Source organism: Mesoplodon densirostris, chromosome 7 (assembly GCF_025265405.1).
Source record: "Mesoplodon densirostris isolate mMesDen1 chromosome 7, mMesDen1 primary haplotype, whole genome shotgun sequence".
NCBI classification, from domain to species: domain Eukaryota; kingdom Metazoa; phylum Chordata; class Mammalia; order Artiodactyla; family Ziphiidae; genus Mesoplodon; species Mesoplodon densirostris.
In genome coordinates this window covers 73,640,898-73,929,255 of record NC_082667.1, presented here as the reverse complement: position 1 = coordinate 73,929,255, position 288,358 = coordinate 73,640,898, and the positions used below count along the sequence as shown (strand labels likewise).

At 41.2% G+C, this 288,358-nt stretch overlaps 8 protein-coding genes and 3 pseudogenes across 16 annotated transcripts in view; 6 read left to right on the top strand and 5 right to left on the bottom strand.

Annotated features, from left to right (window-relative positions):
* Window positions 1-6,946, top strand: part of IGSF22 (immunoglobulin superfamily member 22) — an 18,336-nt gene extending 11,390 nt beyond the window's left edge. Inside the window, exons 15-22 of the mRNA XM_060105330.1 lie at window positions 571-744; window positions 949-1,077; window positions 1,718-2,014; window positions 2,516-2,604; window positions 2,798-2,990; window positions 4,106-4,405; window positions 5,188-5,517; window positions 6,876-6,946. Of these exons, the coding sequence (XP_059961313.1) occupies window positions 571-744; window positions 949-1,077; window positions 1,718-2,014; window positions 2,516-2,604; window positions 2,798-2,990; window positions 4,106-4,405; window positions 5,188-5,517; window positions 6,876-6,946 (1,583 nt within the window). The remainder of the gene's footprint in view (window positions 1-570; window positions 745-948; window positions 1,078-1,717; window positions 2,015-2,515; window positions 2,605-2,797; window positions 2,991-4,105; window positions 4,406-5,187; window positions 5,518-6,875) is intronic.
* A 1,408-nt stretch (window positions 6,947-8,354) lies between these two features.
* Window positions 8,355-12,778, bottom strand: TMEM86A (transmembrane protein 86A). Its single transcript, XM_060104393.1, has 3 exons — window positions 12,624-12,778; window positions 10,238-10,502; window positions 8,355-9,855 (listed from the first exon to the last, which is right to left on the bottom strand). Exons 1-3 carry the CDS (start codon window positions 12,642-12,644, stop codon window positions 9,419-9,421), a joined length of 723 nt encoding a protein of 240 aa, XP_059960376.1. The 5' UTR covers window positions 12,645-12,778; the 3' UTR covers window positions 8,355-9,418.
* Window positions 12,779-36,733: 23,955 nt separating this feature from the next.
* SPTY2D1 (SPT2 chromatin protein domain containing 1) lies at window positions 36,734-58,873 on the top strand. Its single transcript, XM_060104888.1, has 6 exons — window positions 36,734-36,883; window positions 47,176-47,290; window positions 48,526-50,160; window positions 52,386-52,557; window positions 54,253-54,330; window positions 55,536-58,873. Exons 1-6 carry the CDS (start codon window positions 36,824-36,826, stop codon window positions 55,627-55,629), a joined length of 2,154 nt encoding a protein of 717 aa, XP_059960871.1. The 5' UTR covers window positions 36,734-36,823; the 3' UTR covers window positions 55,630-58,873.
* A 4,456-nt stretch (window positions 58,874-63,329) lies between these two features.
* On the bottom strand, window positions 63,330-64,186 carry MISFA (mitochondrial sheath formation associated). The gene is given in 2 exon segments (XM_060105447.1): window positions 63,330-63,679; window positions 64,118-64,186. Coding segments are annotated over 2 exon segments (162 nt in total). The 3' UTR covers window positions 63,330-63,586.
* An 11,834-nt stretch (window positions 64,187-76,020) lies between these two features.
* Window positions 76,021-126,843, top strand: UEVLD (UEV and lactate/malate dehyrogenase domains). Of its 7 annotated transcripts, XM_060104665.1 has the most exons (12): window positions 76,021-76,129; window positions 83,143-83,227; window positions 89,632-89,697; window positions 96,170-96,333; window positions 100,875-101,010; window positions 101,745-101,863; window positions 105,210-105,312; window positions 111,688-111,858; window positions 112,914-113,087; window positions 121,122-121,185; window positions 123,297-123,420; window positions 124,249-126,843. In XM_060104665.1, exons 1-12 carry the CDS (start codon window positions 76,088-76,090, stop codon window positions 124,414-124,416), a joined length of 1,416 nt encoding a protein of 471 aa, XP_059960648.1. In that variant the 5' UTR covers window positions 76,021-76,087; the 3' UTR covers window positions 124,417-126,843. The 7 variants fall into 7 exon arrangements, with proteins under 7 accessions (XP_059960648.1, XP_059960649.1, XP_059960650.1 ...); XM_060104666.1 differs by lacking the exon at window positions 89,632-89,697; XM_060104667.1 differs by lacking the exons at window positions 123,297-123,420; window positions 124,249-126,843 and adding an exon at window positions 122,431-122,701.
* Window positions 126,844-128,417: 1,574 nt separating this feature from the next.
* TSG101 (tumor susceptibility 101) lies at window positions 128,418-179,172 on the top strand. Its single transcript, XM_060104272.1, has 10 exons — window positions 128,418-128,578; window positions 134,504-134,588; window positions 137,103-137,168; window positions 140,806-140,969; window positions 150,248-150,374; window positions 154,094-154,160; window positions 159,654-159,745; window positions 175,607-175,809; window positions 177,314-177,553; window positions 178,842-179,172. The coding sequence occupies exons 1-10, from the start codon at window positions 128,537-128,539 to the stop codon at window positions 178,929-178,931; spliced, it is 1,176 nt and encodes a 391-aa protein (XP_059960255.1). The 5' UTR covers window positions 128,418-128,536; the 3' UTR covers window positions 178,932-179,172.
* A 1,269-nt stretch (window positions 179,173-180,441) lies between these two features.
* Window positions 180,442-195,936, bottom strand: LOC132494197 (L-lactate dehydrogenase A-like 6A; annotated as a pseudogene).
* Window positions 195,937-198,260: 2,324 nt separating this feature from the next.
* Window positions 198,261-254,838, bottom strand: LOC132494457 (L-lactate dehydrogenase C chain). 3 transcript variants are annotated; one of them, XM_060105595.1, is made up of 8 exons: window positions 254,713-254,838; window positions 250,048-250,071; window positions 239,523-239,535; window positions 235,753-235,926; window positions 218,852-219,025; window positions 216,898-217,015; window positions 204,208-204,331; window positions 198,261-198,425 (listed from the first exon to the last, which is right to left on the bottom strand). In XM_060105595.1, exons 1-8 carry the CDS (start codon window positions 254,836-254,838, stop codon window positions 198,261-198,263), a joined length of 918 nt encoding a protein of 305 aa, XP_059961578.1. The 3 variants fall into 3 exon arrangements, with proteins under 3 accessions (XP_059961578.1, XP_059961577.1, XP_059961579.1); XM_060105594.1 differs by lacking the exon at window positions 239,523-239,535 and having other exon boundaries at window positions 249,954-250,071; XM_060105596.1 differs by lacking the exons at window positions 235,753-235,926; window positions 239,523-239,535 and having other exon boundaries at window positions 249,954-250,071.
* On the top strand, window positions 198,519-199,295 carry LOC132493218 (WW domain-binding protein 2-like; annotated as a pseudogene).
* Window positions 211,049-212,238, top strand: LOC132493586 (heterogeneous nuclear ribonucleoprotein A/B-like; annotated as a pseudogene).
* Window positions 254,839-258,270: 3,432 nt separating the features above from the next.
* On the bottom strand, window positions 258,271-269,221 carry LDHA (lactate dehydrogenase A). Its single transcript, XM_060105427.1, has 8 exons — window positions 269,115-269,221; window positions 266,815-266,964; window positions 264,978-265,095; window positions 263,832-264,005; window positions 262,617-262,790; window positions 261,840-261,957; window positions 259,709-259,832; window positions 258,271-259,006 (listed from the first exon to the last, which is right to left on the bottom strand). The coding sequence occupies exons 2-8, from the start codon at window positions 266,938-266,940 to the stop codon at window positions 258,842-258,844; spliced, it is 999 nt and encodes a 332-aa protein (XP_059961410.1). The 5' UTR covers window positions 266,941-266,964; window positions 269,115-269,221; the 3' UTR covers window positions 258,271-258,841.
* Window positions 269,222-288,358: the final 19,137 nt, after the last annotated feature.

Genomic DNA, 288,358 nt, shown 5'->3' with positions numbered 1-288,358 from the left:
ACAATTCCAGGGAGATAACTCCACTTGTTTCTCCATTCCAGAAATCATCCTATATCCAAGGGAGAGTAATGTTACTTTAGGGATAGCCTTGAATCCACTCTAATTTTTTTTCCGAAGAAAACCCTTGACAACGTTGGCATTTTAATTATGATCACTAGTTAATTACTTGCTACACTCCTCCCAACTGATCTCCATGTTTCTGTGTGTCAAGACAGTACATTAAAAACTGTGCCACTGGGGATGCCACTGGTGATGCCACAGGTTGGAAAATTCAAGTTGGTGGTTTTCTATCTTGGCTACACATTAGAATCACTTGAGGTCTCTTAAAAAATGCTGATTCCTGGTCTCCACCCTAGGCCAGCTGAATTAGAATATCAGGACACAGGACCCAGACACTAGTTGTTGGTGGTGTTTTGGGGGGTTTTTTTACTCCCCACATGACAGTAATGTGCAACCAGAGTTAATCATTGGCTTAAGTTTTTTTAAGGAAGGGACCAGAGCTCAGCATGGGGTGGGCAACTGTCTACATGCTCCCCCACCTAACCTCTGCCCTCTCTCTCTCTCCCACAGAGCCCCCTGGTCTTGCCTCCCAGCCCCAAGTGACTGATGTGACCAAAGAGGCTGTGACCATCACATGGAATGCCCCCACCCAAGATGGGGGAGCCCCAGTGCTCGGCTACATTGTGGAGCGGAGGAAGAAAGGCAGTAACCTGTGGGTGCCAGTCAACAAGGACCCCATCCAGGGTGAGGTCGAGGGTCAAAGGCCCAGGAGGGACCAAGGGAGACTTTGTTGGGTGGACCCATGTACCCGTGCTGCTCTGAACATACTCCCTCCTCCAACTCCTTTTGTGGGTTTTAATAGCATCTCATGACCCCCTCTTCCACATCTATGGTCTCCTACCACGTGGACCACCCCTGGCCTCATTACCCCTCAAATTCCCATTTCAGGCACCAAGTACACTGTGGATGGTCTCCTGGAGGACACAGAATATGAATTCCGAGTTGTAGCTGTGAATAAGGCAGGCCCCGGACAGCCTAGTATGCCATCCAGCTCAGTGGTAGCCAAGGACCCTGTCAGTGAGTATGGTGCTGCCAGGCCCCAACACATAGTGGAATTAGCCGTTTGAGGTAGAAAGAGGATTTCTTCCTGGGAAAGTCTAACAGGAGGGGATCACACAGTCTCCACTCTCTGGGAGCTGCCAGCCTGATAGAGGGACAAGATTCACACACAAGAGAAAGCCAGCAAATAAAGATTGAGAGTCAGGGACAGCGAGGAGATGGGTGGAAAAAAGTTTTTATTAAATGTTGAGTATGTCTGGTTAGGTGAGGTAGTTGAAGCATGTTTGAGGATTGAGCAGGGGAGTTGGGTAAATGGTTGGGTGGGTGCTGAGCTTAGGTGGTGAGATGGGGATATCACACGTGAATGGGTGTGGTGCAGAGGGCTGAGCTAAAGGCTGGAGTTTTGAATACAGAGGGGTTGAGTGTTTAATGTATATTGAATTTGGAGGGTTTTGACTTCAAGGGTGAAAGTATTGAGACTGAGAGAATTAAATTTAGAGGTTGTTGAAGGTGAAAGGCTGGGTATTGAGCGTTTTAACTGTGAGTGTTGAAGGTAGAGGTGTTGAAAGTTAAGTTTCAGGGCTATTGAGTACAGGAATTGGGCATGGTGTTGAGTGGAGAAGAATCTGGGGGCTGACTAGTTGTCTGTGTCACGCAGAACCCCCGGGCCTGGTGCAGGGCCTGCACATGTCGGATTCCTCCAGCTCCAGCATCTCCCTGGCTTGGCTGGAGCCTGCCGAGGGAGACCCACCCTCTGGCTACATCCTTGAGATGAGGGCTGAAGACACCAAGGAGTGGTCCAAGTGCACAAAGATCCCCATCTCGTGCACCTGCTACACAGTAGGAGGCCTCACCGAGAGGCAGAAATACTTCTTCCGAATCCGGGCTGTGAACGAGGCTGGGTGTGGGGAGCCTGTGGAGCTGGACGAGGGGGTCCGTGCCATGCCACCACCAGGTGAGGGATGCAGACAGGGCTGGGGTGTAGGCCCCAACATCCTAGCTCCACACCTTCCTCTCTGGGACCTCATCCCACAGGAGAAAACTGGGCGATGCTGTGATCAAGAAAGAGTCTTCCATGCTTGTGCCTGGACAGACCTAGGGATAACCCCAGGGGCTTCCCTGCCAAAAACAGACAAACAAACAAACAAAACGAAAACCAAAAACCCCACTCATTGCGTGCCAAATAGTATCTACTGTGTGCCAAGGGAGGTGTTAGGGATGTAGAAAAAAATGAGACACAGGACCTGCCCTAAAAAGTCTTATATAATAATAGAGGGAGACAGATGAGAAAAAATAAATAAGTGCTTCACAGCGTTGCAGGGTTGCTAGATGTCTGTATGGCCTGTAGTGAGAGCATGAAGGAGAAGAGGTTGGGAAAAGCTTTGGAGGGGAGGCTTAAAGCTAAGTCTTCTGGAAAGAGTGTTCCATGATCGCATCTCTGTCTCCTCCATCTCAGCTGCTCCCAAGTTTGACCTCAGTGCCCGGCTGAAAAGTCACATGGTGGTTCGCGCTGGGACAGCCCTCTGCATCCATGCCGCCTTCTCTGTGAGTCCTACCCTGGCCCCCAGACGCCCACCACTTAACCAAGTTGGCTGCTACAGCTATCATAGTCTCTGCCTCTGCCCCTCACCAGACCCCTGGCCTCAGAGCCTGGCAGGAGACTCCTGGACAGTGGGATAGGGCCTGCCCCCAAATACCACCCAGGTGACCCCTGGTGCCATCTTCTGTCACCACCCAGGGCTCACCACCACCCACCGTGATCTGGCTGAAGGATGGCATGCCCACCAAGGGCAGGGAAGCCATCACCAAGAGCAAAAACCACTCCCAGTTCCTCATCAGCAGCACCAAGTGCTCCGACTCAGGGGTGTACCGCATCTTGCTCCAGAATGAGTTTGGAGAGGCATACCATGACATCCATGTGTGTGTGGCAGGTATGGCAACAGGTAGAGGCCTGGGGAGGCATCACTGCACACACTCCCTTGTGCTGCTTGAGTCCCTACCACTGGAAAGTCAGGCCTTAAGGTAGTCAAGGCTTCTTTGGCACCACAGAGCAAGACTTTATCAGCCTTTGCCTTAAGGCGGAGGGTTGTTTTCACTTTTTCTCAGTGTCTTGAAGCCCCAGAGGCATTGAACTAGGACCCAGCCCTTGTTTCAGTCTCAGTCATATGTGGAGAGCTTCGGGACATATGCAGAGGAGGGTCTGTGAGCATAGAGAGAGCAGAGAATGGGTAAGAGGCAGGAGGGACAGATGGAGAGGAGTCCATTAAAACTTGGGGTAATTTGCCTATATGTTATTGGAAATACTTTTAAAGTTTGTGATGTGGTCACCGAGAAAGCCTTTTGGGGGAAACTTCACAGTCCCACAGTGTCATTGCCGTACAGCTTCATTAGAATTCTTGAACCACAGCTGAAATGAGCCTTCTATTATTTTTCAGTCCCCCCAGATATTTAGAATTTTAATAATAAAGGTGGTGGGTAAAAACTTTGGGAAGAGCCTTTTCATTATCTTAGGTTGCAGGAAACTTCGTAGGTTTTGAGGTTTAACACATTGTGTATTATTAAATTTACATTAATCACTATGCCAAAGAGAATGTGAAACATTCTTTTGCATTGATGCATTTTGTACCTCTCTCCATTAAAATCATAACAGCCCCCCCAAATTGGGTGGCCTCTTAGAGACGGCTGGAAGCTTTATAATAAAGCCCTAAACCCCCAAGAGATAAACGGGTGAACTTTTATTGAACAGATCCTACATGCCAGGTACTTTACGCAACATTTCCGTGATAGTTATCGTTAGCCTCATTTTGCAAATGAGGAAATGGGTCTCAGAAAAGATAAGTAACTTGCCACAGTTCACAGGGCTAGTAAATGGCAGAGCTACACTTCATAAATAGTTCTTTCTGACTCCAAGACCCCCAGCTGCCTGAGAGTTAGAAGAAGGTAAGGTGCCCCATCCCATCCTCCTTAGGGCTTGGCAGGTAGCGGGGGTGGGGGCACAATACTTCAGCCCCCCCAGGGTGGCTGATGAACCTTCGGACCCTTCCAGATTTTCCGCAGCCACCCACAAACCTGCAGCTGATTGAGGAGGTCCCGAACACGGTGACTCTGACCTGGAACCACAGCCCCGACGTGCAGGAGGACAGCGAGGCCCATTACGTCATCATGAAGCGGGATGCCAGCACCGCCACCTGGTTCACTGTGGCCGAGCACGTCTTCAGCAACAAGTACATGGTGACCGGGCTACTCCCCGGCAGGAAGTACTACTTCCGAGTGCTGGCCCGGAACGAAATCGGTGACAGCGACCCGCTGGACTCCAGGGATACCTGGCTCGTCAACAAGGACAAGAGTGAGTCTGGGGACTTGGGGATTCAGGTAACGTCTGGGATCCCTGATGGCGGGGATGAAATGAGGGTTGCAAGGGGTACCCAAGATTGGAGGTAATGAGGAGCACTGAGGTGAAAGGGTTAATTAACATCAGGGACCCTGGGGAGAAAAGCAGAGGTCTGGAAGCCTAGGGGAGGAGATTCCTTTGGGGTACACCGAGAGGTGGGACTAACGCGGAGGTGGGGTGGGGAGGTCCCCTTGGGGGCGGGGATGACAGTGGGGGACCGGAGGGTGAGGAGGGGTTGTGGAGCTGAGAGGCTGACTGAGGTCCTGACTGAGGACTCAGGGAGGGTCCAAGGAGCGGGGATGACATCCAGAAACCCTGGAGGGAGGGCATTAAAGGTAAGGATAGCTGCGGGAATCTTGAAATGAGGGCCTAAATTGGAGAGAGCAGAGACCGTGGAGGCTGCGAGGGCGTTGGGGAAAGCTTGGATGGGGAGTTAAAAGCCAGATAACAGCTCAGGTCCGGAGGCTGGTGGCTGGAAAGAAGTCTAGGACGCCCGGGTCTGGAAAAGCGTTAAACCCCGCGGACCTGGTTTAGGTCTTGGAACCCATGGGGGTGGGGGGAACCTTAGGAACCAGTATAAAGTCGGGGCCCCAGAGTTGACAGCGCGTGGGAAGCTAACCCAGGTCCTCAGGGTTCCGTGAGCTGGGTCTCCGGGGCGTCTTAGGAGGTCTAAGCCGGCGCGCGATGGATGGGGGCCTTGGGGTGCGCTCACCGCCCTTCGTGTCCCGTCCGCGCAGTCGAGGACCAGAGCGCCAAGCTGAAGCCGTACCAGCAGAAAGACTGGCGCCACGCGCCGCGCTTCCTGACCCCGCTCAAGCCGCACACCGTGCTGCGCGGCCAGGACTGCACCATGACCTGCGCCTTCCTTGGGAACCCACGGCCCACCGTGACCCTCTCCAAGGGCGACGTCAACATCACGGCCAACTCCAAGTTCTGGTACAACTCCACCAGCGGCGTGTGCACCATCGTCATCCCCACCTGCACACTCAAGGACAGCGGAGAGTACAGCGTACTGGTGGAGAACGAGCTGGGCAAGGACCGCAGCAGCTGCACGCTCACCGTCTACGGTGAGGGTGTAGCGCCGGCCGGCCCGGGAGGTTGAGGGTGCCTGGCTGTGTCCCGCGTGGGGCGGAGGCGCTAAATGGTGGCCTCCTGAGCCGTTGATCGACTCTTTTCCTATGGCTGGCACAGGCTTTTATTTAATCTGACATGGGGTGGCGTAAACATTCTCCAACTGGCCATAGTTCGTACCACTGTCCCATCTTCTTGATGTCATTTGTTATGTGCCTGGCCCCTGCAGACTTGGGAGTTTGCAGTCTCTCAGTAGTCTGTAGTTTGCAACCCTTGGTGGGCCTAGACTTGCATTTGAAAAAGACGCCAGTGATCAGGCCTAAACCAGACTTACCAATCACAATCTCCCTGGCAGGGTTCTGGAAGGAACCTTTATGTTTACAAATTTTGCAAGTGGTTCTGATGTGCAACCAAAATTGAAGACTACTGGTCTGGGGTAAGGATAGATGGGAGGCACTGAAGGGAACCTAGTGGAGGGAGGCCCTCCCTCTGCACATAGGTGTGCTATGTTTCTGCTCATGGGTGCACATATAGGGGAAATATTCTATTTCTTCCTACACACTCTACTGTCTTCACAGCTAAACAGCTAGTTGCATGAACTGTCTAAATGCAAAGATGACCTGTTTTGCTCCTCTTTGTTTAAACTCCCTCCTAGCTTTCCCATGATCCTTTAGATAAAAATCACAATCAACAAGGCACCCTCCCCACCATCTACCTCTCCAGCCTCATCCTCTGCCACTCTCTGAAGTCTCCATGGCACACTGTTGGCGTCCATGGTTTCAGATGCCTTTTTTTTTCATCCTGTCATAGATGCCTTTCTCTGGGGAAAGGACCTGGTCCTGTTGCTCTGTCTCTCAAATACTCAGCTAAGTGTCTGGCATTGAGATGACGCCTCCACAGTGGCTGCTGAACTGTGTAACAGAACTAGGCCAGGGAAGGCCCTGTGGGAGATATCCAGCTCTCATTCCACAGCTAGAGAGATCCCTGACAACTTAGTTCTGGTTGTAAGCACATGGGCACAGGGCCCTGGCTCCAACATTCACCAGCCATGTGACGTTGGCAAGCCACTCTGAGCTTGTTTTCCCATGTACTGCTTAGGGCTGTTATGAGGATTAAATGAGATAGTACACAGAAGTGCCTGGCACAATGCGTGGCAAATACGAAATGCCGAATAACTGGCAGCTCTTGGCCCCACACACCCAGCTGACCTTGGGAGACTGGGGCTGGCAAGGTCTGAGGATCTCAGGAAGGGTCCAGCCCCTGGTTCCTGCATAGCGACTGCAAGTCCAGCAATTTGGAGTTCCCCTTACCCCAGCATCATTCACACTAACAAATACTTGCTTTGCTCTTTCAGACAAAGATGACAAGGCAATTCTAGCCTCCGTCACTGAGAGTCTGCAGAAGAAATCAAAGTACCTTATGTGAGCTCCAGCCTAGACCAGGCATCAGGAGGATGCTGTGATGTGGGTGGGGCTTCTTGGCCCATCCTCTGTGTGTGGTCCCAGCGAGAGAGACCGGGTTCCCTCTGTGGTGCTTGTCAATGTGAACATTCGGTGAAGGCATGGGACAATAAACTGAGTGAGTGCGCCTGTGCCTGTTCCTAACCATGGTGTGCAGCAGGGACCAAGGAGATAGACTTGGGCGTAGGATGGGGGATACATAGAACCGCGACCCCTGAGAGCTCGGTCCAAACCCACCCACATCGGGAACGACCAGTCCCCTTCTGACTGGGCCTCGCCTTGCCTTCCCCTCCTCCACAGCCAGACTGCACCCTGCCCTCCCTCCGGGCATAGAGGGCAAAGTCTGCATCTTTCTCCCCGTCCTGCCCTTCCCATTTCTTCACTCCAGGTAGGTGAGTCTTCAGAGTTCAGGGGTTGGAAGGGATCAGGACCTTGCCTCTTTAGTGTCTGGGGTTCCCACTATTTGAGAATTAGAGCATCTGAAAGCTAGAACGGATTGGTCATCCTGCTCGCCAGCTTTCAAACTTATGTTTTGCGGCAGAAAACCCTTCCTTTAAAAAAAAAAAAAATCTTAAGAACCTACTGGACTTGAAACAAGGATAGGGGGTCTTTGAGCCTCCCTCCTCTACTTTATTCTTTTGCTAGCTCCCACTAGCAGGGATCTCTGTAAAAACCCTAGTTTGAAAATCACTAATTCATTCAACACCCATATGGGGCTTGAGTCCCTTTATCACATCCCCACAGCTGTACAACCCCTCTACTGATGGCGTATTCACCACCACCCAAGGCTTCCCTTTTTACTTCTGGGTCAGGGCATTGCCCATTAAGATGCAAATGCCCCTGGAGTGGGGTGACACATTATTCTGCCAGGGCTTCACATCTAAAGTATGAACCAGACAATCTAATCTCATTCCTCCCAGCTGTTCAACTGAGCCCAGAGTCCAGGAAGAAAGGAGATGCTTGAAGGGAATCTGGATCATTTTGGAGCAGCTGGCAGGTCTGGGGTGGGGAGGGAAGGAGTTGGGTAGCAGTAGAGGACACTGGGTAACTAGGAGTCACCAAAGGTGCTGGGTACCTGTGCACAGGGGAGTGCATCAAGGTCAAGTTTGGACGGTGGCAAATACTACCCATCCCCCATCCTCTTGATCTACATCCTCACCCACACACGTGACCAGCAAGTGAGACAAGCTCCAACCAGCACATTGTCAACAGAGCCAGGGAGCCAGCCTGGCGCCAAGATGCACCGGCCAGGACTGTGACCCAGGCTGTGAGGACATCCAGGGCCCCTGGCGCCATGCCCCACACCCCCACCTCTCCAAGACAGGCACGTGCCACACAGGCAGACAAGCAGAGCAGCCAACAGCCCTTGGGTATTTTTTATTTTTTTTCACACGAGCAATAGGATGGAGTTGTCCCATCCTTGCTCCCCTTGCATTGAATGTGCCTCGGGTCTTATGACCCTAGAGTATCACTGAAGCCCCCTCCTCTCACTCCCAGTGCAGAAGGGGCAAGGAGGAAGGACCTGAGAGTGGGTGTGTATGTGGGGGGCGTCCCAGCTCTCTGAGCCAGGCTCAGCAACCCCTCAGCAGCTCCCTGAGGCCCTCTCCCTAAAAGACGTTGACACACAGCAGGTCAGAGACAGCTGGCAGAGTAAGACATAGATAGACTGGGAGACAGACTACACACACAAGACTCACATACAGACGCACACACAGGCTGGCCCCTTCCTTTGGCGTGGTTCACCCTAGCCCTGGGGATAGGGTCTGAGGGTGGTGGTGTGGGGCCTGAGTTCTGGGATGGCCTTTGAGAGATAGGACCAACTTGAACCCTTGGTACCCCAAACTCCCAGGCCAAAGTAGTCCCCAATCTTGCCTACCTGGATAGACACCCCTTCACCTTCCCACCCAACACTTAGAGATTAAGATTGTTCAAGTAACAAGGATAGATGTGGGAAAGGGAGACTCCACCCCATCCAATCTTCCCAACTAGCGGCCTGTGAAAGGGGCTTCAAGCCCTGGATGTGGGTCATCTCAGCACAGACTCTTCCCCTCCTCCCTCAACTCTGTGCAAATCCGAAAGACTGGAAGTGGGTGAGTTAGACTCTTCCATCTAGTAGAAGTAGGGGAGGTTAAGAGGATGAGCACCATGGCCCTCCAGAGGGGCTCTGACAGTCTGGATGGGGTAGAGGTGGGGAGATATCTTCTTCTGGCTCCAGCAAGGAGCATCAAGCTGGCTCTTTTTCGTTCTCAGCATTGTCCTGGACCACTAGCTCTGCTAGAAAGATCCTTTTGCTGCTTATCCCCTCAAACTGGTGCATTTCACAGGTGGTACCTGCTGCCCCAGGCTGGTACTTCAGCCATCCTGATCCAGCTCTTGCAGCTTCCCAGGTTCTGGACCCCAGCGCCAGAGACGAGAGGGGTGACCAGAACCTGGCCCCTCATTTGGCCTTTCTCAGTCTGTAGTCTTCCACTGGCTCCCGGCTCTCGACAGCTGACAGGGCGATGAGCATCTGGGCGGTGTAGTAGGTGGACATGATGAGGGCCCGCGAGTAGGGCACAGGAAAGCAGAACTTGTTGAGGGCGATGGTCAGGTCTGAGACAATAAAAAGCAGTGCCCCGCTGCCTGCCGCCAGCTCAGTCCAGCGCCAGGCAGTCCCAACCAGCTGCAGCCCTGCCACAGCCCGCCAGCCCATGAAGCTGATAAGGGCCATATAGACCCCCACCAGGTAGGTGAAGGCACCTGTGAGGCATGGGTAGAGGAGGGCGTAGCTCAGGCCCGACAGTACTGCCATCACCAGACCTGTCCGAAGAGCCAGTGGCCGCATGCCAAAGGCCGAGGCATAGAACATGTGGGTCACAGCAAACATCAGCAGACCTAAAAGTGAGAGGGGGTGATGGGATGTTGAAGGCAAGCTCAGGTGAATAATGAGTGACAGGAGGTGGGGTAGGAGTAGAGTGCTTGGGATAACCCAGGAGCTTTCTTTTGAGAGTAACAGGGGTGGGAAGAAATCCATGAAGGCAAAGATACCCCCCCCAACTCTCCTGTGGCACTCCAGAACTGGTCACCATATCACCGGCAGGGTCATCCTCCAACAGGGGCCCCAACAGTCTTTGGCCACAGGACCCCTCAAATTCCCCATATTCTTGTTTAAAAAAAACAAAACCAAAAAACCTCCCTTTCCCAAATCCTTGGCCCCCCAGGGTCCTCTAGCCCCCAACCCCAGGATTCCTCCCAGGTAGCTACTGTGATGACTGACCGTGCACAAAGTAGCCCTGGTCCTGCCAGATGAGGAAGGCATCACCTAGAGCAGAGAAGACGAGCCCCACAAAGATGCGGGTAGCACAGGGGTGGGCCAGCAGGAATCCCAGGCCATGGGCCAGAAGGAATAGCCAGAGGCAGAAGATGGGCAGGCACTTGATGAGGGCGCTGACCCACGACGGGCTGGATGAGGGCAGCCAGAGCACAAAATACACACAAGTGGCTTTGAAGAAGGGCACCAGCTTGGGTCCCTCACTCTTCACCTGGAGGACATAGGACAAGGGCAGCACTCAGAGCGTGGGAGCTCAGAAGCCCAAAGTGGGGCTCAGAGCCAGCACCCTCAGCCCAGGCATCCACCCCAAAGACAGGCCCACCGCCCAAGCAGAGAGGACTGACACACAGAAACCCAGTTTGGCCTGCCCCAAGCAGCCAGCAGAGTATGAACAAGCCCATCATTACCCTGAGGCTTAATTGATTTGGAAGAGAAAGGGCTCCACTGTCCCTGCTAGTTGCATCCATTCTTGGCCCTGGGGCAGGACCAGAATAGTCACTCACTGCGCAGAAAACAGACTTTGCAATAGTGTCCCGTCCTGCAGCCCGATGCTTCTCCCTTCCTGCCCCCTCCCTCTCCTTCCCCAAAGCCCCTTTAGCCTCTCTCTGCCAGCATCAGCCCCCAGCTGTCTGGAATAGAGTGGAGTCAGCAGGAAATCACAGAGACGCCACAACTGGCCAACTCGTGATCCTCAGCAGTAGGGCCAGGACACAGGCCCAGCGACACCAGGTGAGCGCCAGGAATGTGTGAGGGTGGGCACCGTCAACCATCTCAGCCCCCACAGGCTCTCTCCCTTGCCAGTCTGCAAACTCAGCCTCCACTCCAGCTGCCCCAGCCTCAAGGTACCATCAAGGGCAAGGAGAGGAGACAGGGATGCTGCCTAGATAAATGGACCTATGAGTCAGGAGCAAGAAAACTGTCCCTGAAATACCAGCAATCTCAGGAATTGGGGGGTTGGAGAGGGTGTCAGTCAGCCTCATTTCCCAGAGAACAACAGCAACTCAAGGCCCATCAGAAAGAGAGGCAGGAAGGGGAGGGAGAGGTTCTCTTCCCAGCTTTTGATCAGAAGCCAGCAGTCAGGCTGGGAGGAGATGAGGAACTGAGAGGGGGAAGTTAGAGCAGCTGACTTGGTCTCAGCCGGATTAGGGGGGAGGGCAGCTAAAGAAAGGTTGTGTCCAAGGCCATGCAGGCACCAGGGGGCTGCTGCAGATATTCTGCATCTGTGATCCCCTGAAGCTCCTTTTCCTGGGCCTCTGGTACCAGGGCTCTGAGAGTGATTCAGAGCAGCTGAGGTTTCCGGTATACTCATGCTCTGCCCACAGTGATAGGCCTCTGGCTGGGTGAGCCGCCCAGCACAGGGCTCTGGGTACACACTCAGACTCTCAGACCTTCAGTCCCTGGTTACCTGGGACTGAACAGGCTGTGATGAAGGAGGTTGGCAAGAGGCAGATGGTGGGGTCCAGGGTCTAAGCCTGCCCTGGCTCTGCCAGGGGTGAGAGCAGTGAGAAGAGATGACTAAGTTCCTTCCTATGGAGATTCCCCCATGCAGGCTGGTCAGGGCAGGGACACGGGCAGAGGAGGGGACAGCTTATCCTCACAGTCCCCAGATCTCCCCAGCCCCCACCTGCCAGCCCTTGGAAGCATCTACTCCACACGCCTCCCCCAGCCCCATATTTCCTAGAAGGAGAAACAGCAGTAGCAGCTGGGGAGGTTTTGATAGTCAGAGAGAACCCAGCACTAGAAGGAGGAGGGGGGTGGGGGAGAGACAAAGGTTGAGGTGAGAAAGTCTGAACAAGGGGTGTCAATAGAGAACGACCTCTTTTCCTCCAGCGCGTTATCAAGGCTGTTTAGACTCAGAGGCGTGCCCTGCACCGCCCCAGACTTCTCTATAAGATGAGGAAAGGGAGGAAACAAATTTGGAACAGGATTCCCAGGAAGTCCCAGTCACCTTCCTGCTCTCCCCCGCCCTCTCCCACGCCCCGCTCTGGTCTGCCCACGCAGAAGCTTGCGGATCGCTGCCGTCCCCTTCCTCTCCCAGGCAGCGATCCAGCCGACCCGCGCCAGACACACAGCGATCAACAAAGTCACGCTTCCGAGTCACGTGCCCACTGTTTTCCTCCCTCCCTCCGACCCGCGGGGGGCGCGCGGAGGAGGGGCGCAGAGGTTTGGGATGCGGCGGCCCGTGACAGCGCCGACTCCCGCCTGGGGACGCGGGCCGCCGCGGGATCCCTGCCCTTCCTCGGCCCCCGGCTGCTTGGCCTCCCGCAGCCCAGTCCCCAGGCCGGTGGGCTCTGGCCGCGCCGGACACTGGCTCGCTCGCTCACACACTCACCACAGTGACCGGGGACACCATGGCGGAGGCGGCGGCCGCAGCAGCTGGCAGGCTGCAGCTGCCAGGACGCGCCCGCAGCCAGGTGAGGAGGCGACGACGTAACAAAGCCCCAGTGATGGACAATACCTCCCGCGCGCCGGGCGCTGAGGGTTCTGTCTGCGATCCCCACGACGTCACTGCAGACTCGGCCAATGAGCAGGCTGGAGTCGGCTGTGGGGGGGCGGCGGGAGGAGTGAGGGTGGCTGGTGATGCGGGCTAGACCCCACCCACCACCCACCCACACTCCCACACCCTCACACCCACACACCGGGCCGCTACTGCCCAGGGTAGAGAGGCTTGCCTATCCCTGGTGGCCGGAGGCGGGGCCATTAGGTCCTGCCCCTCTGGGAATTAGTGCCAAGGCATCCTGGAAAGTAACCGTGACCCCAGGCCCTGGGTGAGGACGGAGATTGGCCGAGAGACAAACACATTCTTGCTCTGGTCACATGGCTACACACATTTTTCTCATAACCCGGGGATAAAAGGCAAAGACAGATTCCCTTCAGCCTTTAAACATGCAGTCCGCACGGACACAGTTACAGTTAGACCCACAGCCTTCACTGTGTACAGACCCACATCCAAATGGACCCACGATGGTCAGCAGACGTACAACTTTCAACATGAAAAGAGACATGTAGCAGCCCGTAGACCCATACATACGCACAAACACACTCAGGATCACAATTACTCTTAGGCATCAAACAAGTACATGGACACAAAACGGACAACCGCAGATGGACACACATCCTTCAAGGTAAAAAGAGACACATATATAGGCATGCAGCATCCTATAGACCCATGATAAACCCAGTTACTCAATTGCCCTTAGGCACACACTTCTCACAACTCAGAGACAACTGTAACACACACAAGAACACACCAGGAATGATAGATAGGCAGACCTGAGCATCCTTAAGGACCCAAAGGAGTGTGAACTGACCCCACCAAAAATGCAACTTAAGCAGATTAATGTTGATGTCACACAGACTAAAAGTACACAGGCACATTTGGAACCAAGCATGTTCAGAATCATGGGAATTACATGATGCTGGGGTTTAAAAACTGCAGTAAGATACAGATTCTGGGAATTCCCTGGCGGTACAGTGGTTAGGACTCCTCACTCTCACTGCCATGGCCCGGGTTCAATCCCTGATCAGGGAACTAAGCTTCCATAGGCCGCGTGGCGCAGCCAAAAGAAAAAAATATATGTTGGTTCTGTCCTCACGGAGTTCCGTTCAGGCAGGCAAGTAAACAGTAATTATGGAGTGTGGCAATTGAAATAATTGAGGCATGAAGATATGTCTCCTGTGATATCAAAAAGATGTCAGAATCATTCAGCCTGCCTGGAGGAGCTGAGAAAACCGGGGCTAAATCTACAAAGATGAGTTCGTCTTCACTGAGTAGACACTAATGGAAATGATGTTCTAGGTGCCAACTAAAAATTGTCACTTGCCTTCTGCCTCTACAAAGTCACTAGCCACTGCAGTCACTGACCTTCAACACACCGTGAAAGAAGTTCTGGGTGGAGATCAGGAATGAGGTCCTCTGTGCTCTGGGAAAAACTGGCAGAACAGGCCTTCGGATAGTTAGATATTTTCAGAAGATTTTATGAGCCCAATTTCTTGCATCCCTCATATCTAGAAAAGCACTAAAATCATTAACAAAGACATCTGCTCCTTGTGACTAGCAACAACTTTCTCGTGACTCGCAGAAACCCTCTGCCCAAATGTGTGCTTGATTGCACGTATGTCCCTTCACTAAAATCATATATAATACTGCCCCCCCCCCATATCTTCGGAGCAGTTCCTCAGAGCTATCTGAGACGCTGTCTCCCAGGCTATATTCCTCATTTTCCCCACATATAACTTAACTCACAACTCTCACGTTGTGCATTTTTCTTCAGTCAACATAGGACGGAGGGAATTGCATATGTACATAGAAGCACAAGAGACACACTGAATACAGGGAAATGCCTGTAGTCCTGGAGTGAGCTGGGGGGTGAAAAAGGTGAACCTGGAGAAGTAAGAATGTGCCAGGTCAGAAAGGATCTGAATGTTCTGCTAGGGAGTTTGGACTTGACATAGTAGATGACTGGAAGCCAGTTGCCTTCTGTTCCTTAAAAAAAAAAAAAAAGAAATCAGTTTCTCTGATCGTTTTCAGTTCTTACACACCAGACACATGGAGGATACACAGAAATGGTGACCAACCATCATTCTGGGCTTGCCTTGCTTCCTCTTGTGGGGCTTTTTCTCACCAGTAGCCTCCTCCATCTCTGACCGCTGTGATTTTGCCCTGGGATATATTCTGCTCGCTTGGTTTGCCCCACTTGGCATTGTAATCCATTGTTTACCTGATTCCTGACCTGCTGCTGAATCTCAGCTAATTTCTACATGTCTGTTCCAGATCCCCAGAACACTTCTAACCAACCCTCAGGGCCACCCCACCCCATCCCACCCGTGCCCCACTTGGAGATCTGGGGAGGAAAATCAGACGATGGTGAATAAATACTAAGGAGGGTGTGATGAGTTTAGATGTTCTGATAGCAATGCAGGGGGAGTGAGTTGGTGAGTTGTTAGAAGTGAGCTGAATGTGTGTGCCAAGTGGAGGCGTTTGGGAGGAGCTGGATACACATCTGGAGCTCAGGACCAAGGTGACACATCTTCACTCCTGACTGTGTGCTCCAACAGCTTATGGTCTGCTTTGAGGCTCCATTCTCCCAACCCCAGCCCAGGGCATTCCTGCAGGTCTCTCCTGCTCTCTCTGCTTACAGGAGTCCACTTAGGGGTACCAAATCCCAGTGTAATCCATCTTCTGAAGACATTGGTTCCAGAATGTCTCTGTCCTGCTGGACCCCTCCTGGGCCAGGCAGGTGAGCCCTAGAGTAGCTGATGTAGCCTAGGATGCAGGGTCTGCTCCTGGAGCCTTTAGGAAAAGGACAAAGATTTTAACAAAACTCTCCAGACCCTCCATTAGGGCTAAATTTTTTTTTTTTTTTTTTTTTTTGGCTGTGTTGGGTCTTCGTTTCTGTGCGAGGGCTTTCTCTAGTTGCGGCGAGCGGGGGCCACTCTTCATCGCGGTGCGCGGGCCTCTCACTGTCCCGGCCTCTCTTGTTGTGGAGCACAGGCTCCAGACGCGCAGGCTCAGTAGTTGTGGCTCACGGGCCTAGTTGCTCCGCGGCATGTGGGATCCTCCCAGACCAGGGCTCGAACCTGTGTCCCCTGCATTGGCAGGCAGATTCTCAACCACTGCGCCACCAGGGAAGCCCCAAGGGCTAAATATTAATGCTGTCTTGAGATAATTTGTGGGTCAGTGTCCCTAAGGACATTCTGGGCTCTTTGTTTGGCTTCTGGGCTTGGGGCCGACACACATGGGTTCTTACTCCTCTTTCCTTTCCTTTGTTTACTGACAGGGGCATCATTATTAGACCTTAGACATAAGCGGATTTCTCTAACTGTAATACTGCCAAATCAAGGGTCTCCTAATGGAGTTCAATAACAGGGGTGTCTCAGGAGGGTTTCATAATTTTTGTGGGGTGTATGGGATTAGATGACCTCCAACACCCAAATGTGGTTACTGCTGATTTAAATAAAATCCCCCTTCTATCTCCTGAGCCTGTTTCCTTGGCTCTCGCTGCAGCAAGTGGAGATGGGCTGTGTAGTTGTGGCGCACAGGTTCCAGGGTGCATGGGCTCTGTAGTTTGCGGTACGCAGGCTCCATAGTTGAGGCGTGCAAGCTCAGTAGTTGCGGCGTTCGGGCTTAGTTGCCCTGCGGCGTGTGGGATCTTATTTCCCTGACCAGGGATCGAACCCACGTCCTCTGAATTGTAAGGTGGATTCTTTACCACTGGACCACCAGGGAAGTCCTGCTGTGTCATTCTTTTAAAAGTTGTGCACTGTCCCCTTCCCTCCTGTTTCAAGGGTACTTAGCTTTGCATAGGAAAGAATTAAGCCATAGTAAAATGAAAGCATAGATACACATTCCATAGGCAGAACGTGGTCCATTTCAGAAGGTGAGAGCCACCCCGAAACATGGGGTGGTAAGTTTTTATGGGCTGGGTAAATTCGTAGGCTAACAAGTGGGAGGATTATTCTGACTATTTGGGGGAAGGGGCAGGGATTTCCAGGAACTGGGCCACTGCCCACTTTTTGGCCTTTTATGGTCAGTCTTGGAACTGTCACGGGCACCTGTGGGTGAGTTATTTAGCATGCTAATGCATTACAATGAGCATATAATGAGGTTCAAGGTCTACTGGAAGTCAAATCTTCTGCCATCTTGGGCCTACTTGGTTCTAACCAGTTTATGTTGTATCCTCAGCAACTGTGTCACTCTTTTTTTTTTTTTTTTTTTTTTTGCGGTATGCGGGCCTCTCACTGTTGTGGCCTCCCCCGTTGCGGAGCACAGGCTCCGGACGCGCAGGCTCCGGACGCGCAGGCTCAGCGGCCATGGCTCACGGGCCCAGCCGCTCCGCGGCATATGGGATCCTCCCAGACCGGGGCACGAACCCGTATCCCCTGCATCGGCAGGCGGACTCTCAACCACTTGCGCCACCAGGGAGGCCCTGTGTCACTCTTTTAATGGTTGTGCCCTGCCTGCTTCCCTCCTGAATCAGTTGGATCTTTCTGAACTTCAATTTCCTTTGAAGTGAGGAAACCAGTAGTCTTCGTAGAGAGTTTTTGTGGGGATTCAGCTTACATATAAGGCAGCTGATACTTATAAAGTACTCGGTAAATAGTGCTTTCCTTTGAGGAAACTTAAATTCAGAGTGGGCATTTATCTGCCTGGTATGACTTAGGCACAGTCTTTTCTGAAGATAAGTGGGATTTTGGAGCGCATCGAAATCATCTGGGAAGCTTGCTAAGCATACAGGTGTTAGCCCAGGTCGTTCTGTCTCAGTAGCTTTAGAGTGTGGCCCTGGCATTTATTTTAACAAGCTCACCAAGCAATTCATATGCGTATTGAAGTTTGAGAACTTCTGTACTAGATAACCCTTCATTCAGTAAGTATGAGCTAGATGCCAGGCAGAAACAAAGAAGAAAACAATTTATTTTTTTATTTTTTGAAAGGCTAGTGCCTAGCACAGACCTGGCACTGATGAGCACTTATTAAATAGTTATCAAACGAAAGCCTTCAAGGAGGTGCATCCTATTGGGGATATGAGCAGATAAATCAGTTAGTAGCCACAAGAACTTGTAAGGAAAGTGGGCACCAAAGAAAGGGTAGCCAAAGGGTAACTAATGCTGTCTGCAGAGGGAGGTGTCTGAAAAGGCTTCCTAGGGGAAGGGTATCTGACAGTTTGAAGAATAGTCTGGGTTTACCAGCCAGATTAGTGGCTGTGTGCAAAGAACGTGACTAGGTATGTCTGGAGCATAGGTACCGGGGGAATGCTGGGAAATGAAGCAGGAAGAGATGTATGTTTGGAGACTAGACTGTGATGGATCTGCTCTACTAGGGAGTTTCAACTTTAGGACGCTGGGGAGTCATACAGGTGATGGGGGTGAACAAACAGATTTTCACTGTAGAAAGCTCATTTTAGCAGTCATCAGTATGGAGTACAGGATGGCACAGTCAATACTGGAGGCAAGGAGAGTGGTTAGGAAGCTGTTGCAGTAGTCCGTGAGAAATCTGGAAAAGATCCAAACTGCAGAAGTGACATTAGAGTGTAGACAGAGGCTTTTTATGTAGTCCTTTCCCATATTGGAATTCTGTCATGCCACTGTGGTCTTTTACAAAGGTTAGGGAGAAAATCTGTCTATGAGGCTATTAAAAAGAACCTTCTTTGATTGTGAAAGTAACACACATTCATTACGAAAAATTTGGAAAATATAGAAAAGCATAAATAATAAGAATCACCTATAATGCCACAGTCCAGAGATAATCACAGCTGAGTGTTTTGGTATATTTCCTTCCAATTGTTTTACATGCATATTTCAAGTTTTAAAATATAAATTCACCATAATTTATTTAATTTTCCCATATCGTTGAATATGTACATTTTTTCCCTACTATAAATAATGCTATAATGAACATGCTCCACATAAATCTTTGCCCACATCTTTGATTATTTTCTTAGGGAAGATTTTTAGAAGTAGGATGATTAAACCAAAGGAAATTATTATATTTATGATTCACAAACATCATTCCAGATTAATTGCCAAATTACTCTCCAAAACAGCTTCTGCTTTTGTGATAGCTATGAACCACATTAGTTCATCTGGGAAATAAACTTGTAAATTCTTTACTTAAGCATGATATAAAGATCTGTTTCTATTAACTTCCGAGAAGCTCTACTTCCTGTATTAATAATAACAAATGTTTTCTTGTGTTTGCTATATACCAGATGCTGTACTGGGTGCTGTGTGCATATATAAATATATATATATATATTTTTTAATAATTCAGATTATTTATTTATTTGTTGTTGGTTTTTTTTTTTTTTTTGGCTGCCCCACGTGGCTTGCAGGGTCTTAGTTCCCCAACGAGAGATGGAACCCACGCCTGTTGCAGTGGAAGCGTGGAGTCCTAACCACTGGACCGCCAGGGAATTTCCTCACTATATATTTTTTAATTCTTACAATATCTTTATGATACAGGCACTATTATTGTCTCCATGAGGAACTTGAGGCTCAGAGAGGCTAAGAGACTTGACCTAGGTCACATATGAGGAAACAGAAATGATAAATCCCCAAAATTCTTTAATCAGCATTGGCCAGAAATTATATTGAAGCCAGAAGCCACAAGCCTTAGTTCCCCATTTAATGAGGAATCTTGAAAAGAATAAGTTGACTGTTGACACAGGTGCTTGGAGACAAAGTTTTTAGCTGGCCTTACATCTTGGGTAGATAATGAAAAGAATAGAGAGTATTTACATACCAGTTATAAAATTTATGTTAAATCTATATTTACTTATAGCCTGTCATTATAAAGTTGAGCTTCTAAGTTTGTTTACTAAGAGGCAAAGAACTTCCTTGTGATATGACACATTGGTTTTCACGGTTTCCAGGGATTGCTGGCTAACAACCTTGAGACCGTAAGTTTTTTTTTGTTTGTTTTTTTGCGATACGCGGGTCTCTCACTGTTGTGGCCTCTCCCGTTGCGGAGCACAGGCTCCAGACGCGCAGGCCCAGAGGCCATGGCTCATGGGCCCAGCCGCTCCACGGCATGTGGGATCTTCCTGGACCGGGGCACGAACCCGTGTCCCCTGCATCGGCAGGCAGACTCTCAACCACTGCGCCACCAGGGAAGCCCCATAAATATTTTTTATAGGAAATTACTTCTGTTTAAATGTTTTTTGTATGAAATTAGGTTGTTTACTCAAGATTGTTTACCGGGCTTATCATAAGACACTGTCCTCATTTGTCAACTTGTGATAATTAACTCCCTATGACTTCCTTGACTTAATTAAGTCAATTTACTAGCAAAGGTGACTGAACTTGTTTGTTGGACAACACCGTGACCACCGCCTTTGATATTTGTTCTTTTAGAGATGTCACCTCGATTTACAATTATGAGCACAATTAATGAGACTATTTGATTACTTTTTCCCCTACCAGATTAGAAGTTCCATAAGAGATGAGACCATGCCTGTTTCTGGCCATTATTGTGTCACCAGTGTTTAACACAGAGCCTGACACATAGTAGGTGCTCAATACATATTGGGCAAATAAATGAATGATGTCTGATTAAACATGCCATATAGCCTGTAGGGATCTCACTGAGGGAGGAGAGCTAGAAATGATGAAGAGGGAGAACTAGAAGGACTGGATATTGTGGCCACAGGAAAAAAAAGTCCACTGGTAATGAGACAGTTAAAGGGCTAACAAGAATGTAGATGATTATACAGTAAAGCAATGGCTCTCAAACCATATTTCTGCAGAACTTCAGTGGTTCCTTAATGTTCTGTGAGCTGGCCTGAACATGGCTTTGTACCACTTAAAAAAAATAATCCTAGGCTTGTTCTCAATTTTAATTTTCTCAACCTTAAGTTTTAAGTTCATGTATTTTTCTTAATTTTTTGATACCTGCCGTCCCTTATCTATATGAAGACCTAGTGTATTGTGGCATGTTATATAACATATAGTCAGCAAAAATTTAATATAAAATGCTTCATAAAGTCCACAAATAAGATGACAGCCTATTTGAAAATACCTGGGGAAAAGGGTTGCAGATGGCAGGATTTGTTTTGAGGTAGCAGGGGCTGGGAGACCCCACACTAAAGCTTCAAGGCACCTTAGAACTGTGTTGGGGAGGTTGCCCAGATATAATGTTGTCCTGGTAGTGTCTGCATCTGACCAGAGGAGAAAAGCCAGCTCTTTTGGTGACCATCTTGTCCCACCAGCCGGAGCTAAGCTTCTAGTTAATTAAATCCAAAATATTTTCTTCCATCCTTTGACTTTGTAATTTTTTGCATCTAAATTTAGGACTTGGTATTTTTCCTATTATGTTTTATCTCTGTTGATTCTTGTCCATGGCAGATTTGTGGATCCAGATTCTGGCAGTAAGTTCCATAGATCCTGTCCATCCTCTCTGCTGTGGACTGAATTGTACCCCTCTTCAACTATAAAAGCCCTAACCCCCAGTATGACGGTATTTGGAGATAGGGCTTTGGGGAGGTAATTAGGGTTAGAGGAGGTCACTGTGGGTGAGGCTCTCTTGATGGGATTAGTGCCCCTATAAGAAGAGACACCAGAGAGCGTGCCCTCGCCCTCGCCTTCTCCCTCTCTCTTTCTCCCCACCATTGATATCACAGCTAGAAGGCAGCAGTCTGCAAGCCAGGAAGAGACTCCTCACCAGAACCTGACCATGCTGGCACCCTGATCTCAGACTTTCAGCTTCTAGAGCTATGAGAAAATAAATGTCTACTGTTTAAGCCCCACAGTCTATGACATTTTGTTACAGTAGCCTAAGCTGATTAAGGCACCCTGTTTACCCCATTATCTCATGACTCCATTATCCTCAACTCTCCCCTTCTTTGCCATCTAGTTGCATCACCAGGTTACATGATTGCTCACCTTCCAGATGCCCTTGCATTTGCTCCACAAGCTACCCTAGGTCCCACCTGGCCTCTGTCCCTGCCAACTCCAACAAAATTGAATATGCCCTCCTCTGGGTTTTCCCTCCTCTATTAATCAAAATATGGAAGGCAGAGAGAGCCACTAACATTTAGCAAATCAATTAAAAACATAGGCTCTGAGGCCAGAATGTTAGGGTTCAAGTCCGAATTCTGCCATGTTAACTTCCTGACCTTAGGCAAGTAATTCAACCTATCTGTGCCTCAGTTAGCTCATCTATAAAACGAGGTGATTACATGAGTTAATAAACCTGTAGTACTTGGAATGTTATCTAGCGCATAGGAAAGACTCAGTAATTGTTACCATTATTACTACTCTGTCCCAGGCACAGTGCTAAGTGCTTCACATGTTGTATCTTACGTAATCTTTATATCAATCCTGTGAAGTAGGGATTACCATCTCCTTCTTCATGTAAGCAGCACCCCTGCCCACTCTATCCCTCTACCCTATTTTATTGTCTTTATAGCATCTACTACCATTCCCTTATGACATTATCTATTAGTTTTCTTGCCTGTTGTCTGTCTCCCCAACACCCCTTCACACCTGCTAAAATGAAAGCTCTTGGAGATAAGGGACTTTATCTTGTTCACCATGAAATTCTAATACCTAGTAAGTTCTCAATAAATATTTTTGAATAAATGTCTGATTGAATGAATGAATGAATGAAAATAAGGAGCTCAGACACAGAGAGGCAAAGTTGCTAGGCCATGGTCACATAGCAAGTAAGGGGCAGAGCCAGGATTTGACATCAGGTCTAGATGGTTCTAAAAATCCATACTGTCTCTGTTGCTCCCCAGAGCAGCAGAGATGAGCGCAGCTGGAGGAAGAAGTCAGGAGGAGAGAGTTAGACAACATTCAGCTCCCTAAGTCAGAGCTCGCCCTGTCTCCTCCCACTGGTCAAGTCACACTTCACAGTTGGTAAAGTCCATGTTGACATCCAGGGTGCCTTCAGGACTTGTGACCCAGCTCCACCTTGCATCTATGAGAGGAATGTCTGGGATTTCCCAGAGAGAAAGCCTCAAGTATAGGAATGGTCCCAGTTCAGGAGTCCAGAGGCCAAGGCTACAATCCCAGTTTAGCAAGTCAACTACCCATTGAAGTAACATGCCAATTTTTTTTTTGGCCTGTGCCATGAGGCTTGCGGGATCTTTACTACACATGCCTCTCTCGGCTAAGATGAGTGACTGTTACTTGTCTTGTTTATCAATGACAGATTTATTATCCCTGTAGTCAACTATCCCTGAAAATGAGATTTATTGAGATATTCTACCATAGAATTTCTATCATTTTCTCTTTTTATTTCATTAATTAATAATAATAATTATTTTTTTTTTGGCCACACCACGCAGCTTGAGGGGTCTTAGTTCCCCAACCAGGGATCAAACCCAAGCCCTCTGCAGTGAAAGCACAGAGCCCTAACCACTGGACGACCAGGGAATTCCTGAGAACACTTAAACTCTCTTAACCTTTCTTCTTCCTTTTTTCATTTGTGCTGATGACATGATTTTATTGACACAAATTAATAAACAAACTCACCATAAAGGGAACGTACTTTAGTACCAATTAATTGTCAGAAAGGCTGCCTTAGCATCAATTATGCCTAAATTTTAAAATGCTGTATTTGGCAGGAATTCTCCAAAATTTAAGTGAAAAATATATGCTGAATGGCCAACTAATTTGCTACTCTGGGTACATTTGAGAATACATTTTTGGGAAGAGATATAAAATGATTTTTTCTGAATAATTACACCAAGGCTCAGTTTTAGTAAAAATTTTTATTCTTTGTTAAAATAACTGGCTTGTAATATTTTCACTTAACATTTTAGATAGTCTCTTATAACCTTTATATGCAAAATGGTGGTATTTCAGCACTTTCCTTGAATTTTAGTTTCTTCCCTTGTAAAAAGGGGGCAATAATCCCTACCTCACAAATATGTTAAGAAATTCACATGGAATAATGTGTGTTGAACAATTGGAAGAGAGTGTGATACATAGTCAACAAATGGTACTTCTATTAGTTTTCTTTATCTGCATAACACATTAACCCTAAACTTCACACAACAGACATTTCTTATCTCATGGTTTCCAACGGCCAGGAATGCAGAAGTAGCTTAGCAGAGATGGTCTGACTCAGTCTCTCAAGAGGTTGCAGTCAAGTTGTCAGCTGCTGGCCGAGGGCTGCAATGATCTCGGGGCTCAAATGGGGCTGAAAAATCCTCTTCCAACCTCACTCACAAGGTTGTTGACAAGCTTCAGTTCTCAGCTGCACAGAGGCTTCTATTCCTTGCCTCACAGGTCTCTCCAAAGAGCTGTTGACAACGTAGAAGCTTGCTTCTCCAGAGTGACAGACTGAAGAAAGACAGGGAAAGCGGGCACCCAAGGTGGAAGCCGAAAACATTTGTAACCTAATCTCGGAAGTGAAATCACTTCATTTCTGCCAGATGCTAACCCAGGTACCATGCGGGAAGAAACTACACACGGGTGTGACTATCACAAGGCAGGAACCAATGGGGCCATCTTGGAGGCTGGCTACTATAGTATTTGTTATTATTTCTTCATCTGGTTAAAATTCAATTTCCTGACCCCACCTCTAGACCTTCCCATGTAGTAGTACTGAAGTAGCCATCAAAAAGCCAGGCAAGTGGGGGCTTCCCTGGTGGCGCAGTAGTTGAGAGTCCGCCTGCCAATGCAGGGGACATGGGTTCGTGCCCCGGTCCGGGAAGATCCCACATGCCATGGAGCAGCTGGGCCCGTGAGCCATGGCCGCTGAGCCTGCACGTCCGGAGCCTGTGCTCCACAACGGGAGAGGCCACAACAGTGAGAGGCCCGCATACCAGAAAAAAAAAAAAAAAAAAAAGCCAGGCAATTTTGATCCTGGTAGTCTGCAGACAGTGGTGAATTAATCAGTACAGAGATAATTGGAGTCATCTAAACTCCAGCTATCTAAATCACAAGTTCCATGTATTAGCAAATAAGGGAAGCAGAAAGATGAGGAAAGGATTTTGTGTTTGGTATTTAAAAGATCAAAACAGTCACAGTGGGAAAATTCTAGAACTTATAGACATCCATACCTTTTTATTTTTTAATTACATATGTGTTAGGAGGTGGAGTCAGTGTTTTTCAATGTTTAGGGCCTTGTCTGGAGTGCACACATTGAGAGCCACTGTTCTCATTCTAAATTCTCTCTCCTGGACTAAACTTCTTGTTTTTCCCGTTTAGCATCTGCCCCTACTTCTGGCCTCTTTGCCTTTCTCTTCTTGCTACTGTTAATATTCTAGGCCTCTCCTATCAGTAGCATCAAAACCCCCAGTGACTAACATGACCACAGGCTCTTTGTCAAACCAAAAGAGTGATGTCTCAGACTGTGTTACTTGAAGTAAGGTTCCCAGGTGAGGAGAGGCTTCAGGCCCTGCCCTGTGCTGGTCTTTCTCATCCACAGTTTGTATGAATGTCATCTTATGCTCCTGCTGCCTGAGAAGCGACCAGTGGTCAGGGTCCCTCCACAGCAGCTCCTTGAGTACAGAGGTTGTGGGCACTTTTCTAGCTCAAACCAAGGGAGGCCAGGCATCCTAGGAACCAGAGGTTTTTCCATGTGTTCTGGACAGAACTGCCCAGCTTGCGGCTGCCTCATGACACTCTCCGTTGCCCAGGGGCTGGACCCATTTCCCTTTTCCCATCTCATTTTTGGACACATTGCCTTCTACCTCTTAGTCTGACTTGACATTCTTTGTTTCTTCTAACTTCTACTTTACTTTAAATTGGTAAAGGTAATATCGACATGAGGTTTTCAAAAGTTAACAGGTGGGCTTCCCTGGTGGCGCAGTGGTTAAGAATCCGCCTGCCAGTGCAGGGGACACGGGTTCGAGCCCTGGTCCGGGAAGATGCCACATGCCGCGGAGCAACTAAGCCCATGTGCCACAGCTACTGAGCCTGCGCTCTAGAGCCCGCGAGACACAAATACTGAGCCCGCGTGCCACAACTACTGAAGCCCGTGTGCCCAGAGCCCATGCTCTGCAACAAGAGAAGCCACTGCAATGAGAAGCCTGTGCACCACAACAAAGAGTGGCCTCCGCTCGACGCAACTAGAGAAAGCCCAGGCGCAGGAACAAAGACCCAACACAGCCAAAAATAAATAATAAATAAATAAATAAATTTATTAAAAAAAAAATTAACAGGTAAAACCCATGCGGTGGGTAGTAAACTTCCTTCCCATACCGGACCCCTGCCTCCCTCCATCATGGAACTAGTGTGGACAGTTTCTTGGGTACCCCTTAGAACCAGTTTATGAATTCATAAATACATCTCATTCCCTCTCTGTTACACACAAATTTTTGTGTGTAACAGAGAGGTAAGGTCTGCACATTGCGAGACTTGTCTGCACATTGCTTTGTTCACTTGGCAAAATACCCTGGAATTTTTTACTGATCAACATATAGATCTACAGCATTCTTTAAATGGCCGCATAGTATTCCATTATCTGGATATGTTACCATTTATTAATTACGTCCCTTTGCATGGATGTTTAGGCTGTTTTTTTTTTTTTTGGCTAGTACAACAATGAACATCTTCATATGTTTCCACATATATGTGAAAGCAAATTTGTTTGATAGATCCCTAAAAGTTAAATCACTGGTTAAAGGCTACATGCAATTTAACTTTTTATATTAATCCAAAGGTGATATGCTAATCTCCACCCACACAGTATTTCCTCACACTTTCAGACCATTGAGTATTATTAATCCTTTTGATATTTTTATTTTTGCCAATTTGAGAGTTGGAAAATATCTCATTTTAATTCAGGTTTATTCATTTAATTATGAATGGAGCTGAGCTTCTTTTCATGTTTATTAGTCATGAATAAGCTGTTCTTTTTCTGTGAGCTGCCTGTTCCTTCCTTTATGATTTGATTTGTAATTCTAGCCCTGATGGACAGCAGTCCCAAAGCCCTTTCCCAGGCCTGCTCTGCAGCCACCATCAGCCCCTCCCCCTGTCCTGTTCAGTCCTCTACTGCCGCCTAGTGGCAGGGGTTGGATTTACCACTGGCCCTCACGGCCCTCGCGGATGCTCTAAGGGCGGGCTCCTCGCTGGGGCTAACTCCCTGTGCTGAAATGATGCCCTTGCTTCCTAGGTACCTCTTTAAGCAAATTAAAATGCAAGACCTCCAGTTAATATGAATATCAGATAAACAACAAATAACTTTTTAGCTGGTACATACTTGTACTAAAAAATTACTCATGGTTTATCTGAAATCCAAATTTAGGTGTTGTGTAACTTATCCGGCAACCCTATTCCAGGGCTTCACTAAATCCGGGTTCCCAGCCCCACCATGTCTTACCCCCTTTATTCTCAGCAAGTTCTGTTGTATCACGTTCCACCCCAGCGGTTTTCAAGATGGTGGTTGCAGGTGATACGGGAATTACTGTGGCTCTGAATTTAGAATCCTAGCTCCAGCCTCTTACAAGGTGTGAAAGCTCATGAGAGTAACATCCTCTCTGGCGCATCTGTTTCCTCATCAGAAGGATAAAAATAATATTTTCCTCATTGCGTTACTTTGATGATTTATAACATTAAAGCTACCATTTGTTGAGCACTAAACACTTTACATGTGTCCATTCCTGTTATCATTATTAGAGTAAAAAAGAAATTATAAAGATATTGTTTACGGGACTTCCCTGGTGGTCCAGCGGTTAAGACTCCGTGCTCCCAATGCAGGGGGCCCAGATTTGATCCCTGGTCAGGGGACTAGGTCCCACATGCCACAACTAAGAGCACCCATGCTGCAACTAAAAAGATCCCATGTGCCGCAACTAAGACCCGGTGCAGCCAAATACATAAAAAATAAAAAGAAACTTTTTAGACATATAACAGTTAAATACTAGGGAGGCATCCAGAAGAATTGAGCGTGGTGGCCATTGCGGGGGGCATCCTGGGGAGTATGGAGAGGAGTGGTATAAAATACTATTCTTATTAAAAATAATTTTACTGGGACTTTTCTTGTAGTGCAGTGGTTAAGAATCCGCCTGCCAATGCAGGGGACATGGGTTTGAGCCCTGGTCTGGGAAGATCCCACATGCCACAGAGCAAGTAAGCCCGTGCGCCACAACTACTGAGCCCACGTGCCACAACTACTGAACCCCGTGCGCCTAGAGCCCGTGCTGCACAACAAGAGAAGCCACTGCAATGAGAAGCCCACGCACTGCAACGAAGAGTAGCCCCTGCTCACCACAACTAGAGAAAGCCCGTGCAAAGCAACAAAGACCCAATGCAGCCAAAATTAATTAATTAATTAATTTTAAAAAATAATAATTTAAATTTTAAAACCAAATGCATGGGGCTTCCCTGGTGGCACAGTGGTTAGGAATCTGCCTGCCAATGCAGGGGGCACAGGTTCGAGCCCTGGTCTGGGAAGATCCCACATTCTGTGGAGCAACTAAGCCTGTGTGCCACAACTACTGAGCCTGCGCTCCAGAGCCCACAAGCCACAACTACTGAAGCCTGCACGCCTAGAGCCTGTGTTCTGCAACAAGAGAAGCCACCACAATGAGAAGCCTGCACAAGGCAACAAAGAGTGGCCCCCGCTCGCCACAACTAGAGAAAGCCCACCCCACGTGCAACAACGAAGACCCAATGCAGCCGAAAATAAATAAATAAATTCATTAAAAAAAAAAACCAAATGCATGCATTCATTACTTGGTTAAAAAATTATTTTTGTTAAGTTTTTTAAGCAGAGAGGCATAAGGGCTCAGAGCTCTGATTGCATATTTCTGTAATTTTTTACTCTGTTTTTCTCTGTTCTCTTTAGGGTATTAGCTTCCCTTGTAATAGCAAAGTAGCTGCAGCCGTTCCAGGCCTCATATCAGCACAGATGTAAAACAGATAACTAGTGGGAAGCAGCCGCATAGCACAGGGAGTTCAGCTGGGTGCTTCGTGCCCCCCTAGAGGGGTGGGATAGGGAGGGTGGGAGGGAGACTCAAGAGGGAGGGGATACGGAGATATATGTATATGTATAACTGATTCACTTTGTTAAAAGGCAGAAACTGACACACCATTGTAAAGTAATTATACTCCAATAGAGATGTTAAAAAAATACTGTGCAATACACCCATTTAAAAAATAACAAAAAATAACTGGCCTAAGGACACATAGCCCTTCCAAGGCAGAGCTAAGATGACAGCCTAGACCTGCAATTGGCAAAGGCAGCTCATTCCATTATTCCCTGTTCACACAACCTCTCTGAGTTTCCTTTCTCTCAGTAGCCCCCACCCTCCCCCCCTCATTCCTGCATGTATCTCACCTTTTCTTCATCACCAAATGTCTTCACCTCCCAAAGTCACCCGTTCTTCCTCCCACTCATTAAGCCCTGGTCACGCTGTTCCCCTCAGGTCACATGGTCACATGGAGGAAACTGCTTATTAAAGCCCTGCTGTCAGGTTGGGTTTGTATAATTACTGGAGGAACTCTGAGTGCTGAGACAGCTAAACACACAGGCCTGCACTGCTCAGGCCTCTGCCTCTCACGAATGACAATAAAAGCACCACTGCTGTAGCTCAGCGCTCTAGTGAGTCCATTCCAAATGGTGGTCTCTGATAGAGTATCTCATGTCTATAACATGACTCTCCAGAAAGGGGTCAATAAGGCTTTCCTCTAAGATCATTTGAGCATCAAAGAAACTCATGCATATGAGTGCACATTATAAAGTGGAGAGTGCTACAAAACCATTGGCTATTATAATCTCTTTTTTAAAGCCTGAAAAAAAATGGTGTATTTTGAAAAAGTAGTACATGCACAAGAAGAAACATTCAAACAGCACCAAAGAGAATGAGATGGAAAGTAAACCTTCCTCCCTCCACCTGTGACTGAGTTCTCTCCTCCACAGAAGCAATCAGTTTCTAGCTCATCTTCTTGGCAACCATCCGTTCAGAGATAATCTTTGTATATACAAGTGTATGTGTGTATCATATCTATATTTGCTTTTTTTTTTTTTTACCCCAGTAGGGGCACACTTCTATGTCTTGCTCTCTTCACCCAACACTATATCTCAGAGATCATGCCATATGCATACTTATGGATCTGCCTCATTCTTTCTAAGGGCTGCATAGTTTTCCACTCTAAGGCTGTACCAAAATGTGTTTAATTAGTCTCCTACTAATGGACATTCAGATTGTTTTTCAAACCATGCTGCAATAAATAATGTCATTCAATTGTCTTTGCACACATGTGTGAATATTCTGGTAGACCATTTTCCTAGAAGGGAAATTTCTGTGTCAGAGTAGTTGCCTTTTAGATTTTTGACTGATAGGGCCAGGATATTGTAGTAGAGCACAGACTGGAGCCACGTGCTGGCTCGTCCTCTTACCAGTTGGATGAACTTGGACAAGTCCCTTAACCTCCTCATCTCTAATGCCACAGTTTCCCCATCTCTAATAGGACCTCCCCCACAGGGTTGCTGTGAAAATTCAATGAGTTAATATACAAATGAAACTGCTTAGAAGAGCACCTGGTATGCAATAAACACATAGCATTAGCCTTTATTATATGATATTATTTTCTTACTTTGTCACATTGCCTTCAAGAGGTTAAAGTAACTTATATTCCCGCCATAGTGTCTTATTTCCCTGACCCTCACCAACATTGCTCATTTTCAAACTTTTGAACTTGGTCAATCTGATGGGTGAAAAGCATATCTCATTATTATTTTAATTTCCTTTCCTTTTCTTTTTCTTTTTTTTTTTTTTTTTGCGGTACGTGGGCCTCTCACTGTTGTGGTCTCTCCCGTTGCGGAGCACAGGCTCCGGACGTGCAGGCTCAGCGGCCATGGCTCACGGGCCCAGCCACTCCACAGCATGTGGGATCTTCCTGGACCGGGGCACGAACCCGTGTCCCCTGCATCAGTAGGCGGACTCTCAACCACTGCGCCACCAAGGAAGCCCCTCCTTTTCTTTTTTTACATTTATTTTTTGGGCATTAAAAAAAATTGAAGTATAGTTATTTTACAATGTTGTGTTAGTTTCAGATGTACAGCAAAATAATTCAGATATATATATATTACAGATTTTTTCCATTATAGATTATTACAAGACATTGAATATAGTTCCTTGTGCTATACAGTAGGTCCTTGATGTTTATCTATTTTATACATAGTAGTGTGTATATGTCAATCCCAAACTCTTAATTGATCTCCCCCACCCCTGCTGGCCCCTTTGTTTTCTGTGTCTGTGAGTCTATTTCTGTTTTGTAAATAAGTTCATTAGCATCTTTTTTTAGATTCCCCATATAACTGATATCATATGATTTTAATTTTCATATAAAAACTCAATTGCTGAATTCAGTGACCTTCTGAGTCTTATTCCTACTGAACCTCTTGGTAGCATATGACATTTGAAGCCTAGACCTATTAGATTGTCCTCTCCTGAACAACTCTTCTCCAGGGCCTGCTGGAACACTGCACTCTACTCCTGGGGTTCTCCTCCTGCCTCTCTGACTGGTCTTATTTATTTATTTATTTATATAAATTTATTTATTTATTTTTGGCTGCATTGGGTCTTCGTTGTTGTGTGCAGGCTTTCTCTAGTTGCGGCAAGCAGGGGCTACCCTTCGTTGCGGTGTGAGGGCTTCTCATTGCGGTGGCTTCTCGTTGCGGAGCACGGGCTCTAGGCGTGCGGGTTTCAGTAGTTGTGGCGCATGGGCTTAGTTGCTCCGCGGCATGTGGGATCTTCCCGGACCAGGGCTCAAACCCGTGTCCCCTGCATTGGCAGGCGATTCTTAACCAGTACGCCACCAGGGAAACCCCTGACTATTCTTTTTTACTTGTTCCTCTTCCTCCTTCTCTCCTGCCGTGGCTCTCAAGACCTTCTCAACATGGGTTCACCTACTTCTCTGACCTTATTTTCTTCTAAACACATCTACTTGTTCTCTGAACACTTATATATGTTTTCCTGCTTCTCTGTCTCTGCTCATGTTCTAAGTGGAACTCCATCACTGTTAGGGTTGCCAGATAAAACACAGGACACTCAGTTAAATTTGAATTTCAGATAAACAACAAACTGTTTTTAGTGTTTATCTGAAATTCAGATAGATATTTTATTTGCTAAATCTGGCCACCCTACCCCCAGTACTTTGTACCCCTAATGCAGTTAACATTTTGTCTGACATCATTGTTACTAGTGTTCATACAAGAACTAAAGCCCTGGCCAGGCAAGGGCTGGGTCTTTGTATTGTACATAGGGCCAGGCACACAGTAGTTTCTCAGGAAATATTTGCCGAATTCGGTGATACAAATTTTCTTTGGGTACAGGAAAATTACTCCTTTCCTCTTATTCCTTACCTCACTCCCACATTCAGCAATTGTTCTTGGTGATTTTGAGTAACCATATATTAGTTATCTAATCCAAGCTCTCTTAGATTATCTATAATTTCACGTGTATATGTTTACACCTGTTCATGGATTAATTGAAAGATAAAGAGGCAGTCTAGCATGGTGGCCAGTCTCTCCCAGATTTAAGTCTTGGTTCTCTTTAACCAGTTGTACAATATTAGCCCAGTTATTTCATCTCTTCAAACCTCAGTTTTTCCATCTATAAAATAGGAACAAGTGCCTTACTACAGGCACTTATGATTAAATCAGCTATTATGATATTGAATATTGAGGGCTTTCATTTGGCCAAATATGTGGGGTTTTTTTGGCCATGCCATGCAGCTTGCGGGATCTTAGTTCCCCAACCAGGAATTGAACCCAGGGCCCGGCTCCTAACCACTGGGCTGCCAGGGAATTCCCAAAAAAATGCTTTCTTGTTTTTTTCAAATGGTAGAACTTTTCCTTTTTCAAATTGAGGTAAATTGACATAAAATATTATATGTTTCAGGTGTACAACATAATGATTCAATATTTGTATATATTGTGAAGTGATCACTACTGTAAGTCTAATTGACATCCATCACCATACTTAGTTACAAAAGTTTTTTTCTTGTGGTGAGGACTTTAAAAATCTACTCTTTTAGCAACTTTCAACTATGTATCCCAAAGTGTTTATTGCAGCTTTTATGTGCATGAGCAGGGAACTGTGCTGGTGACAGGAACAGTAATGGATAAAATAGGTTTGGTCCCTGTTCTCATGGACCTTACAATCTAACACTAGAGAGAGCCAGTAGTTAGAAAGAAAAAACCACAAATATGTAATTACAAATTGTGATAGGTTCTATGAAGCAAAATGCTGGGGGCTGTAAGAATTTACGAAACGGGTCCTGAGCTAGTTCAGGGAGAGCTTCCTTGAGAAATAATACCTGACATTTATTGAATACTCACCATATGCCAGTGTATTAGCTTGCTAGGGCTGCCATAACAAAGTACCACAGACTGGGTGGCATGAACAACAGAAATTTATTTTCTCACAATTTTTTTTCTTTTTTTTTTCTTCTTTTTTTTTTTTGTGTGTGGTACACGGGCCTCTCACTGTTGTGGCCTCTCCCGTTGCGGAGCACAGGCTCCGGACGCGCAGGCTCAGCGGCCATGGCTCACGGGCCCAGCCACTCCGTGGCATGTGGGATCTTCCCGGACTGGGGCACGAACCTGTGTCCCCTGCATCGGCAGGCGGACCCTCAACCACTGCGCCACCAGGGAAGACCCCAATTTTCTCACAATTTTTGAAGCTAGAAGTCTGAGATCAAGGTGTCAGCAGGGCTGATTTCTTCTGAGGCCTTCCTCCTTGGCTTATAGATGGCCATCTTCTCCCTGTGTCTTCTCTCTGTACCTGTGTCCATATTTCCTCTTCTTATAAAGACAACCATCATGTTGGACTAGGGCCCACTCTAATGACCTCATTTTAACTTAGTTATCTCTTTAAAGACCCTATCTACAGGGAATTCCCTGGTGGTCCAGTGGTTAGGACTCTCGCTTCCATTGCAGGGGTCACAGTTTCCATCCCTGGTTATGGAACTAAGATCCCGCAAGCCATGTGGTGCGGCTAAAGAAAAAAAGATTAAAAAAGAAAAAAAGACCCTATCTACAAATATGGTCATACTCTGGGATCCTGGGTGTTTGGATGGAAGAAATTTTCTCATATTGAGGTGTGGGGAAGTCATCCTGGCTTATACATGATTTAACTTTAAACTTTATGCTAACTAGAATAGCCTGTTTTGTGGCGTATTAAGCATACACTGTACATCTGCTCTAACCATTAAAGAAAAGGGTGCATCGTCCAGAAGTAAAGAATGTCTGTTTTGAAGATAGAGATAAATACCTCCCTTCCTGGAACATCAATGCTACACTCCTTTGATGATAAGACTCTCTTTGCAGGCTCCAGGTCCAGGCTGATTTGCTGTGTACGTGCTCATCTATCTTCTTTGAAATTTTGAAGGAATGTACCCTGTAATGTTTGATGTCCTTTGCTCTGACAAGATACAAAGCTGTGCTAAAAACCATGCTTCTTTGGAACAGTGCCTCAGAGCTATCTGAGAGACTGTCTCCTTGGCTATAGTCCTCAGTTTGGCTCAAATAAAACTCTTTTCTAGTCCCATTACAGATTGTTTATTGCTTATTTCTGTCAACAATATGAATTTGAGGGCACAACTCATCACATAACAGCCAGATATTAATTAGCACTTACATGCATTATTTTATAGCAATCCTATCATTGCTACTTTACTATTATAGATTAAACTGAGGTACAGAGAGAGGTTACGCACTTGCCTAAGGTCATACAATACCTAGGAGTCATGAAAACTGGGGCTTGAACCCTGATAACAATCACCACAAGCTTATGGAGTGCTGAACAACGAGTTGGAGCTGGCCCAGCAAAGGCTAGAGGGCACATACCAGGCAGATGGGATTATATGCAAAGGGCCTGGAGTAGAAGAGAGCTTGGCACTTCTGACAGAATGAAAGAGTCAAGTTGATAACGTTAAAGAAGAGGGCCAGAACCTAGGGGCAGGACAGCAATAAAGACGCAGACCTGGGCTTCCCTGGTGGCGCAGTGGTTGAGAGTCCGCCTGCCGATGCAGAGGACACAGGTTCGTGCCCCGGTCCGGGAAGATCCCACGTCCCGCGGAGCGGCTAGGCCCGTAAGCCATGGCCACTGAGCCCGCGAGTCTGGAGCCTGTGCTCCGCAGCGGGAGAGGCCACAACAGTGAGAGGCCCACGTACCACAAAAAAAAAAAAAAAAAAAAAAAAAGACGCAGACCTACTAGAGAATGGACTTGAGGACACGGGGAGGGGGAAGGGTAAGCTGGGACAAAGTGAGAGAGTGGCATGGACATATATACACTACCAAATGTAAAATAGATAGCTAGTGGGAAGCAGCCACATAGCACAGGGAGATCAGCTTGGTGTTTTGTGACCACCTAGAGGGGTGGGATAGGGAGGGTAGGAGGGAGACGCAAGAGGGAGGAGATACAGGGATATATGTATATGTATAGCTGATTCACTTTGTTATAAAGCAGAAACTAACACACCATTGTACAGCAATTATACTCCAATAAAGATGTTAAAAAAAAAAAAAAAGAAGGCGGCCAGGGTAACTCATAGCAGTCCTTTCAGGCCACAATAGGATTAAGATTTTGGTCTTCATCCTAAGAACAATGGGAAACCATTGGCTTTATCTGCTGAATAGAGAACCACTTGAAGGAACTTTCAAAATCTTAGTTTTAATTTTTAATAGATGAGGAACCTGACATCTGTTAGTTTTTTCAATATATTACACCCAAGATTCCATATAACTTACAATCCTGTGAGGGGGAAATATTTGTAGAGTTGGCCTCCAGCAAGTGTGAACTACTTAAAATAGATGGGTATGTATTTGAAAGGAACTATGGCATAAGTTACAGTATGCTATGCTGGGTTCCACAGAGGGCGTAAAAACATTGAGAACTACAGTTCTGCCATTGGACAAAGGCTTAGTTTTGGTCTGTTGTTTGGGCAGCCTTAAATGGAGAAAGGTAGTTAGGGCCACACCTCAGCGTTAAACTTCGGTTGAAAAAGGAAGACAGAGAGGCTTTGCCTAATATTTTTAAACAGCTTTATTGAGATAAGTTACATACTGCAAAATTCACCTGTTTTAAGTGCACGATGATGTGCCATCAGCACATCCAGTTTTGGAGCATTTCCAGCACACCAGAAAGATCCCTACTGTTTGCAGTCGACCCGGCCTATTCTTACCCACAGCCCCAGGCCTGCCTAATTAGTGTATTTTACTGAGTAAAAATTACCCCAGATAACCTTAAGAGGAACCCTCGACTGAATATGAATACGTACATATAAATATATGTACGTTTTGATCAGTGGGCCTAGTATATCCAGGCCGGGGGTGTATGTGAGAAATTCCTCCATTTATCCACTGAGCAAAACACACAGTTCGCTGCCCTACATGGGGCTTATTATCTAAATGAGGCAAAAGCAGTAAGCGGGCGCCTCTATACACGGCATGCGTGCATGTGTGTAGGAGGTGAGCACACGCCCTGTGCCAAGACGCTTTGAGCAACGTGTGTGTACCCAAGACAGACGACCAGTCGGTGCGGTTTGCGCCTGCGCAGCTTGGCGAGTGCCTACAAACAGGTAACTGAAACCCCCTGCTCGAGACCTGTCGGGTCTGCTGTTGGGACGCCGCCGTCTCAAACCTGAGCGTCCACTCGTGACACCCAGCGAACCCAGGCCTGGTAGGTAACCCCTCACCCCCTCGACTCCCCTACCCAGAGCTCACAAGGGGCACCAAAATTGTCAGGGCTCCCGCCAAGGCCCTCAGGGTAGCGATTCTCTCCCTTGGCCACACCCCACAGTTTACTAGGCCGAGTCTCCTTGGTCGGTGAAGGGCTTAGTCCCGCCCCTTCGAGCCGACGTCAACAGCCACGTACCACGTTTCTACGTGTCTGAAAGCGGAAGTTACGCCACAAACAAGCGAGGGAAGCGGCGGACCTGGAAGGGTACTGGCCGCTGGAGGAAAGAGGGTGGGCAGACGGCTTTGGAAGGCTCCGGAAGTGGTTGTGCACTGGGGGGGGTGGGAGAGGGGCTGGTCAGGCAGTTCATTCGGATGTTGCTGGTCGCCTCGCTAAGGCGCAGGTTCACTCTTCTCCGAGAGGCTGGCCCAGCCCTCCGCCTCGGCCAGAATGGACTTCAGGGAAATTCTCCTGATAGCTTCCAAAGCACAAGGTGTCAACAACGTGCCGGTAAGTACCAGCCGGGGCGCGACTGTAGGAGATCCTGGACTTCCAGTTACGAATGTGTGGCCCATGGAACTTCCAGGAATCCGTCTGTCGGCTCTGGGAGAGGAAAGACCTGGACGGCGTTTTTGTTTGTTGGTTGGTTGGTGGTTTTGTTTTTTTTCTCTTGGACATGTACTTCTGAGTACTGGGGGTGAAGACGGGCTTGAGATGCGAGGCGGGAGCCTTCTGACGAGCGGCTTGTTTAGGCTGTTACCCCTGCAACTTTGCGCTGGTGAGTAGAGCCATGCCTGGCACGTAGTGCAATCTAGCGCTAGTAGTTTCTAGCTTCGGCGTAAACTTCAATCCAGAGGTTGGGGAGTTCAGGAATTTTAGGGACTTGGCCTGATAGCTTTTGAGGCGATTTCCCACTGATCTTTGGGTCAGCGTTTTGTGATTTCCCAAAAAAGTTCTTTGACTTGTGGCCCCACCCACTCAACCAACCAGGTGATTGAATTATCACCTCCCAAGGCGGGAGTTGAGTGGATTCCACGAAATCCTTGGCCAACAGAATGAGTGAAATAGTTTCAGCTTCCATTTATTTGTGGTCTTCCAGATTTGTCTTTGTTTCAAATCTAGGTCCCATTTACTCAGTAAGGTTTGCTAACTCGCTAATATTCGCAGAGCGGTGTAAGACTTTAAATGAGGTAGTGGGTGAGAGTGCCTGCTTTGCGGGGGTGTAGCTGTTTTGCATAAACTAATCATTTCTGTATCCTCAGATGGTACCACAGCCCAGCTGTAAACCGATAAATTGCATTGTGTTACCTGCGGTTTGAGCGATGAGGTGTAGAGGTCAAATGGCTCTCTTTTAAAGTCAATTCAACTGGACCTTATTGAGCTCTCACTATGCATTTCTTAGATTTTTGTATATTTGCAATATTTTTTCCCTCCCCTGCGCTTTTCTTGTCTTTTGAGGCTGGCTCATTGTTCTTACTCTTTTGAAGATATTGATCTAAAAATAGTAAAATAACTGGTAAATAAAACTGATATTCATCAGCTTATTATATATATTCACATCCCATCCGAAATACTCCGAATGATCTTGAAGTTATGAAACCTTGAATGACAGAATTACTTTCTGCATCTGTAAATTTCCTAGACAAGTCGATATTGGATCTAGTAACATTCATATTTGCATAAATTAGGTCCATATCTCATTCTACATCTTACTCAATTTCAGTGGAGGTCAAAGATAGATAATACTAGCCCTGATGCCGAAGACTATTCTGTGGAAGAATCAGAACCAAGTTACTCGTTTCTTAGTCTAAAAACCAATGGTTGCTGAGAGAAAAGTACATATTTCTAGAGCAGAAGTTTTCAAACTATGTCTGTATTTCAGAATATATATATTATCGATTTATCTATGTTTGAAATAACAAAGATTGGAAGCAAAAAGGAAAATGGGTAAATTGGTGGTCATTTAAAATTTAATAGATGAACATAGGCATGTACTTCATGAAAGCATGCTTTTCCCTCCCACCCACCCCAAAAGCTAGTAAGCCTGGAAGTTTGATTTAGTTATCAGCATTATAACCCTTACCTTTTTACTTCAGATGAAAGTAAGTCACAAAAGAAACTATTGAGGAATAGAGCAAGATTGTATTTAATTTAATCCATTATCTTGTTTTTACTCGATTCATCTAATTATTTTAAGTTATTGAATATTTGCTTTATCAGCTCAAAGTAAAGCCTTTTAGAGCACACTATCACTTGTGAAATCTAACACATATTGTACAGTGTAAGATTGTTACAAAGCAAGTATCCTTATAAACCACCATCCAAGTCAAGAAAAACATTTTTGCAAGTACACACACACACACACACTCACTCTCTCTCTCTCTCTCTCTCCCTCTCTCTCTCTCTCTCTCCCTCTCTCTCTCTCTCTCTCCCTCTCTCTCTCCCTCTCTCCCTCTCTCCCTCCCTCCCTCCCTCCCTGCTTGACAAAAACTTTACTGATTGAATTATGGTCTGAGAACCACAGAGGCTTTGCAGTAATTGCAGATAACTGCATCCTTCTCTAGTGCTTGGTTCATATTTCTCTTTTAGCCATCTCTTCCCCCACCTTCCATTTGGATCCTATCGGAGCTGACTTTCGATTTCAGTCATCAAGTTCCTGTGTCACACCTTTGCTACAGAAAAGAAGTACACTAGCATTGATTGGACTAAAATCCAAGGGAGACTAAAATCTGAAACACCTGTACAGCCATTTGGAACTCTTTGCAGGGCTTTTATTTTTAAGAAGTGTCTACTGTATATGACTTGAAAAGCAATGAACAGTTCCCATTGGGACAGCTTTCTTTTACATTGTTTCTTTTTAAGAGAAATAGTTATCTTTATAATGTTTTAGTTAAAAGAAGGATTGCATCATGCCTAGAAATATTAAGCATGCTATCATTTCACAGTGGAAAACTGAATACAAAAAAACAGCTGATCAAGGTGATGTAACCAGTCACTGTTTTTAGCTCTGTTTATTTTAAAGGAGGAAAGATATTTTTGGTAACCTTGCCCTTAATATTTTTCTCCCTGGGTTCCTCTAACAAAAACAAAGTGGTTGTCTTGTTCAGCAGAATAGAAGAGCTTAGAATCTGGATTCTTACAGGTTACAAGTAACTATAATTGATGGCTTGTAGCACATGAGGCAAGTTAAATGGTCTTTCTCACAGTCAGTCTGAAAATCATCCCAGACAAGATACTGTAGCTCTGGTGTGACCCTCAGATCAAAAAGTAAGGGGAAGCCTTTATGTGGTATCAGACATATAAGGATTTGGGGAGCTATAGACCCTTGAGGGTAAGAATATAGGTACTTTATAGTAGTTACATTTCCTTTTTTTTAAATTGAAGTGTAGTTGACTTACAATATTGCATTAGTTTCAGTTGACAATATAGTCATTTGATATTTTTATAGATTATACTCCATATAAAATTATTATAAAATACTAGCTATATTCCTTGTGCTGGTTATATTTCCTTTTTTATTTTTTAAAAACTTAAAAATTTTAAAAATTATTATTGGAGTATAGTTGATTTACAATGTTGTGATAGTTTCTGGTGAACAGTAAAGTGAAGCAGTTATACATATACATATATCCACTCTTTTTTAGATTCTTTTCCCATATAGGTCATTACAGAGTACTGAACAGAGTTCCCTGTGCTAAACACAGTCCTTATTATCTATTTTATTAGATAATAAAAGGTCCTTATTATCTATTTTATATATAGTAGTGTGTTTATGTCAACCCCAATCTTCTGATTTATCTCTCCCCCCGCCTTTCCCCTGGTAACCATAAGTTTGTTTTCTACATCTGTGACTCTATTTCTGTTTTGTAAATAAGTTCATTTGTACCATTTATTTTTAGAGTCCACGTATAAGTGATATCATATGATATTTGTCTTTCTCTGTCTGACTTCACTCAGTATGACAAACCCTGGGTCCATCCATGTCACTGCAAATGGCATTATTTTGTTCTTTTTTATGGCTGAGTAATATTCCACTGTATATGTGTACCACATTTTTATTCACTCCTATGTCAGTGGACATTTAGGTTGCTTCCATGTCTTGGCTATTGTAAATAGTGCTGCAGTGAACATAGGGGTGCATGTATCTTTTCAAATTATGGTTTTCTCCAGATATATGCCCAGGAGTGGGATTACTGGATCATATGGTCATTCTATATTTAGTTTTTTAAGGAACCTTCATGCTGTCCTCCATAATGGTTGTACCAATTTACATTCCCATCAACAGTGAGGGAGGGTTCTGTTTTCTCCACTCCCTCTCTAGCATTTATTGTTTGTAGATTTTTTGATGATGGCCATTCTGTAGTTTTGATTTGCATTTCTATAATAATTAGTGATGTTGAGCCTCTTTTCGTGTGCTTTTTGTCCATCTATACTTCCTTTTAAAGAATAGTATAGGCCAACAAAAAAGTTTCTGCAGGCAGTCACTTTGTAACCCTTGAAGATAGTTGATTATAACTGGATTATTTCCCACTCTTAGATGTGAAGATGACTTTGTAGTGCCTGGGGCAGCTTTAGATTTCTAGCCTGGAGCAGTACTTATGAACTGGTGTTTTAGGGAAAGGGTCTTTTAGAAACTACTGCCCCACAGAGATTATGTTATTTCTCTTCCCCATCACTACCTAGACAATCTCTTTATGAATAATAAGGATAATAGTAACAACAATTAACATTTATAGTGCTTCCTTTGTGCCAGGCACTGTCCTAGGCACTTTTTGTATATTAATTAATTTAATCATCATAATAACCATATACGGAAGCTTGTTTTACAGATCAGGAAACTGAAGTCCAGGGAGATGAAGAAATGTTCCCAGAGTCACACAGCTAATAAGTGACAGGGTTAGTCGTGGCAGAGCAGAGAATGTCCAGGCAAACTGGCTTCAGAGTTCTTGCTCTTAATCACTACCCTGTGTTGAATGAGGAGAGTCTTTTGGAAATGGGGTGGTGAGGAAGGTTGTCTTCTATAAAGCCTGAATCCATCTAGCTCCCTATCCCCAATTCCAGCCTCATATAGCCTTGGGCAGTAACCCTATTTTTTTTTGATGACACTTCTCAGTGTACAGTAAAGTCTGATGGGAGAGAAATTTAAAGACCAAACTAACAGCATATGGAAACTGGAGGATAGAGATTTACAGCCTGTTTGGGAGAGTGCCAGTATAGTTAACAGAAATAGAGTCTGAGGTTGAGGGAAGGTTCAGTGGTGGACCTGTTTGGGGTAATGGCACGATCTAAGAGGCAGATAGAAATTAGGGAATAGCATTTAAGAATGAGGTTCGAGCTAGAGATGAAAATGTTGGGATTAAGTTAGAAGTGAAGCATTTTGTAGTGGGAACACTTTTGCCCCTGAGTCAGGAGACCTAGATTCTAATTCAGACACTGCTACAAATTGTGTGAGTGACAGCCAGTAGTAAATACACAGTTGTCTTTTGGGGGCCATTTCTAACATGAGGTTGGACTAGAGGCTCTGAGGTATCCATTGGATATATTTTATATAATCTGGTATACTTTTTAAACACAATAATAGTAAAATTTACATTTGACCCCATAGCAGTCTCGAATAGCATGCTTTTTGGTTGTTTTATTTTCACCCTCTTAGCTACCCAGCTAAGCAAGCCTAATGCAAATCAGTGGTTTTCCAGGCCTGCATTCATTCCCTGAGTATGATGTTTTGAGAAGATTGTAGGAGTTGTGTAGTCATTATTAAAGTTAAGGATAAATTCTTTTATTTTATTATTATTTTTTTTGGCTGCGTTGGGTCTTCGTTGCTGCGCGCAGGCTTTCTCTAGTTGCGGTGGGTGGGGGCAACTCTTCATTGCGGTGTGCGGGGCTTCTCATTGTGGTGGCTTCTCTTGTGAAGCACGGGCTCTAGATGCACGGGCTTCAGTAGTTGTGGCTCACGGGCTCAGTGTTTGTGACTCGTGGGGTCTAGGGCGCAGGCTCAGTAGTTGTCACGCATGGACTTAGTTGCTCCATGGCATTTGGGATGTTCCTGGAGCAGGACTGGAACCCGTGTCCCCTGCATTGGCAGGTGGATTCTTTTTTTTTTTTTTTTTTTTGCGGTACTTGGGCCTCTCACTGTTGTGGCCTCTCCCGTTGCGGAGCACAGGCTCCGGACGCACAGGCTCAGCGGCCATGGCTCATGGGCCCAGCCGCTCCGCGGCATGTGGGATCTTCCCGGACCAAGGCACGAACCCGTGTCCCCTGCATCGGCAAGCGGACTCTCAACCACTGCGCCAACAGGGAAGTACAGGATATATTCTTTGAATATTTCTAACTCCTATTTGTAACCAATGATAAACCTCTAATTTATATAAAACCATCAGGAAATATATATTTTCTACAATTACAACAATATATTATCTCCTGAGTAAAGAACAGCTTTCAAGAAGGAATTGACTATTGATTCTAATATAACATATTTGGTGAACATATATTTCCAGACTGAAAGCTCCTTATTTTCTTAATCTGACCATGACAGTATAGTTTCAGTGCAAGGAACACATGTGTTTAAGAGTGACTTAATATTTTTTAGGTCTCTAGGCTTCAGAATTACAAATCTTGGCAAAATCTCTGATACTGTATTTCAATGGCATGTGCTTCACTGTTGTGGATCTTTCACTGGGGCCCAGCAGAATGACTGAGTCGGCTTGCAGTATAATAAAATGGGTACACTTAGGATAAAAGAAACTCTTGTCCAACTGCTTCTCATGAAGCTCAAACAATGAAGCAGCCTGGTGCCTTGAGTCAGATACAGAATTGGTGGATGCGTCTTGATGTGTTGCTGCTAGAGCTAAATGTGACCATCTGATGGGGGAGAAAGTGCAGACAGTTCTCCTGCGTTATTAAATGGAATATAATGTAATCCCAGCCTGAAGCTTTCTTTTCAACACATGGTTCTCTGCTGGGCACCTCTGTGGGAGAAGGAGACTGTCTAATAAAATATTCTGTTACAGCAAATCTTCTAATACCAGGGTCTGACTGCAACCCCTTTTTCAAAAGTCTAGCCAGTTCATTGTTAGGAACGTCTATAGTGATAGACCCAAGAGAAAGGAAAATACACGTTACAGGAGAACTTGTACACAGATGTTCACAGCAGCATTATTCATAATAGCCAAAAAGTGGAAACAACCTAAATATGCATTAACTGATGATTAGATAAACGTGGTATATCCATACAATGAAAAATTATTCATCCGTAGAAGCAATGAAGTACTGACTATGTTACAACATGAACCTTGAAAACATTATGCTAAGTGAAAGTAGTAAGGTAGGAAAGACCACTGTAGCAGTCAGGGTTCTCCAGAAAAACAGAACCAGTAGGATCTGTCTTAGGGAATTGGCTCATGTCGTTGTGGGGGCTGGCAAGTCTGGAATGTGTTGGGCAGGCTGGCGCTCAGGCTGGAGCTAATGCTGTCGGAAGTGGGGTGGTGAGGAAGGTTGTTGTCTGTAAAGCTCGAATCCATCTAGCTCCCTACTCCAGCTCTCCAACTCCAGCCCAATAAAGCCTTGGGCAGTAACCCTGTTGGTGTTTTTGATGACACTTGTAAGTGTTCAGTAAAGTCTGATGAGAGAGAGTTTCACGTAGAAATTCTGGAGCAGATGGAGAAAAAAAAGTTTTTTTAATTGAAAAATCTTACCTACTTTGTATAATCACTTATCTACATAATCATTTACCTACGGCTTCTAAATTTTACCTTATTTTATGATGCATCTCAGTCACTATGTAGTGGTACATTAGGTGCATGATTTCATTTATATGAAATGTCCAGAACTGGCAAATCCATAGAAACAGAAAGTAGATTAGTGGCTGCCAGGGGCATAGGTGAAGGGGGAATGGGGGAATGATTGCTGAAGGGTAAGGGATTTCTTTTTTGGAAGGTGAAAATGTTCTGGAATCAGATAGTGGTGATGGTTGTACAACTCTATGAATATACTCATACATATTAAATGGGTGGATTTTATCGTATGTGAATTAAATCTCATTAAAAATGTTAAAAAAGAAGATCATTATTATCTCTGGAGACCCAGCCCTTTTTTTTTCTCCCCAGATTTCTAGGTTTTGATCTAAACTTGCCTAAGAGAATATTTTAATACTCTCCTGGTATCTGCTTTTGAGTGCATCAAGATACAGAGGATGTAAGAAACTATTAATTATGACTCAGCTTGTGTCAGTAAATAAGATTAAGCGTCATCAAGTAGGACCTTGTCCTACTTAAATTGTTTCCCAGCAGGCCTGCAGAGTAAGACGTTGTATAGATTTATTGAATTCCTTCTCCATCCTATGGACAGGACAGCAAAATTGTTGGGTTAAATGTGAGGCCAGCTTAATAAGTATCCTTAAGGGTTAGCAGTGTTTAAAAATAAAAGCTGATTTTGAAATTGGCATGTGAATTGATGAAAATAGGTGTATACTTTGAAAAAAGCTCAAAGTAGTCTTTGGGATTCTTTTCTGAGTGAATCGAGTTCCTGAACCCCCTCCCTTGTTTCTTTATTGTGTTCGTCTTTCTTGTGCTTATATTTCCCAGTCGGTGTTTCCCAAAGTGAAGTACGCATAGCTTTGGCTGTACTATGATTTTAGGTGATACACAAATACGTTTTATTCTCATAGTTGCATTTTTTTAAGTTATATATTTTGATAGGATTTGGAAAAATATAACTAGCCTTTCAAGCCTGTCATTTTATGGGTATTATTGCTTGAGGTAAAGCTGTAGTAATAAGTCATGGTGTTTGATCTACATGTTTTCTTAAAATTAGTAAATAATAATAAAAGTGGTATACTATAAAAGGGCAAAAATCATGAAAGTGATATGCGAATGATTGAAGCTTAGTAAACAAGGCATTAAACTGCCCCATTGACACTGTGGTTTTCTCGTTCAGTGCTTGTATTCAGTCAAGAGTAGCTTTTCTGCTAGTCATATCCCATTACCTACCTCTTTAAGTCCCAGGTTAGGAAGAAAGATGTCTACCCTGAAATCAAATTAGGAAGTGCTCACTTCCTGCTGTCATACCTAGGTAACAAACCAATCCTGTTTTAAATAATTAACACTAATGTGTATATTGGCATTTTGGGGTAGGGGGAGCCCTATGTAAGCTTTGATTTGGCAGGTGAATCTCTGGGCTATATAGTTGGCAGGGACAGAAAAATCTTGAGCCTTGGCAACACAAATCCACCCTTCCTCTTCTCACATATCTACTTGATGGCATGGGGTAGAGTGAGTGTGTGCCTCTGCTTATGAGTCTATGTGTCTTATGCAACTTGAATCATCTTCATGGTAGCACTTCTGTTAAGAAAATGTGAGCTTCCTGTGGATAAGGCCTATGTTTGAGGTTCTTGTAAACCATGACAAATTTTATATATCTAGTTAGGTAAGCAGTATTCTTTTTCTCCTGTCTTCCTTTCCCTTTCCTTTCTCCTTTACATATTGGGTCGCAATCCACTATGGAAAGGATTGCAACTAAATTTGCAAAGATATGGACTTCTTAAAGGATTTTATTATGACAGCCAAGGGGACTGGGAAAGGAATCTGGATGTTCTCTTTTGGAATTTCTCTCTATGTGGGATGTGTCAGGTCTCAAGCATTGCTATCACGTAGGATTTTCAGGTTGGATTAGGGCCTGCTTTCTTGGCCAGCTGCTTTGTTGGTAGACTAACTTAGCTGGAACTTCCAGCCTGTTTCAAGATGCCTTCTATTTGGCAGCTGTGTAGTAAGCATGAGTCCTTTGGCTTTCCTCCAGGAATTTCATACACATTTTGGGAGTCACTTTTTGGTTCCTAAGTAGCTCAATTTGTTCTCATAGGTTAGTGTTTCTTAACTAGCACAGCATCAGGTTGAGTGGATAAGAATGTCATCTGTCTAAGACGAAAGAAGGAGGGCATTAAAAAATTCTTATTTCCTATCCCATAAATTTAATTTGGAATGGTCCTAGAGATTAATCATCCTGGTCTGAGTTATTAGCTCTGTTTATCATACTTCTCTAATGATAAAATAAAAGGAAATATTTTTCCTTTTATAGTTTAAATTAACATTATTCTAGTTTTAGTCATTTCCCAGTGCAGTTAGATAAAAATCAAAGCCCAGAGAAATACCATCTGTTCCAGGATAATGTAAGTACTTTTTGGGTGACATGGAAACCTGTCTAAAAGGGTTTGTGTGGCAAATTAATATTTAACGAACATAGAGCTGCACTTAAAGGTTACAGAGACTTGGGCCCTTCTTGCTGCTTAAATTTCTTTGAAATGCTTTTTGGCTATGGCTGGCCACCAGCTTTGCCCATGGTCAAAGTAGAATCTCAGTATTTCATGTTGAAAGCAAAGTAACCTATGAAGCAGCTATAAAAATCATCTGGAGTAGGGTACTCAGGAGGAAAACAGTTGTGATAGTAGTTTTTTCTGTTTGGAAAGTTCTGAAGAAGGCTAATCTTTTAAATCAGAATTCTAAAGCACTCAGTCTGTTTTAGTGGTGATTTTTTTCAGTTCCCCCAGTCCAGGTATCTTTTTGGGAAAATAGCCTGAAAATAGTGTTTCTCTCAATTGTTCATTTATGTATTATTGAGGATGTTTAAAGAAACTCTGCACCTAAAAATAGTCATGTATAATCATATTTAGCCTGAAATTTTATAGCTAAGCTTTCATGTGGGTTATGTGATCTCTTAATTATTCAGAATAGATTTTTCAGTCAACATTTAAACTTCTCTACTGCTTCAAAGTTAATTGTGTATAACTTTTCCTTTGTTTTTATTTTTAGAAAAGATACAGTTTGGCAGTGGGGCCTCCCAAAAAAGACCCGAAAGTTAAGGGTGTCCAGTCGGCAGCTGTCCAGGCTTTTCTCAGAAGAAAAGAAGAAGAGCTCAGACAAAAAGGTATGAATCTCTAGCCTTATTCTCAATTTTAAAGTCTTCTATCTTCACAACTAGCTTGTACCTAACCAGTGGATGTTTGTAATATCATAACAGGCTGATGGATTTGTTGTGTATGTGTCTGAGTCAGCTGTATTTATAGCATTACGTATATTCTTATGTTGATCATTTGTATGGATGTTATCTTTTATTTCCTCTTAAATTAAAAGCTTTTTGGGTATAGTGACCATATCTTCTAATTGGCCATATTAGCTCTCCAGTAAGAAGTAAGAACTCCATTCTTTGACCTTGGTTCTTTTCCTGTTTGTTTATTTTTGGCTGTACCACATGACTAGCAGGATCTTAGTTTGCTGACCAGGGATTGAACCCGGGACCACAGCAGTGAACGCACTGAGTCCTAACCATTGGACAACCAGGGAACTCCCCCTTGACCTTGGTTCTGAATCTGCTTCTACCTACTTTGTATTTTAATTTAAAAAAATATGTTATTAAGAGTGCTATCTAGGGACTTCCCTGGTGGCGCAGTGGTTGGGAGTCCGCCTGCCAATGCAGGGGACATGGGTTCCAGCCCTGCTCCAGGAGGGTCCCACATGCCGTGGAGTGGCTAAGCCCATGTGCCACAACTGCTGAGGCCCGCGCGCCTGGAGCCCGTGCTCTGCAACAAGAGAAGCCACCGCAATGAGAAGTGTGTGCACAGCAGCGAAGAATGGCCCCCGCTCGCCGCAACTGGAGAGGGCCCGCGCACAGCAACAAAGACCCAACGCAGCTGAAAAGATTAAAAAAATAAACAAATAAGAGTGCTACCTAAAAGGTTAAAATAGGGACACTTTTGTAAAATGAGTAAACTCAAGCAGTAGGTTTACTTCATGCAAATGACAAGGAAACTAATTCAATAAGTAAGTATCCACTGACTCATAATTAATAACAACTGTTAAGTGGGTACGAATATTCTCTTAACTTGGTATATTTATGTGGTATGAACTATTTTCTATATTTAAAGCTAAAAGCCAAGACTCTCCCTTGCTTAGTCATATAGAAAAACCCATATGTGACCCACTCATTATGTAAAGATGACTCAAATTGATACTTGTTTAATGACTTCCTCATTTGATTCTTAGATGTCTTCGAACTTCTTCAAGCTGTAACTTGAATGTTGCTTGGTTTTGGCCATCTACTGATATCAGATAAACATACTGTTATCGAGACCCTGAAATAATATGTTGTTTTGCCTCTTTTAGCTTTGGAAGAGAAAAGGAGAAAAGAAGAACTAGTGAAAAAGCGAATTGAGCTAAAACATGACAAGAAAGCAAGAGCTATGGCCAAGAGGACAAAGGATAATTTCCATGGTTACGATGGGATTCCTGCTGAGGAGAAGTCAAAGAAGAGGCAGGCAATGCAAACCCACACTAGCCAGGGAACAGACCAAGAGTTTGAGATGGAGGAAGAGGATGAATTCTTAGAATACAATCAAGCAGAGTCAGAGCAAGAGTATGAGGAAGAGCAAGAACGTCCTAAAGTTGAAAGCAAGCCAAAGGTCCCCCTTAAAAGTGCCCCACCACTCATGAACTTCAATGATCTACTCAGGCTGGCCGAGAAAAAGCAGTACGAACCGTTGGAGATAAAGGTAGTGAAGAAGCCAGAAGAGCGGCCTATGACTGCAGAAGAACTTAGGGAGCGAGAATTCCTTGAACAAAAGCGGAGGAAAAGGAAACCTGAGACAGAGGCAAGATTACCACCAACCAGAAAAGTACCCTCTCAGAAAGAAAGTGTGGGCACAAAACTTAGCAAAGGTTCCGGAAACACGCATCCTTCTTCCAAGGGTACTCCCCTTCCTTATGCTGAGAAGAAATCCAGACCCAGCACAGCTAATGAGAAGCACTTGCGTTTATCTTCATCCAAATTCATGCCAGGAGAAAGGACCAAAGTAGTATCTGGCAATTGCGCCCAACCCTTGCCTTGTGAGGGCCGTGACAGACCTGTTTTCAATGGGGCTGGAAAGCCCCACTCCAGCACCTGTTCACCAGGTATCCCAAAGACTTCTGCTAAAGGGACTCCAAAATCTGCTACTGAGCACAAAGCCAAAAAATCTCCTCATCCTAGCCGTTCCAGGCCTGGACCCATGGTCACCCCACACAATAAGGCCAAGAGTCCAGGTGTCAGGCAGCCAGGCAGCAGCTCCAGCTCAGCCCCTGGGAGGCCTAGCACAGGGACTGCTTGGCCCACAGTTAGTTCTGGCCCCGTGCCCAGGCGCCAGGATGGCAGCTCCAACTCAGGACCCGAGCGATCAGTCAGTGGGACCAGGAAGCCAACCAGTGACTTAAATCCCCCAGGACGGACAGTCAGTGGTACAAGTGGCCTTGGTCGACCTGCAGGCAGCTCAGGTTGCCCTGGGCGACCTACCAGTGGCTCCAGTGGTTCTGGGCGGCCTGTGGGCAGCTCTGGTGGCCTTGGGCGGCCTATGGGCGGCTCTGGTGGCCTTGGGCGGCCTATGAGCGGCTCTGGTGGCCCTGGGCGGCCTATGGGCGGCTCTGGTGGCCCTGGGCGGCCTGTGGGCAGCTCTGGTGGCCCTGGGCGGCCTGTGAGCAGTCCACATGACCGACGACCAGTGAGTGGCTCAGGGGCCCCTAGGCGGTCAGTCAATGGCCCTGGCCAATCAGTAGTTCCAGCTGGACGAACTGTCAGCAGTTCAGGCCCTGGTAGACCAGTGAGCAACTTTGGACCTGAGCGAACAGTTAGTACCTCAGGTCCCTCTCTGAAGCCCAAATGCACTGTTGTCTCAGAAACGATTTCTTCCAAGAATATAATCAGCCGATCCAGCAATGGACAGATGAATGGAATGAAGCCTTCCTTATCTGGCTACAGATCTGCCCAAGGTAAAATTTCCCCTCACCCTAAAAGTATTTATTTGTCACTAGGAAATTGGAAAGAATACTTTGTTTTATATAACCAAAGACCCTCTGAACTCTTCTATGTGCTTTCAAATGTATTCTTGTGTTGATAGAATCCTGATGTTTTGTCTGTCCTATGCCAGAGAGTTCCTTTAGTAACCATGGCTTGGAAAATTCTTTAGAAAGAGACTTATCTAGGGCCCTCTGTGTTCACTCCTGTAATGTCTCTAAGTGCAGTAAACTTAGCTATGGGGTTTGTAAGACAGGGTGAGTGTGTTTGTCTTTTGTGGTTCAATGAATGAATTCATCTTTACCTCTTCATGAAGACTATAGACACCTGTCTTCAAGGACTGGAGTGTATTTGTAAGCTTGAAGCCTTTTGTTGCATTATTTGTCCATTAAATATTTGTTAAGCACCACTATGTGCCAGGAACTATTTTAGGTTGCCTTGTGTTTCTGCTCCTTACAGTGGCCCTAGCTACCAGTCCTGTAGGATTCTTCCGTCCCAAGGTATGGGACCATTGGTGGCACCTACTAAGTGCTAGGTCAGAGTTTCTACACAGTATTAAGGATTTGTTGAAGCACTTGTTAGGCACCGTGGAGAATATAAAAGGAAACAAAAGATGAGATTCCATGCTTTAAACTTCCTAATTCAGTCAAAACATTGGTTCTTTTTTTTTTTAAATAAATGTATTTATTTAATTTATTTATTTTTGGCTGCATTGGGTCTTCGTTGCTGTGTGTGGGCTCTCTCTAGTTGCGGCGAGCGGGGGCTACTCTTCGTTGCGGTGCACAGGCTTCTCATTACGGTGGCTTCTCGTTGTGGGGCATGGGCTCCAGGCGCGCGGGCTTCAGTAGTCATGGCTCACAGGCTCTAGAGCGCAGGCTCAGTAGTTGTGGCGCACGGGCTTAGTTGCTCCGCGGCATGTGGGATCTTCCCGGAACAGGGAACAAACCTGTGTCCCCTGCATTGGCAGGCGGATTCTTAACCACTGCGCCACCAGGGAAGCCCAAAATCATTGGTTCTTAACCAAGGACAACTTTGGTCCCCAGTGAACATTTGGCAGTGTCTGGAGACATTTTTGATTGACACAACTGGGGATGGGATGCTACTGGCATCTAGTAGATGGAGGCCAGGCTATTATCCTACACTGCACAGGACAGCTTCCTGATAACCAAGAAATATCTGGCCCAAAATGTCAGAGTGCTAAAGTTAAAGAAACTCCGAGCTAAGGAGACAAGCCACGCATATTAAAAACAACTGTAGAACAACAAAGGGAGTGTCTGTAATCAAGGCCTGGAAAGCAGTTGTTCCCAGATACTGGTCTATTGATCAGTGCCTGTCTTTTGCAGAATTTTTAATCAGTCTTTTGGCAAAATGACAAAAATTAGGATGATGCAGTGAGTTTTTCCTTAAAGTCAGACTTGCTCAGTTTGAACAGTTATCCATATCTGAGAATCTGTCATACTTCATTGGACTTTTTAAAACTTTAATGGAATTATGGTGATAATAGATGGTAGATTGTTACCTTTGGCATCTTTTCTTGGCATGAGTAAAATTAGTGATCCTTTAGTGATTTGTAATTTTTTTAAAGAAATTGTACTAGTCTTTTAAATCCAAAACAGTAGGAACTACTAAGCTAGAAAATGTAACAGTTCTAGTAAGCCCTGGGATAGACAGGAATTCTATTCCTTGTGGGTACCATGAAGCAACAGGGATGATGTAGTAATGAGTTCATGCTGGGGGCCAGTTGCTGGCTCTGGTTGGTTGGTTGGTTGGTTGGTTGGTTTATGGCTGCGTTGGGTCTTCGTTGCTCTGCGTGGGCTTTCTCTAGTTGTGGTGAGCCGGGGCTACTCTTTGTTGTGGTGTGCGGGCTTCTCATTGTGGTGGCTTCTCTTGTTGCTGAACACAGGCTCTAGGCGCGCGGGCTTCAGTAGTTGTGGCTCGCAGGCTCTAGCGCGCAGGTTCAGCAGTTGTGGTGCACAGGCTTAGTTGCTCCGTGGCATGTGGGATCTTCCCAGACCAGGACTTGAACCCGTGTCCCCTGCATTGGCAGGTGGATTCTTAACCACTGTGCCACCAGGGAAGACCCTGGCTCTGGTTTTTGAGGCTACCATCTTAATGGGTTCTTAAAATCTCAGCTTACATAGGACTTTGTTGGGACTACAAGTTTTAATGATCTTATAAATAATGGCTTTTCTATTCTTAGGTCCTCAAAGGCTTCCCTTCCCTGGTAGTTACAAAAGGCAGCGAGAATATGAAGAGGAGGAAGATGATGATGAATATGACTCTGAAATGGAAGATTTTATTGAAGATGAAGGAGAACCTCAGGAAGAAATATCCAAGCACATTCGAGAAATCTTTGGCTATGACCGAAAAAAGTAAGGCTAAAGAAGATTTAGATATATATACTTTTATTTTGAATAATCCATGCTATGGGGAAAAAATGAACATTAATAGTAGAGGCATTGAATAAAATTCTTAATTAGGAATCCTTGGATGATTGTTTAGATTTACTTTTTTGGCACTTAATATTTAAGAATTAATGCAGAATTATTTGTGTAGTTACTTGTATGAGGGCCAAAAAATATCCCTTTTTAACTGTTCTCCTTATAAGATATATATTTAATGAGAGTGAAGCAGCTTGGTGTAGTAGAAATGGATTGGCTTTGAAATCAGAAAGCCATCCACAGAGCTATGTTGAAAGCCAGTTTGATCTGACACCTGCTTTTCTTTGATGTAAAAAGCTTTGCTACTCAAAAATGTGGTCCCTGGGGCTTCCCTAGTGGCGCAGTGGTTGAGAGTCCGCCTGCCGATGCGGGGGACGCCGGTTCGTGCCCCGGTCCGGGAAGATCCCACATGCCGCGGAGCGGCTGGGCCCGTGAGCCATGGCCGCTGAGACTGCGCGTCTGGAGCCTGTGCTCCGCAACGGGAGAGGCCGCAACAGTGAGAGGCCCACGTAACGCAAAAAAAAAAAAAAAAAAAAGTGTGGTCCCTGAACAGCAAGCAGTATGGGACCAACAACATTGACGTCACCCGGGAACTTGTTAGAAATGCAGGCTGCAGGCTTTCAGGCCCTACCTTAGATCTGAATCCAGATCAGCTTTATAAGGTTCCCAAGTGATTCACATGCACATTAAAGTTTGAGAAGCACTGATATAGAGCAAAGCTCGGGGTTTGAATGGAAGTTCCACAGCTTACTAGCTGGGTAAACTTGAGTAAGTTATTTTTTAAATGACATTTGGGAGGATTAAATGAGGTAGTATACAGTTGACCTGTGAACAGTATAGGGGTTAGGAAAAATCCATATGTAACTTATAGTCAGCCCTCCGTATATATGGTTCCTCTGTGTACCAGTTCCTCCCTATCTGTGGTACCACATGTGTAGATTCAACCAATCATGGATTTTGTAGCACTGTAGTATGAAAAAAAATTCTCATGTAAGAGGACCCATGCAGTTCAAACCCATGTTGTTCAAGGGCCAACTGTATAAGTAAATCTGTCAGCACTTGCCCTCTCCTTTGAAGTCATGGATATTAGAAATTAGAAGGCAATGGTAAGAAAAGGTCTTTAAAAAAAATTTAGCAGAAGAAAGAACTGGATTAAAAATCAGATCTAAAAACCTAATCTTAGTAGTGTCATAAGCTAGCTGTATGCTTTTGGTCAAGCTGCTATCTGCCTCAATCTCTGTTCTGAATCCATGAAACTCAAATGAGATTAATATATATATAATAATTTTCATATATATTGTGCTTTCATGATTTTAATATAAACTATCATGTAAATAGAGGTGAGTGAGTTGAGCAAACGTTGTTGGATTGGTACTTTGATCAAAATTAGATTCAGGAATAGTTGCCTTCTGGAAATATTAAGGGGTCATTTAATCTATCTTTACTTTAGAATCTCCTCTTTACCCAACCTCTGCCCACCTCACTGTCTGCCAAACAAGGAGGAATAATCCTAAATGTATGTTTGATTTAGTTATAAAGATGTTGACTTTAAAAACAGGAGGATGTAGTTCCTTTAGAAAATTGGGTTTTTCTTTTTTTTTAACAACTTTGATTTTCTTTTATCAGATACAAAGATGAAAGTGATTATGCCTTACGTTACATGGAGAGTAGTTGGAAAGAGCAGCAGAAGGAAGAAGCAAAGAGGTAAGCACAGATGTAACATGTTTGTGCAGAAATGTCCTAAAAATCCTTTTCTGTTCCCTCCTTCAGTTGCATCATTGGGAGCAGGGGCTTTGGGCCATGCTGTTTGAATTCCAATCCTGCTTACTTGCTGTGGGGCTTTAGACAAATTACTTAGCCTTTTAAATCTGTTTTCCCATTTGTAAATGAGAATATACTGTTTTTATTCATTGAGGTTTTGTGAGGATTAAGATAATGTGTACAAGTTGCCCAGTGCAGTGACTCACCCATGTAGGCACACAATAAATGCTAGAGGCCTCCCCTGATCCTGTTGTAGCATGTTCTTATTTTTCTTTCCCCATCCTTAATTCCCTTTCCACATCAGATACATCTCAGTCTTGCTAACCTGTACCACCGCTGGCCTCAAGGACCTGTTGAGGAATATGAAATTCCCTATGTCTGATTCCTGTTTGGCCACCTGATATCAAATAAATGATCATTTCTTGGGTAGGGGTAACAAATGATTACTTTGTTTATAATGTTAACTTGGTGAAATAATTCACCTCATTCTCAACCCAGAATATTAAACCTCTTTCTCCCTCTTGCCGTCCCTCCTCTAACTAGATAAAATATCAAACTAAAGTGTTGGGAAGGGAAAAGAAAAGAATGTTACTTATTGAGTAAATGTTTCTTGTTCTTTATTTTTTAAAGCTGATGAGATAATTTATATATATTACTGTAATGGGAATATTAAGGTGTTGAGGTTATATGTAAGGTCTTTTTCCCACTATAACTTGAGGCAGTGGCAGTGGCTCCTGGTAAAAAGTATTCCTGCTTAGTCTGTTTTCAGTGGTTAAGGCTTGAGGCGTTTTGAGTGCATCAGCACATTCCATGTAAGCTCTCAGTTGAAATTTCATTTTTGCTTTTTTTTTTTTTTTTTTTTTTTTTTTTTCTGTATGCGGGCCTCTCACTGTTGTGGCCTCCCCCGTTGCGGAGCACAGGCTCCGGACGCGCAGGCTCCGGACGCGCAGGCTCAGCGGCCATGGCTCACGGGCCCAGCCGCTCCGCGGCATATGGGATCCTCCCAGACCGGGGCACGAACCCGTATCCCCTGCATCGGCAGGTGGACTCTCAACCACTTGCGCCACCAGGGAGGCCCCATTTTTGCTTTTTTAAAGAGAGCGGTAATTTCATGTATATTGATAAATGCCCCTTTTTTTTCCTGACAGTTTAAGACTAGGTATGCAAGAAGATTTAGACGAAATGAGACGTGAAGAAGAAGAAATGAGACGTCGAAAGGCCAAGAAGCTGAAGAAGCATTAGCTGCTGCTTTTATTTATTTTTGTGAAATTCTGAAAACAGTCTGCTGCAAGGAAGTCCTGCCTTCAGACTGAAGAAGCCCCTTATCATTTTAATTTTAGAATTCTACTTAGGTACTCAAGGAGAAGGAATGCATACTGTCATCTATCTGCAGGCTGTCGTTAGAGCATAAAGTATTTTCAGATACTTTCCAGGGTGAAATCTGTAATGCAGATGACGTAACACCCAGTGAGCGCTCTTACAAAGCTAACTGTTCACAGGTGCCACCCTTGATCCTGATGAGCTATGCACTCTCATGTGGGGCCGCTCACAAGTCAGCCAAACTTATGTTATTCCTTTGCTAATCTAAAAGGAAAAAAAAAGGATTGCTCCTTTACTTCCGTAATTCTGCTGATGTGTGAGTATGGCACTGCCTGGCTCCCAATCAAATTTACTTTGTCTTGATGAGGAAACTGGCCCTTCCATTAATGCTGCCAGCAATAAAGTGACCTGTCCTAACCTATATGTTTGGATTGAGAACTTGAAAATGTAGAGTAGCTGTTATAATTATATGGATGCCATTTCTGTGACTTTGAAGTAAAAAGTAGAATAAATTGTATTCTGCATTATTCATGGATTGGATGCTGAGCATTCTTATTCACTAATTTAGGTGATTAGGCAATTAACAGAAATTTTTCCAAGTTAAAATACAAGTTATGCCATTTTATATAAGACTATTCTTTTCCAAGGTTTACTTTCAGATTTACTGTTATGTTGGCTTTAGTGTAAAATAGACAAGGTCACTGTGCTGTTTGATTTTTACCTAAAAATTTCATTTTTATATTGAAGAAAAAATACTTATTTTATTCAAACATTAGATTTGGAAGAGTAATAATAGTTTAAAAAATAAGGAAGTGACATGTGAGGCTCCCCTCCTCCCCATTCCACTCCCCCATTATAGAGATATTTTGGAATCCAAGGTGCCCTGGACCTTTTCATGTTAATGACTTTGTATTTTTATCTTAAATTCTTTAGTGATTAACGGTAAAAAACCAAAAACTAAATTCATGTGTATCAAGAGCACCACCTTCTCTCTTTGCCCATATTGCACTTTTATTTCAAACTATGCACTGTGAAGAGATTTTTTTCCCAGGTGGAAAGGATGTTCCCTGTTACTGGTATTTACTAGGCTGTGGAACTTCTTCATTCTCACCTTTTCTTCAAGTCATATCTATAGACTTGTTATATCTCTTAAGCCTCAAGTCCAAGCACTTCCAATCGGGCTGACCTAGGTTCTGGCTGGAAAGAAGCCAAGTCTCAAAGAAAGTCAGCAACAGAAAATGAGGTATGATGATGCCAGAGAGCATTTGTCCTTGACTCTGAGGGTTGGGGACAGTGCGACATAAGCTTGTAGAACAATTCTGTAATAAACATTGTGGCTATTTAAGCCATTGACTGGTGGGGATTAGGAAGTAGGTGAGGTTATCCTACAAGAATCCTTACTCTTCAACAGGTCTAAAAGTTGTTTTTGTATATTCTTTTTTATCCGTAAAGCTTTCTTTCTACTCAAGTTTGGGTGTTACAGATTATCACTATTAGCCTTCCTTAATGGGATGACCCATCCTTAATGGGAATACCAGTCCTTTTAAGACTTTTGACTCATCTTGAATTGAGTTTCAAACTTTAAAAATGCAAGAACTTAATTTTGAAGTTGAATCCTATGAAAGGTGTCTTCATCACTAGGAATAACACCCTTCTAATGATCATATAGAACTGTTAAACACTGGTGGCAGAAAAGCCTATTGACTGCCTCTCACCAATATCAAATACCTTCAGTGAAGTTGATTCAAGGGTAGTGTGATATTCCATGTAATAAAACAGGTTTGGAACATTATTTCCTTTGCTGTCACTTATGTGACTTTTTTTTCCCCTTCAAAAGTTTGCTTGAATATATTTTTTTCTCTATTCAGACTCATTGAAATCTGTAGTTACAATCAAGTGCTTGTCATAGCTGAAAGATTTCTGGTGGCTTAAAGCTTACTAGCACTTTACTCAGTGATATTGTGCAGTTATTTGTACAGAAAGGCACCACTGTGCCAGCTAGAAGTTCCAGAACTTGGTAGAAAAAGTCAGGTTGTGTCCTATGTGTCATCACTTCTGGGTGCATTTCTTCTTCTATAATGCAGATGTTGATTTCAGTTTTCTTCAGCATCAGCATTATAAAAGGGCACTCCTGTAGCTCATCAAAAAAAAAAAAAAAAAGGTTCTGAATCTTTTAATCTTGGCCTTGTTTCCAAATCCTGTCTTCCATTTTGTTCTGCATCTCCTGACCACTCTTACAAAAAGCTCACAAACCTTTGAAGAAACTGGAATAGGCTGTTATTTTATCAAGTTTACAAATTAAGTGCTTGATTTTTAATGTGTCCTCTACTGTTCTGATTTTCAGATTTTATTAATATTTGAAGATGTGCCTTTTATTGGATAATGTTAAGTCACGAATGTAGTAATGTTATTTCAGTATTGTAATAATGTTACATGATCATGGATGCAGCATTCTCAAACACGATGTGAAGGGAAAGTAGTTTTCATAAAACTCATATAGCTCTGATTGCACAGTCCCACTTGCTTTAGGAATTGCTATGTCAAAGCAGGAGGGACTTTCTTTAAAGGCTACTTTCAGAACTTGTCTTTGTATTTTCTCTAAACTGTAAATGCAGTTATGTCCATTTGGAGGCCAGGGTACCACATGTCACAGGCAGCCTTACATGTGTGCCGTGAGAAGGTTCAAAGACTGTTAACAAGGAAGTCTATGGGAACTCGAAATTTCATTTTTAATGTAATCCCCAAGATCTTTTCCAAGAAATACTGTTTTGTATTTTATAACTTAAAAGCAGCTGTTAATACATTTCTGAGATATAGCAGGAGACCAAAACATGTTTGGAAAGAGAATAAATATATGAAGAGAGACTGGTTGTTTTATTTTCAATGTGCTGAATATATTAGACTACTATTTATTTTGTGCGTGGATGTGATGAAATAAATATTCAGGTGTTTAGTGTATGATTAAGAGTGGAATATAGATGTCTTTGGAGTTATTAAATCCATGTCTTTTACATAATGGACAAATCAAGTTTAAAGAAACATTTACATAGCATAGCTTGTTTTCTGGTGCTGTTGACCTGCAAGAGAATCTACTTTTGCATATACAGATAAAAGTTTTGCAATTTATGTATAAAAGATATTGTAGGCATTAAAAATATTTTATTGATATTTTCACTGGTTTGCATTTATTTACTAAAACTCATATTCCTTATTTCATCACCCTGAATATTATTCCAGCTAGAAACCCCAGTAGACTCATCAGACTTCAGAGATGGGGTTTACCTCCTTACACACACCTCTGTTCCTTCTCCCTTACACATTCCCTTCTGCTCAGCCCCTGCCACTGACACCTCTCCCCTCTTGCACCACCAGCTTAGAGAACTATTCTGGTATCAGACACCCAAGTTAGGAGAACTGTTTGGAGGTGTAGTCAGGGAACAAGGGAAGAAGAAGAACTGGGTATATAGTTCCTCTTTTCAAGAAATTGAGTGGTTCTAATCCCCTGTAATACAAAGAGCCTGAGAGAGCTGGGAAGATGAGTCCTTAGGAATATAAGAGGCAAGAGGGCACAGCCATGCAGCCAGAGAATGTAGGCACTTAACTCAATGGAATGTGTTGAGTCTAGGTCATACAAGTATCATAAAAGATGCTAGTATCCTAGATTTAGAAATTATAAATTTTTGCTTATGAATTTTGAATTCACTTTTTCTATTAAAAAAAGTAATCCATACAGTGCATAGAGGCACTTAAAAATACTTTAGCAAACAAATACCAAATAGTCATCAACAATATGCTGTCTGTGTAACCAAAGATCTACTTTGTTGGTGTGTACTTTTGAACAATGAAACCATTGGTCATCCCAAAGCAACCACAGAATGGGACCAGTTCCATATAATTTATTTTAAAAGTATTTGCTCCTGTTAGGTTTTCTTTCTTTCTTTCTTTTAGGGTCAGAAAGCTCAAACCACTTTTAGAGGGCTTATTAGGAATATCCTAGGGCTCAGACACCCAGATTAATTGCATGGTTCTTATACTTAGGTTCTCATTCTTGGTCTCATGAACTCAAACTGCATCATCATGAGGACTGGGAAGTTAGCTTTTGTTTCTACACATGCTGCCTGGATCAGCAGCGGTCACTGCTAAAAGAAAAGGCAACTTCTCGTTTATTCAGGTGAGGAAGACTTTTGAACCAAGAGGTAGTCAAGATCTTGGATGACCCAGCCTCTCTTGCTTGGCTCCTTTCCTTGGCATGTAAAAGCATACCAAAGAGAAGACCTGGACCTTAATTTTGACTCTGCTACTGAGAACTGTGTGGGTTGGTAAGGTACTTAAGCCTCTCGACTTCATTTTTGCCATTTTGTAAAACGAGGCTGAGGTTACTATAAGGATTCAAATACTGTATAGTTTAGTATCTAGCACCCAATATGAAAATGCCCTTTCCCCACATGGTGTAAGCTTTGGGCTTAATGATAGCTGTGAAAAGGCCACAGAGAAATACCCCCAGAGAATAGGCTTAAAGTTGCTGCAATCTCTAACCCTTTCTGTAACATTTACATTTTTCACCCCTGCCTGGACCCTGGACCTTGGACCCCAGGAGAAAGGTATTATGTGGGAAATAGGTCTAAAGAGGATTTCTATGTTCAAGGGTACAGAATAGGGGACAAATTGAAGTAGGTATCTTAGTCTTAATGCCACTCTTACAGACTATGAAGCAGAGGGGACCCAATCACTCCCATCCACCCAACAACCTCCCGACCCTCCATCTCCGTGTTTTTTTGTTTGTTTGTTTGTTTTTGCGGTACACGGGCCTCTCACTGCTGTGGCCTCTCCTGCTGTGGAGCACAGGCTCCGGACGCGCAGGCTCAGCGGCCATGGCTCACGGGCCCAGCCGCTCAGCGGCATGTGGGATCTTCCCGGACTGGGGCACGAACCCGTGTCCCCTGCATCGGCAGACGGATGCTCAACCACTGCGCCACCAGGGAAGCCCCATCTCCCTGTTTTGAGCTAACAGAATACCAAGTCTTCATCTTTAAAAGTGTGGTAACTTGTTACATAAAATGTGACAAAATGGTATGCAATTACTTTATGTGAAACCAACAGGAACAGCGGGTCAGGAAAGCTTCAGAGCTGCATTACTTCACCAGGATCATCTTTGCTTATTTCCACCGGGGTCTGGGGGGGAAAAAGTATGTCAGGTGGGTCTTGCCTAGTGCTTGCTAGGGTGTGGGGCTGAGATAGCTGCCCTCAAGGGCAGGCAGGGGTAGCTGTGTCCAATTCTCTCTCACCTAATGCCTCCGATCCCAGTTGCCACAGGAGCTTAGCAGTGTGGGAGCTGACAAGAGGCAAAGAAAAGATGAATATCCAAGGTCTAACAGGAGGAGAAAGGAAAGAGACATCTGCCACCAGAACCGTTTTACAGACCAGTGTTTACCTGATGAGGGACAGTTAAGTGTGGGTTGCTGGTGTGGGCTAAGTGGTGTAGAAGGCTGAACATATAAAGTGTCCCATGAGCATGAGACTAGGTCAACACTGTCAGACAGCTTTGAGTCTGGGCCTGAAATATCTTTATACCTCCAGTTTTTTTGAAAGATACTGAAGAACTTTAAAAAAGTAAAGACTCTTAGGAAAAGGTGTATAAAAGATCACATGAAAGAGGGAACTCTCTCAACTCTAAGTAGATAGCGAGTAACAGTAGAAGTAGGTATGCTACAGTAACTTTTTTAATGTAGAAGAGAGTATTTGTTTCTAAAGTTGGATTTTGATGTTTAGATCATTTATCCCGGGGAATACATTTCAAAGTAGGAAGAGAGAACACAGTTGAAGGCACACTTACTTACCCCTCCTGGGGGATACTTATATCCCTTCCACATTGTTCCTGCAATGAGAAGCATCCATAAGACAACGATCATTGTGGGGCTTCTTGCTTAGCTGGTGGTGTGTGCAGGGGGAAACAGCCGGTTCTAAAAGGTGTGGTGTTCTATTCCCTGAGTCCTGGAAACTGGGCTGTCTTCATTCATGACCAGATGATGGATGGTCCAGCATGATAGCTCCGGGCTGAGGAGCTTCGTGGTCTAGTCTGACCTGAAGTGGCTCGCCATGGCTACTTGGTGGTCAGAGCTCAGACACCAATTGTTACATCCGCTCCTGTGACCTTGGGGATCAGAGTGAGTAGCTATGGGACGTTTGGCCAGGATGCCAGGTGTGTAGAGGCTAAAGAGCCCTTAGCAGGAAGGCCCCATTCTTTAGTGACTCTGTGTGGTTAGGATCTAGCTGATATCTTATCTTTATTAACTCATCACCTGCCAAAATTTTGACTACTTGCTTTATGCAATCAGATGCAAAAAAAAAAACATTGCTGTGAACAAAGCCAAATAAAACACACCCTGGATTAACTGGGAGGAGTGACTGGCTACGTACGCTATAAGCAATTACTTAAATACTACTGTTAGGCTATTCAAAGAAGAAAAATCTTGCACTTTGCAAAATGGCACAGTTAAACCCTCATCATGCAGGGGAAGCCTCCTATCAACTTGCCTGAGAAGGGAAGAGAAGGAAGATGGGCTATTATGCCCATTTCATAGCTGGAGAAACTGAGGCACAGAATAGTTTCAGTGGTTTGGTCAGGATCACACTGTGGCAGTGGCTCAAGCTGAACAAGTGCCCAGTGCCTCCATCTGCATCCCCACCCACCCCACACAGGTCTGACTGTTGGGCCAATACTCTCATAGAAATTCTGGGGCAGATTGAGAAAACACACAAACAAAAGAACCACCATCGGGCTTCCCTGGTGGCGCAGTGATTGAGAATCCGCCTGCCGATGCAGGGGACACGGGTTCGTGCCCCGGTCTGGGAAGATCCCACATGCTGCGGAGCGGCTGGGCCTGTGAGCCATGGCCGCTGAGCCTGCTCGTCCGGAGCCTGTGCTCCGCAATGGGAGAGGCCACAACAGTGAGAGGCCCGCGTACCGCAAAAAAAAAAAAAAAAAAACCACCATCATGCCTTGCTCCTAGTATACCTGGGTCTGGGACTTGATAGATACCCATGCCTTCTGGAGGAGCTTCCCAGAAAACCTGCTCCTGTTATCGGCATATTACTAAATATTACTAAGACTCTTAGAGTTAAGTTTAACAATGGGAACATCTTTGAAAAAACTGGTCTGAATGACACGGGGTGGGATTTGAGAAACCCAGGAAATGGTTTGCTAAAAGGACACGGCTACTAATGTTTCCTATCGGCAGGCTGGTCTAGTGGAATGAGTGGGAGAGGTATTAAGTCCTGAGATCTGTGCTTGCACCCCAGCTTCACAAATGGATTGGTTTGTGTGGCCCTAGGTAAGTCACCAGTAACTCTTTGTTGACTGGTTCATTATTTTGCCTAGTTGTTAAGTTAGCATTTACTAAATGCTAATTGTCAAGCTTTGCAATAAGTGCTTTACATGAATTCCCAAATGTAATCCTCACAAAAACAGAAAGATACTGGAACATCTCCATCATACAGATGAAGAAACTTGAGGTTCAGAGAGATTGAACTTTCTCAAGGTCACATGGCTAGGAAGTTGCAAGGTTAGGACTTGAACTCGAATTTACACTAACTCCAGTTTCAGAGTCTGCCAAAGAGGGCATTAAAAATGCTGGTCTAATTTATTACAGAGTTTGCATGGACAAAATAGATGGAACAGTCTTTGAAAAGAATACCCATGAGGTATGGTTATTGACAAATCTTTGAACCAGGGCTTGCTGTCCTCAGCAGTACTCCCCAAATTCTTTCCCCTTCCTCAGTCTATTTTATTTTCCAGAGGAATGTAAACTTTCCATTGAGATTTCAGGGTGCCACCGAGTTCTCTTGAAAGGGAAGAATCCAGCCCAACAGTCACGTCCACTCACAGCTGCAGATCTTCATCCAAAGTCCTGCTCCTCAGGTGTGTCTTGCTCTCCTGAACAGCCTACCTCTCTTTCCACTTCAGAGTTGGAGGCTGAGGAAGAAAGAAACTCAAAGGCAGAGCTGGCCCTACTCGTTGGCACAGTAGGTGACTGCCTCTGTATGTGACTGGAAGGGCTGCTGAAAAGGTCCCACCAATGTCCACATTCCCTTTCCTCCCAGCAATCACTGATCCACTTGTCCTGAAATCCAGAAGTCAGGCACTGTCTCCACCAGACCCCTTATAAATTCCATAGTGCTTTGAAATAAATGATGTTAAGTACCCAAGTGGAGGGGGAAAGGCTTAAAGATGTCCCAATGGGATGGGAAGTAGCCTGGGGAACAAAGGTAGTTCACATCCTGACCTCTTATTAGTGGTGAGACCCCAACTATCTTTCCTGTTTGGTCAGAAACCCCATCTGGGAGGGTTAGCCAGAGCCAGGACTGACTACGAGGGATTAAGGTCACTTAATTAGGCAAGGTCACTACTTACCACGAACTCTGGAAATGTGCCCATGTAACATGCAAATCCAACAAAAAGCATCCAGCCAAGCACGATCATGATAATAAGTAAAACAATTTCTAAGACACGATTGCACAGCAAGACTATTCACCAAGATCTTGACAAAGGAGTATGCTCATGAAACCCTCAGTTGGTAGAGGTCTCGCGTGTCAGTTCCAGTCCTTAGCTCCAAAGGATCTGCAACTCCCTAGCAGAGAAGGTGGAGTCTAGTAGGGCGTTGTGACATCACTGATTATATGGCCCAGGCCACAACAGCTCAGAGAGACTGCCCCCAGACCAGCAGTTGAGCAGCAAACTAAGCTCTTTGAATGCGTTATCTCACAACAACAATATGAGGTAGGTACTATTATTTATCCCATTTTACTAATGAGAAAACTGAGGTTTACAGAGCTTGAGTGACCTGCACTAGGTCACACAGGTGATGCTCCAGATCAGGACCCAGTTGCCTGTTAGGAAGTTGGGCTCTTTAGACTAGAGACAGGGATTGGGAAAGGTGTGTTCCTAGGTCTGTGACAGCTGTGAATGAAACAAAACTGAATTCTAGGGAAATGAGAACTCTTTATTTCTGTCCTTGCAATCCCTCCCCTCCCATCTCAAGGGCTCTCTCACCACCATTTTATACCATTCTTCAATTCCTTTGGTCAGCTCCTGTCCACTGGTTCTCTTTTCTTTTCTTTTATTATTTTTAAATAAATTTATTTATTTATTATTATATTTTTGGCTGCGTTGGGTCTTCATTGCTGCGCTCAGGCTTTCTCTAGTTGCAGCGAGCAGGGGCTACTCTTTGTTGCGGTGTGCAAGCTTCTCATTGCAGTGGCTTCTCTTGTTGCGGAGCACGGGTTCTAGGCATGCGGACTTCAGTAGTTGTGGCTCGCGGGCTCTAGAGCGCAGGCTCAGTAGCTGTGGCACATGGGCTTAGTTGCTCCGCGGCATGTGGGATCTTCCCGGACCAGGGCTCGAACCCATGTCTCCTGCATTGGCAGGTGGATTCTTAACCACTGAGCCACCAGGGAAGTCCTGGTTCTCTTTTCTTGGCCTTCAAGAAGCCACAAGTATCCTTGTCCTCTACTCACAAAAACCTCCAACTGTTGCTGTGGCTCCCTTCTTAACTGTCCTGTTTCTTAACTGCCTTTTACGACCAAACTTCCTAAACACGTGGCCCATACTCAAAGCCTTTCTTTCCAGTCCACACTTTTCTTCCATGCATCACGTCCTGACTTCTGCCCCCACCTCACTACTTAGATGCTCTCAGAGGTTACCAAAGATCTCCTTTTTGTCACATTTAATGATCTCATCTTGATCCCTTTGACCTCCCTGCACTGGTACAGTGGACCTCTCCCTCCACCAAAGTTCCTCCTACATACACATCTCCCTATTATTTTCATATTCCCTTTACTTTCATGATAAATCATTGTAAAACATGAAACTATCCAAAGATGTATAAAGAAAAACGTAATACTCTCCCCCTCTTTCTTAGCCACATGATGTAACCAGTGTTACCAGCTTAGCGTGTGTTCTTCTGCCAAAGACTTCTCTACAAGCTTGCAAATATCACTACACATATAGAGGGATACAGAGGGGTTTTTACAGTGTTGTTTTATTTAAGGTGATCACACTACATATGCTACTATGTAACTTGCTTTTCTCCTATAACAATACATCATGGACATCCTCCTGGGTTAACTGATAAAAAATCTAAACACATTCCGTTTTTGTTTCTAATAATAAGCTTTATTGAGGTACAAATCCATATGATAAAGCACACTCATTTTTAGTGTATAGTTGATATGTTTTTTAAAATGTGTCAATCTTGTAACTACCACCACAATCAGGGTAGAAAAAATTGTGGTCATCTCAAAAAGCTCCCCGTACGCCTTTGCAGTCAATCCCTTCCCCCTAAATCCCTTGGCCCCTGGCGACCACTGATCTGCTTTGCATTTTCTAGAACTTCATATAAATGGAATCATAACCTTTTTCCACTGGCTTCTTTCACTTAGCATTAAGGCTTTTGAGATTCATTCATGTTGTACGAGAGTTAGTTCTTTTTTATGGAATATTATTCCATTGTATGGATGTATCGGTTTATCAATTTACCTGTCAAAGAGCATTAGGGTTGTTTCTAGTTTGGGGCTATTTTGAATAGAGATTTTGTTTTTTGAATAGAGATGTTATAAATATTTGTGTACAGCTTTTTAAGGGAATATAAGTTTTAATTTTTTAGGGTAAATCCCAGGAGGAGGATTGCTGGATCATATGAAAAGTGTCTGTTTACAAAAGACCCCGAATAGCCAAAGCAATCTTGAGAAAGAAAAACGGAGCTGGAGGAATCAGGCTCCCTGACTTCAGATTATACTACAAAGCTACAGTAATCAAGACAGTATGGTACTGGAACAAAAACAGAAATATAGATCAGTGGAACAGGATAGAAAGCCCAGAGATAAACCCACACACATATGGTCACCTTATCTTTGATAAAGGAGGGAAGAATATACAGTGGAGAAAAGACAGCCTATTCAATAAGTGGTGCTGGGAAAACTGGACAGCTACATGTAAAAGAATGAAATTAGAACACTTCCTACACCATATAAAAAAATAAACTCAAAGTGGATTAAAGACCTAAATGTAAGGCCAGACACTATCAAACTCTTAGAGGAAAACATAGGCAGAACACTCTATGACATAAATCACAGCAAGATCCTTTTTGACCCACCTCCTAGAGAAATGCAAATAAAAACACAAACAAATGGGACCTAATGAAACTTCAAAGCTTTTGCACAGCAAAGGAAACCATAAACAAGACCAAAAGACAACCCTCAGAATGGGAGAAAATATTTGCAAACGAAGCAACTGACAAAGGATTAATCTCCAAAATTTACAAGCAGCTCATGCAGCTCAATAACAAAAAAACAAACAACCCAATCCAAAAATGGGCAGAAGACCGAAATAGACATTTCTCCAAAGAATATATACAGATTGCCAACAAACACATGAAAGGATGCTCCACATCACTGATCATTAGAGAAATACAAATCAAAACTGCAATGAGGGGCTTCCCTGGTGGCGCAGTTGTTGGGAGTCTGCCTGCCGATGCAGGGGACACGGATTCGTGCCCCTGTCCGGGAAGATCCCACATGCCGCGGAGCAGCTGGGCCCGTGAGCCACGGCTGCTGAGCCTGCGCGTCTGGAGCCTGTGCTCCGCAACGGGAGAGGCCACAGCAGTGAGAGGCCCACGTACCGGAAAAAAAAAAAAAAAAAAAAACAAAACCTGCAATGAGGTATCACCTCACACCGGTCAGATGGCCATCATCAAAAATCCACAAAGAATAAATGCTGGAGAGGGTGTGGAGAAAAGGGAACCCTCTTGCACTGTTGGTGGGAATGTAAATTGATACAGCCACTATGGAGAACAGTATGGAGGTTCCTTAAAAAACTAAAAATAGAACTACCATATGACCCAGCACTTCCACTACTGGGCATATACCCTGAGAAAACCATAATTCAAAAAGAGTCATGTACCACAATGTTCACTGCAGCACTATTTACAATAGCCAGGACATGGAAGCAACCTAAGTGTCCATCGACAGATGAATGGATAAAGAAGATGTGGCACATATATACAATAGAATATTACTCAGCCATAAAAAGTAACGAAATTGAGTTATTTGTAATGAGGTGGATGGACCTAGAGTCTGTCATACAGAGTGAAGTAAGTCAGAAAGAGAAAAACAAGTACTATATGCTAATGCATATATATGGAATCTAAAAAACGGTTCTGATGAACCTAGGGTAAGGATAGGAATAAAGACACAGACATAGAGAATGGACTTGAGGATACGGGGAGGAGGAAGGGTAAGCTGGGACGAAGTGCGAGAGTAGCACTGACATATATACACTACAAAATGTAAAACAGATAGCTAGTGGGAAGCAGCTGCATTGCATGGGGAGATCAGCTTGGTGCTTTGTGACCACCTATGGGGTGGGATAGAGAGGGTGGGAGAGAGACCCAAGAGGGAGGGGATATGGGGATGTATGTAGAACAAAGTGCATCAGCAGAAACTAACACAACATTGTAAAGCAATTATACTCCAATAAAGATGTTAAAAAAATAAAAAGGAAAAGTGCCTGTTTAAAAATTTCTCTATCACTAATTTTCAGCAATTTTATTTTCAGGTTGCTTTGTGTAACTTTCTGCATGTTTCTTCTACCAGGGATTTGGTGAACTTCTTGAATCTGTGGGTTTATGGTTTTCATCAAATTGGAAAAATATTTGGCTACTGTTCCTTCAAACATTTTTTTCTGTCCCCGCCTTTCCCCTTCTGTGACCTCCACTACTTGTGTATTAGACCAACAACCAGTGTGATTCTGTCCCACAGCTTGCTGGTACTCTGTTCATCTTTCTTCTCTTTGTGTTTCATTCTGGATAGTTTCCACTGCTGTCTTTTTCAAGTTCACTCATCTTTCCCCCTAATCTTCGAAACTTCTGTTAATCCTATACAGTGTATTTTTAATTTGATTTTGTATTTTTCATCTCTAGAAGCTCAATTTCTTTTTTTCTTTAATTCTACCTTTCATTTTTCTCCACATGGTGTTCATGTTTTCCTTTACATCCTTGAGTATATTTATGAGATTGATAATAACAATTTTAAGGAAGCTGTCTGCAAATCTATCATCTCTATCATTTCTGGGGCTGTTTCAATGGTTGATTTTTCTCTTTGTTGTGGGTGATATTTTCCTGTTTCTTTAAATGCCTGGTAACTTGTGGTTGGATGTTCAACATGGTGAATTTTACAGTGTTGAGGGCTGGATTTTGTTGTATTTTTTTAAATTAATTAATTAATTAATTTATGGTAGCGTTGGGTCTTTGTTGCTGCACACAGGCTTTCTCTAGTTGTGGCAAGTGGGGACTACTCTTCGTAGCAGTGCGTGGGCTTCTCATTGTGGTGGCTCCTCTTGTTGCAGAGCATGGGCTCTAGGCACACGGGCTTCAGTAGTTGTGGCACGCGGGCTCAGTAGCTGTGGTTCGCGGGATCTAGAGTGCAGGCTCAGTAGTTGTGGCACACGGGCTTAGATGCTCCGCGGCATGTGGGATCTTCCTGGACCAGGGCTCAAACCCATGTTCCCTGCATTGGTAGGTGGATTCTTAACCACTGCGCCACCAGGGGAGCCCTGTTGTATTCTTTTTGATAGTGTTGGGTTTTCTTCTGGGATGCAGTTAAGTTACCTGTAATCAGTTTGAGTGTTCTGAGGTAAGTTTTAAGCTTTGTTATGGTGGGCCAGGAGCAGCCTTTACTCTAGAGATAATCATCCCCACTATTGAGCTATGACCCTTTTAAGCACTCTCTCTGATGCCAATGGTATTAGGTCTTTCCGATCTGTGGAATTTCCCACAACTCCCAGCCCTTCTGGGAGCTCCAAGAAATGTTTGGCCTACTGTTTCTGGGTGGTTCTTTTCCCGGCCTCATGGAATTTTATCCCATGTGTCCACAGACAGAACTCAGCTAAAGACTCACAAGGGTCCCTGTGGAGATGTCCAGAGTTCTTTCTCTGTGGAATTGCCTCTTTTCAGTACTCCATCCTGCAAATTCCTGGCACTTTGGCCTCCTTTGTAGGCCACTATCTTTCTTTTCAATTCAGCTTTGTTTGGGTAACCCCTCTCTGTGCTGCAGTCTGAAAACTGCCTCTGGGCAGTAGGCAGGGGCTTTTAAAGCTCATCTCTTTTGTTTCCTTTCTTTCAAAGTTCACAGTCTGGTGCTGGCCCTTGTGCAAGATCTGAAAATAATTATTTCATATATTTTATGCAATTTTCTATTAGTTTATGGAGAGAAGACAACTCCTGTAGCAGTTGATTCTTCATAGACAGAAGCAGAAGTCTAACTTATTTTTTTAATTCCTGTATAATATTCCACGTGTATTTCTTCTTTCTCTCTCTCTCTTTTATTGGCCGAGCCACATGGCTTGTGGGATCTTAGTTTCCCGACCAGGGATTGAACCCAGGCCCCAGCAGTGAAGGCGCCGAGTCCTAACCACTGGACCGCCAGGGAATTTCCTCATCTTTCTCCTAATAATGGATATATCAGTCAAGATCTAGTCAGGAGATAGAAACTACACAATAATTTGAACAGAGAAAGTTCGATAGAAAGAATTATTAACTAGGAACAGGAGATTAATGGAAGGGGTAGAAAGCTCTACGTGTCACAGGAATAGCAATATATAGGGAGCAGCCACCACCACTAGAACTGAGGCAAAGCATCCAAGGAAGGAATAAACTTGAAAGAGTCTCTGCCCTTACAGGGTTGAGATCCAAAACTTGGACAAGTGGTGGTCATGACCAACTGGATGGTAGGGAAATCCAATGAGCTGCTGTAGGCTGAACCTGGTACGTAGGGCGCCACCCTCTGAGATGCTGGTGGAATCTGCTGGGAAGTCTCCATGGGGGGCGTCTGTCAAGCTTACTGATCATTGCTGAGAATCTACCCTCTAGGGATACGCCAGTAGAATGTACTGGGAAGCCACCTTGTTGGGGGTGGTAGAACTCATTGAGTAGCAGGAGCGCCACTGAAACTCAATGGAAAGCACCGTACAGAAGGGCCACTGAAACTCGACAGAGGTGAGCACTACTGGATATCCCGACTCGTGCCACTGGCAGCCACAAGGTAGGACCAAGAACAAAAGCACACTGGAAGGAGGAAGTCTCTTACTCCTGCAGTATCACCCCCAGACCCTCTATTGACAAAACTTAATATTGTGCCCACTAGCAAGGGAGAAATGCTTAAAAGGTCCAGCTCCACAATAGCAGAGCAAGCAATAAATGGTGTAAGTGGAACTGAAAGGTAATAAATTAGTAACAGGCACAATGTGCATTTAGATTTTTTCCCCAACTTTTTATCACCATAAACAATGCTGTGATTGTCATAAACAAAATTTCTTGGACACGTTTCTCTTGCACGTTGCCATTTTTTTACTTAACCAGAGAAGCAGCAAAATGACCAAAAAAAAGTATGCCAGTTCAGGCAGAGCATGAAAATTGAGAGGTGATATAAAATCCTTAGAAAAAAGAACTAGTTTGAGAAAAGAAAGATTGCAGTTTCATTTCACAAGGTCAAAGGACATTTGTGGAAGGATGGCCTGAGATGCAGCATATGCTGTCAGTCAATGAATAACAATATAAGCTCCACACATCTAAAGAGTAAATGATACTGTCTTGTTTTTTTGGTTTGTTTTTTTTTTTTTGGCCACGCTGCACATAGCCTGTGGGACCTTAGTTTTCCAATCAGGGATTGAACCTGGGCCATGGCGGTGAAAGCACTGAGTCCCAACCACTGGACCGCCAGGGAATTCCCAATACTGTCTTCTGATGGACAAAATTTCTAAATTTTCATGAGGTCCAATCTGTCTATTTTTTTCTTTTGTTGCCTATGTCTTTGGTGTCATATCCAAGAAATCACTGCCAAACCCAATGTCATAACGCTTTTGTCCTACATTTTTTTCTAAGAGTTTTATTGTTTTAGGGCTTACATTTAGGTCTTTGATCCATTTTGAGTTAAAATTTGTATATGGTATTAGATAAGGATCTAACTGCATTTTTGCATATGGATATTCAGTTTTCCCAACACCATTTGCTGAGAAGACTGTCCTTTTCCCACTGAATGGTCTTGGCACTTTTGTCAAAAATAATTGACCATATATGTGAGGGTCTGTTTCTGGACTCTCTACTCCACTGGTGACATACTTAGAGTAGTCAAAATCACAAAGGCAGAAAGCAGAATGGTGCTTGCCAGGGGCTGGAGGGAGGGAAGAATGGGAAGTTATTGTTTAAAGGGTACAGAGTTTGTTTTACAAGATGAAAAGAGTTATGGGGACAGACGGTAGTGAAGGCTGTAAAACATTACGAATGTAATTAATACCACTGAACTGTATACTTAAAAATGGTTAAGATGGTAAATTGGGGCTTCCCTGGTGGCGCAGTGGTTAAGAATCTGCCTGCCAATGCAGGAGACACGGGTTCAATCCCTGGCCCGGGAAGATTCCCACATGCCGTGGAGCAACGAAGCCCGTGTGCCACAACTACTGAGCCTGCGCTCTCGAGCCCGTGCTCTGCAACAAGAGAAGCCACGACAATGAGAAGCCCACGCACCACTCACTGCAACTAGAGAAAGCCCGCGCACAGAACAAAGACCCAACACAGCCAAAAAAAAAAAAAGAAAAAAAATATAAAAAGATGGTAAATTGTACATTATGTGTATTTTACAATTAAAACTTTTTTTAAAGAAGTAAATGATAAGGATACATTTGTCTGATATTCAGAATACCAAGGTTTTATCCCTAAACAATGTGTCTGATAGGACCCATAACTATGAAAGCAAAGAGTTTAAACAGAGATCAGAAGCAGAGGACAAAGAAAAGCCTTTCTTGTGTTTTTTCTCAAACTATAAACAAAGGAGCAGAATATACACTATTCCCATTTCTTAGCCTGGGGACTTTTTTTCTCTTTTAATATAATTAACATCTTTGTATAATACATACATCCTGGGTACTTTTATTTCTCTAAGACAAATTCCCAAAAGTGGGGATAAAACTGGTATGTATATTTAATTTTGTAACCTTTTCTCCCCAGAACATTGTCAGTAATACATCTCTTATTCAACAGGATCTCAGAAACAAGGAAATAGGAAATACTTCACTAAACCTCAGTTTGCTCAACAGTAAAAGTGAGATAATAATTGATAATAATTCCATCTAGGGTTTTGTGAAGATTAACTGCAATGAAGCGTATAAAACTCTTAGCAATGTACCTTCCACATGGGAATTGATAGCTACACACATGCGTGTGTGTGCATGCGTGTGCACACACACACACACAAACAGGCGTAGAGTGTTCCTAGTGCCTATAATTCAGCCATAGTTATTAAACCAGAAGAGAATTGGTGGTTTGGATGGAAGGCCTCTTCCATAAAAGGTTCTTTCATAAAAGATGGAAGAACCTTGTTCAGGCCTTACTTCTAACTTGATAGCTTTTCCTTGATTAATGGATTTCTGATAGGATCTGTTAAATCTTAGAATCTCTGGAAGTTTCAAAGTTTCTGAGGTGTGTTAGATCTGGCTGAGGTGCTTTTAACAAGCCTCTTATCCTTCAACCATCTCACCTCCTACCTTGTCTCCCGGCTTCCACTCTCCACTCCCCACCCCCCGCCACCCCAAGTCTCTTCACAACTCATCTGTCAGACTTATTCTTTTTCAACTCAGTCAGATCGTGTCACTCCTCTGTTCAAAACCCTCCAGTGGCTTCCACTCTCTCAGAGCAAAAGCCTAAGAAAGAAAAAAGCGGCTCCTGACATCTGGGAACTGGACTGACCTAGCTAGGTCTCAGTGTTGCTACAAGCTGACCTGGCCCTCACAGCCAGGCTCCTGTTGTCTCCTGTTGGATATAAACAATCTCAGAACACTGACGTCAGACAGGGTCACTCAGACCATGATAAAATGAGACCAAACAAGGCCTCGTCATAATTTCTTCTAAGCAGAGACAAAAACAAGGTCACTGTGCAACCCAGGAAATACCCAAACATCCTCTTCTCTCTGTTAATGCGATTACTGGTTCTCTACCAACTACAGCCTTAAACTTGCTCTAGTTTACCCATCTGAGAGATAATATATATTGAGATACCCAATCATAGAATTGTCCCTGCCTTCTGACAGCACCCAATCCAAAGTAAAGCTTTGATTCCTTAAGCCCTCTCCCAAATCACCCAGAGCCCAAATCCTATAATAGGTTCTTTCCACACTCTTAGTCAGCTGTCCCAGTGGTTCTCCACAGTATCTGCTCCCTCACGGGAAGGAGGAATTAACCCAACTTGTTTAAGTATGGGTGTGTTCCTGATGGTCTCTGGTGGGAGGGCATTGACAAGCCAGAGTCACAGTTGTCCACAAAGTTCTTATAGTGGTTAGAATCACCCAGGCTTGTTAAAACAGATTGCTTGAACTGATCCCCAGTTTCTGATTCTGTTAAGTCTGGGGTGAGGCCTTAGAATCCGTATTTCTAACAAGTTCCAGGTGATGCTGAGGCTGCAGGTCTGGGGACCACACAGGAAGAATCACTGTCCTAAACCATCTGTGGCTCCCCCTTATTTCTCTGAAGTAGCCTACTTCCGCTTCCTCACCTCTTCTTTGGACTCCAGCCACACTGGCCTCCCCGCGGTTTTGACTCTCCCCAAGCACACGTCTGTCTTAGGGCTCTGGATGCCCTCTAATATGGAATGCTTACTTTCTCACCTCTCAGGGAGACCTACCCTCACTTCCTTAACCTGCCTTTTAAAAATTATTCCTCACAACACTTAATCAGTTCTTACATACGGTCTAATTTACTTACTATTTTTATTGTTTGCTCTCCTCCTACTAATAAAAGAATGACAGCCTTAGGACTGCTGATACTTTTGTCTATTTTGTTTACTGCAGTATCCTCAGACCTAGAAAAATATTGCAGGGGAGCAAAATTTGCCATCCTAAAATGTGTCTCTTTGGCAGGAGGGTCAACTTAGGATGCCCATTTTTAAGGCCCCAAAGACTTCCCCCTAACTGCCTAAAAGGATTTAGAGAGAAGGCCCGTTCCCCTAAATAAGGTGTCACCAGAGATATCTGCAAAGAATATGGGCTAGGTGTGGTGGCGGGAACTCGGCAGAGCCTAGAAATCAGAGTCTCCTAGTCTCTGCAAGGGCCAGCAAACATTTGTTTATCAAGTATTTACTTTCTCCATGTGAACTGCCTTTCTCCCCTTTGAAGTCTCAAACCACAACCCCCAACATCCTCTTTTGCCATAGCCGAAGATGGTATTTAGGGTGAGGACTTCGGCCATTAAGGCGAGTCACTCAGTTCTCCTGGGTCTCTCCCAGGTATACATGCTATTAAGTTTTGTTTGATTTTCTCCTATTATTCTGTCTGGTGTCAGTTTACTTCTTAGACCAGCCAGAGGAAGCTAGAAGAATAGAGGAGAATTTCTTCCTCCCCGACAATATCTAGCAAGTAGCCAATGCTCAACAAAAGTTTGTTGAATAAATAAGTGCTCCTTCCAGTCTTTCCCTTTCTTCTCCCAGTAGAATCACAGCATTCCTACCTTTGGCTCTTCCTATAAATACAATCACCTTCTTGCCCACCCAACCTCTTGACAGTTACAATAGCCAGCTCCCAGGACTTTTTAGGCCCACTGGCTCAAACCAGGAATGCAAAGCAGCTAAGTAACTCATTCAAGGAAATCAAACAAGGCCCACAAATTGCATCTCTTCGTCTTACTTCTCCAGATGACCTTAACCACCAATCTACCTTTTTTTGTCTTCAAACTCTGTTACCTGACTTTTTCCTCTCTCGGCCACCAACGCTGTTATGCTCTGCCCTGCCCCGCCAAAGGCACACCCTCACTCGGCTGCCTTATCTCCCAGTTCTGACAATTCTCCTCCTGCGTCCGTTTTCCTTTCCAGCCCCCCCGAAATTTCTCTTTTGAAGCTCCATTACCTCTTCCTTCCTAAATCCAACCACAATTTGGGGTTTTTCTTGATCTTTCTCGATACTCTACTGAATTTATCACATTCTTCTCGAAACTCTCTCCCAGAACAGCGCCAATATCTTCTACCTCCTTTACTGCTTTTCCTCGGGTCCTTCCTATTCCTGTCTTCACCGATGTCCCCAAGTTTCCCTCCAGCAAGCTGGGTCGTGGTTCCCTTGGCGCTCACGCGTTTCTGAACGCGCTCAGGGTTCGCGGAGGAGCAGTGGTGAGACTCTGGGCGGAGCCTCGCTGAGCCTAGGGCGTTGGACACCGGTGGACTTTCGAGTCTGGGAAGGGGCGGGGCCTTGGACCGCTCGGGAAGTTTGGTCCTCGGCAGCCTCCGTCCAGTACAGTGCGAAGGAGATTCCGGGGCTGGGGTCTCAGAACCCGGCTCGTGGTCTTGGCTGGAGATGGAGTTCAACAATGAGGGTGTGAGGCGACTGCTTGGCAAGGTGCGGCTAGCCCGCCGGGCAGGGTCTGGGGCGCCGGGGCTTGGGGGCGTTTCCACCCCTGGCCGGGCCACCTACTTGAGGCGTTTCCCCGGCTTGTCAAGGGGCTTGGAGCGGGGGGTGGGCTGGCCTGAAGCCGGCTGCGAGGAGTGGCCGCAGGGAGGGCGCGGACCCCTCCTTCCCGAGGCCGGGGCTCTGGCTTCGCCTGCAAATCCGAGATCCCCCAACCTCCACCCGCTGTGAGACCTTCTCACGCCACCAGCTTCTCTTGGTCTCAGCTTCCAGCCCTCGCCAGTCCCTTTAACCACGCCTTTCTCTCTGCAGAAATGGCCTGCCCTCACCCCACCCCCTTTTTTTATGACTTGCGTTGCTAATCCTTTGTAGGACTCAACTCAGATGTCACTCCCTAGAAACAGAATCACTACCTCCTTTACTTGCTTTCAGAAATATCGATTATCACATCTGGAGTAATTATTTACATACAAACCTTACTTGGGCGGTAAACTCTGATGGCAGAGACAGTGCTGTAGTATTCCCATCACCTAGCCTGGCACGACGGAGTGCTGAGTAACTGTGCAGTGAATGAAAGACCTGTGTAGACTTAAGAATGAAGACAGGGTTGGAAGGCCCGGAAAAGATCCTCGTAATGTTGAAAGGTTGAGGTGGAGGGCTGACCCGGAAGTCTGACCTGCGTTTCTCGGGCATGACTAACGCTAGTTTCTATGTTACACCAGGCTCTTAGTTCAGGCTCTCTGATTCCGCACCAGTGTACAGTCTGAGGCAACCACATTTTTCACCAGTTTCTTAGTTATATGTTTCATAATGCTTCTTAAAACTTCGCTATGCGGAAACCGTACGTTCATGACTTTTTTTTGTTTTGTTTTTTATGAAAAAAACTGATAATTTTATTGAAGCACGAGACATGATACATTCTGAATAAAACAATAGCAAAATGTAATGGCATCAGTTAAATATGAAACATATACATGCACATACTTTTCTGGTTCTTTTGATTACATTTTCCTCTCAAGATAAACTGCTCTCTCTTTAGTTGGGTTTGCCTGTGTCTTTTTTTTTGTTGGGGCAGTTTGTACACCCCTTCGAGGTTTTGAAGCCTTATGATTGAAATTGTTTATATAGTTGATTTGAATGATTTTATCTACTGTGACAGGTGTGTAGGTCTTTAGGAAGAGAAGTATCATCGTCCTTAGGATTACACCCTTTCTGTCTCCTCTTCAGAGAACATGAAATTAAAAGAACCACTCTTATCAAGTTTTTCAGTGACGGAAGCATGGTGTATTGTCCAGGGGGAAGAATTGCTAAAGCTGAGAATAGAAAAAGAACTTCATAATTTTGGTGGAACTGGAATGCAGGAAAAAGACAAAAGAGAGACAATAATTTTCTCAAGGGTGGGACCAGAATAGTTGAGGAAGGTTTTTGTTTTTGTTTTCTTATCATCAGTGCATAGCATGGAGTCTGGCACTTAGGTGCTTAATAAATGTCTGTTGGATGTGTAAATGAAGGAGACCATTTAGAAACACGTTAGTCCAGCAAATATTTCCAAAGTTCCTTAACCCTCGAGGTAGGCAAATAATATAATAACTTAATACTTAGAAATAATTTTACTGCTGAAAAATTTGTGAAGTGAACAATACATTAAAATCAAGCAACTGTGAGGAGAACATGAAAAATCTTATTGAAATCAAATGAAACCTAATAAGTATTCCAACCTAGGTAAATATTCCAGCTTCGTGGATGTGAAGATGTCAGCTCTCTCCAGATAGATCTATAGAGCCAAAGCAATTCCAATCAAAATTCTAACAGGGTATTTGGGGAACTTTTCAGACTGATTCTAAAATCATTTGGAAGGGCAGAAGGCCAGGAATAATCTTGACATTTTTACAGAAGAAGAATAGTTGTGGGACTTGCTCTACCAGATGTCAAGACTAGTAATTGAGGCTTAGTGTGATATTGGTATAGGATAGACAAATTAACCAGTGGAACAGACTAGAGGGCTTAGAACCATGTTCACATGTGTTTGGAAATGCGATAAAAAACAGAAGAGGCATTGCAGATAACTACAGAAAGGAGAGTGCAGAGACAAATGATTATCTATAAAGGAGAAAATGAAATTGGACCCTTACCTCTGACCAAACATAAAAATTCCCCGTGGACTGAAGATTCAAGTGTAAAAGACGAGCTTTAAAACATATACAGATAAATGTAGGAAAGAATCTTCATGGACTCAGAGTAGGCAAACATTTTTTTAAACAAGACGTAAAATACTCAAAGAAGAGTGATAAATTTGATTGCATTCAAATTAAGAACTTTTATATATAAAAAGACACCATGAAGAGAGTGAAGAGGCAAAATACAAACTTGGAGAATAGTATTGTAACGCATAATTGGCGAAGTATTGGTATCCAGAATATATAAATTAGCCTACAAATCAATATTAAAACCAATAGAAAATTGGACAAAAGACATGAATAATCTTTTTTTTTTTTTTTGCAGTACGCGGGCCTCTCACTGTTGTGGCCTCTCCCGTTGCGGAGCACAGGCTCCGGACGCGCAGGCTCAGTGGCCATGGCTCACGGGCCCAGCCACTCCGTGGCATGTGGGATCTTCCCGGACTGGGGCACGAACCCGTGTCCCCTGCATGGGTAGGCGGACTCTCAACCACTGCGCCACCAGGGAAGCCCACGAATAATCATTTTTTAAAAAACAAAAGAAGAATCAGGGAAATGAATGTTTGCTCAACCCATTAGTAACCATGGAAAAGCAAATTGAGAGCATGGTAAAACACCATTTTCTCTCACTAGATTGTCATAAATTAAGATCATTTCAAAGGGTTTGGAGGATGTGGATGAATGGGAATTTTAAACTCTATGGTAGTTACCATAGAGAATTCATAATATATGAAGCAAGAGACATTCACAGAATTACTCATCATTAAAAATTAGAAACAACCCAAATGTTCATTGACAGAAGGAAGGATAATTTGTTCTGTACTCATTCACACAATGGAAGACACTATGCAGCAGTGAAAATGAATGAACTACATCATGCAACAGTACAAGTGAATCTTAGAAACATTATATTCAGTGAAAAAAATTGGAGGTTATATGCAAGATTATATTTTGATTAAAACAAGAAACAACTAAACAACAAACAGTGTGGTGTTTAGGGATGCACACAAATGCGATAAAAACTATGTAGGGCAAAAGCAAAGGAATGTGACCACACAATTTAAGGTAGGCAGTTGAATGGTTAAGAGAAGGAGCACCCGGACAGATGTAATGGAATTGGAAAGGTCTGTGCTGTCCAGTATGGTAGCCATTAGCCACATGTGGCTCTTTAAATCCATCAAAATTAGATAAAATTAAAAATGAGTTTCTCGGTCACACCAGCCACATATTAAGTGTCAGTAGCCACATGTGGCTTGTGGCTACTATATTGGACAGAACACATAATGATCTTTTCCACCATGGCAGAAAGTTTTGTTGGACAGCACTGTTCTAGATCAAACATGGGTGAGTTGGTGCCTGAGTGTTTATTCTTCAAAATGTATATATATATACATATATGTTTATATGTATATATATTCTTTAGTTGTATTAAATATTAAGTTTAGAAAACTTCTCTGGTTCCCTAATTCCTATTTCCCACTCCCCTGGCCAAGTTACCTTGGACAGGTAACTTAACCTCGATTTGCTCAGTTATGAAATAATAGGATTGGATTTGATCTGTAAGATTCCTTAATGCTTAATTTTTGTTTAATAAAATGATGCCACAAAGTATTCCTCAGGGTGTTCAACATTTGAGCAATGTCATACAGGAGTACTCTTGATGTTCGTAAGTATCAGTCTACTAAATAAACATACTGTAGTATAGTGGATAAAGTTAAAATTTTAGTAACTTCTCAATTCTTCAGCTGATTTTTATGATAGTATAATTGCTTTAGTTTTAGAATCTCATGGGCCAGTTTTCCTCTTTAGTTCCCTGCCTGCACCCTTTAAGCAAATGGCATTATCTGAGGCATATTCCTTGGAGAATGTTATACAAGCTTCTCTTAGGTGGTATAAGAACAGTAATGGAATATATGTCTTAATATTACACTAAGAAGATATTCTGTTTCATATATAGTGAAAATGATATGCTTTTTATTTTTCTAGGACAGATAAAATAGGTCTTTTTCGTCAGAAAGGCAAATCACATATTCAACTAGTAGTGATGTTTGGATTTTCAAGCTCTAACAAAGAGTGCTTTTGCCCTCTTTTGACAAACTTTTATGTCAGTTTTGCAGTTAGATCAATTCTGGTATATAGCCCCATGCAGCCATTAATCATTACATTCTCACAGGATGTTAAGGATGTAGAAAACAGCTTATAACATCAAGTAGAAAACAAAAATTATTTGGTTCATAATAAATGTATATTCCAGGTGACAACAATGCAGCCTTTTGTACATTTGTGTAGTGTCTGGAGTTGAGATGGTTTCATTCACTTTTGTTTTCACTGAATCAGGGACACTGAATCTGGGACTCATTTTTACCCTGCTGTAGTTAATACTGATCGATTCTTAGTTTTAGTGATCTTAGTGATCGATCCTCAGTCCTTTGGATCATAATTGCTTTCTATATCCACTCTACTCATATAAATCTGCCTCTTTGCTAACTCCCATCCAATTAGCCTACATTTATTGAAGCCATACCCTGTGCTAAATGCTATGGGGAAATAAAAATGAGTAAGAGATGTTTCCAGTCCTCAAGTTGTTAATTATACACTTTTTCTTCGCCAAATTCTTTCCCATCTTAAAATGACCTTCCTCCTTCCCTCTAATTTTCTGTACCGTTCTAGGCTCTAATGTGAATTGTAGACAACTCTTTTCAGAGGGCTTTCTGTAACATAGGTATGCTTTGTCGATTCATTATTTCCTGTCGGTACCTACTATTGTATACATATTTTGTTTAATATCTCATTTTTACATATGTTAATCATGAAATCTTCATACATACCTGCTGAAGTTGGCAGGCAGTAGAGCTATATCTCTTTTGCCCATGAAAAACTTAAGACTCAGAGAGAGGAAATAGGATCTCTTAGCAGTTATTTTATTTTCTCCCAATCTCCTCCAACCCTAGGCAACCAATAAGCTACTTTCTGTTTCTATGGATTTGCCTATTTTGGGTACTTTATATACAAGTCATACAATATGTGGCTTTTTGTGTCTGTTTTCTTTAACTTAGTGTAATGTTTTCAAGGTTTATCCATGTATGTATCAGTTCTTCATTTTTATGGCTGAATATTCCATTTTATGGATACGTCACTTTATTCATCAGTTGATGGGCATTTGGATTGTTTTCACTTTTTGATTGTTATGAATAATGCTGCTATGAACAATTGTGCACAAGTTTTTGTGTGGACATGTTTTCATTTTTCTTGGGTATATAACTCAGAGTGGAAGTGTTGGGTCATATGGTAACTCTGTGTTTAATCTTTTGAAGAACTGCCAAACTCTTCCAAAGCAGCTGCACCATTTTACCACCAGCAGTGGTGTATGTATACGAGGGTTCTGATTTCTCCACATCCTTTCCCACATTTGTTACTGTCTTTTTGATTATAGTATGAATCCTCCGACTTCTTTTTTTTTTTTTTTCTAATTTGTTTTTGGCTGCATTGTGTCTTCGTTGCTGCACTCGGGCTTCCTCTAGTTGCGGCGAGCGGGGGCTACTCTTTGTTGTGGTGCGTGGGCTTCTCATTGCGGTGGCTTCTCTTGTTTCGGAGCATGGACTCTAGGCGCGCTGCCTTCAGTAGTTGTAGCACGTGGGCTCAGTAGTTGTGGCTCGTGGGCTCTAGAACGCAGGCTCAGTAGTTGTGGTGCACGGGCTTAGTTGCTCTGTGGCATGTGGGATCTTCCCCTACTAGGGCTCAAACCCGTATCCCCTGCATTGCCAGGCGGATTCTTAACCACCACGCCACCAGGGAAGCCCTTTTTTATTCTTTTTTAAGATTGTTTTGGCTGCATTCCTTGAATTTCCATATGAATTTTAAGGTCCATTTGTAAATCTTTGCAAATGAGCAAAAAAAGTCAGCTGGGATTTTGATATGGATTGGCGATTGTTGAATCTGTTGGGGAGCATTGCCATCTTAACAATATCAAGTCTTCTGATCTATCGACAAGGGATATCTTTCTATTCATTTAGATCTATTTTAATTTCTTTCAACAAGGTTTTGTAGTTTTTAGAATCTAAGTTTTGCATCTTGTTAAATTTATTCCTAAGTATTTTATTCTTTTTGATGCTATTGTAAATGTAATTGTTTTCTCAATTTCATTTTCAGAATGGTAATAGACTCTTAACATACTTTTTTTTTTTTTCATTTAATGCCTAGTCCGGGAGGTGGGTATAATTTCTCTTTGCGAATGAGAAAATAAGTGCAAAGAAGTTAAATGATTTTGCCCACAGGGCAACCAAGGTAGTATTTCTGAGACTACATCTGGATGAATGAGGAGGCAGTTCACTCAACCTGACTGCAAACCTCTGCATGCTTTCTGTTTTCCCTTTGAAACCCAGCTGCGGTACCAGGTAGGGAAATTCAGGGTGTCTCAAGTGAATGAGATATTCAGGCATGAGAGGTGGATCTTAAAGTGATGAGAGGGGTGCTACATCCTGCCCTACTTCTTAAGCCTTCAGGAAGTATTTAGAGGCATTTGATATAGTGATTAAAGACCCAGGCACTGGGTTTGAGCTCTGGCTTCACTACTTAACTTGCTATCTACCACAGCAAGTTATTTTGATTCTCTGGCTTTCATTTTCATCTTCTGTAAAGTCAAGCAGTTATAAGCCCTGCCTACTTCATAGGGTCGTTATTAAAAGGATGAAGTCAAATACTATTCATGTTTGTAAAACTCAGAGCCCAGGGCCTAGCACATAGTAAGTGTTCAGTTAAATGTTAATTTGTAATTGTTCTGTTGCTTATAATTTTATTCTTATTCTGTGTTCATTTTTCTCTCTTCAGTACAAGTTCAGGGATCTAACTATGGAAGAACTGAAGAATGTAAATATGTTTTTCCCACATTTCAGATATTCCATGGATACCTATGGTAAGAATTGTATCTTCTAGTTTTTGCTACATTATTTAAACTATTAATTATTTGTTCCTAGAGATCTACAAACTTATTATAATTTCTCATTTCTCTCTCTTTTTTTGCGGTACGCGGGCCTCTCACTGTTGTGGCCTCTCCCGTTGTGGAGCACAGGGCTCCGGACGCACAAGCTCAGCGGCCATGGCTCACGGGCCCAGCCGCTCCGCGGCATGTGGGATCTTCCCCAACCGGGGCACGAACCCGTTTCCCCTGCATCGGCAGGCAGACTCTCAACCATTGCGCCACCAGGGAAGCCCTCATTTCTCTCTTTTATCCCCTGATTTTGAGCTACACTTTATGACCTGTGGTTTTTGAGGAAATTTAAGTTAATAAAATTTATATGGTATTAGTTTTCTATTGCTGCTGTAACAAATGAACACAAATTTAGTGGCTTAAAACAACACAGGGACTTCCCTGGTGGTCCAGTGGTTAAGACTTCGCCTTCCAATGCAGGGGGTGCAGGTTCAATCCCTGGTCAGGGAGTTAAGATCCCACATGCCTCGAGGCCAAAAAACCAAAACATAAAGCAGAAGCAATATTGTAACAAATTCAATAAAGATTTTAAAAATGGTCCACATCAAAAAAAATCTTTAAAAAAGAAAGCAACACAAATTACTTAACTTAATTGTATCTAAAAAGTCTCTTTGCCAAATAAGGTAACATATGCACAGGTTCCAAGGATTAGGATATTGGACATCCATGGAGGCCATTATTCTGCCTACCACATATATGGTTGATAATAAATTAATAGCAAAGTTTTTGTTATCTTCTTCACTTAATATAGAGGGTCTGGTTACTTGAGAAAGATTTTACTTTACTATCTTTCAAAATTTCTGACCACAACCCACACTTGGAAATGTATTTTATATCATGACCCCATATACACACAACTAAAGTATTATGTACACCTTGGCGTTTTCTATTCCATTCCATACCGTTTAAAAAAAAATGCTGATTGAGACTCACTAAATTGATTTCAGGACCCACGAATTAGTCAAAACACAGTTTTGAAAAGCTTCTTTATTCTACACGGGTATGTTTTGTATTTGAATTAGCTTGGGTTACAAAAATATGTCTAATTCAGAATTATATATTGGAAAATTTGAGGCATTATTGAAGTATTTCTTAGGAATAGCTAATTTTATGTGTGGAAGAAATGATTAGATTCTGGCCTACCTGTGTCTGGCCTCTCTTGATTAGCACCCAGGTATTTGGTGCTGCATAAATGCCTGGGATGGGGGATTTAACAGCTACTATTTATTGAACACCAGATATACTTCCAAATGTTTTATCTATATTATTTTACATATTGTTGTACAACCAAAGCTGTGAGGTGAGTATTATCATCTTCATTTTTCAGAGAAAGAAACTGAGGCTCAGAGAGTTTAAATAACTTGCTTAAGATTACACAGCTAGTTAGGCATGGAGTTGGGGCTTGTACTCATGTCCATCTTGCCCTCTGCTTGAATAATACTTGTTCTTTTACAATCTATAAGTAATCTTATAGATTTAAACCTTTGTTATACCAGTTAATTCTTATTCTCATTTCCCCCATCTAGAGAAAGTAGGCTGTGGTGCCATTAAACCCTCAAGCTATAGGATTAATATTGTCAAGGTACATTTTATTATTGAAGACAATGTTAGTCATATATTATAATCATTTTTCTTTTGGCTTTTTGAATAATTTGGACAATGACTATTTACACCCATAGTTTCTCTACCACATTTTCAGGTTCTTCTGTGTCCCCGAGAAACAATCCCTGTTCCACTCCTCTGTCCATTTTAGTTTTGCCTTAAGAGTGATCCCTTCACCCATTGTTACCTTTCACTCATATAGTTCAAGGTAAATATTTGTACTTATGTACACTCTTGGCCTTGAGTTTTCTGTCAGCCTGGCTTTTCCTCTTCTCCCTTTCTGATAGGTCATCAAGTCTATTTAGACTTTTTTCTTCCCCTGCATAAATAGTACAGTAAGCTACTGAAGTCCTTAAAGGACCACATTCCAAGGCAGTTTGACAGTTTGAAACCAGATGTAGTGTTTTCTGTATTCAGTTCAGAAATTAGGGCATTGATTCTCCATCAGTGTGTCCCAGATGGGTAAGTTGAAATTTCAGGGATGTGAAGATTGAGAAAAGGTTGAGAATAATGGAGTTAGAGAAAGCAAAGATAATTATTAATCCTTCTAAAAGGTCACTTTCAAAAGTAAAACTAACTTCTTTTTTCTGATTATAAAAGTTATAATCTGATATCTGAAAGTGATTATAACTGATGTCACATGTGACAATTATTTGATAATGTCCCCACATTTTATAATCCTTTACTTCTTATTAAGGGTTTTCACATCATCTCATTTAATCATTTTTTTTAAACATCTTTATTGGAGTGTAATTGCTTTACAATGGTGGGTTAGTTTCTGCTTTATAACAAAGTGAATCCGTTATACATATACATATGTCCCCATGTCTCTTCTCTCTTGCGTCTCCCTCCCTCCCACCCTCTCTATCCCACTCCTCTAGGTGGTCACAACAGCTTTGCATTTCTAATTCCTTTTTTCTTTAGGGGCAGTTGCTATATTCTTTTTTTTTATTACACTTTTTTTTTGCTTTATAACAAATTTAATCAGTTATACATATACATATGTTCCCATATCCCCTCCCTTTTGCGTCTCCCTCCCACCCTCCCTATTGCACCCCTCCAGGCGGTCACAGAGCACCGAGGTGATCTCCCTGTGCTATGCAGCTGCTTCCCACTAGCTATCTACCTTACGTTTGGTAGTGTATATATGTCCATGCCGCTCTTTCACTTTGTCACAGCTTACCCTTCCCCCTCCCCATTCCTCAAGTCCATTCTCTAGTAGGTCTGTGTCTTTATTCCTGTCTTACCCCTATGTTCTTCATGACTTTTTTTTTCTTAAATTCCATATATATGTGTCAGCATACAGTATTTGTCTTTCTCTTTCTGACTTACTTCACTCTGTATGACAGACTCTAGGTCCATCCACCTCATTACAAATAGCTCAATTTCATTTCTTTTTATGGCTGAGTAATATTCCATTGTATATATGTGCCACATCTTCTTTGTAACATTCATCCGATGATGGACATTTAGGTTGTTTCCATCTCCAGGCTATTGTAAATAGGGCTGCTATGAACATTTTGGTACATGTCTCTTTTTGAATTATGGTTTTCTCAGGGTATATGCCCAGTAGTGGGATTGCTGGGTCATATGGTAGTTCTATTTGTAGTTTTTTAAGGAACCTCCATACCGTTCTCCATAGTGGCTGTACCAATTCACATTCCCACCAGCAGTGCAAGAGTGTTCCCTTTTTTCCACACCCTCTCCAGCATTTATTGTTTCTAGATTTTTTGATGATGGCCATTCTGACTGGTGTGAGATGATATCTCATTGTAGTTTTGATTTGCATTTCTCTAATGAGTAAAGATGTTGAGCATCCTTTCATGTGTTTGTTGGCAGTCTGTATATCTTCTGTGGAGAAATGTCTATTTAGGTCTTCTGCCCATTTTTGGATTGGGTTGTTTGTTTTTTTGTTATTGAGCTGCCTGAGCTGCTTATAAATTTTGGAGATTAATCCTTTGTCAGTTGCTTCGTTTGCAAATATTTTCTCCCATTCTGAGGGTTGTCTTTTGGTCTTGTTTATGGTTTCCTTTGCTGTGCAAAAGCTTTGAAGTTTCATTAGGTCCCATTTGTTTGTGTTTTTATTTGCATTTCTCTAGGAGGTGGGTCCAAAAGGATCTTGCTGTGATTTATGTCATAGAGTGTTCTGCCTATGTTTTCCTCTAAGAGTTTGATAGTGTCTGGCCTTACATTTAGGTCTTTAATCCATTTTGAGCTTATTTTTGTATATGGTGTTAGGGAGTGATCTAATCTCATACTTTTACATGTCCCTGTCCAGTTTTCCCAGCACCACTTATTGAAGAGACTGTCCTTTCTCCACTGTACATTCCTGCCTCCTTTATCAAAGATAAGGTGACCTCAAGACTGCAAGGGACAAAGTTGGGATATGAGTCAAGTCTGTTTGGGTTCCAATGTCAAAGTGATCTTTCTCTCTAATGTATTGATATTTTATCTGTGTCACGCAAAAAAAAAAAAAAAAAGATAAGGTGACCATATGTCCGTGGGTTTATCTCTGGGCTTTCTATCCTGTTCCATTGATCTATATTTCTGTTTTTGTGCCAGTACCACACTGCCTTGATTACTGTAGCTTTGTAGTATAGTCTGAAGTCAGGGAGCCTGATTCCTCCAGCTCCATTTTTCGTTCTCAAGATTGCTTTGGCTATTCGGGGTCTTTTGTGTTTCCATACAAATTGTGAAATTTTTTGTTCTAGTTCTGTGAAAAATGCCAGTGGTAGTTTGATAGGGATTGCATTGAATCTGTAGATTGCTTTGGGTAGTAGAGTCATTTTCACAATGTTGATTCTTCCAATCCAAGAACATGGTACATCTCTCCATCTATTTGTATCATCTTTAATTTCTTTCATCAGTGTCTTATAATTTTCTGCATACAGGTCTTTTGTCTCCTTAGGTAGGTTTTTTTTTTTTTTTTTTTTTTTTGCGGTATGCGGGCCTCTCACTGCTGTGGCCTCCCCCATTGCGGAGCACAGGCTCCGGACGCGCAGGCTCCGGACGCGCAGGCTCAGCGGCCATGGCTCACGGGCCCAGCCGCTCCGCGGCATATGGGATCCTCCCAGACCGGGGCACGAACCCGTATCCCCTGCATCGGCAGGCGGACTCTCAACCACTTGCGCCACCAGGGAGGCCCCTCTCCTTAGGTAGGTTTATTCCTAGATATTTTATTCTTTTTGTTGCAATGGTAAATGGGAGTGTTTCCTTGATTTCACTTTCAGATTTTTCATCATTAGTATATAGGAATGCCAGAGATTTCTGTGCATTAATTTTGTATCCTGCAACTTTACCAAATTCATTGATTAGCTCTAGTAGTTTTCTGGTAGCATCTTTAGGATTCTCTATGTATAGTATCATGTCATCTGCAAAAAGTGACAGCTTTACTTCTTTTCCGATTTGGATTCCTTTTATTTCCTTTTCTTCTCTGATTGCTGTGGCTAAAACTTCCAAAAGTATGTTGAATAAGAGTGGTGAGAGTGGGCAACCTTGTCTTGTTCCTGATCTTAGTGGAAATGGTTTCAGTTTTTCACCATTGAGGACGATGCTGGCTGTGGGTTTGTCATATATGGCCTTTATTATGTTGAGGAAAGTTCCCTCTATGCCTACTTTCTGCAGGGTTTTTATCATAAATGGGTGTTGAATTTTGTCAAAAGCTTTCTCTGCATCTATTGAGATGATCATATGGTTTTTCTCCTTCAATTTGTTAATATGGTGTATCACGTTGATTGATTTGCGTATATTGAAGAATCCTTGCATTCCTGGAATAAACCCCACTTGATCATGGTGTATGATCCTTTTAATGTGCTGTTGGATTCTGTTTGCTAGTATTTTGTTGAGGATTTTTGCATCTACGTTCATCTCATTTAATCATTATGACAACTTTATGATGCAGTCTTGATAGATTTTATATCTTTATTTTATAGATGATGAAACTGAAGTTCAAAGAGGTTAAAGTAACCAAAAGTCACACACCTCTGTCGACGGAAATAATAAACAATCTGTAATAGGAATAGAAAAGCGTTTTATTTGAGCCAGTCTGAGCACTATAGCCTCAGATAGTTCTGAAGAGCTTTCCGAAGAAGCATGGTTTTCAGCACAGTTTTATATCTGTCAGAACAAAGAACATCAAACATCACAGGGGTGCATTCCTTCAAGGTTTCAAAAAAAGACAAATGAGCATGCACACAATGAGTCAGCATGGCCTTGGCGCCTGTGAAGGGAGCTTTATCATTGAAGGAGTGCTAGCATTGATGTTTTAGGGAAGGGAGGCATTTATCTCTGTCTTCAAAACAGACATTCTTTACTTCTGGACAATGCACCCTTTTCTTTAATGATTAAAGCAGATGTACAATGTATGTTTAATGGGCCACAAAACTGGCTATTCTAGTTAGCATAAAGCTTAAGTTAAATAATGTATAAGCTAGGATGACTTCCCCATATTTCAATATGTGAAAATTTCTTCCATCACCTCTAAGTAGGAAAAGTTGGCCAAAAACTTGGGATTTCAGTATCTAAGTCCTGTGTTCTTTCAACTACCTGCTCTGCTTTCTAAGAGAACATCATTTAGTTCTTTGCCCTTGTCAACATATTTACTGATTCCTAGATGATGGTATTTAGAAATTATGTGTGTTTCCGTATGTGTGTATGTACATGCACACACTTTAATACAGTTCTTCCTACTCCTGATTGCGCATTCTGGGGCTTTTTTTTTCTTCCAGTTTTCAAAGATAGTTCCCAGAAAAACCTGCTGAATTTCACTGGCACTATTCCTGTGATGTATCAGGGTAAGTGTGGAAGTTGAGAAAATGTGGGAATTTTCTAAAAGAGCAGTTTAATTAGAACTTATATTTGTTTAGTTCCATAACATTCTGAAAGTGGTTTTTTTTTTTAAAGAACATTGTTACAAGCCAGTCAATTTTTTATTTATTTATTTTTTAAATGTTTATTTTTTTGGCCACACTATGTGGCTTGCGGGATCTTAGTTCCCCCAACCGGGGATCAAACCTGGGCCCCCAGCAATGGAAGCTCAGAGTCCTAACCACTGGGTTGCCAGGGAATTCCCCTCAAAGTGTTTTAACATGTATATGATCTATACTGAACCTTACTGGATATAGCAGAATGCTGTCCCAGTGAAGGAAGGCTTAGGTTAATACCAACAAATTCAGTTCAGTTCAACGAATATTTATTTATTGAATGTCAACTATCTGCCCACTACTCTGCTAGGTTTTGAGGTACAGAGGCGAGCAAGACAGACATAGGTCTGCGCTTGTGGAGAGCTAACTCTGCTTTCCATAGCAAACTGCAGGGATCCCACCTTTTTCTCCCATTACATGAATGTTTTGTTCCCCTCCCTTTCCCTCTATATGATGTAGCATTATCCCCATTCTATTGGTGAAACTGAGTCCTGCTCACGTGGTTTACCTGAGTCCACACAGCTGCTATCAGACTGGAACTTAAAACTCCAATGGGGGCTTCCCTGGTGGCGCAGTGGTTGAGAGTCCGCCTGCCAATGCAGGGGACACGGGTTCATGCCCCGGTCCGGGAAGATCCCACATGCCGCTGTGCAGCGGGGCCCGTGAGCCGTGGCCTCTGGGCCTGCGCGTCCGGAGCCTGTGCTCCGCAGCGGGAGAGGCCACAGCAGTGAGAGGCCCGCGTACCGCAAAAAAAAAAAAAAAAAAAAAAAATCCAATAGGAAATTTTTTAAACACAGGTGCCATTAAAGCTCAAAAAAAGCAACATATTTTCAGATGACCTGACAGGTTAAAATAGCTAAGTGTTTGCCCAAAAAGAAAAAAAAAATCACTAACTTCCCTATAATTAATTCTGTTTGTCTAGACCTACTTCCTTCAACATTTAACAGGACTAACCTGTCAGATGGGTGTCATAGGAGGTTGCTTATCTAGTATGATTTGAAGAACACCAGAGAAGCATTGGTTCCAATTATTTCTCTGAAGTGGTGCTTGAAATTCCACCATTAAAAATCCATTCCTCTTTTAAAATGCAAATAATCTCAGGAGGAATAACATCCAAAATCACTAATATACAGTGCTGTGTTTATAGAAAATGCTCGGTAAATATTTGTTGAATGATTGAGTTAGTTTATTTGATTACTGGCTGAAGGGCTTAGGAATAGATGAACTTACTGGGTATTTGAAAGAGGAGGTGCACTGAAAAAGGGCTGAGGAAGATCAGGAAACCAAATGGGGAGAGAGCAGTGCAGTTTGCTGTCTCTTACAAAGGATTCATCACTGTATTATGGGAGCACATTGCCCAACAGACACCAAGAAGATATATTTTGGGGGACTTTTTTCAAAGTAAGTGCTTCATTATGGTAGTGGCTAGACTGTTACAAACCCTCCTTTATTGCTTCCCCCTGCCCCCGTGATGACTTATTGCCAGGGGTACACTCATGTTTTATTCTTCCTCTGTGTATGTTCAATCATAACATCTCCTTTGGCACAGAGAATGCTTAGAAATCCAGTTTGGTTTTTACGAATAGGAATGTGGTTGGAGATGAAAGTAGGTAGCAGTGGGCTCTGAAAAAATTGCAGTGGGGTAGGCAGAGCAGGTATAGAGTCGATTTTTATTTTCTTTCCTTGCTTATCCCCTCCCAAACTCTCAGACTGTTTTCTGCCTGCCTAGAGAATTTTACTGAGACCTGTTTCCCATTACTTGTATTCTGTGTTTATTATGGTTAGATGTTAGAGAGAGAAAGAATTCTTACCACCCCAATGATTGATTGATTGATTGATTGACTGATTCCATAGTTCTTACCAACCCCAGTGATTTCAAGGGTAGTTGCATATTGACAGAGGAACTTACAAATTTAAATGAATCATTGCTTAGTAGCCCTCAGTTTCTAGGACAATGTGGAGAGGTTACAGGAGGGCATAAAAGTTATCTTAAGATGCCACTCATTGGCACTCTGCATCTTCCTAGAGCGGTGGAGTCAGGTCATTGATTCTTATGCTGGTAGTAATTCCAAGGTAGTAATGATACCTGCAATACCTTTTTTTTTTTTGTAGTACACTCTTTTTCCCCTTTGCTTTTGACTGGAATTATAGTGACTCCTTGTGATGCATACTAGTTATTTCCTGCTGATCAGAAGGTCAGAGTGTATTATCTTTCTCATCTGTAAAATGGGCCAATGATAGAGCCTAACTCTACAATTCTGAGGATTAAATGCATTACTCTAAGTAAAGCTCTTATCATAGTTCCTGGCACATAGTAAGTGCCTAATAAACGTTGGCCATTATTATTTGCATGCTTTTGTTACTTTTACCTGGTTCCTAGTTTTGTTAGTATAATAATAGTACATGCTCATGTTAAAAAAATTTAAACAATTGAAAAGAGATGAGGTTAAGCTTATATCTAACCTCCCACTCAGTGCTATTCCCCAGGTGAATCTTCTGTTGATATTTCCTTATATATACCTGCAGAAGTTTTCTGGATTATTTCTTATCCCTCCAAGATTGTGTCAAGGTTGTGATGACACTTTTCCTTCACCCACCCATTGTTTAGAGATATGTATCATCTTAGTAAGATGATACCCATCTGAACTTTATTTACAGCTAACTTAAATTATGTCCTTATGATATAATTACTTTAAATCTGAGGACTCTACCAGGAGGCCTGACTCTTTGATAATGAATTACTGAAAGTAAGTGGGCAGGGTAGGAGGCAGGGCATTTGCTGACAGAAAAGAATGAGAAAGAAGGAGGAAGGGCACAGAGAATACCAGTAGTGAAATCTTACAAGTTATAGACATGGGAATCAGGCTCACCATGCGCTTTGCCAGGAGTGTGGTATTAAAATGCATGAATGCTGCTGGGGAGAGGCATTGATGGAGGCAGCAGATCCTTGATCAACCAGGAAGATAACCTTCAATAGACATTCCTTTCCTTTTCTTTAATGTGTAGTGATTAACATTAGAAAATGGCTCCATCCAGATTGGGACTACCACTCCAAAACAAAAAAAATTGCATGGCCTAGGACTTCCCTGGAGGTTCAGTCTTTAGGACTCTGCACTGTCAATGCAGGGGGCATGTGTTCAATCCCTGGTCGGGGAACTAAGATCCTGCATGCTGCACAGCGTGGAAAAAAAAAAAATGTCATGGTCCAAACAGTGGCTTATAAATGTTTGATTGCGACCCACAATAAGAAATACTTTCGTATACCTAGTTATATATGTATATAACTAAAATTAAATATTATTGTTTGCAGCCCACTAAATTAATTTCATGACCTATTTATTGTGACCAACATTTGAAAAACACTGGTCTAGAGTATATAACATTAGACAGAGTGACTTCTGGAGGAATGTGATGATGTGTCTCAATACCTGTTGGCCACTCTGTGATGCTGTGATCACATGACTTTATAATCATAGAGTACCAACAGCTATGCCTGTATCCATACTGTAAGTACTTAGATACTAGGTATGGTGATGGATGTTAGCTAGACTTATTGTGGTGATTATTTTGCAATATATACAAATTTTTTTTTTTTTTTTTTTTTTTTTCTGTACGCGGGCCTCTCACTGCTGTGGCCTCTCCCGTTGTGGAGCACAGGCTCCGGACACACAGGCCCCGCGGCCATGGCTCGCGGGCCCAGCCGCTCCGCGGCATGTGGGATCCTCCGGGATCGGGGCACGAACCCGTGTCCCCTGCATCGGCAGGCGGACTCTCAACCACTGCGCCACCAGGGAGGCCCACAAATATTGAGTCATTATGTTGTATACATGAAACTAATACAGTGTTATATATCAATTAAGTCCAAATAAAAACAGTTTTTAAAAAAATATTTATTTATCAAACAACCCATACATATTTGTTAGTATAGACATCGTGCAAGGTTAAAACATATTCAAACATCAAGATCCACATTCAGGGCATCCCTGGTGGCGCAGTGGTTGATAGTCCGCCTGCCGAGGCAGGGGACGCGGGTTCGTGCCCCGGTCCGGGAGGGTCCCACGTGCCGTGGAGTGGCTGGGCCCGTGAGCCACGGCCGCTGGGCCTGCGTGTCTGGAGCCTGTGCTCCGCAGCGGGAGAGGCCACGGCAGTGAGAGGCCCACATAAGTTCTAGAGGCTGGAAGTCTGGGGTCAAGGTGCCAGTGTAGTTGGGCTCTGGTGAGAGCTCTCTTCTTGGCTTGCAGAGGGTTGCTTTCTTGTTGTGTCCTCACATAGCAGAGAAAGAGAAAGAGAAAGGAAGAGGAAGAAGAAGAGGAGTAAGAGGGAAAAAAGAGAGAGAGAGAGAGAGAGAGGGAGAGAAAAAAACCAGTTTTTTTAATACTTAGATAAAATTAGAAGAGGAGTATAGTTCTGAGAACTGCTGATATAAAATAGTAGAAATAGTACTAGGACATTTCTATTATGTAGTGACTTTCAGTTCTCTAGAATTACATGCAAAGCTTTTAAAAAATGTTGTCCAAACCCTGTCCCACTGAATCAGAAACTTTTGGGGAGAGGCCTGGATATTGGTATGTTTCAGAGTTCCTTAAGCATTTCTAATATGCAGACAGAGCTGAGTATCATTGTGCTTAGGGCAGGAGGAAGCAAGATGAAAAAAGCAGAGGATTTCCTTAGTAAGAAAAAGATTGCAGTGGAGAACAAAACTTTTTATTTATACCTTGCTTATTTCCAAAGTGGGTTTGAGGTAAATTGTAAAAATTGCCAACTCATCATGGTACTTACCATGTCATGTACTGTTCTAAGCATTTTATGTACCTTAACTAATTTTATCCTCACAACAATCCTATGAGGTAGGAGCTTTTATTATTCTCATTTTGTAGAGGAAGGAGTTGAGGCACAGAGAAGTTAAGTAACTTGCCTAAAATCATATAGCTAGTAATGTGTGCAACTAGGATTTGAACCTAGGCATTTGTGCTCCTGAGCAGCCATGTTTTTAAATATATTGAAAGACACATGCATTAAGACTGTGAAAGCAGGAATAAATATCGGGAGATACAATAGAACAGTTAAGATAATTGATCACATTTCTAGTTAAGGTTAGTTTTTGCACTTATATTAGGTTTAGCTTTGTGCTTCCTGTAAACCAGAACAGTCAGAGATTTTGGCTCTCAGTAGACATGACATACATGGTTACATAGTATGTGGTACAGGGTTACATAGTACATGGTTACATGGTACATGTACATAGAAGAGCTTTCATTTGGGTTCCTATCTCAGTACACTAAAATTTAAGAGCCACTGGACAAGGTGACTGTTAAGGTTATTTTCAGCTCTAAGTTGTATATATCTAACCCAGCTTGTATGTTACACTATCTGCAATTAATGAACAACTTGAGGGCCAGTATCAAATGCATCTTTCATTTGTTCATTCATTCATTCATTTAAAAAATATTTATTTATTTTGCTGTGCTGGGTCTTAGTTGCAGCACGTGGGATCTTTAGTTGTGGCATGCGGGATCTTTGGTTGCAGCATGCGAACTCTTAGTTGAGGCATGTGGAATCTAGTTCCCTGACCAGGGATCGAACCTGGGCCCCCTGCATTGGGAGTGCAGAGTTTTAGCCACTGGACCAACAGGGAAGTACCCATTCATTCATTCTTCTTTTTTTTTCGGTACGCGGGCCTCACCGCTGTGGCCTCTCACCGCTGCGGCCTCTCCCGCTGAGGAGCACAGGCTCCGAATGCGCAGGCCCAGCGGCCATGGCTCACGGGCCCAGCCGCTCTGCGGCATGTGGGATCCTCCCGGACTGGGGCACGAACCCGTGTCCCCTGAATCGGCAGGCGGACTCTCAACCACTGCACCACCAGGGAAGCCCCATTCATTCTTATTTATATAAGAAACTTTTATTGAGTATCCAGTATGTTAGGCACTATACTTGTTGTAGGGGACATGGAAATGAATAATACATAATCATCTCTAGACGTTTATAGTGTAAAAAGAGAAACAGACTTGTAGGCAAATAAATCGGGTGGAGCAAAGAAGGTTACCTAAAGAAGATGTATCCCATACTCCTAGCACAGTAGGTCCTATAAATATTTATTGAATTGAATTGAATAAGCTGGCCATTGTCTTGATTATATTTCCTCAAATGTTATACTGGTGCTTTAATGGGAGCATATTTCCAATGTGAATGTGGATAAAAATAGGAAAATAGGCCTCAGTTTACGTAAATCCTTTATGTATAAACTTGACTAGACTTGTGTTTTAAAATGCCACCTAGCTATACCATAAATATAATGTGTGTGGTTCATTATTGTTTGAAGATGTGTTTATTTTGTCTCAAATAGGTAATACATATAACATACCAATTCGTTTGTGGATTTTGGATTCTCACCCTTTTGCTCCCCCCATTTGCTTCTTAAAGCCAACTGCAAATATGGGAATCTCAGTTGGAAAACATGTGGATGCTCAAGGCAGAATATACTTGCCCTACCTCCAAAACTGGAGCCATGTAAGATCAATTTGGATTTTCTTTTAAAAGTTTTTATTTTTCTGAATATTTATCTTTGATCCTAATGGTACAAATAAGCTAGTGAATTTTCTTTCAATGATGATTCTTCTTATGGTCTTTAAAAATAATTTGAAATTGAGCTCCCCAGGGCCACCCAAGACCCAGAACCCTGATGATGGCAGCCTGCATGAAGCTGCTTTCTCCAGGTCTGGGAGGCAACCATTGTTTGCTTCCTGTCTTTTTATAGTTGTTTGCCGTTTGATAAAGCAAATGAAGAGCTACTAGAAAAATATTGGGCATTATTTCCTAGTTCCTCCCCAGTAAAGGTTCTTATGTAATATGTGTATTTATTTGTAGTTTTGCCTGTTTTTTTTTTTGCAGTACGCGGGCCTCTCACTGTTGTGGCCTCTTCCGTTGCGGAGCACAGGCTCCGGACGCGCAGGCTCAGTGGCCATGGCTCACGGGCCCAGCCGCTCCGCGGCATGTGGGATCTTCCCGGACTGGGGCACGAACCCGTGTCCCCTGCATCAGCAGGCAGACTCCCAACCACTCCGCCACCAGGGAAGCCCAGTTTTGCTTGTTTTTAACCTTTATGTAAATTGAATCATATTGTATATAATCTTCTATTACATGCTGTGTTTTAACTGAGCATTAAGTTTTAAAAATTCACCCACAGCGATGCATGAAACTGTAACTTATGTGTTTTACAAGCCCTCACAGGGACTTCCCTGGTGGTCTAGTGATTAAGACTCTGTGCTTCCACTGCAGGGGGCACATGTTCAGGGAACTAATCCCACTAATTTGGCACGGCCAAATAAATAAACATAAAAGTAAAAAAATAAATAAATAAAAATAAATGGCCCCTGGGCTTCCCTGGTGACACAGTGGTTGAGAGTCTGTCTGCCTGCCGATGCAGGAGACACGGGTTCGTGCCCTGGTCCGGGAAGACTCCACATGCCGCGGAGCAGCTGGGCCCATGAGCCATAGCCACTGAGCCTGCACTTCCGGAGCCTGTGCTCCACAACGAGAGAGGCCACAGCAGTGAGAGGCCCACGTATCACACAAAAAAAAGAAAAATAAAAAATAAAAAATGGCCCAGACTTAAAAAACAGAAACAAAACAGAACAAAAACACAAGCCCTCACATTATGCAGTTTTGTATTCTGCATATTTCATCTATCATTATATTGAGCATTTTTCCATATTAAACAATATTTTCAAAACACATGGTTTTTAACGGTTGCCTGATGTATTTGTTTTTTTTGTTGTTGTTTTTTTTTGTTTGTTTTTTTTTCTCTTTTTGCGGTATGTGGGCCTCTCACTGTTGTGGCCTCTCCCGTTGCGGAGCACAGGCTCCGGATGCGCAGGCCCAGCGGCCATGGCTCACGGGCCCAGCCGCTCCGCGGCATATGGGATCCTCCCAGACCGGGGCACGAACCCGTATCCCCTGCATCGGCAGGCGGACTCTTAACCACTGCGCCACCAGGGAGGCCCTAGGAATGGAATTATTGGATCAAAGTTTTTAAATGTTTTGAAGGCTATTCTTATATATTCCCAAATTGGCCTCCAAGAGGTAGACAAAATGTTGTAATTCTACCATCAATAGAAATCAGTATGGGGGGTACCTGTTTTACAGCACCTTTGCTCTAAAGGGTGCTATAAAAGAAGGTACTATCATTAAAACAAAACAAACCTTTGCTTATCTCTATGGTTCATTTACTTAGAAGGATGTAGAATCTGCTCTCATTTTTGTAAGTAACTAAAACTTTTATGAAAGGATAATTTATAATATATTTGTATATACCCAGAAAGTTGTAGGATAGGAGGACAGGGATCTGTCAGAGAGGAGTGAGGTTGAAGTAGAGGATGGCATTAGGATTATCACTTCTTATTTTATATACATATTGTAAAAGGATATGCAATTGTGGATGCATTTCATATTGTTTTATGGTTTTCTATTTTTTTCATATAAATAACACTTTTAAAAAGAAGATAAAAAAGAAATAGAAAAAGAAAAGTTGCATACCAAATTGTCAGTAGTGGAGTTTAGGTGGGGAAACATTAATCTTTTACTTTATGAACTTGTACATTATTTGCATTACTTGGTGATTTAAATAATAAGATTACCAGTTAAATGTGATGAATAGGGCATGATAAAAATTCGTTAGTTGGAAGGACAAAAATGATGTCTTAACCTTAATGTTTAGTTCTTTGGTTATTTGAGAAAGTGAAATCTTATCATACATTTATTTATCATGTACGTTTCTTCTTTTTTGAATTGTCTGTTTATCTCTTGCATCCATTTTTACAACTTTTAAAAAAAATACTATCCTTTAACAGTATTTTGACATCTGTGCCCTATTGTGGGAATTTATCTTTCCTGTTTCCTCTTTCTGGTTTTCTTTGCATCTCTTTTCATAGTTTTGTTTGTTTAATAAATACTCAGAGATAGTCCTATAATCTAGTCAAAGTTGTGCTTGATTTCAGATCAGACAGTATTGATTTCATTTTACTATTCTGAACCTATTTATTATAAGCTAAAACTAGTCTTAAGAAGATATTATATTATTTAAATGGCCCTATTTTTTTTTTTTTTTTTTTTGCGGTATGCGGGCCTCTCACTGTTGTGGCCTCTCCCGTTGCGGAGCACAGGCTCTGGACGCGCAGGCTCAGCGGCCATGGCTCACGGGCCCAGCCGCTCCGCGGCATATGGGATCCTCCCAGACCGGGGCACGAACCCGTATCCCCTGCATCGGCAGGCGGACTCTCAACCACTTGCGCCACCAGGGAGGCCCTAAATGGCCCTATTTAGAAGAACTACATTTGGGGGAGGAGGAGGGATTAATTAGGAGTTTGGGATTAACAGATACACACTACTATATATAAAATAGATAATATGGCACAGGGAACTATATTCAATATATTGTAATAACCTATAATGGAAAAGAATCTGAAAAAGAATATATATATATATATATATATATATATATATATATATATATATATATATATATATATATAACTGAATCACTTTGCTGTACACCTGAAACTATAACACAACATTGTAACTCAACTATACATCAATTAAAAAAAAGTATGATGTTATGATTTTTAAAAGTACTACGTAAACTTTAAGTTCCACGTGCAGTTGGAATTACATAGTATAACTATACAGAGTTTGGAGCTAGGAGGAATCTAGAGGTCATCTAGGCCAAGGATTGCAGACATTTTCCCCAAGAGAGTCAGTGTGCTGCATTAGGCCTACAGAATTTTGTTTGAACAGCACAGTGGTTTTGTTTTGCTTTGTTTTGTTCTTAATTTGAATTTGAATGACTATACATGTACTCTTTCCAATTTACCACAGTGACCATCTCCCCAAATTTTCTTATACTTGACAACTTCACACATTATGTTATCTGCTTAGTCATTAAAGGTATATGAGTTTTCTTATTTTAATAAAAAATTTATTAGAGTGGGCTTCCCTGGTGGCGCAGTGGTTGAGAGTCCGCCTGCCGATGCAGGGGACACGGGTTTGTGCCCCGGTCTGGGAAGATCCCACATGCCGTGGAGCGGCTGGGCCTGTGAGCCATGGCTGCTGAGCCTGCGCGTCCGGAGCCTGTGCTCTGCAATGGGAGAGGCCACAACAGTGAGAGGCCTGCGTACCACAAAAAAAAAAAAAAAAAAAAATTTATTAGAGTGAAACCCAGACTCTGAGAAATTAAACAATTTTTAAAATGAGCAAGCCACTAAATATTCCTAATAATAATAATAATAAACATATATTTTATACTCACAACATATAATTTGCATATATTAGCTCATTTGTTTCTCATATTATTGGGATTTATTATTCACATTGTATTGCTAATAATACTGAAGCTCAGAGAGGTTAAGTGCATTTCACTAAGGTTGCTTAACCAGTTAAATTAAAATGAACAGTACTGGATTAGATAAATATCAGTATTAATTTTATGATTTGATAGTGGTTATATAGGAGAATGTTTTGTTCTTTCTTTTAGGAAATATATGCTAAAGTATTTAGGGGTGAAGGGGTATCATATCTTCAGTTTACTCTCGGTTCAGAAAATAGAGGAAAAGAGACTAAGAAAGCAAATGTGATAAAATGTTAACATTTGAGTAATCTGGGTGAAGAGTATATGGAAATTCTTTATACTATTTTTTTGCTACTTTTCTGTAAGTCTGCAATTATTTCAAAATAAAAAGTTAAAAAAAGGCAGATAGACAAGACCATTCCCAAATATAGATACTCTGCTAGTAAGCACATTTATGCTGTTTTCCCACTTTTTGGAGATGTGGATTTAGCATTTCTCTCTTTATTTTTTAGCTAAAAAAATTAATTTTTTTCAATTAAATGTATTAAAAAAGTTAAAAATATCATATAATTTGTATGGTAGTTTTCGAAAAATGAGAGCATGATGTAATACTTTCTTTTGGCTAACTCTATAACAATGTATAGGTTAACAGGGTAGTATTCCTTAGCAAAATTTTTGCATAACTTTTCCCTTTGTGTGTGTTCTGTAGCCTAAATCTGTCATTGTTGGATTAATTAAAGAAATGATTGCCAAGTTTCAAGAAGAACTTCCTCTGTATTCTCTGTCATCATCTGATGAGGCACAGCAGGTAGACTTGCTAGCCTATATTGCAAAAATCACTGAAGGTTTGTATTTTTGTTAATCATAGAGTTATTAGTTTACGATTTCTCACTAATGTCCTTTACTCTCTGCTACTTGATTTCTCTAAATAAATACATGCTTGTATATGTACATATCTGTGTTGAATCAAAAATTCCTATATGTTTATCATAAGGTAAGTATTACCATACAGTTCCAATGAATATGGTTTCTTAAAATGTAAAAGATTTCTTTTATCCTGACAGCTAAAATAATTTGTTTTTTTCAAAACCACTTGATATATGTTAATGATCCCAAACCTTTTTCATTATATGTTTATGTGGCTTTTTGCCTCATTCAGTATACTGGACCAGAGAATCTATGATTCTCATTGTTTCTCATTGAGGATAAAGCAAAATACCCATGCTTGCAAAATTTCATGTTAAACATTTTTTTGCATTGTAGACTAGAGCAGTAAGAATCACAATGTTTTTCAGAATTATGGAAATCCCATTTTTTTAAGAGTCTTATATAATATTTTTTAAATGTTTGGAAAGATATTTTCTTTTTAAAATGATAGCCTCTATTTAGTAGAATATTTAATATGAGATTCCTGTCTTTCTTGCATTTCATTTGTTCAACAATATTTTTGAATGTCTATTATGGAGTGCCTAGTACCATGTTTTCTGTCCAAGTTATTGAACTTTGGTGTATTTTTTTAAGATGCTAAAAAGATTTTTGATATTTTAAAATTCTTATGATAGTTCACTTTACTTTTTAGGTGTCTCAGATATAAATTCAAAGAACTGGGCAAATCATGAGAATAAAACAGTCAATAAAATTACCGTGGTTGGCGGTGGAGAACTGGGAATTGCCTGCACATTAGCAATTTCAGCAAAGGTATTGTAAGCATAGTGGTTATAAATACATCTGTCATATTGCTACACTTTTAGGCAGTTTCTATTTAACACACAAGAAGTAATGGCTTCATTTTGTCATATGGGAAAACTTCATTTTGCCTTAAAATATATTTAGTAAGCTGACAAAAAAAATATGTGAAAGCTCTCATCAGTAATGTTGACTTCTTAATTAGTAGTTAGTCGTGGAATAGGCTTTGAAAACATGATTAGAACAATGGGCTCATCATCCTACTCCAAGGGAAACCTCAAGTTGACATTGATCTGACTTAGTCACAAATTCTTTTGTGTTTTCTGAGTCCTGCTGCTTTAATTAAACTCTTATTTAATATAATACTTAATTTAGCTGTTTCTAAAATTAACATTTTTTTAAAAACAATTGCCTTTTCTTGTGTAATTACTCCACTTTCTTTTAGGATCATAGTTCCTGATTTGATATTTTACAGTAGTTTGAGATTTGCCTATTTTTCCATCAGTCCTTTTTACTAGATCTTTTCTGTACAAATTATTTTCAGAAAGGCTTAAGTCTCCCTCCAGAGAGGTTGAAAGACCCTCCAGGGCCCAGTATCATGGTAACAGCGTGTCTGTGTCATTTGAGCCATGTAGACCAGAATAGACTAGTTCAGGTGTCCCCAGCCCCCGGCCCGAGGACCACTACCGGTCTGCGGCCTGTTAGGAACCAGGCAAGAGGTGAGCGGTGGGCGAGCGAGTAAAACTTCATCTGCTGCTCCCCATCGCCTGAACCATAACCTCCTGAACCATAACCGCCTGAGCCATCCATCCCACCACCTCTCCACCGCACCCCGCCCCGCCCTCGTCTGAGGCGAAATTGTCTTCCCTTTAAATGTTACTATTTTGATACAAGGTACAATATTCGAATAGTGCAACAATATTCACTCTTCGTTGCAGTGCATGGGCTTCTCATTGCAGTGGCTTTTCTCGTTGCAGAGCATGGACTCTAGGTGCACGGGCTTCAGTAGTTGTGGCACATGGGCTCAGTAGTTGTGGCTCGCAGGCTCTAGAGCTCAGGCTCAGTAGTTGTAGCTCACAGGCTTAGTTGCTCCGCGGCATGTGGGATCCTCCTGGACCAGGGCTCGAGTTCCCTGCATTGGCAGGCGGATTCTTAACCACTGCGCCACCAGGGAAGTCCCACTTGATTAATTTTTACAAGAACCTTGTGGCTTAGGTACTATCATTACTGTCATTTTACAAATGAAGAAACCAGGGCATAGGGAGGTTACCTAACTTGCCCAAAGTCACAGTATTAATAAAAGGAGCCAGGGTTTGAGGTTGGGCAATCTATTTACAGAGCCTGTATTCTAGATCCTTATTACCCAACGTGTGGCATTGGCATCATCTGAGATTTTATTGGAAATACATAATCTCAGGCCCTACTCCAGATCAAAGGAAGTAAATCTGCATTTTTTTTTTTCTTTTTGCGGTATGCGGGCCTCTCACTGTTGTGGCCTCTCCCGTTGCGGAGCACAGGCTCCGGATGCGCAGGCCCAGCGGCCATGGCTCACGGGCCCAGCCGCTCCGCGGCATATGGGATCCTCCCAGACTGGGGCACGAACCCGTATCCCCTGCATCGGCAGGCGGACTCTCAACCACTGCGCCACCAGGGAGGCCCTAAATCTGCATTTTTACAAAATTCCTGGTAATCCATGTGCTTCACTGATCTATTAAAATGGCGATCCCTGAAAGCTTGAGAAGCTCTGCTCTAAACCACTACGTAACACTGCCTTGTTGTGGTTATTGATGGACATTTAGTTTGTTTCTAGTCTTTTGAATATCCTTATACATATTGTATCATTTTACACATATACTAATAAACTTGTAGGATGATTTCTACAAATGAGGTTGATGGATTAAGGGAGTTGTGTTTTTATTTATTTATTTTTATAAGGATTTTTTTTTGATGCAGACCTTTTTTTTTTCTTTTTTGTCTGTATTGAAATTTGTTACAACATTGCTTCTGTTTTTATGTTTTGGTTTTTTGGCTATGAGGCCTGTGGGATCTTAGCTCCCCAACCAGGGATCGAACCTGCACCCCCTGCATTGGAAGGCAAAGTCTTAACCACTGGACCACCAGGGAAGTCCCTGTGTTTTTAAACTTTGACAGAAATTGTCAAATTATCCCTCATATCAATTGTGCTAGTTCATTCTCATTCCCACAGTGTATGAGAATACCTGTTTTCCCACACTACTGTTAAACTTTGGGATCTTTGCATGTCTGATAAATGAAAAATGGTAACTCATAGTTTTCTTTGCATTTCTCTTATGAGTGTGATTAATTTAATAAAATTAATAGGTACAATTTAGAGAGGACTGCTCTTTGCCAGCCCTGTGTCACATAATTAATCTTCATAAACTCCAAGAAACAAGACCAAGTTCAGTGACTTGCTCAGTCTTACAAAGTTAATAAGTAGTATGGCTGGATTGCTTCCTGTACACTTTCTGCCTCATAGTCTGGTAGATCCCTGGGTAGTCTTGCTCCTACACCCTAAGATAGGAGAGATGCTCATATTCCTTGCTGCTTTGGAAAAAGGACTTCCATGAAGATAAATCAACTCTTAGGAGTTTCCATGCTGTTGTTTATGGTCAGCCCACCATGGCACCTAGAAAGCTGTCTACAGGCATGTGAAGTATTTTCCATGCAATCTCTGGGGAGAGAACTGCATGATAATTGGGTTTTATTTTAGCTTTATGACTATTATCATTTTTTCTTTTTAAGAGAAACTTGGCATCGGTGTTGACATTGATGCTAAAATAGACCAAAAAATAGACCAAAAAAAATCACTCTAGGGCTTCCCTGGTGGCCCAGTGCTTGAGAGTCCACCTGCCAATGCAGGGGACACGGGTTCGTGCCCCGGTCCGGGAAGATTCCACATGCCACGGAGCGGCTGGGCCCGTGAGCCATGGCCGCTGAGCCTGCGTGTCTGGGAAAAAAAAAATCACTCTAAATTCTTTCAGAATGGAAATTATGACAAAACGAAAACATAAATGGAAGAACAATAGCAAACATATTGAGTGCGCCATGTCATCTTTATTACTCATTATCCCATCAAAAGAAACCTGCACTCTGTGACTTCTGAGTTAAGCCCTGTTAGAGCCCAGTTTTTAGTTAAGCCTAAAGGATCACATTATTCAAGTGCATAGTATTTTCTTGCTTGCATGTCCCTTTTATTGCTGTTGTGCTACTTCCTTCATAAGAGAGCACATAGGCCTTTGTATTCGTTCTCCCTTAGCTCTCACTTCTGAATGAATTTAAACTGAGTAACTGGCCACGTGCAGTGTAATTCTGTTCTTTTTCTTATTGTACTGTACAGGGCATTGCAGACAGACTGGTCCTCTTAGACGTCTCAGAAGGGACTAAAGGAGTGATAATGGACCTTGACATATTCAACCTGCCTAATGTGGAGATCAGCAAAGGTCTGGTTATTCTGCTTAAAAGATTTGTGCCTTGTTTGCCCTTATATTTGAGTCCTAGAATTTTTTTGTAGACTTTATTTTTTAGAGCAGTTTTAGGTTCAGAGTATTATTGAGCAGAAGGTACAGAGATTTCTTGTATACCCCCTGCCCCCACACATGCACAGCCTCTGCATTTTCAGTATCCCCTACCTAAGCGGTATAATTGATAAACCTCCCTGGACACATCATTATCATCCAAAGTCCATAGTTTACATTAGGGTTCACTCTTGTCTTTGTATATTCTATAGGTGTGGACAAATCAAACTTGTATCCACCATTATGGTATCAAACAGAGTTGTTTCACTGCCCTAAAAATTCTCTGTGCTCTGCCTAGAGTCCTAGAATTTTATTGCTGAAAGCATCTTAAAGATCACCTAGTCCAAGTCCCTCATTTTACATATTGGGAAACTGAGGTTCATATAAATTAAGGGACTTACCTAAAGTCATACAGATTGCAACTAATTAGGTTAATAAGAGTCAGATAAGCAAATAACATTCAAATCGGTTGGAAGGCTTTATTCTCAGTCTCTGACTTATACCTTAGTATAAATTGTTTTCTCTGATTGCTTCCTTTTTCATAATATATTGGTTAAGAACACTGATTTTAGAGTTAGACATGGGGGTTTGCATACTAGCTCTGCCATTTGTCAGATTATATAACCTCTCAAAGTTCAGTTTTATCATCTGTAAAGTGGGAATTAATACATACCTCTCGGTATATAGCAAAGTGCTAAACCAAGATTAAAAAAAATTCATTCACATTGCTTTCACTAAAAATATATTGTTAAAATGAATTTTAATAAGAACAAAAGAGGGGTTTGTATCATTAATAAATAAAATTTAGAATGTTTAAAAAGTAATTTTTAAAATCTTTTTAATTCAAAAGATTTGCATATATTTAACAATGTACATAATATATTAGTACAGACATATATATGTAGGTAAATACCAGATTTGGGGATGTGGGAATAAAGTTATTTTATTACCAGGGATGCATGATCAAAAAAAATTGGAAGGCCATTGAACTAGAGAATGTTTAGTCTCCGAAAACCAGGTTATAGCTAGAGTCAGGTTGTAATATGCTATAGTTGCTTAGCTTTCCTTTGCCTTTCCTTACTCAGGTCTTGTGTATTCTTTTTTTTTTTTTTAATCAATTTATTTATTTTATTTATTGGCTGTGTTGGGTTTTCGTTGCTGCACGCGGGCTTTCTCTAGTTGCAGGGAGCGGGGGCTACTCTTCATTGTGGTGCGTTGTGGGCTTCTCGTTGCAGTGGCTTCTCTTGTTGCAGAGCACGGGCTCTAGGCGCGCTGGCTTCAGTAGTTGTGGCACGTAGGCTCAGTAGTTGTGGCTCACGGGCTCTAGAGCGCAGGCTCAGTAGTTGTGGCGCATGGGCTTAGTTGCTCCACGGCGTGTGGGATCTTCCTGGACCAGGGCTCAAACCTGTGTCCCCTGCATTGGCAGGTGGATTCTTAACCACTGCGCCACCGGGGAAGCCCTCGTGTATTCTTAACCATATTTTCCAAATAAAATATCGAGACATATGGTTTCACAAGGCTGAATGTACTAAGAACCGCAGTGGATCAAAAAGTTGAAATTATACCTATAGGTTATAAAAATTGGGTGTAATAGTTCTAGCAAGCCTCTGGATTCCTGTAGGATACAATGGATTTATTTTCCTTCTCTGGAAAGAGTACAATAATTGCTTTAATGATCCTTTTGTAGGCCTTATACAGAGGATCCCTTGGGGAGTTGAGTAGTCTCTTGTGCCTCTCATTTCCAGGTACTGAAGTTCTTAAGGGACCTCTTCACTCTTCCAAAGCACTCCAGGAGACTGTTTAGTACATGGACCCTAGAGGTTGTGAGGCCATTTAGGACCTGAGGAAATTGTTTCTTCCTATGTGTCTCATTAACCATCAATAACTATTGTTTCAGATAATTGAAAGAATAGAATCCTTGGAGTAGATATGTAGGATGTGGTACTTGCCACCAAGTAAGGAGTTTTGAATGAATGAGCACTATATTGGGGCAACTTTCATGTTCCCCTTGTTAATTTTGATTGCATATTCCTGATAATTACTATTACATGAGGTAATTTAAAATATAATATTAGCTAACATCTCAAATATGTTCTATGATATGGAGAAGTGTGTTAATAATTTTGGGAAAGTAAGCTCATTTGGAAATTTTAGTAATGCCCCATCATGACAGGCATTGATGATCATCCTAGAGTTGTACTTTTCTCCATTTGGATTTTTTAAATGGCTACTTAAATACTTCGGGGAGGGTTGTGCATATGTATATATGAGCCTGCAAACATGCATACTATACATACATAAACAAACAGTGTGTGCATAGACTAAATCTGGAGAAATACTGAGGAACTGTTAAGAGTAGTTGCTTCAGGAGTCAGATTGGGGAAACTGGTTCTGCACTTGTTTTTTGCACTTAACATTTTTATCCCTTTTTTATTGTGTTAAAATACATATAACATAAATTTACCATTAGTGACATTCATTAGTGACATGTTGTGCAACTGTCATGAATATCTAGTTCCAGAACATTTTCCTCACCCCAAAAGGAAACTCTCTACACATTAAGCAATCACTCCACATTTTCCCTTTTCCCCAGGCCCTGGCAACCACTGATCTACCCTGGATTTGCTTCTTCTGGATATTTCATATACATGGAATTATACAATATGTGGCCTTTTGTGTCTGGCTTCTTTCACTTAGTATAATGTTTGCAAGGTTCATCTATATTGTAGCATTTATCACTCCTTTTTATGGTTGAATAATATTCTGTGGTCTGGATATGCCACATTTTATTTATCCATTTATCAGTTGATGTACATTTGGGTTGCATCTTTTTGTTATTGTCAGTAGTGCTGCTGTGAACATTTTTGTACAAGTTTTTGTTTGAACACCTCTTTTCAGTTCTTTTTGGTATGTACCCAGAAATGGAATTGCTAGGTCATATCATAATTCTGTGTTTAAGTTATTGATTAATTGATAGTATCATTTTGAAGATCATTATTAATAGCACATAGAGGTCTAAATAGCTCTATTTCTTTGAACAACTTTATAATAATATTCCATCATATGGATGTCTGTCTCCTATTGGTAGACATTTAGTTTTTTTGTGTTTTTTTGTGATTACAAATAATGCTGCAGAGAACATTGTAATGTAGTAAAAATCTTTGTTTATTTCTCTACCTAGTAGGATAAAGTAGAATTACTGGGTCAAAGGTGTTTTTAAAATGTATATTATTAAGCTGTACTAATTTATACTCTCACCAGCAGTATATGAGGGTTCCTGTTTCCTTTCTGCTGATTACTTTTATTTTATATTAAACAGAGCTAATAGAATAATTATCCTATGATATTATTTTGGTCATGTCATTTCCTGGCTGAAGACAGTATTATGTTGTTCCCTTATCCTTAATAATAATAATAGATGCCGTTTTTTTTCAGGGAATCCAGTAATATAAGCTAGATAGTTTACATATATTCCATTACTTCTCTTACTTTATTTTATAGATGGCTGAGAGAGATTGTGGCTTTGGTCACGTAGTTAGTAAGCAGGAGTTTCAAACATGTCTGTTACCAATTTCTTATGATTCACTCCAGAAATGGTCTCTGCATATACAAGCATAGATGTTTGGGTGTATGAGTATGTGTATGTGTGTGCCTCAAGAAAAAAGTGTTCAATAGTTGCAAATTAAAAAATAAGTTGTTGTTGGGAGTTCCTTGGCAGTCCAGTAGTTAGGGCTCCAGGCTTCCACTGCAGGGAGCATGGGTTGGATCCCTGGTCAGGAAACTAGATTCTCACATGCTGCGTGGCGTGTCCAAAAACAAACAAAAAAAGCTGTTGTTGACATATGGAGCAAAGTAAAGTTTTCTCAATAGCCAGTGGTTCTTAAAACATGGGTTATGGATTGATCCCTTGTGTGAGAATCACCTGAGGTGCTTTTTAAACTTACAGAAGCCTGTGTCCACCCCAGGCCTATGGAGAGATCAAAAGGCTTTAGAGTAGGAAGGCTTTCTTGCACTTCTGAAATCATATTAGACAGCTACTACTCCGTTTACTTATAAGTCAAGCTTGAGGGTGAAGGCATTTCATCATTCAAAGTAGAGGAAGCTAAAGAAGGAAAAGAAAGGAAATATGATCCTGGCAAGATAGGTTGGGGCCAAACTGTAGGGTCATAATTTCAACTGTTCACTGATATTTAACACAGTAGTATGGACAAGCTACCTAATCCTTCCAGATATCAATTTCCTCAACTTTATGAGGGTATAGGACTAAGTTTCTAAATATAGCATAGTGTTGAACAGCACTCTGAAGCCAGTCTGCCTGGGCTTGAATTATGGCTCTGCTACTTACTAGCTCTATGACTTTGAGCAGGTTACTTAACTTCTCTGTGCCTCAGATTCCTCATCTGTAAAATGGGGATGATATTGCCCCACAGTGTGTTGTGGATTACATTAAATGAGTAAATACAGGTCAAGGTTTTAGAACAGTACCTGGCACATAGAAGTGGTATGGAAGTATTAACTGTATCCCTTTCAGTTCTAATGTCTTCCAATGCTGAGATTTTGACTCATTACCAGGTATCTATTCTTTTTTTTTTTTTTTTTTTTTTTTTTTTTGCGGTATGCGGGCCTCTCACTGCTGTGGCCTCCCCCGTTGCGGAGCACAGGCTCCGGACGCGCAGGCTCAGCGGCCATGGCTCACGGGCCCAGCCGCTCCGCGGCACATGGGATCCTCCCAGACCGGGGCACGAACCCGTATCCCCTGCATCGGCAGGCGGACTCTCAACCACTTGCGCCACCAGGGAGGCCCCAGGTATCTATTCTGAACACGAGAACATGGGCATTATTTACTTAAGAGGACTCATGAAGAATCATAATTAAAATGCAGGACTTCAGTTTTTGGATCTACCCCCACAGCTGTGTCAGATTATGAATTAAAATTGGATAATGCATTTCCCAGGGGACACCTTGCACAAGGGTTTCATTCTGCAACTTGTTTAGGAAAATGGCCTTATAGGCTTAATTAAGACTATAAACCCTGGAATCTACTCATTGTCTCGCTGAGATGCTAATAATCATTTACACATGTTGACTGAACTGTTATCACCCTAGTTACTTTATTATTTTTCTGTTGTTTCTGATACTGATAATTCTGGCCACTGTTTTGGCATGTACTTCTGTAAAACACACTGTGTAATAGAGAGTAATGTAGTTGTAAAATAGCACAAGTATGCTTGAGGATCAGAGACGTGAATTCTGGAGAACAGCTTTTCCTGAGTCATAACAGTTGCTTACATGTAAGCCCCATTAGAAGAACCTAAAACCAAGACACTGGGCTTCAATGTAAGGAAAAGTCAGTAAAAAAAATGAGCCAAGATGTTTTATCTTGATTTAAAGATTTTCAAATAATTTTTTCCTCTTTGGAGTAGAATCCTTAATAAATAAAACAGATACAAACAACACTATTCTGTGCCTGCCAGCTTTCTTTCCGCTTATTCCCATTCCTACATGGCCTCTTAGTCACTTTCAAGGAACTCTAGGACTCCTAAACTTGCAGTTTAAAAGTCAGTGATGAGAACAAACATATGGATACCAAGGGGGAAGGGGGGGTGGGATGAGTTGGGAGATTGGGATTGACATATATACACTATTGATACTATGTATGAAATAGATAACTAATGAGAACCTACTGTATAGCACAGGGAATGCTACTGAATGCTTTATGGTGACCTAAATGGGAAGGAAATCCAAAAAAGAGGGGATATAAGTATATGTATAGCTGATTCACTTTGTTGTACAGTAGAAACTAACACAACATTGTAAAGCAACTATACTCCGATAAAAATTTTTTTAAAAGATGTGGTATATATAAAAAATGGAATATTACTCAGCCATAAAAAGAATGAAATAATGCCATTTGCAGCAACATGGATAGACCTAGAGTTTTAAAAAAAAATCAGTGATGTAATTGATTATAGGTGCATTCTGCCTATAGCATATTATTTATTTTTTCTAAGAAAATTGTGAATTACATAGAAACCTAATTCCCTGTTTGTGGAGTCTGGATCCTGTAATTTATTTTATCTTTTTTGCTCTTTCCTCCCCTGGGATACATTCTTGCTTTTAATCCTCTCTTTCTGGAGGCAAACCTCAGCACTTTTCATCCTTCCTATGGACACAGGATTGATCTAGAGGCAATTGTGCTAAAAGCTGTCTAATTGTAGAAAAGAAGAACCTGATTATCATGAACAGGAACTTGGTTAAAACCTTTATCTTGAGCTCAGACTGTTTCTTTTTATTCATTAGATTTGTCTGCCTCTGCTCATTCCAAGGTGGTGATCTTCACAGTCAACTCTCTTGGTAGTTCTCAGTCCTACCTCGACGTGGTACAGAGAAATGTGGATATGTTCAGAGCCTTTGTTGCAGCTCTGGGACATTATAGTCCACATGGCATCCTGCTTGTTGCATCTCAACCAGGTACAAGACTTTATTTTAAATAAATTTGGTGGTCCAGTGTATCAGTAGAATTGCCATTTCTGATAAAAGTCATAAAGCAAGGTTATAAAGGGACAGCCAGAGCGTTCAGTTAAATTGCTCTTATGATGAACAATACAGTATTTTCCATATCCTGTCAACCAGTTACTTCTTCTGACTGGCATTAACTAGAAGGTTACAACTTACAATTTTTTATGTAATATTACTATTAATATGTTCCAGGTTGTTAGCCATGCCTTTCTCAGTGAGAAAATGGTTAAAGTTAAATGCCCAAGAGAAAGATGCAGTAGCTTATAGGAAGGATCCTTTGTTAACTCTGAAGTGTCATAAAATGTTAGTGAGCACACCAGAGTGCATTTTTAACATTTTGTATTTTAAATTGTTTCTCAAATTATTTGAGAAATTTTCTTCAAAGAATTAGGTGGTACTGGACTCAAATTGGTGAACAGATTTTTTTTTAATGTTCGCAGTATAGGAGAATGATATGAATTTCACTTGTTTTCCTATAGCAATTGATTGAGGGATGTTGGTCTAATTCCTGACATCCTTTTGGCACATAAGAAAAAAACAGTTGTATTTTTGTTGATAATGCTGTATAGCATGGTGGTGGTATATGAATCAGTATTTTAATTTAAAGATAGAAATTCAGCTTAAGCTAGATATAAAAGAGAACTTGATCAATGAAAAAAATTATTTTCTGGTTTTCTGTACCCAGTTTGCATCTTTCTTGCTTAACTGCTCTAGGAAATTATCTGTTTTCCACTCTTAAAAATTTATATTTAACAGCAAAGTTATGTAAAATCATGCTGAAACCTGGTTAGTTGTTTTTAATTATTAATTAAAATTAAAATATATTAAATTTGTATAATATATAATAAAATTAAAAATATGTTATGCTTCATAGTGCATTTAGGACCTAGGAAGAGTATATACAAGTTTTAATATACTTATTAAAATAATAAATACTTTGTTTAGGAACTAGGCTAGAAGTATATTTTTTAAAATATTTATATTTTCACCTTGTATGTAATATTTAGTGGAAATCATGACCTATGTGACGTGGAAACTGAGTGCATTTCCTGCAAATCGAGTGATTGGAATTGGTTGCAATCTGGATTCACAGAGATTACAATATATTATTACAAATGTTTTGAAGGCACACACTTCAGGAAGAGAAGTATGGGTTATTGGTGAGCAGGGAGAAGACAAAGGTAAGAAATACATGTTTATTAGTTATGTATATTGATAACCTACATCACCAGAGGCCATGATATGCATGATATGCACAGTTCTGGGGACTCCAGAATTGTGGCGCTTAATTGGCTTTCCTTCCACATTTGAGTGCCTTTCGTGTGACAGGCCCTGTATTGTGAATATACTCTGCAAACATGTCATTCTGATTGTATTTACTTTTCTGTAAGTAAAAGGCAAGACCCCCTTAGGTTATATATTTTTATTTATCTTTTTATATTTTGTATTTGAATTTCAGCATCCAGGATCAATTTAAAAGTTTAATTTTCTGGAGAGCAACATTTACATAAACCCTAAAGCATATACAGAACTCTTTCCTTTACTCTCCCATCCTGCAATCTTGCTTACCTTTCCCTAAGTTCAGACTTCCTCCCTAGGTACATACCTCCTGTCTGTTTCTCACCTTTTTAAACAGAATTTTCATTCTTTATTTACCCTTATGGCCTTTTTTTTTTTTTTTTACCAGCTACTTGCTCTCTGCTCTGTCCCTACCACAGAAAGCATTCATAAAATACAGTCCCCTGGATTTGGAAGCCCCTTTTCCTATCCCAAAAGAATGCTTTCCCTATTTGATTCAAGAATCTCTTTTTTCTTTATTTTTTGCTCATGCTATAAAGTAAGGTTGGTTAGGTGATACAAGTGCTTTATCCTAAGTTTGTTCATTTTTATTCATTTAAACAAGTATATGAGTGTCTACTCTTTTCACTACTATATAAGATGTTAGTGTGATACAAAAGAGGCACAGAGCACAGTCTCTTCCTTCATCATACTTAAAAATTATTTTAGAGCAACAAGAAAAATACTTACAAGATGTTTTGGCTAACAATGAAAGTATCGTATACTATTTGATTAAGTGCCAAAATGAATATATTTTAGACTTACAGTGCTTAGACACTTATGAGTGAGCATTTAACATGGGTTGAAATGACTGGAGAAAATTCTGTGCAGGCCATCATTGAACTGTACTTTGGAAGAATGAATAGGATTTGAATAAATAGCAAAGAGTGGGACAGACATTCCATGAATGGGAAAACAGGCAAAGGCACACACTTAAGTATGGCATGTTCATGGGATAAAAATATCTAGACTGGTTGCTGCAGTTTCTACCAGATAAACTTGGTTGCTGTCACATTTTGGAGATCCTTGAATACCTGATAATGAGTTGGAAAGTGATTCCCAGGCAGAGGGGAACTATTAAAGGTATTTGAGCATGTGGGTAATATGCTTAAAAGGTAATTTGGGGAAAATTAATCATTGCTTCCTCATTTAAAGTATATTACTATTACTCTATTCACCCTGTAGGTGCTGTAGGGTAGAGCACAATGTAGAAAAGAACTTCTCTGCCTGTGAGGAAGTGATCATTTAACTGGAGAACTGGAGGAAGATTTTAAATTCTGTATAAATCTGCACTGGCTACCTAGAAAGTTCAGTGCTAGAAAGACTCAGGGTATAGAATAAACCTTGACAAAACCTGACAGTGTGATTCAAGCAGAAATAGCTTTTCAGGCTCAGAATGCTTCCTGACACTAAACACTAATCAACAGAACCAGAAAAGGGGAGCAAATAAGAACTTGGAGCTGATGTATTAGAGTAACAAATGTCTAGGGATTCAAACAAACTCAAGACCCCAAATTTTACTCACTACTACCATTTGAATTCTGGTCCATGTTGATCTCCTGCTTGCCTGATTATTGCAGATCTCCCAGTTAATTTGCTCTTTTCTCTCTAGTCTACCCTGTAAATGATGCCAAATTAATAATGATATTAGCTAAAACTTACAGTGTTTGCAGTATGTTTCACATATTAATTCAATGTTCCTAAGTCATGTTCCTCTTTTCAAAAACTTTCACAGGCTTCCTCTGACCAAATTATTAAATTCTTTTGCTTGCCATTCAAGGAGTCCCAAAATGCAGTCTTAATCTTCCTTCCCAATTACGGTTATGGAGAGAGTCGTGTTATTAGAGAGCTGGAAACAACCCAAGGGATCATCAATTACAGTTTGTTGTAGGGAGCCAGCAATGGATGCAGGGATGCTAAGAGTGACCTCCCCAGGAGGCTGTAGCTTTTCAGGTCAAAGCGGGGCTAAACCCCAGGTCTTGTGCATCTCGGCCCCACCCCACAGCTTTGCTTCAGCCGCAGGGACCTTTGCCCTTTGCATTTACCTTTCCCATAATCCCTTCTCTTTCTTTCTCAGCATATTCAAATCTCATTCTTCAAGATCTAGGTCAAGGCTCCCTTACCTTACCCTTTGAAGCTTTTCCTGATCACATCATTGCACAGTGATTCCTTCATTCCTTTGAGCTAAAAGCTCTTGCTAGCTATGTGGTAATTAACCATATATTGTCTCAAGGTATTTATTCTTTTGTTAAACTGCTGTTTATTCTGATCCAATTTGAATTTTGTGTGTGTACCTTCTCCTTACTGAAAGAGTAAATTATTAAGCTGTTCTTTTAGTTGAAAAAGTCGTACATTCACATTGTAAAAGGATTAAATAGTACAAAAAATATGTAGTGAAAAATAAGTCTCCCTTCTATGCCAGACACCCAGTCCCTCTCTCTAGAAGCCATGCAACCTTGCAGAAATGTTCTGCGTATGGGCAAGCACATGCATGAAATATACATAATACATCATTCTCCACCTTGCCTTTTACTTATTGATATGACTTGGAAATGATTGCATAATAACATATATAGATCTTGCTCATTCTTTTAAACTACTGGATATACCAAAATTTATTTAACCAGTCCCCCTAATAAGTTATAATTTTTGAATGAATAAGAACATTTCACAACATGGTTATATTAATATCTCAAATTGTAAAGAGAAAATAAAGGATGGTGTGACTTGATAAATAAACCTAAGGTACTGTGCTGACTGCTGTTGGAGCTACATAAATGAATAAGAACCTGACCCTGTCTTTAGGCAGCTTGGAGTCTAATATAGGAAATGACTATAATAAAAGGCAGTGTTGACTTGCAATAAGAGAGGTCCAAGGGAAGTAAGACAAAAGCACAAGGAAGGGAGCTCTCAAGTAGGAGCTAGAAATAGAGAGATGTAGGTGCATGTGAATTGAGATCACTTAAATATAACATTATGTAATATTTGACACATATAAAAGAATACATATAGCATATATGTATGTTTTAAAGCATCATAGTAGAACAAACATTCATGAATCCATACTCAATTAAGAACAATACAAATACCATTGAAGCTACCTGTGTACTCCCCAACCCATCTCCCTATCTCCCTTCTAGGTACTGCTATCAGATCACTTTTTATCCTGTCTTCTACTTTGTTTCAGAGACAGTTCTATCCACCGATAATTACCTTGGTCTTGAAGCCAGAAATGGATTAGAGGCTCCCTCTGCTGGTTTCATGTATGGACACCAGTTGGTTATATCTTTGCATAGGTGACACCACAGTAATAGCAAAATCAGAATTATTTTTTATTGAGTATTAAATGCTTTTCATATCTCATTTAAAATTTAAAAACACTCCATGAAGGAGGTGGTAGTTTTCCAAATCAATATGTGAGGAAGCTTAAGATTCAATGAGGTTAACAATTTGTCCAAGGTTTACACATTTAGTAAGGGCAGAACTGCAATTTGAACCCTGGTCTGACTCCAAAGCTGTACTTTTTCTTGCTGCGACTTAATTAGATAATTTATCTCAAGCATTTAGTACAGTGCCTGGCACAGAGTAAACACTCAGTAAATGGTAGCTGTTACTACAATGATCAAGACGGCGAGATGATGATGAATAGAAAATTGGCAAAGGGACATGGAAAACTACACTTTGAAATAATGCAATATTAGGGTTTAGAAACAGAGTTATAAGAATAGCAGATATGTAAGTGAAATTATTTAAGTATTTCAGAGACAAATGACAGTTACAGCCTGGAGGAGGAATTACATGACATATAAGACCCTTTAGGATTTGTTTCGTGCTTCCTTCCTCAGCCTCATCTTCTGCCATTCTGACAAGCATTTTATGCTAGTCAGATGATCAACTTCCCGAAGGGTTCATGCACTCTCTTGCCGCCTTGCCTTTGCACCTGATACTTCCTTTCCCTGAACATTCATTAATTTGGCTGTCCTGCTTACCCTTCAAGACTGGGCTTGAGGGCTTCCCTGTTGGCACAGTGGTTAAGAATCTGCCTGCCGGTGCAGGGGACACGGGTTCGAGCCCTGGTCCGGGAAGATCCCACATGCCGCGGAGCAGCTAAGTCCATGCGCCACAACTACTGAGCCTGCACTCTAGAGCCCATGAGCCACAGCTACTGAGCCCGTGTGCCCCAACTACTGAAGCCCGCGTGCCTAGAGCCTGTGCTCCGCAACAAGAAAAGACGCCGCAATAAGAAGCCGGTGCACTGCAACAAAGAGTAGCCCCTGCTCGCCGCAACTAGAGAAAGCCCGCGCATAACAATGGAGACCCAGTGCAGCCAAAAATAAACAAATAAAAATAAGTAAATAAATTTATTTTAAAAAAAAAGACTGGGCTTGAGTGCCACCTCTCCCAGGAAGCCATCCCTAATTCTCCAGGTTAAGTAAGTTTATGCCTCTATTATAACCACTATCACACTGTGTTATAATTGCATATTTACTTGTCTCTTCACCCCGACAGACTGTAAACTTCTTGAGCTTGGAACGGCCTCAGTAAATATGTTTTGAAATTAATGAATGATCCTGATACCATCTTGTTGTATCCAAAGGTCATTCATACTGTGCCCCACCAAACTAGTCAGTAGAACATGTGCTTTGGAGCTGCTATTTTTAGCTGTGATATTGAAATCATATGTAAACTGCAGATAACTCCTTCAAATGGTGTTTTAGAAACCCAAGGGCTGGACCTCAAAACAGAGTGTTAGATCATCTGCTTTGGGCCTCAATCTTACCTAAAGGATAGGTGTTATATGTAATGGAAAAGAGAGATCACATGGTCATTTTTTATTAAAATTTTTGGGGTCAGGGGATTACTGTTTTTAAGGAGTAGAACCAGAAAGATTAGGATTGATTAGATGCATTATTTGAAAGAGATTTTTAAACTAGGATAAATATACATTTAGGAAGTGTGAAGGGTTGGGCAGTAAATGAACAAAAAAATGAAATAATTCAGTCCATCTAAACTTAACTGAAAATCCTAATGACTGTGTCAGAAGCAAACGTGAACACAGTGAAGCTTTCTCCCTCTCTCCAAACATTGTTTTCTCATGGCTCTTATAAGTCCAAACTCAGAGGAAAGATAAAACATGATTATGTGTGTAATATATAATGGCAGTAATACTCATAATTAAATTCCAGACTTCTTTGTGTCTTTTGTCTTTTCTTATACCTACCTTGCCCTTTTTATTTATCTTTCCAAGGTCTGTAAATGCTGTGTTCCATTTAGCAGACATTTCTCTGCAATTTTCTGTATATTGTGGATATACTAATAATGTGCCAAAATTTTGTTTTAGAAAATAATTCATGTATAGCCCTTCCATTCAAGTGAAACATTTTTAAAAACCCCTTAATTTGTCCACATGTATTTATATTTTTCACGTAACAATTTTTGGTTTTGCTTATTTTTTAACTTAACATAAAAACTTTTAAAACTTTTTGATGTTTTTCAACTTAACTGTTGCAACTATGTTTTCCTCTTTGTTTAATATAATTATGGATTGTGGACTTCCCTGGTGGCACAGTGGTTAAGGATCTGGGGCTTTCCTGGTGGCACAGTGGTTGAGAATCTGCCTGCCAATGCAGGGGACACGGGTTCAAGCCCTGGTCTGGGAAGATCCCACATGCTGCGGAGCAACTAAGCCCGTGAGCCACAACTACTGAGCCTGCGCGTCTGGAGCCTGTGCTCTGCAACAAACGAGGCCACGATAGTGAGAGGCCCGCGCACCGCGATGAAGGGTGGCGCCCGCTTGCCGCAACTAGAGAAAGCCCTTGCACAGAAACAAAGACCCAACACAGCCAAAAAAAAAAAAAAAAAAAATCTGCCTGCCAATCCCTGGTCTAGGAAGATCCCACATGCTGCAGAGCAACTAAGCCCATGCGCCACAACTACTGAGCCTGCGCTCTAGAGCCCGTGAGCCACAACTACTGAGCCCACGTGCTACAACTACTAAAACCCGTGTGCTCTAGGGCCTGTGCTCCGCAACAAGAGAAGCCACTGCTAGAAGATGCCCGTGCACTGCAACAAAGAGTAGCTCCCACTCACCGCAACTAGAGAAAGCCCGTGCGCAGTAACCAAGACCCAACACAGCAAAAAAAAAAAAAAAAAAAAAGAAAGAAAAAAATTAAAAATATATAAATAAATAAAAATACCTTAAAATATTATGGATTGTGTGCAAGGTCAGCTCATATTATCTCCTGTGCATTCTTTTTAAAAATAAATTTATTTATTTATTATTTTTATTATTTATTAATAAAACTATTTGTTTTATTTTTATTTTTATTTTTTATAAATAATTATTATTTTTCGTTGCAGTCTTCGTTGCTGCATGCAGGCTTTCTCTAGTTGCGGCAAGCGGGGGCTACTCTTCGTTGCGGTGCATGGGCTTCTCATTGCAGTGGCTTCTCTTGTTGCGGAGCACAGGCTCTAGGCACGCGGGCTTCAGTAGTTGTGGCTTGCGGGCTCTAGAGCACAGGCTCAGTAGTTGTGGTGCACGGGCTTAGTTGCTCTGCGGCATGTGGAATATTCCTGGGCCAGGGCACGAACCTGTGTCCCCTGCATTGGCAGGCGGATTCTTAACCACTGTGACACCAGGGAAGCCCATCCTGTGCATTCTTTACTGTGGTAAAGAATCTGTGTTGGAGGACACAAAAGAAAAACACATGATCCCTGACCCCTGGAAGCTTATAATCAGTTTGAGGAGGGGAAGCTGTCCTTTGTTGCTGACACATCAGTAACTGGCCTAATCTTGAATGCAGTTTAGAAGACTTATGGGAATTCCCTGGCAGTCCAGTGGTTAGGACTTGGCGCTTTCACCGTCGTGCCTGGGTTCAATCCCTGGCCAGAGCTAAAGATCTTGCAAGCCGCGTGGCGTGGCCAAAAAAAAAAAAAAAAAAGACTTGTATCTTAAACATAAAATAGTCTTACATACCCGAATGTGTTTTTATTTTGCCTACCCAAATAAAGATTTGTATCAAAGAATGTCTTCACAATGGTGAGAAACAGATGACTATTAGGTTTCAAAATGTTACTTTCAATTTAGTATTAAAGTGTGGTATAAATATCCAGTTCATGTGTATAGCTTTGAGTTTTTAAATTGTTTTTATAAATGGTGTAGTAAGAGGCAATGGGAAACCCAAATATGCTGTTAGAAAACAGAACCCTGCCTCTCTAACAGCTGTGGAAATCTAGTCCAGAATAGGTGACCAAATTATTCCTCATCTGGTGAAAGAAATTAGTATGTATGGTTCCCAGTGGAGCAAATGCCAAGTGCTTGCAGCACATGGGAGCCTATTATGCATTGCCTGCTGAGAAAAGAAAGCTTTCTACTTGGACAGTAAAATGGCCCATTGTTGTTGAGCGAGAACAGGTAAGGGGCTGCAAGTAGACTTTGGGGATCATGTTTTGCGGGAACTGCAGCTCAAAGTCTTTCTCACCCCAGGCAATCAGTACAGCACATTTAGTGCCACCAGTGGAAAAATGTAACTCTAGCTAGAAGGGGGGAAAATGTTTCTTTAAAGTTTAGGGCTTCCCTGGTGGTGCAGTGGTTGAGAGTCCGCCTGCGGATGCAGGGGACACGGGTTCATGCCCTGGTCCGGGAGGATCCCACATGCCGCGGAGCGGCTGGGCCTGTGAGCCATGGCCGCTGAGCCTGCACGTCCGGAGCCTGTGCTCCTCAACGGGAGAGGCCACAACAGTGAGAGGCCCGCGTACCGCAAAAAGAAAAAAAAAAGTTTAATACAGGTACCCTTAACTGCAGATGATCTTTTATCACATCTTAATCCTAAGAGAGTTATTGACGAAATATAATCAATTTTTCATTTAATTTTTAGTGCCCACATGGGGTGGCCAAGAGGACGTAACGAGGCATAACTCTCAGGTGCAGCTGTCCAACAGGTAATACTGAGTGTAGTTTTGCATTTATCCAACTAAAAACCATATACTTCATAGCTAATGTAACAGCTGTTTGCACAGCGTGTACTTACCGGGCTTCTGCAAACAAAACTTACTAGTAGGGACAAAACCAAAGTACATGAGAACAATGTTTTCTATTCTTTGATTTCTTATCTCAAAGTAGATCTAAGAGTGCTTTGCAAGCTTAATATTTAGATATACAGTTGACTCTTTAGAGGGTAGAATAGTTTCCTTATTTGTAGGCAGTGATTTACTGCTCCTATATTTAGGATATAGGATCCTATATCTGAGGGTATTGGATATTTTCTTAAATGTAGAAGAGAATTTGTCCATACCACTTAAAAATCAATATGTATTTATTAATCACACATAAATACATTTGGAAATTAGTCTAATATGAATGGATAACCCACATTATAAATTCAGGCAAAAACAAAGTATAATGCACAGATCCTCCTATCTTTTGTGTTTATTCAGAGGCCTTCCTGAGGTCTGGACCCAATAGGGTGGACTCTACATACTGTATATTTTCATGCCATTTGTTGTTTTACTGTCACATAATAACATCCTTTCCTGAATTCCGAGTGGTGATTTTTAGATTTTTAAACCTGCAGTTTATGGTTTTTAGAATATAACAACTAGAAAGAATATTCTCTTATTGAGAAGAGTAGTATGTTGTATAATCCATTCTAATCTGCTTCTCTATGTAATCCTGCATTTATAGCTTTTAAAAGGAAGGAATTCAAACATGTTTGTTTAATTTGTATCACTTTTAATTAGTTACAAAATGAATGTATGCTCTCATAAAACTTTATTTTTATTTATTTTTTTATTGAAGTATAGTTGATTTACAATGTTGTGTTAGTTTCTGGTATACAGCAAAGATAAAACTTTAAATACTGCAGATATCTATATAGGAGAAAGTGAAAAGAAGGGGTAATTCCATTCTCCAGCAACAACCACTGTTAACAGTTTAGTGTCCACGTGTCCAAACATTTTTTCCCATGCTTCTGCAAATGTTATCATTATTATTTATTATTATTTTTATAATAATAAATGTATGCTATTTATGTTATCTTGCAACTTGCTTTGTTTCCTTAATAATAAATCTTGGATATTTTTCCATTATTGTACATATAAATCTACTTTATATTCTTCTCAAGAGCTATATGGCACTAGGGGACTTCCCTGGTAGCACAGTGGTTAAGAATCTGCCTGCCAATGCAGGGGGCACGGGTTCGATCCCTGGTCTGGGAAGATCCCACACGCTGCAGAGCAACTAAGCCTGTGTGCCACAACTACTGAGCCCATGTGCCACAACTACTGAAGCCCACGCAGCTAGAGCCTGTGCTCTGCAACAAGAGAAGCCACTGCAATGAGAAGCTGGTGCATCTCAACGAAGAGTAGCCCCCGCTCGACACAACTAGAGAAAGCCCGCGTGCGGCAACGAAGACCCAACACAGCCAAAAATAAATTAATTAATTAATTAAAAAAATAAAAGCTATATGGCACTACATTTGGTCGTGATTTATTTAACAAGTCCTCTTTTCATGAATTGTTTCCAAAATTTTTTGTGTCTCAAACAAGACACACATACTGATATGTATATCTTTGCACACTTGAGCATATTGCTATAGGACAAATTCCTAGAAGAGGAATTTCTAGATCAAGTGTTGCCAGATCTTCCTCTTAAAAGTTGAATAATTTTGCACTCCCAACAGCAGTTATGGGAATGCCTGTTTCTCTGTAGCTTCTGGTAAAGTAGTTATCAGTCTTTTTAATCTTTGCCAATTTTGATGGGCAAAACTGATGTACTTATTGTTTTAACTCATATTTAGTTAAATATTAGTGGTGCTGAGCATCTTTTTATATTATTAGGCCATTTGTATTGACTGTCTGAACTGCCTGACATTTTAAGAAAAGCTTCATTACTAGACTGTAGGTTTTCCTAACAATTGCTGTATAACTCTCACTTCTGTGTCGTAAAAATATCTAATTAATACCTTAAACAGAAGCTAAAACTAAATGTACATATTTTGTGCATTTTCTAAAATCATGATTTGTGTGTTTTGTTTTTGTTTTTTATAACCTAGAGCCATGGAACTGTTAAGGGTAAAAGGTCAAAGATCCTGGTCTGTTGGACTGTCAGTAGCTGACCTGGTTGACAGTATTGTGAATGATAAAAAGAAAGTGCATTCTGTATCAGTTTTAGCAAAGGTAATTGCTATTCTCATTCTCTCATCGTATTTTAAAATATTTATATTATTAATATAAAGCCAGAAAAAGTGCTGTTCACACTGTAACCCAGGTATCTTCAGTATCACCAGCTTTTAGAGTAACACATGGGAGAAGACAGTTTGGTCTAAGCTCTGTCCTGCTTGGCTATGGGAAGTCTGGGCTTCTACCAGGTTGCCCTTCACCCCCATTAATTTTTGGAATCCCCAAGAAGCATTTATAAATCCCACAAACTTCTTCTGTTTGTCATTTATCTCCTCAGCCAGCCAGGTCACCCCAGACCGACGTGCAAACTGGTCTTAGCCAATCATCAGTCTGCTTCTCCAGTTCAGTTTGTCTTTTACTGCTTTATTCCAAGTATAGAGTCCCTAAAGCACAGCTAAGATGAGGCACAAATGCTTAACCAAGTGTTCATGAAAACTTAGGAATACCAGAAGGGAAATAAAACATGGAAGGAAAGACTGAAAACGGATCACCAAATCTGACTGCACTCAGAGTCCATGCTAAGCCCCTCCCCTGGGAATTCACTCTGACATTATTTTTCTTAACCCCCAGCCTGTTACTCATATTGCAGGGGGCTAGCTTACCTCCCCATAAAGTGGGTGTCTTTGACCAAGTTCCTCCCGTTGCACAAAAATTTTGTGAAACAGTGACTCGAATTTAGAAAATAAATGAACAAATTTTTTTAAAGTTCAACTTGTATCACTTTGTACTTCTAGGACTAGAAAAGCAAGAAACTATCCATATTTATGGTATTATCTTTTTTGCAGTGATTCAGCTCTAATATAATCCCAATTTTTTTCATTTCAGGGATATTATGATATAAATAGTGAAGTGTTTTTAAGTTTGCCTTGCATCCTTGGAACCAGTGGAGTGTCTGAAGTCATCAAGACCACAGTGAAAGAAGATACAGTGACTCAGAAACTCCAAAGCAGCGCATCATCAATACATAGTCTCCAGCAACAGTTAAAACTTTGATTCTGAAGTTCAGAGTTACTTGAAAGGAAAGGTCGTTTAATTTTACCAACATATATATAGGGATGAGAACTTCTGTGTCTTATTATTTATCCTTACAAACTGCTTGGTTAAGGTAGATGGTTTCTTGGTTGACTTTGTAATATGAATCCTTAGGTAGTGAGATAAGAAGGAAAAAAATCTAATTTTCTTCGTTGTTCTTGAGATATCTATACTGTTCTTTAAACCTACAGCAGAGATAAACATTCATCTGCAATATGCATCGTTTTAAAATTATGTATCCTCAATTAGCACATTCAGCACTTTGGGAATACTTTGAAAATGATACATTTTTAAAGGAAAATTACTCTTTGACTGTTAAAATAACCATGATAAGCCGAAAGCCCAGCATGGATTTACAAAATCTGTGCCAGCTGTACACTCAAAGGATCCACAATTTAAGCTATTAATGTTTCTTCTTTAAAAACAGTGCGTAGTAATGATAATAAAGCATTTTGTTTTCCCTCTTCAAATTAATTAGCTACCAAAAAAATGGAAAAGAATTTTACACGTACTTTAAAATAGTAAAAAGGAAAATGAAATTTTTTAATATATGAAGAAAAAGTGTACTTTAATTTCCAGTGGGACTGTCCTTTCTGGAATTTTCTATAACCTCTTCCTAGGCTATATAAGATCTCCAACATCTCAAGAATGCCCTGTGACATAAGTAGAACCATAGAGAATGTGTATTTTTAATGGAAGTAGGTTATGAATGAAAGCCAAGCAGTTTACTTTAAAGCTAAAATATGAGGCTTTCATAAAAGCCATTGGTCTTAATGGGGAGAGGTTGGGTGGGCTGATTGTCTGAGCAAATCCTTTAACTACTTCTGAAGAAATGATTTACTTTGGTTATGGGTCAATAATGACAATATCTTCATATGTGAAAGATAGCATATTATTACGAATGTGACACACAGCTAAGAGCAACAACTAACATCAACACTTCTAGTATTTCTGGCAATGTGATGAGCACTTTTATTGTTTTACTCCTCAGGATTATTTATTAATCCTCACAGTAACCCACTGAGGTAGGGACTATTATCATCATTTTATAGAGGAGGAAATTGAGGTTTAGTGCCCAAGATCTCATGACTAAGGGACACTTACATACAACCTCTACTTTTTCTAAGTACAGGAAGAGGGAAAAAGCATAAAAGCGGAAATAGTTACCACAAGGCCCTAAAGCTGGGGTTCTATACTCTTATATTCTCATGTAGGGGCTTTTTTTTTCAATATAGTTTTTAGAAAGACTGATTCTCTGACTTTCCAGACTTGCCCTCAGCAAATAGCTGGGGCGAATGGGGGAGGTATGCACTGAAGTAGGCGTTTATTTATTTAGTCATTCAGTTAAATAAGTGGGAGCCTGCTATATACCAGGTGCCATACTGGGCACTGCAGATACAGTGGTGAGCAAACCTGGACTAGGTACAAGCCCTCATGGTGCTTATAATCTAGTATGGAAACATAGTAATCAAGTCTCACAAATAACTGTACAATTGCAAGTGTAATAAGTGCTGTGAAGAAGTCCCAGGTGCTTTGAAAGCATATTATAGGTAACCCAAACCTGTTCAATGAGATAGGAGCCTGATGGATTATAAGGGCAGACATACCTTAGGTAGAAACAGTCAAACTAATGCTGATTTAGAATAATAATGGATGCTTATAATGATGAGCTTAAATCATAAAGAAAAGGTGAAATTATATTCAGTGTTCCATGTTTAAGTAGAAAAGTATTTAATATGCTTGGAAAGATTCACACCGTAATGAACTAGTGTAAAAACATTGGCCATTTGAAGAGAAGAGCATTAGTTCTGTGTAATTTCACTGCATGGGTAGGTTATTTTGGTGTTAACTCTAATAGCATATCCTCACTGTCCTTTTGTATGAAATAAGAAATTAAAACTAAAAGGACCATTTCTTGTGTTTTTAAAGTCGCCTTTTCTAATATCAGATACCTAATTGTGCTCTTGAACAATAACCTAATTACAAGATACTGTATAAATAGATGAATTGCTAAGAATTCACTACATTAATTATAAAAGGAACATGTCACTACAGCAATACTTATTGCGTCTACTGTTATTCCGGGTACTGTGTTAGAATCTGAGAAGTCAAAAGATGAGTAATAACAGCCCTTGCCCTACCGAAGCCCACAATATAGAAGTAATTCTATCAGATACTTCCTTGAGTGTTGAGTATTATAAATCATAGAGTAAGTTCCATATGTAAGTCAAGAAGCAGTACCACCACCACCTCACTGTGATTTGGTGATAATTTGACATTCATGATGCTTCTATTAACTTTCACTTTTTTTCATCTTTCCAAAATCATGCAGTGCCTCTTGTTATGGTTTTTAACGGGGCTTGGATTAAAATGCTTCTTTGATATTGTAACAGATAAATATTTTATTTTCCAATTTACATTGTAGTTATTCTTAAATATCAAGAATAATGAATAAAATAAACTTTGACTTTAAAATTACCGGGAGATTCCTAATTTATTGGGTGGAAGGAAATATATTCAGATTGAGGAGAAAGATTCTTTCCTATAATTCATAGAGTCCCCAGGATATTTAGTTACTTCATTTTAAGTGGCTTAAGTGCAAAATGAAGAGAATGGATTTTGTTAATTGTTTTCAAACTTTAAAAAATTAACAAGAACACCTTTTGAACAATATATTACCTACACTCTTCCAATTGATAAAAGTAGAAGGTGCTCCTGGGTAAGCTGTGGCTTTAAGAATAGTTTGAAAAGCACATTACTTTTAAGTGACAAAGAAGAGGTGTAGGGAAGGATAGACTGCCCTATAGTTTGGTTTGACTGGAACTGTGTGCTTAACTAATATATAGTGTCCAAAGAAAGATACCTGTTAAAATAGACTTTATTTTGTGTGTGTTGGCAACAATGTGTAATGATGCTTCCACAGGTTGTCAATTAGGCCCTCTTTGTGTATGTGACCTTCATTTAGATGCCAATTTAGAAGAGAATTAATACCACAGCCTGTTCCCCAGTAGCACTATGCTAATATCATCCAAATAATCATACTTCACACCGTCAAACCCAAGCTTTACAGTACCTCGAACGGCACTGTACTTACAAAACTGGTGGTGATGTGCAATAATAATGACTAATATAAATGACCATGAGGAACTTCTATGGGTATAGAAATTCAATTAAGATAGAGTACCTACTCTTGCACTGTATAATAAGACAATGAGGATCTGAAGATGAGTCTGCCCTCAAAGACTTGGACTTTGTTAGTGGACAGGCTAGTACACACACGGAGTCCAAGGTAGAAGGTAGGATGTCTGGGCACCAAGGAGAAATGGGGGCTTGGATTAAAATGGTTAATCCAAGCATTTGGATTAGGGGAATGATTTCCTGTAGAAGAAATTACTGCCTGGCTTCCTGTGAAACAAGGGCTCTGCACTTTGCCCTCGGGAATGTAGTATGATGAACTTTTCACCTTAAAAATGAAAACCTGATAATCAGAGACCCTGGGCATCGCCTTTTGCAAGCCTTTCATCCTAGAGTTGGAAAAAACTGAAGCCCGAACTAGCAGTGCATTTGCCTGCTATTATCAGAAGGGCAAGTCAGTGGCAGAACAGTTTTCTGATTCCAGTCCAGTGCCTTCCCACTTGATGAATCAGTCGTTTAAGCTCACTGGCAAGATCTTCGTACTTCTTCCCCTCCCTGCACCTGCGCTCTTAGTCTAAGGGCAACTGTCAAAGACCTGCCAATCTTATCCCGGCTCAGAGTTTCCACCCTCGGAACAAGAGTGCACTCTTGGAAAGATTCACACCATAATGAACTAGTGTAAAAACATTGGCCATTTGAAGAGAAGAGCACAAAATTCCACAAAACTGCTCAGCTTGCCGAGCTCTTTCCACACCCACCCTTGGTCACCGACCTCGGAAGTGACGTAAGGGAACCGGAAGCGCTGGCGTGGTGGCCGACTTCCTGTTGGTAGAGGCTGGGGGGTGGGGGGTTGGCTCCGCTGTGTGCGACTGTGTGGGGCAGCCTGGGGCAGCCCTGGAGCGGCTGACCCTCTGCCTGTGGGGACGGGAGTCGCGAGGCGGCCGCCATGGCGGGGTCGGAGAGCCAGCTCAAGAAAATGGTGTCCAAGGTGAGGCCGCGGCGCGCTTGCCTCTCGGCGCGCACCCACCGCTCTCTTCCGCGCCGCCCGGGCCTTCCCGACCAGCCCAGCGAGCACCCCCGGGCGGGCCCGAAGCCCCGGGCAGTGCCCGGCCGCCTCCGCCGCCCCAGCCCCGGGATGCCTGTCGCCCGGTGCCGGAATCCTGGGCCGGGGCCGGCGGGGGGCGGCGACGGTCAACAAAGGCGCGGAGCCGAGGCTGCCTGCCGCCTGCCACCTGCCGCCCGCCCTCCTCTCTTCAGGGAGAGAGTTTGGAGCAGTCTTTGGGGCAGTATAGTTTTCGTCTTAGTTTTTATCAACACAAAGAGAGGGTTGTACTTAAAACTCGGTCGTGGGCACTCCTCCACTTGTGTCCCAGTGTAGGCTTCGTGCGTCTTCGCCCTTCCCTCCCGGCCCCCGGAGATTGTGTCCTTTTCAGTTTGTATTCTTCACGCAGCTCAATAGCCGACCCGTGGGAGATCATAACTTTTGGTTGAATTGGCTCAGTTATAGGTAAAAACGTCCTGAGAAGCCAGAATACCGGTACCTCACTACATCGGGTGAAATAAATAGAATTCCATTACCATTCCAGGGACTTTGATTTGCTAAGAGTGACTACCTTTAATTGTATGCTACTTATAACGCGGAATTATTTGCTTTGAAATTTTTAATCTTCACCGTTCAAGACCGGTGTATTTTTTCATTTTTATAAAAGTAGGTAGGCATTTTGTATTTAAAGCCGTGGGTTATTTTGACAACTACTTAAAATGTAGCACCTGATACCAGAGTGAACTGGGTGGTTTTTTTGTTTTTGTTTTTTTTCAGTTTACCAAAGCTAATTGGAATAAGATGTATGTGAAATGGTTGAGTGTAGAATCTTCTCCAGTTAAACGATTAGCTTTAGATACTTTTGTCAAAACAAGAATGGTAGGAAGCAAAGAAGTTTAAACAGTCTTCAATAGTATTAAAGTACACTATTATGTATGAACTTATTCCTTTGAAAAATATACTTTTTCCCCCGGTAAAATCATCCCCATAGTCTTTGATTGAAGAGCAAATAATCTCTAAATAGAGAGTGATGGTTTTTTAAATAAAGCTTCTCTTGATTGCTCTAATCATATCTTCTAGGCTTCTGATTTTCTTTCTTTTAAAAAAAAATTGAGGTATAGTTGATTTGATTTTCTTTCGATAAAGTAATTATCCTTAACTGTAGAGGAAGTTTTAGGGAGCCCTAGAAGATTGTGGCAGAGGTCTATGTTGTAACATTTATATATTGCTTTTTTTTTTAAAGTACATTGTTTTATATACTATGTAACTGAAGAGTATCTGTTCCGTACCATTTTTTTATCTTTAAAGTTGATAACATTGCCTTTAAAGTTTATTCCTTAATTTATATGTATGAAGGTATTTACATACAAGGACAGGAATATTCAAATATTGGTTTTGAATTTTTAAAACCATAATTAGTTTTCCTAAACTTTCTGTAGAGGAACCTGCCTTCAAAGACAGAGGCAGGACATCTTTAGAAGATATTTTATACCTCCACCTGTCTTTTCCCTCCACCCTCTTCATATCCTAAGAACAAAAAAGGACATAGGGAAGAGGTGGGAGAGGGCATTCTGTCTTTCTTTTGGTTCTTGGCTCGGTTTCTGAAAAACCAAGTCTCTTACAAGTGGTGATGTCAGTTCTGAGTATCGGCATGTTTTCTCTCCAGCCTGTGAAGAGATAGATAGGTAGGAATAGTAAGTAGGATAATAGAAACAATTTGTGGAATTTCTTCCTCCTGGTGGAGGGCTAGCTTCAGGTGTTATCCTTTCAGTTGGATGTGGTCCAGTGTAGGCATTGGTAGCCAGGACCTTGGACACATTGCTAGGGTGATGGTCCTTTACTCTTTATCTGATTCTGGGACTTCATCACCCAACATGTTACTTTGGGCCACCTGCTTTGACTTATGTCTTTTTTGAGGTATAATTGACATAGAACAGTATATTATCTTTTGATATATTACTACAGGTATATTTTTCCTTTGAGCATTTATTTTAGCTCCCAGCTTAAATACAGCTTTTAGTTTAACACCCTCTCTGTCATTGTTTTTGCAGTAAGAGAGGTATATTTATGCTATTGGTCCATCTTGCTTTACACAAATAACTTTTATATTTTTCATACAGACAACTACCTGTATTCTTACATGCTATATCTACAACATTCCTAGAGGTGGAGTCACTACTAACTAGGTAGGAGAGAGCTGGCACATTAAAGATTGTAATGCACTTCACACTGTTGTAGATTCTAGGGATACAACAGTGAACAGACAGTGTGGAATTTAAATTCTATTAGAAGGCAACAAACAGCTCAGTAAGTACATTAAGTAGCATGTTAGAAGGTGTTAAGTACTTTGGAGAAAAGTAAAGCAGGAAAGGGTAATAGAGTGCTCAAACGTGAGAATAGGATAGGTTGCAATTTTATAGAATAGTAAAGGAAGACCTTCCTGAGGTCTATTTGAGCAAGACCTGAAAGAGGTGAGGAAGCAAACTGGAACAATCTGGAGTAAGAACATTCCAGGAAGAAGGAAAAACAAGCACAAGGGCCCTGAGACAGAAGCTTGTCATGCATGATAGAGGAACAGCAAAGGGAGCTAAGGGGGCTGGACTGGAGTGAGCAAGGGGAAGCAGTGCTGAATAAAGGGGTGGTAGATTTTGGAGGGTCTTGCAGGCCACTGTAAGCACTTTGGCTTGTACTTGGAGTATGGTGGGAAACCCCTGATCTGTTAACAGTATAGCTCTAGCTGCTGTGCTGAGACTAGACTGTAGGAGGTTCAGTCGAGTGGAAGCAGAGACAACTCTAAGGAGGCAGTTGTAGTAACCTAAGTGTAGCTATGAAGGTAGTGAGGAGTGATCAGGTTCTGGATATTTTTGAAGGTAGAGCTAACAGGGTTTTCTGACAGATTCACTGTGGATGTGTAGGAAAGAGAAGCATCCAGGATAATGTCAAAGCTGTTGTCCTGAGCAACTAGAAGGATACAGACATGGAAGACTGTAAGAGGCATAGATTTTGGGGGGAAGATAAGGAGTTCAATTTTGATCATGTTAAATTTGACATTCATTAGATATCCAAGTGGAGATATCAAATTGGTAATTGGATATACATGTCTGGAGTTCAGGAAAGAGGTTCAGACTGGAATTTTTAAATTTGGGAGTTATCAGTGTATAAATGTTATTTTAAGCCATGCATGGAGATCACCAAAGGAGTGAGTTGAGATAAAGAAGAGGATCAAGGACTGAGCCCTGGGGCTCAATATTATTAAGATAAGAGGTTAGGAGAAGAGAAAGAACCAGCAAAGACACTGAGAAGGGGTAGCCACAGAGAGGAGAAAAAGAAGCAGTCGTGTCCTGCAAATCAAGTGAAGAACGTGTTAAGAGGAAGGAATTGACTTGGTCAAATGCTGCTGTGATAGGTTAAGTAAGATGAAGACTGAGGATTGGCCATTGCATATGGCCATGTGTGGCAGTTACTGGTGACGTTAATGAGCAATTTCAGTGAAAGTGGAAAACGCTGATTGGAGTGGGTTTGAAGAGAATGGGTCTAGTCTTTGAGCATCAGTGGTTAACATCACGGAGAGATACCTAGATGTCTTATGCTACTTGATGGAAAAACACCATCATCTGTGAAATGATCTTGCCAGAGAGAGGGGAAGATAGTGGAGGAAAAAAAAAGTAAAATTTAGAAAAAAATCATGAAAAAGATCATAACTTCCAGATCCAACTACTAATTCACAAGAAATACAAAGGGAATAGGAACATATATATTAAACTACACCAAGGGGACGCAGTTAGCAGAATCCAAACTGTGGGAGCTTCTATAGGACAAATGAACCGATTTCTTCAACAGGTAAGTTTCAAGGGGTTAAAATAGAAATGAGCCCACTGATGAGTAGTTAAATAAAATGTGTTATATCCATATAATGGAATATTATTCAGCAACATGAATGTACCTTGAAAACGTGCTAAGTGAAAGAAGGTAGTCATAAATGACCACAGACTATATAATTCCATTTATATGAAATGTCCAGAATAGGCAAATTGATAGAAACAAAGTAGATTAGCAGTTGTCTAGGGTGAAAGGGGATGTTGCTGGTGGAGTGAGTGGGTGATTGCTACAGGGTATGCATTTCTTTTGGGGGTGATGAAGATGTTCTAAAATTGATTGTGGTGGCGGTTGTACAACTCTGAATGTACTAACAGCCACTGAGCCTTACGTAAGTCACTTTAAATATGTGAATTATATGGTATGTGAATTATATCTCAGTAAAGCTATTATCAAAAAAGAGGGGTGGGAGAGAATCTGTAGATTAAAAGAGGCCTAAAGAACATTTTAACAGATTGAAATATGTGGTCTTTATTTGGATCTCCATTCAAACAAACCCTCCCCCCCAAAAAAGACATGAGACTGCATATTTTATGATATAAGGAAATAGTGATTATTTTAGTATGATAGTAGTACTGTGGGCTTCTTTTTAAGTTCTTATCTTTTAAAGATACGTACTAAAATATTTATGGGTAATAGGATATGATGTTACCATTTGCTTCAGAATAATACAGGAGGAGGGAAAGGTGAATGAGATTATAGATTAAATAAGATTGGCTATGAGTTGATTGTTGAAGCTGGGTGTAGTGCTGAAGCAGGGGATTTATTATACTGTTCTACTTTTGGATACCTTTGAAATGTTCCATAATAAAAAGCTTTAAGAGGAGAGAGTAGGAAGAGAGCAATTACGGACAGCAAAAGTAGGAAGCTCCTTGCAGGAGTTTTTCCTGTAAAGGGGAACTGAGAGAAGTTTGGTTGTAGGTGGAGGGGGAAGGGAGGTAAGGAATGTTATTGTGTGAATAAGACAGGAGAAAGAAGAATATGTGTGTGGTAATAGTACTGATCCCATAGCATGGAAAAATTGGTGCTTCAGGACAAAAGAGGTCAAGAACTGCTGAAGAGATGCCTTTGAGTAGACCTGGATTTATTTCCTAATTTTTCTTGTATTTTCTCCCTTATTGTCTATCACTGTCTTTTGTGCTGGTCTCTGAGATTTCTTTGACTTTATATTCTAATCCTTCTATTGGATGTTTTTTTTCTACTCTCACTTTTCTTTACGTCCAAGAGTCCTTTCTTTTCTGAGTGTTCTTGTTTTATGGATACAATATCATTTCTTCTTTCTTTGAAATTTTTAGTGCTAATTCTTTTTGAAGTTTTCTTCTGCTCCTTGCATTATTTTTATTCTTAGTTCCTTCTTTCCGTTTCTGTCTGTGACATGTTTCTTGGAGTCTTTCTTTTTGGAATAGCTGACTGTTCCTTTTTAAGAGAGAAGCACTAAAAGCTGATTGAAAGCTTTGTGCATGAATGGAGCTTGTCAGCTGGTGAGCTTCAGTGTGTTGTGAACAGATGGGGATCCCCATCTCCTGATTTCCTAATCGGCTAAGAGTGTGTAAACAAGGTTCCTAGTTTTCCTGGACTGGAGTGGTACAAGGCAGGGGTATGAGAATACAATACAGCACATGGTAAATTGCAAAATAGTATTGACGATGAATGCTGGAGAGGGAGAGACCATTTTGGGCTAAAGGGAAGTCTGGAAAAGGATTCATTGAGAAGGAAAGTGATGCAAACTAGGTCTTTGAGAATGATTAAGATTTGATTTGACGGAGGGCCTTTTAAGTTGGAAAAAGAGCTAAAATGGAGGTAAAAGTTTGAATAGGTGGCAGGAGAAAAAGCTACTGAGGTTCTTTCAGTCTTTATTTAATTAATGTTAATGATCACTCAGAACCATTATACTTTTAAGAAGAGTGCTATTAATAAGATTTTAAGAAAATTAACCTAGCAGTAAAATATGTGCATTGGTTTTAAACTAAATTCATTTGTAATTTTCCTTTTCAGTACAAATACAGAGACCTAACTGTACGTGAAACTGTCAGTGTTATTACTTTATACAAAGATCTCAAACCTGTATTGGATTCATATGGTGAGTTTATATAATAAAAATATCAAGTACTATACTTTGAGTTTACTCTTTTTGTTAATAATTGTAGGTTTCCCATTTTCCCTTTAAGTTTGTTGGTTTTTTCATTGTAGGACTAACCTTCACCTAAAAAAAGCTGTGAGAGATAGGAAATTACAAGATCTAATAATAACATCTTACATTTGTTTCGTTATTTTAAGTTTTAATATACTACTCTAACATAGAACTAATGCAAATTTAGAACTAGAGGTGATGTTAAAAATAGTTCAGCCCATCATTTCCCAAAATAGTATACATAGTTGTGAAGAATGTTGCTTTGGGGGCGTGGGTAGAGGGGATTCTGAGGTTACGTTTGAGCACTTATAGATTAAACAAAGTTAAATGGGTTTCTTTGCAACAAGATTTCTCAGAGCCTTTAATATGCTAATGTGTCATTATGCCTCACCAAGGGGGGAGAGAAGATAATACATCGTTCAGTATATTCTAAAGTTAATTAACTAGTGAACCTTTTTTCTCTCTAGAGCATCTCTTTATATTCTTGAGAACACATTTTGTAAAACTATATTCTGGACTATCCTTTTCATTTTATAGATGAAGAAAACACTTAAAAACTATTGTCCTTAATTCTGTAGAGTACGTCGGTGACAATTTGTGTCCACCTTCTATTGAGATGAAATAAAGTTGTGATTTAAGTAAGAAATGACAATATTTAGAGGGTTTTTTTTTGTTTGTTTGTTTTTAAACAGTCTTTTCGGCCCTACCAATCCTAACATAATCTCTCCAACCCCGTCTCCTGGTAAAACACCAAATGTGCCAGGGCCAAGGGAAACCCATGCTGCCTCCTGCCCATTGTGAGGCCCTTGGCAATGAGGGCAGAGAGCTGAATTTTGTAGCTGAGGCTCTCACTCTAAACCCCACTAGTCTCCAGGGCTTTGTAAACAGGAGCCTGGTGAGAGGCAGCAGAGGGGGAATCAATCCTGAATTTCCTGAACAACAAAGTCATGAACCGGAAGTCCTCTCCCAAACTAGGGCATAATTCTCCTTCCTGTCCACATACTGTACTATGGTATTTACATCTGCAAAAAAACTCATATTACCAAAATTAGAGTTAATTTTAAAATGGCTTCAGTGGGGGAATAAAGTGACAAAGACTAGAACTTTATGGTAAGTGTACAGCTTTTACTGAATACTAAAAGAATAAATGTTGATCAAAACTGACAAAGAGGGGGCTTCCCTGGTGGCGCAGTGGTTGAGAGTCCGCCTGCTGTTGCAGGGGACACGGGTTCGTGCCCTGGTCCGGGAGGATCCCACATGCCGCGGAGCAGCTGGGCCTGTGAGCCATGGCCGCTGAGCCTGCGCGCCCGGAGCCTGTGCTCCGCAACGGGAGAGGCCACAGCAGTGAGAGGCCCGCGTACCGCAAAAAACAACAACAACAACAACAACAACAACAACAACAACAAAAAACTGACAAAGACTCCAACATCATTGAACAAATATTATATATACAGCCACACAGGCTGGACCAAGTCTAAACCATTGTCATCAACATGCTTTTAGAGTAAATATAACCCTAAAATTAAATACAGTGGTCTTTTTAAAATACAAAATCAGAATAAATTACAGCACAGTTTATAATTGTCAATAGTAGGTAAAAGAACTGAGGTCAACAGTACAGTTCTGTGTTCTTGTACTTCACATTACAGCCTTTCCTCTATGTAATACAGTGTTAATTCCAAATCATTATTACAGATAATAGCAGTCCTTGTAACACAAAGTATGTGCCCTAGTTATTCAGTCAATTACAGGTAGGAAAACTTGTGCGATGTGAGAAATATTTGTATTAAAAGAAGACGTCCGGGCTTCCCTGGTGGCGCAGTGGTTGAGAGTCCGCCTGCCGATGCAGGGGACGCGGGTTCGTGCCCCGGTCTGGGAAGATCCCACATGCCGCAGAGCGGCTGGGCCCGCGAGCCATGGCCGCGGAGCCTGTGTGTCCGGAGCCTGTGCTCCGCAACGGGAGAGGCCACGGCAGTGAGAGGCCCGCGTACAGCAAAAAAAAAAAAAAAAAAAAAAAAAAGAAGACGTCCGTATTTGACTGTGAAAACTTTTTTCCTTTTTCATACTGTGGGATACTACATTGGGATTGAGAATGACAGTGAGTGGTAATAAACATCTGAAAATATTAGGTTAATATTTAATATGGTGTCAGTTAGTAGTGATTTTTAAGTAATTTTATAATCATGTTGGTTGGGGATCCAGAGCTCATATTTATTGGGACTGTAGCATTAACATTTATTTTTCCAAGTAATTCATAGCATCTTTACTCATTCAAAAGCTGATCCCATTAAGTGAATCAACAAAGGATACTTTATTATTGGACAAAATGTATGAACATTAACAAGTTAGTCCCTTTCAAGGGTAATAATGTGTTTTAACTGTTGTTTCTGAAACATAAGAATAACTTATTTGGGAGTATCTGTGAGAATGCTTGTTGATTAACTCATTATTCTTACCTTTCAGTTTTTAATGATGGCAGTTCCAGGGAACTAATGAACCTCACTGGAACGATTCCTGTGCCTTATAGAGGTAAATGTCTTATGTGATTCATGTTTCCAACATAGATGCATTTTAATTCACATTTAGTTGCCAGAGAATTGTAGGTAATTAAGCTTGCTTTTTTGTGACTTTCATGATAATATAGAAACTTCACCTCCTATTCTAATTGAACTTCATTTGGCAGCAGCACCTCATATTTTCAACTTTTTTCCCCTACTTCCTTACCAAGATATATCAACAAATAAGTGCCTCAGTGCACTGGAAGAGTTTGTTTCATAGAATCAGAGAACCTTAGAACTAGAAAGGGATCTTAGCTGCCTCCTAGTTCAGCTCCCACCCTACTCAAACTTATCTGACAATGGGAAGCTGTATAGTATAGTGACTAAGATAGAGGCTTTACAGTCAGGGCAGAGTAGGGTTTTAGTTCTCCCTCTGTAATCTATTAGTTTTGTGACAATGGGCATCTGTAACATTTGGATAATAGTACCTAACTCAAAGAAGAATTCATTTGTAATAATGTATGTAAAGGACTTAGCACAGAGGCTGGTATATCAAAAGCAGCTATCATTTATGGTTGCAATGCTGATGATGGATAATTACATCTCTGTTAGTCAGCCACCCTCTGCTGGAATACTTACAATGATAATGGAGCATTCAGCTTCATGAGCAGCTGTGGACAGCTCTGTTTGTTAGATACTCCTTGTGACTAGCTAAGACCTGTGTCTCAGTAACCTACCCATTGATTTTATATAGTACCTGCTATGCGTGGGGGAAAAGGGCTAGAGATACAAAGGTGAATAAAGGATGTACCTTCTCTGGAAGAACATACACAAATAGGGGAAACAGGGAATAAATAGATATTTACACTATTCTATACCTGTTTTAGAATAATGAAATATAAAGGTGCTGTGAGATTATAGAGGAGAACAAGAACACGTGGGAAGGTCATCAAAGAAATGACGTTCAATTTGGTGTTAAAGGTTGAGTGAACCATTCATAACAGAATGGACATCCCAGGCAGAGGGAAAAAACACTTCAGCATCAGCATTTTATAGAGCAAATACGAGTGAACTTCAGGATTACTGACTTTGCCTTTACCCCAGGAAGTAAGCTCTGGTGAGGGAAAAACGTACGTGGGGGAGAGAAGGAGGCAGAAGACTATCAGACATAATTAAGGACATTTATTATTTTTTTCTTCCGGTTTTATTGAGATGTAATTGACATATAGCACTATATAAGTTTAAGATATACAGCATAATGATTGACTTCATACATCAAGAAATGATTACCTCAGTAAGTTTAGTGAACATCTGTCATATAGGTACAAAATTAGAGAAACAAAAAAAATTTTTCCCTTGTGATGAAATTCTTAAGTTTTCATCAAGTTGCGATGTTTACTCTCTTAACAACTTTCATATATAACATACAGCAGTGTTGATGACATTTATCATGCTGTACACTACATTCCCAGTACTTACTTTTTTTTTTGGCTGCGTTGGGTCTTCGTTGCTGCTCACGGGCTTTCTCTAGTTGTGGCGAGCAGGGGCTACTCTTCGTTGCGGTGCGTGGGCTTCTCATTGCAGTGGTTTCTCTTGTAGTGGCGCACGGGCTCTAGGCGCACAGACTTCAGTAGTTGTGGCACCTGGGCTCAGTAGTTGTGGCACATGGGCTTAGTTGCTCCGTGGCATGTGGGATCTTCCCGGACCAGGGTACGAACCTGTGTCCCCTGCATTGGCAGGCGGATTCTTAATCACTGCACCACCAGGGAAGCCCCCTACTTTTTTATAACTGGAAGTTTGTACTTTATGTCTACCGTCCTACAATTCTCCCTTCCCCCCAGCCCTCACCTCTGATGACCACAAATTTGATCTCTTTTTCTGTTTGTTTGTTTATCTGTATGTGTTTGAAGTATAATTGACCTATAACACTGTGTTAGTTTCTGTTATACAACATAGTGATTTGATATTTCTGTACCTTTCAAAATGATCAACATGATAAGTCTAGTTACCATCTGTCACCATACAAAACATTACATAATTATTGACAGTATTCCCCCACACTGTACATTATCATACTGTGATTCATTTATTTTGCAGCTGGAAGTTTGTAGCTCTTAATCTTCCTCACCTGTTTCTCTCCTCCCACCTTCTTCCCCTCTGGCAACCACCTCTTCTTTGTATCTATGAGCCTGTTTCTGTTTAGTTTTGTTTGTTCATTTGTTTTGTTTTTTAGATTCCACATATAAGTGAAATCATACAGTATTCGTCTTTCTCTGTCTGACTTATTTCACTTAGCATAATACCCTCTAGGTCTATCCATGTTATCACAAATGGCAAGACTTCATTCTTTTCTATGGCTCAGTAATATTCCATTATGTATATGTATACCACATCTTCTTTATCCATTCATCTATCAGTGGGTACTTAGGTTGCTTCCATATCTTGGCTATTGTAAATAATGTTGCAGTGAACACAGGAGTGCATATATCTTTTCAAATTAGTGTTTTCATTTTCTTCAGATAAATAACCAGAAGTAGAATTGCTGGATCATATGGTAGTTCTATTTTTAATTTTTAAGTAATCTCCATACTGTTTTCCATAGTGGCTGCACCAATTTATATTCCCACCAGCAGTGCACAAGGGTTCTCTTTTTCATACACACACAAACACACACACACACACACGCATACATATATGTAAATTTTATTTAAACTAAACCTTTGTTCCTTCACCATATTTTTGTACGGCACAGTTCCTAAGCCTAAGTAATTCTAGAGAATCTGTCATTTTCACAAAGCAAAGAATTCTAGATGGTGGAAGTAAAGTTGTTTTGTGTATTAGGATATATTTTATTGGAGTCTTTTTTTTCATTCTAGAAGTACTTTGGGTAAAAAATAAATCTGAAGTCCCATAACTGTCTGATTTCTTTAAGTGAATTTTATGTGTATATACTTTTATGAAGTAAAACTGTTTCTGAGTGGGGGAAATGTATCTGAATTATGTTAGGTGATTCAAATGGTTGCTGGGGACACTGGGCTTTAACCTTAGGAAGAAAAGTCTTTGATTTATGTTCAGTATATTAACTATCAGATCCTTTGAAACACTGTTCATTTTGACTATATATAGTCAAATTTCTCAACTGAGAGATTCTATTACATAAAGCAAAATAAAGGGGATGACATCATTGATTGTGAAACTACCACTGAAAATGCCATATTCATGCATCTGTTTGACACTTGGATTAGGTTTTACAGTGTGACTTTTGGCAAGGGAATTTCAAGTTTAGCATATCACTTTCCGAAAGGACACCATTATCTATGGTCTTCCTTCTATATCCTTTACCAGTGAACTTTATTAACTGAAATGACAAGAGTCAAATAACAAAGAATGGTTTGAACCAAAAGATAATTTGTGAATAACTTTTTACGGCAGTAAGTACACTTACTACACTGGCAGAGTAGTGATTAATTAGCTCCTTAATCCTGCTGATGTATTTTACAAACTGAAAATTTGAGAAACTGATGTTAAACAGAACTTTGAAACATAAAATATTTGTTGTGATTTTTTAAAAAAGTGTTGCCTAGTTGTAGCTCTTTGTTGCTTACCTACTAAGCCATTATTGAAAAATAATAAAAGTAGAGTAACTGAAGTTTCTCTTTCTCTCTTAGGTACTACATATAATATTCCAATATGCCTGTGGCTGCTGGACACATACCCATATAATCCCCCTATCTGTTTTGTTAAGCCTACTAGTTCAATGACTATTAAAACAGGAAAGCATGTGGATGCTAACGGGAAGATATATCTTCCTTATCTACATGAATGGAAACACGTAAGTATTAACAGAGTGTTCTGCGAATTCGTTGTATTTTATATATTTTGTTCACTAGCACTTACTTTCTGTCAACTCTCAAGGAGGATTAAAGGAGAATAAATTCACATAAGATCACTAATCACTGAGCTGGGTAATTCAGAAAGGCTCTTTAAAAGAAATATATCTGGACTTCCCTGGTGGTGCAGTGGTTAAGAATCCTGCCAATGCAGGGGACGTGGGTTCAAGCCCTGGTCAGGGAAGATCCCACATGCCGCGGCCCAACTAAGCCCACACGCCACAACTACTGAGCCTGCATTCTAGAGCCCATAAGCCACAATTACTGAGCCCACATGCCACAACTACTGAAGCCCGTGCTTGTAGAGCCTGTGCTCTGCAACGAGAAGCCACTGCAATGAGAAGCCCATGCACCGCAATGAAGAGTAGCCCCTGCTTGCCACAACTAGTGAAAGCCCCCGTGCCACAGCGAAGAACCAATGTAGCCATAAATAGATAGATAGATAGATAGATACATTTATTTTTTTATTTGAAAAAATATATATATTGGGTTGGCCAAAAGGTTCAGTTGTTTTTTTCCGTAAGATGGCTTTAGTAGCACTTAGTTGTCTTTAACTTCATTCAAAACAGTTTTGTTAGATCGTATGTGATAGCTGTGCTATCAACGTGCATTTAAAAAAAGACATCAAAATTGGTGAATTTTTGTGTAGCCATTCATTTTAATATTGAAGATAGAAGAAAAACAACATTTTTGGCATATTATGCTTTATTATTTCCTGAAAGGTAAAAATGCAACTGAAATGCACAAAAAGATTTGTGCAGTGTATGGAGAAGGTGCTGCGATGATCGGATGTGTCAAAAGTGGTTTGCGAAGTTTCATGCTGTAGATTTCTCGCTGGATGATGCTGCATGTCGGGTAGACCAGTTGAAGTTGATAGCAGTCAAATCAAGACGTTAATTGAGAGCAGTCAACATTATACGACGTGGGAGATAGCTAACATACTCAAAATATCCAAATCAAGCATTGAAAATCATTTGCACCAGCTTGGTTATGTGAATCGCTTTGATGTTTGGGTTCCACGTAAGTTAAGCAAAAAAAAACTTCCTGACCATATTTCCGCATGCGATTCTCTACTTAAACGTAATGAAAACTTTCCGTTTTTTAAATAAATTGTGATGGGAGGTGAAAAGCGGATACTGTACAGTAATGTGGAACGGAAGAGATCGTAGGCAAGCGAAATGAACCACCACCAACCACACCAAAGGCCGGTCTTCATCCAAAGAAGGTGATGTTGTGTATATGGTAGGATTGGAAGGGAATCCTCTATTATGAGTTCCTTCTGGAAAACCAAACGATTCATTCCAACAAGTACTGCTCCTAGTTAGTCCAACTGAAAGTAGCACTCAACAAAAAGCGTCCAGAATTAGTCAACAGGAAACGCATAATCTTCCATCAGGATAACGCAAGATAGCGTGTTTTTTGAAGACCAGGCAAAAACCGTTACAGCTTGGCTGGGAAGTTCTGATTCATCTGCCATATTTACCAGACATTGCACCTTCAGATTTCCATTTATTTTGGTCTTTCCAAAATTCTCTTAATGGAAAAAAATCCCTGGAAGACTGTAAAAGGCACCGGGAACAGTTCTTTGCTCAAAAAGATAAAAATTTGGGGGAAATGAAGTTGCCTGAAAAATGGCAGAAGGTAGTGGAACAAAACGGTGAATACTTTGTTCAACAAAGTTCTTGGTGAAAATGAAAAATGTGTCTTTTATTTTTACTTAAAAACAGAAGACACTTTTTGGCCAACCCAATAGTATACTGGTGGCATATATTTGTGAAACTGTTCAAATCTCATTACTCAAAGTGTTCCTATCAAGAAGTAATACTAGTAAGAAACTTCTGTTTCTGCCTCTGATGGTATAGCTCTGGCAGTTTCTATCCAAAAAAATGCTAGAAAAGCCAAAGTACAAACAACATCTGCGGAAGGCTTTGGAGAACTGTTGAGGCAATTAGGACTTGAAGGGCCAAGATCCTTGCTGCAAAGAGATGAGTCAACATTCTGCCAGTTTTCCCTAAGAGTATTTCCTGATTCTTGGTACAGAGTGAGAGGCTGAGAATCTGGGCAGAGGGCATTAGCTAGAGGCAAAGAAGACTGCACAGTTTCTAACAGTCTCACAGGGCTGAAAAGACAACAGTTGCTGTTCTGTCTGCCAGGCAGCCAGTATCTTAGGAGCCAAGATTTGGGAGAAAAGGAAGCTACAAAGAAGTGAGCCAGATAATTTGAGTTTCCCCCTCAAGGGATATGCTGAATTCCTAAATTTCAAAGACAAGATGCTAAAAAGCTAAGCAGAAAACCTCTGAAATTCATAGCCAAGTTCTCAGCAGTCTTAGGTTGAGGAGGCAGTATGAGTTTGGAACCACTCACAAGGAGGAGGGGTATGAGTAAACATCCTAGGCTCTCAGTTGGCACCACTGGAGGAATACACCCCATGAGTGGGAACTCAGGCAGAATGAGGCCTATAAAACTCCACCCTTGAATCAGTTCAGTGCCTGATTATAATTCTCACGGTATCTGCCGGCCATAGGATAGAGTGAACTGTTGCTGGAAGGAGATAATATATAGAGCCTAATTTTTCACGAAGTGTCTGGTGTACAATTTAAAATTATCAAGTACATCGAGAGATAGGACAAAGGGGGAAAAAAGACAGTAGAAACAGGATACCAACCTCCAGGTAACCCAGTTATCAGACACAGACTTGAAAATGATTGTGATTAGTATGTTCAATACGGAGACTTAATTATATTTAAAATGAACCAAATAGAAATCTTAGAACTGAAAAATAGAATAACAGAAATTAAAAACCCAATAGAGGGACTTCCCTGGTGGCGCAGTGGTTAAGAATCTGCCTGCCAATGCAGGAGACACGGGTTCGAGCCCTGGTCTGGGAAGATCCAACATGCCATGGAGCATCTAAGCCCGTGTGCCACAACTACTGAGCCTGCGCTCTAGAGCCTGCGATCCACAACTATTGAGCCCACGTGCTGCAACTACTGAAGCCCACGCACCTAGAACCCGTGCTCCGCAACAAGAGAAGCCACTGCAATGAAAAGCCCGCGCACCGCAACGAAGAGTAGCCCCCACTCTCCGCAGCTAGAGAAAGCCCGTGCGCAGCAACGAAGACCCAACGCAGCCAAAATAAATAAATAAAATAAATTTAAAAAACAAAACAAAAAAACTCAGTAGATGGGTTTAATAGCAGATTAGACTCAGCAGAATAGAGAATTAATGAACTGGTTTATGAATACTTTATATTTTTAATGCTGTTGACGTAGGAATAAACCTTACAAAAGATGTACAAATCCATTATGGAGAAAATTCCAAATTTTATTGAAAGATATTAGAGGAGACTTAAGTCAAAAATAGAGAACCTTGTTCATGGATTGGAAGACTCAGTATTATAAATATGTTGGTTCTCTACAAATTGATCTATTCTTTTTCTTTTTAAAGAAGATGTTGGGGGTAGGAGTTTATTAATTTATTTATTTTTGCTGTGTTGGGTCTTCATTTCTGTGCGAGGGCTTTCTCTAGTTGTGGCAAGCGGGGGCCACTCTTCATCGCAGTGCGCGGGCCTCTCACTATCGCGGCCTCTCTTGTTTCGGAGCACAGGCTCCAGACGCGCAGGCTCAGTAGTTGTGACTCACGGGCCTAGTTGCTCCGTGGCATGTGGGATCCTCCCAGACCAGGGCTCGAATCCGTGTCCCCTGCATTAGCAGGCAGATTCTCAACCACTGCGCCACCAGGGAAGCCCTGATCTATTTCTTAACAGAAGTGTTTGTTTCTTTGCATATTTGTTAATTTTGTGAACTTGATAAGCTGAATCCAAAGTTTATATGGAAATGCAAATATTAAGAATAGCCAAGAAGAATAAGGTGGAACGGACTTGCCCTAGAGGTATCAAAATGCATTTTAGAAAACTAGTAATTAAGATGGTATGGAATTGTCAGAGAAATATTCAAATGATAGATGGAACATAATAAATAACCCAGAAAAAAGATACACTATACAGGCATACCTTGGAGATACTGTGGACTCAATTCCAGACTACTGCAGTAAAGCAAAATGTTGCAATAAAATGAGTCACACAAATTGCATGGTTTCCCAATGCATGTAAAAGTTGTGTTTACACTATACTGTAGTCTGTTAAATGTGCAATAGTGTTATGTCTAAACAAACAGTATTCATACCTTAATTAAAAATACTTTATTGTATCCTATAATAAAGCATCATAGAATATGAAAAAGAATATATATATGTATAACTGAATCACTTTGCTGTACAGCAGAAATTAACATTGTAAATCAACTATACTTCAAGAGAATAAATTTAAAAAAATACTTTATTGTTAAAAAATGTTAACCATCATGTGACAACGCAGGGTTGCCACAAACCTTCAATTTGTAAAAACTGCAGTATCTGCAAAGGACAATAAAGCTAAGCACAGTAAGAAAAGGTATGCCTATACATAAACACTTGATGTATAACAGTGGTGTTATAGTAGGTAAGTGGGGATAAGATTAACTTCAGTAATGGAGCTGGGACAGTGAGATTCCTATTTGTATAATATACAAAAATCCATTTCAGGTAGATTGTGAAAGGCAAAAAAATAAGACTTTTAAAACATAATATAGGAGACTGCCTTTCATGATCTTGTAATAGGTGAGGTTTTTTTTTAACAAGATGGAAAACTTTTACTATAAAGGAAAAGACAACTAAATTTTACCTTGAGCTTATGCAGATTAAGAACTTCTGTTCATGAAAGACACATTAAAAACTGAAAAGACTAACCACAAACTGAAAGAATATACTTGTAGTACTTAACACCCACAGGGTAATGTCCAGAACATAAAAATAACTTCTGGGAATCATTAAAAGAAAGAAGCCCAATAGAAAAATAGATGAAACTCTTGAACAAGTACTTCACAAAAGAGAAATCCTAATGGCCAGTAAACATATGGAAAGATGTTTAATCCTGCTTGTAGTGAGGGAAATATAAATTAAGACCATAACGAGATACCATCACATGCACATTAAATTTGCACTACCAGTTGACAATGCTAAGGGTTAGAGAGGATGTGGAGCAAAGGGGACTCTTAGACACTGCTGATGCGAGCAAAATTGACACAACTACTCTGGAAATTAGTTGGGCATTACCTAGTAAAGTTGTAAGGGCCCATGCCCTATGTCCTGGCAATTCCACTCCTTGGTATGTACGCTAGAGCAGGGTTTCTCAACCTCAGTGCTACTGGCATTGTGCGTCGGATAATTCTTTATTGTGGGAGAGCTGTTCTGTTCATTATAGGATGTAGGATCCCTGGCCTTTATCCACAAGATGCCAGTAGCATGAGAGTTGTGACAACTGAAAGTGTCTCTAGACATTTCTAAGTATCCACTGGGAGACAGAAAGAGCACCCCCAGTTCATAACTGCTGCACAAGAGCAACCCTTGTGGGCTTCCCTGGTGGTGCAGCGGTTGGGAATCCACCTGCCAATGCAGGGGACACGGGTTCGAGCCCTGGTCCAGGAAGACCCCACATGCCGCGGAGCAACTAAGCCCGTGGGCCACAGCTGCTGAGTCTCTGTTCGAGAGCCCGTGAGCCACAACTACTGAAGCCCGCACGCCTAGAGCCTGTGCTCTGCAACAAGAGAAGCCACCGCGATAAGAAGCCTGTGCACTGCAACGAAGAGTAGCCCCCTCTTGCTGCAACTAGAGAAAGGCCGCACGCAGCAGTGAAGACCCAATGCAGCCAAAAAAAAAGAGTAACCCTTGCACATACATACTAGGAAACAGAGCAAGAATGTTCATGGCAGCATAAATAACCAAAGACTGGATACAACCCATATGACTGTTAACAACAGGAGAGTGAATAAAGAAGTTGTGTATTCATTCAGTGGAACACCATACAGCCATTAAAATGAATTTATAACTACACCCTTTAACAGGAATGTATCTTACAAACATTGTTGAAATAAGTCTCAATAGAATCCACAGTTTGATTTAATTCAGAAACAGAAAAAATTAAACATACTGTTTAGAAAATTGTTTATAAGGTAGTAGTTTAAAGAAAAGAATGATCATCTGCTAAGTCAGAGAAGTGGGTAACTATAGAATAGATAGAGGGGGATGCAGTCAGGAACTTGTAAGTTGCTGGCAATCTTCTATTTCTTAACTTGGATGATAGCTACACAAATATTTTCTTTGTTGTTACTCTTTAAAGTTACATACGTTTTATACATTTCTGTGTGTATGATATATTCCACAAATCTAACAAAAAAGACATAATGGTAGCTAACTTTGGTATAGTATTCAAGGTATCATGGAAGATCCTGATTTTTAGCTAAGGACTTCATCCTTTAATAGGCAGTTGGGAGTCATTTTAGATTTCTGAACAAAAGTAAGGCATTAAATGCAATGATTATTAGGTATAATGTCTGAAGTGTACTAGATAAATACATTTATTAGCTTTCTGACTGAAAATCACTAGCTGCTTTAAAACATAAAACCCCAAATACTAGAGACGTAACACTGGAAATTTCTTGCTCACATTAGTCCACTGGGAGTCTTCCTCACTGGCAGGCAGCTTTCCCTCACTTGAGCTTCAGGGACCAGGCGCTTTCCAGTTTGTTGTGCCACCATCTCCCGGGGCTTCAGAGTCCTCCGCATCAAGGAAGACAAGCAAAGAGATTGGTGGCCCTCCTTCTTGTGCACCTTGGCTTAAAAGTTAAATCTCTTCTGCTTATGGTCCATTGGTAAAAGCTAGTTGCAAGAAGGACTGGAAAATGTTTCCGCCTAAGCAACTGATTCTCAGCAACAACAACTCTGTATAATGGGAGGGGAGCATGAAGTTTTATAGAAAATTCTCTCAATCATAATCAGTAAGTAAAACTAGAAGCTGCACAGAAGGCTATTGTAGTAATCTAGCATGGCACAGAACGTGAACTAGGGCTGCTCTCATTTATCTTGAGCTTACTAATTCAATTGCTTATTAATCCTAATCCTGAACATGTATCATATACTGCTTAGAATGAAAATCTGACCTTTTTATTGCTTGCTGGAAAAGCAAACAAAAAGGGATAGAGAAGAAAGCAATTTTGCTCTTCAAGTTTTCAGGGTTTTCAATAGGAAAACAGTTTTATAAAGATATTATATGTTTCAGTTGACCCTTAGGTGTTTGAGCTAAAATAAACTAATATTCTTGCTATGTTTTTTGTATCCTGTATCATTCTGAATTAGTCATTTGTCATTCTGAAATATTCATGACCTGTTGCTTTATAATAGGCCTGGAAGTAGGTATTAACGATTAATTTTCCTTTCTTCAAAGACTTTAATGTGAAAGGAATGGTATGGTAAAAAATTAAAATAAAATTTGTCTTGACCAAACTATGGTTATAAGACTGTATAAATGGAGTACTGATTCATACTACAAACATGGGTTAACCTTTGAAAATATTATGCTAGGTGAAAAAAGCCAGACACGAATTGTATGATTCCATTTACATGAAATGTCCAGAATAGGCAGATCCAATGACAAAATAGATTTGTGGTTGCCAGGAGCTGAGGGGAGGGGGAAATTGGAAGTGATCACTAATAGGGATAGATTTCTTTTGAGGATGATAACAATATTCTGGAATTAGACAGTGGTGATGGAGAAAAACCACTGAACTATACACTTTTTAAAAAATTTATTTATTCTTGGCTGCATTGGGTCTTTGTTGCTGCACGCGGGCTTTCTCTAGCTGTGGCGAGTGGGGGCTACTCTTTGTGGGGCACGGGCTTCTCATCGTGGTGGCTTCTCTTGTTGCAGCACATGGGCTCTAGGGTGCGTGGGCTTCCACAGTTGTGGTGCGTGGGCTCAGCAGTTGTGCATGGGCTCAGCAGTTGTGGCTCTCAGGCTCTAGAGCGCAGGCTCAGCGGTTGTGGCGCACAGACTTAGTTGCTCTGTCGCATGTGGGATCTTCCCGGACCAGGGATGGAACCCATGTCCCCTACATTGGCAGGCGGATTCTTAACCACTGCACCACCAGGGAAGTCCTGAACTATACACCTTTAGATGGTAAATTTTATGGTATGTGAATTATCTCAATTTTTAAAGTGCATGATTTTAAAATCATTTTATGATTTAGTTAGGGAGTTTTGTTGGACTAAATAATTAACAAGAGATTAAGTTGTGTGATTCTCAATAGCACCCCCCCTCACACACCAGCCATAATCTCCAGCCAACACTCCTTGGTGCTACACAGATACTGTACATGTTTACTCCCTGTCTCAGCGTGTTACAGACAGACATAAGAAGGGTATTGGAATGGTGCGAATTAGCAAGTTTTTGTAAGAAGCTTTCTGAAATGTTATCTATTGTCACTGTCCGTACGTTGGGACAGAATGGAACAAAATTGGTGCTTTGGAAAGTTGAAAGCTGCTAGTAAACTCTTCTGTCAGGAGAAGGGAAGTTATGAAGATGATTAGCTGGTCAAGATAATTGAGTAATCCTTCAGAACCTGATGAACTAATGAATGAAGTATGTGAGGTGAGATATACACAAAATATAATGGGTGAAAACAGAACCATCAGATAAGTCAGTTTGAACAACTTTGCCTAGCATAGTTTGTCTTAAATTAGTGATCAATAGATACTTGAGAAAAAAGTTTAGCAGCCTTTATGGGATACAGGCACTCTCTTTGTAACTATGATATTGGAAGGAAAGATCCTTTAATAATTTATATCTTTTGTACAGCAATCTAGTGATTTCTAAAGTGGAGTCTACCTGTAATTTCAGAGTTCATAATACTATCTTTAATAAAAATTAATCTAGGAACATGTGTTTCCAAGGTAACAATGTTATCTTTTAAAGGCCTTAAATAATATTTGTGACTACTGCTTACATCCATCCCTGAGTTCATACCAGCATCCTTAATTTGTCCACTGGAAATATAATAAATTTTGGTTAGCTGTATGGAGTCAAATGAAGAACAATACCATCTGAATTTTGCAGTATACTGCTTTGGCTAGTGCTGTTTTTATATACATGAAGTAGCAGCCTTGCTACACATAAATAGTAAGTAGAAATCACCTAGCTGTATTAAATTAATTAAATGGAATTTTCACGTTTGGGGTCCTACAAAGGAAATTGTCGAGCTAAGTTGAAAACAGATAAGAAATGGCCAGACTTTTCCTTATTGCCAAAAAGTAAATCTGTAAATGACTTTAATTTGTTTTCCGTTTTTAGCCACAGTCAGACTTGTTGGGGCTTATTCAAGTTATGATTGTGGTGTTTGGAGAAGAACCTCCAGTCTTTTCTCGTGCTACTATTTCAGCGTCCTATCCACCATACCAGGCAACAGGGCCACCAAACAGTAAGTAGAACTGAGATTTGATTTTTAAACTCATATAAACAAAAGAAAACAAAATCTTGTAAAAAAATTTTTTTTGATGACTTCACTTTGCTTTTTAGCTTATCAAGTTAGTGGATTTTTTGGAGGTATTCTGAGGCCCCACATCTGCATGTACAGATTCCCAACAAAGACTGGCATTTGGGCTTTCGTTTGTGGGTAGAAATCTAACTATGGGTGTGCTGGATTCCAAAATGGAGGAGAAAGAATGCTGGAATAGAGCTGGAATTTTTTTTAAAATTATGCATGCCATGGAATAGCTTTATTTGATCCGTTTGGAAGCAGATACAACTTGAAAGGCAATCTGACCTTTTGTTTGCAACTCCAGGATCAGTGCTGTAGATAAGAATCAATTATAAAGTAAACTATATCATTCACATTCAGCTATTCTGGGTGTACACAATGGACATCTAGCTCTCAGCTTTCTTCTCTTGAGTACAACCAATTCATGATTTTACTTTGAGTGGAGAGGGTGGGGGCATGGAGTCAATATCAGTTCTCCCCTAACTGGTGTACGTTATCTCTATTATTTCTGGGTTTTTCAAAAATAATTCTTACTGATACTTTAAAATCACTCTGGATAATTGAGAGTTGGTTGTACTTACTTGTTTTGACTTTACTAAACCTGTTCATTGTGTTTTGAGCTGCGATTTTTTTAAACAAATTTTTGTTTAAGATAATTAACCAGACTTAATTTATCTTATAAGTTAGATTATGTGAGCTTTCATTTTCCTTCCGCTGAAAATTATCCTCCTCCTCTTTAATCCATTCTGCCTTGAGGAGCATCTTGACTAACAAGCTGAATGGGAATCTAACAGAACTTTCTGAATCCATTTCCTTTTCCTTCTCTGCTTTCCCAGAATAAGTTTGGTTGTAGCATTTTGTTGCTCTTTTCATAAGGATTCTAGGGATTCTTTTGGATCATAAATTTGTTTTCATCTTAATAAATTCTGTTGACTTTAATATCCAAGGTTAGATTATCTTGCCCATCTAATGTTGAAATGCAAAATATTTCCTAGATCATCGTTCACATTTATTTGCTCAAATAACATAACCAGTGACCACTTAAGATAAAGGTAACCTTTTCAGAACGTTAGTCCCCTAAGCAACATATTTTTCCTAAATTTCTTCTAGTTTTATGTTAACATTGGAAGTGCAGCATTCAAGAAAGAGACCTCACTAAAGAGGTCACTATTACACTTCCATTTTGCACTCACTCACTATAAATCACATCAAACAATATAGAGCTAATATAAGTAAATTACTAAAAGAGACCAACTTATTGTCTGTCCATTACAGTTTTAATACTTTTTATACATTTAAATGATATTCATTATTGTTATGTATGACTGCAAAGAAATGAAAGTCTGAATTCCGTCCTACACCCACACATCAAGGAACAGCCCAGAAATTTGGATCCATACCTAAACAAATAGGATCTTCTAGTTAAGAAATTATATACTTCTATTATTATTATTATTATCATCATCATCATTACTGTAAACATTTTTTTAAAGAAGATGTTGGGGGTAGGAGTTTATTAATTTATTAATTTATTTTGCTGCGTTGGATCTTCGTTTCTTTGCGAGGGCTTTCTCTAGTTGTGGCAAGTGGGGGCCACTCTTCATCGCAGTGCATGGGCCTGTCACTATCGCGGCGTCTCTTGTTGCGGAACACAGGCTCCAGACGCGCAGGCTCAGTAGTTGTGGCTCATGGGCCTAGTTGCTCCGCGGCATGTAGGATCCTCCCAGACCAGGGCTCGAACCTGTGTCCCCTGCATTAGCAGGCAGATTCTCAACCACTGCGCTACCAGGGAAGCCCTACTGTAAACATTTTTGATCTCTGGTTTTAGGAAAACTTTTGAGCTATCTGTAAGTCACACTAAAAAATTGTTGTGCCCAAACCTCATTTTTTGACAACTAACAGTAATAGTCAACGTTTATTCAGTGGTAACCATGAGACACAGCTAAGCACTTCATATTAGTTCTTATTTAATCCTTATAATAACCCCATATATTATGCTTATTTGTATTCCATTTTATTCTGGTTCTGAAATTACTTCACCTCATTATCTGCTTCCTTACCAGTCTTGGACTCAACTTTTGTTGTTTCCCAAAATCAAAATTTGAAGATTTTGGTCAAATTACTAGCTTTTCAGAACCTTAGAAAGGAAAATTGCCTATAATTTTGAGGAAATTGCTTATAACTGTGAAGTGGTAGTTTATATGTGTTTAAGAGAAACTAGAATGGGGAGAGAAACTAGTAATTGACTGTATATGTTGCTGACACCTAATAGTGGCCTCATCTTTTGATGTTCATAAAGATCAACTGTGTTTTGGCCCAGGAAGAAGAAATGTGTTATGAGATCTAGCAATTATGACATTTTGGGACGTTTTTTTTCCCGCTATGAAATAGCATTGAACATCATCCTTAGCTTCATTATACTTAAGAAAAAATTTACTTATGACATCTATAGATTCATCCTAACAAGAAGACTATGAACACTGATATTTGGGGATGTAAGCTCAGCAACTCTGATAAAGACATTTAAGGCCCTTAGTCAGAGCCCAGCATACTTCTCCCATCCACTTGCATTATGTGCTCTAAAAGTTTATTTCTTGAGTGTTCCACTTTTCTCTTCAAGCCTTTGTATACCATTCATCTACTAGATCACTCTTGTTTACCCCTACCTCCTACATTTAATTAGCTACCTCCTGTATGATCCCATATATATCACTCTGTACTTCTCCTGTCATGACACTTATCACTCTGTATTTTTATTCTTTTCTTGTTTATCTCCTTCACTAGACTATAAGCAACTTGAGGCCAGGAATTCTTTCTTTCTTTCTTTCTTTTTTTAATCCAGTGCCTTTCACAGAAAGGCACTAAAATATTTATTGATTGGATTAAGGGCTAATTCATCATTATATTCAGTGAGAAAAATTTCACTGAGGTTAATTTGATTTTCAGACAAGTTGTTTCCAGTTAAGGCCAAAATTAACTTCTTCTCTTTTTCTTCCTCGATGTTGGCTAGCCTCTTGGCATCACTGACTAGTTCTTTGTCATTAGTGTTCTCTTTAAAATATATATATAAAGCATTCTTTATGCTTGCTAGATCTGAACCTTTTTCCACCTAGTATTTCCAAGCTTTTGTTTGTTTTAACCAGTCTGGCTGAATATAAGTTTTGTTTAGGACTTCTTGTAGTAATTTGAAGTCATTTAAAGTCCTCAGTCAAGCCAACAAAACCAGCTGTGCTAATCGGTCAACATAATCTTGCAAGAAATATCAAAAGATATCTTAGATATAATAAAGAGGTCACTTTCTAAGAAGCTGACCTTGGACCAGAGGAGGGCACAATTACCTTCCTCTAAATTCCAAACTGAATTGGCTCCTGTCTCAGGTTATAGACTCATTGAGAGCTTGAAGAGCTGACCAGGTTGACCTGTTCGCCAGTTAATCCTTGTTGGAATTGTCACGTTTAATGCTTTTAGAGTTATGTGATTTGAAGATATTTATTAGTTGCAGTGAAGAACTAATATGGCTGGAGTGTTTTGTTTTGGTGCTGAGATTTGAATTCTTCAACTGTATGAAGTTTTGCTGTGGTTTGATGGTGCTGTGTGTGTGATACCCTATATATCCAGAACTATGCATACTATTTTAAAATATTAAAAATTATTTTTAGCTTCCTACATGCCAGGCATGCCAAGTGGAATTTCTGCATACCCATCCGGATACCCTCCCAATCCCAGGTAATGAAAAATTATCTTTTGAATAATTGTATTAGAAATTCTATTAGATCTAGAATAAAAATAATGGGTGCTAACTAGGGCATTAAAGTGAAATTAGTTGCAGTTTATTGGAAGGTAAAACTCAGTTTATTGCTGAAATTTTATGGTATATACATAGTTCAAGAGGAGTTTTTTCCATTTAGAGAAACGCAGCTCCATTCTATTTAGAGAGAGGAAAGGGGTGGGGAAATGACAATAATCTTGATTAGTTTTGTACCTTGAAATCCTTCTTTCTTTCAAGAACTCTGTATATCCAGTGTAAATGGCTGAAAGATTAATGGAATACTAATTATGATGACTTCAGCCATGGAGAAAAATATTTTAATATCCTTTTAAAAAAACTGACCTTTTCTGTAAACAACAGGGAATGAATTAATGGTGCATATGGTGGGGTCAGTCTTGTCCCCATATTTGTTTATTCAGTTCATAGACTACACGTACTACCAACCTTTATTATCCATATGTTAATCACATAACAGGTAAATTAAATTAATAGTGAAATCAGTCTATGAATAATATATACTAGAAAAATCAATAAGAAATCATTATTAATCCATGTTTTAAATGTGCACCTGTTCCAGGGGTAATCTAGGAGTACTTTCCAAAGGTGGTCTTGGGGCTAACTTAGAATGCAAGACTGGCATATACTTGGTGCCTAGATGAAAATTTTCCAGCTACTCAAAATTAACAAGAATTAACAAAAAAATTTTAGCCCTGCTAACTCTTCTTAGCTCCACAGAACCTCACAGATAAATGCAGCTAGAATTCCGGAACACCTGCCATAAATAAATATATGTATATGCATATATAATATGCAAGATCTTATAAGTTAGGTTTAGCAAACATTTATTTGGGGGCCTTTCTTAATTTCAAGAACTAGCTTTATAAGGTAGTAAGTATTCTGTCACATTTATCTGGGTAAGCAGACTAGATGAACATCTGTCAGAGACAAGAGAGAAAGATTCCTATGATTGTTATATATAAACAAGTTGTAAGTTTTAGATTTCTTGAGGCCTTTAATTTTCTGATTAAGTTCTAGAAATGGATTTTTGTCTGAAGCCTTGAAATTACAAGCCTTTATAATGAACAGTTGCTAGTAAGAGGGAACTTTGGGCATGTAGGGAATGGTTATTAGAAGCACAATAAGGAAATGGACTCCTGAACAATGAAGCCACTTCAGAGAAACTTGTAGATAAAAATGAAGGCTGAAAATACTGACAGAAATGTAAATCTTACTCATCTTACATAACCTCAAAAGTGTCTTTTGTGGGCTTCCCTGGTGGCGCAGTGGTTGAGAGTCCGCCTGCCGATGCAGGGGACACGGGTTCGTGCCCCGGTCCGGGAAGATCCCAGATGCCGCGGAGCAGCTGGGCCCGTGAGCCATGGCCGCTGAGGCTTCGCGTCCAGAGCCTGTGTTCCGCGACGGGAGAGGCCACAACAGTGAGAGGCCCGCGTACCACCAAAAGAAAAAAAAAAAAAAGTGTCTTTTGTGAGGTTATTTGTAAGAAGTACCTTTTTAAAAAAAATTTATTTTATTCTTTTTTTTTTTTTGGCTGCGTTGGGTCTTTGTTGCTGCGTGTGGGCTTTCTCCAGTTGAGGCGAGCAGGGGCTACTCTTCATTGTGGTGCGCTGGCTTCTCACTGCGGTGGCTTCTCTTGTTGCGGAGCTCGGGCTCTAGGCGCGTGGGCTTCAGTAGTTGTGGCACACAGGCTGTAGAGCGCAGGCTCAGTAGTTGTGGCGCACGGGCTTAGTTGCTCCGCGGCATGTGGGATCTTCCCGGACCAGGGCTCGAACCCATGTCCCCTGCATTGGCAGGCGGATTCTTAACCACTGCGCCACCGGGGAAGCCCAGAAGTTCCTTTTTGAGGTAGCTACTTTTCAAAGATTTGATGTGTTTTTTTTGGGGGGTTTTTTTGAAATGTAACGTTTAATCTCATGACAGGCTAATGAGTTGTTAAGGGTAACTGTACTCACATTACTGTCTGTATCCTTCTGCATATGCAAGGTCTTGGCAGAAGAGCCTCAGAACCTCTTTCTCGCTTTATCCTAAAGGAGAATTAGTAAATCAGTGATTCAAGAATCTTTATTTTACAACAGTGAATATGAGACTATTTATTCTTGCTGTGGAAAGTTGGACTAGATGATCTCTAAGGTCTCTTTAAAATTTTAAGATCTTTTGAAAGTTTTATTTAGCACCTTGCAGCATGTATACAAGGAAACTAAAAAGTATGTCAGGGATAGTTGTTCCGGTTTTGGTATATGTACTAGCAAGCATGTATTATTAGAAAACAGTTTCTGATATCAGAAAAGACAGAAAATGTTAAGTGCTGTGATAAACAGCTTTAAAGGAGAGGTCACATCTGATTTGGAGGTGGGAGCTTAGAGATAGCTTCATAAATGTAGGAACTGGTTTAAAAGAAAAGTAAGCATTTAGAGGTGGAGGGAGCAGCAAACAGTAATAACATTTTATATCAGAGGAAACTTACTGGTTATTAAGTTCAGCCCACTCAATTTTATGTAATCAAAGGTGTGAAAGCCAAAAAAAATCCCAGGAAAGAATAAGGAAACACTCTAATATGGCTGGAGAATATAGGGTTATGAGTAGGAGGACTGAAGAGTTTTTTTTTTTTTTGGCTGTGTTGGGTCTTCGTTGCTGTGCGTGGGCTTTCTCTAGTTGCGGAAAGCGGGGTCTCCTCTTTGCGGTGCGCGGGCTTCTCATTGCAGCGGCCTCTCTTGTTGCGGAGCGCGGGCTCTAGGTGCGTGGGCTTCAGTGGTTGTGGCTTACGGGCTCCAGAGCGCAGGCCCAGCAGCTGTGGCACAAGGGCTTAGCTGCTCCGCGGCATGTGGGATCCTCCCGGAGCAGGGCTCAAACCCATGTCCCTTGCATTGGCAGGTGGATTCCTAACCACTGCACCACCAGGGAAGCCCCTGAAGAGTTTTAATAAAGGTGCAACTTTCATAGGTATTACAGATCTCCCCAAACCTTCTCTGATCTCCTCTAGCTGGTATTGATCTTCCACTACAGTTGACTCTTGAACATCAGGGGGAGGTTGGGGGGCTATAGGGGTGTTGACCCTCCTTGCAATTGAAAATCCAAGTATAACTTTATAGTCAGGCCTCTCTGTCGTATCTGAGGTTTCGCATCCTCGGATTCAACCCACTGTGGCTTGTATAGTAGTCTAGTATGTATTTAGTGAAAAAAATCTGCATATAAGTGAACCAGCACAGTTCAAACCCATATTGTTCAAGGATCAACTGTATACATTTCCTGAACTTTTATTTAGCATTTATTGTTTTCTTTATCCTATCAGGATTGTTTACAGGGATCTTGCCCTATTTTGATTATTAGTATCTTGAGGAAGAGATGGATTCATACTTTACCTCCTGCCTCAAGCACTTGAAAACAGTGCTTTAAATAGAATAAATAGTAAATTTTGAAGGGGCATATAAAGAAAAAGGAACATAAGAGTGTTGGAAAATTCTTTTTAAAAACACTTAGTCCAAAAGGGCTCTTAAAAATCTGAAAAAGATTTCCTACATAGGGCAAATTGTTTAATAATGTACCAAGATAGAAAATAGTACTACTAAATTATTTTTTTACTCAAGAAAAGTTGTTAACCGTGAACATAGAGAATAACTACGAAGGAGAAATTAAGCAAACTAAATAAAGAGACAGGGAGTTCTCTGAAGTTAATATCTGTAGGCCTAGAAGAGTTTTATACCACTTACTGAAAAATTCAGCAATAAAATCACAGATTGTCCTTGAAAAAGTATGCAAAATGGGAGGAACTCCAGAAAAAGCAAATTTATTCCAGTGTTCAAAAAGGTAGATTCAGAAATTTGAATAAGATTGACATTGTTTCCTTGCAGCATGGATTACTAGAGAGACTAGAACAAAATTACTGTGCAGTAGCATTCAGCATGTGTCCACTGGGAACAGAAATGCTTAACCTTTTTCTTTTTTGATTTTACTTTTATACTAATTGATAAGAGAGTATCATGATTACATTGAATCCTCAACAAGTTATACACAAAATTTTTTTGTTGGTGACAGGTTATAAAGTGTGAACTAGTAGTACACATAGGAGAGAATCTTTGAGCCACTGCCCTATAAAAGGATTACTGACTATGAACTCAGAGCTCTTGCTCCGGGACTCTGGGCTGGGTCTTTTTAGTCAGTAATTTTAATGGACTCATAGAAGGCATGTTAATCAGAATTGCAAATGTCATAGATCTGACAATTGTAGATAAAATAGGATTCATCAAAATTGATTGTTCAACTAACAGGTAGCTATAGTAATCATCCTGTTCCTTTTCTTCTCCATTATAAGGGAAACACTGCCAAATTAGTGATCATTCAGAGGAAAGTGATTAGATCTGAAAATCAGAGCTGTGAAGAATGATTGAAGGAATTAAAAATATTTCACCTAAAGAAGAGAAGACTGAGGGGAAAATGTTAGAAGTTTTCAAATATGCAAGTGATCTTACAGAGTGCAAATTTAGGACCATTAATTAGAGGTTACTGTGTCAAAATGCAGTTAGTGTTCAGTAGAGAAAGATGACCATTTGTCAGGGATATTGTAAATGATATTTATGAAACAATGTTGGATAGGAGATTGGAGGACAATACTTCTGAGGAAAGTTTCTTCCAACTCTGATGTGAATACAGGAATGACACAAACCTTCCTTAGAGTGAAGAGGAAGCTTTTAAAACTTTATCTCAAGAGGAGTATTTTCAGATCAGACATTCTAAAAGGTTATCAATGAACCACAGGTAAAAATTAAATAATATTGTTTCCCTGTATGCTAGGAAATCAGAATGGAAAAGTTCTCACAAAATATTCGTTGCTCTCGGTTCTGATACTGTTGGACTGCCCTTAGAAAAACTCGAGTTGCTCTCTGCTACTGTGAAGGTGTCCCTCAAATAACCAGGGCCAAGGGACTTCCCTGGCGGTCCAGTGGTTAAGACTTCATCTTCCAATGCAGGGGGTGTGGGTTCAATCTCTGGTCAGAGAGCTAAGATTCCACATGCCTCGTGGCCAAAAAACATTCAAAAAAACCCAGAAGCAATACTGTAACAAATTCAATAAAGACTTAAAGCAAACAAACAAACAAACAAAAAAATCCACCCCATTCAGAAAGCTAAGCTTGATACTTCATTGTCTTCCCAGTTAATGACTTTACAGTTTTAGAGCTACAGGTGTCTATTCAAGCAAAGCTCTACAAAAATTCCATTAATGACACTGGATTTACCCTTAAAGTAAATGATTAAAATACTCTTGCTTGGCCCTGGTTTTTTTTTTTGGCTGCGGCATGTGGGATCTTAGTTCCCTGACCAGGGATCGAACCTGTGCCCTCTACAGTGGAAGCACAGAGTCTTCCTGAATGGGGTTCTTCAAGATACTGTAGGGTTGGGTCATCTTAACATTTAATATTTTATGTTCTTTTCTTTAGTGGTTACCCAGGCTGTCCTTACCCACCTGGCAGTCAGTATCCTTCCACAACAAGTTCCCAGTACCCTTCCCAGCCTCCTGTGACCACTGTTGGTAAGTACCGTTCAAAACTGTATTTCTCCACATAAGGAAAGTCAGAGTCTCCTGTTGTGAAAAGTGCATTTCACTTTTGTTTTTTATTGAATAAGTTTGATATGTAACATTGTGTAAGTTTAAGGAGTACAGTGTGTTACTTTGATAGATTTATATATTGTAATATGATTGCATTATAGCGGTATTTATTACATTACATAATTATCATACAGTATTATTGTCTATATCCGTTATACTGCGCATTAGATCTCTATGGCTTGCTTACTACTCATTATAAATTTGTACCCTTAAATATCATCAATTTTATCACACCTCCCCCCATTTCACTTTTACATGTGAGATGTTAGAATACTCTTTTCTTTTTAGAGCAAAAACTGTTAATGATCAGTGTCCTGTACTCTAAAACTTGAAATGATTTATCATCATATAAATGAGCCTTCTACCACGGCATAAATGTAAATTTGATTGACTCTTATCACTCTTTCCTGTGTTTCACATATTTATTGGTGAACATTAATGTGTGTTGAACTATTAACAGATACTTAGGTTTTCCTAGCCTGGTTATATGTAAAAACAGATGAGCATCTTGAGAAGAAAGCACCATTGGGAAATATGAGTAGATCAAGTAAGACAAATTATTGCAGACCAGTAGTTCTTGGTTTTTTATGTTGCTTATTAGTAGAGTTACCTGAAATATAATTGTCTTCAGTTGAGAAAATGAAAGCAATACATGAACTTCTACAGACCCCCACCCCTCTACATGACTATCTGCCCCTACCATATCTGCCTTCTCCCTGTTACCACAGATCATTATTTCTACCCACTAGGTTTTATCCTCTCTGATTTACTCAGGCACATCATTTCAGCAGTTTCCCCTCTCATCATCAGTTTTTGTTCTCTACTGGGTTGCTCTCATCAGCACCCAAAAATATACCCTAAAAACCTTTAAAAATCCTCCTCTTAATTTCCCTTTCCCTGCCACCAGTATTCCATTTCTTCATTCCCCTTTACAGCAAAACTCCTTGAAACAAGTATCCGTACTCATTACCTTCAATTCCTCTTCTTCCTTTCACTCTTGAACCACTCCATGTGGGATTTCCCTCATGTCCTTCCACTAAAGCTGCTTCTCTCAAGGTCACCATTGACCTTTATGATGTTAAATCCAATGGCCAATTAAATAGTCTCCACTTACTTGGCCTGTCAGCAGTATTTGACACAGTTGTATCTCCTTGATACACTTTCCTCTCTTGCTTTCTAAGACCCCCAGACTCACTTGTTTTTCCTCCCATCTCACTGGTACTCATGCTCAGTCTCCTTTATAAGTCCCTCCTTTTCTTCCTTTTTTTTTTTTTTTTTTTTCAGTACGTGGGCCTCTCACTGTTGTGGCCTCTCCTGTTGCGGAGCACAGGCTCCGGATGCGCAGGCTCAGCGGCCATGGCTCACGGGCCCAGCCACTCCACGGCATGTGGGATCTTCCTGGACCGGGGCACGAACCCACGTCCCCTGCATTGGCAGGTGGACTCTCAACCACTGAGCCACCAGGGAAGCCCTATTCCCTCCTTTTCTTAATATTGGAATGCCCCCTGGCTCAGTCCTTGGCATTCTCTATACTCACTCTCCTGGTGATCTCTACCAATCTCATAGCTTTAAATACCATTTCTGTGTCCACACTCCCCAAATTTCTTTCCAACTTACACCACTCTCCAGAATTCCAGATTCTTATATCCAGCTCCTTTCTCAGTATCTCCATTTGGATATTTAATAGACATTTCAAACTCAGTGTGACCAAAATTAAACTCTCAATCTTTCTATGATGTTTTCCCACCTCCAGTGATACCTACTCAGTACTCTAACTTTGGTGTCATCCTTGATTCTTCATCAAGAACCAATTATCTTCAAAATACATCTAGAATCTGATCACATCCAGTGCTGATCCAAGTCACCGTTATCTTTCATCTAATTTACTTCAAAAGCCTCCTAAAAAGCCTTCTTCTTTCCTTAGTCTCTACATCTGTTTTTAACACAACAGCCAGAATGATCCTATTAAAACATAAATAAATTATATCACTCCTCTACTCAGAACCTTCCAATGTCTTCCCATTTCACTCAGCATTCAATCCAAATTTCTGAGGCTTAGAAGGCCCTTTGTGATCCTGCTTTCCTCCCCGTTACCTCTCTGAACTCATCTCCTACTACTCTTCTGTTTTAGGATTCGTCCACTACCTGTTTCTTTGTGTGGAGCAGTCAGGCCTACCCTGACCAATCTACTCCTATCACCAGCCCCGCACACATATACACACATGCCCAACATCTAGAACAGTGCCTGATATATAGAAGTTCATCTAAATATTTTACTGAGTGTCTGAATGTAGAATCTTGTGAAGTTTACTTTTCTGTTACATTTTCTGATCAATTGTAAGCATCCTGAGATCTGCCGTAAACATCTCCCCTTCCCCCAAAAAGAACATTTTCTTCAGCCGTTTTTGTCATTGATACGTTCTAGTTATTGAGATTCTAGTGGCAGTGGTTTTGTTTTTTAAAAATGTTCTCATCCTTCTGTAATATAGCTCTTTTTTTAACAATGTAATTTAAATGCTCGAGTTAGAAACCTGATGATGGGAGATCATTAATTCACAAGCAAAACACACTAAATCTTGTTAAGCTCTCCATTATGGCTCAGGCATCATCAGTAAAATAGGAATAGTGCTATTTGTTACCCTGTTTCTCACTGAGATGATAGCATTTGATTTGTAGAGAACCTCAGTTCCTAAAGATCTTTTTTATGTTAACTCATTTCACTACAATAGGTATGAAGCATTTTATAACTTAGAATAGAAGATATCCATACATCAAAAAAATAGGAATATGGGGAAAATGGTACATTTTAAATCAAATCTAATGTTTGTTTTTAGAACAAGAATCAAAGCAATTAATATTTTATTGTACTTTTTTTTTTTTTTGCAGTACGTGGGCCTCTCACTGTTGTGGCCTCTCCCGTTGCGGAGCACAGGCTCCAGGTGCGGAGGCCCAGCAGCCATGGCTCACGGGCCCAGCCGCTCCGCGGCATGCGGGATCCTCCCGGCGGGGCACGAACCCGCATCCCCCACATCGGCAGGTGGACTCTCAACTACTGCGCCACCAGGGAAGCCCTTTATTGTACTTTTAAGAGTACTTTCTTAGAAAGGCTAGAAACAAATTATCATTTTATGATAATCTAGGATATCCTTTTAATGTATGTTGTTTTTCTACCCTTTGTTGCTTGCCTACTTGATTTTTTTCATCATATTTTAGTAGTACATTGTGCAAAACACTGTTGAACCTCAAAATTGTCATAAAGGAAAGCAGAAGCATAAAAGTATCATCTGAATATTAGAGTTCACAAATAGCCAACATTTTCTCAGTCTGTCAGTGGCCATCAGGATTTGTGCTATTATTCTCTGTGCTACTAAGGCCATGAGAAAGAATGAAAGTGGTTATTTATCCTTTGTGGAACTTGATAGTTTCACTTTAAAGATTTTGATTTTATGATGTAAAACAAACACCTGTTTCACAGCATCATTAATTTACTCATGTCTTATTATTGATGTGGATGCCTGTGCAAGCGTTGATTTTTAACCATCTCCAACAGTATTGAAGTAAAAGAACCACTTAAAGTGAAGTAATAGAGGCAACTTCCCTGGCGGTCCAGTGGTTAAGACTCCGCACTTCCACTGCAGGGGGCGAGGGTTCGATCCCTGGTCGGGGAACTAAGATCCCAAGATTTCACATGCTATGCAGTGAGGTTGGGAAAACAAAAAAAGAAGTAATAGAGATTACATTTTTAATAGCAGTCTCTTCTGAAATATTGCAAAAGACTGAGGATTGATGCAGATCTTTGTACTTAAAACAGCTCTTTCTCACTCCATTACATGTAGATTTTGAACAACCACCTTTATAAGAAAATCAGAGAATTTGTTTTGTCATCTTTTTTTATGGCTTTTTTGTTACCTGGCAGACAGCTTCCTGCCTAACCTGACTTTTAAAACCACCTTCATGAGATTGGTGCTCACTGAGAGCATTGACTAAGCAGTGAAGGCAGCTGTTGAATAGTGAAAAACCTGTTGGTGGTGCTTTTCCATCAGGTCTGGGCAATTGCAGTGATATTTTAATTCATTTGTATTATTTAATAAGGGAAAAGTTGTGATCTATAACTTAAATTCTTCGTTGAAGTTACTGTAAGACCAGGTGTTCTTTTTGTTTTGTTTTTTTGGCTGCGTTGGGTCTTTGTTGCTTCACGTGGGCTTTCTCTAGTTGCAGCGAGTGGGGGCTACTCTTCGTTGCGGTGCTCAGGCTTCTCACTGTGGTGGCTTCTCTTGTTGCGGAGCATGGGCTCTAAGCGCACAGGCTTCGGTAGTTGCAGCACACGGGCTCAGTAGTTGTGGCACACAGGCCCTAGAGCGCGTGGGCTTCAGTAGTTGCGGTGTGTGGGCTCAAGTAGTTGTGGCACTCGGGCTCTAGAGTGCAGGGTCAATAGTTGTGGTGCACGGGCTTAGTTGTTCTGTGGCATGTGGGACCTTCCTGGACCAGGGACGGATCCCATGTCCCCTGCATTGGCAGGCGGATTCTTAACCACTGTGCCACCAGGGAAGTCCCAGGTGTATTTTTTGTATATCATCTTTGCAAGTGACTAGCAAAAACATTTTCTACTGGAAGATCAGTGGGAAAAGATGTGGAATTTGGACAGTTTTCCTTAGATTTTCTGCCCATTGCAGGCATTATATATCAACAAAAGCATCAGAAGGAATGTAAACTTTTCTTGATATCTAAAAAACTTAAAAATTTAAGTTTCTGTTTCTTCAGGTTCAATTATGTTTCTTAAGAGTAAAACATTTTTGTTAGGACTGGCATATAACTTTTACCAAGTTGGCATTGCCAAAACTATAAGAGAACTTGAACTCTGATTTTAAAGGTTTAAAACTACTTGACTGCCACCAAGTTACAAAGAATAAGTTTAGGAGACAACATTAATACTTGTTTGTTCTCTTAATAGCACATGCCAGAATACAGCAGAAGCAGGTATGGATATTGGTCATCTGTATGTTTTCAGGGCTGAAAAACGGGCATTCAAAGAAAGCTTTGGTCCCCAGCTGGGCATTCCCATGGAGAATTCCAAACTCTATTGGATAGGGAAGAGTGGCATGAGGGACCAGTCACTCCACCTTGATTCATGCATAGCACTCTTTGTCAGACCCTGATGTGCTGGTGGTGCACCCAGGTGGCAGTGATCTGGGAGTGATGAAGTTGTTTGATATTTTAATCCAAATTAAGAAAGATTTAAGATTTATCGGGACTTCCCTGGTGGTCCAGTGATAAAGAATCTGCCTTGCAATGCAGGGGATGTGGGATCAATCCCTGGTCAGGGAACTAAGATCCCACATGCTGCGGGGCAACTAAGCCCGCGTGCCACAACTACTGAGCTTGCGCGCCTCAACTAGTGCCCACGTGCTGCAAACTACAGAGTCCACACTCTGGAACCTGCACACCACAACTACAGAGCCCACGCGCCCTAGAGCCTGTGCGCCACAACTAAAGAAGAGAAAACCCACGCGCCACAACTAGAGAGAAGCCCATGTGCTGCAGCAGAGATCCCGCATGCCACAACTAACACCCGGCACAGCCAAAAATAAATAAATAAATCTTAAAAAAAAAAGATTTATCAAGTAAATGTTCAAGAATGTTACTAGAGTGTGGTCCAGTGTGGTACCCAGAAAAGTGTGGTCCCACTCAACGAAACCTCTACATGTTATGAATATACGTGTGAAGAAAGTCAGTGGACAAATTGGCTCCTTTATGAAGTTCATCAGAGGATGTACCATCAGTACATCACACACACACATACACACAAATACATACCACATTTTCTTTTTTTTTCTTTTTTTAATTAATTAATTAATTTATTTTTGGCTGCGTTGGGTCTTTGTTGCTGTGCACGGGCTTTCTCTAGCTGTGGCGAGCGGGGGCTACTCTTCATTGCAGTGCACGGGCTTCTCATTGCGGTGGCTTCTCTTGTTGCGGAGCACGGGCTCTAGGCACGTGGGCTTCAGTAGTTGTGGCTCATGGGCTCTAGAGTGCAGGCTCAGTAGTTGTGGCACACGGGCTTAGTTGTTCCGCCACATGTGGGCTCTTCCTGGGCCAGGGCTCGAACCTGTGTCCCCTGCATTGGCAGGCAGATTCTTAACCACTGTGCCACCAGGGAAGCCCATACCACACTTTCTTTATCCATTCATCTGTTTTTTCCCTCAGTTATTTGTTTATTCATTTAGTCATTCAACATATATTTACTGAGTGCTTGCTACATGCCAGGAGTAAGGACAACACAAAGTAACTTCTTGCCTTCATGGAGTTTACATTTCAATGGGGGAAGACAGAAAACAAACTTACAGCACAGTATACAATGCACTAGATGGAGATAAATGCTACCTAGGAACATTCAGACGAAAGAGGGGCACAGGAAGACCTGGAGGGTGAGGACTGCATTCTGTTCTCACCTCCTCTATATCCACCTTGCTCACACCACTGGCCTCCTGCCACTACTTGAGCCCCAAACACACTGGTTTGCTGTTTCAGCCCCATCCGCGCTCTGCTCGCTTGGATTGTGACCTGGAGATCTGCAAGACTGGAAAAAGGCTTCTGTGCCTTATACTTTGAGGTGGGAGTATGTTTATGGTTCAAGGAACTGCAAAGAGGCCAGTGGTGTGAGTGAGGGGTGCACAGAGAGATGGGGTCAGAGGGGAAACAGGCCTGGCTCAAGTAAGCCCTTGTGGGTCAGGGGGAGGCCTGTGGCTTTTCCTCTACGTGAGCTGCGGAGCCACGGGCAGGCTTTGAGCAGAGGAGTGATCTGATCTGATTGCTATTATAACAGATGCCTCTGTGCCAGACCCCGGGAGGGAAGGGTGGCAGCAGAGCTCCCCACCCCGAGGAGGCCACTGCAGGAATCCGGGTCTGAGATGGTGGCTCGGACCAGTGTGGGGACAGAGGATGTGGTCACATACGCTGAGGAGGGGTATCCATTCATCTATGGATGGACACTTAGGTTGCTTCCTTCCATATCTTGGCTATTGTAAATAATGCTGCAATACACAGGGGTGCATACATCTTTTCGAATGACTGTTTTTGTTTTCTTCAGAAAAATACCCAGAAGTGGAATTGCTGGGTCATATGGTAGTTTTATTTTTAATTTTTTGAGGAACCTCCATACTGTTTTCCATAGTGGCTGCACCAATTTGCATTCCTACTAGCAGTGTACATGGGTTCCCTTTTCTCCACATCCTCACCAACACTTGTTATTTGTTTTCTTTTTGATAAAAGCCATTCTGACAGGTGTGAGGTGATACCTCATTGTGGTCTTGATTGCATTTCCCTGATGATTAGTGATGTTGAGCATCTTTTCACGTGCCTGTTGGCCATCTGTATGCCTTCTTTGGAAAACTATTCAGGTTCTCTGCCCATTTTTTAATCAGGCCGTTTGGTTTTTTGATGTTGAGTTGTATGAGTTCTTTGTATATTTTGGATATTAACCCCCTATCGGATATTTTTTGCAGCTATCTTCTCCCATTCAGTAGGCTGCGTTTTCATTTTGTTGATAGTTTCCTTTGCTGGTCAAAAGCTTTTTTAGTTTGATGTAATCTCCCATTTGGTTTTTTTGTTTGTTTTTTGGGGGTTTTTTTTGCTTTTGTTTCCCTTGCCTGAAGAGATATATCCCCAAAAATATTAAGACCAATGTCAGAGTACTCCCCATGTTTTCTTTTTTTTTTTTACTTTTTTTTCTTACAGTTGTATTGAGATATAATTGACTTATAGCACTGTATAAGTTTAAGGTGTACAGCATAATGATTTGACTTACATACATCATGAAATGATTACCACAGTAAGTTTAGTGGACATCTGTCATCTCCTATAGATACAAAAATATATATTTTTTTTCTTTGTGATGAGAACTCTTTAGGATTTACTCTTAACAACTTTCCTATATAACATATAGCAGGACTTCCCTGGTGGTGCAGTGGTTAAGAATCCACCTGCCAGTGCAGGGGACATGGGTTCGATCCCTGGTCCAGGAAGATCCCACATGCTGTGGAACAGCTAAACCCGTGCGCCACAACTACTGAGCCTGTGCTTTAGAGCCCGCAAAGCACAACTACTGAGGCCACGTGCCACAACTACTGAAGCCTGCACTCCTAGAGCCCTTGCTCCGCAACAAGAGAAGCCACTGCAATAAGCCCGTGCACCGCAATGAAGAGTAGCCCCTGCTCGCCGCAACTAAGCCCGTGCGCAGCAGTGAAAACCCAAGGCAGCTATAAATAAATAAACAAACAAAAATAAACAAAATATATCAGTGTTAATTGTATTAATCATGTTTTACATTACATCCCTAGTACTGCCTATGTTTTCTTATAGGAGTCTTACGGTTTCAGGTCTTACATTTAATTTTAACCCATTCTGAGTTTATTTTTGTATATAGTGTGAGAAAGTCCAGTTTCTTTTGCATGCAGCTGTCCAGTTTTCCCAAAACCATTTATTGAAGAGGCTGTCTTTTCCCCGTTCTGTATTCTTGCCTCCTTTATCATAGATTAATTGACCATATAAGTGTGGGTTTATTTCTGGGCTCTCTGTTCTGTCCAGTTGATCTATGTGTCTGTTTTTATGCCAGTACCATACTGTTTTGATTACTAAAAAGCTTTGTAGTGTAGTTTGAAATCAGGGAGCATGATACCTCCAGTTTTGTTCTTTAACATGGTAGATTCTTAAATTGTTCTTGTTCACAAAATAATTTTAAGGTATGACTTTGATTCTGACCCATTTTGTTTTAAAGGATGGAATCTGTCCTTCAGATTAATTGGCCTTTGTACTTAAGCCTGCTTGTAGCATCTTTCATAAGCCTGCTTGTAGCATCTTTCATGATTATGATAGTTGAATGATTTTGTAGCACCATTTCTTTTTTGAAGTAGTTACTACTTTGGCATCTATTTTAATAAGGTCTATACTTAACCTCCACTTTTGAAACTTGAATTGTTATGTAAATTAATCTAAATCTTTCTTTGTGCTGTGTGTTTATTTTCAAGAAGTGTAAACCTGCTGTTTTTCTTTTTCTCATTGATTGTGGTAATAGAAACTTTCTAGAGTTTAAATAAAGAGTACTGCTCTAGGGGCTTCCCTGGTGGCGCGGTGGTTGGGAGTCTGCCTGCCAGTGCAGGGGACGCGGGTTTGAGCCCTGGTCTGGGAGGATCCCGCATGCCGCGGAGCGACTGGGCCCGTGAGCCACAATTACTGAGTCTGCGCATCTGGAGCTTGTGCTCCGCGGCAGGAGAGGCCGCGATGGTGAGAGGCCCGCGCACCGCGATGAGGAGTGGCCCCGCTTGCCACAACTGGAGAGAGCCCTCGCACAGAAACGAAGAGCCAACACAGCCAAAAATAAATAAGTTTTAAAAAAATTAAATGTAAAACAAACATTGGAAACATAACCATTTAAAAAAAAAAAAAGAAGAGTACTGCTCTAATAGTGTTTAAAAGATAAATTGAGGTCCCCTGATTTCTTTGGAAGAAAGTTCCATAGCCTGCCCAGAGCCTGGCCAGTAGTATTAGAAGCTTATATATTCATAGACTATAAATAAAAGCCTTTTGTAAGCAGCTTAATGAATTTGCCAGATTTGTGTTTAATAGCACGAATCAGAATGACTCTGCTCATATAGTTGTTTGAAATGTTTCTCCTGTTTCAGAGATTGACCTGTTTTTCTGTTTTTATTCTGAAAGGAAATAATACGGGCTTGATCCAGTGATCCACATGGGCTTGACCCAGTTTCTCAGTAGATGGGTCAATAATCTTCCGTTTCAGATTGCTTAGGCTCCATAGTTTGCTCTGTAGCACAAATGCCCGACCAAAGATCATTATGTGGGTCTTGAGCAAATAACTTCAGGAAGGAAAAATGCTGGGGGCGGGGGCAAGTGATTCACTTTGCTGGTTAGAGGTAAGATCAGAAAAGTTACTGTTCATAGTTATTTTGTATTTTTCTTTGGGGTTACCGTGGATTCTTTCTCTAATATAAATGAGCTCCTTTTTGAGTTGTAGGAAGTAATGATCATCAGTAGGTACTGTCAGGAGATAAATAAAACTGATTATCTCTAAGTGTTTAAAGATGGTTTAAAAATCAGGTAGTGTATATACCAGTGTACTTTGAAGATACTGGCCTAAATTATTCATTGAATTATCAGATCCACTGAGTATTGGTTTCCTAATAGTAGAAAAATCGTCTTATTTCCTAAGGATTAAGTTTAGTGATTGGATCCTATCTGATATTCAAATGAAGTTTTTGTTCTGGATTGTTTCTCAAAATCTGTGTTACCTTTTCAATTGCTGCTAATCTGGAATTGTAGAAGGGCACTTCTGAAATCCAACTCTGCATGAGTAAAGGTCAACAATGTGTGGGGACTTGAGGTATGGCAGTTTGCCACCAACTCATTAATACAAGGCTTGTTATAGCAGGTATAAAGAATATTAAAATTTCTCTTAAGACTTTGGAGGAAAAAAAAGATTTTTTTGTTTGAAGAGCGATCAAGAATAAGAATCTTCTACCAGATGTTTTTCTTACTTGTTTATATAAACAATCTCTTAAAGTGTCATGGTTCATTCAATTTTGAACTTTAATCTGGGTTTTTCTCTTGGCATTCACATTGCAGATCTTAATTACAGTTTTCTTCTTTTTAGAAAGTAGATGGATTTAAAGTGTTCAAGCATACTGTATAATAAGGTCTATGTGTGATAGAGGAGAGGACTAGGTCTAACTTGGCATTTCCAGCCTCCTCGGGTGAACTGTGACCTTTATAGAAAGCCAGGTGACTGCTGCCTCAGCTTGATTCCCATTTTGAATGTTCATGGCTTTAGCTGGAGACTTATTTGGAAGGACTTATTTGGCCCTGTATTGTAGCATGTGCCTTAACGTATTTCATAAGAGAAACAGAATGTAAATTCCAAGATTTAAGTGTGTTTTTTAAAATTGGTTTTAAAAAATTCAACATCATTATAACTTGATTCATTTTATTTATTTATTTTTAATATTTTATTTATTTATTTGGTTGTGCTGGGTCTTAGTTGTGGCACATGTGCTCCTCACTTGTGGCCAGCAGGCTCCTTAGTTGTGGCTCGCAGGCTCCTTAGTTGTGGCATGCGAACTCTTAGTTGCAGCATGCATGTGGGATCTAGTTCCCTGACCAGGGATTGAACCCGGGCCCCCTGCATTGGGAGCTTGGAGTCTTAACCGCTGCACCACCAGGGAAGTCCCTTGATTCATTTTAATGTAGTGATTTTAACAAAGTTTGTTGATATGTTTGTGTGTGAAAAATCCAGACTAGTTATAAAAAGACCTTAAGCTTGTATTAGTTCAGATAACTTCTACACAGATAAATGGGACACTAACTGATGCATATGATTGACCACACATTTGAATACCTAACCATATTCATATAATTTGGGTTCCCCAATCTCTGGGAGAATGTTTGTTGTATCTCATAGGAGCCATTTCATATAGAATATAATAAGAAACTTCTTTTAGAAACAAGTTTTTAAATTCCTATTAATGCATCTTTATCATAAAATGGGGACTTAATGAGATACCATCTCCACTAGTCATTATTTTGTAAATCATCCTTTGGGCACAAAATTCTAAACTTGTAGAAATTACCCCTTTTTGCTCTCACTTAGGACTTAATAGTGCGATATAAGAAACTAGAGATTTTGGTTTGGCATAAATTCTGTACAAATAAACAGCTAAGTCATTTTTTTTCTTTTTTTTTAAATTGAAGTATAGTTGATTGATGATGTTAATTAGCAAAGTGACTCAGTTATATATACATTCTTTTTCATATTCTTTTCCATTACAGCTTATTACAGGATATTGAATATAATTCCCTGTGCTATACAGTAGGACCTTGTTTATCCATTCTATATATACCAGTTTGCATCTGCTAATCCCAAACTCCCACTCCTATCCTCTCCCACTCCCCTCCCCCTTGGCAACCACCAGTCTATTCTATATGTCCCTAACTCTGTTTCTGTTTCATAGATAGGTTCATTTATGTCATATTTTAGATTCCACATATAAGTGATATCATAAGGTATTTGTCTTTCTCTTAGTTCACTTAGTATAATAATCTCTAGTTGCATCCACGTTGCTGTAAATGGCATTATTTTGTGTTTTTTTTTATGGTTGAGTAGTATTCCATTGTATATATTGTACCACATCTTCTTTATCCATTCATCTGTTGATGGACATTTAAGGTTGTTTCCATGTCTTGGCTATTGCAAATAGTGCTGCTATGAACATAGGGGTGCATGTTATGTTTCTGAATTATAGTTTTGTCTGGATATATGCCCAGGAGTAGGATTGCTGGATCATATGGTAATTCTATTTTTAGTTTTCTGAGGAACCTCCATAATTTTCCACAGTGGCTGCACCAACTTACACTCCCACCAACAGTGTGGGAGGGTTCCCTTTCCTCCACACCCTCTCTAGCATTTGTTATTTGTAGACTTTTTAATGATGGCTATTCTTACTGGTGTGAGGTAATACCTCATTGTAGTTTTGATTTGCATTTCTCTAATAATTATTGATGTTGAGCATCTTTTCATGTGCCTATTGGCCACCTGTATGTCTTCTTTGGAGACATGTCTATTTAGGTCTTCTGCCCAATTTTTGATTGGGTTGTTTTTTTGTTGAGTTATATGAGTTGTTTGTACATTTTGGAAATTTTAAGCCCTTGTTGGTCACATCTTTTGCAAATATTTTCTCCCATTCTATAGGTTGTCTTTTCAGTTTGCTTATGGTTTCCTTTGCTGTGCAAAAGCTTGTAAGTTTGATTAGGTCCCATTTGTTTATTTTCATTTTTATTTCTATGACTTAGGAGACGGACCTAAGGAAACATTGGTGCGATTTATATCAGAGAATAAAACAGCTGTTTTGCCTAAAACAGCAAAGTCTTTAAATCATACTGAGAGGAAAAGCAAGTTGTCTTGCTGAGAAAGGGAGGCGAGTGCTTTTGAATGGTGAGGAGTGAAGCACATAATTAAAGGGTTAGGATTCTTGTTCCAAAGCAGAATGGGAGAAGAGAGTGGAAGACTCCCATCTGGTTGTTTCAATCCTTGAAGATGTTGTGAGGATTTTTTTTGCCTTTGTGGGAAAATGGTAAAAGGAGGGCTTAAGGCTTTAAGAAAGAATCCAAAGGATTGAGGATTTGGGTTAGGTTATGGCAGGCGAGGCCTTTGGAATTAGAAGTCCTGGTGATCTGATAGAATGAGAGCGAGGATGCCATGGCAGGCAGCCTGTATACAGGACTAAGAGAGATGGGCAAGGAGTTGGGACTGAGTGGACATACTGGGACCAGGAGTGGAAGAAAGGGAGGTCGAAGGTACGAAAAGGAATGAGTGGAGGTAAGAATTGATGAATTTGTGGAGGTTGCTAGAGTCATCCCGGTGTCTATACAGGAGGTTGTGAATAAAGAGGTGGTCAGAGAGGAAAATGACAGGAAAATGTGAGTGGAATGAGCGCAGAGGTGATGCAGTAGCTGGTAAATTGATGAGAACACTTTGGACAAGTCAGGTGTTGAGAGGCCAGGGATGTGAAAAACAAGACCTCAGGTTGCCCTCTCGCTTTACAACTCTGAATTCCAGAGCACACATTGTCTGAAAGTTAATAGTTTCGCTTCTCAGAAATACGAAATAATACGCTGACATATTTTTGTAAAATCAGAAGTGAACTCTGAAAAGCATATATGGATTTGTATTTTAACAATCAATCAGAAGTATTAATTGCCTCCTTGTAAACACTGGAGGATGGATACTGTTTGGGCTCTCCTCAGCAGGAGGTTTCTAACAGGAAAGAGGGAGACTCTTAGTGGGAGAGTCTGATATTGGGCTTTTCCTTTCACCATGTACAAGCAGTGTCCTTAGGACAGATGGACGAAGGACACTCCTCAGGAAAACCTGGCCATGGGAGACACTGTCTTTACTCATTTTAGTAGAACCCAAGTCAAAAAAAACATAGTTCTTCTGTGGTGGAAACAAGAAAAAGAGGGGAAAAAAACACAACAACTCTAGATTTAGACTCTTTTGTTCTGTTTTTGTTTTGCGGTACGCGGGCCTCTCACTGTTGTGGCCTCTCCCATTGTGGAGCACAGGCTCCGGATGCGCAGGCTCAGCAGCCATGGCTCACGGGCCCAGCCGCTCCGCGGCATGTGGGATCCTCCCAGACCGGGACATGAACCCGTGTCCCCTGCATCGGCAGGCGGACTCTCAACCACTGCGCCACCAGGGAAGCCCAAGATTTAGACTTTTTTTTGAAACCTGTAACACCTGAGAACTCCAAGGTCTCCCAGTGTCATTTACAAAAGCCCAGAAAAGCACTCAGGGTATCCTGGGTATGGACCAGCTTCTGGGAGAAAACAACTTTACGAATCAAAAGCCACAAAAAGTAGAGTGACCAGACCAGTGTATGGAATAGCGAGAGTTGTGATCAGATGGGACGCTGAAGAGCACTGGTGGCGCTGGTTGCAGTGTAGTTTGGACAGTGCAGTTTCCTTGTAGAAACAGTCAACTTTGCATGGTACCAGGAAGGAGCCTATAATGGATGGGAACATGAGTGGTGAGACTCTGGGTACATTTTTACAAACTGACTTGAAGGGTTTTTTCCCTCTAGTAAGCAGAACTCAGCGTCAAGGTGATAACAGTTTTCAGCTCAAAGTGGAAGTGATACTTTCTGTTAATCTGTAATCGTTCTTTATTCATTGTAAGCAATAAAGGTAAGTATAATTCCCCACGTGTATTCATCATCAAACATAATTGAAAATACCATTTATCATTTGCTGATTTAGGACCCTAACTAAAGAACATTGACAGTCATAAAGAGTATCCATACTTATGTTAAAAGGGAGGACCTTTTTAAGAAAATATCCGAGGAGTAAGCTTTATATAAGACACTGATTAGGAAGGTACATTTGGGAGAGAAGAGTAAAGAATCTGAGAATAAGCAGAATTTTATCAGCTGTTGAATTTTTTGGATAGCATTCTCTTTTGCACGTCTGCTCTTTCCTATTTTCGTAAAGGGTAAAGGAGTAAACGTCTTACAGAAGGGAAGCCATGGTAACCTGTATATTAGTTTAAGGAAACTCTGCCCATTCTCAGTCTTACTGGCCTCTAGAGTGGGTTCCTTCCTCCTCCAGCTTAGCAGTAAAGCCTGAGAACAGACTTGACCTGAATCAGATGTTCTACCTTGGTATAAATTTGTTGTCCCATTTGTTGGAGATTTAGGAATAACTGTAATCTGTAGGGATATAGCCTCTGCCTCATTGAGAAAATAGCTAATTGTTTGGGCTGTTAATGCAAGAAAGTGGGTAAATATGGATTAATAGTAATCTCTTGCAGGGAAAGTATTTCTGAATCAACTCAGATTTTATTTTTATTTTTTTTTTTTTTGCTGTACGCGGGCCTCTCACTGCTGTGGCCTCTCCCGTTGCGGAGCACAGGCTCCGGACACACAGGCTCCGCGGCCATGGCTCGCGGGCCCAGCCGCTCCGCGGCATGTGGGATCCTCCGGGATCGGGGCACGAACCCGTGTCCCCTGCATCGGCAGGCGGACTCTCAACCACTGCGCCACCAGGGAGGCCCATCAACTCAGATTTTAAATGCTATGTTTTATGAAGTTGTGACATAAAATTTTTCCTTCCTCGCACTTTGAAAGTGTTGACTCATATTTTGTCCTGTTTTGTGGTGGCTCTTGTGAAAGGAATAGAAAGAGACTGGGAAGTAAGCAAGTGTTCTGCCTTTTTCTCCTGCAGGTCCCAGTAGGGATGGCACAATCAGCGAGGACACTATCCGAGCCTCTCTCATCTCAGCAGTCAGTGACAAACTGAGATGGCGGATGAAGGAGGAAATGGATCGTGCCCAGGCAGAGCTCAATGCCTTGAAACGAACAGAGGAAGACCTGAAAAAAGGTCACCAGAAACTGGAAGAGATGGTTACCCGTTTAGATCAAGAAGTAGTAAGTAACTCATTGAATAGTTGCACTATTTAGATTGAATCGTAGCCATGGCTAAGTGTTCTGTATGTACTGTGGTTACCCTGAACATTGTGGGTATAGTTAAGAGTTCAGAAAATTATACACGCCTTTAAGCATTTTCACATAGCTCCACTACAGCTTTGTTTAAAAAAAAAATGCAGCCTGTGGTTGGAATGTAGTCTTTGGTTGGGGAGTGGATGTATTTAGAGGATTTTTGCTTGCACCTTCACCCCGGGGGATAATGTTTTGACCCAAAGGAGGACTGTTTGAGTGCTTGATGTTACCAGACAGTTACTAGGAAATAAGAATTTGAGAGAGCTCTGAGTCGTGATAAAGATCTGCAGACCCTGGGTACAAACCTAAGGGTCAGTTCTTTTTTGTTTCCAAATGTTGTTTGAACTATATTTAAAGTATCTTTGGTGAGCCCTTCTAACTTAATAACCCATCGTGTATGCAACCTTTAGCTCTTAAGCTTTCTCACATCTTTATCAGACTGCTGTGCCCTGGAGAGTCGGTGTGAGTCAGCCCTGTGACTTCTTGTGTTAGGGATGTAGAGGCACTATAGCATAATTTGAGCGCCAGCTTCACTCTTCACTTTCATTCCTGTGATGGAGAACTTGTTCCAGCAAGTGTGCATTTTTGATGAAAGGGTAAAGAGTTATTAAGTGTTTGAGGGCTTTGGAGAAAGGGATTTGTATGTACACATTACTCTAATAAAATGGTTCTAGTGTGTAAAGTGAGCTTCTCAATAGCCAGCTATTTTCAAAAGTTCAGGAAAGTGACACCAGTACAGTTCAGAGCCTGCAACCACCACCTGCCGTATCTTGTGAATAAAGTTCAACTGTTTGGAGTCCTATGTGTTGAATCGTCTGTACCGACTGGGGAAAGTTATTCCTCTGAGGCAGATGGCCACTTGTTTTGAAAGAAGGACCTCCTTTATGATTTTCATGTAAGGAACCTCCTGCCGGAAAGTGTCTTGTCTGATGGCTTAGTTTGCAGTATCATTTGTCACTGGTAAGTGACAAGCTTATCACTGCCATCAAAAGTGCTCAGCTCGGGGCCTCCCTGGTGGTGCAAGTGGTTGAGAGTCCGCCTGCCGATGCAGGGGATACGGGTTCGTGCCCCGGTCTGGGAGGATCCCATATGCCGCGGAGCGGCTGGGCCCGTGAGCCATGGCCGCTGAGCCTGCGCGTCCGGAGCCTGTGCTCCGCAACGGGGGAGGCCACAACAGTGAGAGGCCCGCATACCGGAAAAAAAAAAAAAAAAAAAAAAGTGCTCAGCTCAGCATCTCCTGTTTTCACTCAGCATGTTAGAGCACACCTTTTCCTCTAACTTTGACTAATGTGATACATGAATCTCATCCATGAGTTGTTTAAGCATTGTTTTATTAGCACGTCTGTTTCTGTGAAGTTGAATTGTAGATGTCTGACAAGCAGATCATTACAATTAGTATAAGATCATCATGCTTGGACTATTCTGTTTTCAGGCTGAGGTTGATAAAAACATAGAACTTTTGAGAAAGAAGGATGAAGAACTCAGTTCTGCTCTGGAGAAAATGGAAAATCAATCTGAAAACAATGATATTGATGAAGTTATCATTCCCACAGCCCCACTATACAAACAGATCCTAAATCTGTATGCAGAGGAAAATGCTATTGAAGACACTATCTTTTACCTGGGAGAAGCCTTGAGGCGGGGAGTAATAGACCTGGACGTCTTCCTGAAGGTAGGTCTTCCTCGCTCTGCTTTCCAGGGTTTTGGAACATGTGTTTTAGAGACACTGACCTTGAAAACCACAGATCAAGAGGGTTTCCCTGTAGGAGATGGGTTAAAATTCTTTGTCTTTCCAAAAGAGAGCAAGTGAGATAAATGGCTGTGAGCAGTGTCTTCCCACCTACAGAGGGGGCTGAGGATCATCTGAGCAGGGGAAGAAAAGTGGGCTAGTGGCTGCAGTTCCCCACCCCACAAGGTAGCATCAAGCTGAATGTAATCCTTCTCTCTTACTACTGTGCCTGGGTGGATCATGAGGTACAGTCAGATTTCCATTGATTCTTTCAGATCACATCATTTAAACTGAGATCATTGACTGCCCCACCCTTATTGTTTTTGTTTTTTTCCTCTGTTAATTTTTTTAGACTTGCACAGTTTTATACCTGTTTTCCCAGATCAAACAGCCTTGCGAAGTATTGGGTTTGCCCTGCTGGTAATCGAGCCCTTCTGAATAAAGGTTATTCCAGGCTTAATGCTATTGTACAGACATGAAGATCTGTAAGCCAAGTTTGGCTGCTTCTCTCTGTTGGGTCACGAAGAGCATGGCTTTAGGAGTAATAGCAGCCATCCTTTGGATATTCAATACAGCTGCTGCTGATGCTTCAGTGCACATGCGAGGCTGGTCAGGTTGCTTGCTGATCTTGCCTATCTTACTATGAGCGTGTGGCCAAACCACTCTTGGACCTGGTGCAAGCACATGAATAGCTGGGACCCTAGAGAGGACTTCCTTTCTGTACACTGTCCCCTGCTTGGGTGTCATAGCCTAGGGAAAGATACACATGGAGAGGCAAGAGAGGTACACTGTTTGCTAGGCACTGGACAAAAGCTGGCCTTGTGCTATACTCATCCTTGCCCTTCCCGTTTTTTAGCCAAGTGGGGACAGACAGTCACAGTTTGTACAAAAGTTTTTTGTAACTTTTGTTAGGATCACAGTACAAGTTTCCCTGCCATCTTGGTTGTCTCAAGTGCAGCTTGAATTCCTGAGCCAGATCCTGCAATGTGGTGCTTTCCCTGTGAAGAAGGCCTTTGTATAGGGTCTCAGAAGACTACTTTCCTTAACACAACCTGCCAGCATCAATCCAGTGAGTTTAAAAAGCCACATGTAATAAAGTATTGGCTCCAAAGGATAGTTGATATGAGTTTAGGTTCTTAGCTCCCACCTAGGTTACAAACTGTCTGATAGTTCATGCCTGGGCCTGGATCAGAGCCAGTCTAAACTGTTGAAACCTTTTCCCCCTTCACAGCATGTACGTCTTCTGTCCCGTAAACAGTTCCAGCTGAGGGCATTAATGCAGAAAGCAAGAAAGACTGCCGGTCTCAGTGACCTCTACTGACTCCTCTGATACCAGCTGGAGACTGAGCTCTTCTAAAGCATTCTTTTCTTCTCTTCCTTTCTCTTATATCAGTAGGTGCCCAGAATAAGTTATTGCAGTTTATCATTCAAGTGTAAAATATTTTGAATCAATAATATATTTTCTGTTTTCTTTTGGTAAAGACTGGCTTTTATTAATGCACTTTCTATCCTCTGTAAACTCTTTTTGTGCTGAATGTTGGGACTGACTATGCTAAATAAAATTTGTTGCATAATTTTTCTCTTTTACTGAACATCTTTAGGAAAAATATATGAAACCTAAATAAGAAGCTCGGCTTCTAATTTAGCAAAGTATAATGTCCATCGTGAGTTGAAATTTAGCATTATTTATCCTCTAGCATATAAAGTGACTTCTATTCAATATGGGATATAATACCACACAAATCTAAATTTTCGAATATTTGAAATTGAGGGATTTGAGTGACTTTTTTTGTGAAAGGTCCTGGGTGGTACCCTCCTCCCAGTTCCTGCCTAGATGTGTTTCCTTTCCGGGCCTGACAGAACCGTAGCTGTTTTCATCAAGAAAGGAGCAGAGTGGCCAGCACCAAGCTGCACACCTGAGAACCTGTGTCAACTAGGCAAGGTGGCCTGGCCACAATTCAGGAGGAGGGGACAGTGTACACTGCCTCTCTGCACTCATTGTCATCTGAAGTCAGTCTTTCTGGTGGGTGATTCTGTAGTCAAGATGGTGGCCACCCATCCAATGATCTACATGTCCTATAAAGCTTATCTAGCAGAACAGAATTTTCTCTGTCAAAATGAGAGAGCTAGAAGGTTCATGAGGTTATAAAGAAATGAACATTCTAATGTAAGATGTTTTAAGGTATTCAGGGAGCCAGACAGCCTACTCTATACGTCTCCCAAGAGAAGAAAGACCAATTTGGTCTCACTCATCAGTGAAGAGTTTATATAGTTTAGATCTTTTCTTAAAAAATGAAAATCTACTTGTAAAAATTATCAGAATAGAAACTAGCAAGGTTTAATCTAGTGTTGGGTTTGAAGCTAACATTTAAATGAGTTATTTTTGTGTATACATTTACTTTTACATGGTAAAGGAAGTTACAGCTTTTTTATAGTATACAAATGAACATAGGTGTATTAGCCAGCCAGAATGAAATAATTAGCATACACTTGATGAAAAGAATCACGGTTTCTAAACACAATAAACACACATCATACACTGTTTTGGACCAAATGGCAACTACGTATATAATATACAAGGCGGGTACTGGTACATCAGAGGTACCAAAATACCTTATTTGATGCAGTGACTTAGGAATTATAAAAAATAAGTATCATCCAACATTTGGATGCTAAATAAAAGAGCTGAGGGGCTAAACAGAGAAGTCACTCTTCCCTCCTTTGTTCCGACTTTTAGGAATTTGAGTTTATTCAAAAGTTTGACGTATTTAATCCTGTAACTAACTACTATCTCTCTTTCGGTAACTTCAGAATGGTAGTTTTAAGCAACTTTAAAACTTGCGCTCCTTCTGAATTTCCCAGAGAGTTTCTGCACCCTTTTTCAGACGGGCCTCTTCTGCAGAGGTCAGCTTTACCTTTATGAGGTCTGTAATAACATTCTCTCCCAGGATACATGGAACACTAAGGTATATTCTTCATTTATTCAATAGTGGCCCTGAAAGTAAAGACTTAAAAATTATTCCTTTCTCTTTTCTTCTAACAAAGGTCTGCAATATAAAAAACAACAGTTGCTGGGTGAATTGAGTATTTAACAGAATTGTAGTATGAACTGTGGCAGAAAAAGATACAAGGAAAGAACAGTTTAAAACAGATGACTAGACATATTTATTGTTCACATTCATCTGCCATCTTCCCACATAGGCCCCAACCTCTTGCCATGTTTGCTGGGACCAACCCTCCTGTTCCTATCTCCTTGCCTCCAAACCTCTTCCTATCAGGGAACCACTTCAAAATTCCTATTACTTTATTCCCAGTGATTTAATTCCATTGTACTTTACCTTCTCCCATTCAAACTAGCAGAGGGATCTTACCCAGGCCCCAACTTCCCCCTGCCCGGGAGACCAACTGCTCATACTTTTGTGGTCAGTGCTTCTTTCTTAGGTCTCTTCACTGGACCTCACTGAAACTGCTAGAGAACAACTCAAAATGTGGCAAGACCTACCACAGTGGTTCCCAATGTTACTAGATATTTGTAGAGCTAGTTCACTCAGTTAAATAATAAAGATGCAATAAGACTTTTATCTAATAGAATGTGTAAGAAATACCACACTAGGCCAGGACAAAGGTCTACAAAGGTAGGCCTCTTCCTCCTCTACCACCATCCCTTTGTCTCTGTCTCTTCAGCAGCAGCAGCAAAGAACAGATTTTAGGAAGAGAGGTGCTTCCACAAGATCAACTTCAAAAATTTTTATCAATGCTCTTTTACCTCTATCTTATGTTGATATTAAATATTTTTTCAAACATAAACATCCTACCTTACTCATGGTGGAAACTGGATGCACTCCTAAGATTCTTCAGAATACTTTGTTAAATCAGCACAGGTAGGGCAGCACCCCATTTCTTTTTAATCACCTCACAGCCACTGTGGAGTTGGAAGAAATCATGAACATAAGTTAATTTTAGAAGACATACTTGTCTTTGAACATCCATATTGTGGCAGCCTGACAATGCCACAAATCTGAAATGTTTCCATCAATAATTTCTCCTAGGAATTTCTTATAGGAGTTGGTTATGTAAGGTAGGAAAACAGAGTTATGACGGTAAGTACAGAGATCCAGAAGTTAATGTGAAATCAATTTTACTATTAACTGTAAAGAATATATGGCAACAATTAGAAAAAATATATTGTCAGTTAACAAGTGAGTGCCTACTATATGGTAGATACTGGGTTAGGCTCAGCAGTGAGTGAGACAGACTTAGTCCCCAACTGCTTAAGAGTTTATAATGTGAATATGTTCACACCAAAATAAAAGTAGAAGTGCTAAGGAAAGAAAAGTCCGGCAGATACAACAACATATACTTAAAGGACCCAAGTCTCATCCCTCTGGCACAATTCAGGCTTACAGCTAACTTCCAAGGTACTGAAAATACAAAACATACTACCTGGCAACCACTACTTTGTGGACATTTTCCTACTGCTCAGGTCTTTATCAGTTCCTTTATCTGAGTTCAGAACCTTTGGAGAGACCAGAGCAGTGTTCACTCCACTCCACACAGGAACTAAGAAAAAGATACCCCCAAATCCATTCATTACATAGTATTATATAACAGGCGGTGGTGGTTTTTTTTTTAACCTTAGCAAAACTGTTACAATTGCCCTGAGTGGTTTACAACTAGGAACACTCAACAGAACTATCAAAAATTCAGATGTCTAGGCCCTACCCCAAATCAGCTAAATCAAAATCTTAAGGGATGGAGCCCACAATTCTATCGTCTTGGCAGAGATTCTCCAAACAAGAAAGTGACAGTTTTGAAATTTTCAACTATAAATTTTAAGTGTTAACTTTTATCACTTCAAGTCCTTTTCCATAGCCAGGGGTTTGTATTAGATTGATTTCAAGGGTTCTTAGCCAGAAGAAAGTAAGATAAAAAGGACTGCTATCATATTAGCACCCCTCCTCCTTTTCCCTTTATTTTCTCCAGTTAATAGGAAGAATTCATGTTACTTGAATTACAATACTGACCTTTCTGAACTAGAGTATCCCAAGTTAAATGTAAACTACATCTTGTTACTTCTGTGTTAAGAAAGCCTTATAATCTTAATTGTACATATATGTAGGATTGTAGTAACATTCTCATTTTTTTCAAACTTGTATTTCTGGTAAGTTATTTTATTATAAAAATGTGCTAAAAATTAAAACACTACTAAAAGGACCTAAAGTAGAACAAAAGTCCTTTCACCCAGGAGGTATTTTACTTTATGATTAAATATATGATCAATACAGTCTATATTTCAGAGAGTGTGCACAGCTCAGTGGTACTTTTAGGCTTACCACTTGAGTCTCTGTGCTCTCAAAGGACAAACCATGACAGCTTTCAGAGTGGACACCAAGCCTCTGCCCAGTCAAGAAATGGAAAGGGGCAGTGGCCAGATTACAGCCACTCCCGATAACTACAGTTTTGGGGAAATGCTCTTAACTTCCATGCTACAAAGTTAAGATACCCACTGAGAAGAAAAAATTCAAGTCAGAAAAAGTTCTCACTTTAACTGATAAACTTTTTACATTTATCTAAATTAAAACTAAGTCTGATGTTTCATTGTGGGGGAACAAAAACAGTTCTCTATCCAACTCCAGTTACACCATAGTTTCAACAATATCTACCCAATAGAAATAAATTATGAAAACCTTTTTTTGCTACTTTGTATAGACTTTTGTTCAGAAACACACATTCATTCATGCCATTAAAAAATTTAAACACAAATCAATATCCCTTATCAAGTCTTTGAAATAATTTTTCTCAGAGAATAATCCATTTAGAGCAAAAAGCTTAGTTAAGAGAAACAGAGAAACAAGTATACATGGAATATAACTGTCAGGCAAAACATAATCAGGCCTTAGTCCCACTAGGCAAGGGAAAAAAAATTGGCATAGTCTGATGTTTTGGGTATGTGAACTATTTTAAACATTATTTTATCAGAATTTTTTTCTTATTGAATTTAAAAAGTGGTAACTATTAGCCAGAAAGTGCAGATACTGTAATGGCAAACAAAAGAGAATTTCAAAAATAAAAAAGCATTACTAAGGATACACAGAGATACTACATAATATATGAAACAATCCAACAGTACATAATAATCCTGAACTTAGATGCAACTCGTTGAAATGGCCTCAAAGTACATTGGAAAAAAATCGGGAAATGCTAGGTGGATTTGAGTAACTACCTTTATCAGAAACTGACAGATCAGTAATAATTAAAAATTTGTAATTTAGTAAAACTAAACCAAATCAATAAGTGTGAATGGATATAGAAAGATCATCCAATTAAGTCCATTTCCGCCCCCCCAAATACATAAAGGAACATTTACAAAAACTGCATTAACTAGGTCACAAAGGAAGCCTTAACAGATTTCAAAGAGTGGATGTTAACCCGCATTTCTCTGATCTCAATTCAGCTACGTTAGAATCAACCGCAATATAACAAATTTTAAAATGTTTCAAAGCTAAAAGCATACTCTTAACTTGCTTAGTTAAAGAGAAAATAAAACTAGGAATTACAAAATATTTATACCTGAATGACAATAAAAGTGCCACAAAACAAAAGAAAAAGTGGTACTTACTGTTAAGTTTATATTCTTAAATGCATTTTTAAAAACAAGAAAGATCAAGGATAAAAGTTACTAACCATAAAGTAAAAGGAAGTTTTAAAAAATAAGCAGAAAGTAGTAAGATTAAAAACATCAGTATCAATAAAATAGAAAGTAATTCTTGGGGAGAGGAGGACTAATAAGTTAGAAGAACATCTAGCAAAATGAGGGCACAATGTCCCCAACAAATAATATTAGGAAACAGGAGAGGTAAGCACAAATATAGTAAAGGTTTAAAAAGTCATAAAATATGAAACACATGCCAGTATAAAACTTGGATGAAATGGACAGCTAGAAAAATTCCTAAAATGACTTAAGAAGAAATGGAAAATCTGAATAAACAAATTACATTAATGAACTTTTAACAAAAATCTAGCCCCTCACCCTTTCAACTGTTTTACAAACAAGTTATATCAAAATCTCAAGGAACAGTTTGTTCTTATGCAACCTATTTTATTAGATAACAGAAAAAGTTTTTTGGTGGGGATATAGTAAAACCTTGATATCGAAACTGAGCAAAGACCAGATAAAAAATAGTAAGCTCATATTATTTATTTACACAGATACACAAGTACTAAATAAAATATTAGCAAATATACTTAAGTGGGGTTTTTGAAAAATACTTCATGACCAAGTAAGTTTTACCCCAGAAATGCAAAGATGGTTCAATATCAGAAAGTCTATTAATATATTACACTATGTGAGATTTAAAGAAAAAGATCATTTGAATTGTACAACAACCTGATGAAATTCCAAATCCATTAGGGTTTAATAAAAGTAAAACTCAACAATCTAAGAAAAAAGGAAACTTAACCTAAAAAGGTATCTATCAAAAATCCAAAACCACAAATAATGAAGAAAAATTAGAAGTATTTTCATTACAGTCAGGAACAAGACAAGGATACACCCACTATCACTGTTTCTATTTAACATCTAACTGGAGATCCTCCTAGCCAATGCAATAGGACAGGAAAAAGATAAAGGTCTTAAGTATAGAAAAAAGGCCTTATTTGGAGATGGTAGGTCTGTCTAATAGAAAATGTCTGGTAATTTGTAAACTATAGAAACTAAAGATCAGAAAGAAAACAAGAAATAACAGAGGCTTGTGGGAGACCATTAAATACACCAACATGCGTTATAGTAGTCCCAGAAGAAGAGGAGAGAAAGGAGCAAACACATTCAAAGAAATAGTGGGTGAAACTTCCCAAATACAAAAAACATTAATCTGCACATTCAAGAAGTTTAAGGAACTCCAGGTAGGATATACTGAAAGGGATTCTTACTTAGACACACCATAGGTGAACTGTCAAAAGCCATAGAGAAAATATTGGAAATAGGAGAACAGACTCACTGCATACCAGAGAACCAAAATAAGTTAACAGCTAACTTCTAATCTGAAGCAATGGAGGCCAGAAGACAGTTGAATGACTTTCAAAGTGCTGGAAGAGAAACTCAACCAACAATACTATATGTAGCAAATCTATATTTCAAAAATGAAGGCAGAGGGCTTCCCAGGTGGCACAGTGGTTGAGAGTCCGCCTGCCGATGCAGGGGACACGGGTTCGTGCCCCGGTCCGGGAGGGTCCCACATGCCACGGAGTGGCTGGGCCCGTGAGCCATGGCCACTGGGCCTACGCGTTTGGAGCCTGTGCTCCGCAATGGGAGAGGCCACAACAGTGAGAGGCCCGCGTACAGCAAAAAAAAAAAAAAAAAAAAGAATAATAAAAAAAAAAGAAGGCAGAATAAAGACATTCCCAAATAAAGATTGAGAGAATTCACTACTAGCAGCCGACCTGCCTTACAACAGATACTGAAGAAGTTTCCTCAGGCTGAAAGGAAGTGATACCAGGCAGCAATTCATACCAACATGAAGAAAGGAGCACTGGTAATAGTGAAGTATAATTTATTTATATAAATGTTTGTGTGTGTGTGTGTATACATACATACACACACATACACCTACCTCTTATTTAAAACACAACTGCATAAGACTATATAAAATTTATTGTTGGGCCTACAAGATATATAGATAGAAGGTATTTGACAATAACAACCAGAAGAGGAAGGGAAAGATACTAGAGTAGAGCAAGGAAGTGACACCAGACAGTAACTCAAATCTAGACAAAGAAATGAATACCAAAAATGAAAAATAAGGTTAACATTAAAAAGTTCATATATTTCTGTCTTAGCTTCTACAAAAGACTTAAGATTATATAAAGTAATAATTATAACACTGTATTGTTGAATTTTTAATACATATAGACATATACAACAATAATAGCACAAAAGTGGGTGAGGGATTGATGCTACAATGGAGCAACGTTTCTATATTTTATTGGAATTAAGTGTGCAAAAATGTGAAGTACATCCAGGTACCTTAAGCTGATACTGTAACCCCAAGAGCAACCACTAAAAAAAAAACCCTCAAAAAACATAATTTAAAATTAATTAAATAATTAAAATGTTACTTTAGAAAATGCAAAAAAAGTCAGTAAAGGAGAAACCAAGGAACAAAAGGACACAAGACATAGAAACAGCAAAATGACAGGCGTAAATCCAAACATATCACAGTAACAGTTAATGTGAATAAACAGTCTATTCAAAAGGCAGAGATTTTCACACTGCATAAAATGAGATCTAACTCTATTGCTCTCTAGAAGAGACACACCTTTTTTTTTTTTTTTTTAGTACTATCTGTATTTTGGGGTCATTATCCTATTTTAAGACAATAATATTTGTCTTTCTCTGACTTCATGTAGTATGATCTTCTAGGTCCATCCATGTTGCTGCAAATGGCAATATTTCATTCTTTTTTAGGGCTGAGTAATATTCCATTGTATATATGTGCCATATCTTCTTAAACCATTCACTCAGTATGAGAATCTCTAGGTCCATCCATGTTGGCATTATTTCACTCTTTACTTCATACACACACACACACACACACACACACACACACACACACAACATCATCTTTATCCATTCATCTGCAGTGGACATTTAGGTTGTTTCCATGTCTTGGCTATTGTAAATAGTGCTGCTATGAACATAGGGGTGCATGCATCTTTTCAAATTATAGTTTTCTCTGGATATATGCCCAGGATTGGAATTGCTGGATCATATGGCAACTCTATTTTTAGTTTTTTGAGGAACCTCCATTCTGTTTTCCATAATGGCTGCACCAACTGACATCCCCATCAACAGTGTAGGAGGGTTCCCTTTTCTCCACACCCTTTCAGTGTGTTATCTGCAGACTTTTTAATAACAGCCATTCTGGCCGGTGTGAGGTGATATCTCATTGTCATTTTGATTTGCATTTCTCTGATGATTCATGATGTTGAGCATCTTTTCATGTGCCATATAAATTTTAGGATTATTTGTTCTAGTTCTATGAAAATAGTCATGGGTAATTTGACAGGGATCACATTATATCTGTAGCTTGCTTTGGGTAGTATGGCTATTTTAACAATATTAATTCTTCCAATCCAGAAGCATGGGATAGCTTTCCATTTCTTTGAATCATTTTTGATTTCCTCTATCAATGTTTTATGGTTTTCAGCATATAGGTCTTTCACTTCCTTGGTTTATTCCTAGGTGTTTTTTTTTTAATGTAATTTTAAACAGGATTTTTTTAACTTTCTCTGATATTTGATTGTTAGTGTAGAGAAATGTAACTGATTTCTGTATATTAACTTGTATCCTGCTACCTTGCTGAATTCATTTGTTAGTTCTAATAGTTTCTGTGTGGTCTTTATTATTCTCTACATAGAGTATCATGTCATCCGCAAATAGTGACAGTTTTACCTGTTCCCTTCCAATCTGCATACCTTTTATTTCTTTTTCTTGTCTGATTGCTGTGGCTGGGACTTCAATACTACATTGAATAGAAGTGCTGAGAGCGGGTTTCCCTGGTGGCTCAGTGGTGAAGAATCCACCTGCCAATGCAGGGGACACGGGTTTGAGCCCTGGCCTGGGAAGATCCCACATGCTGCAGAGCAACTAAGCCCGTGAGCCACAGCTACTGAGCCCATGAGCCACAACTACTGAGCCCATGTACAACAACTACTGAAACCTGTGCGCCTAGAGCCTGTGCTCTTCAACAAGAGAAGCCACTGCAATGAGTAGCCCACACACCACAATGAAGAGTAGCACCCACTTGCCGCAACTAGAGAAAGCCTGCGTGCAGCAACAAAGACCCAATGCAGTCATTAATTAATTAATTAATTGATTGATTAATTTTAAAAAAATACAGTAATTTGGCTGAATATCACAACCTAGATTTCTGAGCTCCAGATTCATAATCAGCTACCAGCTACCTGTTTGATATCTCCTGAGTATCTTTTCAGATATCTCAAATTTAACATGTCCCAATTGGAAATCTTGGTTTTTCTCCCCTAAACTCAACACTCCCTCCTACTTCCTTCACTGACTCCCACCTCCTTGAGAGCATCACAATCCAGGTAAATGGAACTACCATCCAATCAATCGCTCAAGGTAAAAATCCAGAAGTCATTTTTTACTCTTCCCTGTCCCTCACTGTACAAAATCTGTCAGTGGTCCTGCATGTTTTATTTCCAAAGTATATCTTAAATTTGTCCACTTTGTGCATGCACCAGTGAGGAGTCTAGTACAATCTTGGAGGGTTAGTCAATAAAGTATTGTGCTTTCACTTCAGCACCCTCAGCAATCTGGAAAACAGCGCAGATATGAAAGTCTTTAAAACTTGGATTTACACACTACGATTCAGCAAATTATCTTTTCATATATGCTAGTATTTAAAGAAATCTTCATTATGGTACACACACTGATTATGCAAAATACATGTTAAATTAACAAAACAGGAAGCGATTCTGGCTATATCAGTAGTTTAGAGTTTAATACCCATTATTTTTCTCTACCAAGTTACTAAACCCACCCTCACACACACAAAAAATTATTATTCACTGAACAGCCAAAATAAAGGTGACCTGGATTGGAAACAATAATCACTTTGCAGTGGAGACTGTGTTAGATAATACTGGAAATCATTAATTTAAACATGGACACATTTCTCTGGATTAAATCAAGGTATGTTTCTCTTTATCTGGCCTGCACCTGCTGTGATAATCACTATGTTGAGTTTGCAGTGACAAAGTAATCTGGGGAAAGATTTGAATAGAAAACATTATGGGAGAAAACATCTAAAATTTAAGTACACATTTCCTGTTCAGCTCAATCACCACACTTCTTACTAAAGAGTGAGCTCCCTCAGATCTTCTACTATGCCCACAGCACTCTTAATTTCAGGAAACTAGTACTAAATTTTCCTTGTACATTTGTTTTAAAAACCTCCTAACATACATACCTCTTGCACTTTATAGAATAAAAGGTCAAAATGTACATTGTTCTGGTAAATGAGAATGTTTACTTAGAGATAGATGTGGTATGAAAAGACCCTTGAACAGGGAGATATTGGTTCATTCATTTGTTCATACAATTACCTCCTGGGTGCCAAGTAAATAAAGTACAGTAGTTAAGAACTTAGGCTTCTGAGTCAAAACAAAGGGATCAAATCTTTACTCCATCCCTTTTATTTAACCTTGATGTGCAGGTGCATCATCTATGAAACATCATAGAATTGTGCTGAGGTTATTAAATAAAATAAAGTGCTTTAGCTCAGTGGCTGGCACAAAATGGGCAATCAATTAATGATTACTGTCATGATAATTACTATTACTGCTGCTCACAGGAACTCAGTCTGGTGCTGTAGGAAGCCCTGTAAACAAATTAAGTACAACCTAATGAAATCTGAACATGTTATGAGACTACAGGGTAGGGAGCAACCAACTTTATAACAATTGGGGAAGTCATGATATAAAGATATGATTTTCTTAGATATTTATTAATGTACTATTAGAATATTTATAGTATTTAGCTACGACAGTAACCTTTGCTGGAAATAATATTTAGGATTTTCATGAAAGGGCTGCCACGTTGCAGATCCACTGTCTCACCCATCAATTTGCCTTCATCAGCATCCACAAAGGCAAGTTCATCACTCAAGCCCTAAAAAGACATCAGTCAAGTGGGAGAGGGGGCATCTGGATTAACTGGAGAATGAAAGAAATTTCTTATACTGGCAATCTGTATCTACCTTATGAATTATCAGACTCAGGGAAGACGTACTGAATCTGTTCAACATTTCATCATGATATAAAAGTCCAAACTAGAAGAGATACAAGCTACAAGGAGGAAAGCTTCAGCTCACAATTAGGAAAACAAACAGAGAAGCCATTTAATAAACAGAACAGTCTCTGGAGGTAGTGAACACCTCTTCAATTTAAGCTGAGGCTGCACAATGATAAAGAAGGGATTCTGTAGAAGGAATTTCTCACCGGACTATGAGCTCCTAGAGAAGAGGAAATCATTCATTTTCACTCATCTGGTGCTTAGCATTAACCTGGCACATAGAAGCTCAATAAAAGTTTTTTGAATAAATAGGTTAAAATATAGGGCCCTTTCCAACTCTAAAATTTTATAGTTCTTTTATCAAGCAATGTTACATGCAAAAAGGAACCAGTACTATATATTTCTAGCATGCTACTTCATATGTAATAAAGGAGGAAAATTATATATTGTATTTGCAAAAGAAACTCTAGAGGATACAAAAGAAACTGACAAATGGTTTCCTAAAGTGGAATTTAGGGGAAAGATTGGATGGAAACAGGATGAAAGTGTGACTTCTCTATGTACATCTCTTTTTTTTTTAAACATCTTTATTGGAGTATAATTGCTTTACAATGGTGTGTTAGTTTCTGCTTTGTAACAAAGTGAATCAGCTATACATACTATGTATATCTTTTTATATTACTTTTATTTTTTAACCTTGTAAATGTATTACCTTTTGAAAAATAATGTTGTAAATAACTACATATTATCTTTATTATATATTATTAAAATCTTCACTGAAAAAACCAATGGCTTTGAGCTAGTACTTAGAAATAAATGATCAAGTATCCATAATTTAAGTAATGTCCAACGTATATTGTTGGATCTTCTTACTTTATTCTAATTAATGGAAATTCAAAGCCAAGCACTTCAAACTTGATTATAATTTACTAGCCTAGAAGTCTAAACTGTATCACAAGGAAAAGGTTGTTGCCTAATGAGATGCCAATGCTTTCTGGATACTCTAAATTATTTACAGAGATTATAGTAGCATGGAGCAGAATTACACTATTGACAAAATTACCTTTGTAAGATAGTTTTTAAAATGTTCTGTGTAGAAATGAGCACACCTAGCACTCAGATCTTGGGTTATAACATCATGCTCCAATAAAAGGAATCAGGGCTCCTTGGGGGGGGAAAAAAAGGCTGATTTACGACTGAAGCAGAAAATATATGACATGAAGAAGCTGAAAGATCTTATATGCCAGAAACTACAGAAGTGCTCAAACTAAACAAAAACCCTATGTTGATGGGGTACGTCAAAGGGACACAGTAGTCAACTGAACGAGCTCCCAATGGCCAAAGCTGGAATGACTTGAGAAACAAAATAAAGATGTGCTTAATTATAACCCCAAATATAAAATAAAATTCATGAGCCCATACTGATATTAGTAAATGACTGAATGAATGAATAAAAAGGAGAGAAAAGACAAATCTCCCATGCAGAAGAATCCCAAATAATTTATGAAGATACTTTACTCCCAAGGAGAGGGAACATAACTCCCCACGCCCTAAGTGTGGGCTGTACAGAGACTTCCTTCCAAAGAGCACAGCATGGAAAGACGGAAAAAAAAGTAATTTTACAGTAGCGAAACCTAACACTACCTCAGCAAGTGACTGAGGTCAACATCAACTGTAATAAATCATGTTGATAGTATGTTTTCTGGAAATGATGTGATGAAAATGCTACCTAACTTCTGTGTCTTCCTCCCCAAAATCCATTATTTCAGTCTCACCATGAGAAAACCCCAAATTCCAATAGAGGAGCATTCTACAAAATATCTGACCAGTACTCCTCAAAACTGCCAAAGTCATCAAAAACAAGGAAAGCCTCAGGAATTCCCTGGTGGCCCAGTGGTTAGCATTCAGTGCTTTCACTGCCAGGGCCTGGGTTCAACCCCTAGTTGGGGAACTATGATCCTGCAAGCTGCGTGGCCTGGCTGGGGAAACAAAAATACACAAGGAAAGCCTAAAAAAGAAATTGTCATGGTCTAGAGGAGTCAAAGGAGACATGAATGACTAAATGTAATGTGGTATCCTGGAAGGGATACTAAAACAGAAAAAGAACATTAGGTAAAAACTAAAGTATGGACTTTAGTTAATGACAATGTATCATGTATATATTATCTATATACACTTATCTATTCATATTCATGCAACTTGAAACAGTCTGTGGCTTTTTTCTCCTCTATAAAATAGATCTAATAATTACTTTTCAGGGCTGTTAGATAATGTATACAGAGCATATTGTTATTATAATCAATGTTGTAAACAAATGTGTTGGTTTTCATGTATGTGTATTCTTCTTAGCAATGAGGACACTGCTGACAAAGACATTATAGCTGGTAGGACAAAATGTGTCATGAGGAATTCATATGATTGCTGGAAGCAGCAGGTGACAGTACCTGATGCTCTCGGTGCCTTATGTCATTTAGACATGAAATCCAGGCCTAATCCTTTAAATCCAATAAATCATGCCAGGATTAAAGGCTACAGAAAGGTAGCTTGAAGAAATCTTATATTCCATTAATAAAAGCAAATCATAGCTAAAAGAGTTTATTATGATTTACCAAAACGTTATGGGTTCAGATCAGGGTAATATCTTTTTAGTCCTGTGTCTCTCCATTAAAAGTGGAAGCTAACTTTATAGCTACATCAATACTAAGAAAACTAAACACTAAAACTAACCTAACATGAATAAAGAAGGAAGGGAAATAAAAATAGAGACCAGGAAATGGGAGAGAGATTTTTAAAGGAAAACGATTATTGTATTTGTTACTAGTAGGACACCTACCACAACTGACAAGTTGCACACTCTTTTTCTGCCACCTATTTCTCCAGTTGTTTTACTTGTGAGCAGAGTTTCCTAGTCAAGCAAAGGGGGACCTCATAGTATCACCACATGAGTGAAAGTGAAATGTCAACATGCTTTCACATAGAGACGCTTCTAACACATAGGATACCATCCTAAGAACTAGAAAAAGCAGCCCCCTCTGGGTGGAACAATTAGAAAAGAGCACCTGTTCCTCTGGGTTAAGCCAGCAGGGGCTGGATAGGCCCCCATTCACCTCTTGAACTAGACACAACCTGCACAATGGTATGTGGTGGCCTTGCCTCCAACTAAGGAAAACTTGGTTAACCCAATGGCACAGAGCACATAACTTACTTTTTCTGGGGGGTGGGGGAAAAGGTAGATTTTTAATAACTGCTTTTATCACCAGGTTAAGTCATGCAGTTACAAAGTAGTTAGAAATTTCTGAAAGGATATTATTATTTTAAAAACTCATTCTTACATAAATAATATCTAGTACTTCATTGGGACACTACTGTTCAAAAGGTCCTGACCAAACAACTCCCAAACAAAACACAACCCTAGGCTGTTTCCAGCCCACTGGGAATGAAGCCATGCGCAGAAGATGAGGCCTGTAAAAGACGACACAAAGTCAGGGCGAGTCAGAGCCTTCGGTAATGCTCAGAGCCGCCAGCCAGACTCCAAAGACAGCTCAAGTGGTTTCTCCTGAGACACTCTACTTGAATTATTGTTCAATTAGTCAACACAACACATCTTCAAAAGAGAACAATTAACATGATAAGGAGATGACTGCATTCTTTGGGTTGTATGTCATAATTGTGGTTAGTAAATTCTGACAGTCTTAACAAAATAGCCTCCATCATTTGCAGGTATGAAATTCTCTACCAGGCTTTTTTTTTTTTTTTTTTTTTTTTTTTTGTGGTACGCGGGCCTCTCACTGTTGTGGCCTCTCCCACTGTGGAGCACAGGCTCCGGATGCGCAGGCTCAGCGGCCATGGCTCACGGGCCCAGCCGCTCCACGGCATGTGGGATCTTCCCGGACCGGGGCACGAACCCGTGTCCCCTGCATCGGCAGGCGGACTCTCAACCACTGCGCCACCAGGGAAGCCCTCCACCAGGCTTTTTATTTTTGCTGGATGACAAAATGCGATTGATAAGCTATAAATGATACTGTTTTATGTTATAAAAATACTTTTTTCATTTATTATATTTACAGGCATTCACTGCTTGAGTCAAGGTTAGGCTTGTTAAGTGATTAAAGGCAACTTTATTACAGCAGCATGTATTTATTTTATTCTAAAAGAATAAAATGCATAAAGAGAAAGTTTGTTTGTAACCTGTCAAAAATTGAGCTATTTTGCTGATGTAAAATACCAGTAACTCACTTGAGGACCATGCTACCTTCTGAAAATGCCATATACCTGCTTCTTACATGTGTCAAAGCACTTGATAGACTTGTCCAGAGCTGAAGCGGCAAGCTACTGACTGCTCTTGAACAACAGGTGCTTCCCTGGGGCTACAGCTGACTGTGCTGGGAAGCAGCTGGATCAAGGCAGCACAGGCAGATGGAAAAAAACTTTTTATTTAAAGGCAAAATGCCCAAATGGCTCTCTGGCATAGCTAATTTCTACTATCCCGTATTCGCTTATACATGATCCCCTAACCTGAATTTTTTTCTTCTTAAGGGGCTGATTTGGATTAAATTGTTGAGAATGTGTATAACTTACTTTTAATAAGATGCACAGGCCATAGCAACTGATCCACTTCCTTACTGGGATGAATGGCCTCTTCTGAAACGAAAATCTTAAAAGTCACGCTTGACGGTCGCCATCTTGAGGAAAAACTGCAAAGCCACAAAGCCTCTTCCGATTGATCTGGAATTGGTCTGTAGTGAAAGGGGGCATATAGAGAACTCCTGGGCCCCGGTGGGTAAGGAGGCGCTGCAGACACACAGGGAACGACAATGACCAGCAAAGCAGCTGGATTATTTCTGGCCAGCAGCCCAGCATCCAGGAGGCAAACCAAGGGGAGGAGGAGGAAGGTGGGTACAGTGAAGAGGGGTTGAGAGGGCGTGAAGGAAGGAAAAGGGTCTGCTCCACCAAAAATGAGACCAACCACCGGTAAAGTTATTTCAGCCTTTGCCCTGAAGCCTCTGCTCTTCCTTCCCTCCGCCCCCCGCGCCCCCATTCTTCTCCTCCCCCAGCTCTTAGCTCCAGGACCGAGCCCAGGGTCCAAGAGCCCACAGTCCCCAGGCTTGGCCTAGGACGTCCAGGCGCGCGGTACTTCTGGCCACCCTCACACGGGTGAAGGGCCGGCCGCCCCTCAGCGGGATGCGTGCCGCCTGCAGGGGACACAGAGTCAACGCCAGGCAAAAAGCATACACTCCGGGACTTCCCTGGTGGCGCAGTGGTTGAGAGTCCGCCTGCCGATGCAGGGGACGCGAGTTCGTGCCCCGGTCTGGGAGGGTCCTGCATGCCGCGGAGCGGCTGGGCCCGTGAGCCACGGCCGCCGAGCCTGCGCGTCCGGAGCCTGTGCTCCGCAACGGGAGAGGCCGCAACAGTGAGAGGCCCGCGTACCGCAAAAAAAAAAAAAAAAAAAAGCATACACTCCGGCGGCGCCCACTCTCTCGCTAGCCCGCAGCGCTCCCGCGGCCCAGCTCATGGCCACCCGAGGAAGAGGAAGAAAATGGAGGAAAGCGGAGGGAAAGGAAAGCTGGTTGAAGCTCAGAGGAGGAAAACCTTTAGCTACTGAGGCTGCGTAAGGCGGCGCCCAGCCCGTGCGGACCAGGTGCAGGCGCGAGGCCAGGAGGCGAGCTCTGAGGCACTGCGCCTGCGCCTGCTCTCTGTTGCAGGTTGAGGTTCCTGTGGCTGGCGGGTTTCAGAGAGGCTCCTTGGGCTCCAAGTGCACGAGGCACACTGAACTAGAGGGCCTCAGCTCTCAAACGGAGTGTTCCTTGCCCAGAATCCACCAGGAGCCCACGTAAATTTATTTCTAACGAAATCTTGTCCAGATGTATGGGATAAGGGCTTTTTGACTCTTGATTGGAAATTTTTCACCAGGGCTTTGGGAGAAAGGGATCTCAGGGCTACTGTTTACCACCCAAATATGAGCTGAAGTAGAAAAAACATTTAATTTAAACCCTCTATGCAAAGGAGATTTTTAAATAAGATACAAAACCCTAAGAATTTGATCAGGGCAGTGCTAATTGATAACCATATATACAATTGATAACCATTTCTACAACTCATTATTTATGAAGTCGTTAAATGTAGAATCTAATAAAATCCCCCTCTCATCCGTTAATTTGGGATGAACCAAGGTTTCCAATTCTCCCACCACATTCTACCCAATTAACTGTTTTCTTACTCATTTGTGAATCATAAAACATAATACACATCTGACAAATTCTTTTACAAAATGTAGAGCGGTGTTTCTCAACTTTTTTTCATTATCTTTCCCTCAAGAGCTTCTTCAGACATTAACCCTAATCGTTCAGCTCCCTCACCTGCCCCCAAAGCATGAGATTAAATATTATGGAGTGAGACTTTTGTCTGGTAGGGTTGAGCTTTGGAGAGCCAAACCCTTGTAATATCAAAGATTTTTTTCACCAACCCTGCCCCCACCCAAGAACCAATTTTCACCCCCTTGGGGCAATATTGCTCCAGCTGAGAACACATGATGTACAGCAGTTTTATTTCCTAGAATATTCCCTGTAGAAAGTATATTTTGCAGCTTTTTGATCTCTGCAAGGATCTCCTAAAATGAAGCTTTAATTTGGTGTAAGAGAGGAGCTTAAAACAAGGTAAAATCCACAGAAGACTCCCCTCCCCCCCATCCTAACTAAACTCTCATGACCATATTTTGTACATTCAAGGGAAAAGTTGAAAAAAAAGTAAAGACAACAAAATAATGGGAAACTAATTATGTTCAGTAATAGATGACTGAAATGAAAGCTATTAAATAGCAAGAGTAACAGAGAGTGAACTGTAAATCTCTGACCAAATGGGTTTGCCTCCACTAGAGCCATGTTAGGCCCTCAGGGTCCACATATATGCCTTCTAATTTTTCCCACTGGTCCTGTCCTAGTCTAATTTGTAAATTACCTTGGTCTTGATTTTTTAGTTTTTGTTTCACTGTGTATTTCCTATAGCTGCCTTAAATTCTTTGTGGAATCAAGGAAATATATATTTTTGTATGAAGCACATGCACTCCTACCTTGGACACCAAGAGGGAGCTACCAATTGACTGTTACCAAGCATCCATCAATAACCAGTTAGATGAGGTTCCCTAAACACTCACTGCGAAATACTTGAGGGCAGAAATCATGTCATACTGAACTCATAACCATAACACAGCAAGCATAGTAGTAGTTTGCTAAAAGAATAACCTAGAGGATGGTCTAAACTCCCTGTGTGGTATTTCAACAGAGGGACCAAATCAACTATTTGAGTTTATATTAATTGGTATAATACTTGCAGGGTTGAAGATATTTCATTTAATTTTTTTATGCCATGAAGTTATATTTCTATTTTCCTTCTGATATACATTATCTTAAAAATAAGTACTTAGAAAAGATTATATATAAACACATAAAGTTAATGAAGCAATATAAAGTGAATATGCTGGTGCCCTAATGGAAGAAAGCACAAAATGAAATTTCAGTACTAGAAATGTTGTTTTATGAGAAGAATCATAAGTTCTATATTAAATGGATTATTATACATATTCTACTAAACCTGAAGACAACTTTTACATATATGACATACTTAGGAAGTATAACTTACATCTGTACAGGTTGAGTATCATTAGAATAGAGTAACAGAGAAATTCCTTTACCATTTCCTTTTTCTAGCCTTGAGAGGCTGGAGTTATGTCATAGGTCCAATGTTCTTTTATTTTTTAAAGATCAGGTGAAAATACTTTCAAAATGTAAAATATACAGTCTACTATCTTCTGTTCTATAAAACATGGAACATTAAAAGGTTTTAAAATATCAGGTCTTTTTGGACATCCCAAAGTGTGTTTGCACTCGTCTTTAAAAGGGCCTCCTCCTCAGAATTAAAGTTAACTTTCACAACATCTGAGACACCATTTTGGCCCAAGACACAAGGGATACTGAGAAAGATTTCTTCTTTTATTCCATATAAGCCCTAAAAGGCAAAATTAGATTATTCAGTAACCTGATATGGAAAAGCAGCTATGCTATGCAAGAGAGCTTCAGAATAAGAATATACAGAGAGACTATGGAGCTCAAGAATCATTCGGAGGGCAGTGGAGTGATCGTCAACAATACGAAGAGCATCCTAATGTCCTATGACCATAAGAGCTTGTGTTTAATGACATGAAGAATGTGCCAGATGCCTTCAAAGGGGCCAAAAAGGGCACTGTCTATTTTACTCCTTACCCTTGTCATATTTCTTTCTAAGCGGAATGCCATGCAGTCTGATGAAGGACTGTGAGATCAAGCAGGCTGTGTTTGGTGTAAAATAATCAAGAGAACAGTGAAGGCAGAAGCAGGAAGTGGCTGCGCAGGCTCTGCTTTGTATAATCTTTACATCAGGGGATGCCACTGGGTTTGGACAACAGATGCTAACAGGTGGCTTCTCAAGCTTCCAGAGGTGAAGCCTCCGGTGGAGCCTAAGGTTCCAGGTACTCACATGCTCAGCAGGGTTTATGTAATTCCCCTGCCAGTCACCAATGGAATGTACTGCTGCCTTCCTGGCTACCAGCTGGCTACCACCTGGCTTCTATCCAGGACCTTCCATGATGGACAGGGCCATGGAATCGGTGCAGCCATGGAACCTCCCATCAGCAGCCCTGATGTTCCCTCCACTCCTGCAGCTGAAGCCAAGGCTGCAGAGGCAGCTGCTAGGGCCTGTGACAACCTGGGTAACCCACACGATGCCTACATGCCCACAAACCAGCCTCCACCTCCTCCCTGGAAGGTCAGAAGACCCAGTAGACCTCTCACACCTATCTGCCCCCTACCACCCATTGCCTTTTCTTACTCCAGAATGTAGGGTTGGAGGAGACAATGGGAAGGTCTTGTTGTTCCTCCAGGGGTGCCTGTAAAGTTACCAGGAACCAGCGTTGAGAAAGGGAGAGGCTCCTTGACCCTGGAGTGGTGCCTCCCAGCTTCCCATAATAGTTCAGAGCCCACAGGCACTACTCAGCCAAGCTTCCCTCTCACCGTCTCTGGGGCTCTCCTCAGGAGCTCAGCGTTCCTGTTGTACTCTAGTGGCCCACAGAGGGACTCCCTATCCACCTTTTCCACTGCAGTCCAACTCCCTCATTTTCGTAGCCACTTTATACTCAACCTCATGATCTGCATCAGAACACCACATGTCTTCTCCTCAGGGTCCCCTGCCAGGCTCTCCTCACATTCACTCCACTCTGGTCCGTGCCTCGCCATGGAAGGCCACTGTCCCACCAGACTGTCAGCCCACATTCCCTTCCCAGCCACATTCCAGCTGCAGTCACACTTGCCTGCCCCCGCTTCCCTTTCCTGTCCTTGGTCATTCTGTTGCTCCCTCTGTGTAGCACAATACCTTTCAGAGCTTTAACATGAGCTGCCAGGGGTTGGGTGGCATCAGGAACAAGGCAGCGTGGCAGGGGCAAAAGCCCTCCTGCCTTCCGTGCTAGTGTTTCAGGAATTTGCTCTCTCTCCTTTCACTGTATCTCTTCCTACTGGAAAGGGCCTCTTGGATTAGAACTGGAAATGTATGTCCATGCCATTGTGCCATTTGGGGGCTGCTGGGTAGACTGGAAACAAGGGCTCTGACCTCCAAGGCTGTCCTGGCCTAGCCCTGTGTACTGCCATGACCTGCTGCCCACCCTCAGCCTATCCTCTTCCCTTTAACCGTCATGCTTGGTTGGCAGTATGACCCCTGGATGCACTGAAATTTGCTTCCTTTCCTCATAGACTGGCCATGAAGTGAGGAAATGGTTATTTAAAGAGAATTCCCTATTTATCTGACAAAAAATCAAGCTAATATATTAATGTTAAATAAACTCTATTGGCAACTTTATTTGTTGAAAATGTGAAGTAATAAAAAAGAAGTAACTGGGAAAAAAGATTAAGAGCATACAAATGATTTTGCTCTTTATGTCAAATGTTTAAGTATTTCCTATAAACTATAACTCATCCACTGATTTGTTCAGTAAAGACTATGAAATTCCCATATTACTCAATCTCTTTTCAGGAGCATTCATTTGACACCTCCCTGACTCTTCTTCAGGAGCCCTCTGGGGGTAATTGCTTATTCTCCCACAGCCCTTTGTATCCTCAAAAGAGGAAGAATGTGGAATCCACTGTATACTCCTCACTGTCTCTTCCAAATTATTAATCCCTTGTTCTCTTAAAAACAAAAAAAAATTCCCCCTATTTTTTGAGGCCCATCTTATTCAGCTCTTCTTCCCTTTCTAATGACAGTCTACAAACCTCTTGAGTTTTCCAGCTCATTCGTAACAGATTTTGACATCAGCAATCTTCTCTCTCTGTCCCAGTTTGTGCCATTATCCTTGGTGACTTAACTGTCCATGTGGATAAATGAACCAATTCCCTTTCTTTCCAGTTTCTTGTCTTCTTTAGCTCATGGGACCTTCTCCCACCCCAAGTATCTTACTCTGAACCTTGTTATGAGGTTCCTCCATATCCAACTTATATTCCTTTCTTGTAACTCTTTTGCTACACCCTAAGACCCTTTGCCTATTTTAATTTTTATAAATATTTCTTAAATTCTTTATTACTCATTTGCTTTTTGTAATTTATTCATTTGTATGTAGATAACATTTAAGGGCAATGGTGTTGAATTTGACTGTGACCCTTTAGCAGAAGGTCAAACTCTTTTTTTTTTTTTTTTTTTTTTTTTTTTTTTGCGGTATGCGGGCCTCTCACTGTTGTGGCCTCCCCCGTTGCGGAGCACAGGCTCCGGACGCGCAGGCTCCGGACGCGCAGGCTCAGCGGCCATGGCTCACGGGCCCAGCCACTCCGCGGCATATGGGATCCTCCCAGACCGGGGCACGAACCCGTATCCCCTGCATCAGCAGGCGGACTCTCAACCACTTGCGCCACCAGGGAGGCCCTCAAACTCATTTTTAACAAGTATAGAAACCAAAACTGCCTACACCTCTATCTATCTCTGTCTTCCTCTCTTCTCTCTCCCCCTTTAACAAAACTCCACAAGTAAAACCCAAACCCAGATGAATTCAGTTATCTACTTTCTCCACTCCTGCACTCAGGTCCCTAGAGAAAACCACACAACCAAGCTGATCTTTAACTTTTGTCAAAATTAATGCTTATCTACCTCAAATAAGCATCCACCTGACAGTAATTCTGCCTTTATTTTTTGTCAAATTCTATTTCTCACTATCTACAAAGATGCTTTCAAATCTTCTCAAACATCTGACTTTTCTATACCTCCCTTGACTTTCAGTAGATGATTTTGTCTCCTTTCACTAAAAAGATAGAAGTCATCAGATGCTTCCAATGCCAAACCTACAAACCTATATGATTCACTACCTATCTTCTCTTTGTTATCCCCTATTAAAAAAAGATAGTTGTCTCTCCTCCTTTCTAGGACTAATACCTTCACCAATGCTCTGGATCCCACCCTCTCTGCTTATTACTTCTATCTTCAATATCTTCTTTACATCTTATCTTTTAAACAACAACAACAACAAAAAACTTGCCTTGCCCTGATTTTCCTCTCCAGTTACTGCTCTCTCTCCTTAATTTCACAGCCACTTACCTCAAAAGAGCTGTTTATACTGGCTTTAATTTCTCCAGTCCACTTAAAAGGTTCTCAGATGGAGGTGATTTTGCCTCCCAAGGGACATTTGGTAATGTCTGGAGACATTTTTTTTAACATCTTTATTGGAGTATAATTCTGGAGACATTTTTGATTGTCAAAACAGGTATGCTACTGGCATCTAATGAGTAGAGGCCCGGGATGCTGCTAACATCCCACAATGCACAGGACAGCCCCAATAGTGAAGAATTATCCAGCCCAAAATCAATAGTGCCGAAGTTAAGAAAACCCTGGTGTACTCCAATCAGAATTTTTCATTTCTATTACTTTATTAAACATCTGCTAAGGTTATCAATGACCTCTGTTACTTTATCTTCCTGGCATTTTTAACCCTCATTTTATATGACTTCACATCAATCAAGAACAGAAAACCAATCCTTTCATCTTTAAGGCATCCTCCTTTCACTTGGTTACCATGATTCCATGTTCTCTTGGTTTTTCTTTTAACTCTGGCCACCACTTAGTCACCTTCGTGGACTCACACTATAAACTCTGCTGTTAATACTGAAACTCCTCAAGACTCAATCTCAATCTATCTTCTCACTTTATACTCTCTCCTTAGGCAAGCTCGTTGAAATTCATGGTTTCAGTTACCATGTGTAAGGGATATCTACTGTCTTTGCTTGTCTAGTATCTCTTTCTCTCTCTCTTTTTTTTTTTTAATGTTGACAGAACCTCTCTCTTCCTTTCAGGAACTGCCTCTCTCCAAACTGACAAGTATCACAGGAATGGACAAGTGATCCCAGAAAGGCCAATTATCAAGAAATTAATATGGGTAAAGGGAGAGGCAGGGTCCTGATACTATAGGTTCTAAGCCTGCAGATGCTGGGGGCCATCTTTGTTGCCCCATGGAAAAAGTCCACATGAGCTTGAAGCCAATAAGAGTGAAAAGATAAGCCAAGACTGTGGAGAGAAAAGGTAGCTCTAATGATATAGTCTGAGCATGTGGTTCAGGCCTCCTTGGCATTTCAGTTACATGAGCCAATATATATTCTTTTTGCTTAAGCTAGTTTGGGTTGCCTTCTGTGGCTTTTAACTAAGAGTCCTAATATACACTTTTTATGCTGATGATGCTCATATTTATAACTCCAACCCAAAACTCTTTTATGAATTCCAGAAGCTTGTACCCAACTGCCTATTTCCTCTCAGATATTGCAAAGGCACCTCAAATTCAATTTCTCCATAACTACAAACATGATCTTCAAACCTGATTCTCTTTGAATATGCCTTTCCTCAGTGGATTATATAACCATTTATCTAACTGTGCAAAACAGAAGCCTAAGAATGACCTTTATCTCCCTTATTTCCCACTTCATTCCATTATCAAGACCTATGAATTTTACCTCTTAAATACAGTATAACTCAAATTTGCCACCTTCTCTTCATCTCTACTACTACCATCCTCTCTGTTCTGAGCTAATGCACATCCTCTTCCCAAGTTTACCCACCTCTACTCTTGTCCCCTTCAAATCTGTTCCATCCATCAGAGCCCCAGGAATCTTTTTAACAAAAGAAGATTGTAAAACCAGTCCCTTTCTTAAGTTCCTTTGGTGGCTTTCCATAGGTCTTATGGTAAGGACCCAAACCCCTTTATAAGACTTTCAGTGGCCTGACCCTGCTTACTTCCTCCAGCCTTATCATGTACTTCCCTTTGCTCCCTTTGCTCTGTGCATTTCAACCACTGACCTTTTTTATTTTTTTCAGATCCTCAAGTGCTCTCTACTTATATCTACCTCAGGTCCCCTACACATGTGTTCCCTCTGCTTGGAATATTAGTCCAGTCTTGCAAATTAAGTTGTACTCATTATTCAGATTAGGTCATTTTACTTCCTTAGGAAATCTCCCCTAACCACCACAAACGCCCCCTCCGCAGAGTAAATTCCCTTCTTGTATACTCTAAGAACTTCATAGTTTGTCATCATAGCACTTAACACAATGTGTTATTATATATTTGCTTTTGTAATTGTTTTATTAAGTTCCTATCTTTCATTAACTCTATGAGGTCTGGGCCTCTATTTTGTTCACCAACATATTCTCAAAATTTTGTATAATGCCTGGCACATAGTAAAGACTCAGCAATATTTAAACAAAGATGATAAGTGAAGATTCTATTTAAGCCTACCTTAACCATAGTGGAAACTGGATGCACTCTCCTGAGATTTTTCAAAATTGATCTTACCAGATCTGTCACAGACAGTCCAACAGCCCAAGAGGTATACCCCTTCAGCTTGATAATCTCATAGGCACTACAGTTGTGGAAAGTAAGAGAATCAAATTCATGAGAAGCTGATTCAGAGAGAACATAATATTTTTCAAGTATCTGTTCTGAAGCAACCTACATGTCAATACCACTCTTAAAATTTTCTCAGAGATGTCTTCTTGAAATTATTTATGAATAGGCAATAAAAATTTCTATATTATTCTCATAAACTTCATTATTTACTTCAAATAATAATTCGCCCTTCATTTATCATAAAGGTGGAATATTAGGTCATTGTGCCACTCAAAATGAAACTTCTAGTTTTAAATTTTTTCTTAAATATCCAAACATAGAGTCTGATCACCTTGAAAGTTGGCATATACATCTCGTTGACCACATAATATTGTTACTAAGGTGCCAGTGTAAATTTAAACTTTATATAATTATAAGCCAAGTTACACATTTTCCCCAAGAATATATTATTAAATCAACAACATACTGAAGCATGGGGAAATGTTCCTAATACATTTTCAAAGGAAAATAGCATAATCCTAAACATTATGTAATTTCTTATCTCAGCCTTGTAAAAAACACAATGCATTTTTATAGGAACTTTAGAATCATATCAATCCACCAAATTATTGTGATTATTTTTGAGTGGCAGGCTTACAGGTGAGATTATCTTCTTTTTTAAATTAATTAATTAATTAATTAATTAATATTTTGGCTGCGTTGAGTCTTTGTTGCTGCATGCAGGCTTTCTCTAGTTGTGGCGAGCAGGGGATGCTCTTCATTGTGGTGGTGCGTGGGCTTCTTATTGCAGTGGCTTCTCATTGCAGAGCATAGGCTCTAGGCGCACGGGCTTCAGTAGTTGTGGTACGCAGGCTCAGCAGTTGTGGCTCACGGGCTCTAGAGCGCAGGCTCAGTAGTTGTGGCACACGGGCTTAGTTGCTCTGCGCCATGTGGGATCTTCCTGGACTAGGGCTCGAACCCGTGTCCCCTGCCTTGGCAGGCGGATTCTTAACCACTGCACCACCAGGGAAGCCCTGGGGTCACATTATCTTCTTTATGCTTATGAATTTTCTTATTTTCTACAATAAATATGTATTTTATTTTTGCATTGCCACCAACAGCGATCTCGGGTTTGGATTGACAGTAAAACTCAAAGGACAAACAAGTTTTAACCTAGCTCTTAGTTTATATAGTTTTGAGAAAAGGATCCAGGACAAGAAACACAGAATGTACAGTATCATTATTTGTATCAGATGGTCTTGCAACTACCTAGGCACAGTTTCAAGGCCCCAGGACTGCACACAACACACTCAGTAGCAAATTACACTGATGTGTAAATGGACAAGCTCAACACAGGAAAGTTGGGCCTGGACTACACTTATTGTGGTGTCCTGTGATTTGACTATCAATCCAAAACCAGGGGCACTACTAGAGGCCATGAGGATTGATGTCAAAATTAAAAGTAACTTTCAGATCCTCAATATAACCAAGACTCTGTGGGGTAAGTAAAAAGAAAGGAAGGAAAGTTTTGCCTAGAGATTGATTGACTAGTGGTGTATGAGTTGAAGAAAGCTTTGCAGTAGATAAGTGGGGACAAATCTTACCAGTAGAATCTGGATGACAGGTTACCCTCTCAGGAATTAACAAAATCTCTTGAGAAAGAAGAGGGTTGAGAAGAAAATGGCTAAAAACATAATCCTTTAGTTGCTATTAACCATCCTAATGAAATTAAAACCACTGGGGTAAAAGGGAGGATAGAGAACAAGCAGTTTCAAGGCTAGTATTTTAAGACAAAAACTGACCCATGTTGTAAACTAAATGCTCTATTCAGAACCTGGAAAGACATCCTATTAAATCATGATGTCACTCCCCTGCAATTGTTAGTTAGGCACTGGAAAATCAGAGGCTATAATATAAAAGAGTTGAGTCAGTTTTAGATAAGTACTAGCAGGATCCTGAGGATTCTTTGTAACTATAGATCCTCTACTAAATGAACAAGGGGCAAATAATTTAATGCTGGACACTGCATTGTTGAGAGGACTAACTGGAATGAGTACTGATCTGTAATGTGTTGCAGTGTTTGGTATTCAAATCGTACAGGACTACAGTGGAAAACGTGATCTTAATCACTATTCCCTATAGCAATAGTGTTTCAAATGAAAAAGAAACTAGCAGTCCCTGTAGTACAATTATCTGGGATTGGGCAGACAAAAGCCTAACACTGTGACCTCCCTATAAAGATGGGCTACTCCATGACATCTGGAAACCAGTATTGGCTAAAACATGTTCCTTTGCGGCTGGGTTATAACTGAGCCTCCAGATCAGTTAGATTCCTGCATTTACTGGGAAATGGTCTCCAGTGGTCCCTGAAACTGGAAATATATAGTACAATATATGGGTAAAGGACATTTTTGTTAAGATATGAAATGATACTGTAATATTAATATATGTTTCATTTGCTAGGCATTAATTTAATCTCTTATCCAAAGCTATGTGGCATAACAAAGGTTTGTAGGTCCCCTTAAGGAAATTTAAGAAAATGAAACATACCAATAAAAATTATCACAGTGAAAAGATATTTTGGGATATTGACCTGAAACTTCCAATTGATGTGGAAATAGTTTGACTAGAAGAAGAAATAAATTTGCTTTAGAGAAACTGAACACACAAATGCATCTATCAATAACTTTAATAAGGTACAAGTGATAGTGAATAAAAGGGCAAAATAAGATAGTCCAATTAGTTAAGAATTACCAAAACATCTGGTGAGGGATTTTGGTTACCTATTGGATCTTATAGATCCTGGTGATTATAGGTGTATACAAGCTTGTTGTTTTTCTATGTGTAAAATATTAGGACATGTTTGTCACAGGAACTATGAAGGATATATGATACAAAGATAATCACCCAGGTCATGGGTAAATGGTTAACAGCAGGTATGGACCCTTTCCAAAAAGGCAGGAGTATCTGGGAAGATGACTTTGAGTTTGCTTTTTCACAAAACAGTTTTCTAGGTTTAAAAATCTAGTTAAATACTGGAGGATTCTAGGAAGATGGAGAAGTAGGAAGCACCAGGAATCTATCTCCCCAACTAGACAATAACTGCACTGCCAGAATCTGTCTGATATAACTTTTGGGGGAACTCTGGAGTCTTCTGAAAGCTTGAAGTTTCCAGGGGAAGGTTTGTATGTTAAACTGTGGTTAGTTTCAGCCAATTTCAGCCCTCAGCAGAGTAGCAGGGCTGTTTACATGTACCCAAAGCAGTTTGTGCACAGCCTGTGAAAAGCACCCTTCCTCCAAATATCAGAGATCTGTTCTCTAATGACTGATTACTGCTTCTGATGACAGAGGTGTAGACAAAGAGGGCAAAGCCATTGTTGTTGCACCTCCCCACAACTGCTGCAAGCCTCTCCCCCTCTGGCTAAAGTAACCTCCAAGGAATGTAAAGGGCAGGCACCCTTTCCCCCTTCCCTTAATATTTCTTTTTCCCCTCATGGGAGCCAGACATTAAAGACCAGAACATACAAAAGCAGTTGCATATTTGGGGGAAATTAGAAAGTAACCACGTATGCCCAGGGAAAAGCACAGGCCTAGAAACAACCTCAAAGACCTTAAGAGTACACCTCAGGTTGGTCCTTGGCACAGAAACAGACTTCAATAATCAAAAAACAAAAGCAATAACAACAAAAACCCAGCAAACCCTGGGGAAGGGATAGAATCTGATAAAGTTGTCATATATTACTAGATTCAAACATCCAGTTTTCAACAACAGCAACAACAACAAAAAATCACAAGGCATACGAAGAAATATAAAAGTATGGCCCATTCAAAGGAAAAAATGAATCAACAGAAACTGTCCCTGGGGGAAAAAAAAAACTGATGGCAGATATACTAGACAAAGACTTTAAAACAACTGTCTTAAAGATACTCAAAGAACTAAAGGAAGATGTAGAGAAAGTCAAGAAAATGATGAGTGAACAAAATGGAAATATCAATAAAGAAATATAAAACCTAAAAAGAACCCCCACCCCCAAAATTCTAGAGCTGAAAAGCACAATAACTGAAATGAAAAAAATCACTAGATGGACTAAGAAGCAGATTTGAGCAGGCAGAAGACAGAATCAGTAAACTTGAAGATAGGACAATGGAAATTACTGACTCTGAGGAACAGAAAGAAAAAAGACTGAAGAAAAGTGAAAAATAAGATCATCAGCAGATTTCTCACCAGAAACTTTGGAGGCCAGAAGGTACTGGGCAGATACATTTAAAGTGATAAAAAGAAAACAACTGTCAACCAAGAATCATATCTTATATCTGGCAAAACTGTTCTTCAAAAGTGAGGGAAAAATTAAGACTTTGCCAAAGAAACTAAAGCTGAGGGAGTTCATCACCACTAGACCAGTCCTGCAAGAAATACTCAAGGCAGTTCTGCAGGGTGAAATAAACAATAACTTGAAGCCATGTGAAAAAATAAAGATCTCAATAAAGGTAAATGCATGGGCAGTTATAAAAGCTAGTAATATTGTAACAATATGGTTATACTTACACTTTTTATTTTCGGCATAACTTAAGAGACTAATACATTAAAAAAATTAGTCTAAAAGCTAGTATTACTGTGACTTTGGTATGTAACTCCCATTTTCAAATTTAAGAAACAATTGCATTTAAAAGAATTATTAGTTTATATTTTGGGGCAAACAGTGTGCAAAGATGCAATTTTGTGACATCAACAATCAAAAGGGGTAAGGATGGAACTATGAAGAAGCAGAGGTTTTGAATGTTATTGAAGTTAAGCTGGTAGAAATTCAAATAAGAGTATTATAACTTTAGGTGCTAAAGGTAATCCCCCATGGTAACCAAAATGAAAATAGCTATAATAGCTATAGAATATATACAAAAGAAAATGAGACAGGAATTTAAATATTTCATCACAAAAAATAAACACAAAAGAAGACAGTAATGCAGGAAATGAGAAACAAGAAGCTCTAAGGCATAGAGAAAACAAATAGCACAATGACAGAAGCCCCCATTATCAGTAATTACTTTAAATGTAAACAAATTACACTCTCCAATCAAAAGAGACTGACAGGGCTTTCCTGGTGGCGCAGTGGTTGAGAGTCTGCCTGCCGATGCAGGGGACACGGGTTCGTGCCCCAGTCTGGGAAGATCCCACATGCCACGGAGCGGCTGGGCCCGTGAGCCATGGCTGCTGAGCCTGCACATCCGGAGCCTGTGCTCCGCAACGGGAAAGACCACAACAGTGAGAGGCCTGCGTACCGCAAAAAAAAAAAAAAAAAAGAGACTGACAGAATGGATCAAAACACATAAGCCAAGTACATGCTGTCAACATGAGTACATGCTGTCAACATGAAACTTACTTTAAAGCCAAAGACACAAATAGATTAAAAGTGACAGAATGGAAAAAGATTTTATGCAAATAGTAACCAAAAGGGAGCAGGGGTGGCTATATTAACGTCAGATAAAATAGACTTCAAATCAAAAAAGTTTACAGTAGGCAAAGAAGGACATTACATACTAATTAGAGGTTCAATAAAGAAAATGAAAGAAAATAAAACAATAATTATAAACGTGTATGCATCTAATAGTAGACCATCAAAATACATGAAGCAAAAACTGACAAAACTGAAGGGAGAAATAGACAGTTCTATAATAATAATTGAAGACTTCAATACCCAACTTTCAATAATGGATAGATCAATCAAACAGAAGGTAAGTAAGGAAATAGAGAATTCAACACCACAGACCAACTAGATCTAACAGACAAACAGAACACTTTACCCGACAATAAAAGCATCTACATTCTCCTCAAGTGCACATGGGATATTTTCGAGAATAGACCATACGTTATGCCACAAATTAAGTCTCAATAGATTTAAAAAGACAGGCATCATACAAAGTATATTCTCTGACACAATGAGGTGAATTTAGAAATCAATAACAGAAGTAACACTGGAAAATTCACAAATCTGTGGAAATTAAAAAGCACACTCTATAACAACCTAATGGATCAAAGAAGAAAGCACAATGGAAATTAGGAAATACTTAGAGATGAATGAAAATGAAAACATAACATAAAACTTATTGGTCAGAGAGAAAGCAGTGCTAAAGGGCAAACTTATAGCCATATATGCTTACATTTAAAAACAAGAGGGGCTTCCTTGGTGGTGCAGTGGTTGAGAGTCCACCTGCCGATGCAGAGGACACGAGTTCGTGCCCTGGTCTGGGAGGATCCCACATGCCGCGGAATGGCTGGGCCCGTGAGCCATGGCCGCTGAGCCTGCGCGTCCAGAGCCTGTGCTCTGCAGCGGGAGAGGCCACAACAGTGAGAGGCCCGCATACCGCCAAAAAAATAATAATAATAAAACAAGAAAGATATCAATCTAACATTACAACTTAAGGAACTAGAAAAAAAAGAACAAATTAAACCCAAATCTAGCAAATGGAAGTAAATAATGAAGATCAGAAATAACAAAATAGAGAATGGAAAAACAATAGATAAAAATCAATGGTTCTTTGAAAAGACTGACAACTTTTAGCTAGATGAATTAAGAAAAAAGAGAGAAGACTCAAATTACTAAAATCAGAAGTGAAAGTGGAGCCATTATTACTGATTCTAAGCATTACCCATTTACCAAGGCCAGACAAAGTCACTATAAGAAAAAAACTAGAGGCAGAGGCACCACGTGGTCCCGGGCAACTTCTGGGTTGGAGCCATATGCCACGGCCTAGCATGTCGGAAGCGGGTGAGGAGCAGCCCATGGAGACAATGGGCGCCACCGACAATGGACACGAGGCCACCACTGAAGGCAAGTTGCCGGCTGGCACCGGGGTCACGGCAGGTGCTGAAGGCGGGAGTGCGGCGCCCCAGGCTGGCAACCAGAATGGCATGGAGGGCTACTAGATAAACGTCAGCAAGAACGAGGAGGATGCAGAAAAACTGTTCATTGGTGGCCTGAGCTGGGATACCAGCAAAAAGGACCTAAAGGACTATTTTACCAAATTTGGAGAGGTCGTTGACTGTACAATAAAAATGGATCCCAGGGCTTCCCTGGTGGCACAGTTGTTGAGAGTCCACCTGCCAATGCAAGGGACATGGGTTTGTGCCCTGGTCCGGGAAGATCCCACATGCCGTGGAGCGGCTAGGCCCATGAGCCATGGCCGCTGAGCCTGCGCGTCCGGAGCCTGTGCTCCGCAACGGGAGAGGCCACAACAGTGAGAGGCCCGCGTACCACAAAAAAAAAAAAAAAAAAAAGGATCCCAACACTGGCTGGTCAAGAGGGTTTGGGTTTATCCTCTTCAAAGATGCAGCCAGTGTGGAGAAGGTTCTAGACCAGAAGGAGCACAAGCTGGATGGCTGTGTCATTGACCCCAAAAAAGCCATGGCCATGAAGAAAGACCCAGTAAAGAAAATTTTTGTGGGGGGTCTGAATCTTGAAGCCACTGAGGAGAAGATCAGGCAGTATGTTGGCACGTTTGAGGAGACTGAAGCCACTGAGCTTCCAATGGATCCAAAGTCGAACAAAAAACAGGGCTTGTTTTCATCACCTTTAAAGAAGAGAAACCTGTGAAGAAAGTTCTGGAGAAAAAGTTCCACACCATCAGTGGAAGTAAGTGTGAAATCAAGGTGGCTCAGCCGAAAGAGGTTTATCAACAGCAGCAGTATGGCTCTGGGGGCCATGGGGGTGACAACCAAGGGAACCAAGGCAGCGGTGGTGGTGGTGGAAGTGGAGGAGGTCAGAGTCAGAGTTGGAATCAGGGCTATGGCAGTTACTGGAACCAGGGCTACAGACCTAGCTATGGCGGCTATGACTACTCACCTTATGGCTATTAGGCCCCAGCTACGACTATAGTCAGGGTGGTACAAATTATGGGAAGAGCCAGCGATGCGGTGGCCATCAGAATAACTACAAGTCATACTAAGGCTTTAGCAGAAGTGCCCAACTGACCACACATACTTTGGATATCAAATGAACACAGTTATGTACCAAATTTAACTTGGCAAACTTTCTATGGCCTTTCCCATGTGCATCTTATTTAAAAACTCCCCCCTGGAAATCACTCTTCTATTTAGTATTTCCAGAGCTCTAGTTATTTTAGGCAAAGAGCCTGTGGTGTCTCAAGAGGCCAGAGGGGCATTATAGGCTCATTTTTATTACCAGGTTACCCAGAACCAGACTGGAGTGTCTGCTTCCTGCTGCCACTCTGCAGCCTGGACGTGTGGACCCTGCTTGTAAAGAGTAAATTGCATCTTAGGAAAAAAAAAAAGAAAAGAAAAGAAAAGAAAAAAACTAGAGACCATTATCCCTTATGAACAATGAGGCAAAAATCCTCAACAAAACACTAGCAAACCAAATTCAACAGTATGTAATGGATTATACACCATGATTTATTCCTGGAATGCAAGGATGGTTCAACATACCAAAATCCACCGATGTAATACACCACATTAAGAGAATAAAGGAGGGAAACCACATTATTGTCTCAACTGATGCATAAAATCAGTTGACAAAATTCAACACCTTTTCATGATAAAAACACTCACGAAACTAGGAATAGAAGGAAACTACCTCAACATAATAAAAGCCATATATGAAAAACTCACAGTGAAGGTCATACTCAATGGTGAAAACTAAAAGCTTTTCCTTTAAGGTCAGGAATAAGGCAAGGATGCTCACTTTTGCCACTTCCATTCAACACAGTATTGGAAGTTCCATCCAGAGCAATTAGGTAAGAAAGAGAAATAAAAGGCATTCAAATTGGAAAGGAAGAAATAAAAGTATCTCTACTTATAGATAACATGATCTTACATGCAGAAAATCATAAAGATTCTATACACACACATAAAAAAACTGCTGAACTAATAAATGAATTCGGTAAAGTAGCAGGATACAAAGTCAACATTAAAAAATTGCATTTCTATATAATGACAATGAACAATCTGAAAAGAAAATTAAGAAAGCAATTCCATTTACAATAGCATCAAAAAGAATAAAATACTTAGGAATTAACTTAACCAAGGAGGTGAAAGACTTGTACAATGAAAACCACAAAACTTTGCTGAAAGAAATGAAAGAAGACATAAATAAATGGAAACATCTTATGTTCATGGATTGGAGACTTAATATTATTAAGAGGTTAATACTACCCCAAACCATCTATAGATTCAGTGAAATTCCCATCAAATTCCCAAAGATATTTTTTGCAGAAGTAGAAAAACCCACTCTAAAATTCATATGGAATCTTAAGAGACTCTAAAGAGCTAAAACAGTCTTGAAAGCTGAAGGACTCACACTTCCTGATTTCCAAACTTACTACAAAGCTACAGCAATCAAAACTGTATAGTACTGGTATCAAGACAAACATACAGACCCAGTGGGATAGAACAGAAAGCCCAGAAATAAACCTACATATCTGACATTCAACTGATTTTCAAAAAGTGTGCCAAGACCATTGAATGGGAAAAGGGCAGTCTTTTCAACAAATGGTGCTGGGGAAACTGGATGTCCATGTGCAAAAAATTAAACTGAACCCTGACCTAAAACCATTTACAAAAATGAATTCAAAATGAATCAAAGAGGGGTGGGATAGGGAGGGTGGGAGGGAGACGCAAAAGGGAGGGGATATGGGAACATATGTATATGTATAACTGATTAAATTTGTAAAATAAAAAAAAATGAATCAAAGATCTGAATGTAAGACCTAAAACTATGATACTCTTACATGAAAACATAGGGCAAAAGCTTCACGACATTGCATTTGGCAATGATTTCTTGGATAGAACACAAAAGGTAACAAGAGAAAAAACAGACAAATGGACTTCATGAAAATTTTTAAGTTTTGCACATCAAAGACACTATAAAAAGAGTAAAAAAAGAACCTGTGGAATGGAAGAAAATATTTGTAAATTATCTGATGAGAGATTAATATACAGAATATAGACAGGACTCTTAAAACTCAACAACAATAACAACAAAACAAACAACCCAATTCGAAAGTGGGCAAAAGACTTGAACAGACATTTCTCCAAAGAAGATATACATATGGCCTATTAGCACATGACAAAATGCTCAGCATCACTAATTAGGGAAATGCAAATCAAAACTACAATGAGATACCACCTCACATCCATTAGGATGACTACTATCAAACAGAAAATAACAAGTGTTGGTGAGGATTTGGAGAAAATGGAATTCCTGTACACTACTGGTAGGAATGTAAAATGGTATATAGCCACTGTGGAAAACAGTATGGTGATTCCTCAAAAAAACTAAAAATAGAATTACCACATGATACAGCAATTCCATTTATGGGTATATACCCAAAATAATTGAAAGCAGGATCTTGAAGAGATATCTGTACACCCACATTCATAGCAGCATTATTCACAATAGCTAAAGCATGGAAGCAACCCAAGAGTCCATCAAGAGACGAATGGATAAGCAATATGTGGTATATTTACATACAACAGAATATTATTCAGCTTAAAAAGGAAACTCTGACATATGCTACAACACGGATGAACCTTAAGGACATTATGCTAAGTGAAATAAACTAGCCACGAAAAGACAGATACTGTATGATTCCACTTACATGATATACTTAGAGTAGTCAAAATCATAGAAACAGAAAGCAGAAAGGTGGTAGCCAGCGCCTGGGGTGAGGGATTAATGGGGAGGGATTGTTTCATGGATACAGAGTTTCAGTCTTAAATTATGAAGAGTTATGAGATGGATGGTGGTATGGTTACAGAGGATTATGAATGGTTTTTATACCATTGAACTATAAACTTAAAATGATTAAGATGGTAAATTTTATGTTATGTGTATTTTATCACAATTAAAGAAATAGGAAAAAAGAAAATAAATACATAAATTATTTATGTATAAATTATTTAAGATAAATGTGGAATAGTAATCATAATGGAACAAGGTTATCAGCATTGCATATTATGTAACTCTTGATGTGTGCATTGCACCAGGACTAGAAGACTGGGAACAAGCATGCAAATCCTGAGGGCTATGTGACAAGAACTGTATTAAAGACTGCTGGGAAACAAAGGCAGTGGCTTTCCTGTGCTGGGGTAGTCTGCTCTCATCCTTTGCAACTGAGTGTGCCCCCAATAGTGATGGGGCCTGGAAGCTACACCTGAGCGTTTGCAACACCTCCTGAAGTAAATGCTAATATTCCATACTGTGTCTTCTGTCCAGTATCCTTTCACGAAGCTAGACAAACTTAATGCTAGATTAAAGTCTATTATGTACTGTTAGTTTGACAGTCTGAACTCTAGACCACTATTGGTAGCCATGTACAATACTCATTTTATTTTTTATAATTGTAGTAAAATTTGCCATTTAAACCATTTTAAGCATACAGTTCAATGGCATTAAGTACTTAAACAATGTTTTACCACCATTACCACTATCCTCTCCGGAACTTTTTCATCTTCCCAAACTGAAACGCTATACCCACTAAAGTGGTCATGTGCTTTAAGATCAGAAAATAATATAATTTATTTTTTTAACTAAAAGTCATGTAGAGAATAAAACTAACCCATAATCACTTTTTTGTTATACTGTGTGCCTTTTTTAGTCTCTGCCCTAATTCTTATACATTTTTGTAGGGTTGCTATCATAAATATACATTCAATAGACATGTGGCTTTTATAGATTTAATATTCCAGTTTTGAACATCCAAAAGTGATTTCTAAGTTCTATAATTTTACTAATATGTATCTTGGTTAAAGCATGAAAGAGAATCACGTATGCTATTCAGGGGATGTGTACAGAAGTCAGACACTTCAGTTATAAGTAAACCTAGTTAGTTAACTTCTGATCATCTGCATTAGTTTCATGTTTCTTTTCATCAAGTCTTTTGAACTTAATCAGTTAATTAATCAGTTCTAGGTACCATTCTAAGCATTCTACATGTACTAAGTCATTTACTCTTCATAATAGCCCTCTAAGGTTGGCTCTATTACTATCCTCATTTTAAACATGAGGAAACTGAGCTTTCAATATTTTAAATAACCTCCCAATATCACACCACTAATAAACGGTGAAGCCAGGTTTGAAAAAACCTGGGCAACATGGTTCCAAAGTTCATGCTCCTAATCACTATGCTATATTGTTCTCAAACACACATGAGTTCTTATGAAGTGAGAAGTATATTTTTCTATTTGAAAAAGTCCCCCCAGGGGCTTCCCTGGTGGCGCAGTGGTTGAGAGTCCGCCTGCCGATGCAGGGGACACGGGTTCGTGCCCCGATCCCGGAAGATCCCACATGCCGCGGAGCGGCTGGGCCCGCGAGCCATGGCCGCGGAGCCTGTGTGTCCGGAGCCTGTGCTCCGCAACGGGAGAGGCCACAGCAGTGAGAGGCCCGCGTACAGCAAAAAAAAAAAAAAAAAAAAAAAGAAAAAGTCCCCCCAGAAGGAAGCTATGCATTATGTAAATCTGAATTTGGGGATTTTCAGAATGTTATTTATCTCACAAAAAGCAAAGATCAACTTTTATACTTTTTGTCTACAAAATTTGTTCTTACAATTGATTATTAAGGCACTAAGAAAGAGAATGACTAATGTTACCTTCCAACAACTTGTTTATGGATATTTTTCCACTGGTCCTTGTCTGAATCAGTTCCTAACTTAGGGTCTAGAGTCTTCAGAGCAACACCAGCAACGTTTACTCCACTCCATAAGGGCACTGAAAGAAATAAATCTCAGAAGGAGCTCTTCTTCCCAGTACTGCATCAGTTGTTTAAGTTCAGTGGGTTTTTTAAGAATAAAGTTAGGTTACTACCTTACGCCATACATAAAAATAAGTTTCAAATAGACAAAAGAGGTAAATGTAAAAAATAAAATTATAAAGTATTATAAAATATGTAGAATTTACTTGTAATTGTGTAACAAGGAGGCATTTTAAGCAAGATACAAATATAGAATCCACAAAGAAAATAATCTATAAGAAATGATAAAATATTATAAGAGGGAAAAAAAGCAATAAATTAATACCATACTATTAAACCATACATGGTTTTTTAAAAATAAAATCATGGAATACTAAATGGGAGAAATTAAAGCATATCTGGCAAAATAACTTTTTTTTAATATAAATTTATTTATTTATTTATTTTTGGCCGTGTTGGGTCTTCGTTGCTGCACACGGGCTTTCTCTAGTTGCGGTGAGCAGGGGCTACTCTTCGTTGCAGTGTGCAGGCTTCTCACTGTGGTGGCTTCTCTTGTTGTGAAGCACGGGCTCTAGGCACACAGGCTTCAGTAGTTGTGGCACGTGGGCTCAGTAGTTGTGGCTCACGAGCTCTAGAGCACAGGCTCACCAGTTGTGGCACAAGGGCTTAGTTGCTCTGCAGCATGTGGGATCTTCCCGGACCAGGGCTCGAACCCGTGTCCCCTGCATTGGCAGGCGGATTCTTAACCACTGCGCCACCAAGGAAGCCCGCAAAGTTACTTTTAATAATTTTCAGGAGGAAGAGCTAAGACAATAACACATGCCAACAGGGTCAAATTAAGTCACTAGTCAAAGAAATTATTTGTTTAAGTCAAATCAAAAGTATTTATTATACTATGACCCTTGAAGTATAAAGAAAAGAGAAGGGCTCATTAAATGTTTTGAATAAACAAATGGATGATTGAATAAATGAACAAATGGTGCCTATTCTCAACAGGTCTATTGGCATTATGGAAAGAAGACTTACACATATGACATAATTAGAGAACACTGTAAGTATAAAGTTCTAATTGTGTAGAAGAGATTAAATGTTTAAGTTAAGAAAAGAAAATGGTTCGCGTGACCTAAGTAACAGCTTAAATCACATATTAAGCAATTTTATTTCTATGAAAAGTCAGGGAAAAACAAATCTATGGAGTCAGAAAGTAGATTAATGGTTGCCTGGGGCTAGAGTGGGGGTGAGCGCAGAAGTGGGAGTTTTTTGGGGTGATGAAAATTTTCTACAATTAGATTGTGGTGATAGTTGCACAACTCTGAATAAAAAGCCAGTGAATTATAAACTTTAAATGGGTAAAGTTTATGGGATTGTTTTATATCTTAGTAACTGTTTTTAAAATGACAATGAAACTGCTCCAGACAAAATAAACACTCATTGACTTTTAAAATAGCTATATGCTCTATGCACTATTTTATGAGAGGTAGCTAAATCAATGACACAAAAGACTGAAAGTAAAGGAATAGAAAAAGTTAGTAATATGCCAAAAAAATAAGTGCTGTACAGCTATATTCAAGGAAAAAATGCATTATTTTTTTTTTCTTTTTGCGGTATGCGGGCCTCTCACTGCTGTGGCCTCTCCCGCTGCGGAGCACAGGCTCCGGACGCGCAGGCCCAGAGGCCATGGCTCACGGGCCCAGCCGCTCCGCGGCATATGGGATCCTCCCAGACCGGGGCACGAACCCGTATCCCCTGCATCGGCAGGCGGACTCTCAACCACTGCGCCACCAGGGAGGCCCAAAAATGCATTATTAAAGATAAGAAGTGTGATTATATAATGATAATGAGTTTACACTTACCACTTGAATCACCATGTTCTCCAATAATCCAACCATGGCAGCTTGTGGGATGTACACCCAACTTCTCTCCAATTAGGTAACGAAAACGGGCAGAGTCTAGATTACAACCACTTCCAATTACACGAGTTGCAGGTAAGCCACTTATCTTCCAGACAACGTATGTCAAAATATCCACTAGCAAGAAAAATTTGTTAGAAAAAGATTCATAGTAACTTCCTTTTACAACTTGATTTTTTGAATAGATAGACCAATTGTCTTAGAATCAAATACAGATTACAGAGTTCAAAATGAAGCAAATCAACAAAGAAAAAAAGATAATCTCTCAGATGGGTTTTTAAAAGATTAAATTATTCACCATCAGAATTTTAAAACAAAAGATTCTTTTTTGAAATAACTTATGTGCCTATCTGTATACTTAATAATCGGTGAATTATACCTCTTTAAGATCACCTAGATTTTTCCTCTCCATCACCACAGCCTCATCTAAACTATCAGAATCTCCCACCTAGAATAAGGCCACATGCAGGCTCAGGGCTATATGCAGGTGAGTGCATGCTCAGGAAAAACATAAGAAGATCCTAAACTTTAGCTCTGTCTAACCATGAGGCTCTGTGAAAGCAGGAAGCGAAGGCTAAGGCACGGTTATAAACTGCCTGGCTAAGTGTTGAAGGCATGCCCCAACTTGCACACAGAGCCTTCCAGCAAAGACGGAGATATCTCTTGGTTCCAAATATTTAAGGAAAGTTCTGTCCAATCACTGGCTGACAACTAAACAAATAGAACAAAGGCTTCTGTGTTCATGTATAATAAAGAATACAGGAGGGCTTCCCTGGTGGTGCAGTGGTTGAGAGTCCACCTGCCGATGCAGGGGACACGGGTTCGTGCCCCGGTCCGGGAAGATCCCACATGCCACAGAGCGGCTGGGCCCGTAAGCCATGGCCGCTGAGCCTGCATGTCTGGAGCCTGTGCTCCACAATGGGAGAGGCCACAACAGTGAGAGGCCCGCGTACAGCCAAAAAAAAAAAAAAAAAAAGAATACAGATGACAGAATTAATTCATAAAAGTCATGAAACAAACAAACTACAAGCATCAGCAAAGCAAACCCTGGGAGGGAAGAATTTGACTTACAGAGTTTTCTTGCTATACATTTTTTTTTTTTTTTTTTTTTTTTTGCTGTACACAGGCCTCTCACTGCTGTGGCCTCTCCCGCTGCGGAGCACAGGCTCCGGACACACAGGGTCCGCGGCCGTGGCTCGTGGGCCCAGCTGCTCCGCGGCATGTGGGATCCTCCGGGATCGGGGCACGAACCCGTGTCCCCTGCATCGGCAGGCGGACTCCCAACCACTGCGCCACCAGGGAAGCCCGCTATACATTTTTAATGTCCAGTTTTCAACAAAATAATTATGAGGCATTAAACAAAATAAGGAAATATGGCTCATACAAAGGAAAAAAAAGCAATCAATAGAAACTGTCCCTGAGTAAGCCCAGATATTGAACAACTATCCTACATTCAAGTCCACTGATTCTTTCTTCTGCCTTCTCAATCTGCTGTTTTGCCCCTCCAGTTAATTTTCACTTCAGTTAAGTTTTTAACCTCAGAATTTCTATTCAGTTTTTAAAAAATAATTTTTATCTATTAATATTCACTATTTGGTGAGACATCAGTCTTATATTTCCTTTTGTTCTTTAGACATTGTTTGCTTTAGTTCTTTAAACATAGTTAAAACAGCTGATGTAAAGTATTTGATAAATCTTTATTCAATTACTCTGGCTAGAATTTCTAGCATGATGATGAACAGAAGTGGTGAAAGGAAGCCTCACTGCCTCGTTCCTGGTCTTAGGAGGAAAATCATTTAGTCTTTCACAACACTGAGTATAAGCCAAGCTGTGGGTTTTTCATAAATATCTTTTATGAGGTTGAAGAAATTTCCTTTTATTCATAAGTTTACTGAGATTATTTTTCAAAATCATAATATATTATAGAATTTTCTTTAATTTTTTTCTGCATTATTAGCCCTTTTATCATTATATAATATTCTTCTTTGTCTCCAGCAATAATTTTTGTGTTAAAGTCTAATTTCTGTGATATCAGTATAGCCACTCCAGCTCTCTTTTAGTTCCTGTTTGTATGAAATATCTTTTTCTATCCTTTTACTTTCAGCTTATTTGTGTATTTTTTTCTCTTTTTTTTCAATTTTTATTGGAGTACAGTTGATTTACAATGTTGTGTTAGTTTCAGGCATACAGCAAAGTGAATCAGTTATACATATACATATATCCACTCTTTTTTTTTTTAGATTCTTTTCCCATATAGTCCATTACAGAGTACTGAGTAGAGTTCCTTGTGCTATACAGCAGGTTCTTATTAGTTATCTATCTAATATATAGCAGTGTGTATATGTTAATCCCAGTCTCCCAATTTATCCCTCCCCTCTCCTTATAACCTGGTAACCATGTTTGTTTTCTACATCCATGACTTTACTTCTGTTTTGTAAATAAGTTCATTTGTACTCTTTTTTTTTTAGATTCCACATATAAGCGATATCATATGATATTTGTTTTTCTGTGTCTGACTTACTTCATTCAGTATGACAATCTCTAGGTCCACCCATGTTGCTGCAAATGGCATTATTTTGTTCTTTTTTATAGCTGAGTAATATTCCATTGTGTATATGTACCACATCTTCTTTATCCATTCCTCTGTTGGTGGACATTTAGGTTGCTTCCATGTCCTGGCTATTGTAAATAGTGCTGCAGTGAACACTGGGGTGCATGTATCTTTTCGAATTATGGTTTTCTCTGGGTATATGCACAAGAGTGGATTGCTAGGTCATATGGTATTTCTATTTTTAGTATTTTAAGGAACCTCCCTACTGTTCTCCATAGTAGCTGTACCAATTTACATTCCCACCAACAGTGTAGGAGGTTCCCTTTTCTCCACACCCTCTCCAGCATTTATTGTCTGTAGATTTTGTGTCTTTAAATCTAAAGTGAGCCACTTATAATTAGGCAAGAAAAAGAAAAAAAAAGAAATAAAAGGCATCCATATTGGAAATGAAGAAGTAAAACTATCTTTATCTGCAGGTGACATAATCCTATATATGGAAATCCTAAAGAATCCACAAACACACATACACCAAAACAACCTATTAGAGTTAATAAATAGATTCAGTAAAGTTGCAGGATACAAGATCAACACTCAAAAATCAGTTGTATTTCTATACAGCAGCAATGAACGATCAAAGAAGGAAAATAAGAAAACAATTTTCAGTATAGACTCAAAAATAAGAAAGTACTTAGGAATAAATTTAATGACGGAAGTATAAGACTTGTACACTGAAAACTACAAAACATTGCTGAAAAAAATTAAAGAGGAAATAAATCAATGGAAAAACATCCCATGTTCATGGATTGGAAAAATTACTACTGTTAAGGTAGCAATACTCCCCAAATCGATTTACAGTTTCAGCTCAATCCCTATTAAAATTCCAATGGCCTTTTATGAAGAAATGAAAAAGCCAACCCTAAAATGCATATGAATTCACAAAGGTCCCTAAAGAGTGAAAACAATCTTGAAAAGGAAAAGCAAAGCTAAAGGACTCACACTTCCTGATTTCAAAACTTACTATAGAGCTACAGTAATCAAAACAGTATGCTAGGGCTTCCCTGGTGGCTCAGTGGTTTAGAGTCCGCCTGCTGATACAGGGGACACGGGTTCGTGCCCCAGTCCGGGAGGATCCCACATGCCGCGGAGCGGCTGGGCCCATGAGCCATGGCTGCTGAGCCTGCACGTTCAGAGCCTGTGCTCCGCAACGGGAGAGGCCACGACAGTGAGAGGCCCGCGTACCGCAAAAAAAAAAAAAAAAAAAAAAAAAAAAAAACAGTATGCTACTGGCATAAGGATGGACATATCAATCAATGGAACAGAACTCAGAGTCCAGAAATTAACCCATTTACCTATGGTCAACTGATTTTAGCAAGGGTGCTAAGACAGTTCCATGGGGAAAAAAATAATCTCTCCAACAAATTTTGGGACAACTGGATCCACACACAAAAGAATGAAGCTTGGTCCTTACCTCACACCACATACAAAGTTAATTCAAAATGATCAAAGACCTAAATAAGAGCTGGAAATATAGAGTAAATCTTCATAACTTTGGATTTGGTAATGATTTCTTGGGTATGACACTAAAAGGAAAAATAATTAAACTGGACTTCATCAAAATTAAACATTTTTGTGCATCAAAGTATACTATCAAGAGGTTGAAAAGGCAGCCCACAGAATAGGGGAATATATTTGTAAATCATACATCTGCTAAGAGTCTTGTATCCAAATTATATAAAGAATTCTTATTACTCAACAACCAAAAGACAAACAATGCAATTTTAAAATGAGCAAAGAACTAAAATAGATATTTCCCCAAAGAAGATGTACAAATGGCTAACAAGCATTGAAAAGATGCTCAATGTCATTAGGCACTAGGGAAATGTAAATCAAAACCACAATGAGATACCACTTCACATCCACTAGGAGAGCTAAAATTAAAAAATAGAGAAAGTTTACAAGTGTTGATGGGGATATGGAGAACTGGAACATTTATAAATTGCTGGTGGGAATGTAAGTACAGCCACTATGGAAAACAGTTTGGCAGTTACTCACTAAGTAAACATAGAATTACCGTATGACCCAATATTTCTACTCGTAGGTATATACCCAAAAGAGCTGAAAACAAGTGTTCAAATAAAAGTTTGTACATGAATAGTAGCACTATTCACAATAGCTAGAAGGTAGAAACAACTCAAATGTCCATCAAGTGATGAATAGATAAATACATTGTGGTATAGCTATACAGTAGAATATTATTCAGTCATAAAAAGGAATGAAGTACTGATGCATGCTGAAACATGGATGAACTCTAAAAACATTACTAAGTGAAAGAAGACAAAGACAAAAGGACACATGTTGTATGATCCCATCTATATTAAATATCCAGACTAGGCAAATCCATAGACACAGAAAGCAAATTAGTGGTTTCCTGGGCATGGAGAGAGGGGAAATGGGAAGTGACTGCTTAATGGGTACAGGGTTTCCATTTTAAGTGATGTAAAACCTGGGCACTAGACAGTTGTAGCAGTTGCACAAAATAAAATGTACTTAATGCCACTAAATAATATACTTTAAAATGGTTAAAATAGTAAACTTATGTATATTTTCCCACAATAAAAAAATAGACTTTCACTCAAAAATTTTTACTAGAGACAAAGAAAGACATTATATAATGGTAAAAAGGTCAATAGATGCTGGGGAAAAAAGCATTTGACAAAATTCAACACCCATTCATGATTTTAAAAAAACTTTCTAAAACTATGAAGAGAAGAAAATTTAATGAAAACCCCACGTTAAACATCAAACTCAATGATAAAAGACTGAATAGAGTCCCTATAAGATAAGGAACTAGGCAAGCATGTCCACTGTCAACACTTGTTGTGCAAAGGTGACATGCACAAATACCACTAACACCAGAGGCTATAGATATAAGCAATGTTTACTGAAGAAAATCTTAGAAGGAGAGAAGTAGGGAACCACAATCTGTACACTGAATTCTCTTTATTCCACAGTATAGGTTAGGCACAGATCTTCTCTATACAAAATTGCCAAGGGAAGAGAAGCCTCCTTTGGCTGGCAAGCAGGACGTTCTCTTGAAACTCCTACAAGAGCAAGAATGAGCCCCACCACCTCACTATGTTACACATTTATACGTTAGCTTTGGAGGGAATGGAAACCCCTAGTTTCCTTAAGTAACAAAAAATTTATCAAGGGATAGTTGGATTCAGGAACAACGGTAAGAAGTATGCATTTCCAGGGCCAAGGTCTACATACCAAAGTCCCTGAAAAGAACCATGCATGTCGGGACTTCCCTGGTGGCACAGTGGTTAAGAATTCGCCTGCCAATGCAGGGGACATGGGTTCAAGCCCTGGTCCGGGAAGATCCCACAGGCCGCGGAGCACCTAAGCCCGTGGGCCACAACTACTGACCCTGCATTCTAGAGCCCGCAAGCCACAACTACTGAAGCCCACGCAGCCTAGAGCCTGTGCTCCGCAACAAGAGAAGCCACTGCAGTCAGAAGCCCGTGCACTGCAACGAAGAGTAGTCCCCACTCACCGCAACTAGAGAGAGCCCACGCGCAGCAACGAAGACCCAATGCAGCCAAAATAAATACATTTTTTTTTTTTTTTTTTTTTTGCAGTATGTGGGCCTCTCACTGTTGTAGCCTCTCCCATTGCAGAGCACAGGCTCCGGACTCACAGGCTCAGTGGCCATGGCTCATGGGCCCCGCCGTGGCATGTGGGGTCTTCCCGGACCGGGGCACGAACCCGCGTCCCCTGCATCAGCAGGCGGACTCTCAACCACTGCACCACCAGGGAAGCCCAATAAATAATTTTTTTTTAATCTTTAAAAAAAAAAAGAACCATGCATGCCAGGAATGCTGACAACAGCTTAAGGCCTTGCTGTCCCTCCACAGGCTGGCTCAGTTCAGCTGATTCAGCTGTTAAGCTACCAAAAGGAAGGAGGAAATGAGTTTCCAGGGTCATACAGATTTGCCTCTCCTCGTTACCAATATTCATCACTGTACTGGAAGTCCTAACCAGTGAAATGAGGCAAGAAAATAAAAAGATCTTCAAATTGGAAAGGAAGAATTAAAAGAATTAAAACCAGTAAATGGTTTGAAGATGACATGATAACGTACAGAGAATATCCTAAGAATATAAAGAGAATTACTAGAATTAATAAGTGAATTTAGCAATGTTTCAAGATACAAGGTCAATATATAAAAAAACAATAGTATTTCTATGTGCTAGCAATTAAACAATTAGAGAATGAAATGTTAAGACAACTCCTTTTATAATAGCATCGAAAATGTGAAATATTTAAGGATAATTCAACAAAATTTGTGTAAGACCGGGCTTCCCTGGTGGTGCAGTGGCTGAGAGTCCGCCTGCCGATGCAAGAGACACGGGTTCGTGCCCCGGTCCGGGAAGATCCCACATGCCGTGGAGCAGCTGGGCCCATGAGCCATGGCCGCTGAGCCTGTGCTCCGCAATGGGAGAGGCCACAATAGTGAGAGGCCCGCGTACCACAAAAAAAAAAAAAAAAAAAAAAAAAAAAATTGTGTAAGACCTAAACCTGAACACTACAAAACATTGCTAAAAGAAAATAAAGAAGACTTAAATAAATGAAGAGATATGCCACATTCATGGATTGGAAGACTCAGTAGTGTTAAGATACCAATCTCTTCAAATTTATATACAGCCAGCATGTGTTTGTATAGAAATTGATATGCTAATTCTAAAATTTATGTTAAAATGCAAACAACACATAATATCCAAAGTAAGTTTAGAAAAGAAGAACAAAGAGAATTTATACTAATTTAAAGAGTTAGTGTAATCAAGATGATGTGTAATAACAAAAGAATATATATGGAAATCAATGTAGAAAATAAGGAATCCAGAAGTAGACCCACATATATGATAATTTTCAACAAAGTTGTCACAGCAATTCAGATGCAAAAAAAGTATTTTCAACAAATGTTGTAAAACCTGGATATCACCATTGAAAAAAATGAATATCGACATTACTTTACATTAAACACTAAAATTTATATGAAAATGAATCACCATCCTAAATATAAAAGATAAAACTATCAAACTTATATAGGAGAAAATCTTCAGACTCAGGGTAGGCAAAGGTTTCTTAACTAGGAGTCAAAAGAGCATAAAACACAAATAAGAAATTGATAAACTAGACTTCACCAAAATTAAAAACTTTACTCATTGAAAGATATCATTAACATTAAGAACACAAAAAGGCAAGCCACAGACGGAGAGAACCTATATGCGATACTTAATATCTGACAAAGAGACCTGTATTCAGTATATATAAAGAACTCCTATAATTTAATAATTAAAAGACAAAAGATCTAAGTTTTAGGGGCTTCCCTGGTGGCGCAGTGGTTGAGAGTCTGCCTGCTGATGCAGGGGACACGGGTTCATGCCCCGGTCCAGGAAGATCCCACATGCCACGGAGCGGCTGGGCCCATGAGCCATGGCCACTGAGCCTGCGCGTCCGAAGCCTGTGTTCCGCAATGGGAGAGGCCACAGCAGTGAGAGGCCCGTGTACCGCAAAAAAAAAAAAAAAAAAAAGAATCTAATTTTAAACATGGGCAAAATATTTGAAGAGACCCTTCACAAAAGAAAACATACTAATATTCAATGAACACATGAAAAGATTCTCAACATCTTTAATTATCAAGGCAATACAAATTAAAACCATAATGATATTGGAATGGCTAAAATTGAAAAGACTAACAATACCAAATGTTGACAAGAATGTGGAGCAACTAGAACTCTCTTGCAGTGCTAATAGGAATGTAAAATGGAACAACCACTTTGAAAATCTGTTTGGCAGCTTCTAATAGAGTTAAATATATATCTACCATATAACCCATCTATTTTGCTCTCAGGTATTTACTCAAAGAAATAATGATATATATCCATGAAAACACTTGTTCACAAATGTTTACAGCAGCTTTATTCATAATACTCAAAAGCTAGAAATAACCTAAATATCTGCAATTGGTGAATGGATAAGCAAAAAAGTATTTAAAATGCATAAACAAAAGAATAATCAATCACTCTTCATCCATAAAAAGGAACAAATCATTGATACTCCCAACAATATGGATGAATTCTGAAAAAATCATGCTGTGTAAGAGAAGCCAGACAGAAAAGATTCAGTATGATTCCATTCATTTGAAATTCCAGAAAAGGGGGCCAGAGGTGGAACAAGGGATGGAGTGCAAAGGAGCACAAGAAAACTTTAAGAGATAATGGAGATGTTCTTATCTTGATTATGGTAGTGGTTTCATGGGTGATTACATCTATCAAAACTCATTGTGGAGTGATGGCAGCAAAATGGCCCAATAAGACCTACCTCAATCATAACCCTCCTCAACAACAACAATTTGGCATTCACCTATGAACAAAAGTACCTTTATGGAAGCTGTGGAATCTAGCACCATACACCAAGGGACCCCGGAGGAGACTGGCCTAACCGTGAGTCATGTAATAGGTATACAGACCTAAGTCCTGGCTGTGGATCCTACAAATGGCCCATATGTCCCCAGCCCCTTTCAGCTGCACTCCAGTAGCCCCTGGAGAACAATGTCTTAGATAATCAACCACAGACAAGATAGCCTTTGTGGAAGCCCAGGTTTCCAACAGAGTAGTTCTAGGACACCACTGGAGCAAAAAAAAAAATATGAATTTGGATGCATAGTAAAAGGAACAGTTTACCTTAACCTGCAACACTCCTTCCCCCAGATGGCAAAGCTCAGGGCCAAGAGAGATCTTCTTAGCCCATGATTTCTTCCACAGGGGGAAGTGAGAGCATGTTAGTGAGCATCCAGCTTCCCTAGATGTGTGGATCACTGGCAAAGAGACCCATTTCTCTCTCACCCCATCTTGAGTACTGCATCTTGAGTTGCATGACTGGAAGACTGGAAGAGGCTGGGACAGTGGCAAGTAGGACCCTCACAGACCGTTAATGTGACATGGATCTTACTAACTGCATTGTGGACTCCATCAAGAAGACCCGCTCATAAACCACTGGGGATGCCTTGTCTATGGATTCTCCCCAGGTAACCCACAGGCACTCCTAGCTCTCCACGCACCTCACCCACACATATCCCCAACCTGTGGCTGGCTTCCTGTGTGTGCTCCCAATGGTAGCAAGAGCAAGCTTTGGCACATGGCTAGTGAGCACAGCCCAAATCTGTGGGTCAGGAACAGACCACAAACTTCACCTTTATCTATGTCCTTGGGAAAGCAGTGTCCTTGGGAAAGCCTCCTTGGGAGGCTGTCAGCACCTGGCCTACTGAACTGAGGGTCAAGAGAAGGCATACAGGCTTAAGAATTCTGCCACACAGGGAGTAAGAAGCATGGAGTAGGCATAAACATAAAAGGTCTGAGAAAGCCTCAGAATCCCTAGTAGAGCTGACAGAAGGAATTCTCTCCTGAAATCAGTGGGTAAAAAATAGAGATGACAGCTATTTCAAATGCAAAGACGGCAACACAAAACTTCAAGGAATGTGAGAAATCAAGGAAACATAACACTACCAAAAAATCAAAATAATCTTCTAGTAATCAACCCCAAAGACACGGAGATCTACAATATATTCAAGAATTCAAAATAGCTGTTTTAAGGGAGCTGAATGAGCTACAGGAAAACCGAGAAAGACAATACAATGAAATCAGGAACACAATTCATGAACAAAATGAGAAACTTAACAAAGAGAAATCATAAAAAAGAATTAAATTCTAGAGCTGAAGAAATGAAAACTGCAATAGAGAGCATCAACAGCAGAATGGATCACTGGAAGAAAGAATCTGTGACTTAGAAGACAGGGCATTTGAAATTATCTAGTCAGAGGAAAACAAAAGAGTGAGGACAGCTTATGTGATTTATGAAATTCCACCAAAAGAAAAAAATCTGCAAATTATTGGAGACCCAGGAGAAGAGAGGAAGAAGGAATAGAAAGTTTATTTAAATAAATAATGGTTGAGAACTTCTGAAATCTGGGGAGAAATGTGGGTATCCAAGTTCATGAAGCTCATAGGTCAGCAAACAAATTCAACTGAAAGACATCTTCAAGAGACATTACAGGACTTCCCTGGTGGCACAGTGGCTAAGAATCCGCCTGCCAATGCAGGGGACATGGGTTTGAGCCCTGGTCCAGGAAGATCCCACATGCCGTGGAGCAACTAAGCCCGTGTGCCACAACTACTGAGCCTGCGCTCTAAAGCCCATGAGCCACAACTACTGAGCCTGCGTGCCACAACTACTGAAGCCCGCCCACCTACAGCCCATGCTCTGCAACTAGAGAAGCCACCGCAATGAGAAGCCCATGCACCACAACAAAGAGTAGCCCCTGCTCTCTGCAACTAGAGAAACCCCGTGTGCAGCAACGAAGACCCAACACAGCCAAAAAAAAATTAATTTAATTAATTTTTAAAAAGAGACATTACAATAAAATCAAAGACAAAGAGAGAATCTTAAAATCAGCAAGAGAAAAGAAGCTTATAACTTACAAGAGAACCCCCATAAAACTTCAGTGGATTTCTCAGAGAAATCTTTCAGGCCAGGAGAGAGAGGGATGATATATTCAAAGTGCTTAAACAAAAAACTGCCAACCAAGAAAACTCTACTCAGCAAAATCGTTGTTCAGAAAGGTTAGAAAAGATAACATCTTTCCCAGACAAACAAAAACTGAGGGAGTTTATCACCACTAGATCTGCCTTACAAAGAATAATGAAAGGAATTCCTCAAGCTAACTATTATAATTATAAATTATAATTATAAAATTATTATAGTTAATGAAGGATGCTAATTAGTAACAAGAAAATACACAACACACCGGGTAAAGGTAAACGTATAGTCAAATTCAGAATACTCTACTACTGTAATATCGTAGTATATTAGCCACTTAACTGTAATAAAAAAGTCAAAGGACAAAAGTAATAAAATAATTTGTTAATGAATATACAATATAAAAGGAGGTAAATTGTGACATCAAAAACATAAAAGGGGGGAGTAAAAGGATAAAGTTTTTTTTATGCAATCAAAGATGTTGTTATCAGCATAAAATAGATGGTTATGTCTATTAGATGTTTTATGTATGCCTTATGGTAACTACAAAGTGAAAAGCATATACACAAAAGATAAAAAGAAGGTAATCAAAGCATACCACTAAAGAAAGTCATCAATTCACACAGGAAGGCAGCAAGAGAGGAAGAAAAGAACAAGGGAACAACAAAATAGCCATAAAACAGTTAATAAAATGTCATTAGTAAGTCTTTACCTATAGTAAGTAACTACCAATAATTACTCTTAATGTAAGTGGATTGAATTCTCCAGTCAAAAGGCAGAGTGGCTGCATGGATGAAGAAAACACTACCCAACTATATGCTGCTTACAAGAGACCCACTTTAGCTTTAATGACATACATAGGCTCAAAGTGAAGGGATGAAAATAAGGATATCCCCTGCAGGTGGAAACCAAAAGAGAGCAGGGGTAGCTATACTTGTATCAGACAAAATAGACTTTAAGCCAACAACTGTTAAAGAAACAAATAAGATCTTTGTATCATTATCAGGACATGCACCCAACGTCAGAGCAGTTAAATATATTAAGCAAATACTAATGGACCTGCAGGGAGAAATAGACAATAAAATAATAGCAGGGGACTTCAATACCACCACTTTCAACAGCGGATAGATCATCCAGACAGAAAACCAATAAGGAAATGTTGGACTTGAACTATACTTTAGCCCAAATGGACCTAACAGACGTACAGAACATTCTGTCCAACAGCAGCAGAATATACATTCTTCTCAAATGCATGTGGAACATTCTCCAGGATAGATAATATGACAGGTCCAAAATAATTTAGCAAATTTTAAAAGATTAAAATCATACCAAGTATCTTTTCCAAACACAATGTTATAAAACTAGAAATTAACAGGAGGGAAACTGGAAAATTCAAAAATATATGGAAATTAAACAACACACGCCTGAACAACCAAAGAGTCAAAGAAGATATCAAAAGGGAAATTTAAAAATATCTTGAAACAAATGAAAATGGAAACACAGCATACGAAAACTTATGGGATGAAGCAAGAGCAGTTCTTAGAGAGGGAAGTCTATACAGCATTAAATGCCTACATTAAGAAAAAAGAAAGACCTCAAATAAACAACCTCAAGGAGCCAGTAATAGAAGAACAAACCAAGTCCAAAGTTAGCAGAAGGAAGGAAATAACAAAGATCAGAGTGGAGATAAATTAAACAGAGACTAAAAGGACAATAGAAAAGATCAATGAAACGAACACCTGGTTTTTTGAAAAGTTAAAATTGACAACTAGACTAAGGAAAAAAGAGAGAAGACTCAAACAAATAAAATCAGAAATGAAAAAAGAGACCTTACGACTGATACCACACAAATACAAAGGATCATGACACTACTATGAATGACTATATGCCAACAAATTGGATACCCTAGAGGAAATGGATAAATTCCTAGAAACATAAACCTACCAACACTACATAATGAAGAAATAGAATAAATGAACAGACCAATAATGAGTAAAGAGATTGAATCAGTAATCAAAAATCTCCCAACAAAGAGAAGTTCAGGACCAGATGGCTTCCCTGGTGAATCTACCAAACATTTAAAGAATTAATGCCAATCCTTCTCAAACTCTTCCCCAAAGTTGAAGAGTAGGGAAAACTCCCACACTCATTTTATGAGACCAGCATTACTCTAATACCAAAACCAGATAAGGCTGCTACAGGAAAACTACAGGCCAATTTCCCTGATGAATACAGATGCAAAAATTCTCAACAAAATATTAGCAAACCAAATTCAACAATATATTGAAAGGATCATAAATCATGATCAAGTGGGATTTATCCCTGGGATGTAAGGATGGTTTAACATATGCAAATCAATAAATGTGATATACCACGTTAACAGAATAAAAATAAAAATTATATTACCATCGCAATAGATGCAGAAAAAGCAATTACCAAAATTCAATATCTGTTCATGTCAATATCATATCAACAAAGTGGGTAGAGAAGGAATGCACCTAAACATAATAAAAGCCATATATAACAAGCCCACAACTAACATCATACTCAAAGGTGAAAACCTGAAAGCTGTTCATCTGAGATCAGCAACAAGACAAGTGTTCCCACTCCCACCACTCCTATTCAACACAGTACTGAAAAGTCCTAGCCAGAGCAATAAGGCAGGAACCAAAATGAAAAGGTATCCAAATTAGAATAAAAGAAGTAAAACTGTCTCTGATAACAGATGATATGACCTTATTTATAGAAAATCCTAAAGACCCCACCAAAAACTAATAGAACTAATCAGTACATTTAATGAAGTTTCAGGATACAAAATACAGAAATCAGTTGTGTTTCTATACACTAACAACAAATTACCTGAAAAATAAATTAAGAAAACAACCCCATTCACAATAATATCAAAAACAATAGATACTTAGGAATAAATTTAATCAAAGAGATTAAACATCTGCACACTCAAAACTATAAGACTTTGATGCAAAAAAATGAAGCAGACACAAATAAATGGAAAAACAACCCACGTTCATGGATTAGAAGTAGTAATACTGTTAAAGTGTCCAAATATCCAAAGCATTCCATAGATTCAATGCAATCTAAAATACCAATGGCATTTTTCACAGAAATAGAAAAAACAATCTTAAAATTCATATGGGACCACAAAAGACCCCAAATAGCCAAAGCAATCCTGAGAAAGAAGAAAAAAGGTAGAGTCATCACACTGCCTGATTTCAAACTATATTACAAAGCTATAGTAATCAAAGCAGTATAGTACTGGCATAAAAACAGACACATAGACCAATGAAACAGAATCGAGAGCCTAGAAATAAGCCCTTGCAGATACTGTCAAGGGATATTTGACAAGGGAGCCAAGAATACTCAGTGGAAAAATACAGTCTTTACAATGAATGGTGTTGGGAAACTGAATAATCACATGCAGAGGAATGAAATTGGACCCATATCTTATGCTGCTCACAAAAATTAACTCAAAATGGATTAAAGCTTTAATCAGAAGCCTGAAAGTGTAAAACTCCTAGAAGAAAATGTAGGGGAAAAACTCCTTGACATTGGTCTCGGCAATGATTTGTTTGGATATGACACCAAAAGCACAAGCAACAAAAGCAAAATGAATAACTGGGACTACATCAAACAAAAAAGCTTCTGCACAGAAAAAGAAACAGTCAAGAAAATGAAAAGGCAACCTATAGAATGGGAGGAAATATTTGCAAACCATGTATCTTATAAGGGGTTAATATTCAAAACATCTAAGGAACTCATACAACTCAATACCAAAAATTCCGATTTAAAAATGGGCAGAGATGGGCTTCCCTGGTGGCGCAGTGGTTGAGAGTCTGCCTACCGATGCAGGGGACACGGGTTCGTGCCCCGGTCTGGGAAGATCCCACATGCCGCGGAGCAGCTGGGCCCATGAGCCATGGCCGCTAAGCCTGCGCGTCCAGAGCCTGTGCTCCACAATGGGAGAGGCCACAACAGTGAGAGGCCTGCGTACCGCAAAATAAATAAATAAATAAATAAAAATGGGCAGAGGAACCAAACAGACATTTTTCCAAAGAAAACATACAAATGGTTAACAGGTGCATGAAAAGATGCTCAACTTCACTAATCATCTGGGAAATACAAATGAAAACCACAGTGAGATATCACCTGACACCTGTTAGAATGGCTATCACCAAGAGGATACATGTTGGCGAGGATGTGAAGAAAAGGGAACGCTCGTGCACTGCCTATGGGAATGTAAATTGGTACAGCCACTGTGGAAAACAGTATGGAGGTTCCTCAAAAAAATTAAAAATAGGGCCTCCCTGGTGGCGCAAGTGGTTGAGAGTCCGCCTGCCGATGCAGGGGATATGGGTTCGTGCCCCGGTCTGGGAGGATCCCATATGCCGCGGAGCGGCTGGGCCCGTGAGCCATGGCCGCTGAGCCTGCGCGTCCGGAGCCTGCGCGTCCGGAGCCTGTGCTCCGCAACGGGGGAGGCCACAACAGTGAGAGGCCCGCATACCGAAAAAAAAAAAAAAAAAATTAAAAATAGAACTACCATATGACCTAGCAATCCCACTTTTGGGCATATATCCACAGGAAATGAAATCAGTATCTCAAAGAGATACCAGCACTCCCATATTCACTTCAGCATTATTCACAATAGCCAAGATATGAAAACAACCTCAATGTCCATCTACAGATGAATGTCTAAAGAAGATGTGGTATATATACAATGGAATATTCAGCTACAAAAAAGAAGAAAATTTTGCCATTTGTGACATAGATGGACCTTGAAGGCCTTATCCTAAGTGAAATAAGTCTGACAGAGAAAAAAAAAATACTGTATGATGTCACATATGTGGAAACTAAAAAAGCCAGACTCATAGAAAGAGAGAATAGAATGGTGGTTGCCAGAGGCTAGAGGAAAGGAAAAATGGGGAGATGTTGGTCAAAGGATATAAACTTCCAGATGTAAGATGAATAAGTTCTGAGGATCTAATGTTGGCTATAGTTAACACTACTATATTTTATATATATATTTGAAAGTTGCTAAGAGAGTAAATCTTCTCTTAGTGAATCTCCTCCCTCCTTTCTTTTGTGGTGTTCCCACCACAAATAACCACATTATATGCATTAAACTTACATGTTGGGCTTTCCTGGTGGCGCAGGGGTTAAGAATCCGCCTGCCAATGCAGGGGACACGGGTTCGAGCCCTGGTCTGGGAAGATCCCACATGCCGCAGAGCAACTAAGCTGTGCGCCACAACTACTGAGCCTGTGCTCTAGAGCCCACAAGCCACAACTACTGAAGCCCGTGTGCCACAACTACTGAAGCCCGCGCGCCTAGAGCCTGTGCTCTGCAACAAGAGAAGCCACCACAATGAGAAGCCCGCGCCCCGCAACAAAGAGTAGCCCCTGCTCACTGCAACTAGAGAAAGCCCGTGTGCAGCAGCAAAGATCCAATGCAGCCAAAAATTAAATAAATGAATAAATAAATAAATTTATATAAAAAAACTTACATGTTATATGTCAATTATATATCAGTAAAGCTGGAAAAAAACAAAGTATTGTGTATTTGGATGGGTGTGGTTTATTGTCATAAATTTACCTAAATGACATTGTTTTAAACAGAAAAAAAGAGGAATGGTATGGAAATATCATCCTTATGCAGTTAAACGGAGTAGAAGAGACTCACCTGGATTTGAAACAATAAGCATTTTACAGTCAGGACTATTTTGGACTATGGCAGGAATGATTGATTTCATGATATTCACATTACGTTGGACCAGGTCAAGGCGACTTTCTCCTTCCTGCTGACGTGCACCTGCTGTGACAATAACTAATTTGGAGTTTGCAGATACACTGTAATCTAAAGAAGGAAACAAAAGAAACTATTTGGATCAAGACTGCCATAATCACTGTGCTTTAATTCTTTAAAAGTCTATTGTATGATGATGGTATTAAAGTACTACCTTCATGTCTGGCATTTGCAGATGAACAGATTTTCCATATAGTAATGTTATCTTGTATAATCTGAAGGAAATTTTGTCACTATGATTTACCAATGTTCACATGGCTTTTTAAAAAAATAATAATAACAGAACCTACCATGGCTTTTAGCCCACATTCTCATTTGTTATTAAGGCCTGAGGCACTGCAAGTCAGCTTTCTGGATTTTCAGAAATACCATATGAATCAGAAGCTTAGAACTCTGAGAATTTATGTGTGTTTCATGATTCAAAGAGTGAGAATGTATTTACTTACATCATTTACTTAAAATTATTATTATAACGTGTTTATGTATTTGAGATCATAAACAAGTTCTTGATTCACACAAGAAAATTAATTACCTTCTAAATCTGATGACCAGTTGTAAAATGTTTCACCTATTAAACCCAATGACAGGGGCTTTCCTGGTGGTGCAGTAGTTGAGAATTTGCCTGCCAATGCAGGGGACACGGGTTCGAGCCCTGGTCCGGGAAGTTCCCACATGCCGCGGAACAACTAAGCTTGTGCGCCACAACTACTGAGCCTGCGCTCTAGAACCCGCGAGCCACAACTACTGAGGCCTGTGCACCTAGAGCCCGTGCTCTGCAACAAGAGAAGCCACGGCAATGAGAAGCCCACACACCACAACGAAGAGTAGCCCCCACTCACTGCAACTAGAGAAAGCCCGCGCACAGCAACGAAGGCCCAACGCAGCCAAAAATTTTTTTAAATAAATAAAATAAATTTAAAAAAAACCAACAATGACAATATGTTACAGTGCTCACTATCCCATACTGGACTTTTTAAAAACTATCATATACTTAGAAGTTATTTTCTATTTGGATGTCAAAAACTAAATTAGCTAAAATCTCTATATGCCATCTCCATTTTAAAAAAATTTATTTTTATGCTCTTTTGAAAGGAAATTTGCTTGATTTTAAACATACTATTGCATCTCTATGATCATTCTTATATCTCTCTAATCCAATTTATAAACCATAAACATTTGAAAGGTTTTCCTGCCCCAGTAAAGATTTTAATTAGAAAGACAAACTTAGAGAATTTCATTTATTAGGCTGGCAAGTTTCACATTAATCTGAGAGATTATCTTTCCCTTGTATCAAATAAAAGATCTACACAGGGCTTCCCTGGTGGCGCAGTGGTTGAGAGTCCGCCTGCCAATGCAGGGGACACGGGTTCGTGCCCTGGTCCGGGAAGGTCCCACATGCCGCGGAGCGGCTGGGCCCATGAGCCATGGCTGCTGAGCCTGCGCATCTGGAGCCTGTGCTCTGCAACGGGAGAGGCCACAACAGTGAGAGGCCCGCGTACCACAAAAAAAAAAAAGATCTACAGGAGGAAGTTCTCTTCTCTCTGCGTACATAGTCTACTCACTCTTGCTCAAAGACCTTGCTTGACATCATCTTCCATAAAGTCTTATCTAACCACAGAAATCCAAAGTAATCTCTCAACCTCTGTCTCTCTCTCTGTAACTCTCTATCCCAGCCCCTCGTTTTCTCCCTCCTCCCCCCTCGACTTTTAGAGAATAAACTGGCAAAAAACCTTGCAACTTCTCCAGAATCATCTTGCCATAGCTCAGATCAACTATTTGAAATATTATGTCCAACAAATTCAGTTAAAGTGTATACCAGAGTAAAATATCAAGTCTTTTCACAATCTGCCAACAAGTTAACTTACTAGCTTTGTGTTTTATTTTTATTTCAGATTTTCCAGGTACCCTGATTCTGTTAATGCCATCATCTCCTTACCTGTTATTTATTTTCCTTTCTAAATATAACTCAGTCCTCCCAGAGACCGCAAACCATAGTGGTCTGGAACAAAGGCTTTTTCAAATACCAATTCCTCTGCCAGGCATCCCTTAATTATATCATTCATAAATACTACTCTGACTTCACTGAATTTTTATAGCACTTACTGCCTATAATTCTCAAATAGTTCTTATTTATAGTGCCTTATGTTACCTTCCTGTGGTTATGTTGTATTTATACCCCTAACTTGATCATTAGATCTATAATAACAGATTCTGGTCTCATATTACCTTAAAACCTTAAAAAGGATAGACTCCAAATAACGCCTGCCCAGGGAGTTTCAGTTTTTGCCTAATCTCCCTTTTCTTACTGTCCATGGACAAGTAGCTTCAGCAGCTGCCTAAGGACTTCCAGCCTGGTTGTGGTCTTCCCTTTCTGACTGCCTTCCCTATGGCCTGCAGACTTAGCCGGCCCCATAACTGTGCAAAGGTACTATAAGTCATACTGAAGAAAATGGATACTGAAAAAGAGTGGGTTTTTTTTTTTTTGTTTTGTTTTGTTTTTTTTTTTTGCTGTACGCGGGCCTCTCACTGCTGTGGCCTCTCCCGTTGCGGAGCACAGGCTCCGGACACACAGGCTCCGCGGCCGTGGCTCGCGGGCCCAGCCGCTCCGCGGCATGTGGGATCTTCCGGGATCGGGGCACGAACCCGTGTCCCCTGCATCGGCAGGCGGACTCTCAACCACTGCGCCACCAGGGAAGCCCAAGAGTGGGTTTTTTGACAGTTAAAAAAGTTTCCTGGGGACTTCCGGGTAAGATGGCGGAAGAGTAAGACGCGGAGATCACCTTCCTCCCCACGGATACACCAGAAATATAGCTACACGTGGAACAACTCCTACAGAACACCTACTGAACGCTGGCAGAAGACCCCAGACCTCCCAAAAGGCAAGAAACTCCCCACATACCTGGGTAGGGCAAAGCGGAGAGATCCCCACACAGAGGATCGGAGCCGAGCGGCACTCACCAGCCCGAGAGGCTTGTCTGCGCGCCCGCCGGGGCGCGCAGCGCTGGAAGCTGAGGCTCGGGCTTCGGTCAGAGCGCAGAGAGAGGACTGGGGCTGGCGGCGAGAACTCAGCCTGAAGGGGGCTAATGTGCCACAGCTAGCCGGGAGGGAGTCCGGGAAAACTCTGGAGCTGCCGAAGAGGCAAGAGACTTTTTCTTCCCTCTTGGTTTCCTGGTGCGCGAGGAGAGGGGATTAAGAGCGCTGCTTAAAGGGGCTCCACAGACGGGCGCGAGTCGCGGCTGAAAGCGCAGAGCCCAGAGACGGGCGTGGGACGCTGGGGCTGCTGCTGCCGCCGCCGAGAAGCCTGTGTGCGAGCGCAGGTCACTGCCCACACCGCCCTTCCGGGAGCCTGTGCAGCCCGCCACTGCTGGGGTCCCGGGATCCAGGGGCGGCTTCCCTGGGAGAGCGCACGGCGCGCCTCGGGCTGGTGCAACGTCACGCCGACCTCTGCCGCTGCAGGCTCGCCCCGCACTCCGTGCCCCTCCCTCCCGCCCGGCCTGAGTGAGCCAGAGTCCCCGAAGAGGCTGCTCCTTTAACCCTGTCCTGTCTGAGCGAAGAACAGACGCCCTCCGGCGACCTACACGCAGAGGCGGGGCCAAATCCAAAGCTGAGACCCAGGAGCTGTGAGAACAAAGAAGAGAAAGGGAAACCTCTCCCAGCAGCCTCAGAAGCAGCGGATTAAAGCTCCACAATCAACTTGATGTACCCTGCATCTGTGGAATACATGAATAGACAACACATCATCCCAAACTGAGGAGCCCGGAGTCAGTGCTGTGCCTCTGAGGTGGGAGAGCCAACTTCAGGACACTGGTCCACAAGAGACCTCCCAGCTCCACATAATATCAAACGGCAAAAATCTTCCAGAGATCTCCATCTCAACACCAGCACCCAGCTTCACTCAACGACCAGCAAGCTACAGTGCTGGACACCCTATGCCAAACAACTAGGACAGGAACAAACAAGACAGGAACACAACACCACCCATTACCAGAGAGGTGGGCTAAAATCATAAAAAGTCCGCAGGCACCCCAAAACACACCACCAGACGTGGACCTGCCCACCAGAAAGACAAGATCCAGCCTCATCCACCAGAACACAGGCACTAGTCCCCTCCACCCCTCCACTAGTAACCCACTAAACCAACCTTAGCCACTGGGGACAGACACCAAAAACAACGGGAACTACGAACCTGCAGCCTGCAAAAAGGAGACCCCAAACACAGTAACATAAGCAAAATGAGAAGACAGAAAAACACACAGCAGGAGAAGGAGCAAGATAAAAACCCACCAGACCTAACAAATGAAGAGGTAATAGGCAGTCTACCTGAAAAAGAATTCAGAATAATGATGGTAAAGATGATCCAAGATTCTATTTCCCAGATCCAAAATCTTGGAAATAGAATAGACAAAATGCAAGAAACAGTTAACAAGGACCTAGAAGAACTAAAGATGAATCAAGCATCGATTAAAAACACAATAAATGAAATAAAAAATACTCTAGATGGGATCAATAGCAGAATAACTGAGGCAGAAGAACGGATAAGTGAGGTGGAAGATAAAATAGTGGAAATAACTGCTGCAGAGCAAAATAAAGAAAAAAGAATGAAAAGAACAGAGGACAGTCTCAGAGACCTCTGGGACAACATTAAACGCACCAACATTCGAATTATAGGGGTTCCAGAAGAAGAAGAGAAAAAGAAAGGGACTGAGAAAATATTTGAAGAGATTATAGTTGAAAACTTCCCTAATATGGGAAAGGAAATAGTTAATCAAGTCCAAGAGGCACAGAGAGTCCCATACAGAATAAATCCAAGGAGAAATACGCCAAGACACATATTAATCAAACTGTCAAAAATTAAACACAAAGAAATCATATTAAAAGCAGCAAGGCAAAAACAACAAATAACACACAAGGGAATCCCCATCAGGATAACAGCTGATCTCTCAGCAGAAACTCTACAAGCCAGAAGGGAGTGGCAGGACATAATTAAAGTGATGAAGGAGAAAAACCTGCAACCAAGATTACTCTACCCAGCAAGGATCTCATTCAGATTTGATGGAGAAATTAAAACGTTTACAGACAAGCAAAAGCTGAGAGAGTTCAGCACCACCAAACCAGCTTTACAACAAATGCTAAAGGAACTTCTCTAGGCAAGAAACACAACAGAAGGAAAAGACCTACAATAACGAACCCAAAACAATTAAGAAAATGGGAATAGGAACATACATATCAATAATTACCTTAAATGTAAATGGACTAAATGCTCCCACCAAAAGATACAGATTGGCTGAATGGATACAAAAACAAGACCCATATATATGCTGTCTACAAGAGACCCACTTCAGACCTAGAGACACATACAGACTGAAAGTAAGGGGATGGAAAAACATATTCCATGCAAATGGAAACCAAAAGAAAGCTGGAGTAGCAATTCTCATATGAGACAAAATAGACTTTAAAATAAAGACTACTAGAAGAGACAAAGAAGGACACTACATAATGATCAAGGGATCGATCCAAGAAGAAGATATAACAATTGTAAATATTTATGCACCCAACATAGGAGCACCTCAATACATAAGGCAAATACTAACAGCCATAAAAGGAGAAATCGACAGTAACACAATCATAGTAGGGGACTTTAACACCCCACTTTCACCAATGGACAGATCATCCAAAATGAAAATAAATAAGGAAACACAAGCTTTAAATGATACATTAAACAAGATGGACTTAATTGATATTTATAGGACATTCCATCCAAAAACAACAGAATACACATTTTTCTCAAGTGCTCATGGAACATTCTCCAGGATAGATCATATCTTGGGTCACAAATCAAGCCTTGGTAAATTTAAGAAAATTGAAATTGTATCAAGTATCTTTTCTGACCACAATGCTATGAGACTAGATATCAATTACAGGAAAAGAGCTGTAAAAAATACAAACACATGGAGGCTAAACAATACACTACTTAATAATGAAGTGATCACTGAAGAAATCAAAGAGGAAATTAAAAAATACCTAGAAACAAATGACAATGGAGACACGACGACCCAAAACCTATGGGATGCAGCAAAAGCAGTTCTAAGAGGGAAGTTTATGGCAATACAATCCCACCTTAAGAAACAGGAAACATCTCGAATAAACAACCTAACCTTGCACCTAAAGCAATTAGAGAAAGAAGAACAAAAACATCCCAAAGTTAGCAGAAGGAAAGAAATCATAAAAATCAGATCAGAAATAAATGAAAAAGAAATGAAGGAAACGATAGCAAAGATCAATAAAACTAAAAGCTGGTTCTTTGAGAAGATAAACAAAATTGATAAACCATTAGCCAGACTCATCAAGAAAAGAAGGGAGAAGACTCAAATCAATAGAATTAGAAATGAAAAAGGAGAAGTAACAACTGACACTGCAGAAATACAAAAGATCATGAGAGATTACTATAAGCAACTCTATGCCAATAAAATGGACAACCTGGAAGAAATGGACAAATTCTTAGAAATGCACAACCTGCCAAGACTGAATCAGGAAGAAATAGAAAATATGAACAGACCAATCACAAGCACTGAAATTGAAACTGTGATTAAAAATCTTCCAACAAACAAAAGCCCAGGACCAGATGGCTTCACAGGCGAATTCTATCAAACATTTAGAGAAGAGCTAACACCTATCCTTCTGAAACTCTTCCAAAATATAGCAGAGGGAGGAACACTCCCAAACTCATTCTACAAGGCCACCATCACCTTGATACCAAAACCAGGCAAGGATGTCACAAAGAAAGAAAACTACAGGCCAATATCACTGATGAACATAGATGCAAAAATCCTCAACAAAATACTAGCAAACAGAATCCAACAGCACATTAAAAGGATCATACACCATGATCAAGTGGGGTTTATTCCAGGAATGCAAGGATTCTTCAATATACGCAAATCAATCAACGTGATACACCATATTAACAAATTGAAGGAGAAAAACCATATGATCATCTCAATAGATGCAGAGAAAGCTTTCGACAAAATTCAACACCCATTTATGATAAAAACCCTGCAGAAAGTAGGCATAGAGGGAACTTTCCTCAACATAATAAAGGCCATATATGACAAACCCACAGCCAGCATCATCCTCAATGGTGAAAAACTGAAACCATTTCCACTAAGATCAGGAACAAGACAAGGTTGCCCACTCTCACCACTCGTATTCAACCTAGTTTTGGAAGTTTTAGCCACAGCAATCAGAGAAGAAAAGGAAATAAAAGGAATCCAAATTGGAAAAGAAGAAGTAAAGCTGTCACTGTTTGCAGATGACATGATACTATACATAGAGAATCCTAAAGATGCTACCAGAAAACTACTAGAGCTAATCAATGAATTTGGTAAAGTTGCAGGATACAAAATTAATGCACAGAAATCTCTGGCATTTCTATATACTAATGATGAAAAATCTGAAAGTGAAATCAAGGAAACACTCCCATTTACCATTGCAACAAAAAGAATAAAATATCTAGGAATAAACCTACCTAAGGAGACAAAAGACCTGTATGCAGAAAATTTTAAGACACTGATGAAAGAAATTAAAGATGATACAAATAGATGGAGAGATGTACCATGTTCTTGGATTGGAAGAATCAACACTGTGAAAATGACTCTACTACCCAAAGCAATCTACAGATTCAATGCAATCCCTATCAAACTACCACTGGCATTTTTCAGAGAACTACAACAAAAAATTTCACAATTTGTATGGAAACACAAAAGACCCCGAATAGCCAAAGCAATCTTGAGAACGAAAAATGGAGCTGGAGGAATCAGGCTCCCTGACTTCAGACTATACTACAAAGCTACAGTAATCAAGACAATATGGTACTGGCACAAAAACAGAAAGATAGATCAATGGAACAGGATAGAAAGCCCAGAGTTAAACCCACGGATATATGGTCGCCTTATCTTTGATAAAGGAGGCAGGAATGTACAGTGGAGAAAGGACAGTCTCTTCAATAAGTGGTGCTGGGAAAACTGCATAGGGACATGTAAAAGTATGAGATTAGATCACTCCCTAACACCATACACAAAAATAAGCTCAAAATGGATTAAAGACCTAAACATAAGGCCAGACACTATCAAACTCTTAGAGGAAAACATAGGCAGAACACTCTATGACATAAATCACAGTAAGATCCTTTTTGACCCACCTCCTAGAGAAATGGAAATAAAGACAAAAATAAACATATGGGACCTAATGAAACTTAAAAGCTTTTGCACAGCAAAGGAAATCATAAACAAGACCAAAAGACAACCCTCAGAATGGGAGAAAATATTTGCAAATGAAGCAACTGACAAAGGATTAATGTCCAAAATTTATAAGCAGCTCATGCAGCTCAATAACAAAAAAACAACCCAATCCAAAAATGGGCAGAAGACCTAAATAGACATTTCTCCACAGAAGATATACAGACTGCCAACAAACACATGAAAGGATGCTCAACATCTTTACTCATTAGAGAAATGCAAATCAAAACTACAATGAGATATCATCTCACACCAGTCAGAATGGCCATCATCAAAAAATCTAGAAACAATAAATGCTGGAGAGGGTGTGGAAAAAAGGGAACACTCTTGCACTGCTGGTGGGAATGTGAATTGGTACAGCCACTATGGAGAACGGTATGGAGGTTCCTTACAAAACTACAAATAGAACTACTATATGACCCAGCAATCCCACTACTGGGCATATACCCTGAGGAAACCATAATTCAAAAAGAGACATGTACCAAAATGTTCATAGCAGCCCTATTTACAATAGCCCGGAGATGGAAACAACCTAAGTGTCCATCATCTGATGAATGGATAAAGAAGATGTGGCACATATATACAATGGAATATTACTCAGCCATAAAAAGAAACGAAACTGAGCTATTTGTAATGAGGTGGATAGACCTAGAGTCTGTCATACAGAGTGAAGTAAGTCAGAAAGAGAAAGACAAATACTGTATGCTAACACATATATATGGAATTTAAGAAAAAAAATGTCATGAAGAACATAGGGGTAAGACAGGAATAAAGACACAGACCTACTAGAGAATGGACTTGAGGATATGGGGAGGGGGAAGGGTAAGCTGTGACAAAGTGAAAGAGCGGCATGGACATATATACACTACCAAACGTAAGGTAGATAGCTAGTGGGAAGCAGCCGCATAGCACAGGGAGATCAGCTCGGTTCTTTGTGACCGCCTGGAGGGGTGGGATAGGGAGGGTGGGAGGGAGACGCAAAAGGGAGGGGATATGGAAACATATGTATATGTATAACTGATTAAATTTGTTATAAAGCAAAAAAAAATAAAAAGAAAAAAAATCCATGGGGGGGAAAAAAAACCTTAAAAAGGTTTACAACCTATTCATATTTAAATAACATATTAAGTTTTATCTGTTTTGAATCATAAGGTATGTATTACTTTAGATAAATATTATCTGACATTTATCCATGTTAATGTGTGTCCCTGTAGTTCATTCACTTTCATTGCTGTGTAATACTACAGTGTGTAATTGATCAACTTAGTATTGTTATACAATGAATTATTTCCAGTTTGGGGCTATTACAAATGACAACACTATACATCCTTGTACATGTACCTTAGTGCACATGTACACAAATTTCTCTTGGGAATATACCTAGGAGTGCAATTTCTAGGTTTGGGATATGTTCATGTTCAACTTCACCAGGTAATGACAAACTTAAAAAAAAAAGTAGTTTTACTATAATACAATTCTACATGTCATGCATGAGAAAACCTATTGTTCCACATCCTGACAAACACTTAATATTATCACACTTTTGCCAATCTAATAGGTGTGTAATGGTATATTGATATACTTTTTATTTTCTTGGTTACTAATGAGATTGTCATTTCCTATATTTATAGGCAATTCGAGTTTCTTCTTTTGTGAAATGTTCAAGTCTTTTCCTATTTTTCTATTGGGCTACCTATATTTATCTTATTTATTACACAAGTACTTTTAGTCTGAACACTATTCCTTTGCCAGTTGTTTATGTTGCAAATATTTTCTCTCACTTTACGATTTGTCTCTTCACTCTTTTACAGTGCCTTTTTAAGAACATAAACATTAAACTTTATACTCTTTCCTTTACTGTTCATGATTTTTGTGTCCTTGTGTTTAATAAATTCTTCCCTATCCTGAGGTCATAAAGATATTCTATGTTATCTTCTAAACAGAAGCTTTGAAGTTTTGCCTTTCATATTTTTGGTCTTTAACCAATTTGGAATTGTGTGTGTTATCAAGAAACGGTTCAGGGGACTTCCCTGGTGGTCCAGTGGCTAAGACTCTGTGCTCCCAATGCAGGGGGCCCAGGTTCGAGCTCTGGTCAGGGCACTAGATCCCACATGCCGCAACTATAGATCCTGCATGCCGCAACGAAGATCCGTTGCAGCCAAATAAATAAATACATTTTTTTTTAAAAAAAGGAAAGGGCTCAATTTTATTTCTTTCCATAAAAACAACTATTGCCATAAGAAAAAGAATTTATAAGTCTGCAAGTTTCCCATTGATCTACAATATGATCAGTGTTATATAACAATCTTTTTTGTTTGTCTCTGCACTTAATTAGTGTAGCTTTGTAATAAGTCTTGATATCTGGTAAAGCAAGTTCTCACCACCTTGTTCTTTTTCAAGAGTATTCTTGACTGCGCAGCCCAGGCTGTTGCCATGGTGAAGAGCTGAGCAAAGAGGCTGCAGCAGCTCTTCAAGGGTGGGCACTTTGCCATCCACTGGAGCTCTGTTCCTTTTAAATTTACCTGGGATTTGAGAAGAATGCTTGAACCTACTGTTTTGAACCTGCTTTGGGGATAAAGGACTATTTGGTCATCTGGATTTGGAAGCGATCAATGGACAGGAAGAGCATGGAAGGTGTGCACTCTGCCTGGGAGGTGAGATGGAACATCTTTCAGACATTTACCAGTTGGATGGCACAGGGTTCTCACTGCACAGCTGCATCTGTGGCAGAGTGGAACCTCTACTGACTTATTTATGATAGACTGTATCAAAATAAGTGTTTTTAACAATGTTTTAAAAAAGTGTCTTGTCTATTCTTGGATCTTTGAATTTCTGAATGAATTTTAGAATTAGTTTATTATGTACAACAATAACAACAACAACAATAAAACTTGTTGGGTTTTGACTGTGATTGCATATAATCTATAATCAATATAGGAAGAACAGACATCTTACAATATTGAGACTTTTATGAACAAGGCAGATCTCTTCATTTATTTAGATATTTAACATCTTTCAATGAGGCTGTATTATTTTCTGCATAAATGCTATTATACATGTCTTGTTAGATTTATTCCTAGGTACCTCCTATATTTGATAACATAAATAATACCTTTAAAAATTTTTGCTTCTTTTTGAATAGATTTTTAATAATTAATAATAGTTAATATTATTAAGTTAATATTATTAATAGTTAATAATTATTAATAGTTAATAATTTTGTGTCTGGCATCCTTGCTAAACTCTTATTTAGTTCTATATGTTGTCCCTCTTCTTATATTTATCTTCTTTTTTATTTTTTTGTAAAATCAAAAAGTACATTTTTATAATTTTACTTCTTCCCCTTTACTAAAAGGATTGATTCAGGTACTCATCCTGCCATATGACTAGAAATTAAAGGCTGAATGATTTTTTAAAGTATTTTAATACAGGAGTAGCTCTTTTAACTTGACTCCACTCAATAAACTCAACAGATAAACTGATGTAAAACATACTGATACCCAAGGCACACTGAACACTCTCAACTAGCAGACTTCTGTCTAGTACATCTGTATACTTCTGCTCATGAGTTGCTGCATATCAAGAATCTGTCACGCTTATACCCAAATATATTTATGCCAGATATATCTATTAATTATATAATACGATGTAAATCACTAAAATATGAGGGTGAAAGAAATACATGGTAAAGGTAAACACTACATTCAGGATTGAGATATGAATAGATGTAACACACAGAATGTATCAAGTGAATTGGTAATGTTTTATTTCTTTTGCTGGGTGTTGGATACACTGATGTTTGTTAAACTTAAAACTTTTTATATCTGAAGTATTTCATAATTAATTTTTTAAATGATTGTTACAATGAAAATTAAGTTGAATGCCTTAGAAAGACATATTAAAAGAAAGTTGTTTAAAAATCTACCTTTTAGGTATGAGAGAAATAAAAATGGAGAAAAACCATAAAAATTTAATAGAATTTTGTGATTAGACTGCTTCATGAGTAGCTTTAAATTAATTACAGTATTTTAAAGAAATAGAAATGATTACTACTGGTGTGCTATAAAAAACACACTGCAAAACTCCAGTCAGCTGAGCCATAATCAAAGTCCTTGACCTACAATCAGAAAATCAGCAAATGAAGTTCTAAGTACATTAACATGTTTAGGTCAATATAAAATTTTATGATGGTTCTTTCTAACAGGCATTTTAAAATTAAGTAACCACTTTCAGTTCCAATCATGTTAGATAAGAGGGATTCTAGTAGAAAGTACATCTGTTGAATCACATTACCAAAAAGCACACTACATACATCAGTGTATGATAAAAGTTATTTTTCCTAATACTCTAAGGCTTCTTAGTTGGCCAACACATGACGCTAATGCTAATGGGGCTAAGCTCTCCATCTCCTCTTCTATAGCCTCAAACTATACCCTGAAACCTGATCCTCTAAAAACACACATCAAAAAAACAGGTTAGGGCCTCACTGGTGGCGCAGTGGTTGAGAGTCCGCCTGCCGATGCAGGGGATACGGGTTTGTGCCCCGGTCTGGGAGGATCCCATATGCCGCGGAGCGGCTGGGCCCGTGAGCCATGGCCGCTGGGCCTGCGCATCCGGAGCCTGTGCTCCGCAACGGGAGAGGCCACAACAGTGAGAGGCCCGCATACTGCAAAAAGAAAAAAAAAAAAACAGGTTAAGGGGCTTCCCTGGTGGCGCAGTGGTTGAGAGTCCGCCTGCCGATGCAGGGGATGCGGGTTCGTACCCTGGCCCAGGAAGATCCCATATGCCATGGAGTGGCTGGGCCCGTGAGCCATGGTTGCTGAGCCTGCGTGTCTGGGGCCTGTGCTCCACAACGGGAGAGGCCACAACAGTGAGAGGCCCGCGTACTGCAAAAAAAAAACAAAAAACAAAAATCAGGTTAGGTACTTCCCTGGTGGCGCAGTGGTTAAGAATCAGCCTGCCAATGCAGGGGACACAGGTTCGAGCCCTGGTCCGGGAAGATATGCCACGGAGCAACTAAGCCCACGCACCACAACTACTGAGCCTGCACTCTAGAGCCCGCGTGCCATAACTACTGAAGCCCGCGAGCCTAGAGCCCGTGCTCCACAACAAAAGAAGCCACTGCAATGAGAAGCCCGTGTACTGCAACAAACCCCACAGAGCCAAAAATAAATAAATAAATAAATGAATAAAGCAGGTTAAATATAGATAAATGTATCAGTAATATTACAAAACTATTCAAGACTGCATATCCTTGAAAAAATATATAAGACTGAATGACAAGTTTAAAAAGCATTTATGTCAGTTGTATAAAAAACAAATGAAAAAAGGAAAGAAACAAAACCATTAACAGACGAGATTTAAAATTTTCTTTATACTTTTTTTGTATTTACCAAATTTTCTCCAATTAGAGTGGGATTTTTTTTTTTTTTTTTTTTTTTTTTTGGTATGCGGGCCTCTCACTGTTGTGGCCTCTCCCGTTGTGGAGCACAGGCTCCGGACACACAGGCTCAGCAGCTATGGCTCACGGACCTAGCCGCTCCGTGGCATGTGGGATCTTCCCGGACCGGGGCACGAACCCATGTCCCCTGAATCGGCAGGCGGACTCTCAATCACTGCGCCACCAGGGAAGCCCCTGGAATGTTCTCTTTTTAAAAAAAATTAAGCTTCTAAACTATATGTGTTAATTACAATAGTGCTATTTTTTAATTTTATATTTATTGACAACAGTTTGATAAACTTCATTACTTGTTTTTAAAGCTCTGAAAATAACTTTATAAAACTAACCTTTTCCAGAGACAATCTTTGAAGTATTAAAGAAAAGACTGCCATGCTGAAGATCCATTGTTTCTCCCTTCAGTTTGTCCACTGCAACATCAACAAGGGCAAGCTCATCAGCCAATTCCTAAAACACATGAAAGTCCTGAATAAAATGTTCCCATTTCAATTTTAGGAGAAAGAGAAAAAATTTTGTGTGGTTATTTTATAATCAAAGGAGTGTTACATTTTTAATAGAAAAAGTGGTATAAAAATAATGGTCTTGGGGGCTTCCCTGGTGGCGCAGTGGTTGAGAGTCTGCCTGCCGATGCAGGGGACACGGGTTCGTGCCCCGGTCCGGGAAGATCCCACATGCCGCGGAGCGGCTAGGCCGGTGAGCCATGGCCGCTGAGCCTGCGCGTCCGGAGCCTGTGCTCCGCAACGGGAGAGGCCACAGCAGTGAGAGGCCCGCGTACTGCAAAAAAAAAATAAATAAATAAAATAAAATAAAATAAAATAATGGTCTTTATGGGAGTTCCCTGGTGCCCTAGTGGTTAGGATTCTGAGCTTTCACTGCTGTGGCTCCAGTTCAATTCCTCAGTCGTTGGTCGGGGAACTGCAAGCTGCAAGGCATGGCCAAGAAAAGTCTTTTAATGTGTCTAGAGAGACCAGAAGTTAAGGTAAACAAAAGAATGTAGCAAAAATTATTAATTGCTTTGCCTTCCTGTAATTGTTAAGCTTTTTAGGATTGGTTTTCTTCCACTTCAGGTAACAGTATAAAATGAATGAAAAGTTATGAAATCCTTTCAAAGGTTTTTATTATATTTAACCCTTATGCTTAATTTCTGAATTGGCTGAAGTTGTTTTTAGTATGAATGCTTATGGCCAAAATATAAAGGTAGCCACCTTTATATGTGGGAAACCATTTCATGTGGCTCAGTATATTACAATTAACATCTGCCCTCCAACCTAGGGATAGATATGCAGATACCAGACCCAACCAATTGTTCCATCCTTCCTTCTGGATGCAGCAATTAGTTCACAAATGGGTATATGGCCCAGGCATAACAAATGAGCATAATGTCTATGAGGTTAGAAAATGGAGGATGAGAAATGAAGTCCCGTTTTTCTTTGCAATCATAAGCTCTAATGATATAAGACTCTAAGAACAAACTGTATAGCCATCTTCACCACCATATACAAAGACCCTGCCCAAGAATTAAGCCAACAGAGGAAGTATAGACTAAGATATGCAGAGACTGTGTCTTGAAATGTCTGAATTCCAGAATTTAGAAATATCTGAAGCTAGCTCTACTGAGATTTTTCCAGTTACATGAACAATATACAGTCTCTATATATTATACTATACTCTAATTTATTGGGCTTTCATCACATGCAACAGAATATATATATAGAAGGAATGTAGGGGACTTCCCTGGCAGTCCAGTGGTTAAGACTCTGTGCTTTCACTGCAGGGGGCATGGGTTTAACTAAGATGCCATGTGGCCAAAAAAAAAAAAAAAAGAAGAAGAAGAAGAAGGAATGTATTCCCTCAGATTCCAGTGGCCAGATTCCAAAGGTGAACAGTAAGGGAAAGGAATCAAAGTCCCTATTTACTACTGTTCCCCACCCCACCCTCCACATCGGGCACCATCTGGCCTTTCTGTAAAACTGTAAATTCTAAAATTTACTAAATTACGTGTCATACATCAGGAATAGGATAAGGATAAGGAGTTTCATCCAAAAGAATCATATATCACTTTTCAGCTAACTGATAAGAAAACCAGATCATGCTTACAGATCCATTTTTACAACTGTGTATCTGTCTGGTCGGGACAGAAAAACAGAAACCACTCTAAGCATTTCAACAGAAGGAATTTTTTTTTTAAGAAGATGTTGGGGGTAGGAGTTTTTATTAATTAATTTATTTATTTTTGCTGTGTTGCGTCTTCGTTTCTGTGCGAGGGCTTTCTCTAGTTGTGGCAAGTGGGGGCTACTCTTCATCGCGGTGCGCAGGCCTCTCACTGTCGCGGCCTCTCCCACTGCGGAGCACAGGCTCCAGACGCACAGGCTCAGCGGCCATGGCTCACAGGCCCAGCCGCTCCGCGGCATGTGGGATCCTCCCGGACTGGGGCACGAACCTGTGTCCCCTGCATCGGCAGGTGGACTCTCAACCACTGCTCCACCAGGGAAGCCCCCTCTTTTTTATTTTTAATAAATTTATTTATTTTTGGCTGCATTGTGTCTTTGTTGCTGGGCGCGGGCTTTCTCTAGTTGCAGACAGCAGGGGCTACTCTTCGTTGTGGTGCCCAGGCTTCTTACTGTGGTGGCTCTCTTGTTGCAGAGCACGGGCTCTAGGCGCAGGCTTCAGTAGTTGTGGCTCACTGGCTCAGTAGTTGTGGCTCACGGGACCTAGAGCACAGGCTCAGTAGTTGTGGCTCACGGGATTAGTTGCTCCGCAGCATGTGGGATCTTCCCTGACCAGGGCTTGAACATTGGCAGGCGGATTCTGAACCACTGTGCCACCAGGGAAGCCCAATCCTCCTGTTTTTAGTCCCATCCTTTAGCTCCGTCTTGTGAGGTAACTGATACTTCCAACTCCTGAGCCTTTCTGGGGTTCTGGAACTTAACTGGCTTTGCTTCTTCTCATCATCTCCCTATGCAGGTTTCTAAAAATTGTCTAAATAATGTAGTAAAGCTTTTAAGAGTACAGGATATGTGTCCAGATTGCCAAGTTTTGAATTCTGGCCTTTTCACCTACTAGCCATTTGACCATGAGAAAGCTATTCAACATCTGTGCTTCAGTATTTTCATTTATAAATGGAGATGATAACAGTATCTACCTCCTAAGGTTGTTATAAAGATTAAATAATACCTTTAAAAGATTTAGTGAGGTGAAAAGCTTAACGTTGGAAACTACAAAACTGCTGAAACAAATTAAAGAAGACACAAATAAATAGATATCCCATGTTCATGGACTGGAAGATTTAGTATTGTTAAGATATCACTACTGCGGGCTTCCCTGGTGGCACAGTGGTTGCGAGTCCGCCTGCCGATGCACGGGACACGGGTTCGTGCCCCGGTCCGGGAGGATCCCACATGCCACGGAGCGGCTGGGCCCGTGAGCCATGGCCGCTGGGCCTGCGCGTCCGGAGCCTGTGCTCCGCAACGGGAGAGGCCACAACAGTGAGAGGCCCGCGTACCGCAAAAAAAAAAAAAGAAATAGAAAAATCCATTCTAAAATTCATATGGAATCTCAAGAGACTCTGCATAGCTAAAACAATCTTGAAAAGGAACAAAGCTGGAGGTCTCAAGCTTCCTGATTTCAATACTTATTACAAAGCTACAGTAATCAAAACAGTGTGGTACTAATATAAAGAGACATGCAGACCAATGGAATAGAACAGAGAGCCCATGGGAAAAAAAACCTCTCACATATATGGTCAGATATTTTTTGACAAGAGTGCCAAGATCATTCAATAGGGAAAGGACAACATTTTCAACAAATGGGATAACTGGATATTTACATGCAAAAGAATAAGGTTGGACTATTTACATTATACCATAGACAAAATTAACTAAAAATGGATCAAAGACCTAAATGTAAGACCCAAAACTATAAAACTCTTACAAGAAAAGATAGAGGGAAAGCTTCATGACATTGGATTTGGCAATGATTTTTGTATATGACACCAAAAGCATAGGCAACAAAAGTAAAAACAGATAAATTGAACTACATTAAAATTTAAAACTTCTGTGCATCAAAGGACACAACCAACAGAGGGAAAAGGAAACCCAAGGAATGGGTGAAAATATTTGAAAATCATTTACCTGATAAGCAGTTATTATTTAGAATATAAAAAGTACTCCTACAACTCAAAAACAAACAAAAAAACAATTTAAAAATGGGCAAAAGGACTTCCCTGGTGGTGCAGTGGTTCAGAATCTGCCTGCCAATGCAGGGGACACGGGTTCGATCCCTGGTCCGAGAAGATCCCACATGCTGCGGAGCAACCAAGCCCGTGTGCCATAACTACTGAGCCAGCGCTCTAGAGCCTGCAAGCCACAACTACTGAGCCCGTGTGCTGCAATTATTGAAGCCCACACACCTAGGGCACGTGCTCTGCAACAAGAGAAGCCACCGCAATGGGAAGCCCATGCACCGCAATAAGAAGCCCACACACAACAATGAAGAGCAGCCCCCGCTCGCCACAACTAGAGAAAGCCCGCATGCAGCAACGAAGACCCAGTGCAGCCAATAAATAAATAAATAAATAATAAAAAAGAAAAATAAAAACGGGCACAAAAGATTTGAAACAGACATTTCTCCAAAGCTATACAAATGGCTAACAAGCACATGAAAAGATATTCTGAAAATAGGAAGGAAAATTCAAGGACTTCCATTGTTATTTTATCAAATTTGGTACTTTTTATTTTATAATGAGAATGTAACACTTATATAATTTTTAAAAAAATTTTTAAGTGTAAGCCATTGGGAAATATGATTTTCACCCATTACTCTTCAAGGAAGACAAAGTGCTGAATCACTTTAACAGAAAATGTTATACTATTAACAAAATAATATAATCAGTGTGTCTCCTAGGAATAAATTTAAATGGTCTGGCAATGCCTAACAGATGGTAAACTCCAAATAAATGTTTCTTAAATTGTGTAAAAATCAGATGATACTTATTTGCTCCAAGGGATTAACCCTGCAACCCTGCACTCATGATCATCTACAAGACCTAAAAGTGCTTATTTTCAGCCACAGTATAGGCTTATCACTTACCTTCAATAAGATACAAATAGCACAAGCCATGCCTACAGCACCAGTTCCAACAATGGTGATCTTACTCTGGGAGACTTTATCTTCTTCAATTAGATTCTCAATAAGCTGCTCCTTGACAGTTGACATTTTGAGAACCTGATAGAGATAATGCAATTTCAGTGAAATCAAAGTCCCTGAATTAATCACACTCATACCTACCGATGTACTAACCACACTGAACATCTAAGGAACTACCTCTTGAGTTTGCAGAGTTTTGGAGCCAGGAGCAAGGGGAAGCCAAAGAAAAAAATTCCTGGTCGAGGAGTGGAACACGGACCAGTCTATCTATCCGTATTAGGGACTGGGGAACCAACAGGTTTTTAAAGGTTCTCCCTGCCCCCAGCCACCATTTTCGCTCCAGTCCCAGTCACTCACAAACGCTTAGCGTGGCGCAACAGTACAGACAGCCCGAATGTGCAACTCACGGCCGTTAGGCTGCTTTTTAAATTTACACCAGGAAAAAAAAGACGGCAAAGTCCGTTGAGGCGTGAAGCCCAGCGACAGTTACTCCCTGAACCGTTACGCAAGCACGCTCCCACGCATGGCTCTCCTCCGTCAGCACGCAAGCTCCGCCCCCGGCCAGCCCGGGCGCAGGCGCATTGGCTCAGGCTTGTCCTCTGGCCCGAGGGGGTTCCGCGCCACCTGTGGTTATGTTCTCTTAATATCAATATCGGTAGGTGGAATCCTAGACGGTCTTGAAGAGTGTGCAAGAGAGGGATATTGGCGTGTTGTTTCATTTCCTTCAGCGGGCCTAGGCTTCGGACTGATTTTAGGGCGAAGCTTTTTGGAGGCCAGACTACCACGTGGTGGGCAAGGGGCCAGGCTCGAAGTCGTCGTGGGAAAGAACTCTCCTGGGAGCGCCCCATAATCTCCAGTGGACCAGCTAAAACCAGCATCCTGAGGCCAGTCCTTCCAAATCTGAATTGATAGTAGCTAGTGGAGGCGAGATTGAAGATGGGCAGCTATCTTGGGACATATATGGCAGAGCTCAAGGCCTGAACGGACCTAACTTACCTCTCTATGAGAGGGCATGCTGAAGGGACCTGGGCCCCGAGGACGAAAAGGAATTTAAGGAAAGAGTAGACTTAGGAATGATCAGCCTGAGTTTCAGAAACAAACTTTTCAATGCACTTACATGCCCTTGTCCGAGCATTTATTTGCAGGAATTTAAAAAATTATGATTAAGTTCTATAACTTCAGGACTGAGTGGTGAAATAAAGTTTGAATTTCTCTTGAGAACAGAGGGTAGTAATGAAAAGGAAAGGCCATGTCTAGTTTTCTAAGGGTGATTTTAATTTATGCCAAGGATTTATAACTCACAGAAGGGGACACAACCTCCTTTGTCATCTTTTGTCATCACTTGCATTTGAATCCTTTTCAGAATCTAAAGGATAATCTATTTTCTGTATCAAAGCCAGTAGTTTGTGGTTTTGTTTTTTTTTGTGTGTGTGTGGTATGCGGGCCTCTCACTGTTGTGGCCTCTCCCATTGCGGAGCACAGGCTCCGGATGCGCAGACTCAGCGGCCATGGCTCACGGGCCCAGCCGCTCCGCGGCATGTGGGATTTTCCCAGACCGGGGCACGAACCCGTGTCCCCTGCATCGGCAGGCGGACTCTCAAACACTGCGCCACCAGGGAAGCCCAGTAGTTTGTTTTTAATGTGGGTTAGATCATGCAGTGAGGCTGCTTAAAACCCTTCAATGGCTTTCCATTACACTTAACCAGTTTTTACCACAACTTAAGAGACATTCGAGACTTGGCCACCTTCTGTCCCTCCAACTTCATCTCAAGACACTCACCACACTTCCCTCCAGCTTTTGGACAGCTTTTTCCTGTTCCATGTATCTGGAAAGTTCTTCCCCAGTCCCTCTCAAAGTTGATTCCTCATCTTCAGTTTCGAACATAAATGGCACTTCCTCTAGCTTTCCTTGACTAATGTCTCAACTACCATCAGCTCCCTACATCCCTCCTGTTTCTCTTATGGCGCTTTTCACAACCTACTACCAGCCCCAAGCGAGGGGTTCACAGGAGTGGCAGTGACTGTTGGTCCTGTACTACCACTTGCTTGTGTGCTTCCTTCCACAGCAGCTCCTGGCCCTTGTACCTCATTTACCACAGGGCTGTGAGCGAGAGACAGCTGCTCTGGATGACCTCCAGACTCAAGCTCTACACCTGCCTCAGGCCAAAAGAGGGGTCATTTTAGTAGTGACCAAACTCCAGCTCTAGGTGAAGAGGCTCTTCATTCATACCTGCCCAAGGCACATGTTCTGAACGTCCCCTTTGCTTCCTCCACTAACTGGCAACTTGTGTGAAATGAGTCTAAGTCCTGCCTAATCCACTTCCCAAGGTTATTAAGACTAAAATTAGATCATATAACAGTAAAATCAGGGCTCCTAGCAGAGTTGGCCTACCCTTGCCTGGCGCAGGAAGGTGCAAGGTGAACATGGAACACATAATGTACCAGAAAGTAAGGAAGCTTTGTAAGATTAAATCTGAAAATTCATGAAAGATTAGTTTAATAAATCTGTTAAGCATTTTTTGTCATGTTGATACTGGCTAATTTACTGTATGAAATAATAAGAAGGGTAAATACTTTTTTTTTTTAAAGACTGAAGATGCGTCAAAGTCTACAGAAGGCTACAGGAATAATTACACATTTCTTTGGGGGGTAATTAAAAAGTTCTTAGATAGTGGTAATAGCTGCACAACTATGTGAATCCACAGAATTGTACACTTTAAAAGGGTGAATTTTGTGCAATGTAAATTATATCTTAAGGCTGTTATTTTTTTCAAAGCCTACAGGAAAGCAAATCCTATTATAACAGCTAATTGTCAAGCCTATGTAGGTTAGTCCTGTCCTTCTACATTTGAGACACATTAAAAAACAAAACAAAACATAATTCTTTCCCTTATCTAGCTCTCAAGAAGGAAACTTCGGAAAAAAAATCCTGGAGGAGTGATGACCATAAAGTTGTTCTAGTTAACCTCTATAAGTATGGTTTTTAGGCCTGGAGAAGGTCACAGTTATAGAAATATTTTAAGGGAAATCTAAAGAAAATTTTTGAGTAGACAACCACCAGGACTATTTGGTTTAAAATTGTTAAGCACCATTATGTTACTGCCTCCAGAGAGTAAAGGTTCTTAAAAATTTCTGTCCCCCTGTAGTGGCAAAGTACCACTGCTTATGTTCAGTTGGCAAATAATGTTTTTTACATTCATGTACAGAATGTTACCTGTGTGAACTGTAGGGTACAAGTTATGATTAGCACTATAATCAAGTTATCTCATAATACTTTGGGCCTTAGTATATTAAAACGATTACAATGGAAATGGTAACAAAACAGCTAGTCAATCTAGTCACACCCTTAATACATTAGTTCTTATTAAAGTCTGGTCATTAGAAACAGTACCCCTTAAAAAATCATCATAGTGTTGCCCAAGAATAACCTAATGGCTCCCATTAATGTAATTAACAAATAACATCTTTATCACTTTGTATCTTAATAAATTAGCAGAGTAGTCACTGTTCAAGGTTTATTTATTGTTTTAGTTGGTATAACAGAGAGTTGGCTGCATCATTTATGTTGATTTTTCTTTTTTACATTACATGGCAATGTATACTATTCTGATACATATAGTACATAAAATAAGATTCTTTAGAACAGTTATGCACAAGACATGCAATACTGGATTTATAATCAATCCCAGAATGTGATTAATTGGAGAAAAAAAAGTTGGACTAGGCCTCTTGGCTAAAGGAACCAGAAGTTATATAACACAGAGTTAAATACGCATCTGGTTTGAAGGGCAACTGCAGCATCTGCAACATTGTCAGTGGTACCTCTTGACGAAATAGAACTATTTTACACGAACCAGTTTAGGACCACACAAGATAAGTGCCATGCAGCATCAGGATACAGCTGCAGGGTTTTATGAACCATTCCTATTGCTAATGTTAGGAAACTGATGTTTTTCCTAGGCTGTCTTAACATTACTGCTTTAGTCACAGATCAGATATAAAGGACAATATGCACAACCTCCAACTAAAATCCTGTTGTAGCCTAGACAGTGAAGTGGTATGATATTAGACTTTAAAACTGCAGCTCCTTCTGGATCCCCCAAAGTGTATCTGCACTCTTCTTCAAACAGGCCTGTTCCTCAGGAGTCAGAGTCACTTTCACAACATCTGAGATTCCATTCTGTCCCAAGATGCAAGGAACACTAAGGAAGACATCCTCTTTTATTCCATACAAACCCTGAGGACAAAAATGAAAAATATTTTACGTTTTTTCTATGCATTCTGGGATCTCCCAAGAATTTCATTCTTTACAATTATGAAGCTTACTTAATACAACTTGATAAGTAGAAATTGCTTTCCGGATTTTCAGTTAGGATGTAATGAACAGTGTAAAAGTCATTAACATAGCAGCAAGATTTCCATTCTAAAAGAAAATCTAACTGATTGCCATTATCCAGCGTACTTTGCAGTTTATTTTTGGCTGCCCCGTGAGACTCGTGGGATGTTAGTTCCCCAACCAGGGATCAAACCTGGGCCCTCAGCAGTGAGAGCACAGGGTCCCAACCACTGGACTGCCAGGGAATTCCCTGTTTTTATTGTATAACACTTTGGTAACTCTAACTTGACTGTGATTTCTGTTTTTCCCAAAGGAAAAAATTTGTTTTATAGTCTTCCACCCATCTCAACAAAATGCAGTAGAGTTTTTCAGTCAACAAGTTATCAAGTATCTATGTGCTGAACACAGTATTGGTGGACATTAATCCTAAAGCTCAACCATGTCTTTTCAGAAAAGAAAGTTGCAGGTGCATTAATTTATTTCACTTAAATCAATGATTGAGGACTTAACATTAATCTAATTGCTTTCTCAGAAGTTTTTTTTTTCCTTTAAAGAACAGGAAATAATGGCATTCAAGTAAAACCTATTACTACATAGACCTACCTTAATCATGGTGGAAATCGGATGCACCCGCCTAAGATTCTTCATTATACTTTCTGCCAAATCTGCCACAGATAGTCCAATGGCCCAGGATGTGTAGCCTTTCAGTTTGATCACCTCATAAGCACTGTAGGGTAGGGAAGTGTAGGGAAGGGTAGGGAAAAGTAGGGTGGGAGGAACAAAGAAAAAGCTTTCACTGAACATATGCTTTATAATAAACCATTTTTATAGTAAATAATACTATATAAATAATATAGTAAAGTTGCATTATATACCTAAGTGTAACCTTTGCACATGTATGCCAGGATATTATGTATGGGTATGTTCACAACAGTATTATGGTAATAGCAAAAACCTGGCAACATGCCCAATGCTCTCCAAAAGGAGAATGGATAAACTGTGGTATACTCATACAATGGAATATCACATAGCTGTGAAAACAAATAACTACAGCCACATGCAACAAAATGGATGATTCTTATAAATGCAATACTGAATTTAAAAATGCAAATCCGAGAAGATTACATATAGCATGCTTGACTTGGGATTATCTCAAGAGTGTGTATGTTGGGGGAGGCGTACACAGGGATCAGTGGGAGGAGTACAGAATTCACTTCCAAGAATTCACAGAATTCATTTCCAAGCACCAGCAGACTACTAACTCCAACTCAACAAACGCTAGTTAGTTGACAGCGACTGTCAATGCTTCTTGGGTTGGATGATGGGTTAACAGGTTTTAACTAAACAAATACAAATAAGAGGGCCTTGCCTACACCCATCATGATTCATTCTCCAATTCCATAAACTTGAGATCCATACATGGCTACCTTACTTAAAGTAGATAATGCCACTAAGTTGAAAGTTTCCCTATTTGAACCATTTCTGACAGTTAACGATTATTTTCATTTTCTGTACCATTATGAATATATATATCTTGCTTAAAACTTTCTAATCATCTGAATAAATAAGAAGCTAGCTGTGTTTCTATTCAGAGACTATTATAAGTTTTTTTAAATTAATTAATTTATTTATTTATTGCTGCGTTGGGTCTTCGTTGCTGCGCACGGGCTTTCTCTAGTTGAGGCGAGCAGGGGCTACCCTTCATTGCAGTGCTCGGGCTTCTCATTGCAGTGGCTTCTCTTGTTACGGAGTGTGGGCTCTAGGCCCGCAGGCTTCAGTAGTTGTGGCTCACGGGCTCTAGAGCGCAGGCTCAGTAGTTCTGGTGCACAGGCTTAGTTGCTCTGCAGAATGTGGGATCTTCCCGGACCAGGGCTCAAACCCTGTGTCCCCTGCGTTGGCAGGTGGATTCTTAACCACTGTACCACCAGGGAAGTCCCTATATAAGATTTTAAAATTCTTATTCCTAACTAAGTGAATCATATGCGTTTGAAGTAAAGACTGAATCTCAAATAGGGTAGACTTAATCTAACTTGATTTATCTTAGTTTACATTACAAATACAGAAAAGATTTATCATACTATAAATTGATAATTATGGCAAATAAAGATAGACTGTAGCACTAATGTCTGCGATTTTTGTTACTTTTCTATTTATTTTTACGAACGCTCATTAACAACTAGAAATGAACAACTGTAAAGATGAGGGAAAGATTCATAGATGTATAAAGCCATACAGAGATTCAGCATCTGTCTTCACAGCCCTTCAACAGTTGCGTCAATCTCTGCATTTACACCAAGGCTTCCTTGACTGTCCCAGCTGTACGTGGTCTTTCTCTCCTCTAACTGTTGATTGGCAAGTCAGCACGCACTACTGCCTTGAATATCTCTTCGTGGCCTTAATTGCCATTTTAATATTTGACCACGTTATAATGTCTGCGATTTTTAATCCCTTTACCTGTTTTATATTATAAGCTTTAACAAAGCTTTAGAAAACAAGTTTTCTGACAACCAAATGCAAATGCTATTAAACTTTTAATCTTTTTTTTTTTTTTTTTGGCCACACCATATGGCTTGTAGGATCTTAGTTCCCCGACCAGGGATTGAACCCACGTATGCAACAGTTAAAGTGCAGAGTCCTAACCACTGGACCTCCAGGGAATTCCCCAAACTTTTAATCTTTTAAATAAAAATAGTAAGTTTCAACCTTCTGTGTTACAAATTATGAGATCTATTACCTGTCAACCACCTGTTTGTGAACTGCTTTCCAGTGTTCCTTATCTGCATCAGTGCCTAATTCGGGGTGCAGATTCTTCAGGGAGACACCAGCAACATTCATCCCACTCCACACAGGCACTAAAAGAAATAGTACAGAATTTATTTATTCCCATGCACCAGCCAGCAGACTAGTAATTCTGACCCATTCTTCTAAAATTGTCTTTTCTTATCTAAGGAGGATTATCTCCTTTTGGTAGGTGGTCAAGACTACCAATACTCTAACTTTTAGACTTTCATTGATTAGATTATGTAAAGCTAAGAATTTTCACTATATTCGAATCTGTTTTCCTAACTTGAGATATTATGAGATCATAAGAGGAATTTTCTTGGCATAAGGAACTGAGAACTCTGCACCAATTATAACATCTCTCAACTGTGGTAATAGATTTCTTTCTCATACACTCCACTTGGATTGGCTTACCTTTTCAGGGACAAGCAATTTGAGTCCAAATAGCTGTGATATTAAATGAAGTGTCCTAAACACTATCATCTTATTTAATATGTCCATTATAATAAATAAATTTCATTCCCCATCCTTTATACCAAAAAATGTCATACAAAATGGCTAAAATCTTAGCAATTCTTAGCATACAATTATACCAAAAGGTAAGATTTCTGGAAACCATCTACCCTAATGAATGGATATTTGATTTAGGCTCTGATTTAGTAACGATACTCCTGTCAATTTTTTTTACACAATTTCTTGAAAACAATAAGAGAAAATAAGTTATGCTTACCACTAGAGTCTCCATGCTCCCCAAGGATCCATCCATGACAGCTTAATGAGTGAACTCCCAGCCTTTCCCCCATGAGGTAACGGAACCGGGCTGAATCCAAATTGCAACCGCTTCCAATAACACGGTTTTTGGGAAAGCCGCTTATCTTCCAAGCCACATAGGTCAAGATATCCACTGTAAAGAAAATATTTAGGCACAGATACTACGTGAATCATTAGATAAGGACTGAGTACTCAGGATACATGGCTCTGTATAGATCTTGATATTGATCATGACCAATCAATATTTTTGTTAATATTTTTAAGCCTCTATACTGTGTATAATATAGCAAATACATTAAGTATTCAAGAAGTGTAGTTTAATGAAAATAAGTTGTGCATCAATAACACATTATTGGGACTTCCCTGGTGGTGCAGTGGTTGAGAATCTCCCTGCCAGTGCAGGGGACACGGGTTCAAGCCCTGGTCCCGGAAGATCCCACAGGCGGCAGAACAACGAAGCCCGTGTGCCACAACTACTAAGCCAGCGCTCTAGAGCCCACGAGCCACAACTACTGAGCCTGCAAGCCACAACTACTGAAGCCCGTGCACCTAGAGCCCATGCTCCGCAACAAAAGAAGCCACCGCAATGAGAAGCCTCTGCACCGCAATGAAGAGTCGCCCCCGCTCGCCTCAACTAGAGAAAGCCCGTGCACAGCAACGAAGACCCAATGCAGCCAAAAATAATTTAAAAAAATAAACAACACATTATTCATAAACTTATCCCTTATCCAAGATCTTCTTAGGCAAGTAACAAATTTTAAAGTGCAGACAACATTAATGGCATTGTATCCCTTTTAATGTTTTAAACTTAACTATTTTACAAAAACACAAACTCACTCTCAGGAGGAAAATGAAAAATATGAGAAATAAATATATATACAGATTATGATATATATTGATACTATCAGTTTTACTCTATCTTTTTTTTTTTTTTTTTTTTTTTTTTTGCAGTATGCGGGCCTCTCACTGTGGTGGCCTCTCCCGTTGCGGAGCACAGGCTCCGGACACGCAAGCTTAGCAGCCATGGCTCATGGGCCTAGCCGCTCCGCGACATGTGGGATCCTCCCGGACCGGGGCACGAACCCGCGTCCCCTGCATTGGCAGGCGGACTCCCAACCACTGCACCACCAGGGAAGCCCTAGCTCATCTATCTTTATGCCATTAAAAGTCTCACCTGGATTGGAAACAACAAGCAACTTGCAGTTTGGGCTGTATTTTACAACATTAGGAATGATGAATTTAAAGATGTTCACATTACGCTGGACCAAATTAAGACGGCTTTCTCCCTCCTGCTGACGTGCCCCAGCTGTGATAATAACCAGCCTGGAGTTTGCTGTCACACTATAGTCTAGACAAAAGAGAAACAATAACCAGATTAAGGCCTTCAAGAAAACTCCAGCAAAAGTTTGTTCCATTAACTTTTTTAACGGACAGTTTTATCAGTGTTTTGCATATATGGCATATAAATGCCGACTCCTCCTTTTTGGAGTTCTATCACTGTGGCCACTTACATGGAGGAAGAATACATCAACACCTTCCTTGTATTCTGGTTTTAGTTATGTGGTTGGCTTTATATAACTATGACTGGGGGGAGCTGAAAGAAATAAAATTTATTTCATAGTCATATCAAATGAGACACATCCCCCAATGTGTCACCTGAGGTCAAAGCTCATACTCTTCCACACTCCTATTTCTACTTAACTGCTTAATTGTGGTCATACCAGCTCAGGGGTAGGGTCTTTTTTTTTTTTTTTTTTTTTTAAGCAGGGGCAACTGTACACTTATCAAGCATGTCTTGCTTCTAGATACCCTATGGCACAGGATGGTTAACCCTGGGTTGAAGATAATGAAGGGAGTCACCTATCAGATAGATGGTCAATGATTTTCATGTGTCAAAACAGACTCTATTAGGGCCTATGTCTGTTTCCTGGCTGGTAATTTTAAAGTGTGATAGGGTTAAGCCAAGAATATCTGCTGAACAGACTCATTTACCCTAGTCTCAACCTTGTGTTACTGTATGAAAGGAAGCAGTGGAAGTAAGTATATTTAAATATTTGAAGCAATGTGGTAAAATATGGACCTACAAAGCTTTGCTAATTACATTCTAATTCAGATGCTTTCCACATCATGGACGAACTGGATTTCCATTTAAAACCATTTGCTGGAAATTCAAACATTGATATCCATAGGTACCAATGCAAAATTGTTCAAAGGCTCTCTTATCCTGTATAAAAAAGAAATCTTTGAAGACCTAGGATTCTCAAGCCTGATAAAGAATTAAGTCTAGCATAGAGTGTAATACAAACATGTTGAAATCAACCTTTGCCAGAGACGATTTTTGGTGTTCTAAGGAAAAGGCTGCCATGTTGGAGATCCATCATCTCTCCCTTCAGTTTGTCTTCTATGACATCAACAAGAGCAAGTTCATCTGCCAAGTCCTAAAAGACAAAAAATTTTCAGTTCAATGGAAAATTCCTATTTCCAAACTTTTAGAAGGGCATGCAAAATTTCTATATTTCTGGAATAGGAGAGTTCAGCTACTTTATTAAGTATTATCAGGACATACCTCAAAGTAGAGGCAGGCCTCCATTTAAGAGCTGACTCCCAGATGACCTATACATAGGAAAAAGCACTGACCCTCTCTCCAATCGTCTCTCCTCATTGGAGCAACCTCTGCAGGAGGTCCACCACTACTGTACAGAAGCAGAACACTGGATTGGCAGTGACTAACCACCAATTATGTAAAACTGCTCTGTTTAGTCTCTCAAATTCAGTTTTACACATTGATTTTAGGTTGTCAGCCATTAAACAGATGATACTGATTAGGATTAAGACTTTAAAAAGTGATATTCTGGATCATTCCCTGGTTACATGTTTTCCATATATTAACCAATACCAACAGTTTTATTACATAAAGACAGATTTGTGCATTACAAAATGTTGGTGAAAAATAGCCTTCCAGATGAACCTTTAAAAGTTCATAGGTGCATCTCAGACAAGGAGCACCAGCAACAGCTTTAATACAAATGGAATGAGGACTATAACCACAGAGGTATACTAGCTGAGCTGCAGATCTACCCTTAATCATCTACAGTATAATGAGTGGTCTGGCAGTTACTCTTAGCCACACCTGAGTTGGGGGCATCACAGGTGTTTCATAGGCTTGGGAAAAATAAATGACATCAATTTCTGAACCAATGGGGAAAGAATAAGAGTTGGTATACTATGTGGTCTAAGAACATATAGAGCAACCTGTGTAGTTACAAGACCTTTGCATAGCTCATTTCTGCCTTCAGTCCCTTCTCATTTCAATCCTTTTCTGTTCAGAATCCAGAATTCATCATTTCACTCTCTTATTAGGAACTCCAAACCTGAACTTAAAATGAATTAATTTATGTATTTTTGGCTGTGTTGGGTTTTCGTTGCTGTGTACGCACTTCCTTTAGTTGCAGCGAAGGGGGGCTACTCTTCATTGTGGTGTGCGTGCTTCTCACTGTGGTGTCTTCCCTTGTTGTGGAGCACGGGCTCTAGAGAGCAGGCTCAACACTTGTGGCGCATGGGCTTAGTTGCTCCGTGGCATGTGGGATCTTCCCGGACCAGGGCTCAAACCCGTGTCCCCTGCACTGGCAGGTGGATTCTTAACCACTGTGCCACCAGGGAAGTCCCCCAAAGTACTTTTTATTCATTCACAAGTTCTCTTTTTCTAATTAAATTTTAGCTCCATAATTGGTACCAAAACTGCTATCCAAGGAGGGGGGCAGAGGGGATTAACATGGGTGGAAGACTTCCCACATTCAGTTTAATTTTTACCACGTATATATATCAATTTCAATTCCAAAATTACTTTTAAATAATTTTAGCTTGTTTAAAGGCATGGACTCTACTTTTTCATTTGTAGGCAACTAATGCAGGTTAATAAAGCACAGTGAATTTAAGAAACTGGGTCTCCAGCCTAAAAACCTTTAATTTTTGTAGTTTAGATACTCTTTTGGTATAGCATCATGTTTTACAAGTTTGTTTCACATAAAGTTCTTTGAATGAGTGCATGAACCTAAATATCTGTATATACAATGTGATAATGCAATTCTTGGAGAGTGAGTGGAGGATGGATGGAGTCAAGGTATCCTTGGCTTCCAGAGTGATAGGCTCTCACTTACCTTCATTAAGATACTGATGGCACAGGCCATGCCAACAGCACCAACACCAACCACTGTAATCTTATTGTGGGGGGCATGTTCTTCCTTAAGAAGATTCTGAATCAGCTGATCCTTGAGAGTTGCCATATTGGACTTAGAACCGAAAGGAATCTATAAGGGGAAAAACATGCACTGTCACTGCATCCTCTTTAAACTAACGCTTATTAACCAAAAGGTGTTCTGAAAAAGCTTCTTTTGCTTCCTTTTGGGGTAGCTGCCACTAAAAATCACAAGAGATGACTAAAAAGGGGGAGGGAAAAAAACTTAAAGACAGACAAAGGAGAATTGAAAGGCCTAATGCCAGGATCTGGTCTGACTAGGATCTTGGTGTAAACGTCCTCACCTTGGCGTGGAAAAAAAATATTGACGTTTGGGTGTAAGTATAGCCTCCTGAGGGCTCACTCATCTTGACTTGTTAACTCCAAGTGGAGCTGGCCTTTCCTCAAACAAGATCACTGTGAGCCGCCCGCCCAACTCTACTCCCGTCACCAGGACTCCTGCCAAGCCCCTTCGGGACCACAGGTACGTGAGTAAAGGGCCTTTGACGGCCTCACCGCGTTGCCCAGCGCCAAGGTGAGCTCTGCTCATGCGCAATCCCTCGTTTTCTTCTTCCTCACCCCAACCCCCGCCCCCGAAGAAGCGGCGGAGCCCGCGGATTTTACGCCCCGCCCAGACCCGGAAGATTAGCAGCTACCCCTCCCCCACCCACCTACCCATTCAGTAACCCTGAGCGCAAGCGCATTTCAGAGTGCTAGTGGCCGCCGGCTACTGAGACGTGGGCCCTAAACCAGACTGCACAGCGGATGCTTGCGAGGCCCCGCCCGTGAGCGGATGTGACCAGAAACTAGCCTGCTCTCTGGGTCAGAGTGAGCTCAGAATCAGACTTTAGACTAAACTAGCTCTCCTAAGCACACACGAACAACGTGAAGCCCGCTGGCAGCCTCCCCGGCCTGGCGCGCTGCCAGAGCCAGATTTTAAATCGTGATATTAGGAACCCGGGACTGTTAACCAACCCACAGGGAGGCACCTCGTGTGGCTTCTGCCGTGATCCTCGTTGCAAGGGCGTTAGGCCCGGTATGAGGAAATTTTGTTACTACAGGAAGCTGCAGAGGCCTGAAGCCTGGAGCCCTAAAGTTAATAGATACTTGGTGGAACCCTCGATTTCCAGAGCCGGGGACGGGGGCTTCGACTCTGCTAATCCAAACCTGCACTGCATTCACTGGAGAGACTGTCGTAGATTGCATCCCCAAAGCACCACGTCTAATCTTGACACTGCCCCAAAGGGCAAAAATATCCGAGAGGAATTCCAGGCAGGCAGCCCAGAGTCACCAAGCTGGAATCGAGTCTCTCCTTACAAATCACTGCTATTTCTAGACGGCCTTGTAAGGTTTCTGGCAGCCTGACGGGGGAAGGGAGTTCTTTCAGCGGACGTCTGGTTTCACCAAAACCTAAGCTCTGGGCTGCAGCGCTCCCTTCAATGTGGGGATACGGGTGCGGGTGAAGCCCTGAAGAAAGAGGGTCTACGCCCCAACTCTCCCACCCACTCACTGTGACCTTAGAGATGCCCCAACCAGTCTTAGGTTCCCCCATTTGTCAAAAGGAGGAGAAGGTACCGGATGATCCTCCTCTCATTACATTGTCTGAGAGGCGGGAGAGCTGGTACCCTTTCGGCTGCAAATTTGCACGCATCATGTCTAGCATAGCGCCCTATAACATCGTTAGCTGCTTAACACATGTAACTTGCGCAAAAAGCGCCCTTTAATCTGCAAGCAGCGGCTGCCCCCAAGGAGCCCACCTCTCGAGAGTCCGAGGGTTAAAATACAACCCGAGCGGCACCCAGCGCTTTTCCGGCTTCCAGGAAGCCTCCCCAGACTGCTGAGGCTTTTTCAGTTCCATGGACTCCCGGAACCCGACTTCGAGTTCTGTGCAGTTTGCTCGTTTCGAGCCCGAAAGTATGCCCTCAACCCCACCCTTCAGACCTGTAGTCTCCGGGCCCTTCTGCATCCACCCAGGCCTTCGACCTCAGGTTAGGTGCGGCCACCTCCTTGGTTCCCCAGCCCGGCCAGAAGCCACTGTGCCCACTTAGAGCCAAAGCAGGGTGCGGCCGGGCCCATTTGTGGCATGAGCCACCGCCCAAGTCTCAGGACTTTGCCTCTGGGAAGCAGCGCCCACCCCTCCCGTGAGCAGGCAGCGCAGGGCCAGCTTAGCCCGAAGCAGTCGCTCTCCCCCTCGGGCGCAGTGCGCGCCGGGCCCGATCATACCGGGAGTACACGTCGGGCGGACGGGCGTTGGCGGCAAGCGGCGCTGGACCCGGAGTTGGCGGCAGCTGCTCGGGTACTCCGACTGGAGAGCGGGAGGGGCCTTAAATAGTACCGCGAGGCTGACGTCAGGGGGGGAGCCGGGCGGACGTGCGGGAACGCACGTGTGGGTTGGGCTGGAGGCGGGCTCCGGGCGGGGCGGTAGAGAAGCCCCGGCGGCGCGCGCGCATCCTGAGGACCCGCAGGCTGACCGGCCCACGTGCGCCGAGACATCTAAAGGGCTGTCCAGAGCCACGCTACCTCCGCACGAAAGTCCGGGCCAGAGTCATCAGCCGGGGTCAAGCCGACCTTCAATTTCCTCTTCCATAAAATGTGAAAGTTACCCTCAAGGAAGGCTCGATCTGAATTTTTGCCGTCGTTGCCCAGTGCCCAGAACAGCTCCTATCACGTCATAGACACTCGACAAATATTTGTTGAAAGAAAGAAAATGCCTAGCACACCGTCAGTCTGGTTACCTAAGTCGAGCGATTTCCAAAAATTGACCCTGCTTGTCCCCCTACTGCTAAACCTTCCAAGTCCCACAGTTCAAAAGTAAAGCCTCAGCCTCTCTGGTCGGCACTCCCTACTGCCCGCCCCCCCAACCCCGGCCCAGCACCTTGTGTCCCAGCCACGCCTAAGAACAGTCTGGGGTTTTTTTGTTTTTTGTTTTTAGCATATCACGTTAATTTTACCTCCAGGCCTTTGCTCACGCTGGTTCCCGGCCGGCCTTCCTCCTCCACTTCTTCCAGCTGTACCCATCTTCTGCTACTCCCCCCATTGCCCCCACTCCCCCACCACATACACTTACAGAGTCGGTATCTCCCTCCTCTCTGCTTCCACCACACAAGTCTATACATCCTCCAAACCTGTTTGCCTTCGAGGTGTGTGGGGCTCTGCTCTCCCACCTGCGGGTGAGTCTCTTAAGGGCATGGGTGAGTCTATTTCCTCCCTGCACCTGGGGCACCAATTTAGCCGCCAGCTCTGAGAAAGATCCCTAATCATGGCTTCCTTGGTTTTGAAGGGAAAACTCTATAACCTCATCTTCAGAAAAACAGGGCATCTCTCTAGCACATTCTAACCATTTTCCCGTCCCTCCAGGAGGCCCGGAGGAGCCAAGGAGGCCAGGAGGTTTGGGGAGGACCTAGGCTGTCTCCCCAAACATACAGCTGGAGGGGCTGAGGGCCAGCCACAGGTTCTCCAGGGTTCCTCAGGGCAGGGAGGACTGCAACAGTGTCTGTGGTTCCTCAGTCTTTGCAACAATGTCCTCATTCAGTTAGGGCTGGGCCCCTGGCTTCCTATCAATGCAACCGCAGCTGTCGGAGGAGGAAGGCAGAGCATGGAGAGCAGACATTAGGCTGGGGAGACAGGTAGGAACCTTCACCAGGAGGGCTCTGGGACAACCTCTGAAGATAATCTAGGCAGAAAGTTTGCAATCCCCTAAATTAAGGCACCTAACAACAGCTCACTCCAAGCACAGCTTCCCTCTTTTCATGTAGAACAGGAGCTCCTATTTAACTCTACAAATACGAATCAAACACGTACCATTTACTCAGCACCTCCTGTGTGTTAGGCAGCAAGCTAGGCAATCCCCATACTCATCGTCATTTTAATTCTTTGGAGCAGGCATAATTATCCCCATTTTTCAGATAAGAAAATTGAAGCTCAAAGAGATTACTGACTTCGCCAAGGTCCTACAGCCAATAATTGATTTCAGCTGGTACTTTAACCCAGGCTGATGACTCCAAAGCCTGTGATTTTTCTTCTGTATAGGATGTTGTCTCTCCCCCACCCCTTACCCCCCAATTCCACAAAGTCAAGAAATTATATAGAGGGCCCAAGCCAGTCCCAGGCTCAGTTTTCAGTGAGAGGCAGTGGGTGGCAGTGGGTGTCTCTGCCTGTCTGCTCGACCTGAGATGGGTCTCCGCATCCTCAGGCTGGGACTTACACCATTGGCACTCTTGCTTCTCAGGCCTTTGGCTCGGGCTGGAATATATACCACTTGCTTTCCTGGGTCTCCAGCTTGCAGACAGCAGATCGTGGGACTTCTCAGCCTCCATAATCGCATGAGCCAATTCTTTATAACAAGTCTCATTATATATATATTTTTTCTTTCTCTGGAGAACCCTGAGTAATACAGTATCCTGACTAATGCAGTCCAAACAGAAGTATTTCTATATAAAAGTCAAAGCCGAGGGTGGGGCAGGAAACTGTTTCAGAAGGCAGAACAGATTTCTCACCCTGACCAAATGTTTTTTTTTTTGGGGGGGTGGCCTCTTTAAAAGGGAAAATCTCACAGAGAGGTGGTTTGACCAGGGGACAGGCTGGCCTCAGAGAATGGGTGCTACTCAACATCCAACATAAGATTTTCCTAAAGTGACCCTGGCCAGAGAATGGTGTCTACCCAAAACACAGAGTCATTCCTTTATCCAGTAAGTATTTATTATCTTCCTCCTCAAGAACATTCAATGGCTCCTCAGTCAGTGGCCTCCAGGATAAAATTCAAATTCCTTGGAAAGGCACACTAGGCTTTCTATGATCCAGTGCCCACATCCCTCTCTGGCATTATCTCCTATTTTCCTTCATGCCAGTCCCAAGGGTACTTACCACGTTCCCCAAATATGCCACCCACTTCCACGTGGGCGGTTCCTTCAACCCACATGAGGCCCTTCGCACCATCCCTGCCCACCCATACCCCACACCTCCATAGATCAAATGCTGTTCCTTGGGCTTTGTATTAAATTAGTTCTTATTGCTGTGCATCTCTTTCTCTCGGTACACTGTAAGCTCCTAATGGACAGAAACTTTCTCATTCATCTCCACATCACCAGCATTTATTTGTTTAATAAATGTATTTTGAATTATGTACCTGCTGTGTAAAGGGCGCCATTCTAGGTGCTAGGGATACAAAAATGAATATGACAACTTTATAAGCCTTCAAAGCTTTCTCCACCATTTAGTGGAGAAAACCAACAACATCCCACTCTATAGTTAAAGTGCAAGATAGAATGTAAACTAACACAAAAGATGTAGAAAATATTGCTCTAGTATTCAGAGGAGAGAGAGGTCCTTTGGCCAGGGAGACCGGTGAAGGATTCTTGGAAGAGATGAGATTTGAGCTCAGCCTAGAAAAAGAGTTCAATTAATGAAGATCAGGTGTTGAGAAAGCAGAGAACAAACACCTGGAGACAGGAAATTCAAGGTACGTCTGGTGAATCTTTAGCTTTAAATGCCAGGCTGAGAAAGTTGGGGGGTTGGGTTTTTGGTTTTTGGTGAACAGTGGATGTCACTGAAGTTTTGGGGAAATGGGAGAGATAGGGTGAAAGCAAGGTGGTTGAAAGGTGATGGTTGAGGGTCCTGAGTAAGGACATTGTTACACAACAGAAAGCTTCAGAACACACACAGCTCCAACCACCTCTGCACAAAACATACTCTTCTCTGACACACCCTACATGTCCCCATGGCACCTCTGAACACTGGCTGACAGCCTGACATTTTTTCACCTTTTCCACAGTTGCAAAGCTGATGGCTTTCCTAAGGTGCAAGGTCCAAGATGCAGATAGCCTCTTCCATCTCCATCCCTGATAGGCCAGGGCCTGCAGCGTATGTGCCAAAGCAGAGGCTCCTCTCTCTGGGAAGAGAGCAGGTACCTGCCCCTGGGAGACTTCTTCATGTCATCCCCCAAATCGCATCTTCTTCTCGCATGATGGGAGGGGAAGCTGAAGACTCCAGCCCGACTCCTCAAGTTCTCCTGGGTGCCATCTCTTCTGCTATCCTGATGTCTCCTTGCCCCCAACTCCTTCTTCTCCCCTCCTCCAAGCTGTCTCATCCTCAGGCACTAGGTGCTGCCTCTGTTTCCCTTTTTGGCTTAGACTGTCATTCCCTCCAGAGTTCATTCCTCACATGATCCCCTAAGAATCCCCTCAGAAACTCTAAATTCCCTTTGCTGTATACTGAATGTTTGTGTCCTGCCAAAATTTATATGTTGAAACCTAATTCCCAATAGAATAGTATAATTTTTAGAGGTGGGGCTGTTAGGAGGTGATTAGGTCTTGAAGGTGGAGACTCCATGAATGGGGTTGGTGCCCTTATAAAAGAGACCTGAGAGAGAGCCCTTGTCCCTTCTGCCATGTGAAGACACAGCAAAAAGGTTGCCATCTATGAACTTGGAAACTGCCAGCATCTTGGTCTTGGACTCCCAAGCCTCCAGAACCATGAGAAATAAATTTCTGTTGTTTATAAGCCACCCAGTCTATGGTATTTTGTTATAGCAGCCTGAACGGACTAAGGCATTACCCTTCCAGCCACTTTCTACCCCAGGAAAGAGGTAAGACCTGTGCCCTTTTCTCTCCATCCTTCCCTGGCAGGGAGTTAGGCCTCAATCTTAACATCCCATTGACGAGTTCCAAGGCAAAGACTGCCACCAGAATATAAGTGGCTCCCAAACTGAGGCCTTCCAATATCAGTGCTGCAGAGGGAGTCCCAGGGCCTCTCCAAGCCAGACAATTCCCAGTGTAACAGAAGATGTCCCTTATCTAATCACAGCAGGGGAGGACTGTGGGAAGCTGCGACAGCCTTTCCCTCTGACAGGTTGGGTGGCAAGGACAGCGACAGTGGTGGCTTGGCAAAGATGAGTGAGCAACCTGGTGAAGAGGCAACGCTGACCTGGGGTTCTTGCCCCAGCTTTGTCATGGACCTCTGGGTGACATTATGGCAGTCACATTCCCTCTGTAGTCTCAGCATCCCTGCTTCTAAACATAAGAGGGGGGGCTTCCCTGGTGGCGCAGTGGTTGAGAGTCCGCCTGCCAATGCAGGGGACACGGGTTCGTGCCCCGGTCTGGGAGGATCCCACATGCCGCAGAGCGGCTGGGCCCGTGAGCCATGGCCGCTGGGCCTGCGCGTCCGGAGCCTGTGCTCCGCAACGGGAAAGGCCACAACAGTGAGAGGCCCGCGTACCGCAAAAACAACAACAACAACAACAACAACAAAAAAAAAAAACCATAAGAGGGTCTCTCTCTTCCGGTTCAAACATCCCGGGAGGCTCTGAGCTAGGGAGTTGAGCCTCCACACACACCTTCATTTTTTCAGTTTTGCTCAGGACTCAATGGCAAAGGCTGCCCCCTACTTTGGAAAGTGATTGGGGCTACTATGGGGGTGGAGACAGACATCCAAGGCTCCTGGCTCCACCCATGGCAACAGGAAATCCATGCCTGTCACTCTCTTGTCCCCATATTAGCTCCAAAACGGGGTCCAAAATTCCCAAGGCACTGGTGGGTATTGGATTGTTAATAAAAAACAGTCTCAAAGGGCTTTGAAAGTGAATTACTGATAATAGGAACTCATCTCTCTTTGATTCCTGTGTAGATGTTTCAAACCTTTACCAGATGGAGAACTACATTCCAAAGCCTAACTCAAAAAAGAAGGGCAATTTCCTCTACAAGTCCAAGAGGATCAAGCCAATTGTAAATATGAATACCACCAGGGAAGTGTATTGGTAATTTCCTGGGGCTAGGTGTGGGAAATGAATGGAAGTCTTCTTAGCTGTGCAACTGCTGACTGCAGGGCCCCCTCACTGAAATTTGGGTCCTAGGTTTTTGTTCAAGCTGGGGTACACAGGCACTCATCTAGCTGCACCTCACAATGCAGGCTCTACTGGAGAAGGAGGCCCTCTGCCCTGTTGTTTGAGCCTGCTCAGAGCACCCTGACCCAAAAAGGTAGCCCCACCTCATTTTTCCAGGGTACCAGAAGGGAGCCTGGGATTCTGTTAAGAGGAACAAAAGAGAGCTCCTTTGAACCCCAGGAGGGACCACAGGCTGTGATGGGTACAGACATGGAGAAGGCTTCCCTGCAGCTGGGTAAAGTTCATCGGGCCTTCTTTTATGTGTAGCTTAGGGGGGGTTTTCATATCCATTCTCTCAAGGCATTTTCACCTCAACCGAGAGAAGAAAGCAAACAAGAATTTTGACCTCTGTTTTACTGGTGAGACTACCAAATCTCAAAATATGTAATTGCTTCAGGCCCCTCATAGCTGGAAAGCAGCCAGGTGGATTTTAAACTCCTGGTCTAGTTTTTCTTCTCCTATGCTACTCTGACCCTCTGTCTTTTTTTTCTTTTTACATCTTTATTGGAGTATAATTGCTTTACAATGGTGTGTTAGTTTCTGCTTTATAACAAAGTGAATCAGCTATACATATACATATGTCCCCATATCTCTTCCCTCTTGCGTCTCCCTCCCTCCCACTCCCCCTATCCCACCCCTCTAGGCGGTCATAAAGCACCGAGCTGATTTTCCCTGTGCTATGCGGCTGCTTCCCACTAGCTATCTACCTTACGTTTGGTAGTGTATATATGTCCATGCCTCTCTCTCGCTTTGTCACAGCTTACCCTTCCCCCTCCCCATATCCTCAAGTCCATTCTCTAGTAGGTCTGTGTCTTTATTCCTGTCTTACCCCTAGGTTGCCCCTCTGTCTTTCCTGGGGTGCCTCACAGCCTGGAAAGCAGTTAGCCCTTTGCTCTCCGAATATCAAAGGACAAATGTGATAAATACTCCCCAAGGTCCAGACAGCTCATCTGCCCACAGGGCTGCTTCAGGGCCCTATCTAATAATCTAATCAGCCTCCCTCTTCCTGGTGCTCCATTAGCTTGGCAAAGTCCACATGTGTGCAGGGCCAAGCTCTGCCCTCTGTACAAACATACTTGCAGCGTCAGGCTGTCTTAAAGGACATTTTAACTGAGCTGATCTTCCAGTTTTAGCCACAGAAGGGATGAAAGCCTAGGAGAGGCCCTCACAGCCTTGGCCCTCCTTTACCCACTGAATCAGTGAGGGAGATTAGCCCCTCACACCTGCCCCTGCTTTGCTTACACTGCAGGGCCTCTCTGCAATCCGGGTCATTGCGCAGTGGGGAAGTAGGGCTGGGAGAAGGGAAGGGAAGGGAAGTGCTCTTGACCCTACTGTAGTGTTTCAGGGGTGGTGACTAAGAAACAGGAACCTCCCAACTAGTCTAGCGTTTTCTTCCCTGCACCAGACACCACGGCCTTCTCTACCCGCCTGGGCTGCTTCCTTGGCACTGTGGGTATGGCTGTACTCCCGGCTTGGCTTCTGGGGTTTTCCACTGTACCAGAGCCGCTTCGAACAAGCCCTGGCTTGGGACTGGCAGCTTGGCGGAGAGGCGTCGCTCTGCAGGAGGCCACACCCCAGCCACTGAAGCCACAGGATTGCAAGAGGCCGCCTCAGCAGAGCACTGTTCTCACAGAGCTCCCGGCCTCAGCCTCCTCTGCAGCCCCCTCGGCTGCAGGCTTATGATGTCACGGAGTCTCCCCCCAGGCTGAGCTAGTTCTCCAGCAACCAAATTTCTCCTCATTTCCTAAGGGAGGCTGCCTGGCAGCCATAGATGGGCATAGCCTGTGCCAAGATCTCCATGGTAACCAGGGGCCACAGCTTCCTGCCTTGGGTGACCGATCCAGAGCCAGCACCCTTGGCAGGGCTCCCTTGCAGACTCCAGTGGGGCTGACTGTCATTCGGGCCCATCACACCCCACTGTCGTGCCTGGAACTTAGGAACAGCCTAGGGAGGAAGCCCAGCTGGGTTTCCCTGGAAGACTTCAGACCCAGCAGGAGTTCTCTGAGAAAAGTCTTGAAATGGGGCAGGCTAGGAAGGCTCTTCTTTGGAGTCCACCCGCTCCCTCCCACATGGAATTGATTTCTAAGGGCAGGCTGTGGGGCTCTGGTGGTAAACCTTTTTTAGGGTAATGGGTGAAAGTTGAAAATTGCACAGTGTGTTAGTTGCCTTTAGACTTTGCTCTCCCTGGCAGAGGGGGTGCTGGCGATGCAGGAGATAGTTTGCCATGGATTAGGCAAGAATCCCAGGTCCTTGTTACCCCTACCCCATAAAATGGCCCCTGATGCATTTGAGGAGCTGGCAGGCTCTTAACCAGGGTGGGTGTTTACCAATGTGGAGTCAAAGACTCCAGAGTGACAGGGAAGGTAGGGTGGGTGCCCCGGGAGCAGAGATGGAGCTAAAACTCACTGCCACAGTGTCAAGAACTGGGGCGGCCTCTTCAGAGAGATTCCGTTTCCAGGAGAAAACCAAATCAGAATGCCAAATGGAACTGCTCCTGGCATGACCCGCTCCTCCTCTCAGCCCTCTGGGCGCATCTCCGGGAGGGAGCCTGAAATTCAGTTGTGTAGATAGTGGACCGGGCGAGGTTCATAGCCTTCCCTGTGCCCTGGGGTAGTCCTTCTCCTGTTCAACTTCTTTTCCCAGTCTCTGAGGGGAGTTCGGTTTTTGCTCAACTTGTGCCTTGGGCTTTTGAGATGCAGAATCAGTACCTGGTTGGGGAAGACTGTGTATTTGGACTGGTAGTGGAAGGGAGGATTTGGGTCTACAGGATGTTAATCTGTATAATAAAGAGGAAGAGAAAATGTCTCGAGGGAATTTTGGAGGCGGTGGAGGTGGAAGACTGGAAAAGAGTTGCCTTAACTTCTGCTGATGAAGGGAGATTTGAGAGTAAGGAGAATTCTTGGTCAATGCTTCTATGGACATCACTGTCATCTCCAGTCTCACTTTGCCAAAGGGCGAGCCTGGGATTTGAGCTATTTTGAAATTACTTGTGATGCTGAAGGGTGCTTCCTAGTCAGTGCTAGGACACCAGACCTTGCGGGTGCAGACTTTGTGAACATTGCAATAATAATCACTCCCATGTTTATTGAACATTTAATATGTACGTCCCCAGCGCTCCTACTAAACCCTTTAAAAGCACTGTTTAATCTTCACAGCTGCCCTGTGGAGTAGGGCACATCATTACTCCCGTTTTCCAGAAACAGGAACTGAGTTTTGGGGAGGTGAAGGCACTTGCCCAAAGTCACACAGCCCGATGTGCTATAGCCAGGCTTCAAAGACATGAAAGCCAGGTGGCATCTGGGCAAGTTCTCTGCAGGGAGACCAGGTGCAGCTACTGCCCGTGATAGCAATTTCCTCTCAGGAAATTGCTAGGCCGCGCTGAAGAGGGCTCTCTGTGGAAGCCGCAGCCTCTCACTGACCTAACGAAGCAGAAAATCAACGAAGTTGACACCAGGCACCTCTCCATGGAGGCTGTTCCCTCACTGCTCTGAGCAGCAGGGGTGCGCCGGGGGCTGGCGTGATCATCCCGGACAGCTCCCGTCAGCCTGTTTTCCTGCCATTTTGTTAGTCCTGGGACAGAGACGTTGGGGAAAACAAAGCCCAGATTGACCCTTTCCGAGGAGGGCCCTGTCTATCTTTCTGTCCAGGCCTTTCAGAAAACAGACATCCCTGCAAACTCCTCCACTTGGAGAGATACTCTGCACATCTCCTAAGGGACAAGGAGGGGCAGATGGCAGAGCCTCCATCTGTACTGCATTCCTCCGCTGCACCAAATTTACTGTCCTTCAGGAGGAGGGTCTCCATGGGAACCTCAGCTTTGGGAGCCAGTCAGGTTCAAACCCTGACATGACTCCTACTGCCTGTATGTTTCTGGGCAAGTCACTTTCTAAGCCTTACGCATCTTTGAAATAGGAAAAACAAGGAAATTGCTCAATAAACCATATTCCTATCTCAGGAAATGAACTGAGGAGAGAGGCAAGTTTGTGGTCACTGCTCTGACCGTTTGTTTTATGTATTTCAGACTCTAATTGGTTCAGAGCATTCTTCCTGGCCCTTCACCCAGGCTGAGCCTGACCCCTTCCTCAGGTGAGGATCTTCTAGAACCTGCACATAATGCCTGCTTTATCCAACCTTTTTTTTTTTTTAAAGATACTTTATTACCTAGTACTAAAATTGGTTGTATATACAAGGCTGGGCTGGTCAGGGAGGGGCTGCAAGTTTCCTAGTTTTTTATGGCATAGTTACCTTATGATGTAAAGCTCATGGCTGTTTCTGGCCACCCTACGCTGGCTGGTCTCTGCCCCTTGCATGGATTCAGAAAGGCAGCCCCTGCCCACGAGACCCTGGCCTCCCTCAGTTTTGGTTCTCTCACAGTTTGGAAAGAAAGGCAGCCATGCAATGTCCAGACAGCAGCAGGGTGAGGCCCATGTTTCCAGGGGCCAGGCCTGCTGTTGTCTTTCCCTCAGTATGGCTCTTTGCTTTGGCCTCACACTGCTCTGGGTTTGACTCCTGATTTCCACCACTCACGATGAGAACTTGAGCAAATCACTTCCTCTCAGGGGGCCTCTGTAGAATGGGGATAATACCATTTTCATAGGTTGTTGTGAGGTTTAAATGTAAAGCACCCAGCACCCAGTAGGTGCCCAATAAATGTTAGCTTCCTTTTCAATCCCTGGGGGGCAATCTGGAATGTTGAAATGAAGATACTTCTGGGAAGCTCTCAAGAGCCCCAATCTAAGAAGAGGGATGGCCTCCAGGAGCTGGGAGAGACCTTTGATACTACCTGTTGCCCCACCTGCACTGCCTCATCTGGGCTGGAGCTATGCCAGGGGCAGTTCTGAGACAAGCGAGTGGCCTCCCTGAGGCTGAGAACTGAACGCTCTGTCAGTGACCAGCCCCTCCCATGTGCTCACCCTGCATCTCAGAGCCGCAGGAGAAAACGTGCAAAGGAACGGGGGTCTCTGGTGGCAGAAATGCAGCTCTAAAGAGGGAGGCAGTTTCTAAAGGCCAGCTTTGCTCTTCTAGTGCCCACACTCTGCAACTCACAACTGGCTAACTCCAACCAGACCTGAAGGATTTCTATGTCCATTCCACAAAAACAAACAGTGAGATGCCCACACTGGACAGTCCTTAGTTTCCATTCCAGCTGGGGGAAGAGCACAGGCCCTAGGGCTTTTTTAGAAAGAGATGTGCTTCTTAAGTCTCCTTTCTGGATCATGTAGCACTAGCTAGCTGCAACTCAGCAGCATTGTGTTTAGCAAATATCAGTCATTGTCACAATGTTTGCCATTCCTGAATAGCACCCATACTACTCTATTCAACATGCTTCTTTAAATTGACTCCCCATTTTACTTAGCTTCATCCCTAGCAAAAATGTGCCTGATATGCCAGTTACATTATATATATATATATATATATATATATATATATATATACACACACATTAAAATATATAACTATACAATTAGAAATTTGAAATGCTCAGTCATCTGATATTTACTCAACCCCCTGGAGGTGTGCTAACCACACTTTAGAAAACACTGGGCTAGTGAACAGCTTAGCAGTGGGATCATGTGATATGCTCACACACACACACACCAGGGGAAAAAGCACGAGCTCAGTAACTTTGGCTTGCTCTATGACAAGGAACGGAGGATAGCTACTAGGGGTTTGGGTTGTGGACAAAGAATGCTGCTGGACAAATCATAAACAAAGGATGTTGTGGCCATCAAGTCATCAGCCACTGCAGGGTGACCCCAACGGTGCACCCTGAGTGGATTCAGGATGGAAAAGAATAGTATGCTGGCCCTAGATAGTTGAGGTGCATAATCAAAGGAATGATTTCAGTGAGCCCAGACTCTTGTACCTTCCCATACAGAGAAAAGCGCTAACTTCCTTGACTTGAGATGTTTGTTTTTTCTTTAATTAGCAGAAACCTTTTGATGTTCAACTACCTGGTTTGTTTTTGCAAAACTCTTATATATTCTGGCTCCTCCCTTACCTCTTCAGAAGGATCCTTCAGAGCTATATGAGAGGCTGTCTCCCGGGCTTAAGTCCTCAGTATGTCTGCCGAATAAAACACAATTCTCAACTTTTAGGTTGCACATTTTTTTTCAGTCGGTTTAGAGCAGTCATCTTACGGGGCCTTTAGTCACGAAATAGTGAGCATTCACCTCGACACTAAAATAACCAAGATTCAACACTAGTGGGTCTCTGGTAAAACGCTGCAGATTGAACTCTTATGTTTATCTTAGTTCCTTCCCCAAATCCTACTAAAATAATGGGAAAAGAACATACAAACGTGTCATCACACAAAGACCAAGAGACTGGAAGAGGAGACAACCGCAGCTGAGGTCTGTCAACCACATTTTAGAAAGCTGAAATCAGTGTGACTAACATGAGAGTGAAATCCAAGTGGCCACAGAGGGAGGTGGTGAAGAGATGGAAGCTGATTTGCACTAGACGGACTCAGGAGCTGGAGGGAGCAAGTTCTGTGTAAGATAGGAGTACAGTGTGGGCCTGAAACAAGGGATCTAAGAGACCAGAGACTCCTGGATTCCTTCCCCACCTGCGCAACAAAATGACTGCCTCCTGCCTCCACCCTCACTGAAAGTAAGGGGTTTACTCTTTGGGGAAATGCAATCAGGACGCAAGCACAGTGGTGAGAGGCACTGAGGCATAAGAGAATGTCTATAGACAGAGAACCCCCTTCCTGAGGCAATTCCCAGAAAGCTAGTCTCCAGGCTTATACTCCCAGGTAGAGACACAGAGCCTCCTTCTCTGGAGAGACAGAATGGTCTCAGAGAAAAATTCCCCAAATACTGACATGTGAGAGACCTGGCTGGCAAAGCGGCTTCCCCCGTTACCCCGGTGGACGTCCTCTATTCGACAGACCTGCCTGTGCACATGGAGCTTCTAATCCACGTTAAATAACTTGCTCAAATATAAGGGCTAGCTGAGGGGTTTTACAGTCTGTTCAGAGTTTGGAGTGAAGTGGCCATAGGAGTGTTAGAAGATCAAGCCAACTGGAAACTGTGGTGAAAGAAAAGTTGGTCAAGAAAGTTAAGGGAACATTAGTACCCTGCTCAGCTGTGATGCTGGATATCTTCTATTTGCCCTGCCGGTCCACTCTCTTCTTCTCCACCCTGCTCTGGGTTCTGAGGGGCTGACCTGAAGGAACCACACAGCAACGGTGCCCCTATGCCCTCTGCCTTCCCTGCAGAGACTGGGGGAGAGGGAAAGTGAGATGGAGCCCTCCCTGTGGGACTGTGGGTGGGTTGTGTCCCTTAACTCCTGTCAGGGTCTCTTCTCTCCTGGTAACCACTTCTTTCCATCGTCTCATCAGGCCTAGGCCTGGTAACTAGGATACCGCACTATAACTTATGGTTTCTCTCTACTCTGCCTACACTTTGGAAAACTGTCCCTTTATTAAGCTCCTTAAATCACCCAATTTGAGGGTGCCATTTATTTCCTGCCAGGACCCTAACTGAAGCACCAAACAATATTCACATTATCAAAATGTGAACACTGTTGATCATCAAAAAACTGTGAAATAACTATATTGGGAGGCTGGAGAGAGGGAAATGGGAATAATGATAAGAACACTAAATCCTTAATGACCATAATAGTGGAGAATAACAAAATTGATAAATTGAGAATGGTATAATATAAGCTAAAAGAGTTGAAAGTGATTAATTCTGTGATGAGGGAAGTTGGTGGATTTGATGTTTTGGTATGCACCTTTTAGTGTTTTTGATTTTTTTAAATTATGAGCATGAATAACTCTGCTAAAAAACAAAATTATTATTTTTTTTATTTTTATTTTTTGCAGTACGCAGGCCTCTCACTGTTGTGGCCTCCCCCGTTGCGGAGCACAGGCTCCGGACACGCAGGCTCAGCAGCCGTGGCTCACGGGCCCAGCCTCTCCGCGGCATGTGGGGTCTTCCTGGACCAGGGCACGAACCCGTGTCCCCTGCATCGGCAGGCGAACTCTCAACCACTGCGCCACCAGGGAAGCCCAAAATTAATTTTTAAAAAGTACAATGTCAGGAGAAAACAGGACAGCGAAGGTCCGTTGAATTCTTCTGAGGACCCAGCACATAATAGAGGCTTAGGCACCAACAGCAGAGTTGGAGCCTGGATGGCCCTCCCTTAGGGCTTCAAATCCAAGAATCTGTGTCCGTCACTGCTCTTCAGGAGAATGAAGCAGTCTCCCAGCCTCAGAGCCACATGTGCTTGTCAGTGTGTGGCCTGATAGCACAGATCTCCCGTTTTCCATTATTTAGAGCAGGGAGAAAAGAAAGTTCCAACCTGCCTGAGCAGGGTGGGGAGACAGTAAGGCGATTAGGGAGAGAAAGGTCAATAGTTCGCAGCTGCACAGATTTGCTTTGAAGAGCTGAGCCTGAATCTTAGCTCTCCACTCTCAAATTGGAGTCAGGGTATTTAGGCAAGTCATTTCACCCTTCTGAGACTCAGTTTTATTAAGTTCCATGAAGGCACAGTCTATTTTACCCATCATCTAGGACAGTGCCTTTTCCTGACCTGGAGATTTTATACAGTGGGGTCTGTAGACTGATGTATAGTAGGAGCTTGATAAATAATTGTTGAGTGAATCCTAAGGATTAAGAATGTACATATAACATGGCAAATATCTGGCAAATAGATCTAATAAATATTAGTTTTTTTCCCTTACTCTCTGGTCCCTATCAATGTTGACATTTTATGCCAGCCTGAGTCAATAAGCTTTGAGCTGAAGCCAGGTAAAGGTAAATAATAATAAATGGTACGAAGAACAATTTTTGAGTGCTTAGTTTGTGCCATGCAGTATTCTAAGCACTTACATTTATTAGCTTATTTAACCTTCACAATAAATCTGTAAGTACTCTCATTACGCCCATTTTAAAAGTGAGGAAACCGAGGCATGAAGTCATGAAGTAATTGCACAACTATTAAGTGGCAGGGTTGGGATTTGAACCCAGGTCGCTCAGCTGTAGAGCTTGAGTGCTTTCTCGTTTACTAGATTTTTACTATTCATGTAACACAGAAAATTGATCACTATTATGTTTTTAAAGAAATTCCTTCTTGCCTAACTAAGCTATACTTGTAATATGCAACTGTCCAGATGACAAATCACCATGTTTAGGTCTGGGGATGTGCTCACTGAAGCCTGTTAGTGACTATAGTTGATTTACAATGTTGTGTTAGTTTGAGGTATACAGCAAAGTGGATCAGTTATACAGATATCCACTTTTTTAGATTCTTTCCCCATATAGGCCATTACAGAATACTGAGTAGAGTTCCCTGTGCTATACAGTAGGTCCTTAACAGTTATCTATTTTATATATAGTCATGTGTATATGTCAGCCCCCATCTCCCAATTTATCCCTTCCCCCGCTTACCCCCAGTAACCATAAGCATGTTTTCTACATAGATCCCAACCTCTATTTTTAAGAAAAAATTTTAGCAAGTACTTAAAAGATAACAGGATGTGCTTCCCTTCCCCTTCTCACCAAAAAAAAGGAAAGCTTTTTTCCCTAAATATCAAACATAAGATATGAAATGAAACATTAATTTCAAATGAATTTTGGATTCTAATTTACAGTATCTTTTAACTTACAGTTGTCTTTTGATCTGTATTTTACATCCCAGGGAAGAACACAGAAACGTTCTCCTCACGTTCTCAAAAGAATGGCATTTATTTCATAAATACTGCAACTGAAGTGTGAAATCAGTTATAAGCAATTTTATATGTATATTTTAAAGTAATTTGGAGAATGCAGGGCACCACAAAAAAGCGACTATTAATCCATCTATTAAAGATAAGCCATGAATATTAGATTTGGGCAGTTTTTTGGGGGTAGAAGTACAAACACAAGCACCTTTACTGTTCTTTGAGGGAATTTTCCTCCATTTAGATTTCTACACAGTGAGAGCGAGACGACGCTGCCTCTCACCGTGTGGCTCAGTGAACACCTGTATCAGCATCAAGGACAGCACTCACCCAGCACATGTCAGGTGTTGGACTCTGCTCCAAGTGCCCCATATATACTCTCTTGGTTATCCTCACAGTAATCCTATCAGTTAAGTACTCTAACACTCACTTTACAGATGAAGAAGAAACCAAGGCACAGATGAAGTCAAGTCACACATCTAGGGAGCTACGCAGCTGGGATCTGAACCCAGTGTCGGTCCGGTGACTGCTCTCATGGCTCTGCTACACCGTGTCTCTACTGCTGCTGAGGCTGCAGTCGGTCCCGGGAGGGCCTGTTCTAACACTACTGTTTCTCTACTTTTTATATCTGTGGGTCTAAATGTTCTTGGGTGATAAGAATCTGATTGTACAAGTAAAAGTCCAAGGAATTTTTGCATTCAGGCCAGACATAGCCTGTTCTTATGGATAACCAGGTGCCAGAAGTAGCACACTAATGGATAAGATCGAAATTCACAAAAACTTAGCTTACAGAAATGGGACCATGAATGGGCTCTCTATGGAGATAAGCCCCATTGTCAGGCTTTATCTTAAAGGGTATAAATGTGTGCACACGTGTTTCTTTGCTAGAAAGATCTTAGATTGTAGGTAAGAAAAATAGTTTTAAGCACATAGAAAAATGTCCAGGAGAAAATACACTAAGCATTACCTCAAGAGAATGAGATTTGGGGGTAAGGATACAGAAACATTTTCTATTATTTTATATATGGCAGTACTATTCAAACCTTAAAAATATTATACTTTTGTAATAATTTTAAAAATGGACATTAATGGTCAGTGATTTTGTATTTGTCATTCCTTTTTCACTGCTCTGTTCACCACTTAGGTCCTCGAACCAGAAAGATATAAATTTGAGTAATAAAGGTCTTTGAATTCTAATACCTAGTGAACCTGAATTTGACATGAGGGGAGGGCAAATCCAGTGAGGTAAGTATAGACATTTCTGTGATTATAACTAGCATGTAGTTGAGTCTTGTTTTTCAATCCAATCTGACAATCTGTCTTTTAGAGTGTTCAGTCTGTTTTAATTGCTAGTAAGTTGGGTTTAAGTCTACCATCTTGCTATTTATTTCTATGACTACAGATGAGTAAAATTTTAAATTTAAGCCAGTTTAGGGATTTCCCTGGCAGTCCAGTGGTTAAGACCCTGCAGTGGGGATGCAGGTTCAATCCCTGGTCGGGGAACTAAGATCCGGCATGCCGTGCTGTGCGGCCAATAAGCAAATAAACAAATTCAAGCCAGTTTATCTTATGCGTCAATCTCAGCCTACTTTTCTTTTTAAAGATAATTCATTTTTATTTATTTATTTATTGGCCGCGTGCACAGCTTGTGGGATCTTAGTTCCCTGACCAAGGATCAAACCCGGGCCCACAGCAGTGAAAGCACCAACTCTTAACCACTGGACTGCCAGGGAACTCCCTTTGGCCTACTTTTGTTATCATTCATCCCAACAAACACAGCAGGTTACCAGGTGGTCATCGAGGGTGTAGGTTTTTCATGCTGTTTTGTTAGGGGGAGTGGAAAGAGCTGGATCGCTGGCTCCACCTCAACAGGTTTAATTCCATGTTTGTCATAAATATTAGGGATTCTGCAAAAGACTATGAAAACAGGGCTCTGTGGTTACAAAGTTTGAATTCCAAGGTCTTTTCTGTGACTTAAATACACACCCAATCGAGGATATGGACTACAAGCTAAGGCTGATCACCCCTGAACCAGGTTCTAGGCAATGCTCCAGCTCTGGACAGTTTAAGAGCTGAAAATAACTAAGACTCCCCTGGCCTCAGGAACTGGGAAAACAGCTGAGTCTTGAAGAAGCTAAATTGGGAAAGGGCAGAGGTAATGCACTGAGGACTCCCATGCAAGTTCTGACACTGGAAATAGCAAATCTAAGTTTAAAACAGGCAGCTTTCCATACCAGGGCCACTGTTGGCTCCAGATGATATATGCACCAATAGGAAATCACTTTCTGGATTAAACCCTCAGCCTGGATGAGTGGCTTACCTTCCTAAATTACAGGTGTTTAAGCAATCTTTTGCTTTCCAGACTGAAGCAGATGTCACAAAGTATCCTACTCATTTTGCAGTGTTAAGTCCAAAGTAGACTAGCACTACTGATTTTATGTTTTTCCAGGAGAAACTCATTCTCCTAAGGCATGACATGCTTTCACTATACTATTGTATTTTGCAGCCCTTTGGGCTAATGGGACCCACTAGGCAGAATAACCCCATAATGTGATTTGCCGTGAAAGAAGTACAGAATAGAATTGGAGGCAGGAATGACTGACGGGGCAGTCAAAGGAAAAACTATGCAGTGGAAGCCTGGGCTGGGGAATAAAAGCTTCCAACTTCACAAGCGTCTTGTCCCATCTCAGTGACTGCAGAAGCTTAGCAGTTTAGAGTAAGCTCTGACACTTACTGGGGTAAATTACTTAACATCAAAACCATTTCTAAAGGTGCTAGGAACAGTGCTGGTTTATCGCAGCACTCAATCACCAGCGGCTATCATCTTCCACAATGGGAAGGTGGGGCCATAGTAGGTCTAAACAGCTGCCAACGTTCATTTTGAAAGGACTCCAAGGATCAAGTATTTCAAACGTAAGCTGGACTTGAAAGTTAGAGCTACCTCTGGTGAAATCTCCCTTAAGTCCTTCATTCCTTATGAGACTTAATCATACACCTTAATGAAAGTCTTTATTCAGTTCCCTCCTTTCTATTTACCAGAATTCCACTTTAATTTGGACCTAGTCTGGATTATTGTTCCAAAGCCTTCTAGGTTTTGGCATCCCCAACTGCTGGACTTTTAATCCAACAAACCAAACAGAACAAGCAGAATACCCTCAGAAAAACAACTCATGTGCTTAAAATTTTCTCCAAGGTCCCCCGTGCCTAATGGGTAAGGTCTGAATTTACCTTGGCCTTACAAAGCCATCTGAAACCTGAGTTAAACTGGTTTTCCCAGCCTCTTGTCACCTCCAACTCTCCAATCCAACAAACACTCTTGTCCCAACACGCGGGGGGGGGGGTGCCTTTCAAAGTCTTCACATCTTCATCATGCACTTCCCTGTTCAACCTTCAAGGCTTAGCTAAAATGTTCCTTCTTTAGTGAAGCCTACCCAATTCCCCCAATGGTTTCTTCCTTCAGGTTCCATTTATCACTTAATCTCTAACAGAGCACTCAACAGAGCATTTTCTTTCTTTACGTCTGCCTTTCCCAACAGACGTACTCTTCCTTCTATTTCAAACATTTTTCTATCTGCTCGATTGCTATTGCTTATAGAGTAGTTGTGGTAATAATTCATTTGAAATGCACTTTGTAAAACTGTGAAGTGTAACACACCATTACTAAACTGATCTGAAGGAGAAATGGGACGACTGAAGCAGAAGAATGATGTTGCTACTTTTCTTTTACTGGTTCAAAGTCTGAACAGGTTTTCAACCTGTCGTAGCCATTTTATGAAAGATAACCAGCTTGTATAATGGCTTAAAAAAATAACGAGTGGCCCTCGAGCAGCCCACCCAAGTAAGCACCACACATAAGGAGAATCCACAAGATGTGTTACAGTTAAAAGAGTATCTATAAAAAGTTTTACTTTTTTCTGTAAT

Bases quoted from the DNA above. Each gene is read 5' to 3' on its own strand.
- TMEM86A (XM_060104393.1), bottom strand. From the start codon at position 12,644: ATGGTGTCCCCGGTCACTGTG. The intron at 10,503-12,623 runs GTGAGTGTGTGA...TATGTCCTCCAG, and splicing joins TGGTGTCCCCGGTCACTGTG to GTGAAGAGTGAGGGACCCAA. The intron at 9,856-10,237 runs GTCAGTCATCAC...TCTCACTTTTAG, and splicing joins CCAGGGCTACTTTGTGCACG to GTCTGCTGATGTTTGCTGTG.
- SPTY2D1 (XM_060104888.1), top strand. From the start codon at position 36,824: ATGGACTTCAGGGAAATTCTCCTGATAGCTTCCAAAGCACAAGGTGTC. The intron at 50,161-52,385 runs GTAAAATTTCCC...TTCTATTCTTAG, and splicing joins TGGCTACAGATCTGCCCAAG to GTCCTCAAAGGCTTCCCTTC. The intron at 52,558-54,252 runs GTAAGGCTAAAG...TTCTTTTATCAG, and splicing joins TTTGGCTATGACCGAAAAAA to ATACAAAGATGAAAGTGATT.
- UEVLD (XM_060104665.1), top strand. From the start codon at position 76,088: ATGGAGTTCAACAATGAGGGTGTGAGGCGACTGCTTGGCAAG. The intron at 76,130-83,142 runs GTGCGGCTAGCC...TTCTCTCTTCAG, and splicing joins TGAGGCGACTGCTTGGCAAG to TACAAGTTCAGGGATCTAAC. The intron at 111,859-112,913 runs GTACAAGACTTT...TGTAATATTTAG, and splicing joins GCTTGTTGCATCTCAACCAG to TGGAAATCATGACCTATGTG.
- TSG101 (XM_060104272.1), top strand. From the start codon at position 128,537: ATGGCGGGGTCGGAGAGCCAGCTCAAGAAAATGGTGTCCAAG. The intron at 134,589-137,102 runs GTGAGTTTATAT...CTTACCTTTCAG, and splicing joins ACCTGTATTGGATTCATATG to TTTTTAATGATGGCAGTTCC. The intron at 175,810-177,313 runs GTAAGTAACTCA...TTCTGTTTTCAG, and splicing joins CCCGTTTAGATCAAGAAGTA to GCTGAGGTTGATAAAAACAT.
- LOC132494457 (XM_060105594.1), bottom strand. From the start codon at position 254,838: ATGTCAACTGTCAAGGAGCAGCTTATTGAGAATCTAATTGAAGAAGAT. The intron at 235,927-249,953 runs GTTAGTTTTATA...TTCCTTCTTTAG, and splicing joins AAAGATTGTCTCTGGAAAAG to ATTACAGTGTATCTGCAAAC. The intron at 219,026-235,752 runs GTGAGTCTCTTC...TTTTCTTGCTAG, and splicing joins GCTTATTGTTTCAAATCCAG to TGGATATTTTGACATACGTT.
- LDHA (XM_060105427.1), bottom strand. From the start codon at position 266,940: ATGGCAACTCTCAAGGATCAGCTGATTCAGAATCTTCTTAAGGAAGAA. The intron at 265,096-266,814 runs GTAAGTGAGAGC...TTTGTCTTTTAG, and splicing joins CCATCAGTATCTTAATGAAG to GACTTGGCAGATGAACTTGC. The intron at 261,958-262,616 runs GTAAGCATAACT...TATTTCTTTTAG, and splicing joins GGAGCATGGAGACTCTAGTG to TGCCTGTGTGGAGTGGGATG.